Source organism: Doryrhamphus excisus, chromosome 9 (genome assembly GCF_030265055.1).
Source record: "Doryrhamphus excisus isolate RoL2022-K1 chromosome 9, RoL_Dexc_1.0, whole genome shotgun sequence".
NCBI lineage: Eukaryota > Metazoa > Chordata > Actinopteri > Syngnathiformes > Syngnathidae > Doryrhamphus > Doryrhamphus excisus.
In genome coordinates this window covers 21,506,860-21,739,081 of record NC_080474.1, presented here as the reverse complement: position 1 = coordinate 21,739,081, position 232,222 = coordinate 21,506,860, and the positions used below count along the sequence as shown (strand labels likewise).

General features: G+C 43.8%; 5 protein-coding genes across 9 annotated transcripts; 2 read left to right on the top strand and 3 right to left on the bottom strand.

The window, feature by feature from the left end:
* Window positions 1–18,889: 18,889 nt before the first annotated feature.
* Window positions 18,890–34,067, top strand: irs2b (insulin receptor substrate 2b). Its single transcript, XM_058082325.1, has 2 exons — window positions 18,890–22,287; window positions 29,940–34,067. The coding sequence occupies exons 1-2, from the start codon at window positions 19,143–19,145 to the stop codon at window positions 29,942–29,944; spliced, it is 3,150 nt and encodes a 1,049-aa protein (XP_057938308.1). The 5' UTR covers window positions 18,890–19,142; the 3' UTR covers window positions 29,945–34,067.
* A 21,351-nt stretch (window positions 34,068–55,418) lies between these two features.
* Window positions 55,419–132,034, bottom strand: myo16 (myosin XVI). Of its 5 annotated transcripts, XR_009131638.1 has the most exons (36): window positions 122,388–122,738; window positions 116,643–116,924; window positions 114,418–114,488; window positions 112,799–112,942; window positions 107,154–107,262; window positions 105,848–105,972; window positions 105,648–105,773; window positions 102,369–102,444; window positions 101,030–101,180; window positions 100,478–100,628; window positions 100,129–100,239; window positions 98,375–98,440; window positions 96,520–96,647; window positions 94,935–95,040; window positions 94,278–94,395; window positions 93,075–93,222; window positions 92,881–92,998; window positions 90,246–90,363; window positions 89,423–89,494; window positions 88,501–88,642; window positions 87,275–87,347; window positions 83,348–83,500; window positions 82,048–82,248; window positions 80,823–80,898; window positions 79,088–79,278; window positions 77,931–78,011; window positions 76,585–76,790; window positions 70,537–70,639; window positions 70,095–70,191; window positions 69,189–69,474; window positions 67,870–68,204; window positions 66,591–67,787; window positions 62,695–62,847; window positions 62,530–62,612; window positions 60,405–60,507; window positions 57,828–57,969 (listed from the first exon to the last, which is right to left on the bottom strand). XR_009131638.1 is itself a non-coding variant. In XM_058081784.1 (35 exons), the coding sequence occupies exons 2-35, from the start codon at window positions 116,887–116,889 to the stop codon at window positions 57,796–57,798; spliced, it is 5,736 nt and encodes a 1,911-aa protein (XP_057937767.1). In that variant the 5' UTR covers window positions 116,890–116,924; window positions 131,895–132,034; the 3' UTR covers window positions 55,419–57,795. The 5 variants fall into 5 exon arrangements, 4 of the variants coding, with proteins under 4 accessions (XP_057937767.1, XP_057937766.1, XP_057937765.1 ...); XM_058081784.1 differs by lacking the exons at window positions 60,405–60,507; window positions 122,388–122,738 and adding an exon at window positions 131,895–132,034 and having other exon boundaries at window positions 55,419–57,969; XM_058081783.1 differs by lacking the exons at window positions 60,405–60,507; window positions 122,388–122,738 and adding an exon at window positions 127,576–127,658 and having other exon boundaries at window positions 55,419–57,969.
* Window positions 132,035–137,929: 5,895 nt separating this feature from the next.
* Window positions 137,930–141,533, bottom strand: tnfsf13b (TNF superfamily member 13b). The gene is made up of 6 exons (XM_058082350.1): window positions 141,076–141,533; window positions 140,894–140,993; window positions 139,476–139,532; window positions 139,115–139,239; window positions 138,315–138,465; window positions 137,930–138,153 (listed from the first exon to the last, which is right to left on the bottom strand). The coding sequence occupies exons 1-6, from the start codon at window positions 141,295–141,297 to the stop codon at window positions 138,041–138,043; spliced, it is 768 nt and encodes a 255-aa protein (XP_057938333.1). The 5' UTR covers window positions 141,298–141,533; the 3' UTR covers window positions 137,930–138,040.
* Window positions 141,534–141,906: 373 nt separating this feature from the next.
* abhd13 (abhydrolase domain containing 13) lies at window positions 141,907–146,543 on the bottom strand. Its single transcript, XM_058082040.1, has 2 exons — window positions 146,356–146,543; window positions 141,907–145,629 (listed from the first exon to the last, which is right to left on the bottom strand). Exon 2 carries the CDS (start codon window positions 145,594–145,596, stop codon window positions 144,538–144,540), a length of 1,059 nt encoding a protein of 352 aa, XP_057938023.1. The 5' UTR covers window positions 145,597–145,629; window positions 146,356–146,543; the 3' UTR covers window positions 141,907–144,537.
* A 12,068-nt stretch (window positions 146,544–158,611) lies between these two features.
* On the top strand, window positions 158,612–229,047 carry LOC131135493 (NALCN channel auxiliary factor 1). Its single transcript, XM_058081460.1, has 4 exons — window positions 158,612–160,086; window positions 218,662–218,833; window positions 221,622–221,941; window positions 222,096–229,047. Exons 1-3 carry the CDS (start codon window positions 159,268–159,270, stop codon window positions 221,927–221,929), a joined length of 1,299 nt encoding a protein of 432 aa, XP_057937443.1. The 5' UTR covers window positions 158,612–159,267; the 3' UTR covers window positions 221,930–221,941; window positions 222,096–229,047.
* Window positions 229,048–232,222: the final 3,175 nt, after the last annotated feature.

Genomic DNA, 232,222 nt, shown 5'->3' with positions numbered 1-232,222 from the left:
TTCTTTCTTTCTTTCTTTCTTTCTTTCTTTCTTTCTTTGGATAAAAAAGGAAAAGTTGTGAATCCTAATTGAAGTGCAGCAGTGCCTCTTGTAACAGCGAGATGGAGTCCTACCTCAGCACTTCTTCCGGGACGGAGGCCAACACAAACCCGTTCACCCCCCCGCCCCCCCTCCCCATGAAAACACAAACAGATCGATGCACTGCACAGGAGATAACCCCCCCCCCCCCATCCCCCCATTACTTTCATCCACGCTCTCGTCTTTCATCTATTACCGGAATGCTATCCCTTGTTTCCTCTCTTGTCACAAACAACGGCCTTGACCCCCCCCCCCCCCCCAACATGTCTGTCATAAACATGTCTCACAAAGGTCACAGGTGTGTGTGTGAGTCGGGGGGGGGGGGGGGGGGGGGGTCTACGACACAAAGGGTGGACTGGTCCAAGTGGGTTGAATGGTAGCACCATCACTAGATGGAATGGAATGGAATGGAATGGAATGGAATGGCCTTTATTGTCATTATACAAGATGGTGGTAAGGATGTTTATGAATTATGATTCATCTTGGGAACAAAAACATCTTCTGCAAGCATCCTGTTTTTCCTTTCTGCTGTGTTATTCCCATTTATGATGGGATCTTTGGGGTTCAATCGATTCAAATATTGGATCATGACTAATCACATTTTGTCCAGAATTAACTCAATTAATCGCAGCCAGACGTTTTTATCTATAATAAGTAGGAATGTCTTTGTGCTAAACCATTTGATATGTATGTAGATGTATCAAAGATGATGAAAAAATGAGCACATCATATTCCCAAGCATGCTGTAACCAGCTAACTAGCTAACTAGCTAGTGCGCTGCTAATGCTATACACGTCCATTCTTGTCTTCAGCCATGGTCACATTGACACAAGCCCCCAAATAGCTGTCCTCAGCTATGCCTGGTGGTCACGAGAAGAAGCCCCTAACCCAAATTTGACCTGGCAGTTCACAGCAAAAAAAAAAAAAAAAAATGGCGTCTAAATGTCACACATTTGATGAAATCCAAATGAATGTTCTGATCTTGTTTTTTCTGTCCACAAACACAGTGGCCTGGATAGCGTGAGCTTCCCAAGGGTTAATCCCGTAAAGAAGGAACGTGTGTCGCTGCCATGTGGTCGGGGTCAGCACTTAGCCCGGCTCGGGGGGCTTTGCGATCCAAAACCTTAACATCTTTAAGTGTTTTAATCCCATTGGCAGCGCGCTAATGCTGCTAAATTGAGCCCAACTCCAGCGTAACAATTACCTGCGGAGCAAGAGGTGACATGCTGGCTTCATATTATGACCATAATCTCCGCATAATCTCGCTTAGACGGAGCAAGCAGATGACTGAAAACAAACAATTCACTCATTTGATGTCGTTATGACGTGAAAGCGTTCAAGTGTTAAGTTTACAGTCATTACCGTTTATTCTGGTGCTGAATTTTGTGTCATGATCTTGATGGCCAGCCAATCCCAGGGCACATATAGACAAACAACCATTCACACTCACATTCATACCTATGGACAATTTGGAGTGGCTAATTAACCTAGCATGTTTTTGGAATGTGGGAGGAAACCGGAGTACCCGGAGAAAACCCACGCATGCACGGGGAGAACATGCAAACTCCACACAGAGATGGCCGAGGGTGGAATTGAACTGTGAGGTCTGCGTGCTAACTAAACTTATTGTTACAACTTTAAAAAAATATTTATACTTTATTCTTATAAAATGATGCAGATTTTTCAATTTTTATGATAGTTTTCTTCTTAAATGCTATTTTTAGAATGTGCCGGGGCCAATGAAAACACAACCGCCCCCCCCCCAGGCCATACTTGAGACTTAATTCCCGTCCCTGTAAGAGTAGCCTGCAAGCTAACAACATGGCTCCCTTTCAACTGTCAGGCGGCAACAACGAGTTCATTCCAGGGCGCGTCAGGAAAAAGTGTTTTGTTTGTTGTTGGTCGCTCGTTTAGCCGCACACGGAATGTTTGTGAGAATGCGTCAGGTGGTTAGCGTGACCTCGACCTTTCCCTGAGTGGATCAGGCAGGCCGCCACCTTGGCTAGATCCCCTTGACCTGAGCCCTGCCAAATGAAGATTAGCTGGCGTGGCTAGCATCCACACCGATTGCAACCCCGGAGTCCGTAAACACATCACACACTTCCACGTGGGGAACCATAATGAGCTTGATATTCCTCTCCTGGTTTAACAGCCACGTAGATCTAGTTGGAGCAGAGCTAATAAAAGGGAGTGATTGCTTCATTGTCCCGCCTAATCAAGCTGGCAACGCCGTGCCAGATGAGGCGCATCAATCCCAGTTGAACACAATGACTTTGTAATGGACACCTTGGCTGGATTAATAAAGACTATAAGACTATAGCTAATGTTTATGTGGCGGCACAAGTCAATAGGTTTCATATACGTAGCACTCGTTATATTACTCTTCTATCACCATTGCAGTGGAGAGCAGGAATAATATTACTTTTCAATAATGGCCTTCCTGTGCAGGACTCCTTGGTGTCGAAATTGGCCGGAAAAAGTCACAATTTCTCATTAAAGTTTTTAAGAAAAATGTTTTAAGGCAATTAATTTACCTCATATCACCTCGTACTTCGGTACGTGACAAAAAAAAACTATATTATGAAAGCAGGAAGTGAACAAATGTAACAGTTACCATTACCATTACCATTACCATTACCATTACCATTACCATTACCATTACCATTACCATTACCATTACCATTACCATTACCATTACCATTACCATTACCAAAGTGAAGCAAGAAAAAGCCGTAAATACAGTGGAACCTTGGTTAGCATGGACCCAATCTCGTGCAACATCTTGTGTGGTGACTTGGGTGTCTTAGAAATTAAGAAGAGTCACATAAAAATAAATAAATACATAAAATAAAAACTTTAACTATATTAGGAAAGCAGGAAGTGAACAAATCTGATGCATGTTCAAATGAAATAAAACCATTACCATTACCATTCCCATGACCATTACCATTCCCATTACCATTACCATGACCATGACCATGACCATGACCATGACCATGACCATTCCCATTACCATTACCATTCCCATTCCCATGACCATGACCATGACCATGACCATGACCATGACCATGACCATGACCATGACCATTACCATTACCATTACCATTACCATTACCATTACCATTACCATTTTCATTACCATAATCCAATCCAACGAACCAACTCTCTAAAAAGAGCCCATATTTCCATCACTATGTTGAGTGGCGTGGTTAATATGGTAAATAATATGTTATGTTAATATGCATGTTATGTTATATAAAACATTGTTGATGTTTTGGGAGTTTATAAGGTTTTCTAGGTGACAGCTGTGTCCCATTACATGCATTGTTAGCGCCCTTATGCTAGCTGTTTTCCTCTCGTGCGTTGGAACGAAATTCCCCCCAAAGTGCAGTTTTCCTTTAAAAACAGTAGGGGGGGCGTGGAGCAAAGGAGGAATGAATAATCCTTCCAGCGTGGAAGTGGTTCACACGAGGACATGTTTGCACTATCTGGCCGGTCTGGCAGCGGGTGGATGGTTTCTATGGTTTCCCGCTACTTCTGACCATCCTCACCAATGGTAGCCCACCATCTGATGGTGGCCCACCATCTGATGGTAGCCCACCATCTGATGGTGCCACCAGTCCAGAAGGGACTGCCAGACCCTCATCGTGGTTATGCCAGACATGCTAATACTACAGTCCTTCCTGTTGTGTTTTACCTCATCGTCTCCTTGCTGGGTGCCAAAAGGAGGTCACGCAAGGTCACGCAAGGTCACGCAAGGTCACGTAAGGCCAGCTGATGCCTTCCAGAGTGAAGAAGATGTGCCTTTCAAGCAGAAAGAAGATGTGTACCATGAAAAAACAGAGAAATAGTAGAGAGAGAATAAAAAACCGCCCACTGTTTCTCTCCCACTCTTGGTGCGGCGCCCACGTACTCGATGTTGGTGTGACGTTGGCTTCTCCGTTGTGGAGGCGTTCTCGTCTTCCCTCATTCATGCTGCCTTTTCTGAGCGGATGCTCAGCTTCCACAATGGAGGAGGAAGAAGAGTGGGAGGCGGAGGAGGGAAGTGGAAGCGCCATGTTTGGTTGGCCATCCGTTGCCAAACAACTCCAACGGCACCAAAAAAAACCAACCTAAAATGGAATGGTCATGGAAAATGACAGCTTTGTATTCTTTTACGCTGCCGTCGCATGTAAATGAGCAGCTAATCATTTCTAAAGTATATGTTGGGGAAAATGGCCATGGTCTTGATGCCAGTGGAGGGGGCGGGGTCAGGCTGTGACGTTGATGTTAGCACATGGCGGTGGTCAAATAAGCGTGGTTGTGTCTGAGGTTCATCTACTCCAGGATGGATGCTGCTAATCTCTCTCATTTGCATGCAGAGTGAAGCCTTGGTTGTGGACCTCAAGCATCGTTAACGCGTGTTCCTAATTAAAGGCACCACATTCATCAACACTCCGGTGAGTACACGTTGTCTTTTTACTTTGGCTTCATGGATACATGCTCTTCATATCCAACGTTTTATTCTTCATACTTCATATTCTTCTTGCAGTTGGACTACCCAGCATGCCCTGTGGGCATTTGGCACTAACAACTAGAGGTTTGGGGTTATATTTAGCACTTAGTTGTCGTTTATCACCCCATAGTCCTGGTGGTTGATTCATGTGATGCATGAACTTGCCGTGGTTGTTATTTTTAAAAATAGGTACATTATAATTAATTAATTATACTTAGAGGGCTGCACGGCGGACGAGTGGTTAGCGCGCAGGTTTCACAGCTAGGAGACCCAAGTTCAATCCCACCCTCGGCCATCTCTGTGTGGAGTTTGCATGCGTGGGTTTTCTCCGGGTACTCCGGTTTCCTCCCACATTCCAAAAACATGCTAGGTTAATTAGCCACTCCAAATTGTCCATAGGTATGAATGTGAGTGTGAATGGTTGTTTGACTATATGTGCCCTGGGATTGGCTGGCCACCAGTCCAGGGTAGAAGACAGCTGGGATAGGCTCCAGCACCCCTGGTGAGGATGAGCGGTAGAAAATGAATAAATGAATAATTCTACTTGTGTGGGTAAATATTAATATTAGGTATGTTTTTCCATATTTTTATGTATGGAATATTTGTGTCTGCTGTCTCCAATGTGGTTGGTGGGCCAAAGCGTTGGTTTCCTTGCAAGGTCCTGAATCATGGAGCCAACGTGGGCCCCATCAGCGCCAGCAATCGTGTCCCATTAGCGTCGGCGTGAAGGCTTCGCTAGCACCTGCATCAACAACGGCACATGTACAAACATGCTCGCAGGCGCACGCTACGCCCTCTGATGTGTGTTTGTGTGTCGTGGGGGGGTGAGGGATGCGCGGGGACCCCCAGGGGAGGGAGTTGTTTTCCAACAGTGGCCCACGCCTGCCAGAAAATGTGCTTACGCCGTGGCGAGGCGTGCTGCCTCCACGTTATTGTGGGGCAAGGCCGTCCGTCAACGTCTCCAGGAGTTTGGGGATCAAATCAGCCACCTCGTAGCAGCATGTGTGGGAGGGGCCAGCAGAGCCCCTCCCCACCTTACTGCTTCCTGTTTGGAGCTTTAGCAGTCATTTATGGCGGTTGAGCCTTGGCGGAGGTCTGCACGCTACTGAATGACCTTGTAGGTCCTCCTTCGTCATGGCTGAATATTTGACAAATATTCCATTGGTGACCCTTGACCTCAGCATCCCTGAGTGATGATGATGATGATGATGATGATGATGATGATGATGATTGACTGTGACCAGAAAAGCCTAGCATTGAATTGAATGAAGCCAAATTATTGCTGATATTTCAATTTGTGTTGCATAAAAGTAAACCACACCAGGAAGTGGAGTCGTCCAACGTGCTTTCTTACGTTCCTTTTTCTGCCGCTGCTGACATCCTGTCAGTGGCGAACGCCTGCCTTTCAGCCGCTTAATGATAACATGATGCTATTTCACCGAGTGGGGGGGCGGCGTGGCCAGTCGGGCGGCGTGGCCAGCCGGGCGTGTGCGAGGCGCCAGCGATTGAGCTGGCGATCCTCGGCTGACTGAAAGTTCCAAATGAGCGTAATTGATGGTGACGGCGGCGTGCTGTGTGTGCCGTGTGTTTATTAAAGGTTAACCGTGTGTAACTACACAATAAGCAATAAGCAATAAGCTCTGGCCTTGATCCAGACAAGTGGAGGCGGGGAGGGAGGGAGGGGGGGGGGAAAGCTTTCCATTTCAGCATCGTCACACATCGCCAAGTATACGTTTTGTTTTGCATGTCAAAGCCCCGCCCACTCCCTACTGCTTGACAACCCACGAAAGCACATTTCCTCTCATCCTTAAATTATATCTGTCTTTTTAAAATGCTATTTATTTCATGTACTTCAACTTCAACTATATTAGGAAAGCAGGAAGTGAACAAATGTAACAGTTAGTGATTGTAAAAGTACCAGATGGAGGGGTAGGATTTAATAAGCTTTGCTTCTTCCTACTCCTTTTGGACATGTGGAACTGGGAACTGATTATGGGATGCACTCAATTGGAATCTGATGCATGTTCAAATGAAATGAAACCATTACCATTACCATTACCATTACCATTACCATTACCATTACCATTACCATTACATTACCATTACCATTACATTACCATTACCATTACCACTACCATTACCATTACCATTACCATTACCACTACCATTACCACTACCATTACCATTACCATTACCATTACCATTACCATTACCACTACCATTACCATTACCACTACCACTACCACTACCATTACCATTAGCATTACCATTACCATTACCACTTCTATAGAGCAGCTACATACATAAAACGTTCTAGATTTTCCAGAATCTGCACCTATTCCAGCTGCATTTCCTTGAATTTCCAGCAAAACATTTGAATTGATTCCACCCTTGGCCTGCCTCCGGGCACGCCCACTCCGCTGTGATTGGTCCACTCCGCTGTGATTGGTCACATGCCCAAAGTACTTTGTAACTACACACGTTGTGTACCGTTGGTGCCGTGGAGCTCAGAGGTCGGACACGAGGGCACCGCGTTTACTGACTACGTCGGTAACGGAAATGTGATCATTCCATGTTTGATGCCGGTCTAGCAGACATCGGTTACGAGCCCGCCGTGGGGTCGTGGCTAGCATCACTGGTATTGGTCAGGAAGGGATCGGGAATATAAACCATCCCCAGTGGCTACTCCGTAATCAGGAAAAAAGCAGAAAGAAAGAAAGAAAGAAAGAAAGCAGACATTAATTAGCATATTTGACGTATTCCTCCCAAGTATATTAAGTATAATAAGTATTTCAATCCATTGGTGTGTATTTTTCATGTACTTCAATGTACACCAAAATACAGTAGAAGTGCCATAAAGGCTAGCCTTGGAAGATGCTTCATTTCCAGTGTGTTCATTCAGAATAGATTGGGGGGGGGGGGGGGGGTTGTGCGCCTCCTCACATCCTCCCACTCCCACTGCTGTGACCAAAACGTTTGGAGCACCCACAGCCCACACATCCTCCACAGCCTCTGGCTTCACCGAGAGAATATATCACCCCCACCCCCCCCACCCCCCCACCTCGAATGCGTACTGGAGTACAAATGTGATCTTAGTGATCTCCACCCAGCAGCAACCTGAAAGGAAGTAGAAGGAATGAAGATAACGCAATAGAAGATGGAAATATCCGTAAGAAGATGGAAATGTTGAATATTGAAAAGCAGGAAGAAGGAGAGGATGGAAGGATACGAGAAGGAGAGGATGGAAGGATACGACATTCCCTCTCGTTACAGTCCTCATTACATATTCATGCCGTGTGTGTGTGTGTGTATGTGTGTGTGTGTGTGTGTGTGTGTGCTGCAGCAATCATACATATTACCTATCACTTATACTTTAATTGCACACAGCCATTGGTGGTGGTGGTGGGGGGGGGGGGGGGGGGGGGTCTCACTTGTAATAATAAATAGGAGCAAACATCCTCAATTGGAAATGATTTGCTTGAATGCAGCCTCTGGAGGCGTCAATGTATTTATTATAAATACATATTACGTGCATAGACGTGTATATAGTAGTATATATACAGCATATACTGCATATACTTTTGTGTGGGATGTACTGCAATGATGGATCCTTTCATTAGGAGCGTGCGTGTGCATGTGTGCATGTGTGCATGTGTGCATGTGTGCATGTGTGCACGTGTGCACGTGTGCATGTGTGCATGTGTGCATGTGTGCATGTGTGCATGTGTGCATGTGTGCATGTGCTATTATTACATCTCACTAGTTTTCATTCCAAGGCTTTCAGTGTCCAATTTATTAGAAATAATTTTCAACATTATGCGTGGCTATCTGAAGTGTGTTCCATAAATTATTGATGTTGTTTCACGTTTATCACGCGTGATTGGTAATCATTGGTAATCATTGGTAATCATTGAAAGGTATTTTGTCCCATCAGGCTTCAATTGAATATGCATGATATTCATTTCAAATCAATGGCTGCGTTTCTCTTGCTTTCATTCATTCATTCATTCATTCATTCATTCATTCATTCATTCATTCATACATTCATTCTTTCATTCATTCATTCATTCATTCATTCATTCATTCATTCATACATTCATTCATTCATTCATTCATTCATTCATTCATTCATTCATTCATTCATTCATTCATACATTCATTCTTTCATTCATTCATTCATTCATTCATTCATTCATTCATTCATTCATTCATTCATTCATTCATGTGAACCACTATACTATTTATATAGTCATTCTTTGGGTTTAGTGGTCTTTCCTAGTATCCTTTCCTAGTATCCTTTCCTAGTATGAAGGCATTTCTTCTTTTGGTTTCTATTCAGGCTATTTTGTGCAGTTGAAAGAGTAAACTTTGAACCCTGGACTAGAGCAAAAAAAGTGAGCTATGTGAACCACTACATGACTGTATTTTTGTACATTTTTATTTTTGATTAAGACATTTTGCTGAGGGCGAAAGGCAAATAAAAAGGCACCCGCATCAACTATATGAATCGCTACATCGCCTAATACTAGCAGTGCCCTGGACTTGAACGCGTTGCCATCTATGTGATCCACTACACTACCATTTTGGCCCATTTCTATTTTTTTGTTAGTCCATAGTCCAGTTTTTTTAATCCTGTATTTACGTGAATAGATCTCGTTCACATGACGTATGTGAAGCACTACACGACTATTTTGGCATATTTTTATTTCAGTTTCAGTTGAAAAGTTTTTTATTTTTATTTTTATTTGTATATCCCAGGAAAAAGGCCAACACCACGCTGGGCACGAATCAGCTATGTCAATAAAAGACATTTATTCACTAATTAATCAGTAATAATAATTACATCAATGCCTCAATGTGTATTATTATTCTATTATAAGATATTAAGACATTTATTTCTTTATGGATTCATTTGTACAGAATACTTGACTTGTGACTCGTCATTACCAGGATTATTACCAGGATTATTACCAGGATTATTACCAGGATGAGTTATGCTACCATGACCCTTTTTTATGTGCCATGTGACCATGTGTACTCATCTTGTGGGAAAAACGTCTGTCTCGGGTCCATGTGGGTGTCCACCTGGAGAACCAGTCTAAAGTTTGACCCCCCCCCCCCCCCCCCCATCCCATAGCATGAGAAAGTGTCGCCAAACGTGTGTATGTGCCAGTAATGCATAGAAATATTTATGCATGCTTTAAAATAGCCATGCATGACAAACGGGTGTCCGGACCATCAATAATGGGTTTAGGTGTCCATCCTGGAGTTGTGTCCATGGGAACATGGGACAGTGGGAGGGAGTAGGCGGGGTCAGTCGTAGCGTTGCTTTGAGAAGATACAAGTTTTGATGCAGGATTATTGTATTGTATACGTACATTATTGCCTATATTTATTATCTTGTCCTGCTAGCCAAGCTGATAAAGTATCCCTTAAGTCTAATTATAATCAAGTTGTGTTGCACCCTGTGAAAGGTTACAGAGGAGAGTGTGGAAGTGGTTTTCCATTGTGTATTCATGTGCCATCACCGGGGTCAGTTTAGGATAAATAACAACAATCAGGCCACACAAACACGCATGAATGATCAGCATCCTACGCGTTCTTATGAACTCATTTCCCATTTGAATACTTTCATGCCGCCCACTTTGCCCCCCCCCCCCCCCCCCCGCCTTCTTGCTGCTGCTCCCAACGTGGACTCCGTCATGAAGTCAATAATGGAGCAGTGTAAAAATACATAAAAATACTTCCATAAGTCCAATCCAACGTCCTTGACCGTGGACTGAGATCCATATTTTATTTAGCGAACACGACGAGGGTCTCACGCGTCACTGTCATTCCCGTCAAAGCGTCTGACGCCACGGCGTGAGGCGTAATTGTGACAAATGACTGATGATGGCGTCACGGCGCATGAATAGCATATGCAATCATATTGACTTCATCACACCAATTTCATGGCTGCTGTTGTTGTTTCGCCGCTGCTTCCTGTGTCTGGCGTACGTTTGCTATCGCCATCAGCGTCCGATGCGTCCAATGCGTCCGATGCGTCCGATGCGTCCCTCACTGGGCTGTCAACCAGAAGACCTTCAGCGTGTGCCGACGTGACGCGTCATCTGGAAAACTGCACTGCCGGTCAATCCATGTGTTCATTCTTTCACGTAACCATGGCAACCACATTTGTAAACATGTGTGATACGGATCCATAATTTGGACTGGAAACTTCTCTCACCAGTACGGCTTAGAGGAGAAACACGAGCTAGCGGTCTACTCACAACGAGCTTGTCAAGCCATTAGAAATCCAAGGAGGTCATTAGCTATAAGAGTATAAAAATACAACAGTCAACTCATCACACAGCAACTTAACATCGTGTACGAGCAACGCATCACTGGTGCCTGCCGGGGCGCTGCAATGACATCAGCCTCCTATAGACAAACAACCATTCACACTCACATTCATACCTATGGACAATTTGGAGTGGCTAATTAACCTAGCTTGTTTTTGGAATGTGGGAGGAAACCGGAGTACCCGGGTGGAATTAAACTCGGGTCTCCAAGCTGTGAGGTCTGTGCGCTAACCACTCGCCCACCATGCAGCCTAAATTGCATGTTGAGTACTATGAATGTGTACATGTTGGCAGGTCTGCATTCAAATGAACGACCCCCCTAAGACTGTACCCCCGGGGGGACTCGCCCCACTGTTTGACGATCACGTATGATGTCGCTAGCGCTGCTAAACAACAGTAATGCTGTCATGCTAAAGAAGACATGGCGGTCAAGGCTAAACGTGTAAGCGTTCCCATGATTCCAGTCATCCACTTAACCAACGGACTCAAACTCATAATCAGCAATGCGAGTGCGTCCAATAACCAATCAAAGTTCTCCATCCGTGTACACCGTCTGGCCTGCGGGCCAGCCTGATGAGATCAATGGCTTGTAAAAATGAACTGCCAGAAAATGTCACTTTCTCCTTCCGTGGTATTGATCAGGATATTGACTCAATTATTAGCCACAACGTAGGCAGCGGAGAAGGGCGGCTCATTGGGGGGCCGTCAGGTTGGGACATATTTTGGCAGGTTTTGGCCCATAAGGAAGGGGCTTTGGTCTGCGAGGGTCAGGGGTGTCCCGGATCGCTGACTGAACCATCAGGTTTAACAAATGAAGCCGCGACTAAGATTAATCTGCCCAATTTAAGGCCGGACTAAAATCGTTTGCTGACAAGCAAAAATGCAACAATTGGAGGATTTTGGCTTGAAACTGTTTTGCTAATGAGATGAGGCGTCATCACTTGGCTGAAGTCTGCATCTGCCAGTCTTCGGAGCGCCCGTTTGACGGCGACTCATACATATGACGACCTAATCTTTACCCCCCCCCCCCCCTCCTCCTGCTTGTCCTTAATCTGATCTCATCAGATTGCCTTTTCTAATCTGCTTTATGAGCCCCGTGAAAGTCATCTTTGTCCACAGTGACAGCGTAGCGAGTCACGGAGACAAGATGGCGATCCTGCTTACATTCATGGGCGGGAAACACAGATTAGACATCGGAAGAAATACATCCATGCTGCCCATCCGATGCTCCCAATGAAGCACATAGAAGGAATCAAGCAGACCACATCATGTGTCCGACCTGGGGCGTCACTAGGTGGGGGGGGGGGGGCTAGCCCCCTGGAGAATATGAATGAATGTAGTAGACATTCAAAAAAATCCCAAACAATCCCAAAACCAAATAAGGAAAGAAAGAAGAAGCGGGATATAATTTTCCCATTTTTGGACAGATTTAGTAGAGATACTCAATAGTTTTAGTCCACCATTAAATGTACACAAGTACACACAATCTATACTGCAAAACCGCTGCTCAAGCTCTGCAACCATTCTGTTCAGTGGACAGTCATCAATCATATCATAATCATTATTATATTATTCATGAGCCCATTATTATGACTATCATCATTATTATTATTCTGATTATTACTACTACTAGTAGGCTAGTATTAGCCTGCTTATTATTAGCCTGCTTATTGGCTTGCTTATTAGCCTGCTTTTGCCCTATTATATGAAATTTGTCAGAATTTATAATAATAAATAAATAGAATTTACAATAAACATTAAAAAAATCAAATTATTTCGGGGGGCTTAAGAATGATTGAAAATATTTCCAAAATGGGCCTGATGACGCAACTGTGTCAGACGTTTTGACTTTTGTGCAAAGAGTGTGACTTTTTTTCCCCAGATGGATTTTTGTGCTTTTGTGCCAACAAAGCATCTGGCGTGTCAGGTCAGAGGTCACAGCCACTTTGCATCAGAAGGTCGCTGCCTTGCTGCCCGTCTACGTGCCTCGCATCCCTTGCTAGCATATCAGCTAGAACATTGAAATAATAAGCATATATTTGTATTTTATAGGACTTAGCAGCCAAACATGTTGCAAGAGTAAGATGTTCATTAAAGATGCTTTATTGTACTGATACATTTTTGTAATAATACAGTATTTTCTTACATTTCTTATCCAACTAGAGAGAGTACCGGTTGTCTGTTATGGCTCTTCTGCAAAAACAAACAAGTAAAATATAACAAACAATTAAATTAAATTAAATGTAATGACCGTAAAATAAAATAAAATAAAATAAAATAAAATAAAATAAAATAAAATAAAATAAAATAAAATAAAATAAAATAAAATAAAATAAAATAAAATAAAATAAAATAATGGCTTGCATTGTTTGATTTTTTAAATACTGTTTTAAATAAAATACAATGGTACGAAATGTCATTTTTGTGTTGGGCACCTGCTTGCTTTTGTTGAAATAATGACTGCACACTTTCTGTAATCCGATAAAGTTCATTTCACTTCTCATCCATCAGTGTGTTTGTCTGCTATATGATTTATTGATCCAAACAAGCAGTGATTTATAAAGGAAAAGTATAGCACTGTACTTTAGTATACACAGCTAGTATCTTGACTGTGCCCAACTGTTGGGAGTTTCACATTTGCAAATAAACGTACTTGATATTACGATGATGGTTGAATCCTGTTGAGTGACTTCACGTTTTTTATCAGGGACCTTCTGTATATTCCGTATGTTCATTCCTTTTTTACACCTTAACATGATCTAGAAATCATCTCTTTTGAGGGACTTTGATGAGTTCCTGTACGGACAGGAAATTGAGGTTTGGTCCACTTTGAATGATCCGTGATGTTAGACTTTGCCCCCCGTTTCCAGCCTTTTCCCGAAATGATGAAACCTATGAGGCCCCTAATGGAGGAAGACGAGAGGGCCCAGCACATTTTAAAAGCGTGTCAATCAGATTCAGCCATCCATTTAATGAACTTGTAAATGAATGCGCCGTGCTGTGTAAATTGGAAGAAGGATAAATATTCATAAATTACCTTAAGGAAAGGGCAAGGGCGTTCATATCGGGTCCCGCCTTATTGCTGCTTTATGGGGTGCGTATTTGTATATCCGTATATAGTCATAGATTATGTAAAAACCATGTTGTCATTGGCCCCTGCAAACATCAGGTCACGTCATCATCTACGTTTTCCACTGTGGGTCACATACTGAAAATCAACGGGAGTGGGGCATCACTTCCATACCTTCATGGTTTTATTTTTTATGAGAACTTTGTAAAAGGGCTAAAAAAACAAAATAAAGCCGATATTAGTTATTAGTATCAACATTTCAGCTTCTCCTCTTCATATTTTACCTTTTGCTGTTTTTTTTTAATTTTCATTTGATTTTTATAATGTGCCACGGGCCAATAAAAAACAAGCTGCGGGCCGCAAATGGTCCCCGGGTCGTACTTTGGGCACCCCTGAGCTAAGTCATGCATTTCTCAGTACGATGACTGCAGAATCACAACTGCATTAATAAGCGTGCTGTCAAGGGAACACATCAGTGTCAATCAAAAGTCAATATTATGAAGCATTATGGGCCCCAATTTGGGCCTGTTGTTTCTCATGCTTGTGCCCGTGACCCAACATGAACCATGTTGGGGGGGGGGGGGGGGGGGGGGGGCCCAAGGAAACTCCTCAAATGCTACAGGGAGATATTTGAGCACACATCTATTTATAGTATATGAAAATATGCCTGCGTGCCCCTTTGGGCCAAGGATGAGACAAACAGTCTCAGCGAGGCTGCAAAGGAAAAAAGGGTGCAAAACATAAAGTGGAACGGGTGGACGCCCCATTGGGTACACATACTGACAAATACTGTATGAATGCTGGAATTACCAAATGATGGATGCCATATTCATACAAAACATCTTAAATCATTCCAGCAAGGGCCACACTCATATTTTGTAAGGCAACATATGCTAAGAAGTTATATTCATATATTTCAAGAAAAAACTACATATCATATCACATCTTTCTTCTTCTCCCATCTTTGGAAATTTTCTTTTCATAATATTCCCATAATATTTTGACTTTATTACCATAATACTGTAACTTCCCCCCCTAATTTTTCCTTTAATATTTAAACTCCATGTGATTAAAAAACATTATTTTTTCCTCATATTACGAGTTTATTCTGGTACTTTTGTGTTGTTAGAATATGACTTTTTCTGTTTAAAATGTCACTTTATTTTGGTAATATTACAGCTGGGTTTTTTTCTAATTTTGCTCCTTTTTAGATTTTTTTTGTCAATTTTATTCTTGTAATTAGTGTCTTTATTCCTATGCTATTTTATAATTATGATTTTTTTAATTGTTATTTTTTGTCTAAAAATGTCTTTCTTTATATTTCACCTACTAATTTGAACTTATTCTTCCTCATAATAATATTCCCTTTTTTCATTAGATGAAACATTTTTTGTTAATATTTTGACTTTATTTTTGTAAAATGACTGCTGTGCCGCGGGCTAAAATCCACAAATGGCCCCCGGGCTGTGATTTGGTCACCCTTGTCCTAAATGAGAGCCAAAAGTCTACACTTCCATCACATTTGATTGTTTTATATTAAATCCATAGAATGACATCTCGACAGAATAACAAAGCCAAACAATGTACTAATATGAGCTCCTTAAAGGAACAGTTCAAGCATGTGACTTCCCTATTTCCTGTTTGTCTGAACCAAAATGCTGCATCCAAAGTCAAATCCTTGCGTCTTGGTGTTGTCATTGACCTACGGCGGCCATGATAATCCACCTTGCCGCCGACACGCCAAGACAGGCTTGCTTTGGTGCTGAGCCAGCAACGTGGCTTCTGAAAGAAAATTGGAATATAATGGCTGTGTGTGTGTGTGTGTGTGTGTGTGTGTGTATTGATGGGGGCAGGGGCGTCAGAAAAAGAGGGTGGGGGTTGTTTTTGCAACAGCTTGTCATCATTAGTATTCAATATTAAAAAAGGGTGTCGGCATGAAGCCTTACCTCGTGTGTCTTATGTCTCTTATGTCTCTTTCCTCCTCACTCCATCCTCATCATCGTCCTGTGGCGGTACCCAGCTGCCTCTTGCACTTCCTGTGTACGCACGCTGCCAGCCTCTGACGCATGGATGTTCCTTACATCATCGCTTTTTTATTTTTTTAAGACATAACCATATTTGGAATGTGCCTCCGTTCCACTGAAACACATCCTGAACCACATTGAGAGCTTTTTCCAACGTTTGGCTCAGCTTATTTAACTCTGACAGATGCCTTTTATACAGAACATAATAATGTGAGATATTACTGTTCAGTGTTGGCGCCATGAATATACATAAAGAATGAATCTGGAACGGCTTTTGCTAGTGATACTACATCGGAATTGCAGTATTATGGAATATACGCCCCGCCTCTGTTACATAGCTATCAAGGCCTTGTTGACTTTGGTGCTGTTTACACGGAACAATGACACGGAACAATGACACGGAACAATGACACGGAACAATGACACGGAACAATGACACGGAACAATGACACGGAACAATGGAGAAACGGCATTGCATTCACATCTAGTAAAAACATTCACTCATTCATTCATTTTCTACCGCTTATCCTCACGAGAGTCCCGGGGTGCTGGAGCCTATCCCAGATGTCTTGGGGCGAGAGGCAGGGTACACCCTGGACTGGTGGCCAGCCAATCCCAGGGCACATATAGACAAACAACCATTCACACTCACATTCATACCTATGGACAATTTGGAGTGGCTAATTAACCTAGCATGTTTTTGGAATGTGGGAGGAAACCGGAGTACCCGGAGAAAACCCACGCATGCACGGGGAGAACATGGCCGAGGGTGGAATTGAACCCCGGTCTCCTAGCTGTGAGGTCTGCATGCTAACCACTTGACCTCATTTACTATTAACAAAAACAAATTACGCTCAATTGTCACACAACCATAAGCCATCCAGTCATCCATCCATCTTTTCCGTGGTCATGGAGGCAACAGAAGTCCAGACCTGTGGCATTCCCAGTCTGGCCTAAGTGTCCTGGATCTGATGTGAACACCTCCACAGTAAGGAGTCCGGCAGGCATCCTGACCAGATACCCGAGCCACCTCGTCCTGCTCCATCGATACGAAGGAGGATTCCTTCTCCATTCCTTCCCAGCGATTCCACTCTTGATTTTCCCTGGATGACCGCAGCCACTCGACGCGTTGTAGCCGCAATCTTGTCCTTTTGGTCACCAAACCCAAAGCTGTTGGCGCCATGTTGCCTCTTCATCTGTTATGTTATGGTCAGCAAAGCTACTGTTGTCATGTTCTTCTATTGCACTACTTCTGCCATTCTACATTGGCATTGTACTGCAAAATGAGGGTACTAGCAGCATGCTGGATTCCGAGAGCATAAAGTGTTTCAAACTAAGTCAACTAAGTCAACTAAGTCAACTGTTAGATGTTCAAAACAGTACATGCCGTACCACCACCACCAAAGCCAGCACACCCCTCATCTTTCTTTGAACCTTTTAGAACAATTTATCTTCTCAAAGGACACTCAAGCAACCGCTCTTCACCTGAAACTTGATGGTAATGCTAATGGTAATGCTAATGGTAATGGTAATGGTAATGGTAATGGTTTAATTTCATTTGAACATGCATCAGATTCCAATTGAGTGCATCCCATAATCAGTTCCCAGTTCCACATGTCCAAAAGGAGTAGGAAGAAGCAAAGCTTATTAAATCCTACCCCTCCATCTGGTACTTTTACAATCACTAACTCTTACATTTGTTCACTTCCTGCTTTCCATAATATAGTTTAAGTGTCAATATAGTGATATATATAGCACATCATGACTGGTTCAAGACTCTTCATCCTTGGATTTAGCAAACATCAACTGCTTGTATTGTTTCTTGAATTGGCTCATCGTTGTGCATTGTTTGATTTCCTTACTCAATCCATTCCATAGTTTGATTCCACATACTGAAATGCTATGGCTAGCATAACGTAGTCCTAGCATAGAAGTGTTTCAAATGTACTTCTTCCCTGAGATCATATTTCTCCTCTCTTGTAGAGAAGTATTGGATGACATTTTTAGCTAATTGCTTATTTTTAGCCTTATGCATTATTTTAGCTGTTTGAAGATGAACTATATCAGCAAGTTGAAGTATTTGTCATTTTAGAAATAAGGAGTTAGTATGTTCTCTGTAGGCGGCATTATGAATTATCCTTACTGACCTTTTTTGCAGTACATTTAGCCAGTGAAGATTGCTTTTATAGTTATTATCCCATATTTCCACACAATAAGTCAGATATGGTAGAACCAGTGGAGTGATTATTATTGATATAGTTATTAAAATGTGCGTGAAAATGTCAGCTTTTTGAGACAATGCCAACATGCTATTGTGGAAGAGCCGTGACCCAAGACGAGGCCTCCATCCCAGCCATGATGCTCCATCTGAATTAGGCTTTGATGACTTTGATGCTGTTTAGCAACACGGAATAAAGGAGGACCAAGACCTGGTCTTAGCAGCAACATCAGAAATGTCTTCTGATAATATGAGAACGTAGAAGACCCTATTTCTTCCGTATTGATGCCGTTTCTACAGAACAGTAAAAAAATCAGCGGCTAGTTGGCTATAGATTGTTTTCTATGATGCATTCAGGCCGCTTATGAAACCAAAACATCCAAGCCTAAACGTGATTTTGGGTGATCCAAGCGTCCCCAATGACGCAAACTGCCGTCTCCGTTGGATAAATTTGACATCGGCCAAATGCTGGGCGTCCTAAAAATAAATATATTGCGTCCCGACTACGCTCCAGAGTGTCGGAAGATGGCAGAGTGTCAGTAGTAGGAGGCTCGCCGGCCGTGTTGCGTTTACGTGCAATCCACCAATGAGCCCAATGAGCTGAGGGAGCCCCGCCCACTGGCTGTGTGCGTAGTGGCTTTTTTTTCCTTCCTCTTCCCATTTTCACCTCCGCCTCCTCCTTTAGTGTGTAGATGGTCACATGTTGTTTTCCCTCCCCAGTCCGGCGGACACCAACAGCAACAGCAGCGGCAGACATGTGTTATTTATCGCCGAGCTGCGGGAAAAGCAAGACGAGGATTGAAGCTTAAAAAGAAAAAGCGCCTCGTTTTCCCGCTTTCGGCTTCCTGTTAGCAGCGGCGCCGGCAGAAGAAGAAGAGGAGGAAGAAGAGGAGGAAGAAGAAGAAGAAGAAGAAGTATGGCGAGTCCGCCCAGCGACGCCGGACCACCGCTACCGGCCACCGGCGTGAAGAAGTGCGGCTACCTGAGGAAACACAAGCACGGACACAAGCGCTTCTTCGTGCTGCGGGAGCCCGGCGACGGCTGCCCTGCCCGGCTGGAGTACTACGAGAGCGAGAAGAAATGGAGGAACAAGTCCGCCGCCAAGAGGGTCGTTCCGCTGGATTGCTGCCTGAACGTCAACAAGCGAGCGGACGCCAAGCACAAACATCTCATCGCTCTCTACACCAAGGACGAGTACTTGGCCGTGGCGGCGGACAGCGAGGCCGAGCAGGAGGGCTGGTACCGGGTGCTGACGGACTTAATCGCGGAGGGGAGGGAGTACGACGGCTCGGCGTCCAATTCCGCGTCCTCGCTGGTGGGATTCGACGAGGCGAGCTACGGGGTGATCACGCCGGTGAGCGCCGCCTACAAGGAGGTATGGCAGGTCAACATGAAGTCCAAAGGGCTGGGGCAGAGCCGGAATCTAACCGGCGTGTACAGGCTCTGCCTCTCCAGTCGGACTATCAGCTTTGTCAAACTCAACACAGAAGTGGCCTCAGTCACCCTGCAGCTGATGAACATCCGGAGGTGTGGCCACTCCGACAACTTCTTCTTCATCGAGGTGGGCCGCTCAGCAGCCACAGGACCCGGCGAGCTCTGGATGCAAGCCGACGACTCGGTGGTGGCGCAGAACATCCACGAAACCATCCTGGAAGCCATGAAAGCCATGAAGGAGCTGTCAGAGTTCCGCCCCCGCAGCAAAAGCCAGTCGTCGGGCACCAACCCCATCTCGGTGCCCACCAGGAGGCACCTGAACAACCTCCCCCCGAGTCAGACGGGCCTCCTGCGGAGGTCGCGCACCGACAGCATGGCTACAACGTCGCCGGTGGGTAAATTCTCCTCCTGTAGAATTCGCACGGCCAGCGAGGGCGACGGCACCATGACACGCCCGATGTCCGTGACGGGGAGCCCCCTCAGCCCGGGGGTCCACCGCACCCTTCTGAGCAGGTCTCACACCATTACGGCCCGCCCTTGTCGGACGTTTGAATCCTCGTCCCTCCAGCACAGTAAGTCCATGTCCATGCCTCTGTCTCACTCCCCGCCCACGGCCGCCCCGAGTCTGGCCAGCCTGTCCTCGTGTCCGGATAGTAGCGCTCCTCGTCCCTCCAGTTGCAGTGCCTCCTTCTCGGGCTCCCCGAGTGACGCAGGTTTCATATCGTGTGAGGAGTACGGCTCAAGCCCCGCAGATGCACGGGACCTCCGGCTGCCTCTTACGTTCGGTAGCAACACCCCCGAGTCTCTAAAAGCAGACACCCCCCCCTCGCGGGACGGCAGCGGGCTTGAGGGCTACATGCTAATGGACCAGCAGAGCGGCTATCGTTGGCTGCCCGAGCTGGACAAGGCTTACCGAAAACGCACGTACTCCCTGACCACCCCCCGCCAGCAGAGGTGTCTCCCCCAAGTGTCGTCGGCTTCCCTTGATGAGTACACGCTAATGAGAGCCACGAATACGAGTGGAAGCCTGTCTTCTCGCAGGTGTTCCCCTAAAGGAAGTCTCCCCGACGACTACAGGGATGTCCAGAGGAGCGACGGCAGTGGTTACATGGCCATGATGCCTGGCGTGGCGCCGCACACGTCAGGAGCTAAGCTGGACCCTTACATGCCCATGAGCCCGATGTGTGTGTCTGCTCCTAAACAGATCATCAATCCCCGGATGCACTCCTCCTCAGCAGGGCTGGCCCCGCATGCCGACTCCCCAGGCAGCATTTCCCTGGAGGACAATGGCTACATGCGCATGTGGTGTGGCATCAAGATGTCCGTGGAGAGCACTGATGGAAAGCTGGCCAATGGCGAATACCTGAACATGTCCCCCGTGGACCCTCTCTTGTTGCTCACACCCAGAGACTGCACCCTCGGCACTTGTGGAGGAGAACCGCACCCCCAGCACCAGCACAGGCAGCCTTATTCTCACAGCACCCTCCCGCATTCACTGAAAGGCCAACTGCACCGCACTGGTTCCAGTGACACTGACCAGTATGTAGTGATGTGTTTACAGAGGCAGAGGATAGAGGAAGAGTCCAGCTGCTGTCCTGTCCCCCCAGGAGACTCCGCGGCATCACCGGGCGGGACTCCTTCATCTGCTCCCCCTCCTCTAAGAGTGACTCTGAGTGACAGAGGCCTGGCGCACAAGAGTAGGGCGTGTCGGCCCACCCGCCTGGCTCTGGATTCCCTCAAAACCTTACCGTGTATGAGCGAACACCCTCTGCCCTCTGAGCCACGAAGTCCTGGGGAATATATTAACATCGACTTCAGCAGTGCTTCCAGTGATGCCGTGACATCCGCCGGGGCGACCAACGGGGAGTCACAGCCGCCCTCGGACTACGTCAACTTGGACCTCACCTCACCGAAAACCGTGGACTCGCCTGCTCTGCATGACATACAGGAAGAGGAAGGGAAAGGCGCCGAGGTGAGGGAGGTGGTGGATGAATATCCCCTCCAGCACCACAAGATACAAGTCAAGGAAGACTACACCGAGATGACGTTCGCTTCTCTGTGCGCCGCTGATGCCGCCCCCGCCCCCGCCAGCCCCACCGCTTGCATCCAGAGACTGAGCCTTGACAGCAGTCTTGTGGTGGATGGGGTACCGCCGGCGCCAGTGGACTCGTTTCTCCTCCCTTCCATGTCTGTCACCCTTGCGGACCCTCACAGGGGTGCAAAAGTCATCCGAGCCGACCCTCAAGGACGCCGGCGACACAGCTCAGAGACCTTTTCCTCTACCACCACCGTCACGCCCGTGTGCCCGTCTTTTGCCTACGACACCAAGCGCCACAGCTCGGCTTCAGTGGAGAATGTATCCCGCGGCGTGAGGAGCCCCGAGGGCCAAGATGAGGACTACGTCAGCAGCAGCATGTGCAGGGAGACGTCGGCCGGCTATCAGAATGGACTCAACTACATTGCCTTAAACTTGATGGAGGGTACCCTGGGGGGGTGCAGGTTAGGGGACTGCGACGGCCTCCTCAGATTCAAGCCGGGCTGCGGCTGCAAGGATGGCATGAACGGCTTCAACTCCAGCCCTTATGCCAGCCTGGGCTTCAAGGAGACGACTGCTGCCGCCGTCAAAGGTGAGTGCCTTTGCAAGACACACACACACACACTCTCACTCACACACACACACACACACACACTCACACACACTCACACACACACACACACACACACACACACACACTCATTCAAGCAGGCTTTCATTCATGAAGGGAGTGGTATCATCACTGGAGCAGGATCTGTCGTAGTGCTACTGTGTACTCTGCAGATTGACTCGCGGTTGCTTAGCAGCGCTCAGCTCATTTTCATTCCGGAGTTATGAAAAATTGTGCGAGTGTAGTGTGCCAGCTTGCCTGCCTGCCTGCCTGCCTGCTTGCCTGGCTGCCTGGCTGCCTGGCTGCCTGGCGGCCTGCAGCAGGCCACATAGTTGACTGTGAACATTCGCTGCTTAGCCCAAAGCTGATTAATATAATATAATATAATATAATATGAGCCTAATCAAAACCAATATTGCATTCTTTGGGCTGGTTGTTGACAGCACAGTAACCTACAGTACATACCATACTGTAGTTGTGCAGTTTTATGTCACGGTGACCGAGGGAAGTTGTTCCAAACATGGCTGTGAGGTGCAGGCGGCGATGTTTAGATAGGATTAGTCACTCCCTCGTCACACCCATGACACATGGAGAAATCTCACAGCAGCGTGATGTTTGCTGTACTTCTCTACTAAAATGTATCTAAAGACCTGTTGTATTATTGCTTAAGATAATTGGCAGGGGTTCGGTCTGTCGTTTCACCTCGTAAGTCACTAGCAGTTGGATTAAAGTGAACTGTGGTGCATTTGCTCGGCTAGTGTGGTTCGTTCGGCCAAGTGTGTGCCATGAGCTTGACATGGGCCTGGATCCGCTTGCTAGTGAACTCTGGTGCTGCTTGCTTCACTTGGGCTCTGCTCTGCGTTCTCCCGCTGTGTTTATGTGTTGACAATTTGTCTTTAAAACCTTTATTTTGAGCGCTTTTCATCAAATCTAAGATGTAAATATAGCAGAAAATAAAAATAACTTATTATTCAATCCATTACACGTCGTTTTGGTTTGGGTTACGTCACAAAAGGTGCCCAATCAAGTAATCCTTTATGCAAATGTTCTCAACTGTGGAGCCTTGATCCCATGAAAACAGCAGTGTGAATGCTCCGCCAATCACATCAGACTGAGCTCTAAGTATCTACTATTTCTTTTTTTTATCCCATCAAGTGACACCTGCAAAAAGCCAGCATTTTATACCCGAGTGTAAAAACAGGTTTATGGCTCCTGTGTTGGTTGCTATTGTGTTTATATGACTGAATACTACACTGTTGACGCCTCGTCTTTCCGGGAAAGAACAGTTGCAATCAGAATATCACCTTTCACCTCATTCTGTGTGCTGTTGCATCACTGGCTTTTCATGCCTCTAAAAGGCAGGGATTATTTACGCGGATAGGTGACCTAACAGGGGCATGGCAGAAGTCGCTGTTGTCTGAAAAAGACAAACCCAGCGACGGGACTTGTTGTCAAGTACTTCCTCTCTTGGTTGGCAAAAACACCTAAGTCCTAATTGGTGTTGTTAGTCTGTGTGCAGCTTCTGGCTCTTCTCCTTCTTCTTGTTCAAACGGGAGCGCTCGGTGCAAGTCATCGGGTTCCCCAGAAAAACAAGTGAGTCAGTTGTTTATCAATTGTCAGGTACTGGGTTTCAGGACTGGAATGCGGGGCAGTGTGCAAAGGTTGCTGGGAGAGGTGAATGCTCACTTGTTTTTCTGACCTGGCAGCATGGAAGACTCTGAAGGGGGATGGGAGGGGCGGGTTTTTTGTTTTTTTTATTATTTTCCCAAGACCAACTTCTGAAACATGCCAAGGCTTTGACACCGGTTACATCAACACATAGATGGGTTATTGTTATGCTATGCTATGCTATGCTATATGAATAAAACCTGAGGCGTTGGCGCTGAAACATTTCTTTTAGGAAGGTGAATATTTGAGATTTTTAGCATTCTTTTGAACACATCGTGCACGAAGAAAGGGCATTGGGCTTCCTTAAACGACTACAAGGACAATTAAAGATCAGTTCATTGATGAATTGATCATGCAACCCCAACACCCCTTTTGGGTGGCTTTTACATACTCACATTTTAGTTAGGGGTTATGGGAAGGTATGGATCTCCCCTACTTTGACTACTACTACTACTACTACTACTACTACAACTTCTGCTTCTACTACTTCTCAGGGCAGGGATTAAGCGGCTTTCTTTCTTGCTATCAATCCAATCGTTTACATTCCGTTCAGCGCTTCTCGTTTGAAACAGTAGGAACCTAAATCCCGTGTCCTCATTTGGCATTTGCAGTCACCCTGTGGGGGGTGAAGTGGAGGGAGGGAGGGAGGTGGGGTGAGGGGAGGTGGGGTGAGGGGAGGCAGTTGCTGCTCTAAAATTCAACACACATGTGAATATGTGGGGGGTGCATTCTATATATTGCTGTATATGGAGTGTTGTTGCACTGTGGAGTAGTGGCTGTTTTAGTGGGGGTTGGGTCCCAGAATGGGACTCGGTTTGACTTTTTATTGGGTTGTTGATTTCAAATGTAGTATTTTTATGAGTTATCAAGAAAAACACATACATCTGATAGCCCCGATGGCAATGCTACGCTAATGCAGGATATATTTTAGAAATGAGACGCTGATTGGTTGGTTGTTTTGGTGCCCCGACTTGGCTGTTTAGCTTCCAAGACACACCCCCTGACCTCGCTGACCATGGGAACTAGAGAGATGCAGCCATTTTTCCTTTTAGACCACCTTTTCATCAAACATCCTCGTCCTCTCTGTCGGAACAGCCATCTTGCATGCATGGTTGCTTTCAGGGGACAATCTGACTCACTCTCTCCATGCCTTGCTCAATTTAGCAGCCCAGTACACACGCCGCTCCACTTTGGCCGTGCGTCTTCCTGTCTGCATATGCGCAGCCGCCAGCAGATGGTCGAGAGTGGGTTATGTGTGGGGGGGGTTCAGTCAGGAGTATTTGCACCTGCCCCACCAAGCAGCACTCACTGGTTATCTGGCTCTTTTAGGAGGAGAGTGACAATACGCTAATGACCGGCCACCATCTGCCACAACAACAGGGAGAAGGTGGTGTGTGTGTGTGTGTGGGGGGGGGTTCAAGAAACCCCTCCTCCTGTTTTTTTTTTGCATCCTCCCTCCCCCCGAATCCCCGCCTCTTCTCTCTCCAGGCATCGCTTTCTGTTTTGCAGAAATCATGTGACGCAACCAACCCTGCCCCTCCTCCTCCTCCTCCTCCTCCTCCTCCTCCTCCTCCTCCTCCTCCTCCTCCTCCCTTTTCTTCATTGACACACACATGCTATATTTGGCATTGAGTATGTTTTTGTTGCTGTTCGCTGGCATCTCACACGTAAGGACGCATGTAGCAACTTAAGCTAATCATATATGACGAGTGTCATCATGATGTACTTTATAGTAAAGTAAAGACACGCATGTGGTCCCAGTACACAGTGCACCTTTTTGACGTTAGTTCTCCAAACAAGGGCTCGCTATCTCTATTTGATGACACACAAGAGACGAAGGAACACTTAGTTTCTTTCGAGTCTTCACCTGTCCCGGCGTTCGCCGCCCACCCTCCCCCCCCCCTACAGGCAGCATGATACATAACTCCTGAGAGTACACAAGGGCGGGATGTTCTGTTCGCAGATAGAAAACCAAATCAACCCTCTTCTCAATATAGCTCGCAGGTAAGAAGGCTTACCTTCATTTCGGGGATTAAACATTGTTGAGCAGCTTGTTTTGTCTCGAGCTGGCGTGCTGTGGCCTCTTGAGGGTGAACTCTGACCTACACCAGGCAGGGGTGTCCAAAGTGGTTTGGGGTGTTTTTGAATGGCCCGCGGCACCTTCTAAAAATACAATTTAACAATAAAACAAATCATCAGTCATTTTGCAAAGGCAAAAAGTTGTAATCTAAGACAAAAGGTGATCATTTCAAGAGAATAACTGTAATATTCCGACTAGAAATAACTTCCAAATATTAATGAATATATATAAATATTGAAATATTAATGAATTGTCTTCATAATGTTACAAGAGAAAAGTCAAAATATAAAATCATAATTATCAGAAAATAAGAAAGTAAATAAGAAAATGTAAAAAGTTTAAATAGTTTGAAAAAAACTGTAATGGAAACAATTGCTGTAATTTTGAATAAAGTCAAAATATCAAACCAAAAACGTACTAATCTAACGTGAAAATGTCAGTTTATTTCCTGAGCATGCTTGGTTGACTTGTCCAACATGTTGACCTGTGATTCCTCCAGAGATCAAACTGATAGCTGAGCTATTTGATGAAATGATGCAACACAACAACTCAAATACCAAGCATTCCTCAGACGAGGGCGTGGACCTTTGTTTGTCTTGTCCCACATCAAAACAAACCGATGAGTTCATTCCACAGGTACACTTGACAATACTTTTAGAGTAGTTGGCTACTGAGTTGAGTAGCAGTATGGATTTAGCATCCAGTGAAAAGAAGTCAACACTAAGCTATTATTGTGGAAATAGCTGGCAACGCAAGTGAGTGGCGAGTTCATTCATTGTGTCCTCCAGTCAAGCGTGGTGGTTGTAGCGTCATGTCCTGGGGCTGCATGAGTGCTACCAGGACTGGGGAGCTGCGGTTCACTGCAAGGGGGCATTGAGCCCAGACCCACCAATGAAGGAGGTGATTCTCGTAAGGTGGCCAACATCCACCAGTGATGGGATCATAGAGGATTCCAGTAACAACCTGTACAGCTCCGCTGAATGCATGCCCAAGAGGATTAAGGCACAATTTGGACATGTCCACTGTGTACTCATACTCACCGTGGCGTCTTTTTCAGCTGTACGCTGACTGCTCTAACGTTTACTAGCTTTCAGTGTAGTATTGTCCCTTGAGAAGACATCCTAGTACTCGTGGACAACCACTACTACTCAGAAGCCACGTTGTCGTCAGTCGTTTTGTCCTCGCTCCCCAGGCGTAGAGGTTGAGCCCGGCTGGCAGGCAGAGGTGTGGGAGGTCAGAGGTCAGGAGGCAGTTGCTGTTTGTGTAGGGGAGTGGATCCATGATAGACGGCTAGCTCAGGGAGGAGCCACTTCACCAGTCAGCCAGCAGGAGCCCGGAATGTAAACACAACGTATCCCAGCCTGCTCATCGCTTTGACATTTGGACTTGCACACTTTTTCTTTGGTTACATGTCAACAGCCTCTTGGAGCCTCAATATACAAACTGGGAATTGGAAAACGCTCTGGGATCGTTGACTTAAAGGAGGCCAAATGGGGCGCAGCGCTTGGCTGCTACCAGCAGAGGCGCTGTTGATTGCTGTCAACTTTGCTGTCCAAAGAAGCACAACGGGATGGCAGGACAACGCTACCATTCACAGATGTTCAACCAATACGTCAACATCATGGAAATGTCCATAACGGGCTTCCAACATCACTCCCTCGCTCTATTGCGTCCAAAACATCATGAATAATGGTTGCTGATTCGTCTCAGCTACTGTTATTATAGAAAATAAAACACATATTCAAGTAAATATTATATATTCAGCAATAAAAACACTAATTACTACTAGGCAATTTTATTTTACAATGTGTAGAGAAGCCTGCTTGTGTAGAGGGGCCGCTCCCCAGCCCCCTGTGGCCCCCCAAAAGCTGTCATCCTATTGGACAACTCTGTTTTAAGACTCGTAGAGAAGCCTGTTTTGATTTTGTGTGTTTTTTCCCAAAGTTGTAAATGCTGTAGTTCATCAGATTAGACCAGGCCCCGCCCCCTTGAATGGAGCCAGGCTAAATTTAGCCTGCTAGAGCTAAATGCTAAATAAATCATGAACAGAGTATGAGGGGGGGGGGGGGGCGGTCAGACGGCAAGGGGGCGTTTTTATGTGACCCCCGAAAAAAAGAGGAGGGTTGTAGGAGCCATTGGGTTCAGAACTCCTTGATGGACCCCCCCCCCCTTTCTGTGGCCACCACGTGTGTCCCTGCTGTTGTTTTCCTACTTTGTGTGCTGACACATTTATGACATTTATGACGTTTATGATATTTGTGACGTTTGTGACGTTTGTGACATTTGTGACGTTTATTCATGGTCTCCTCAGGACGGCTTTATTATTCTTTATTCATCCTAAGATGTCAGATGAATCATTTTCCCGGCAGATCTCAGTCATCCTCACCCGAGTGTTTGCCTCGACAGGCTACTGTCTGGACCAGCCCCCCCCCCCCCCGGACACACAGATTGTTATGGGCCGGCGGTCCCATGACCTCACCGCATTCCCCTTTCTCCGAGTCTGGTTGATTCCGTTACTGTGGTTTTTCCACCTTTCCCTTTTTGCCCTCTAATAACCCAAACGCTGAGGAATTGTGTATTTTCCCAAAAGGCGTTTTAGGATGACATGATCCTCTTCATCTGACCAATTTATGATGCCAACAGAGGACAAAGTGTGTGTGTTTATAGTAGGAGTGTTGTGGGGGGGCGGGGTCAGCCTGGACTCAATGAAAGGTTTGTTTTAGCCAATGACGATCACATCCAGCTTTGTGAAAACAGCTCTTGTTCGCCTCCGGGGGGGTTGGGGGGGGCGGGGGCTGGGAGGGGAGGTGGGAAGAAATGCGGCCGGCCGAGCTGCTGTGATTGTGTGTGTTGTCGGCCGAGACTTCCTGTTTGATAGCTGCATGCAAATGAAAGCTCTCAAACAAGTGCATGGGGGCGGGGGCAGCGGGGGCAGCGGGGGCAGCGGGGGCAAAGGTCAGCGCTGTTTTCCACTGGGACAGAAAGCCACACTGTGGCGGAGCTATGAATGGGAATAACTCGGGAGTGTAATGGGAATTTTACAGTAGACTAACAGACCACGGATCCATTTGACATCATTTTGGATGTCCCATAGTGGACCTGGCTGGTCCGCCCATAGTGGACCTGGCTGGTCCACTATGGGCGGACCAGCCAGGACACCATGTGATCAATGGCCGCTTTTGGTGACCACGTGATTGTATTTTAAATGTCTATATTTTTATATCAATTTAGGTCATGTTAATTATAGATTTGAACATTTTATATAATTTCTAAAGTTTTTATCAATAATTTTCCATAATTTCTAAAGTTTTTTTCTATTAGAAAATGTATTAATATAAATCCAAAATTTAAATTATTTACATTTTGGTTGTATGACGTTTTCCCATATATTTTATGTACCTTTTAGTTCGGAATTTATACAATTTTTTTTTGGTATAATTAAATTTCTTTTCACACTTCCATCCATCACTTTCAGACTTTATTATGCACGTCCGTATAGTTATATATATTTCAATAAAATAAAATTTAACATAAATCCAATTCAATAAAAACAAAAGAAAAATACAATTAAATAAAACTAAAACATCAATACAATCAAATAAACCATAAATACAATCAAATACAACATAAATACAGTAAAAATAATAAAGTAAATAAAAACATATTTTATTAATATTTACTACATTCATAATAATAAATAGAAAAAGTACATTTGAAGTTGCTGTTGTGTTGAGCGATGCCTTTCAGCCATTTTGGCAAGTATACATAATGGGGGGGGGGCTGGAGATTTAAGGATTTGCCAAAAAATGCAACTTTAAGAATTTGCTTTGGTGCAGGTCTAGTTAAACGTAATAACTCGATTTCTGGTTTTGTTTTTTTATTTCAGAATGAAGGCCACTGACTCCGCCCTCCTTCCTGTCCCTCCTGGTCGTCGTGGGCCGCTGCAGCCGAGTGACGATGTCGCCTCGGCAACAGCTGGACCGCGCACTGCAGCCGATGTCCTCTGACAACCCCCCCGGCCCACCGGCCCCCCCGCCCCCCTTCTCAGCTGTCGTCTCCGAGAGGTCACGGGGACTGCAGTCATCGCCATAGCAACACGGACACTTGACCTTTGCCACAAATGTTCCTTTGAGGAGCCGCCCGACGCTGCTGCTGATGACTTAACAGACAACTTGTCGGTCACCATTTCATTGATGTGCGTATGAAGGGTTGCCGGTTAGACACCCTGAAAAGACACAAAAGCAAACCACAACCACAAAGAATACAAATAATGGAATGAATGCATACTAAATATTTATTTATTTATCACGGATGGATGCATTCGCTTTTCCAAATGTGGGAATTTCTATAAATAATCATTCAACCAGGTGGCGTTTTGGTACATATTTAAAAAAACGAATAAATCAAGAAACCTACCTCAATAACAACAAAACAGGTTGGTTACCCCCCCCCCCATAGTTGATAGAAATATATATGAAATATTTATTTTCTCTCTCTCTTTTTTTTATTTTTGAAAAGAACGGTATCACCGATCCAAAGCCTTACTCTCGCCTTGATGGGCCCTCAAGTTTGGACCTTCAGTCGCAACGAATGAGCCACTCTGAGATTTCCACGCAGATCATCTATGATTATATTATTTAGCGGTTATTGATCACCCAGACATCTGAGCCAAAGTCTCAGCACCTTCAACACTTTGGACCTGCTCACCTGCTCACCTTTCACCTGTCGGGTGGAAGCCAATGTTCCTTCATGTTCCTTCATGTTCCTTCATGTTCCTTCATGTTCCTTCATGTTCCTTCGTGTTCCTTCATGTTCCTTCATGTTCCTTCATGTTCCTTCATGTTCCTTCGTGTTCCTTCATGTTCCTTCATGTTCTTTGCATGTCAGCACTAGGGATGGGCATGATCCATAACGTCGTATGAACGATGAACTCATGAGTTGAGTCGGAATTCTTTTTCTCACCTAAAATTCCTCCTTAACAAAATAGGAAAGCACAAAATTTCATAATATAATTTTACTTAGTTATCAAGTTATTTCGTGGTAAAAAATATGATTATTTTATTAATATTTGGAATCTGTTCTAAAAAAACTACAATTTATTTTGTACTTTATTTTTGGTCAATTCTAAATTTTGCATAAAAATGTATTCTCAGAAAATCCAGATGGTATTTTTTTTTTATAAATTCTATCCCATTTTTAGAAATTGTAACTTGCAAAATTCAATGGTTTTCCTCCTCATCTTTACTTTATTCTTTGACTTACTTTTTCTCCCATAATAATTTTTCTTCCTTTTCTCTTAAAATTCCAACAGATTTTGAACATTTTTAAAAATTTTTCCTTGGAAAGTTCTAACTTTATTTTCGCCTGAATATTAAGTTTTTGGTCTTTGAAAATGTACATTTTTTATATCATAAAACCCACCTTTTTGTGAATATTGGGACTTTTATGCTAAAAATTCAACTTTTTATTCGTGATTGTGACTCACGTTCCGATGCCTTTTCATCAGGAAATGACAAGTCTGTTTTTCCCATATTTGGACTTTATTCTGGAAAAATATATATATTTTAAAATTCTCCTGAAATTCTGATGATTTTCCGCTAATCTCATTCTTGAACAAATTCAAACTTTTTCATAAAATCTTGACTTTTCATGTTTTGATTGATGTTCCGATGCCTTTTCATGATAAATGTACAACTCTTTTTGTGGACTTTGAAAGTATTTTTTCTCATAATATTGTACCTTTTATTGATGTAATATTGTTGATGAATTAATATAAGTTGATGAATGGAATGTAGTCAAATGCCCATCCCTAGTCTTAACTGTACATCACACACACACACACACACACACACACACACACTCACCTTTTGCCTCACGGCGGCGCCGAGCCATGTGGTCAACCCGAGTCCAAAGCTTAAACCCACACCAGGGCCTGGCGCTGCCATGGTGGAAGCCTCGGGCGAATCCCCGGGCAGAGGAGCGAATGCATGGTCTTGCACTTACAAACTTTAGTAGATTGTAACACAAGACGCGTTGAATGTAGTACACGCTGCGTTCCGAGGTCGGGAACGCACAAAGCCCTGACAGAACACCACAATATGCAGTGAAAAGACAGAATAAAGGATTAGCTGGTACTTGGAGCGTGTAGATAGTGTGAGGTTAGAAGAAGAAGCAAGAAGAAATACGTTTGCTGTTTGAAAGTGTACATAGTTTGTGTTGGAGTGATGCAACAAAAGCACTAATTAAGTTATACGCTAACCACTTGTGGTTTGCCTCCTTTTTCTCCTTTTCTTTTCCCATGGAATAACTCGCGGGATGGGATAGTATTGGCAAACGCCACGCCGCCATTTTTCTACTGCTGTGACTCAACTGCAAATTTTGAAGAAACAAAAGAGTTGTTGGCCTCCACTTAAGGTACAAACGGCATATATGCAATATACACACTTTTGGACACGTGAGTTTACTTACCAAGACGTACCAAATGTACAAATATTGTGGATAATGTTTATGAAACATCTGATTTTCATGGCGTTTTTATTCAAATCTTTTTCAATTTTTTGCTATTGGAGCTCTTTGGTGTTTGAGCAGTTTGGTGTTTTGTTTTTTTTGCATTTGGTCGTACATCAACGGTTACTGTTGCTCCCTTTTTGCTGTGTTTTTCATTGTAAATATTTCACATCTTGAATAATTATTATTGTGATGCAACTAAGAGATGATAATTTAAACTTACGTCGTTACTTTAGATTGTATTGATTCTTTTAGACTCATGAAATAAAAAATGATATTATTTAAGAAAACAGCCTTGCCTTGTCTGCTTCCGTGGAGTAAAATGGCCACTCCGTTGTCTTCCGTGTTCACTTCCTGTTGGTGTCATGGTCTGGCACCCCCATGTTTTGGCGGTATCGTGTATCGGCATGTTAGTTTTTTAATTTCAAGCAATGCCTTTGTGATACGATGACAAGAAATTCTTTTAAATCAGTCTGTGTTCAAATTTCCGAACCCAACAGAAATAATGTTTTTTTTTTAGAAAAATGATATATTCAATGAGTTAATATGAGCTAGCTAACAACGGAGGTTATGGGAAATACCTATTTTGCCTCCATAGCCAACAGTGTTCATTTACATATTTCAATTATATTATGTATATTAACCAAGCTACAGCCATGTTATTATTGTAGCGGCTAACGTAAAAAAACATTTATATCTGACGGACTAACATAGCCTCGCTAATCGCTAGCACTTTTTACACGAGGACTGAGCACACATTTTGTTCTTGTTGTGTTTGTGATGACAATCAAGTCTTTTTAATGAGTCAGTCTTAACATTTGTGAACCCAACAGAATTTCTTTTTCTCTGAAAATGATGTGTTCAATGACATAAATGAGTTCATATGAGCTAGCTAACAACGGAGGTCATGGGAAATACCTATAATACTATATAATGTATTCTATATAATAATAATAATAATACAGCGTTATTATTATTGTAGCAGCTAATGATTTTGATCTGACGGACTAACATAGCCTCGCTAATCGCTAGCATTTTTTACCCGAGCCTGGAGCACACATCTTGTTCTGTATCTCCCTTTTTGTGTTTTCCCATCTTATTTTTATTGTGCTTGATGCTCCTCTTGATGCTCCTCTTCCATTCCCAGGAAGCCCGATGGAAGACTAGACCTGGAAAAGATGCAGCCAATCAAATGTGGAACGTTTCGCTTCTTTCCCACACTGAAGGAGGAATGCAAACACGCTCACTATGTTTATTTGTCACCTTGTTTGTTTTGTATGCCGCACGCACGCACACACACACACACACACACACACACACACACGGTGGAGTGGAGGAACTGGATGACAGGTTGATGAAAGGAGAAGAAGAGAGAGCAAATACCCTGAGGCACACCCATTTGTGTTTCCCTCTCCCGCTCAAAAAGCAGTTCCTGTTTGGGAGTTTTTTGTATCTACACACACCCACACACACACACACACACACACACACACACACACACACACACACACTCTCACTCCCTCAATGCATCACTGATGTGGTGTTGTTGCGTAACTTTGCCTGTGGAAGGTTGGGTAAACATCCACTTCCTGTTTCCAGTCAAGTGTGCTGATGCAAAACACCTTCTAGACGCCAATAAGGAAACGTTTGGAGTATGTTATTATTCAATTCATGCTCTCATTTCTCATACAATTATGACATTTTTGTCATTCTCCTAAATGATGTTTTTCTTCTAATATTCAGACTTTATTCACATGATATTGCAGTTTTATTCCCATAAATTGAACAAATATTTACCTCCAACATGAGGACTTTATTTTTGGGTAAGTGGATGATTTTTTTTCTCTGAATATGTATATATGAATATGTTTTCATAATATTCTGACTTCCCTCTCATAAATGGGGACATTCCTTCATTCCTTCCTCTCATTAAATTGCAACTTTATGCTCATAGAACACAAAAATATTTACTCTGTAATATTTACTTTGTTTTCTTCAAATTATTATTCATTTTACATACTGGAATATCCCAAAATTATGAGTTTACAACTTTATTCTAATAAAACAATTGCATTTTTTGGGGAGGCGGAGCCTTCTCCATGGCTGCCCCCCCCCCCGGAACTCTTGCCCCATTCACTCCGACCTTGCCCCGACCTTCCCACCTTCAAAAAACCAATCAGTTTTTAATGTCTAACTTTTTATATCTGACTGCTCTGCTGCGCCCGGCCCCGCCCGGCCCCGCCCGGCCCCGCCCGGCCCCGCCCGGCACCACCCGCCCCGCCCCTCTTTTAGCCTTGTGTTAGCTCTGAATGAATGTTTGGATATTGGATTTGAACGCATTGTTTACTCAAATTGTTTTTTCTCAACTCTATTTTTATTTCTTTTTTTTCTCTACTGTAAAGCGTCTTTGAGTACTCTGAAAAGAGTACAAATAAAATGTATTATTATTATTATTATTATTATTATTATTATTATTATTATTATTATTATTATTATTATTATTATTATTATTATTATTATTATTATTATTATTATTATTTCTTTGGACAGGAGAAGCCTGCCCTGTTCTGTTCGATACGCTTGGACGCCATTTTGTAAACATCAACTTGATGTTCTTATTGTGTTGGCATGTCGCTTTTCACACACAACACACATTCCCCGCCCTGGCGGCCCCGCCCACTCTGGCCCAGCCACTTCCTGTGCCGCAGGTGCACATCCTGCTCGGTCAGCCCAAGCGGGCGTGGCCAACGTTTCCTCAGGTGAGATCTTCTCCTCGCTGACAGGTCAAATCTAAGTTGCCAGGTGAGGAGAAAAAAGACTACTTAAGAATAATTGTCTTCATGTTATGACTTTATACTTGGAAATATGGCAACTATCTTCTATGGCTGGCGGTATATTTTTTGTGAGGTTTTTTCCATAAAATGTCTTCTTCCAAAAACATTATGAAATAATTTTTATAACATTTCATCGATTCATTCATTTTCTACCGCGTTTCCTCCCAAGGAGTCTCGTGTTCATGTTGTATAAAAATGTGTTTACTTGTGCAAATGCATGCAAAGGTTTTGGTGCAGAGCGCCATCTTGGATTAGGATTGCTAACTGCTACCATGTTAGCATTTTTGCTAACTTAGGCATGTCCAAATGCAAATACACGCGTGGCTTTTGATGCAGGGACATTTTAGGACAGCTATCTTGCTAGGTGCTATCATGCTAATTGTTAGCAATTGTGAGATAATACACTTAAATCTAAATGCAAATACATACAGGACATAATATATGGACATTATATATCGCGCATATGTCCTTGCAAAGGCGCAGCTTCATTTTTGTAAAAATATTACTTTTTTACACTCATTATTTATGATATATGATCATACATTTTTCCAATAAATGTCATGAATATATCCGCATGAAATGAAGACTTTATTTTTTGTAAAATGTTCATTCTTTTCTTAGACTTTTGTGATTTTATTCACATCCAATCCCGACCTTCTTGTCATAAAACGATGATGTTTGTACGTGAAATATTGTGAATATGTCCTTTATTTTTTCAAACAATCATCTTTTTCTGGGACTGTTTTCATTGCATTGTTATGAAATCATGAAATGACTGCTGATGACGGTTTTGCACACAATACTCTGCAATGATTACTAAAATGATTACTTTTTTCTGAGACTATTTTCCTAAAATCATCTTACTCTATTCTCATAAAATGATGATATTTAATGCTGTGTATTATGAATATAGTCTTATAAAATTCCAAATGTATTTTCATAAAATGAATTTTTCTCAGACTATGATTTGATTGACGTATATAAAAACACTTTATCTCCTAAAATGCTGATGTTCTTACACAAAATATGATGAATATATCATGGTGTTTATAAAGTTATTAATTTTGCTAACAGAGCCAAGATCTATGCTGAAGTGTCCTTGTTTTTATACGCTCACACTTTTGCCGCATGTAAACGCTTGCAGATTTGATCTGCTCACATTTTTTTGGGCTGCGTCATCTTGAGGTTTGGCAACACGAGAACTTGAGATGACAAAGCTCTGCTTGCTCAACGTAAGGAAAGAAGCACAACGTTCCCAGGAACACGCAGGAGAATTCCTTAATCGCTGGCCTTTATGGCTCGTTCAGCTAGCATGATGGATGCACGCGGTAGTTGGAAACCAACTGGTCAGCTAGCATGATGGATGGACGTGGTAGTTGGAAACCAACTGGTCAGCTAGCATGATGGATGGACGTGGTAGTTGGAAACCAACTGGTCAGCTAGCATGATGGATGCACGTGGTAGTTGGAAACCAACTGGTCAGCTAGCATGATGGATGGACGTGGTAGTTGGAAACCAACTGGTCAGCTAGCATGATGGATGGACGTGGTAGTTGGAAACCAACTGGTCAGCTAGCATGATGGATGGACGTGGTAGTTGGAAACCAACTGGTCAGCTAGCATGATGGATGGACGTGGTAGTTGGAAACCAACTGGTCAGCTAGCATGATGGATGGACGTGGTAGTTGGAAACCAACTGGTCAGCTAGCATGATGGATGGACGTGGTAGTTGGAAACCAACTGGTCAGCAGGACCAGAACGATCATCTGTTAGGTTGTTTACACGTTGACGTCGCTGCTTCGTATGTTTAAGATAAGAAACCAGAGTTCCCCTTTTCAGTCGCTCTACCAATAAAGAGAAACTGCAAGCAGGAAGCCAGCAGCAGAAGCCGATGAGTGACTTCCTGTTTGGAATGTGTGATTATGAAATGAGGCGAAAGCTGCAAAATGTGGCAATGAGGATAGAAAAGACACAAACAGGAAGTCACACAAAGTCAAATGTACACAGAAAAAAGAAGGCTTGCTAGCATGCTAGCGGTGGCTATGCTACAGTATGGAGATGGTAGTTAAGCTAGCATTGTCAACTGTGAGCTAAATGATCGCTATGCAAAACATTGTTTTGTGTTTGTGAAAAAATGAATAAATGCTAAATTGTGACATTAAACGCATTTGCGACTCCGAGCAAACTGGCGACACGGTTTAGAAGATTGTGTTTGTTTTTTGATCGTTGTTACATTAGCCTGTATTAGCAACACGATGTGTGTAGAAATGACACATATAAGAAGTCTTATGGCTTTAAGCACAACAATGGAATGTTTTGGAACATTAGCATTTAACATTAGCATTTAACATTAGCAAATCTGAGCTAACGACCTGTGCTATGTAAAACCTTGAATTGTATTTGTTTAAAAATGTTAGTGTGGACAATAAACACAGCGGATATAACTCAGAAGTGATGTAGTTTGGTACACAATAAAAAGTCAGTCTGCTAGCATTAGCGGCACTGAGCTAACTGTCTATGCTACAAGTGTTGCTAAGTGTTGAAAATAAGACACATAAAAGGAGTCATGCGGCTTTGAAAACAAGCCAAAATAAGTCCGCTAGCACTAGCGACTCTGAGCTAGCATGCTACGCTATTTGAATCTTTGAACTTTTGGGGGTTTTTTTGAGGGTTTTTTGTGAGGCCAGTTACAATGTTCATTTCAAAAAGACTTCTTTGGCCAACATTGCAGCGTTGGACTCTAATCTGTGTTGCCATTGTTTTTGGGAATAGTCAGGAATGGCGTCTTATCTCGGCCCGAGCGCCCAATGACGCCCAATGACGCCCAATGACGCCCAATGACGCCCAATGATGCCCAATGACGCCCAATGACGCCCAATGACGCCCACGCTGAGCACAAGGACGTCTTCTTTCTATGCTAGCAACAACAACCTTGAATGGAAGTACCGTCAGCTTATTATTTCTTTTAAATTGATGCAGCAGGTATGAGGAGAAGGGGGGGGGGGGGTGGTGGTGGGGGGGGGGCATGACTATATGAACATGGCTGGAAGATGAATAAATAATAACAGTTAGCTGGCATTAGCGAGCTAGCGTGTAACAAAGACAAGGTCTGGAAGGGGGCCATGGCTTCCCTTCCATCACGCTAATGTGAAGCACCGTCATGCTACTGTGTAGCTGGGACTAGGCTGGGGGCGGGGAGGTAATAGATAGCCGCCCCCCCCAACCCCCCCTTGCTCAAACTAGCCACTCATAAACAAACACCCCCCGGATGGATTCCCCCCCGGTGGTCTCCATCAACAGCCGTCACTCAATGATGTCCTCCTCATGCATTTGATCAGGCTTGTCTCCTTCAGCCCCCCCCCGGCAACCCTGCTGGGACAAATAGGTCCCTGGTCCCCGAGTGGGCCCCGGTGAAGGATGATCCTGCCACTATTTCTTTGGGACTAAATCCTGCTGGTCTTCTGCGTATTTGGAGTCTGGGTTCTTCCATTCATCACCTGAGGGCTGGATTAGCGCAGGTTTACGTTAGCAGGTTAGCAGGTTAGCGGGTTAGCAGGTTAGCAGGTTAGCAGGTTAGCAGGTTAGCATCCGTCCTCTGCTGATGTCGCCTTCGCATTTAGCGAACAAAATCATCCATCAGCACAGGAGACGAGATAGCTAGCATTTAGCTTGGTTAGCTTGACAGCATGAATCATAACACAGGAGGACGCCTGTGTAGCTAGCATTTAGCTTGGTTAGCTTGACAGCATGAATCATAACACAGGAGGACGCCCGCCATTCCTTTTCTGGCAAAACTCACACTTGCTTTCCTGGCTAGCAATTGTTAGCACATATTATTATTATTATTATTATTTATTTTTGGCTAGCACTTACACTACGCTAGCATTCGTGGATCTACGACCAGCATAGTAAACACAGCTGATGATGGGGTTTGATTCCGGCCTGGTGTTTGCGACTTGAGGTCCAACGTGGACTTTGTGGTTTCAAGGACTTGAGCTTTTGGTGTCCAACGTTGGATGCTAGCTGCCTTGCACCACGTTTGATGGCGGCGTGTCGGAGGGGGTCTGGCAGGACTCAGCCAATGACAAGCGGGCTTGTTACGCAAGACCTGGCCTGAGCACAAACACAAAGCATGCTAGCATGCTAACATGCTAACAGCTGGAGACGAAGCCTGGTGGAAAACATCCACTCTGAGAAGAATCCACGCTAATGGACTCTTCTTCTTACGCAAGGCACTCGCTTCCTTCTCTTTTTTGGTTCCTTTTCCTGCAGCGTGCTAGCATGATAGCATGCTAGGTGTTTCTCCCTCGGAGCGCTAGCAGAGCAACAACACATTCCTGTCCACATTCCAGCCTCAGGAAAAACAGTGTCCGGAACATAATAAAAGGCCAAGCACGTCAAAGCTGCACTGAAGGCAGGATGGGGCAAATGTGTTTGTGTGGAAAGCCGAGGGGGGGGGGGGGGGGGCATGTTTGTGTTCTTGTTTATTGGCTGCTTTTCCCTGTGGTTGATGAAGATGAGCTGCTAGATCTTCATCATCCACCTCCACCTCCACCTTCATTCATCTCAATGCTCTCCATAGATTCACACCAGCGGCTTTATTTCATCCTACTTTTTACCTTTTACCTTTTTACCTTTTTACCCTTTTTACCTTTTTACCTTTTTACCTTTTTACCTTTTTACCTTTTTACCTTTTTACCTTTTTACCTTTTTAACTTTTTACCTTTTTACCTTTTTACCTTTTTACCTTTTTACCTTTTTAACTTTTTACCTTTTTACCTTTTTACCTTTTTACCTTTTTACCTTTTTACCTTTTTACCTTTTTACCTTTTTAACTTTTTACCTTTTTACCTTTTTACCTTTTTACCTTTTTAACTTTTTACCTTTTTACCTTTTTACCTTTTTACCTTTTCACCTTTTTACCTTTTTACCTTTTTACCTTTTTACCTTTTTACCCTTTTTACCTTTTTACCTTTTTACTTTTTTACCTTTTTAACTTTTACCTTTTTTACCTTTTACCTTTTTACCTTTTTACCTTTTTAACTTTTTACCTTTTACCTTTTTACCTTTTTACCTTTTTAACTTTTTACCTTTTTACTTTTTTACCTTTTTACCTTTTTACCTTTTTACCTTTTTACCTTTTTACCTTTTACCTTTTTACCTTTTACCTTTTTACCTTTTTACCTTTTTACCTTTTTACCTTTTACCTTTTTACCTTTTACCTTTTTACCTTTTTACCTTTTTACCTTTTTACCTTTTTAACTTTTTACCTTTTTACCTTTTTACCTTTTTACCTTTTTACCTTTTTACCTTTTTACCTTTGTTTACACTCCATGCTATTTACACACTAGCATACTTTGTTGTGACTGGCTAATACTGTTAGCTAGCTTTGTCCTCACTGATACAAAATATCATTCATTCATTCATTCATTCATTCATTCATTTTCTACCGCTTATCCTCACCAGGGTGGCGGGGGTGCTGGAGCCTATCCCAGCTGTCTTGGGGCGAGAGGCGGGGTCCACCCTGGACTGGTGGCCAGCCAATCCCAGGGCACATATAGACAAACAACCATTCACACTCACATTCATACCTATGGACAATTTGGAGTGGCTAATTAACCTAGCCGTGCTAACCGTGCTAACCACTTGTCCACCGTGCAGCCTAGTTTGAATGAATGAATTTAAATCACATGACTCAAATTGTACTTTTTGATGTTCCTGCATTTCTGGTTCTATGGATGATTGATGGATGAGGGTGGACATTGACTTCTTCTTCTTCTTCTTCTTTTATTTCAGACATGCATACTATGTTCTATTCATGGAGCTCACATATACACTTACACACTATACGCACACACACACACGCACACACGCACACACACACACACACGCTCCTCAGAAAGCTAATAATGTTCTTCCTGGATTTGTGTACATGAGCTTGTGCAACAATGATTATTATTATTATTAATGATTAATGATATTAATAATGATTATTGAGCCATAAAGGAAGTCATAAAGACTTGGCTGATGGTCATAAAGACTTGGCTGATCACCATCAGCCAGGACCCAGCGTTGCCACGTTGCCACGCCCCCACGGGGCGTCAAGGCCATGTGAGACGGCCAAACAAAGCCCCAGCTGTCAGACGCCACGTTAGCCGTCACGTTACGTCTGGAAATGTCACTCCGTGTCAGCTGATGTCAACATTCCAGCCTAGGAAAGGAAGCCGTGTTCCTGGCAAAGGAAGCCGTGTTCCTGGCCGGCCTTCTTTGGAATGAGTCTGGCAAAAAAAGCCAAAGAAAAAGCAAAAGCATGCAATTGTGGCTTTGATTTGACCCTGAACAGAGCTTTTAGAAAGTATTTTTATTTCTTTTTATTATTATTATTTATTTATATATTTGTTTAATATATATATAATTATTTATTATATTTATATATTAGATTATTTATATATATTACATTATTATTTATATATATTATATTAATTATTTCTATTATTTATATTATAAAGTATTTCAAGTGACAGTCAGGCGGGGGTGAGGCGTTGTGCTCAGTACTGGTAGAGGAATGTTGAAAATACACATTTTTATCAAACTATATGTCATTTGGTGTGCACGGGCAGCCCGGTTCCATCCCGGTTCCATCCCGGTTCCATCCCGGTTCCATCCCGGTTCCATCCCGGTTCCATCCCGGTTCCACGCCTAACAATGTTATTATTATCCTAATAATAAAAGAGAATAGAGCTAAATATTCAATGAAAGAGCATCTTCTTCCTGCCCGCCCCCCCCCCCCCCCCCCCCCCCCCCCGGGTGTTTACTCGTGTATCATCCTGGCCCTGAAACCATCCCGCATGAGTCACAGTGTCGATGCACCGGCTGACCGGCTTCCTTCATTAGCATCCTGATGAGCTAATGTTGACCTGTTGTTGTAAATATTAAGAAAGAAGACTGACAGCTAAACGTGGACTTGACAAACACGCTCAGGATGGGCGTCAGGTCTTAACAACAAACTAAATAACAACGTGACATATTTCATTTCAACATAAAGTTGGGCAAGTTAGACAAATAAATAAAGTACATTCAACTGCTGGGCCAAAATCATGGCCAAAATACCTTTAAAATACCTTTAAAATACCTTTAAAATACCTTTAAAATACCTTTAAAATACCTTTAAAATACCTTTAAAATACCTTTAAAATACCTTTAAAATACCTTTAAAATACCTTTAAAATTGACTCAAATGGCAGGAAAAACATTCATTCATTCATTTTCTACTGCGTATCCTCGCAGGGATGCTGGAGCCTATCCCAGCTGTCTTCCACCCTGGACTGGTGGCCAGCCAATCCCAGGGCACATATAGACAAACAACCATTCACACTCACATTCATACCTATGGACAATTTGGAGTGGCTAATTAACCTAGCATGTTTTTGGAATGTGGGAGGAAACCGGAGTACCCGGAGAAAACCCACGCATGCACGGGGAGAACATGCAAACTCCACACAGAGATGGCCGAGGGTGGAATCGAACTCGGGTCTCTTAGCTGTGGGGCCTGTGCGCTAACCACTTGAGAACCGTGCAGCCTAGTTTGTCACATTACTCAAATTGTACTTTTGTATGTTCCTGCATGTTTGGTTCTATGGTTATCATCACACATTTGTCATCACTTTTAGCCTTAGGTAGAACATGCAAACTCCACACAGAGATGGCTGAGGGTGGAATCGAACTTGAAAAAAAAAAAAAAGCTATTTAGTAACTGGTAAATAACCTTTATCCAGATTTGCACCAAAGTGGGACGGACACAAGCTCACACGCTAAAAATGTTATTGGTGCTCTTGAACGACACTAATCTTTGCTGTCTCGTACGGTCATGGTGTGAAGTGGAGAAGCGGACCATCCTGGTGTGCTAACACCACACAGCCCACACAGGCTACATCCAAAGGTCAAAGTTCAACAACACGCTCATAAAGGCGCCGTTGGAACGAGCTGCTCTTATATGAGCCAGTATCACACCAGCGCTCCGTCAGGACTGCAGGGACGAAGAACTTGGCAAAACCTCCAAACCTGTTCCCGCCTCACGGCCTCCATGGGCACCCCTCATATTAAAGACTTTTATTTTGAAATGCTACCAGGAAGGTTATACTTGTTTTGGCCGTGGCACCTGTGTGGGAGAAAAACACCAACACCCCCTTCCCTCGTTATTAGCCCCCCCCCCAGTCTGTCATGTGACTTCCTTCCTGTTGTTTTGACCCTTGGGTCATTGAGCCTCAGGGTCAGAGGACCCCCCCCCCCCCCCCCCATAACACACATGCTGATTAAACGCTATCAGGGGTTTTTCACTCTCGCAGAGATACACACTCCTCCAGCCACACAAAAGGACGCGAGGAGGAGGAGGAGGAGGAGGAGGAGGAGGAGGAGCTGCTGAATGTGATTGAACTTTAGAGGAACTCCATGACCACCCTGAACTCCTCTTTATGGTGGTCTCTGGCTGACCTTTCTGTCTGTGAGGAATGGCAGCCGGCAGCCTGTGGGGGAGGGGCCGCCGCGTCCCCCACGATAAAAGTGCTGGTGTGACGCTTTTTGCCAAAACAAGCGTAATGACTCCTGGAAATATGCTAAAGTTGCGTTTAATGACCTCGGTGGAGTCTGGCCTCCATTAGAAAGTGCAGGAAAAATGGAGTCAGTCACACAGTTGCTTTGTCTCGGTGGGGAGAGGCGGGGCCGCCAGCATACACACAGTGTGCAGAAGAGTGTACCCAAGTGTACCCGAGTGTACTCTAACACAGTTGATATGCAGTCTATTGTAGTATATTGTAATATACCGTATATTTTTGTACTTTTCATTATAAACCTTTTGTAAAAAGTGTAGTGAGTTTCGAATAAATGCTAAAAAAAATAACAAAACTTCAAATTCATATTGTTCAGATGGTTTGTTCTGTGCCAAAATATGCCTAATATTTTGTGTTTCTAACATTGGAAAAACATGACAAAATATGAAAAAGTTTTAATAAGTATATTTGTTGTTCTCAAGTTGATGTAAACATTCTATATATATACACATATAATTTTATTTGTATGATATAATTTCTTATATTATTATGATATACAACCTTCTGAATATTAGTTTTTACATTATCAGAGTCCAATAAGCTTGAAATAACACCCCTATAGTCACCTTAACACTATTACCCAATAAAGTAGACAAAGTGACAGAATAAGCCATTTAATATGTAGCGTAACGTAGCGTAGTGTAACGTAGCGTAACGTAACGTAGTGTAACGTAGCGTAACGTAGTGTAACGTAACATAGTGTAACATAACGTAACGTAGTGTAACGTAACATAGTGTAACGTAATATAGTGTAACATAACGTAACGTAGTGTAACGTAGCGTAGCGTAACGTAGCGTAACGTAATATAGCCTAACATAATGCAGCATAGCATAATGTAATGGAGCGCAGCATAGCATAGCATAGCATAGCATAGCATAGCATAACATTCCAGTCTGCCGCTTATGTGTCTTACTGTCTTTGAGTGTGTCTTCTGAACGTAGCATAGCATAGCATAGCATAGCATAGCATAGCATAGCATAGCATAGCATAGCATAGCATAGCATAGCATTACATAACATTCCAATCTGGCACTTGTGTGTCTTACTGTCTTTGAGTGTGTCTTCTGAATGTAGCATAGCATAGCATAGCATAGCATAGCATTTGTAGCATAGCTTAGCATAGCATAGCATATGTAGCATAGCATTTGTAGCATAGCTTAGCATAGCATAGCATATGTAGCATAGCATAGCATAGCATAGCATTTGTAGCATAGCTTAGCATAGCATAGCATATGTAGCATAGCATAACATAACATTCTAGTCTGGCGCTTGTGTGTCTTACTGTCTTTGAGTGTGTCTTCTGAACGTAGCATAGCATAGCATAGCATAGCATAGCATTTGTAGCATAGCTTAGCATAGCATAGCATATGTAGCATAGCATAGCATAACATTCTAGTCTGGCGCTTGTGTGTCTTACTGTCTTTGAGTGTGTCTTCTGAACGTAGCATAGCATAGCATAGCATAGCATAGCATTTGTAGCATAGCTTAGCATAGCATAGCATATGTAGCATAGCATAGCATAACATTCTAGTCTGGCACTTGTGTGTCTTACTGTCTTTGAGTGTGTCTTCTGAACGTAGCATAGCATAGCATACCATTCCAGTCTGGTGCTTGTGTGTCTTACTGTGTTTGAGTGTGTCTCCTGAATGCCTTGCGGTCTAAACAGGAAGTAGTTGCTAACTACGTATGTACGTACACAAACATGAGCAGCTATCAGTGAAAAATGGTGTCTTCAACAATGGAGGAATGCTATTTGCTCCTGGAGGAGGAACACTTTGTCTCCGAATGTCATCTGGCTTTGTGCCTCCATGAGGCCATGCTACGTATGCTACGTATGCTACGTATGCTATGTATGCTATGTATGCTACGTATGCTACGTGTACTTGAGCTAACTGCGAGGAGAAGTTGTTAGCGGAGGGGTGTTTCCGTTGTGGTTGACAGTTGGGGGGAACACGGGGTGCCGGGATAATTAAACATGCCCTCAGCTACAAAACGTTCTGTTCCCAATTTGGGGAACGTCTGACCTAACCTATCCAACCCCCCCCCCCCCCAGACTCCCACCGCTAGCATGACGCCAGGCATGCATCTTAGCAGCGTGTCTTAGTGGAGCAGTCTGACCTGTCAGGGTTTGGTTACTACGAATGTAAGACAACAGACTAGCTCGGAGTCTGGAGGTGGGAGTCCATCATGGCCATCATGGCAGCTGGAACAAGATGTTCCCAACCTCGGAACCAGTCCAGTCTTTGCCATGGGAATTTTTTTGGAAAGGCCAAAGACAAAGCTAATAAAACCAACAGATGTTTTGCTGATGTTTCTCGCTTGAACTGCACCTTTTGGGACTCATTCATTCATTCATTCATTCATTCATTCATTCATTCATTCATTAATTCATTCATTCATTCATTCATTCATTCATTTATTCATTCATTCATTCATTCATTCATTCATTTTCTACCGCTTTTCCTCACGAGGGTCGCGGGGGTGCTGGAGCCCCCAAAAATCTTTTGGGACACATTTACATTGAATATGGTTTAACATCATAATGTCTGACCTTCTATTGAGAATTATTCAAATATTCTTCCCCATGTATTGATCTCTATGCCATGTCATGTATGTTTAGCTCAATAATCAATAAATCATTATTGTGAGTATTGTGAGTATTTTGTGCATAGCCAGCAAACTGTATATAACAATATAACTATATAGCAACTGTATAGCTGCAGTAAGATGTTGTCTTCATATCCAAACCATCTCCATCACCGCTCAGTGGAACCCGCAAGAACCATCACTGGAGTTGATGACTTTATGGAATGGAAAGCCCCGAACTCCCCGCTAGATCTTCCATGGTTGGGAATAAAGCCGTGTTTACTGCCTCCTTATAAATGACACATGTTTGTAGCGCTGCTCTTCACACGTGTGCGTGAGGACCAGCACACATGATCATAGCGTGAGGAAATACGGCCCAGATGTGTTTGTGTACAAATACAACATGGGAATGCTGCATGCAGATACAACATGGGAATGCTGCATGCAGATACAACATGGGAATGCTGCATGCAGATACAACATGGGAATGCTGCATGCAGATACAACATGGGAATGCTGCATGCAGATACAACATGGGAATGCTGCATGCAGCTACAACATGGGAATGCTCCATGCAGATACAACATGGGAATGCTGCATGCAGATACAACATGGGAATGCTGCATGCAGATACAACATGGGAATGCTGCATGCAGATACAACATGGGAATGCTGCATGCAGATACAACATGGGAATGCTGCATGCAGATACAACATGGGAATGCTGCATGCAGATACAACATGGGAATGCTGCATGCAGATACAACATGGGAATGCTGCAAGGAATGTGGCTGACATCCAAGGTAGCTTGAGATGCTCCAAGGCACATGGGCCCCACGTTTCTCCAGCAGAGAGGGGGTCATCGGGAAGTTGGGGTCACGGCCGCGCCCTTTGTGGTGTTATTCATCCAAGGGACATTTCATTAGGTACACCTGCTCAGCCGAACAAGGAGAACGATGCCTTTGAAAGTATGATAATACTCACTTGGAGATCTCAAGGGAGCGGTTGTCATGGAAACGTCATAATTGGAACATAATTGCTTTGATCTAATCTTGCTTTAGTGCAGTACATGCGCAGTATATAATACAACCTAGCAGTACATGTGCAGTATATAATACAACCTAGCAGTACATAATACAACCTAGCAGTACACGCACAGTATATAATACAACCTAGCAGTACATGTGCAGTATATAATACAACCTAGCAGTACATGTGCAGTACATAATACAACCTAGCAGTACATGTGCAGTATATAATACAACCTAGCAGTACATGCACAGTATATAATACAACCTAGCAGTTTTCAGACATTAGCCACGTATACATGGACCCAAATATTCCAATTTAATTTGGTTTATTTGCTCAAAGGGAAAGAATGTAACCTTTGTATACACCTCATTCCCAAAGAAAAGGGCCAATTGCAATGAACATATAATGGCATTCCCAGGGGTGGAATATTCCTTTCCCCAATCCGATTGAGGTATCTTGTACCCGCTCAAACGGAAAGTTGTCAGACTGCGTTCTTCTTCTTCTTCTGTTGTTTATTGGCGGTTGGCAAGCAGCTTTGGTGTGCATTAGCGCCATCTGTGGAACACAATCTAAACCCTTCTATACGCCATTCACAAGTCCACTTTTATTCCAAAAGAAAATACATATCTATATAAAACATGTGCCCAGCTTCATTATCAAATATTAGCAAGATTCAACTTTATCTTTTCCTGTTCCCGGGTGCGTTCTTTCAGCCAATGCTGAGATATGACGTAACACGCAGCTCCAGACGTTCTTCACTTTTAAAAATGGAGGCCAGCAATCGGCACTGGACTGCTAAGGAAAGTTTGGTTTGGATTCAAACGAGAAACGAGATTCAAACGAAAGATTCCATTGGGAAAGAGAAAAAGTCCTCATGTAAACGTGGCTAATCATTCATTTTATACAGCGATTATCCTCAGTAGCGGATGCTGGAGCCTATCCCAGCTGTCTTGGGGCGAGAAGCAGGGTCCACCCTGGACTGGTGGCCAGCCAATCCCAGAACTAGCAGTTTTACTACATCATATTTACAGTAGTAGGATGTCATCCAAATTGTCATTCACTGTACAGTAAATACATAGCCTAGCATAGCCTAGCCTAGGTTAGCCTAGGAATTCTTGCCGTATAAATAATATCACACACGTGATACACAAGTAATATCTCATTAATATCTCATGACTTTTAAAGAGAGGGCAATATTTTGATAGAGTGAGGCAGCAAAAATGTAATCCTGAAGTGCCGAGGAACCAGGTATATTTTGGAGCTCTAGCCGCAGGTCGGCCATGTTTGTGGAGCACCTTTGGCAAAACAAACTGGTTTTTGGAGCGTCTATAGACTTTTTGTCTGCACAGCTCATACGTACGTATATGACCTCAGGGAAATATGCTTTTTGCATGATTTACAATCATAATGCAATGAAATATCTTTTACTTCTTTAACTTCTTTTTGTACCCTGTAGAATATATTCTACACATGATAATGCAATAATAGGTCTGATATGAATAACATATCTTTTTGTACCCTGTAGAATATACGTATTCTACACGGTCATCATAGCCATTGAAGTTCCATGTAAAAATGACACCTCAGATATTCGTTTGTGTTGCGATGTTGTAGGAGCATTCGCCTCTGCAGAGGAAGGTGATGGTGCAAATTCCATGGTGTGTACCGCTCAAGTAGGCCATTAGGAGATGTAATTAGTCGGCAACGGGCTGATTAGATGGCTAACCAATGCTGGATTAAAGGAGGACTCATTAAGTCTCAAGAGGGGGGCGGGAACTAAAGCATGATCCGCATGGAAGGAATTTCCAAAGAAGAATGTGATAGTAGGGCGTGGTCCTGCTGCAGCGTGGCAGGAAATACAACGGAACCACGCAGCAATGCGGTGCTATGAAGTGAAGGCCAGATGCTAGCATACAGCGCAGTCACCTGTGTGAGTTCAATACGTCATCTAGTATCTCTAATAATAACCACCACCTTTCATCATAGAATGAGTATTGTTGTATTGTTGTATTGTTGTATTGGTATTGTTGTATTGGTATTTTATATGAGAAAAGTAAGGGGTGTTTTATTTTGTGAAAATAACCAAAAATGCGTTGCTCACTTTGGCGAGCTTAAATTTTGCAGAATTGGTCTGAACAAAATCGTAAACGGTTGGTATTTGGACAAATAAATGTCACACTCGGGATCTAAACGGCCACTTTCTCACCAGATTTAAAAAAATGTGAATAAAGTTATGTATTTAAAGAGTTTAGAGCTAAAGTGAAATCCATTTGGGCTCGGGTAGGAGCGCAATGCATTGTGGGTTATCATAGTATGCTGAAATGGAAAGCATACTGTCTGATGGATGGGGTATGCAGTATGGAGTGGATAGTACGGGCATGGAAGTATGTAGTACTTAGTACTTAGTATGCGGTATCCAACACAGCCTGAGTGTGCTAAGTTGCTACATTTGCAATGCGTCACTTTTGTGTACATTTTCCTTCCAAATTGTTATGTCTATTGACAGGAGACACAAAGCACCCATCCAGCACCCATCCAAAACCCATCCAGCACCCATCCAGCACCCATCCAGCACCCATCCAGCACCCATCCAGCACCCATCCAGCACCCATCCAGCACCCATCCAAAACCCATCCAAAACCCATCGAGCACCCATCCAGCCCCCATCCAGCCCCCATCCAGCACCCATCCAAAACCCATCCGGCCCCCATCCGGCACCCATCCGGCACCCATCCAGCACCCATCCAGCACCCATCCAGCACCCATCCAGCCCCCATCCAGCACCCATCCAGCACCCATCCAGCACCCATCCAGCACCCATCCAGCACCCATCCAGCACCCAAGGGCCCCGCCCATCAGATGGAGAAACATCAACCTCCTCCTTGCAATCAATGGCTGGAGTAGCTGGTGTGGAATGTTCTAGTGTCCTCCTATAGTGCGGCCCGCTGCCATATGTTCTCCTACGGGAGGTTCATGTTCCTATGGTCTTGTTCATGTAAACATGGCGTCCTAAGAAAGATGGCCCCCGGGGACAGGAGCAGCATTGCGGTGCTCTGGCTAGCGCCGCCGTCCCTGCAGACGAGGCCTCCCGTTGCCAAGGTAACGATAGGGGAGAATATTGACACAATTTCTCACATGTTTGGGGGGGCCAGGGGGAGGGGGGGGGGTCCTACCTGCTGTGGAGCATAAAAAGACGTACAGTAACAGCATCACACGCGATTAGTTACACTTCATTAGTGTGCTCTCCCGTGTGCCGTTGAGCAAGGTAATACTGCGGTTATATATGGCTGTTATATATGGTGTTAATTATACGGCCGTGTTAATTGCCCTGCTAATTAGATTCATCATCAGAGCATCCATGGATCTGCTGACTGCTGGCTAAATAGAGGATGGAAGAGGGTTAGTTCCAATGTTGTGGGGGGGTTGTGGGGGGTTGTGGGGGGTGGGGGGTGTTTAAAGGCGATGGCCCGGATCCATCCAGGGTGGAGCAGACAGGATTCATCTTGTTGCTAATCTGCCGTCAGTGATTCGTCATTCCTCGTTTCATATCGGGAGCCTAGACTCCGAGACGCAGGATGTCACAGCATGTTGATTTATGTCAATAATATGATTCATATATATATCATATATAATATCCACACTGGAACTCAATTGTCTGGCATGAGAGGGGCTTCGCATCTGGTCTCATCTTGGGAGAAACATTTTTACAGAAAGTCCATTTAAAAAGACCACAAGACCACAAGACCAAAATAGCTTTGAAAACCAACCCAAATGTGGACCAGGTCCAAATCAACTCGGGGGTGTTTGATCTGCCGGGACGATTTGTTGCTATGGATACCATCATCCAAACACGGCGAACAAGCAGACCAGAACCCGCCGCTCAAGCGGTTTCGCAAGTGAACTCTGGTGCGGTTCGGTTCATGTGAGCTCTAACTGCTGTGGCTTATTACGGATTACAGTAAAATGACTGACACCCAGAGAAAAGTATTTTTAGAAGCTTTTGGTGAATTCCAAACTGGTAAATATGTAGCAGAATATACAAATAAACTACATATGCAACCCATCAGATGACATTTTCATGTGGAATATTTGCATTACGTTACAACATTTGTCACAGAAGCTCTGTAAAAGTATTTTTAGAAGCTTTTGGTGAAATCTAACCTGGTAAATATATAGCAGAATATACAAATAAACTACATATGCAACCCATCAGATGACATTTTGACGCGGAATATTTGTGTTACGTCCAAGATTTGTCAAAGAAACTCTTTTAAAAAAGTATTTTTAGAAGCTTTTGGTGAAATCTAAGCTGGTAAATATATAGCAGAATATAAAAATAAACTACATATGCAACCCATCAGATGACATTTGGATGTGGAATATTTGCGTTATGTACTAAAGTACACACCAAGTCTGTTTTTGGTACGAAGGCAGTCGAACAGGAACATGAACGGAGCCAAATGTGTGTACAATGTATTTTTCATTTATACACATGATTGGCCGCTTCATACCACGTTGATACCACGTTGATACCATGTTGATACCACGTTGATACCATGTTGATACCACGTTGATACCACGTTGATACCACGTTGATACCACGTTGATACCGCGTTGATACCACGTTGATACCACGTTGACACCATGTTGACACCACGTTGATACCACGTTGATACCACGTTGATACCACGTTGATACCACGTTGATACCACGTTGATACCATGTTGATCCAGTGTTGTGATGACCTCAGGTTGGCCGTATCCCAGGTGATGGATGTGTCTGGAGAGATGGACCATACAGTTGTTAATTGAAAATTGAGACAGTGTTGAGATGACGTTATTGATTTTATCATCGCTGTGAGAAATGAGACGGGGGGGGGGGGGCAGGGGGGGGGCAACAGCGGGGTGTCATAGAAGGTATGTAATTGGTATGGGTGGGGGGGTCATGCGGTATATGTGCTTGGAAATACAAGGCGTAGTCGGAGCCGTCTAACCTTAAACGTGCTGCGACCATCAGACCTCTGAAGGTTGAGCAGCCCATCCAGTGGCCTTTCTTCACCAATCAATCAGACCCAGCTAGCCGCTCCCCAGGCTGTTTACAAGTCAACATAAAACCTGCACCAAGAGCGCTCCGAGGAGCAATCGATGGGGGCTGGCGGAGTCGTGTTTACTCCTCGCTGTGTCTCTTCACGGCCTTCTGAACGTCCCATCACAACAACGTCCAACAACGGAAGACATAGACACAAAAACCAACACAACTGTGAATTACATCGTCTCCTGTGGCTTCCTGAAGGCACCTTGGAACAACACCAGTCCACTCTGCTGCGCTAGCACGAAAAACCATCCAGCTGTGATGGACACGGCCGCAGATTAGTAGTAGTAATATGAATCATGTATTAGTAAAATCATCTTTATTAGTTTTTAGGGCTGCACCGTCTAGTGGTTAGCGTGCAGACCTCACAGCTAGGAGACCAGGGTTCAATTCCACCCTCGGCCATCTCTGTGTGGAGTTTGCATGTTCTCCCCGTGCATGCGTGGGTTTTCTCCGGGTACTCCGGTTTCCTCCCACATTCCAAAAACATGCTAGGTTAATTAGCCACTCCAAATTGTCCATAGGTATGAATGTGAGTGTGAATGGTTGTTTGTCTATATGTGCCCTGGGATTGGCTGGCCACCAGTCCAGGGTGGACCCCGCCTCTCGCCTCAAGACAGCTGGGATAGGCTCCAGCACCCCCCTCCCCCCTGTGAGTTGATTATGTATTTGTTTGTAAACTGTGAAAGAGATAGTCATTTGGATGTCACGCAGGTCCTGGCTGCTCAGTACAATAAGGCACACGACATCCAAACTAAAAGAACAGTAAATCATCTGCACAGAGATAAACCCTCCCTGTCGTTCTTCATTCCGGGAATGAGAAAATAAGAAGTCATTTTGTTGTTTTAGAAAAGAAAAAAGACAAACATAGCCACAGGCTAGCACTGACACGGTTGTGCTTTATTGCTGTACAGGTACAGTACTTATAAAACATGGCAAACATAAGGAGATATCACATACAATCTTTTCTTTTTTTACACAAACACATGAATGCAGGATAAGCTGTATATTATGTACAAAACCAAAAAAGTGAAAAAGAAGGCAGTGAGATTTCCCTTTTCATGTGCTAAAATAAGAGCGGGCATGGTAGCTAGTAGCTAGTAGCTAGGAGCTAGCATGGTAGACAGCTAGCCAGTGTCGTTGTAGCAGAGCTGAGTACTGATAGGTTGCTGATGTACAACAACAACAACAACAACAACAACAACAACAACAACAAAGCGTATCCGGCAGCAGCACACTCAGCCCCTGGACACACAAATGTTGTGTTGTGTGATGCATCTCTGGGGGGTGGGGGTGGGGGTGGCGGGGTGGGGGTGGGGGGGGGGTGTTTGTAGATGGATGACGAGGCATGAGACAGTGATTCACCGTGTGATGGGAAGCGGTCGGTCATGTACAACGTCTGGAACATTAAGTGTGTGTTTGTCTTCAGAAACAAAACCCATGACTGTTGGAATTGTTGATTACGATGATGCTAGGAATGGATCTTTTATCCACAAATACTTGGAAAAAACAGCTGAAATATTCTCACAATGTGATGAGGAAATATTAGCATTGAGTTTAGTTGTTAAATAATAAATACATTCTTTTGAAAGTTATTTTTAAGTTTGATTCTGAAAAACAAAACAACTGTATTTTCTGGACTACAAGTCGCTCCGGAGTATAAGTCGCACAAGACCAAAAATGCATCATTAGGTAGAAAAAACATACTGATGATGACAAAATATATTTTTTTTGTGACACAAAATGTAGAACACTAACTGGCAAACCAGCTCATGTGTAACATCAAACGATGTTCTTGAATGCAACTTTGTTCACCGCGTTTGAAATAAACTTGTTTTCGTTACTAATTCATTCCAAAGGTTTTGGCGAAAAACAAAATAATTTTTCACAAAAAAATAACATAAATCTAATTAATACCGTATTTTCTGAACTATAAGTTGCTCCGGATTATAAGTCGCACAAGACCAAAAATGCATACTTAGGTAGAAAAAAACATACATAAGTCGCACTGGAGTGCGACTTAAGTGGCATTTTTTGCGGGTAATTTATTTTATGACCAAAACAAACATTAGGTCCTAACAATAAAAGAATAGAGAACAGGCTGAATAGGTGTAAGATATGCTAACACAATGCTTATTCAGATACACAAAAAATAAACATGAACACAAAAGGTGTCCAGTGTTTATGGAACATAAACACTTTTTTCATGTATAAGTCGCTCTGGAGTATAAGTGGCAGGAACAGCCAACCTATGAAAAAAAGGGCGACTTATAGTCCGGAAAATCCGGTAAGTGAAAATAAAAAAAGGGAAAAAAAGAGCTAAGCCCGACGCTGAGCCTAATAAAATATTTTCCACCTGTATCACAAAGCTGAGATGCAGTTTTCTTAAATATACTGTATATATATATATATATGTATATATATATATATATAAGATCTAAGCATATCTACATGTGTTGCTTTACAAAATATGACAGTGGAAAAGTGGAAATGATCAGGACACACCTGCTCATTTAGTTGGCAACACAATTTGACTTGTGTCAATCATGATGGCGGTAGCGTCGCGTCTGGGGCTGCATGAGTGCTACAGGCACTGGGGAGCTGCGGTTCTTTAAGGGAAACATCAATTCTAACACAAACTATTACATTCTGAATCAGAGAATGATGCCTGTCCTGGGGGGGGGGGGGGGGGGGGGGGGGGGGTGTTCAAACACGTGCCCACAAAGCTGGAGGTGCTGGACCCCTGACACTTCTTGAAAATAGTAAAAAAAAAAAAAAAAAAAGTAAAAAAGTACATGCATATGATTGAGGACCTTTAAGACTTCATCCACTCAATCCACCAAAGACCACCAAAGACCACCAAAGACCACCAAAGACCACCAAAGACCACCAAAGACCACCAAAGACGAGTCCAAATGCTGATTCCTGTTGGAATATGAATGCGTCAGGGCCTCCAGCCGTGATCAATCCTGTGATGTTGCCGTCAATCGGTAAGGCGGAATCAATGAGACACATTAAGAGTGATCAGCGGTGGAACAGAGCAATCAATCGGATCTATTGATACACTCGTCTAACGACGCTGGCCAACCGTCAGCTTGTCAGGACACAGCAGGTCCATTAGGCCGGTGCTGGTCGGCACCAGGACCCAGAATCAGACGTTCATAAAAACAATGCGGATGGAACAGATTGAGCAATCAGAACTACGGTATGAAGATCCATATCCATCGCCGATCTTTCATAAAACGAAGGTATTGACATTTGAAAATAAACCTTTCTGTCATTGCATCCAACCCGAGACACTCCCATCTCAGACAGCGTCAATTCATCTCCGTTCATCAGCAGTCACTATTTACACAGCCGTTACCACGGCAACACCCGCTTCGCGCCATTAGGAGGTCAAACACCAAAGAATGGGGGTTAGGGGTCTAGGGACTAGAGACTGGAGGTGCGTGTCCAGACACACGGTAGAGGACGCTAGAGGATTCTGTACAAGCATTGAGGTCACCTTGCAGGTTCAAGGAGATCCACGAGCCACAGGAGCAGCTTGGATCGAGTCTTTTCCAGACTGGATGAGGACCCGGGGATGTTGCAGAACTGTTGGAGTTGGGACACTTTGGCACAGGGTTTCCACAAGGACCGCTTCCTGTTTGCAGCAGTTTTTGGTTGGATTACCCGCAAAGTCGTTTGTGTCCGGAAGTCTTCTTTAAAGGCTGAGACAGTAGTGGCGTCAGGTCCCATAGCGCCAGTCCAACATCCGGGTACCTGAAGAGTTCCTAGTTCCGAGTACCTGGTGCATTTTGTTTTTGGCATGATTTCCATTTTACGATAAAGGTACTAAGTGTGGTCATTTCCGTGTACGTGGTTTTCGGCCACAGGAGTCGATGTTGCTGAGGATAGATGCACTTTTGTACCTTTTGTATTTTTCTGGTACCTGGTACCCGGTACCTGGTGTAGGGGTTTTTGTTTCCATCTCCAATGGATCAGAAAGTAAGAGCAGCAGTTTCCATGGAGAGGACTTTGTCAAAGGCTGGCTGTAACTGACGTCTGTGGTGGTTTTCTTGTTTTGTCACGAAGAAGCCAGAGTGTCGTGTTCCATCTGTGTACCTGGAATGTGGTACTTTGTACCTCGTGTATGGGTTTTTTGCTGGATCTTGGTTTTACCAGAAAGTTAAGCGCAGCAGTTGTCATCCAGAGGTCTTACCCAAAGGCTGGCACTTACACAAGGGAAGATAAATGCACCTTGGGATGTTATTTGGGGGGCCTGTGCTCTGGTTTGTGTTGGTCTACCACCCGTGTACCTGAAAAGCTTCTGGTACCTGGAATTGGAACTCTCAGTCTTCCTCAAAGGGCGGCTTTAAGCGGAATTAAGACAAATGCACCTTGGGATGTGTGCCTGATGTGCGGTTGCTTGTTTCTGAAGACGTAAACAAACCAGGACATGGATGATGAAACTGTTTACCTGAACGGGTTCTGGTACTTGACAGCAAATGCATCTTGGGAAAGTAGCGAGATCGGCCTGATCTACTGTTGCTTTGCGTCTGGGGATGCAGAACCAACAAAGCTGGAAACGTTTCTGGTATTTGGGGCATATGGTTTTTGTTGGAGCTGCCCCCCCCCCAAAGCTAAGTGCGGTAATTTGTGTCCAGATGTTTGCCTCAAAGGCTGGAGGCAACAGGAGACAAGAGGAATGCACCTCGGGATGGGACTGAGGTACGGAGAACCTTGGTATTGGAGCTGTTTACCTGAAGCGTCTGGTGTGTTTGAAGATGTTGGTTGAAGGCGTCGCTTGACTTGTAAACGTCCGTTGCAGGAAAGCACGTCAAGTGTAATCAGCACCAGCTTTAGGATGGACTTCTCTTCTTGTACCACTTGGAACCGGACTTCGTTCTCGAAGTAAGCTAAGTCATCCTTTGAAATAAATATTCATCTACATAACGTCCCTGGGAATTTGCCCTCCATGCTTTTATTTGGAGTCAAAGTGCTTCATAGTTGGCAGGGTCGTGGCGTCCCCGTAAGGCGCCATCGGGTCTGCAACCATGAGGCAGGACCTTGGAGGTTTAGCTAGCTTGAAACATCATGTCCTGAGATCACGGGGAGGCCTTCCTGCTGGACCAGAGCAGCGTGGGAGGCAGGAGAGGAGTATGAGTTGGGCGTAGCTTCCAGTGGCCCCGCCCCTCACACTGCGTGTGCCGCCAGCGTGGAAGGTCCCGCGTCGTGGTGGTTCCCGCATTCCCGTTGGAAAGACGTAGCTTCTGGAACGCCTGGGTTGGACAGAAGATGAAAAGGTGTCACATTCTGGACGACGAGGAACATTCACAGGAACATCGAGAGCGTAGTTCAACCAAATCACAAGACAACCCCAAAGGATGAAACACAAGGGTATTTGGCTTTTTCTTTGGATTTTTGGTACCAATGATCGACTGTGAGGATGACCACACAAACAGAAAATGAATATTGTGAAGGTTCTGAAACCGGAGTACCTGCATGCATGGGGAGAACATGCAAACTCCATACAGAGATGGTTGAGGGTGGAACTGAACTCGGGTCTCCTCGCTGTGAGGCCTGCGTGCTAACCACTCGACCTCCATGCAGCCAATGAATGAATAATCGTTGGAATTTCAGCTATTCCAGTTCAGATTCCTTGTTTCGATTCAGGTCTGATTCTCGATTCTGAAGTATCTCAAAGTCCAAATTTGAGAATCCATTTTAGAGCCTGAAGATCTGCTATTGGAGGTCTCCATGCAGGGATGCAGGGAGATGAAATCCAATAAATGGAGCAAAGAGATTGAGCACGTGTGTCACACTTTGATCAGGCAGCCATTAGAGGCCGACGCCTACTGTACGGGAAAATTAGGACAGCGCCATCACTTCCAAAAGAAGATGGAGATGAATGAACAGTCGTCTCCGAGACCGTGGGAGGCAAGCAGAGAAATTCCCCCTCTGATTGACAGCCCTAGTAGCAACTCATCTACATCTGGATCTCCAAATCCTCCGTGGATCATCACCTCAAAGCGGATCACGTGTATTGGAGTCGGGGTCGTTCAGCGGGGAGGATCTCGAGAGTCGTTCGAGAACATCAGTCATCTGCGAGTGGAGATGCAGGTAAATCAATCAGACGAGGAATCCTGCAGTCACTCGCTAATTCCAGAGCTCGGATGATTCATAGCATCGGGCGCATGGCCATAGACGTGGTATTCAACTGGTGGCGTGTGGGACAAATCCTGCCCAGGAATCACAGACTCTCTCGTGAGTTCTGTTCAAAATGATGTTCTTGTGTTTCAAGTACATGGGCCAGACGTGGCCGTCAAAGAGGCCGGGGGGGTCTGGTCTGTTCAAATTTTGATGAGCTCATGCTATAGAGGAATTCTTTGTTCTTCAAAACAGCTCCTGTCGTATAGAGGATCTTTGTTTTTATTTATTTTAAGTACGTCCTTAAAAGCAGCAGAGCTCTCCTAGCATGGAGGCTACCTTTGACCACCATCAACAAATTGCTTCCGTTTGAATTCACGACTTTATTTTCGACCGTATTGTACGTATAGAATAGAATCTAAGAATTGAGCTGACTAGCTTTATTGACGTTTCTGTGTGTAGACTATTTTGTGAATTGTGTATCATCCAGAAATGTACTCCAGTCCATACGTTCAGATAAAGTCCAATAAATAAGCATCTCGTCAAACAGCTCGACTCCCGCTACGTAAATTAGAGAGCAGAAGAGCGTTGGCGCCTCTGATGTTGGTTTGTGTCCCGGTTTAACCCCCAAAGTGAGGTCAGAGCTCAGTCTGGTCAACTTGTTCCACTCCACATTTGGAAAACCCAAGACTTTTTAGGAATTTGCCTTCTTCCCCGCAGATGGAATATCAAACACAGCTGCCATGAAACAGGCCGTCGAGTCAACGGGTGACCAAATCCCAAAAAGTAAACGAGCCTCAAATTGGCAATAATAAAAATACAAAAAGCTGCTAGTCAACAGTAGATGTTGATTTCCATATTACTATTACAAGGGTGCTCAAAGTCCGGCCTGGGGGTCAGTTGTGGCCCCGGCTGTTTTGTCTATTGACACGTGGCATTCTAAAATATATATTTATAAAAAAAAACATATATATAAATAAATCAAATCATTTATTATTATTATTATAATTATAATTATATAATATTATAGAAAAGTAGCAATTTTATGGTAATAGTCATAATATTATGAGAAACAAAATCATAATTTGTGAATTATAGTAGCGTAGTTTAAATATTAGGTTTTTTTTAAGTCACAAGATTATGAGAAAACTAAACAAATACTATTTTTGGAAAACTAGGTTGGGGGGGGCTGAAATATTTTGGGAATAAAGTCAGAATATGACAAAAAAACACCTACAAAGTTGATTTCAGAACAAAGTTGAAATATTTGGGAAATAAAAACAAACCAGGAGCAAAAAGGAGGAAAAGGAGGAGCAAAGACCCAAGTTGATACTAATAAGTTTTGAAGTTGTTATGTGAATGAAAATGTGGTTATGGGGACAAGCACACAGTCGGACTGGTTCTGGAATCAGATATTCAGTATCAATCATCTGTTCCCAGAAGAGTTTTCCACTGATCAATGATCCAAACACTGAAGATGGCTTATGGGATTCCGATGAGCGACATCATGGATTCTACGGAAGCACCAGGACAGAACGTTATCTGGGATGGAGGACCATGGACTCACCACATCCCTACAAGTGGACCCGGGGCTACCCCTCTCCCCCCACCGCCCTCACTGCTTAGAGGGCAGCCCCTGCTCCGAACGGAGAAAAGTTGAGATGAGCCCTCTGGAAGATAAAGCAGGCGGTGAGAGATGTTCAAGTATGACTCCTCGTCACTTGTTTGTTCATGGTACAAAGTATTCATGTGCTTGTTGCGGCCTCACATATTGACCACGGCCTCACATATTGACCACGGCATCACATATTGACCACGGCATCACATATTGACCACGGCATCACATATTGACCACGGCATCACATATTGACCACGGCATCACATATTGACCACGGCATCACATATTGACCACGGCATCACATATTGACCAACTGATTATAGATGGACAAAGGGGCCATCAAGACCTTCAAAATGACGTATGACTTGATACGGTTTGTTGCACACTGATTTTTTTACTTTTACCACTTTTTCAACGTTAATCAGATCCGCCAAGGTTGGAGACTATTCTATATCGTGTGTTGGACATGTGACTTTGACTTTTGATATTAACAATGAGGCTATGTCCCGTCAAAGTTGTCAAAGAACCAATAGGGATGCTCTGATTCATCCGCCACCGATTGGGATCGGCCGACTTCTACAGGAAACCACGCGATTGGCATATGTCGTTCAACACAGAACCTGCCAGCTATGAAAACTATCTCCTTGGGGTAGCACCTTAAAAAAGCTTCCTGGGGAGGTATTTATTACGACATTTAAAGCTAACGTAGCCAAACCGTGGAACAACACTTGCCCGTGTGTGCCTGTTCCGACAGTCATCGGAAAAATGAAATGACCAGCCTTCGTCAGCGGTGGCTTTGCCGAGTGCTCTCTAAACTGGAGCCGACTAGAAGATCTGCTGGGGCTCCACCAATGTCGTCCATCTCACATCCAAAGCCAACCCACCAGCCAATCGGAGGGTGCAGCCAGGAGATGGTAAATAAATAGAAAGATTGGATCATGAATCCGTGTGATCCGTATCGGTAGCGTACCATCCTGATCGGAGCATCCCGAGGATGAACCTCAAGTGTTTTGGTTCTAATTTGTGCGTGTAAAGCAGCCAAAGCAGCACATCATGCCTCGTCTGCGCTTTGGCAAGCTAATAAAAGTCACAAACGTGCGCGTGTCGGTCATGTGAGTCCAACAAGGCCGTATAGCTTTGAATTATTAAGACTTCTATCATATACGTCCATTTAGCAGTCTGGGGCCGGGTTCACTTTTCAAACGCTTCTTTCATCCAATACCCTTTCACGCTTAGTTATATATCACGCTATCAGCCCCCACGTGTGTGTGTGTGTGTGTGCGTGTGCGTGTGTGTGTGTGTGTGTGTGTGTGTGCGTGTGTGTGTGCGAGCCAGGCTTTGAATTCAAGCCTGTAACCAAAGCCGAGTGTGTGGAGGCAGCAAAACTAGTGTGTCATACGTTTTGCCCCCTGAGGAGGACACTTTCCTGTCCACTCCTGATGGAAGCAAATGAACAATAAATAAATAAGCGGATCTTGTGGTAGACGTGTAAGTGCGAGTATAAACACAGATTTCATGTGGTTTGGTGCAATAAGGCAACATTTTGGACGAGCATGCACAAAATAGTAGACTGTTATTAGAAGAAAACAGACATTTTATGGTGGGCGTGGCATTTCCATAAGGCCAGGGTTGGGGTTAAATGGTTCATTTCATTCATGAACGCATTTAGGTTTTGTCGAAAAACAAAAAATTGTTCACAAAAAAATAACATAAATCCAACTAACACCATATTTTCTGGACTATAAGTTGCTCTGGAGTATAAGTCGCACAAGGCCAAAAATGCATCATTTGGTAGAAAAAAACGTACATAAGTCACACTGGAGTATAAGTCACACAAGGTCAAAAATGCATAATTAAGTAGACAAACACATACATAAGTCGAACTGCCGTATAAGTCGCACAAGGCCAAAAATGCATCATTTGGTAGAAAAAAATGTACATAAGTCGCTCTGGAGTATAAGTGGCAGGAACAGCCAACCTATGAAAAAAAGGGCGACTTATAGTGGTGAAAATACGGTACTAGGGATGTTGTCTCGATATCAGCATATTGTGTGTGTGTGTGTGTGTGTGTTACCTGTGTGTGGTGACTGTCCATGTGTCTGTGCAGAGAGGAGCTGGACATGTTTGATTTGACGTGCACCTCGTCCTCCAGTGACCCTGACCAATGACATGTCATTCATTTGCATTTATGAAATATAAACACGTACCGCATGGCAAAAAGCTGAGAGTCGACACGTACCGTTGGAGATCTGGTTGCCATTCTCAATAGGGGCGGGGCTTGAGGAGTGAACAGAGTGATTGTTAGCGTTCTTGTCCTGGAGCTGCAGGGACGGCGAGGATGGGGCGGAGCCACACTCTTCCCGGCCTGGTAAATTGATGTTGGAGTTGAACCCTGGGAAGAACAAACATTTAAAAATAAAGCAAATAAGAATTCATTCATTCATTCATTTTCTACTGCTTTTCCTCACGAGGGTCACGGGGGTGCTGGAGCCTATCCCAGCTGTCTTGGGGCGAGACCCTGGACTGGTGGCCAGCCAATCCCAGGGACAATTTGGAGTGGCTAATTAACCTAGCATGTTTTTGGAATGTGGGAGGAAACCGGAGTACCCGGAGAAAACCCACGCATGCACGGGTGGCATTGAACCCTGGTCTCCTAGCTGTGAGGTCTGCGCGCTAACCACTCAACCGCCGTGCAGCTGAGTATTTATTGTATGCTTCCAAGTTAGATTGATAAATCTACAGTACTTCACTCATCGGTTACATCTCCGATACCGACTACAAGAAGTACTACTTACTAGTTGGTACAATATTACAGTTAAGGTTAGGTTTGTAAATATTATATAGTTTTCATTAAACTAACGCATCAACGTGCTGATCCAATTTAGGATGTTTTGTCCTGTTGTTTTTGTTATTGTTATATGTTATTGTACCCTGATGTACTTGAATGATGTACTTGAATGATGTACTCGAATGATGTACTCGAATGATGTACTCGAATGATGTACTGGAATGATGTACTGGAATGATGTGCTTGAATGATGTACTGAATGATGTAGTCGCTCTTCAAGCAGCCGGTGGGGCCTGCAGGAAGGTGACTCCCCACATGACCTCCTCTTGGGGGCTCACATGCTTTCCCACTCAATGAGTAATTGTCTACGACTTCACAAGAGCACACCAGCGTGAGTGTGAAGTCGTCAGCTGCCATCCCATACTGAGAACCAGCTTCTCCGTAGACCCCCCTCGCCCCCCTCGCCCCCCCGCATCCATCCATGTCAGCCATGGTAGCAGCAGGCCTAAATATAACCCCCCCACCCTCTACTAGTGTTCCCAGTGGGTCACCACATGTTTGCGGGCGACACAGGTAGAAAAAAAGGGCAGTTGTTGATACAAGAGATGAGTCACAACGACCCATAACTGTTGTTCGATTCCCGGCAGGAAAGAGGGAAGGGGGAGACGTGGCGTCTTATGACCACCTGGCCTCTCCCGACCGGCATTCCGGTAGTTTGCTCATTCCCTGGGTATGAGTGGAAGGGGGGCAAGGAGGGGTAGGAAGGCAGCTGCTCTTCACAGACATGACCGGCATAGCGACTGTAACCTCCGGCCCCGCCCCCCAGCGTCAGGTATCGCACTCAAGCGAGGGAACGGAAGTAGACCGTCCTGTTAATCCTGTTGGCATCCCTGTGCTCTCAGATCTAAGTGGTGCCGCTTGGCTGCGCCTACTCAAAATAACAGCCCCCCCCACCCCCCCCACAGGATCCCCTGTCACAAACTCCATCACTTTCCATCACGCCACTGCTGTGCTGTTCTGTCCTGCGTAGGAGCGCGTGCTAAAAGCCCGGAATCTTAACGTCATGTGTCAGCGCTCTCATTCCACCTCTTATAAGGCCTTCAGCCTGGCTGCCCCCTCTGCCCCCTGCCCCCTGCCCCCCCAAACAGTTATAGCAACACAGGCGGGTAAACATATAGCCTCTTGACGACAACAACGCCTCGCACTTTCTATTGAAGGCAGCCTCTTAGATAACCGTGGAGGATCTCCCAGTGTGCCACTTTTGGCCTGCGACAGCGGCTTCTGTAGAACACCAGTGAGCTGCTAAATATTTCATAGGCATCCTCGTCGTTCCGCTGCTCATGTATTATTAACCTTGCCACAATTAATACTCCTCCAGGAAACGGCCACTTGCCTGAAAGGACGCTTCTTGCCTCTTAGACAAACAACTTGACATGACTGAAACATTTGACACCCTGACACCGTACAGGTTGGCTACGTGATGCCACTACCAGGCCAGGACAACCTAGCATGTTTTGGGAATGTGGGAGGAAACCGGAGTACCCGGAGAAAACCCACGCATGCACGGGGAGAACATGCAAACTCCACACAGAGATGGCCGAGGGTGGAATTGAACTCGGGTCTCCTAGCTGTGAGGCCTGTGTGCTAACCACTCGGTTGCTGTGCAGCCATGTAAGTGAAATCTGTGAAAGTGATTTTATGGTTCCCTTATTTGATATCACCTCGCCAAAGTAGACTATCCATGTGATCGGCATGATGGATTTCACCCATTGATGATGGGAATGATCGGAGTATCCCTGGTTCCAACCCAATTTCCCTGCATCCTAATGAAGGGCTCACCCTAGCCCTTAGACAGATGAAGTCAGCAGTGGGATCCAGCGTATGACAGGAGATCCAGTCCGTACAGATCCCCACCATGTGACCTGTCTGCCATGCCAGGATTCAACGGATGTCGTAGAAACGGAACTTGTATGTAATTTGAGGACCATCCGTATCGAGCGTCCTAAAAGTCCCGTCCTTTCTGGTATTTGACATAATAATCCTTCCGGTTTATGGATTGTTTGCTCCGATGTCCCAGCCTTTATTGTAAATCCCATACGGGAACCCGCCTTTCCAAGAACACTCCTGGCAACAGCACGTGCTTCCCAAGAACCAAACAAAAGGCGAACAAACACTGCTAAGTGCTGTGGTGATAAAACCCAAAGGGATGATCCGTGCGGCCCGGCCGGGCATGGAGATAGTCACAAATCACTGGGAATGATATCCCGCCTCCTGCACGTGCACAGCAGCAGCACGATGAAAAGCGCTGCAGCTGCCAGCGTAGACAACAAGGTCGGCGATGGCTGTTACTCATTATCTGCCGGCTTGCATGGATCTTGTTTGTTTTCCTCTCGGACGGGGGCGGGATGTTTTAGGTGGGGCGCCACCAATCCGGGAGGAACACATTGTGACAATGATTACGCCTGGGAAAAGAAGTTTTGTCCTGCTTTGGGAAAAGGTCAGCACTTGGAGTACATCCCTGAAATAAGGCTGCTCGGTGAGAAACGTTCCAGCATCATACGGAACACCGGCACTTCCGACCAAGGGATGTTGGGGACACGAACAAGAGAAGGGGAAGGTTGCCCCCCCACCACACAAAGCTACACCTGATTGTTACCAAGCGCTCCACACTCCAATCCAGGAAGTAATCATCCGGCGGCCAATAAATCAAATGGCACGGAGCCAAGACTTGGATCATGGAAAGTCACAGTAAATACAACAGAATGGATATGGAGCGCCCAAGGAAGGAGGAAAGGTTACAAGAAAGCAGAGGTTGACTGTATACTGTACCACTCTGGGAATCTCGGGTTTACCCTAAAAGAACTCCAGTTCCCATGATGCTCCATTAGTATTGAATCAGGAAGTAACAAATACTAATAAAGTATCACCTTTCCAGTCTTATGCGCCATCGTGTTTTGATGTGACATATCTTGAGTTTGATGACGTGTAGAATTACATTAGGCATTAACACGGCGGGCGGCCATCTTGGATTGCAAGTCAGCGAGGCACTTAATGTTGGGTTCTAATCCTGCCTGGTGGACTACCAGTAACTAGAACTACGATAACTCTGATAACTCTGATAACTCTGATAACTATGACAACTATGATAACTATGTATCGTCATTCAGAGTCGCCATGATGCGCCAAGATGCGCTCAGAGGCGATTTTGAAGTCATGATGGAAAACGCTCGGCCTGGAACAGATCCTATCTATTCCCATTCTTCCCTACGGGAGAAAGCTGTTGCTAAAAACAAATGGACCTAAGATGTTCCATGACGTTTATAAATGTATGAATGTTTGTGACAGACCTCCGTCCCGCATCTTGCGTCCCGTGGAGGACTTCCTGAGCAAGCTGCGCCCGGTGCTGAACAAGGTGTTGAGCTCGTCCAGGGGGCTGGTCAGGGCCCTGCCATTGGCCGGGTTGAAGAGCAGCGGGGAGGAGGAGCAGGAGTGCGCTCTGCGAGGCTCAGGACGGGACATCTTCCCCGGGGAGTAAGGGGGCGGCTTCCCCAGTGGGTCCACATTGGGCCTTTGTGGCTTGGAGGAGTCCGACTGGGTCCCGCTGACAGAACCGGTTCGGGTCAGAGTCAGAAAGTTGGCTTCGGGCGGGAAGGGGAAGTGTGATGGCGGTCTGTATGGAGGGGGCGGGACGTTGGCGGTAGAAAGAGGAAGTGGAGGGGTGAGCGGAGGTGTGCTCTTCTTCTCCGGCATGAGGACGGTGAGGCTCGGGGACGAGTCGGCCCGCTGGCGCACATATTGAGGCGACAGCGGGCTGTCTGGAGTGGCGGAATAGTTCAGGTTGGTCTCGAACACCGGCAGCTTTTTCACCTCCAGGGGTGTGAGGGGGGACTCATCGGAGGCGGGGGAGCAGGTGACGGGGGACGGCGGGAACACCAGTAGGGGCGGTCTGTGTGGGAGCAAGTTGGGAAAGGGGGGTGGGATGTCGCAGTCTTTTCCGTACTGGCTCCTGGACGCCACCTGAGGGTGAGCGACCTCCAACGCCGTCGTCGCCCCCGCGGACGCGCGCTTGCTCTCCCCGCTCTGAGGGGGACCCGTGCTGCTTGTCAGGAGGCCCAGACTGAGAGTCTCCAGTCTGGCCGCCTTGGTTGCAGAGGCCGGTGGTGGAGCATCATCTGGAGGAAAGAAGGTCATCTCCTCGTACACTGCTTCTGACTCCGCCTCCTCCGGGCTATCGGGCGGCTCCTGCAAGCTCCGAGAGCCCAGCATCTCGATGTAGATGTCCTCCTCACCTTGGCCCCGGTAGAGACTCATCCCTACGTCCTGAGGAGCATCGAGGGAGGCGGCCTTCTGCATGAGGCCGCCCGCTCGTGACAGCAGTGCCATCTTGACATCGGCGGGGCGCAGCTGGTGGAGGAGGGGCGTGGCGGCGTTTATCTCCTCGTAGGAGCCTGTCAGCTTTGTGTTGGGGCTGCGCTTGGGCTTGGGCGGGGGCACCTTCCGCATGGCGGTGTAGTCGTCGCTGTGGGGGCGGGGCTTGGATGACCCTGAGGAAGCATAGAAAGTAAGAACGTCATCAGCGCTTCCATCTCACCATATGTGCTGTCTTGGAAAAGCAAGCGGCTGTACCTGCGGGGTCTGTTGGGGACAGCTGGGACTTTGGGGGGCTCCCAGCTGGTGATGCGTAGCCTTCTGGGGTGGGGCTCTCTTTGGCCGCCATCACCAGCCCCGCGCTAACCACCTCATATGATGCACTCAGCCGGGTGTTGGGGTCCCTCTTTGGCTTCGGGGGAGGTTGTTTACGAGGAGAGGAGGCGGCGCCCCCGCTGGTGCTGTCCGCTACTTGCTGAAGCGGCGCTTTGATGACCGGAATGGTGTTGTCCAGGGCGAGGGGGACGGGTACAGAACTGGATCGAAAGTGGCGGATGACCCGGCTTCCCCCGTTGATGGCTTTTTCCACAGTCCTACGGCAGAGCAAAGATGCTTGGAAGGGTAGGATTTAATAAGCTTTGCTTCTTCCTACTCCTTTTGGACATGTGGAACTGGGAACTGATTATGGGATGCACTCAATTGGAATCTGATGCATGTTCTAATGAAATTAAACCATTACCATTACCATTACCATTACCATTACCAATACAAGCATATCAAGCATATTAGCATATCATCATATCATCATATCATATTCAACACACACAAAAAATCACTTTACCTTCAAATATAGTTATAGTATAGTTACTATACTACACTATATTATACTATATTTTTGATGTTTGCCATTTTATATGAATCTCTAAGAAATAAAATGATAAATATATGAAATATAAATAGAGTACGCCAAATCCCATTCCAAAATGCTCCAAATGAAGAGGAAAAAAGAGCTGAATTGAAGATTATGGAAGAGATTTAAGTGCAATGTGTCTCACGTGCTCATCCTTACGGTCACGTCAACTGTCAGGCCACAAATACGAGCTAAGGAGGCCAATTGAAGGATCAAGACCAAAGTGATTTAGCTTCCATGCTAATCTCCCAGCAGTAATTTGATCATTTCCAGTTTGATATTTCCTACGCTAATCTGAGTCAGCCATCTGTCCGTTCTATCATTGCAGGCAGGAGGTGGGGGTGGGGGTGGGGGTGGGGGTGGGGGTAGGGTGGGTAATAGTGGGAGTGGGTGTGTCCAGTGGGCAGTTGCTGTGTGTAAGTGATGAGGGAACAAATATTCATGGGAAGAAATTGGATGTATCTGACCTCGTGTGTGGGTACGATTACAGCATTGTTATGAAAAGGCACCTAGTTATGGTTGTGTGCTTGGTGTGTGAGAAAGAGCAGATGTTGCATTCAAGGACAATCAGAGGTCACTGAGATGTTGCTTAACGGTAAATTAGCATCACAACCTTGCATCATCAGATGTTTTGCACTAGAACATTGATCTACACGGATCCTGTTACCTTTGAACAGGTTGGTCCTCCTCCTTGCCCACGGGGTCGGGTCTTTCCCCGAGTGGCGGGCTGCTGCTGAGGGGGGCGTGTTGTAAGCTACCGTTGCCATGGCGGCGCAGGCGATCGCTCTCCCGCGCTATGTCTGAGGCGTTCTGGATGACCAGGCGGTCGTAGGTCCGCAGGCCCATGTCCTCCGCCCCCTGGAGGAAGCGCCGCACACCGCACTCGCCGTCTTTCTGCTGCGACAACAACGTCCGGCGATGTACGCGCTGTCTGGCGAGCCAACCACGTACCACTGAGAAGAAAAGCAGACAAAACGTGACAATAGAGAACATTCATTCATTCATTTTCTACCGCTTATCATCACCAGGGTCGCAAAGGTGCTGGAGCCTATCCCAGCTGTCTTGGGGCGAGAGGCGGGGTACACCCTGGACTGGTGGCCAGCCAATCCCAGGGCACATATAGACAAACAACCATTCACACTCACATTCATACCTATGGACAATTTGGAGTGGCTAATTAACCTAGCATGTTTTTGGAATGTGGGAGGAAACCGGAGTACCCGGAGAAAACCCACGCATGCACGGGGAGAACATGCAAACTCCACACAGAGATGGCCGAGGGTGGAATTGAACCCGATCTCCTTGCTGTGAGGTCTGCATGCTAACCACTCGTCCGCCGTGCAGCCTGGTATTTATTGTATGCTGAATAGAGAGAACAAACAAAGCTAATGTTTGCATGAAAATTCCAGCATGAAGGTTAGAGTTTGGTGTTTTTTTAGACAGGCAACGTTTCCAATGACATCGCCATCTACTGGTTGGGCGTGCATCCTACATGGTTTCTGCCAGAGGATGTTGAGTGGACTCCTGGTCACGTGACATACCATCAGACATGCACCAGTCCTTCCTCCATTACCTTTCTGGCAGGTGATGATCTTCTGATGGAGCTGGTAGCAGCGGTCGTTGAGCTGGTCGGCCTGCCAGTATCTGAGGAACACTTTGCTGGAGCCCACCTACGTGCAGACACAAACGAGGACGACGGGAGTGACAAACGAGCGTGTGAAGGCGTGTGCGCGGCTGCAGCCCATGTGACCCTCGGAGGTCAGCGGCTCAGACACAACAGCAGTCTGGCAGACGGGGCCGACGAGGGGCGGATGGAGGGGGCGGGGTCTATGGTGATGCGTGTGTGTGAGATGAATGTTGATGATGCAGGACAGCTGGAACGTGCTGCCAAAGATTCCAAGGAATGCTCCACAAACAAGACGGAGGGTGTGTGGGGTTTGCGGGGGGGGGGGTCGCTGGGGGGATGGAGTTATTTGGTCTTTTGTTATGGACGGGAGAGACAAAAAGACGCACACCTGCCATCCCTGGAGTTTGGTCTGCTGCAGCACGGAGCGGCACGTCTCCTCCGCCGATAGCGTCTTCTTGCCTGCCATCGTTGGGACGACAAGATCTTTGTATCTGAGAAGACACGTCACAGGCGCTTAGGACAAGAACTTGTAGAAGAAGGCTTTATTGGGGGCTGCTTTTCTTCTAGGCGCACAATAGGTTCAAAGGTCAGGAGGGGTCAGAGAGCAGCAAAAACGGCATCTGTTCCTGCCTCCTGCCTCCGGGTGACCCGGGGCGACTATGGCGATACGTGACGTGTAGGAACAGAAGAACATGACAAGCAAAGATACTTTTGATAACATTCTAGAACATCACCCCAAAGGAATGCAGACCCATAAATCAGGAAGCGTTCCGACGTTTCTACTCCATCCAGTCGGCATCAAGATAAAAACCTGCTGAGTGTTGACCTTGTCACCTTTGACCCCGTGGAAAGACCCCTACAGTCTCCAATGGCCCACTGGGGTTACAATCTGTTCTACACAATCTGTTCCTTCCTTGATCCCTTCCTTCCATTGTCCATATGATATTGACATAATCAATATCTAGGGTCAAAATTGGACATGAAGCTTCTATGCTAGGACTACGTTATGCTAGCCATAGCATTTCAGTATGTGGAATCAAACTATGGAATGGATTGAGTAAGGGAATCAAACAATGCACAACGATGAGCCAATTCAAGAAACAATACAAGCAGTTGATGTTTGCTAAATCCAAGGATGAAGAGTCTTGAACCAGTCATGATGTGCTATATATATCACTATATTGACACGCACTATGGTACCCATTATGGCATTGGATGCTCATATCACACAGTACTTTGGTACGGACAAATAAAAAAATGTAAAATTAAAAATTTAATTTTTTAATTAAAAAAAAACATTTACAAAATTAAACTAATTAAACTATATTAGGAAAGCAGGAAGTGAACAAATGTAAGAGTTAGTGATTGTAAAAGTACCAGATGGAGGGGTAGGATTTAATAAGCTTTGCTTCTTCCTACTCCTTTTACCATTACCATTACCAAATGTTTTATGTAACATGTAACGGTATAGGGCTGCACGGTGGACGAGTGGTTAGAGCACAGGCCACACAGCTAGGAGACCCGAGTTCGATTCCACCCTCTGCCATCTCCGTGTGGAGTTGGCATGTTCTCCCCGGGCTTTCTCCGGGTACTCCGGTTTCCTCCCACATTCCAAAAACATGCTAGGTTAATTAGCCACTCCAAATTGTCCATAGGTATGAATGTGAGTGTGAATGGTTGTTTGTCTATATGTGCCCTGGGATTGGCTGGCCACCAGTCCAGGGTGGACCCCGCCTCTCGCCCCAAGACAGCTGGGATAGGCTCCAGCATACCCACGTGACCCTAATGAGGACAAGCGATATGGAAAATGGATGGGATGGAATTCATAGTCTGGGGCTGCATGAATGCTGCATGAATGCTGCATGAATGCTGCATGAATGCTGCATGAATGCTGCATGAAAGCTGCATGAATGCTGCATGAATGCTGCATGAATGCTGCATGAATGCTGCACGAATGCTGCATGAATGCTGCACGAATGCTGCATGAATGCTGCACTGGGGAGCTGCGGTTCCTCATGAATTCCAATATGTGTTAAGACATTCTGGAGCACAAACTGATAAGGAGCTCAAATAAGAGGTCTCTTCCAGACCTGAACCCAAACGAGCACCCGCGGGGGCATCCAGGAAGGAAGTGCAAGGCATGAGCACCCACCAGGATTTAACACCAACCCGTGGAGCTCTGCTGAATTCCATGCCCAAGAGGGTGAAGGCAGTGGTAGATAACCATGGTAAGATGATCCCTTGTGGTCTACCCACTGGTGTTGCCAGCCAGTACTGACCGTGTGTGGACAGGAAGTGCATGGAATCCTACTACTGCCTCCATGCGTACTACACCAGTGTAAAAGTACTGGGATGTACTGGAAGACTTTACTGGTAAACATCATTCCAAAGTGGTGTAAAGGTTTAAAGTTCTTTGCAGCTATGATGGCCTCCACTCCTGGAGGAAGACTTCAGTGTTGACTTGTGGGATTTGTGGCCATCGGTGAGGTCATAGGATGCTGATATTTACTGACTCAGCATCTTCCAGTTCATCCAAGTGCGACTTATTGGTCATGCTGGAGGAGAAGAGGTCTTCCTGAATCATCCAGGATCATCCAGGAGGCGTCTAGTCACTGCTGACTATGTCATCAAATGATCATCAGGAGCGTCTCTGGAGACGTGCGTGCTCGTGTGTTTCATCCAATGAATGTTTGTTCTCCGCTTTATTGGAAGCCGTGGTGATGATGATGAGTGATGATGATGTCACACATCAAATATAACAAACACATGTCAATCACTCGTGTTGCCAGTTGTGGTGAAGCCAGCGAAGGTGAGGTGCCTGCTTGGTTTGGGCTTGAACTCTCGCTCACCCTCTCTGTATGGAAATACAAGTCCAGCAGACAACCCCCCCTCCCCCCCACCCCCCCGGGCCCATAAAATACAAAGGAACTATGTAAACCCGTGACCCCCAATATGGATTAGAAAACTGTCGATGGAGCCCCCCCCCCCCCCTCCGCCCTGCTTTTACATGACCCACGGGGGCTTTTAGTCGAGTCCAAGTGGCAGAATCCACCCTTTGGTAAGAGTTTCAAATGGGAGGCAGCGCAGTACCAACACTGTCACCCAGGGGGCAACATGTCTTATTTATTGATTTATTTATTTTTTAATAAATAATATAGTATAAAATATTTTATAAATTTATTTTATAATATTTATAAATATTTTATTTTTTAAGTTGGAAAAAAATCATGAAAACCAAAATTTAACAAAAAGACATTTACATAAATGATAGACAGTGGTAATAAAAATGCTGTAATAGTAGAAGAAACTATTAGGGAACTAATAAATAATAATTTGCCATGTATTAATAATAATAATACTAATAATAATAATAGACAGTGGTAATAAAGTGTAACATGCTGGTATGACAAAGAATCCTTGAAAAGTCCCAATGTCAAAGTATTATAAGGAAAAATGTAATGATGTGCATTGCAATATTATAATTTCATGTTCATATAAGAAAAAAGGTCATAATGTTACTAGAATGAAGTCATCATATCACCAAAAAGAAGTCGCACAAAGATTATTTTATGTACGTAATATTACCATAAAGTTGTAATGTGACTCATAATATCATGAAGAAAAATTCAATAAAAAAATCCCAACACAGGAGATAAAAATGATTAGAAAAAATGTGAAATAAAAACTACGGGTACTACAATGTGATGAGAATACAGATATACATATACATTATACATATACATATTTTAGGAAAAAGTCCTAACGGTCAAAGAAAGAATCCTTGCTGTTTATAAAGCAGCCGAAGCAAGCAGGTCCCGGGTGTCACGACCCACTCACCGTGTGATAGAGATGTCTGTGAAGTGAGTGGGGAAGAAACGCAGACGCCCACACACACACACACACGCACACACACACACACACACACACGCACACACACACACACACACACACACACAAACTATGACAATATTTATCCTCACACAACTGGCAGAAAATAAATGTGCCCCCAAACAGAGAGCAGCATAAAAGGCAAATAAAAGCAATGGTAAAATAGATTTCCCCATAAATCTCCTGTTGCCGGGACACTAATGCAATTCCCTTAATACGGCCTCCAGGACTTTAAGGAAGTGGCACGGTCCCTGTGTGTGTGTGTGTGTGTGTGTGTGTGTGTTAACAAGAATAGAGCGAAACGCAACCTTAACGGCTGACTTATTGGCCGCCTGTGGCATGGATTGGTCCAGGACCAGGACCAGGACCAGGACCAGTTCTAAAACACGGACCAAATGGAAAGCCAAGAAATGAGCAGCAGAGTGAAAACCATCATGTAGCGTCCCGAGAAGGGGAGGAGTTAGCGAGGTCCGTCGGGTCGAGGCCGAGGCCGAGGCCGAGCCCAGTAAACAATGATTGACGCGGACCAGTACCTTTGTCTCATTGACATCAAGTATGGCGGACAGACTGCTTGTTGCCAGATTGTTGTCGTGTGCAACACAAACAAAGAGAAAAACTGCTGATGAGAAACAACAGCTCTAAATTGCATAAAGTACATCACAGTAACTGCATTACTTTGTCAGTAAAACTGCAAGAATGCCTCACGAGATTCTGCAGATTACTCAACTGCAGAGAGTACCACCGAGTCAACGGCGGGACAATGGCTTCCAGTTCCGGTTTCTATTTTGTTAGCATGCTAACAAAAAAAACTGTGTATTAACAATACAAAAAGATAGCTAAGCAGAAAATGTACACAAACGAAGGAAAAAAACTTGTGGGAAATGTTCTAAAACCAAGCTAACCCGGGCGTACGCTAACCAAGGTTCCATTTAAAAAGTGTCTTAGTCTGACATCACTGCTGTTACAGTTGGGTAGTGGAAACTTTTTTTTTGTCTTGGGGGGGGGGGGGGGGGATGAGAGGAGTGAGGTCATGTGACCAGCTTTGTCCTCCTTTATAATGTGTCAGGAATGTTCATGTTAAGCCTTGTTACCTCCTAAACCAGACAATAACAAGCGGATGAGAGCGAGACACACACGGAACGCTGGAAGCCAGAAAGGAAGAATAGTAGATTGTTCTCACTATTTGCAAAAACACGGAGAGGTATTTGGATGAGGTGTATGAGCGACGTGGAGTGAGAGTAAAATAGTCGGAGAATCACATCATCCTCTCTGCTTCCCGGCAAAACACCCGGGAACAAAAAGGAGTTTGGCACAGCAGCCGGAGCGGGAAGAACAAGTTGTGAAAAGTAGCAGTGCGGTTAAGAAAAGAGGTGGAGAACGGAGGACGAGGAGGACGAGGAGACCTTGGAGTTTGAATCTCTGGTTAAGGTGTGCGTGTCAGGCTGACATGAAGAAACGCCATAAAGGCGTTCATGAGCTGCAATGGACGCCCATCATTCTCTTCAAGTCCACCTATTTAAGGTCGTTGTGTGCTCCTAACAACAACAAGGGTTGTGCTGACTTTTGGCTGCTGAAGATGACGTCGTTACATCGTTTGTGCAAAACAATCTCAGGCTAATTTAGCTTTCTTTTCATGTAAACAGTCGAGTTGTTTAGTTAGCGACATTGCAAGGAGGACCGCCTGTTACTTTGAGGCTGTTACTTCTCAAATTTGAAAGCTGCTACAGTGAAACCTTGGTTAGCGCACGCCTCGGTTAACATATTTTTCGGTTAACGTCAAACATTTAGTCTCAGTTTGCATACAGTATGGTGTGGAAGTAAATGCAGATATATGTATTTGTATGGTCATATCACCTCGTACTTTGGTACGTGACATAAAAATAAAAATAAAAATAAAAATAAAAATAAAAATAAAAATAAAAATAAAAATAAAAATAAAAATAAAAATAAAAATAAAAATAAAAATAAAAATAAAAATAAAAATAAAAATAAAAATAAAAATAAAAATAAAAATAAAAATAGGAAAGCAGGAAGTGAACAAATGTAACAGTTAGTGATTGTAAAAGTACCAGATGGAGGGGTAGGATTTAATAAGCTTTGCTTCTTCCTACTCCTTTTGGACATGTGGAACTGGGAACTGATTATGGGATGCACTCAATTGGAATCTGATGCATGTTCAAATGAAATTAAACCATTACCATTACCATTACCATTACAATTCATTCATTTTCCACCGCTTCACGAGGGTTGCGGGGGTGCTGGAGCCTATCCCGGTGGCCAGCCAATCCCAGGGCACATATAGACAAACAACCATTGACACCCACATTCATACTGTCCCAAATGAGTGGCCTACATGCTAACCACTTGTCCACCGTGCAGCCATGGGCTAAATCTGTCCAGTAAATCAGGACTCATATAAATTCACAAAGACTTATGGTATTGTATTTTTATGTCAATCCCAGTACGGTGGATGAGTGGTGAGTCCTGACGCCACGCAGCAAGCAGGTTTCACATATTGAAGCGTCCACCGTCACTCGCACACACTGACCTGCTGATGAAGCCAGGGAAGGACAGGCGTACGGGATATCCGTACCGGATGGTGCGCACCATGTGGAGCACTCCGACGTGCCGCAGCTGGACGGACACGTGGGAGCCGTCGAAGGCATCGGGTTGGCCGCCGGCGTTGGGACGCACGCACTCCACAAAGTGGGCCGTGGAAGCCTGCAGCTTACCCATCACTTCCGACAGAGAGTTCTGTGGAGAGTAAAAGACGAGTCAAAAGGTGGAAAGATGGACTGGGACGCTTGGAATTTTAGGATTGATGTTTGGTGCTTGGCGATTATTATGCTATTATTAGCCACAAATATGCTTACATTAGCAAATTTGACAGCAAATATTCATGGGCTAAATTTAAAATAAAAATGGCTCAAAGATTTGTCGTATTATGAGAAAAAGTTTCAATTTGGGATGTCCAATAATTATCGGTACAGACAATTATCGTGATCTGATTTTTTCCTGACATTATAAAAATGCTGTGTACAACACGTATGTGTTCATTCCACCACAGGAGATATGTCACGGTACACATATCGGTATCGGATGATATCTGTATCAGAAATTGAGAGTTGGAAAATATTGGTTAAAATACATTTTTTATAAAAAAAATGTTATTTTTGTTAGAATTTGTAATGTTGAGAAATGGAGATACATATTAATAAATGTTAATAGTTTTTTATTTGACATTATTGTAAATGATCGGCGTTGCGGTGTGTGCATTGTCCCGTACATAAACCATGCTGCGCCTCTCCTTCAAAAGTCAAGCTCTCGCTCTGCATCTCTTACGATAACCCCCCCCCCCCAGCCCCCCCCAAACAACGAGCGTCATCGCCGGCCCTCAGGTGGCTGAATACGCGTCCACTGTTAGGATTGGCAGGAAGATGGCTGACGTCACAGAGCGCTTGTTGTCCATTGTTCATTCATTCATGAGGACGGCTTCAAGCATGGTACAGCCCGATTCTTCCACCTAACCTACTCCCCCCCCCCCCCCCCCCCCTTCCCGACGGACCACGCGCCCACAAGGCACCGTGATTGTGCAACACACTGGCCTCATTCAAAGAGGCCCTCCTTCTTTCAGACGCATTCTGCAGACTTGCATCACGTTCAAGTGATTGTGGTTACTTCGTTAGCAAGTCTCAAAGGCCGTGTGTCCTGGCATGGATTGGCCGGCCGCTGGTCCGGTGTGTACCGACCCCCCCCCCAGGGTTAGCCCCAGCATACCCCCGTGACCCTAATGGGGACAAGCGGCATAGAAAATGAGTGACTATACCAGCTGCAGAATAAAAGCCCGTCAGAACCAAAACATGCATGAGCGCCACGGTGAGGAACATCCGTTACCCTCAGCTGGGCCGCCACGGTGATGGGCCCACATCGTTCTAGTCGCTGGAGGAAGGAGCTGGAGCCTTTCTTCTTGAACATCTGACAATAAGAAGAAGATGATGAAGACAAATAAGTTCCAACTCTCCAAGCACGTTAAAGACAATCTGCTGCTTCATCATCATTTCCATCGTACACTGGAATGGAGGGGGGGTCACATGACCACCAACTCATGACATGAGTCCATACTCATACCCATACTCAACTTCATATTCATTTTATGAAAAGTACAATGACAAAATATGACTGGAGAAACAAACTTTCGTATTTAACCAAATGATAAAAGAACGCAGGAGCATTTTCAAATGTTTGTTGTCCCACAAATTGACACTAAATGATTACCTTCTCATTTTTGGACAGCACTGTAAAGTCGTGGATTTGGTGTTTATGACATGTACAGTATTTTCTCATAGACAGCTCAGTACTGTCCGTCAAACGTTTGGAGCATGTCTGGAAATGCTGCCTTTTCACCTGTATTAAAGAGCAGCATTGGCTGGACACCATTTTGTGCTGTGCCGTTCTGCCGATCTCAGTCAGTGTTGATTGTTCGGACGACAACTCTGCTTCTCCGTATGTATTTTTCCTCAGATTTTAATTTTAATGTTAATTTTAATTTCATGAGAATAAAATGATAACATCGGGAGAACTTGTGCTCCAAAAGTAGGTTACATAAGCAGGAATTGTCTTGAGGGAAAGCAAGTGAATGCACCGCTTGATTTGTTCAAAGAAAGATGACTTTTGTTATGTTCAAATGCTATGGGACATTTTGCCCCACTTCGGGACCGTGTGTTGTGTGTTTTGCACACGTGGTTGTCAGGTTTCTTTGTCAGTACACACAAATCCACTGGCCAGAGGTTTAGAAATAGCCTGGGGGGGGGGGGGTAGTTGAAATGAGATGGCTGTGTTTTTTGTCTAAAAATATGATCCTTGTGTTTCCATTGATTGGCGTCGCCGCCTTCCACTCCATCCAGCGTATGACGGGTCATGTGACATACAGTAACTCCTGCAACTCATCAATTCAGAGATCAAACTAAACAGGCCGTGTCATTTGTGGTGATGGTGGGATTTTTTTTTCTGGGGTCCCATGCACCCAATGCATGTGCCCCCCCCTACTATACCTTGTTGAGGTCATGGTACCCTCGGTGTGGTTGGGGAGCAATATTGACAGCGCCGGCTGGTGGCGCCCCGTGCAGAAGCAAAGCAGTTTTGGACCCCCTCAGCCCGACCCGGCCTTGAGCCGACGGTACCAGAGACCCAGTCTGTGTTAGCTTGGATCGGAAGAGCTGCTGCAGTAACACGCTGTCGCTCGCTGCAAGGGAAACAGGAAAGAAAAAGGGGTGAAAACAAGAGGATTGGTGGAAATGAAGGGGTGGATGGGTGAGGACTCTTCAGTAAAGGGGACTGAGAGGAAAGGGAGGACCTCATGTTAACAATTAGGGGGCACAAGGCCTGGGTCAGAAATACTGCAATTGGAAAATGTAAATGTGGGATTAGTTGAACTGGAAAACACCCGGGTCTAACTCAAAGATACACACCAATGGTTTTGTCCAACTGTAAGAGACACATAATCTTCAAAGATATCCTGAAAAACATGTTAGTCTGACTGAAAAAGATGTGGAAACAGTTTGGTCTGACAGAAAAATACCCTGAAACTTCTTTATCCGACTGGTAGAAAAGTCTTAGTCTGACTGAAAGAGAAATTAAAACATTTTAAGATGACTGGAACTCAAACTGAAGGATACAGTCCGACTGAAAAATACCAGAAGCACCGTCTGACTGAAAGATCCACAAAAACCACTTTGTCCGACATCTTAAGGCAACCGGAAGTCCACCTGAAAGATACAGTCTGACTGAAACCTCCAAGAAACACCTTAGTCTGACTGAAAGATCCACAAAAACCACTTTGTCCGACTGACAAATGCAGAAAAACATCTTAGGACAACCGGAAGTCCACCTGAAAGACACAGTCTGACTGAAACCTACCAGAAACACCTTAGTCTGACTGAAAGATCCACAAAAACACCTTAGTCCAGTTGACAAACACACAGAAACACCTTAGTCTGACAGAGAGATCCACAAAAACACCTTAGTCCAGTTGACAAACACACAGAAACACCTTAGTCTGACAGAGAGATCCACAAAAACACCTTAGTCCAGTTGACAAAAACACAGAAACATCTTAGTCTGCATGAATAATACCCTCAAGCACCTTTGTCCTAGATAATGCACAAAGACGCGTTAGTGCCAAACACAGAAACATTGTCGTCTGGCTAAGAAACAGGTGTCTTCATGTAGCTGGCCTATCTGGGTTGACTGATATTTTATTGGACATGCCCAGATATGATTATGATTAACACCAACCTAAGCATCAGTTTGGCCCATAAAGTCACTAATTGAATCCAGCACGTACCGATGACCGCCAACCGCCAACTCTGCATTGTGTTAACGCTGTCTGTTTGTGATTGGAAGGCAACCACTCCTGCTTGGCGAGGACGGAGGTACGCGGGGGACAAGGGCCAAGTGTGAACGAAGACCCGAGCCTTTAGAAGATTAGCAACATCATGGAAATTGAAGCAATTAGGCTGCTGGACTGCGTAGCCGGCCTGGCAGTCGCACAACGACCGGTCTGTGTCGTCGGAGCCGCGACACCTCACATCTGGCGCTTCCGTGGGCAATGTACGCACACAGACGCCGCTGTCTACGGCGTACGCCGCGATAACAACCAACACACAAGCAGACGCACTCAGACAGAGAGTGTTTTGGAGCGCTGTTGGTTTAGACATGAGTGGATCTTTGTGATCAAGTATGCGCTGACGCAACAATGTGCTCGTGTGCTGCTCACTGAGTACTCACACTTCATGGTAAACAAGATGTTCTGAGGAAGGGAGTCCTTGTTTTTTAGGAGCGATCCACTCAGGTCGTAAGCAATCTGTAAAACACAAAACAACACACAATTGCTATTATCATTGGCTTTAATAACGACACAACACCGCGTTCTGTGTTCTCTCCATTTCTAAATACATTGGCATGAAGAATTGAGCTGATGGATGGATGTGACATTTTCACCCAAAAAACAGATTAAATGTGATTAAACTGCCGTTCCTATTCACTTCCTTTAGAAGGCTCCTAACAAACGGACAAATGGAACACATTATGATTTTAGGAGGTGCAGCTCTTCATTATGTCCATATAAAGACTTACTGGGTTAATGGGACTCACACACACAAAAACTTGCTTTCAGATGCTCGACATAAAAGCAGCACAAAAGCACCATATGCCACCTTATCTAAAATGAAATATATCATACCTGCAATTCACATTCAAATACTGCATAAAGCTAAAAATAAGCAATTAGCTCAAAATGTCATCCAATACTTCTCTACAAGAGAGGAGAAATATGATCTCAGGGAAGAAGTACATTTGAAACACTTCTATGCTAGGACTACGTTATGCTAGCCATAGCATTTCAGTATGTGGAATCAAACTATGGAATGGATTGAGTAAGGAAATCAAACAATGCACAACGATGAGCCAATTCAAGAAACAATACAAGCAGTTGATGTTTGCTAAATCCAAGGATGAAGAGTCTTGAACTAATTAAATTAACTAATTAAAATTTAAATTTAAAAAACTTAACTGTATTATGGAAAGCAGGAAGTGAACAAATGTAAGAGTTAGTGATTGTAAAAGTACCAGATGGAGGGGTAGGATTTAATAAGCTTTGCTTCCTACTCCTTTTGGACATGTGGAACTGGGAACTGATTATGGGATGCACTCAATTGGAATCTGATGCATGTTCAAATGAAATTAAACCATTACCATTACCATTACCATTACCATTACCATTACCATTACCATTACCATTACCATTACCATTACTCATTAGAAGTAGCATTACATTATTTAATACATGCTACAAGTCATTGTACAGTTGTTTATACACCATACCAAAGCTAATAATAATAACATTATTAATATTAGATACAAATACACACCACATGTAAGTCATCATGTAAGACATGCTACCAGACTACCAGACGTGTTTTATTTTTCTATCCATGCTGTACTTTTGTCTCACCTGTCCAGTGTAGTGGAGGACAGTAAAGGTCGGGCCTTGATCCTTGGGACGGGGGTTTCCGTTGCCATCCTTGGTGGTGAAGGCGAGGCCGTGAGCGGGGTTGGAATGGAGCTGTGCGGACAGCCTCTTGTACAGGTTCTGCTCCGTCGGTCGCAGACTCTGGCTCTCCTCATCCAGCACGCTCAGCAGTCCCTGGGGTTTCTGGAGACACGGCCGTTGTTCTTTTATTCCAAATGTTTTTAGTTTTCAAGCCATTCTGCAGCATCCTAAAGGTAGCTAAAGCATCCGCAGGCAACAGATGGTCTTACAGCAACGCTAGGAGATTATTAGCTGTCATACAAGTATGAAGACAAATGAATCACGGTTAATAAATACAATTACAATACAGTAAAATGGCTGACCCTTTAATGAGCCTGACGGAAAAACGAAAGAAGGAACAGGAAGGCGTTTACTAAGCAATACCGCCACCTAGTGGTCTCCATTGTTGGATACTGATCCCAATATATGACGCATTGTCTTATATTCCAGGCTAAATCTAAAAGACAGGGTCGACTTGTACTGCGAGACTTATACATGCAAACCAAGTGGTGCTAGTTGGACCTCTCCCCAAGTGAGTCAGAGCTTTTCTTCCTGTCATTCACACACACCAGGATATTGAAAACCTAATTTCAAGAACAAAATATGAAAACATTTTTGTCTTTCATTTATGATTTTACTTTAGAAAAAGGGGTTGTCGTAATTTAGGGTTGTCTTTTACGGAAATCAGGCAGCAGGTACGTTCAAACCTGGCTCAAATACGCAAATGAAATTAAACCATTACCATTACCATTACCATTACCATTACCATTACCATTACCATTACCATTACCAATACCATGTACCGAGCAGCCAGACAGAAGAAGTTGATCTTGATCCTGATCTTTGGTTCTCATCACCCTGACATTCCAGGAGTGGTGGCATCACAAAAAAACACAAAAATGCCAAAGAAAAAGCAAACCAAACCAACAATTTTGTCAAAGTGTTGTGATGATGTCACACATGATGACGATTTGCCTCCAAAGGTTTGGTTGACCTCCAACTTGGATGACTTTTGGGGTACTTTAATAAAAGTACATTAAACATGAAGCCAAAGGTCAACTTGCATTGGGTCATTGCACCTTTCACACAGAAGCCTTAGCCTGTGAAATGATGACATTTTCCCCAACATTGGTTCCCCTTCCCAAGGCGCCAGGTGGCCCGACGGCGTCGCATCAGCAAACTGGCCCGGGCGGGTGAAAACCAGTCATTTGCAGTAGAGTACCTGGAGAAAGAAGTCCAGAGCAGCTGGCTGGTTGCTGGGGGACGGCGGGGTCTCCATGGCGATGCCCTCCTGCAGACACTCCGCCTGCTCCTGCTGGAATAGCACCTCTGAGACGTAGCGCCTCAGCCGCTCGTTGGTCATGTTGATGCACAGCTGGAGAACGTATACAATGTACACTTGAGAACTTCACTTGAGAACTTCACTTGAGAACTTCACAGACACAACGGGTACAATGAACGGGTCATGAACGAACGGGTCAAAGGAACGAGTTCTTTTTGGTCAACGGAATTTAGTCCGTTCAGTTGCAAATGCTTTTTTTTGGGTGGAGGGTAAGTTCACCGCTCCTTTTGCAGTTTTGCTCTTTGTGTGCTTATCCTATCGTCACGCCTCGCTCTGTGGGTGGGCGGAGTTAGCTGATTGAAAGACCGAGACCGACAGATTGACCGACACTGTCGGTGATCTTGTTCATTCCGTTCACAAAAAAGAAATTGTTCTTTTGACCCGTTCGTTCATGACCGACACACCACGAGTTCTATCCACCGTTCATGACCGAAACGCCACGAGTGTTTTTGCGCATTTTTTAATCGGAACGGGGCTGCATGGTGGTCGAGTGGTTAGCACGCAGACCCGAGTTCAATTCCACCCTCGGCCATCTCTGTGTGGAGTTTGCATGTTCTCCCCGTGCATGCGTGGGTTTACTCCGGTTTCCTCCCACAGTAGAGTAGTTATTGAGGAACTAATGAAGAACTAATGAGTAGTGGTTAGGGGTTTTTCCTCATTAACTACTGTAATTGTTATTGTCAAATGATTATGTTTTTTGTAATGATTGTTGTAAATTGTTACAAAAAAAATGGATTTTCCCCAACTTTTTATTAGAAACCAAAACTGGCAGGCACCATGAGCCAACTCAGACGGTAGGCGGGGCTTAGTGCCAAGCCGAGAGCCACCTTAGGTGTCTTCTCTGGATTTGATCAGGAAATGTATGTAATGTAATGTATATATATAATAAAATATATATAATAAAAATGTATATTGTAAAGTACATGCTAGCCCTAGCTAGAGCGTCCCACGTGTGTACAGTGATGGATGAAGCGGTACGGGATTCAAAGTCAAAATAAAAGGTACACAACAGCAAGCGATGTGATTGGCCAAGAACGAGAGAGGGATAGGAAGCGCACGTCTACGGCGAGCGTGATCACGTGATCATGTGATCACGCTCTTGTTTTCCTTCATCAATGTTGGTCTCCTCACGCTCGTCTGCTCGCTAAAGGCTTCAGCCCAGCAGGTGCTTGATTGACTTAGCTCGTTAGGAAAGTGCTGAGCAGGTACCACACACAACACACACACACACACACACACAACACACACACACACACACACACACACACAACACACACACACACACACACACACACACACACAACACAAACACACACACACAACACAACACAAACACACGCAGCATTAATTAACAAGCACTAATGGCCCTGATCAAGCTGTGTGTGTGCAGCATGGCCCACTGCATGTTACTCTCATGTTACTCTCATGTTACTCTCAGGTTACTCTCATGTTACTCTCAGGTTACTCTCAGGTTACTCTCATGTTACTCTCATGTTACTCTCATGTTACTCTCATGTTACTCTCCGTGTGTACAAACATGTCAGGAGCGTCAGGATTTGTTTGCCACTGACATGCTCTAAGATCTAAGAGGAGGATTTGGGGTGGGGGGGCGCTGGCTGCACAGCGGACGAGTGGTTAGCACGCAGACCACACAGTTAGGAGACCCAGGTTCAATTCCACCCTCGGCCATCTCTGTGTAGTTTAGAGTTTGCATGTTCTCCCCGTGCATGCGTGGGTTTTCTCCGGGTACTCCGGTTTCCTCCCACATTCCAAAAACATGCTAGGTTAATTGGCCACTCCAAATTGTCCATAGGTATGAATGTGAGTGTGAATGGTTGTTTGTCTATATGGAACAGATTAATTGTATTTTCATTCATTTCCACAGTGGTTGTTTGTCTATATGTGCCCTGGGATTGGCTGGCCACCAGTTCAGGGTGGACCCCGCCTCTCGCCCCAAGACAGCTGGGATAGGCTCCAGCCCCCTAGGCGACCCTCGTGAGGATAAGTGGTAGAAAATGAATGAATGTTTTCCAGTAAATGAAAATACTCTGCCATCTACTCCCTCCTTCCATTCCTTTTCCCTTTTTTTAACGTTAGCTTTTTTCTTTTTTTACAGCAAATCCTGACTCAAATAGTAAAAGTCAAGACGACATGCAGAGGATGCATGAGGACACCAGTCCCTCAAAGCCAACCCCCCATCCAAAGTCCATGCTATAGTCCTCTACAGATCTTCCCATGCAGCAGTGTGTTGACAGTGCATGCTAAAATGAGCACCTGGCATGTTTACAGCACCAATGATAGAAGAGCACATACTGTACTCTTTGTACCGATGACACCTCATGGAAAGAAACAATGAGAGCACACCAAGTACACGCAAACACAAAGTCAAAGCAGACCCAGACGTGGCTGGAATAGTTAGTCAGCACACGCAGAAGATGATGAAACCTCAGGGGCTTTGTTACGCCGCCATTGTCTTCTTTGCAGTTGGCATCTCTGCTCAGTTTGCACATGGATTTTACATAAATACATTTTTAAAAACTAATATTATATTATTATATAATTATTATTATATGATATTATTATTATATTTTATATATATTTATATTTATATATTTTATTTTTCTATTTAATTATTATTTATTTCATTTTTTAAATTGTAATTTTTATCATTATTATTCTTTTTATATAATAATTATGTTATATAATAATAACAACAATTATTAATATTATTATCATTATTATTATTATATATGAAATATTAATATTTAATACATATTTAATGTTTAATAATTTAATATTACATGTACGAATTTGTATTTTAAACAGGACAACACATATAATAAAATAATAATATAAATAAATAATGATTATTATTAAAATAGTATGCTATATATGAGTATACATATGCATAAAAAGGCATATATTTATGTGACGTGTAAACATCTTTTTGTTTTTTTGTGCAAGAGGTTCAAAGAGGTGATGATGCGACTCCACAATAGAAGCGATCATGTCGGGTGCAGTTTTAAGCCCGAAAAACGTCCACAAGGTGGCAGAAGTGCATTTTGCAGGCGCTCGGCATGCATCTTTCCCTTCCAAATAGACTGAAATAGATGCTCAGCAGCAACCAGGAAGTGAAAAGGCAGCTCGCCGTGCATCGGGAAGGAGGTTCCGCATTGAAAAGGACATTTGAATGCATGCACAGTTCAGTGAAAAGTAAATAGTTCATGGTGTCACGATGCGGGAGCCTCCGTGACAGTTCATTTAGTTTCCTTTCATGCCTTACTTCCTGGTTCATGCCCTTATTTTCTATTCATACACGGTGTCATACACCATTCATACATGGTGTTATATTTGTAAAAAAAATACTCAAATTTCTACTTCTCACGTGGACATTCTCACGTCACTGCTTATTTCAAAGGAACTTATCCATCAATTGAATCCATTTGATCCATCAATAATGGAATGCATTGACAATTGTGTAATAAGATGAGGTTATATTCATATATAAATACTGTAATATGTGTATATACGTTTATGTTGACAGTCACAAGGAGCCTTAACGACAATGTGGCCTGATGAGAACGAGTCCACACTCCTGCACTATGGCCTGAATCAGTACATCGTACTTATTTACACTGTGCCATTAAGAGTCAAAAACCACCACACACACACACACACACACACACACACACACACACACACAACATGGCGACAATTGTCAAGGTCAACCACAGCCTTGCCATTAATTGAGTGCAATTCCAGCCAATCAAATGTTGATTTACAAGAGAGTAAGAGCGTCAGTCTGACCTGTTCAAAGGAATTCCTGTGAAAGTCTTCAAAACCAAAGATATCCAGGATTGCAATTTCTAAGCAAGAGTCACTGCAACAAATGAGAATACAGAAGAAAAATGTCAGGATGGCATACATTGGCATTTGTAGCAAAAATATAGATTAGCATTCATTCATTGGGCACAATTGGCATTTTGTTCCCTTACTGTACCAAACATGAACCAAACTGTGACCCCCATGAACCTCAATGTGAAATATTGAAAAGCAGCAGGTTGACAAATGTGCCACATTCTTTGCATGGTATATAAACACGGCAAAAGCTAGCGGAGATAAAGCTCCCACGGCCTCGGCCTCTTGTTTATGTATGTACACTATGACAAACATCTCCTCGGACCTTGGACGTGTCCTCCATCCATTTTCCATTTCACCGTTACGCGTGCATGCCGACTGGTGGATGTCATGCAATTCCAACTATTCAAGCGGCGCTACCACTTCAACCGTCAACATGCGCCTGGAGGCCGCTTGGTTTTCCACCATGGCCACTCCGGCTTTGATGTGGAAATGACCCATCTTTAAGGCTGCTTTTGGGGGGGGGACTTAAGTAGCATTCCAGGGTAATGGTGCAACAAAAATAGCGTATGTGGACCAAAGAAGGGAAAGGAAAGATAAGATGTTAAGATGTCTTATGACATTGTAGAATGTAAGGAAGAAATATGTTATGATTCTACACATTTATTTGGACTATTTATTAAGTCCAAATGTCCAAAGCAGTAATTCTAAATTAGATCAAAATGACTTAAGATTTTTCAGATGGGTAATATATGATGACATCATGCAATTTGTGAGTGCACTGATTGGCTCCTGCCAAAAAAAGAGCTACTCCAGCCGGACCGTTGAGCGATCTCCCTACTTATGGATGAATGGAATTCATGCATGTCATCAAACTGAATGCTTCTCATCCTTCTTGTTGTCCTAATGACTATAAAATAAAACATTTTATTAAAAATAAAAGGTGTGAGGCGTTGCCCTGACTGCTGATTGGCGTGTTCATTCCAAGCATGCCAAACAATGACTCCCAGTTCGACATGTGACGTGAACACGCCGGTGCCAATTTAGGACATGGACTTGCAGCGTGAGTGATGGCGGACGGGACGATGCAGAGGAGTCTGGCCTTTCCTGACACACTGTAGCATTCTATAAACACAATCATAATCCATAATATGATGTTGAAACAGCGTCCATACCCCCCGCCGTCATGCTGTCCTTGCAGGTAGTCATTGACGCAGTTGACAAGGTAGCTGAAGATCCGTCCATAGATGGCCTTGGCCAGCTGGTCTCTGTGCTGCACAGCCATCTCCACCGTGTGGCGCCGTGTGATGATGTCACCTGGCACAACAAAAGGCTGACTTTTTACAATGTCACTGACGGACGGCCTCGTACAGCGGGGGTGTCCAAAGTGTGGCCCCGCGGTTGTTTGCGGCTGGCTGCTGTTTTTTTCATTGGCTCCTGGTACATTGTAAGACTAGAATTTAACAAGAAAAGTCAGCAGTCGTTTTAGAAAAATAAAGTCAAAATATTAAGAGGAATAATTTGGAAGTCCCAAAAAGTCACAATTTTATGAGCGTCATTTTAGTAGCAGAGATATAATATATAATATATGATATATAATATATGATATATAATATATAATATATAATATATAATATATAATATATAATATATAATATATAATATATAATATATAATATATAATATATAATATATAATATATTTTTTTTAAGTTGCAACATTATGAGACGCAAACTAAACAAACTAAAACCAACATTTTTTGTAAAAATGAGTTTGAGGGAAAAGATCATAAAGTCAGTAATATGTCAGTAAAGCCATGACATTACGAGGGGAAAATATTTAAGAAGACAATTGAAATATTTGTAAAATAAAAAAAACAGCAGCAAAAATGAAAAAAAGATCATATTAATAATATGCATTTTCACCTGTAGCCCAAAGCCACAGTATTTCCCTGAACATACATATAACTTCCTAGCATATCTAAATGTGTTACCATATCTACATAGTTCAAAATGGCCGCTGCATCCTTCCATTTTTCAGTACGTCCCCGTCAGTGGAAAAGGTTTGTTGTAAAGTACGTATGACACGTAAAAGTACCTTTAAAGTATTGGACGTCGGAGGTGAGGGCGGCGCTCAGGTCACTGCAAGACACCTGCAACAGCTCAGCCACTGCGGGAACGCAACACCAAGACGAAAAGCAACATTTGATCAGGAAGTATTGTTATAATATATCATATAAGACCACCCTGAATATAAGACGTGTGAGTGACTGGAAGAAAAGCTGCTGCTTTGGCTGGATAATGAATGTATACACACCCGAATATAAAACCCCCAGCCATTTGGAGGCCCTGCCCCTTTTACGTCAACATGCTAACAGGAAGCTAAAGGCTGACCCCTGGTGCCTGAGGATGATACGGCGCATGTCAGGTGACCTAAAGTTAATCAACTGGCGACTCGGTGAGTAACTAAGTACGGAATGAGAGACTACTCGTGTTTTGAGTAACTGCCCCCAAATTGAAGCGAACAGAGAGAAATCAATGAAACCATAATGTGATGATGCATTCATGATCCAACGTGACCAGCAGTGATGATGTCACACACACGCCTCACGCCGCTAAATCCATCGCTGGCAGGAAAAGTCATCAGGGGGATTCTGAGAAGAGCCCAAAATACAAGGGAAAAAAATAACAGCAGGCGGGAATTCCTGTGCTGGCCGACTTCCGTCTTCCTGACATCAGCATGCTCGGGCGATGATGTCATTTGTTTTCCACCTCGCAACACGTCAAGGATCAGCCAGGCACAAATAACACGCGTGTGTTCACGGGCCACACTTACAGTACAATCCCAGTCCATGCTGAGTACAACAGGGAGGTAAACACGGGTGGGGGTGGGGGGGGTGGGGGGGGCGGGGGGTCCTGACCTCTCTCCAGCAAGTGCAGGTCAGCAGCGATGGCGTTTTCAGCGTCTGTCAGTGCGGAGAAATGCAGATCCCCGATATGCAGCACGGCGGATAGAAGCCTAAACAAGGAATCCACTTCCTGGTTGAAACACACAACAAGTACTCAAGTACCGCCAAACTTATATCGACTTTAAAGGGACAGAGGACACGCTTTATAACAAGTTATTCTACTACGTTATTTGGGGGCAAATACAGGACTTGAAGGAGGCGGGTCGAGGATGGACGGGCGAATAACTTCCTTCACTATTACAGCAACCCCTCGCCGTGTTGGGTTTTCCATTTTGCAGGTTTAGCATCGGTTTTAAAAGTATTGTGCTATTTTGTGGTTGAAAACTGTTATTATGAGTAAAAAAAAATCACTTTTTAAGTGCAAAAATGGCTGAATGAAGTAAAATACAAACATTAGGCATTCAAAAGACGCATTCAAAGACGCTGTAATGATATTAGTATTCTGCACTGCTCACAAGGTGTCAATAATAACAATAATCTCTAACACACGCTACCATTGTGGCTGTAACCCATGCTAAGCTAAAACTCTAATCTGAAACCCTGACCTCACTTCCTGTCCAAACCACCCGAACACGAATCTCATTTATGTCTTAAATTCCTTATTTTCTCTTTACTTTATTGGCAAATATGAGCGTAAAAGTGACTATAGGGGTGCTATTTGATGTCTTGAGTGCTCTAATATTATAAAAAACACATTTAGAAGGTTGTTCTATGCTCTAACTATGAAAATATTTGATTTCTTACTTTCCAGAAATGGATTTATCTGGATTGTTATTGAGATTTTGTACATCATATCAATGCAAGGTCCCATATCATAAAACTGTAGTATACAACCATGTACGCACTGATAAGTAATGTAATAAAGTACAAAAATAAAACAATTTACTGTGGTAAAAACAATTGAAACTATTTGTTTTTTGGTTCTATGGTTATCATCATATTTACCCTAAGCAATCACTGGTACCCTTTTCTGGTGACATCATAAAAAATCCATACTGTACCATTTTTGGGGAATTTGTTCTTCTAACATATTAGCACGTGTCTTTTTACCCTTGCATGGCAGTTCAAAATGTTAAAATATTACTTCCAAAATTGCCTGGACAGTTTTTTTTTTTAAATGATGGCACCAGTTTGACTCTGGAACAGATTAATTGTATTTTCATTCATTTCCACTGTGGTTGTTTGTCTATATGTGCCCTGTGATTGGCTGGCCACCAGTCCAGGGTGGACCCCGCCTCTCGCCCCAAGACAGCTGGGATAGGCTCCAGCACCCCCACGACCCTCGTGAGGATAAGCGGTAGAAAATGAATGAATGAATTTGTTTGACAATCCAAAATACTTCAATATAGTCCAATATTGTTAACAGTGTCCCGTGTACAAAGTACAGCAGAGTACAGCAGAGTACAGCAGAGTGGTTGAATCTGTACATGCTTCCAATATCGTTTATTTGCAAAATAAAATAAAAGAAAAGATGGACACCCCTTGGAAAGACCCTCACCTTTTCACCATTCCTACCACGTCTGTCCTCCTCCCTCCCTCATCCCTCCCTCCTCCCTCCCTCATCCCTCCCTCTTCCCTCCATTCCCACACTCCTCTTCCTCTCCGCCCTTGAGTAGAGGGCACTTAATGGAATATACCCCATTAGCCGACGCGCTGCTTTTCTGAGAGGGCGGGGGATGTTTGACTTGTACGCCGTGTGTGTGTGTGTGTGTGTGTGTGTGTGTGTGTGTGTGTGTATGTGTGTGTGCGTGTGTGTGTGTGATAAACAGAAGCATTAGTCTCGTGTCTGGCACGAGGATTTTATTGATAGCGGTATCAATACCTGTGCGGTTTATCTGCATTCCTATCAATGTCCGTTCTTCATTTAATATGTACGTGTAAGTGACCCTGAAGTTGGCCTTTATCTGCTAGTTGATGGATGTACTGTATCGGCCCTGCTCGGTACACACACACACACACACACACACACACACACACACACCGGATGCGCCATTAGCTACGGCTGCTAATGACAGCCAATACAACAATAATAAAGTCATTGGAGATGTTCTATGGTGAAGGCCACAGCACCCGTCCATGTTCGTGGGCCCGTGTGAGAGAATGTCTCACCCTGGTGACTAAATGTTGTATTGCATGCAGCAGATGGCGCTGAAATGTTACTAAATATTATTACAGGGATATTTATCATCATGGGACTGCGACTACTAAGCAATATCTATATACTGCAATATGAATATACTACTACTAGATGATTCACCAGGTGACCTTAGGTTGAACTTAAATAAAACTAAAATCATGCTGTTTGCTAACACGCACCAGCAAATACCAGCAAATACAAATAGACGCTGTAGACATTGAAAGGATCACAATAGATGAAAATATGATCTGGAAACCTCATATTACAAATATACAACATAAGGTGGACAGAAATATTTCAGTATTGAACAAAGCTAAATTTGTTGTCAATCAGAAATCACTCCACACTCTTTATAGGACAAGCGGTGCAGGAACTGGACCAATGGCTTCTGCTGATACCAGTAGAAGTAGAAAGATCTCCAACAGACATGGATGTTCTTGGAGTAGATACCTGCTTGTTGAAGCCCACGGCTTGAAAGGCTTGCTTCACAGCGCTGAGGCGCTCCATGCTGTCTGGAGAGGCTCCACATACAGAAGGGGTTCCTCCTGGAAGTCCTCCACTTAGATACCTGCACAAAAGGAGCCAGGAAAGTCTGCTTGGATGCTTTTTAGTGGATCTTGTTAAGAGGAGCAGCTAACACCCACCTGTGGGACAAGATGTTATTCAGGTGAAGAGAACTCTTCTCCTCGGGTGGCAGACCTTCAGCCAGGAGGTAGAAGATGTTGAAGCTGCGCTGGAGAGGAGGCAGCTGGACCACACGGGACTTCTCCAGCATGTAGGTGGACACGTGGGCTGGAGGATAATGTAGGAATTAATAAACAGGCAGATAATATAATAATAATAAATAATAATAATAAATGATATAAAGCATCATGGCTCTCATGACAGGGAAGAAAAGCGGAGATGAGCTTTGACTGCCCCCTGCTGGAATTCCAAGGATCCCTGTTATGTTATTTATGTTTTATTTTATTGATATATTTTTTATTTTATTTTTGTCACATACCGAAGTACGTTGTACTTATATAAAAATGTTATATATTGTTCATAATTCTAATTCTACATTGTTAGATTGGTAAAATGTCAAAAAAATACACTTACTCGTAGTTCAGCTTCATTTCGGGAAGTGACACCATTGGTGTACTATCACTCATGATGTCCAAGATGGAGGATGCTTACATTATAGCCAACATTTCAGCAATGTGTCAATCATTTTAGGGGAGGAAAAAACGTTTGGAGATGAAATAGAGAACTTGCAGAACACGGACACGCCAACAAATTCTTTCTCAAAATGTATTCATAGTGTACTTTCAAGCCAAATGCTTCTTGTTAAGGTGGTCCTTCGAAGTATGATCACTAAAGAATAGAACTCCAGGTGGGCATCCATCGGTCTCGTGTTCTCTCCACTTGTGTCATCCATTGTTGTGTTAAAACTTCCTCTTTTGGAAACAAAATAAACTTACAGTATCACTTGGATACTGTGAACATCCAGCAGCAACACAACATTTTGGAACAACTGCTATTTTGATGATAGTTGACAATCGACCTCGAGACGCGTTTGGAGGTATCACCCTGAAGACGTCACTTTGGGAAAAGTGGTGGAGCAAAAATGTAACAATGTAGAACATAACTAAACACAATATAATTTATTTAAACAAATTTATGAATGATGTCCGGGACCTTTAAGCTGAGTTGGGTCTTCTGGTTCAGTACTCTACCAAAAGACAAGATACTTCCTGTGCACGTTGGTGTAGTTTGAGCGTTCACACGTACCTCAATTTTCTCTTTTTAAATTCTTGTGAGAAAATGTAAATGTGAGAAATAAAAGAAAACATTGAAATGTTCATTACCTCTTAGCAGCGTCTTCCTCTTATCACAGTATTGCACGGTTAACAGCTTCATAAAGCGACTGGAGTTGGAGTTCCTCTGCGTTTTTGCATGACCAAAAGCCTCCAGGATACAGTTCACCTGCATCGGGAAACACACACACACGCACACGCACACGCACACACACACACGCACACACAAACACAAACACACACACACACACACAGTTTAGGATTTATTCATTCATTCATAATTTCTGCACAGCCATCTCCCTTTCCGCCACTAGGTGTCAGTGTGCATCCATCATCTGGAGTGTGGAGTATTCCCAGCGTCCCCAGATGATTGGAGAGCACACTGACCCAGATACCTACTGCATGAGGATGACTTCATCTGGCAACCGCTACACCACCGCTACACCACTGCTACACCACCACTACACCACTACTACACCACCACTACACGCTGTTTGCTACTCAGCAGGGAGATGATCCAAAGTGGAGTCGAATTTAAGGAGCGCTGATACTACAGCCTTTGGGAATTACTACAATATGGAGTAATACTGAAGATTTGTCCCCTTTTTCATGTATACATGGTGGTTCCCTATGTTCCCCACAAGATGTAAGATGTAGAACTCACTGAGTGAGGAACACATTATTGGGGGGGGGGGGGGATAGACTTACATGTTTCATCCTGGACTCCAAGGCTTGGCCTTTCGGGGCGGATCTGACTGACAGGTGTCGCACGATGTGCTGACTGGCTTCTGTTTTCCCTGAACCGCTTTCACCACTGAAAGGACACAAGGAAAGGAGGACACATGAAGGTGACAAGACTTAAGGACGTTTCTGACGTGGCTGTAGGAATAGGCCGCCCGTCAACCAAATCATGGAAATATTTAAAAAATATTTTAAAAAATTAAAAAAATACATCCATCCTTTTAAAAGCTAATTTTTCAACAATTGTAAATACCATATTTCTAAATATGTTTTACATTATTAGAGCACTCTAGACAGGAAATAGCACCCCTATAGCCACCTTCACACTCATATTAACCAGAAAAAAACATACATAAGTCGCACTGGAGTATAAGTGGCATTTTTTGCGGGTAATTTATTTTATGACCAAAACAGAAAAAAGTGGTTGCTGGAGCCTATCCCAGCTGTCTTGGGGCGAGAGGCGGGGTCCACCCTGGACTGGTGGCCAGCCAATCACAGGGCACATATAGACAAACAACCATTCACACTCACATTCATACCTAAGGACAATTTGGAGTGGCCAATTAACCTAGCATGTTTTGGAATCGAACTTGAGTCTCCTAGCTATGTGGCATGTGCGCTAACCACTCATGCAGCCTGTTTCCCAGCACATTTTTTGCTTGAAGTCCCTACTAGACACGAGTGGTTCCACTCCAGCGTCATCATAAGCGTGTTCTGATGTCTTCTAGTAAAAGTGGAGGTGTTCCAAAAGGTGGGTGCTGGTGTTTGATACATCACATCGTCACGTCATCACATCATCACATCATCATCACGTCGTCACGTCATCACGTCATCACATCGTCACATCATCACATCCCACGTGACATCACCTCCCACCCCCACTATGAGCCCACCTCCATTGAATCCACCATCCTACACCGCCACCCCCTCTTCTTGGCCCCACACTGTGACTACCATGGCATACGTGTATGTGCTACTAGATGTTGTTCTACTACATGTGGTACCGCTGCTGTCCGTGTTGGGACACACGTCCACACAGCAGCAGCAGATGGCTGCTGAAGGTCAGAGGACCTCCTAACGGCAGCGGAGTGCTAGCTGCTTTGTTGATGGGTGTTTTCCTGCTCGGACCCCCGCTGAGTGTGGAGTCCGAAAGACGTTATTTTCTAGCATCTTTTCTTTGAGCGGGTATCAGACCTCAAAGGTAATTGGTTGGTGAAGTGTCCTTGGGATTACAGTTGCTGATTTTTTGGAACAATTTTAGCGTCAAGTATTGAGGAACAGACGGAATTTTGGTTATTTGGATGAAATATTGGAGGACAATTCTCATAATATTATGACCTTAAAATATTCCTTTTGAATATTTGTTTCTTTAATATGTCAACAGTATGTTATTAAAATTATATTATTTTACCTCATAATATTATTCAGCATTTTTCTTTTCATATTTTGACTACGTTCCTATACAATGACTGCCCATTTATTCCAGCTGGAGCAAATCTAACGATCATTTCCTGATCATTCCCTGAACGAGATGAAGTTTTAGTACTGGTACCTGAGAATGAAACACTGCGGCCGTCGCTCCTGGAGCATCATGTGGTACGCTCGCTCGGCGGAGGAAAAGATGTGGGGGGGCAGGGAGGAGCACAGGCGGCCCGTGGAGCTCAGGTACAGCTGACTCACCTGAGGAAACACAGGAAGTGGACATCAGGATCGACGAATGCACGAGGACCGGGATGGCACCGACCAATCGGTGGTGCTGATGGGTCATGTTGGCACGTGACCAATGCTTGGAACGCCTGTGTGATTGTGGACAACTGATCATTTTAGGTGGGGATGATTATTTTTCATGTACACGTTGATGTTTATTATTATTATTATTATTATTATTATTATTATTAGACTGCTCATTGTCTTTTTCTGCTTTAAAGAACCTTTTGCCGTTCTTCATGGCAACATTCTTAATAAAAATGACGAAAAAGCCCGACAATAACTTGGCTAAAGAAGCCTGGAAGCCATGTGGTAGGACACCAGGCGACACGGTAGCGGGGCAAGCAGGTTAGAGACCACCAGAAGAGGGCCGACAGACAGCAAGCAGACCGCAGATGTTGAGACATATGTCCATCCAGCACCACCCTCAGTCCTCCTGGAGTGAAGCCAGTCATTGGCACTAAGCTCCATCCCTCAGCTTTGGCAGGAGAAGATGTCTCCACCAATGGAACCCTTCTGCTGGATTCACATTTGAAACAAAGCCGATCACCGATTGGCTAATGCATTATGTGCATATCAAGTCATTTAGCGGGAGCTGCCATGTTGGTATTTCTACATCATCTGTGCTCCACGCTTTATTTTTTATGCACAGTCAGCCTGCGTATCGTTGACAGGAAGACTGCATTATTTATCAGCCACAAGGTCCAATCCCCACGCTTACGTCTACGATTGTACAGCCAGCATCCATGATGGTGGAACATGGAGGACATCCAATGACGAGACTTTATACAATATGATCCAAAACAGGCAAAGTGACATTTAAGAGACGTCTCATGCACTTCACAGTAATTCGGGGGTGTCCAAACTACTTACCGGGGGCCACATACTGAACATTGAAAGGATGCAAGGGCCACTTTTATAGTTTGTGAAGCAGCTAAGGTTTTTTTTATACAGCTTTTTTTAAACATCCGTTTCATGATCATGAAAAAAGCTGATACCGATATCATTGGATTGCATTTATAGGCTGATATCAGGCCCATAATTATCGGCAACTATAATTATCCGACATCCGTAAAAGCAACATGTTGATATGCTAAGAAGTTATATTCATTCCAAGAAAATGCATCTCAATATTGTGATATGAGAGGAAAAGCCTGTTTGTATCAACTTAGCTCTTTTTTCCACATTTTGGCTTTTTTTCAAATATTTAAACTTTCGTCTTAAATCATCTCAATTGATTTTTTTTTTGTATCATTACTTTTCTTTCATGATTTTTTTAACTTTACTCTCCTAATATTATATTTATTTTTCCCCACCATAATTTACCAACATTTCCCCCCAAAATATGATCCTGTTTGGTTTGTTTTCCCATAATATTAGAGCTTTAAAAAAATCAGAATACATATTTGCTCAATACATTTTTTTTCTTTTGTCCCTCTTAATATTTTTGTTGGCAGTGATTTTTGACATTTAAATAAGAGAACATTTTTTATTCATCATTTCAACTCTGTGCTACGAAAATGACATTATAGTTTATTTTCATAAATTTATTTTTAAAGTTTTTTTTAATAAAAAAAGTTCTTTTAATATTGAAACAAATGATAAATTATGGCTGTTTTATTTAATTATGATGATGATGATGATTATTCTTAGGACCCCAGCTGTAAGTGTAATGAGAGCGAGGCCAATGAAACGCTTACCAACGTGGAGTAGATGGGCAGCTCTTTGTTTGGGTTGACCAGTAAGAGAATATGTCCGATGTAAGTCTGCAAAGCACAAACACAAAGAAACAGAAGGAGGCGGGTTCATCTTCAGGTCAAGATCTTCCAGGAGGAGAAGGCATGAAGAAGACCAATGTGAGGTTAACCAGCACAGTGGACCTCAGGAATGACCATGCATCAATAACAGCAACGTTTGGACCTCCTACACACTCGTGTGTACACTCGGAGACCCTGAGGCCGTTTAGGAAAACACAAGACACAATTGGGAGCTTTTAAAGTACGCCGCTACCCTGCAGCCTCTTCCAAAGAGTCCCACGGGACATTTGAGAAGATTGCTGCTTCAAGGTTGACGACCTGGACATGTTCTGTCTAAAACTCTCCATAAGGCTTTTTAACCAGCTTTAACAGTGCTTTGGTTTGTTTTACCAGTGGTAAGCAACATCTCCATGCTCCATGCTCCCCCAGCTCCTATTGCTGCTCTCCAAGGGGGGGGGGTGGGGGGGGGGGGGGGGGGGGGGTTAGTGGTGTACTGGTCCCTCATCTATTCTGGCAGAAGGTGAAAGACGTCCCATCAAAGCCCCATTTTTGACCAGCCTGCTGGGAGCATATGGAGCATTCCTTGTCCAGACGCCATCGCTGTCCAAAGCAGCGTTTTTATGCTAGCTAGGCAGGCGGGCTACGTTTAGGAAGAAATCAATCTATGCTTTAAAATCTTCTTATATATTTACTAACTACTTTCATACTTTTATTTTCCTTGTTTTCCTCAGGACATAGTAAACTGTTTACAAACTATTTTTATTATTCATTCGTTCATTTTCTACCGCTTATCCTTACGAGGGTTGTGGGCGTGCTGGAGCCTATCCCAGCTGTCTTGGGGCAAGAGGCCCCAAGGGCACATATAGACAAACAACCATTCACACTCACATTCATACCTATGGACAATTTGGAGTGGCCAATTAACCAAACCAATGCTAATTATGCATTTTTGTCCTTTGACTTATACTCCAGTGCGACTTATGTATGTTTTTTTCTACCTAATTATGCATTTTTGGCCTTTGACTTATACTCCGGAGCAACTTATAGTCCAGAAAATAAGGTATTTTCCCTTATTATGTCTACTAAGCTGGTTAATATGAGTATAAAGGTGGCTATAGGGGTGCTATTTCCTGTCTAGAGTGCTCTAATAATATAAAACATATTTAGAAGTGTGCAAACAGGTTTTCAATGCACTAATTGTGAAAATATTCCATTTATAAATGCGGCAATTCACACCGAGATAAACGAAGGATTACAATCAAGTACATGAGTGTGTCCTTCGTGCCCACTAGTGAAATTCCACTCTCTTGCATCAAGGCTGCCGCCACGTCTCCGTGATTGCAGCGTTTTATCCAACATGGCCGCCCCAACTGTAACTTAAGTGTTCACACACATGAAGTGTGTTTTTTGTCCCGTTGTCCCGTGCCCCCCTGCTGGGCTGCCACAATAACACGCACCCACTTCCACTTTGTAAAGACGGAGCGATACAGCCCAACGTCCAAATGGATGGAGGGGCCACAGTGGAGTTGTACAGGAGAGATGGAGGGAACGCCATGCGTGGAAAATAGGGCAATTGTGGAAAATGAGGGCAATTTCCCCTGAAATGTCGCAATCCATCTAAACGATATTGACGCCGTCGTTGTCGGCAGTATAGATTGTGTGTTTTATTGTGCGCTCATGGATTCTATGGGACTTACGTAAATTTGATCATTGGCGAAGCGCTTCTGCATCTCGTAGAGGAGGCCGCTGTCCGTCAGCTCGCTGAGGGACGCCAGGTCGTCGTTGGGCGCCGGAGGCATCAGTTTCACCTGAGGAGAGGAAAGGATAGCTTTAGCTTTAGCTTTGGATTTGTTATTGTTACGCTGCATCATAGGAACAGCCCTTAGGGATGTCCAATACGTAGACCCTGAATATAAGACACAACGTTTGGGCCAATGTTGGCCAAATAAAACAACACGGTTAGAAAAGCACACAATGGAATAAGAAAAAATGAAATAAGAAAAAAACCCAAACCTCCACCGGGATGATTGACAAAAGACCCCCCACCTGCTCCAGTTTGCCTGTCCCGGAGCCGAAGGGGCCATCAAGGACGTTATCCAGCGATGGCTGCCGACTGAGCCCCCCGCCTGCCTCTCGGAACATGGCCCACCTCTCCAGGAGACTGTCCCGTTTGGAGAGGGGGAGGCCCAGGTGGTTCCTGCGGGGTATAGAAGATACCTTCTCAAGAAATGAAACTTGGATATACTTTAGAGTAGTCAGTGTACAGCGTGTATAAGAGGATGGATGTACTAGCCACAAAAAGAACTCAACCGTTATGATTATTATTATTATTATTATTATTATCATCTTGGATGTGTGTTTGGGTTCCTAAAACTATCTCATGGCCCGGTACACAATTTATTCGAGTAATACTTTTTTCTCTTTACCTTTAAATTATGTGTCGCGGGCCACAAATGGCTACTGGGCTGCACTTTGGACACCCCTGCTGTAATGTCTATGTAATGTCTACTTCTATATTTTGTCCCTTGAGAAGAAACGGTGTAATAAAATGTTGTGATGAAATACTGCAGCAAAAAGGTAGATACATTTTCAACTTACAGGTTCTTGACGGGTTTACTGAGGTCATGTGATCCATGGTGGTAGCAAGGGTCCGTGCACAGCAGAGGAGTGGACGGGTCCTTTAACCTCTGCATCCAGACGGCCTCCCCACTGAGCAGCAGGTCGGCGATGTGCTCTGATGCAGCGATCGCTGCGTGTAAAACATGAATTGATCGACAATCAAGTCTTGACGTGACCAATCGGAGTGGTCCAGATGAGCACATATGTGTCACACTCCACCTATTGGACACCAAGGCTTCATTGCCACTGACACCCCCCCCCCCTCCCGGCTCTCATCACTTACTTCCTTTCATTGTGTACACGAGATGCTGAAGAATGGACCAGGGGCTGTAGCCAAGAAAGATGGGTGAGGGGGTGTTGTGAGAGTCTCTGGGGGGGGGGGGGGGGTATTGATTGAGGCAGCTGGATAAAGTACACACACTAAATGGCCAAAGGCAGACCCTTTATTCACGTACAGCATGGAAAGGTTAGCAAAGTCCATTGGTACCGCTGGTTCGGGGGTGTCGGTTCCCAAAATACCGGAGGGTTTACCGTGACAATCACACACGCGTCTAAAACTAGACAGACGTGGGAATGAGTCCGTGCTTTGCAGGTGTCAAGTCTCAAATACAGACGTGAAAGTCAAGTCAAAACAAAAGCAAAATTCAAAGTCAGTTTCCTTACAAGTCATTTAGTTGGTCCACACGTTCAGTGTTTGATGGCAAGGTTTATGATATTGTCAAGTCGAGTCCAAAGTCAACTAAATTGTCATTTGAGTCTGACTTAAGTCCAAGTCCGGGGTTTTATTGAATCCTTATTCATTCAATAAATGAATAAATATATTTTCATATAAAGTTATGGTTTTATATGCAAGAAATGCTGTGAAAATGAATCAATTCATTTTTAAAGCCAATCCTTACATTTTTTTATACACAACATATGCACAAGAATTTTGAACTGGCATCTTAATTTACAACCCCCCCCCCCCCCCCCCCCCCCCAATATGGAATCTACTAATTGATGGTTACTAAAGGACAAGAAAAAAGCCAATTAGCAAATGGCGTTGGTATTTTGCTAAGTGCTAAGAGCGTAGTTAAACATTGCACAGATGAGGTTTATAAGGTTGATTAATGAGCGTGTACAAGTACACACGTGTGTGTAGATGATGATTGTGTGTGTACGTTTAACACGAGCAGTGATTGTTAAAGCGTAGGCTGATTCAGGTGATAGACCTTTCTTTTCTTTGCTTTATTAAGGCTTTGTTTACTCAAAGCCTGCCTTGTCGAGGTGTGTAGTGTGTGTGTGTAGTGTGTGTAGTGTGTGTGTGTGTGTGTGTTACCTGAGGGCTTGTCTTGGTTGCAGTTCACCAGGGTGGGGTTGGCACCATGCCTCAGGAGTTGACTAACGATGCTTGTCTGTAATGGAGATGGAATAAACATTCACTTCCAATTTGCTGGATGGCGTGTTAGCGAGTAGGAAACACACTAAATACTTACTACTATACTACTATACTTACTACTAAAGTGTAGCTGGCTGTGGTCAATATACTGTATGTATATTTCATGATCCATGCACCGTATTAGACTCTTCCAACGAACAAGAAGCTCCTCATCATGAGCCATCACATGTCCGAGTGGAGGAAGCGAGTCGCCAGGGTTGATTTCTGTGACAGCGGCTGTCACCTTTGACCTTCTATCTGTCTTTCATTGTATCGTCATCTGTCACACTCTTATGTGTGTTTTCACCCTCCCTGGAGTAGCAGCTACTACAGCTCATTCAAGAAGTTGGTACGGTCCAGAACGTACCAATTCCCTACATGGTATACACACAAAAGTAGTGACATTTCCTTTGGTTTTGGTCACCAGTAAAGACAACTAAATATGTCAGACATGCAGATTGGATATAGTTTCCAAGATAAGACAAAAACAGTAGTTTTTGCAGCTCCAGACGTTCTTCCATTAAAAAAAATGGAGGCCAGCAATCGGCACTGGACTGCTAAGGAAAGTTTGGTTTTGATTCAAACTAAATTTCAAGACTGGACGAAGGAAAAACTGGCAATACGGAGTTATTCCAACAAGTGGAAGAAAAACTCCAGGAAGTTGGTATCACGTGATGTTGGTGTTTACGTTTTACTGGGCATGCCCCATTGACTATTCTGGTTGATTATAGCGGCACATGGAGACAACAAATTGGAATATTCCTTTCCAGTCATTTCCAAGTCATTCGGAAAGATTCCATTCGGAAAGAGAAAAACCCCTCATGTAAACGTGGCTAATGATTGGATTTACATGATTTGTTATTGGAAAACCTGAGTCAGACCTGATGGAATGAACCGATGACCCTGATGAAGGATCCACTGTGGGGAGTCCAGCCATTACCAGAGCTTGTTAAAGTCTCCTACTTCCATACAGTACCAAACCTTGAACCTTGAACCTTGAACCTTGAACCCGACTTCATTTTCGTATCATTTTAGTATGTGTTTGCCTAGTGTATTTTACTAGCCAAAAAACTTTCATAGCCACCAATAAAAGTACGACACTTTGATGAGCATCTTGAAGCCTTCCATGATAGAAAATAGGCTGACTCAGGACTCCCAACACACATGGACTCGCTCTGTGTAGCAGCTGTTCAAAACCAGTCCAAACACCGTCAGCTGTGCTCACACCCTATAAATACTGATAATGCGTCACTCGCAGACCAAGATCACAACCTTTTGGTGGACCCAGGAGGAACCAAGAAAAAGGTCGTCTGGACCCAGTGACCGAGTAGCATATCCTTGTCCCAATTTATTGTCATCTGGACCCGGTGACCGAGTAGCATATCCTTGTCCCAATTTATTATCGTCTGGATCTGGTGATCGAGTAGCATATCCTTGTCCCAGTTTATCATCGTCTGGATCCAGTGATCGAGTAGCATATCCTTGTCCCAGTTTATGATTTGTTAGATGTGGACATGAATCTTCCCACATCTTTCCCAGGTACCTTCATGCAAACCCAAAGGGACTAAGCTCTAACCATGTCATTAAAAGGCCTTTTTAATCCCTTCCCATGCATACGGTCCTATTGGAATACTGTGCCGACATTGGAATAGTCTTCCTTGGAAGGGTCACCAGTGGGCTCACTTATCTCAATAGCAGGAGAGTGGCGCTTAATTAGCCACGGTAATAGGGTCATACGTCTTCTTAAAGGGTGAGTCTGGGCTGTGTATGCAAGATTGCACGGGGGGGGGGGGGGGGCGTTGGGGGTGGGGGGGTTAATGCTTCAGCTAAAGTTACACTTGGCTGACGGCGTTTCCAGGCAACCGTTTGTTATGGCCTCACATCAGCCTGCAGCTATGATGTCATATGGCACCAAAAGGACAGAAATCCAACTGTATGCCGTGGGGTGGGGTGGGGTGGGGGTGGATGTGGGAGGGGGTAAAGGAACTGTAACTAAAGTAACCTGTTTAAGGTCACGTTTTGGTTCTCCAATAAAATGTTATGGTAATGGTTTTATTTCATTTGAACATGCATCAGATTCCAATTGAGTGCATCCCATAATCAGTTTCCCAGTTCCACATGTCCAAAAGGAGTAGGAAGAAGCAAAGCTTATTAAATCCTACCCCTCCATCTGGTACTTTTACAATCACTAACTCTTACATTTGTTCACTTCCTGCTATTGGATGTAGCCACGTCATACACTGAAGGAAATTCACTTTTAATTACATAGAAAGGAGCAGCGTTCAAGATCCCGCTGTAAATAATGATGGTGATGGCCAAGTTTGCTTGAGAGAAAAGGAAGACGAGGGAATCAGACGTTTTGATGAGCTTGCTGGGTATTGTGGAGACAGGGATCTGACCATTTGACATCATAATATGAAAATGTAGTTGTACCAGGCATTAAAATGGATGGATTTTTTACCATGACTGTAGTAGTGCTAACTAGCCATTGTTTTGTAGCTATAAAAAGTTATCGTTTATCAATATTGGTCTTGAGAAGCAGGACATTTCCTGTATCGGCGTGGAAAAATGAAATATTGTGCAGTCCTAAAAATATCAATCCACACAATGCCTGGGTGGGTGTTGCTGTTTTGGGTAGCAACCACATAACCAAGGTAAAGAATGCATTTTGTTTCATAACTGAAGCGTGGTATCTTAAGTAGAAAACTCTTTGGGAAAAATTGTTGTATTGAGAGTTTATGATTAAAAAAAAAGTACATTCTTGTAGGAAAGATAAAAAAGTGCCAACTCAGCAGTCAGACAAGTCCAGAGTTATCCTAAATATGCAAATAATCTCTTTGTCAGCAGACAGCCCCGAAGCCCAGAAATGTACAGTAATTAAAAATCACCATCAGCAAGATTTGGAATATGATTCTGTACTTTTCCTTCCTACCATCAGATCATATCAGCCTCTTCTCTTCCCATTTGATCAGTAAAATGTTCTCTCCAACTTTGAGAGAGCCAATCTAAAACGCAATTGCAAAATCCATACGCGGTGCAGCCCGGGATCGATAGCGCCAAAAGGCGCGCTTTATCAGAAAGTGTGCAGAGTGACTCCAGGCGACTTCCTCACAGGAACCATTCGTCAATAATTCCCTCATTATGACGTAGGATCAATGGAGCCATTGGGGCTTTTTTTACCTTTCCATATTTAGCCGCCAAGTGGAGAGGGGTCCAAAAGTTGTCGGCCACAGGATGAGGGTCGGCCCCGTTGTCCAACAGCACAGCCGCCACATCCCGAAAGCCACTGGCGCACGCTATATGGAGCTTCACAAAGACAGGCGCGTCCTGTAAGTTGGGTCTGTAGCAGCCAAAAGTAGCCAGGACACTCGGAGACTTACCAAGGTGACCCCGTCGTCACCGGGCTGGTTGAGATCTGCCCCCGCGGCTACGAGCTGCCTAACGTCAGCTAGCATGGCGTTGGATCTCTGCGTCCTCATGGCGGGGATAGACGACACATCCACGCCTGACGAGCAAACATGGCGGACGTCGTGTTAGTCGTTAAAAACGACAAACATCTCAAACATAATCTCAGACATTGTTGAGCTGAGTGAAGCTGTTTGCAGTGACGGGTGTCCATTAGCCGTCAATCAATCTTTATGTGTATTGCGCTTCGTTTTCCGAGAGCTAACGTGGCAATAATTTCAAAATAATAATAATTTTAAAATACAATATGAGTAATATATCATATTTATTTATATATATTTAGAATATATTTATAAAAATTGTTAGTTTCAAAGTATTTTTTTATATTTCAATTTTGTTTTGTGAGTTGTGGCCCAACAGATTTGTTGAATTAAGCTCATTTTTTGGCACTTTGAGTTGTTGACTCCTATAGAGCAGCTACACACAATAACCAGCACACAAAGCTTTCTAGTGCTTCCAGAATCTGCACCTATTTCTTTGGATTTCGTGCTTCCCACGAAAATGGTTTGTTTTAATGTATTCCACCCACGGCCCGCCTCCAGGCACGCCCACTCGGCTGTGTTTGGTCACACTACCAAGTGCTTAGAAGGACTTCCTGCTAGCTACAAATCCAACTTGATAGGAGTTGATCATAAACGTTGATTTATAATAAACAACAAACAAACAAACAACAAGCTACTTAGTTTTGTGAGTTTACACATAAGTTGGAATATTTCAGTATAGTATGTCGGGGTTAAACGGGCGCACTAAAGACACTCAGCAGAAGTACACGGCCATTCATTTCCCCCGGAAACCTGATGTGGATAAAGGGAAAGAAGCAACGTTTCCATAGCAACAGGGGCCCTGCACGCCATGTGTTGCATGGTGGTTGTAGTCGTTAAGGGGGGGTTGCGTAAGAGGACTGCAAAGGGGTTTGATCATGTCAGGGATGGGCTAACAAAAGCAGAGTGAAGTAGCCAGGACGACACCGTGTGTGCGTGTGCATTTGTACAGTAGGCTCTTCACAGCTCTTCATGTTCTGCAGCTTCCTGGATGGCCTATGGAGGATCATCTACATTATCTCCATAACAACCAGATTTGATCCCAGGGCTGCAATTACAAGTCACCTATTACCTAACTAGTCAATGGCAATCTGCAGCATCGGACTGGAAATGATCATTAATGGCACAAATAGGAACCATGGGGGGGGGGGGGGGGGGCTGCAGGCAAAGGTGGCTTTACCGCTTTCCTCCAAGTGCTTTTGAAGAATATAACGGCTCTCGCTTTCTTCTGAGGCGTAGTCCAGAGGAATGTGACCGTCCACGTCCTGCAGGAGAACATTAACCCCGGCCTTCAAGAGTAAAGAAAAAAGTGCAATGAGACAACGAGCAGAATTTCTGTGACATTTCAGAGGTAACATCTCATGGAAAAGTGGAGCCTCAAAAGTCATGCTCCCCTGGTGGTTGCACAATTTCACCACAATGGTGCTTTTTCTTTGGCTTTTAGAGGAAGCAGACAAGACAACGTCGAATTTTTCAACACGAGCTAAAAAAGTTTAAGATAGCGATAGTTTCACCCTAAAACAGATTATTTCTATGATTTCCTCCATATATACTCCATATATACTCAAGACCCGAGTACAGGGCTGTCCAAAGCGTAGCCATTTTCAGAATACAAAAATACAAGAAGAAAACAACAAAGAAAAAAAAGGCAAAAATTAAAAAAAATATTATAACAATAAAGTCAAAATATTGAAATACAAAAGTTGTACACGTCATAATTAACAACAATAACATTGTAATATCTTTATGTTATAATATATACTTTGTTACGATTAGCATTGGCTACTATTTTGGTACCATTTTATAATTTTTAAAAGAAGATGTAATACTGTGATATGAGAAAACAAAACAAAACACCAAACTTTGGAAAAAAAAGTTGCTGATGAAGGAGAAAAAAATCAAAATATTATGAGAATGGAGTCATAATATTGAGAAGAAAATTGACAAGAAAAACAGCAGACATACAAAACAAATAAAAATAAAAATGTTTAAACAGTAATGTCAAAACATGAAGAGAAAAAAGTTGTATTGTAATAGGGAAAGAGGCGCAATTTTAAGAAAATATAATATTACGAGGGAAAATAATGTCACTTTATTAGCATAGAACTGTTAATAAATGAAATATTTTTAGCATTATTTCTAAAAAAAACGAATAAGGTTGTCATTTTTAGAAAAGTAGTTTGGGTAGAAAGATAATATTATGGGAATAAAGTCATAATATAACAAAAAGAAAATTGATGACATTCATGGAAGAAGAACGGTGAAATATTTGGAAAATAAAAAGTCAAAATTGGAATAAACAGACCTTGTCCATACTAATAACGTACTGTACATGTACTGTAAATGTACTGTATATAACCCCTTAGCGTATCTCCACGTGCCGCTTTACAAAACATTCAAGCGTGGCCCTCAGAGGGAAAAGCTTAAAGACCCCCGCACTGCAGGAGATACCGTCCAGTCAATTGAAGATCTCATTAAATAAAAGATTAGGAGTCCACCTCGGGTCCAGGCTGGTGACAAGATGAATGTGCATGTACTGGACCAGGATCCCTCGTGAGTAGCGAGCCCTCGGTTGGAGTGCGAGACAGCATGCAGGCTTTCACTTGGGCCGCAGGCGCCATTAACGCCTCGCTAAGGTGGTTATGATAGATGTCTTCTCCTTGGAGGAACTCCGTGGTATTCATTAGCTGTTAAACTATGATGAAGAACGTTCTCGCTCGGCTTGTTCTGTGCAGTAAAAGTCATATATACACGGTAAGACACTGGCCAACGACTACGCCATAAAAGACAAGCTGAGGTAATAATGACCATCACTGGACCAGGTCTGTCACCAGGGTCGAGGGGTGGTCCCTAAGTGGGGACCCTTATTGGACATGGGCAGTTAATAGAATTCTAATGAGCCGGTTGAAGCGCAAATAGATTTGTGAGGTTTCCCCCGAGTGGCAAAGGGTGCAGGAAAGCTGCAAACATTGATTCATGCACCTGGGATTGGTCTGGTAATGAAATATAAATATACCTATCACAGATTTACAACGCTTTTTCTTCTGTTTTATGGCTGATAAAGTGTAAAAGCACACCCGTCTGTCCTGTGTGGTGGAGGAGGTGCTAACAAAGGACCACAAAGATAACCAGGAGGACACAGACCTGCGCCAAGGTGAAGGATTGTAATTTGCATATTAACACAAAGAACCCATTAGCATAGAACATTTTTTGTTAAATATATTAGGAGCTCGTTATACGTGTGTGTGCATAGATATATTCATTATATAACAAAGCATCTCTTCCAGGTCTCAAGAGGGGTTATACGCGAAGACTAATATACGCCAAGAATACCAAGTTCAGCGTCATGAGGACATTTGAACAAAAAAATAAACAAATGGTTGATTGGTGTGACTCCATGTGGTTTGCTCCAATCAAATCACTGATTTGGTTACTGGTGAACTTTGACCTCAAGAGTGCTTCTGAAGATGAAGGTCGACGATGATGAAGGAGCCTATCCCAGCTGTCTTGGGGCGAGAGGCGGGGTCCACCCTGGACTGGTGGCCAGCCAATCCCAGGGCACATATAGACAAACAACCATTCACACTCACATTCATACCTATGGACAATTTGGAGTGGCTAATTAACCTAGCATGTTTTTGGAATGTGGGAGGAAACCGGAGTACACGGAGAAAACCCACGCATGCACGGGGAGAACATGCAAACTCCACACAGAGATGGCCGAGGGGGAATCGAACCCTGGTCTCCTAGCTGTCAGGACTCGAAAATGTCAAGCCTATGACTTTAGACTTGACTTGAATCAACACGTCTTGTTTTGATTTGAGACTTGACTTGGACTTGCACATCTTTACTTGAAACTTGCCTCTAGACTTGAGATTAAAGACCTGAGAAGTATTTCAGAATGATAAAAAAGATGACCTGCTCCCTCCCACCTCTGGAAAGTAGAAGTCACCAAATTAGCGAAAGGCCCAAGGAACCAGTCCTTACGTTAAACTGGAAGTCACCATCGACTTAGCTTAGATTTATGCCGACCCTCCCCCCCCAACACCAATCACCCTCCTCATAAAGCTGACTGCTCGTCTCGTTCGCCTTCTTTTTTTGTGCGGTCCTGAGTGTTTGTGGCACTTAGTGGGCTGGAAAGCAAACCCACTCATTCACCTCCAGGCCCAGTGAAACCCAGTCAATGGCGGGTCCGGATGCACGGATGCGGCTATCACAGTTTGATACTGCTGTTGGCCATGCTCACACACATGCGCACACACACACACACACATACACATACACACACACACACACACACGCACACATTGAGTCACTGGGATGAAATGATGTGGGAATCAGCTGTGATAGTGGACAACAATAATCCACGCTTACAGAACACGACAACGAGCACTTCCGCTAACATCAAATTCTCCATAGGGCTTGTCCACACTATGTGTTTTGTTAAATGGAACTTTTTGGAAACTGTGCAAAGGAATATTAGCTAAGAATTTTTGGAAAGATTCAGTTTCGGAATTCTTATATTTCTTTACAAACTGTAACTGCCGTGCATGCGTGGGTTTTCTCCGGGTACTCCGGTTTCCTCCCACATTCCAAAAACATGCTAGGTTAATTAGCCACTCCAAATTGTCCATAGGTATGAATGTGAGTGTGAATGGTTGTTTGTCTATATGTGCCCTGGGATTGGCTCTCGCCTCTCGCCAGAAGACAGTTGGGATAGGCTCTAGCACCCCCGTGACCCTTGTGAGGAAAAGTGGTAGAAAATTAATGAATTATTATTATTATTATTATTATTATTATTATTATTATTATTATTATTATTATTATTATTATTATTATTATTATTATTATTATTATTATTATTATGTCCGTATGAAAAATACAGTGTTAGAGGTCACTGGTTCCCCTTGGCGTCATATACAGAAAGCGTGTGAAGATAAAACTGCCTGAAGTCCAAACCTCCTGAGAGTGACTGCGTTACCACAAAAGCAGTAGCTGTGTTGTTATTGTGCCGCCATGCGACGGGGAGGGGGGGCGGGGGGGTTTCGAGGGAATTATGACAAAGTGGAGCGGGATGCGGAGGCATTAGTTTTACGTCTGTGCTGCGATGATAAGCGATGATAAGCGATGATAAGCGATGATAAGCGATGATAAGCGATGACAAGCGATGACAGATACAAATGAGTTGGCGTGGGCGGACCACCGAGGGGTTAACAAGTTGACTTCTGACCCGGACCTGCTCGCTTTGATGAACAACACAGCCGTGATGCTTGTGGGGATGGAGATGACGGGTGGATGCTACGGTTCTTTCTATTGGTTATTCGCCAGCGGCCGCGGGCTGCTAACCGCCAACTTCAAAAGAGTGGGTGGAAATTCAGACGTTTCAAATTCATCCGTCACGAGCACGGAAAGTGGGTCAATTCCACAACTCTCCGAGTCCCCACTGGTGGTTTTTGAGAGGCTTGAGAGGATGGGAACACCTCCTGTCTCCATCACCTGATCTTTTGAAGCTTTAAAGGAGGAGCGTGTGTTAGAAATCCTCCATGTCGGTTAGCAACTGTTAGCATAAGTCAGCAATGACGAGGATGATGGATAGAAGAGAAGACAAAGACACAATAGACGCAATTAAAGATAAGGCTCCTAATCAGGCCCGTCTGGTGAGGCCTGGTTTCCACGTCTCATTAAAATAGAAAGCCATCAAATGCGGAGGAGAAAGCGCTCATTTCCAGCTCCGATAAGGCAGCAGCTGCACGCTTTGGAGGAGAAAAGCACCAGCACCAGTTTGGAGGAGGCTATTTTTAACCCCTTTCATACAGGGCTTACAGTTACACTTATGGTAGCTGAGTCAAAATGCAACACAATGTCTTTTGCCTCAATGTTGTCAGTCATGTTACATTAATGAGACTACGGTACTGATCCAGACTAACTTTAATGAGGGACGCATTCCCTCCAAAGTCCAAAATCATGCACATTAGGTCGATGATTGGCGACTCCAAATTGTCCATAGGTATGAATCTGTCTGTGGTAGCAGTCCAGGCTCCAGCATACCCCCGTGACCCCCATGGGAGGGGTCAAAAATGGCTGTGGGCAACCTCCTGATGTCATTTTTTTAAATGAATGCCAAATAATATGGTAATGGTAATGGTAATGGTAATGGTTTTATTTCATTTGAACATGCATCAGATTCCAATTGAGTGCATCCCATAATCAGTTCCCAGTTCCACATGTCCAAAAGGAGTAGGAAGAAGCAAAGCTTATTAAATCCTACCCCTTACATTTGTTCACTTCCTGCTTTCTATAATACAGTTTAAGTTTTTTTTATTTTTTGTCCCGTACCGAAGTACGAGGTGATATGACCATACGATGACATTATGTGTACCGGTATGGCGGTATTCAATCGTTAGTTGGGAATGAAAACTCATGCATGGAAAATTCCATGTCCTCCTCTGGCAACTCATCAAACACATCCATGATCCCTGTGGAACCTCTCCGTCGTCACACATACTCAATGAACAAAATCAAGCCGTACGAGAAGCAAGTTTCTTTGGGTCTAATCAACAACGCCACTGATGTGTCGGTCCAGTTGCCCTCCCCCCGCAGATGTTGACTTAAGGACCCAAGGAGCACAAGTAGACCAGAAATCTGTGTTTTCCTCACCTAAAACCGGATTATGAGACAAGGCTAATTCCAAAGGCATTATTTTGCCTTAGCTTTCCCGTGCATGTGGTTATTATGGTGAGTGGTTGTTGTAGCATGCAACACAGTGAAATATATCCACCCTGCTTGTACGGGTTGTTGTAGCATGGGTTAGCACGTGTTTCTCACCAGCAGTAAAAGCAGCACCATGTCAGGGTGGTCGCACACACATGCTACATGCAGCGCCGTCCACAGGTCCTCGTCCTGCAGGCTGACGCTCACGCCTCGCTCCAGCAGGACCTCTGCCGCAAACACGTTGTCGTGGCGAGCGCACTGCAAAATGTTGGCATTGGATCGACAGTTGACACTGAATTCTATGCAATCAAATATGGACAAAAGTCTTGGGACAAACTTGACCGGCCAGGTCAGCCAGGACTCAAAGCATGTAGTATTGCACTCCACAGTGTCCACTTTGCTGCCCTCAGTCTCCTCATGGATAAAATGAATCTCTTGTTCATCTTCCTCGATCACCTCCATTCTTTGTTATCGCGTTTCGATTCAACTCATGCGCTCAACGCTCATGTCTGTATCATAGTAGCATGTCCCAATACTTTTGCCCATAAAATGTATGTACAGTGGAACCTTGGTTGGCGTCATTAACTCATTCAATCCCAGACATTTTTCAAAAGCCGTCCCTCTCAGTACCGGGAATTTTTCATGATTTTGACTGATAGGTGTACCATGACACATCTCCCGTGGCGTAATGAACACGTATGTGTTGTACACAGCATTTAAAAAATATTGATTTACATGATACTAATGCCGACCGATAATGATAATATCGGGAAATCCCAACATCTTGAGAAAAAAAAAAATTCTTGACACAAATGCCTAAACAACAATGTCACAACATAAACAACACAAAACATGCTTATTTTACATTGAAACATTTTTTTTTTTTTTTTTTTTTTTTTTTACAAATAAACTATTTCTAATTTTTTTTCCAATGAACGCATGCACTTTTTTATGCCTTTTACAGGGCAAAGATGCATGCCAAGGTCTTATAAAATGCAATTCTGCCTCCTCGTAGCCATTTTTTTTGGCGTAAAACTCTATTTTAAAAATGTTGTGTCTTGCGCAAAAAAACGTAAAAGACGTGTAAATACGTCTTTCGGAGCTAGCGGTTGGGTTTGGTAGCGAATTAGTTCATTTGTACCAGAAGGTCCAACTCAAACTGGCATGTACTCTAACCAAATCAATGTATCTCGTGAAAAATAATATCAATCCAGTAGATCCGTTCCAGAAAGTCAGAAAAGTTAGCACAAAACACATTTTTTTAATTTTTATTTCTTTTTTTTAATCATTTATATGCATTTAGATTTTTTTTGATGCATGCAAATCATAATGGTAAAATTATAAAAATGTGTTGTGTTTACATTTTGAGACTTGTGTATCTGTGTTAGTTAGCAGATGGAGCTGACGTTCGGTTCCTGTTTCCACGTATTAGCAAGCTAACAGGCTGCTAACAAAGACGTTTTGTGATAAGACCACAAAGAACACAGTTGAACTCATGCCGGTTATTAATAACACAAGTGTGCATAAACCAAGGCAAAACATTGGAGTATTTTGAACGTATGCTAACAGAGGTTCCACTGTTAGCTTGTTTCTTCCTGAGGACGTTTTTACAGCTAGCTTCTCACTGCTACTTTCAAGGAAGTAAAGGTCTGTTGCCCTGGTGTTAATCATGCTGTTTAGACTCACTTTAAGGTTACTTTCACTTTCATCCATTATCCATGCATGCGCCTTACCAGGTGTAGCAAAGAACCCCCGGAGGAAATGGGAGCGTTGGGGTCGGCTCCTTCCTTCAGGAGACGCAGCACTGGAATACAAGGATATAGCTGTTATTAACAAATCCAAATATGGAATATAAAAGCAAATATACCTGAATATATTTCAAGAGCAAAAGAACACTCCACAGTCTCCGTTTCCTCATTCGTCTAATGGCCTCCATAGTGTAATATTGTTGGGATACAAATAAACATTGGAGTCAATCACAGCAATTAGTCTTCATCTCCTTCATACGCTGCGAGGGCTCAGCACCAATTAAGGCTCATCTAAGATTTAAGGAGCTACCAGGGAATTGGATAATGTTTTGGCTTTCCTGTCTCGCTTCTCACTCGTGAACAGAGCAGCTACTTGAAGCAAACGAGAACGGTCGATGGCGCCTCTAATAAGCAGGAGAACCCTGAATTGTCATCATCGTTATTTAATAGAAGCGTAACGCTACATCATAGTCACGGGTCGCTACAAACGTTGGTTTTAAGGTTGCAGGTTTTTTTTATGTCAGGGAACATAACGACCTGCTTGTAATTTAAATGGTAATGGTAATGGTAATGGTAATGGTTTAATTTCATTTGAACATGCATCAGATTCCAATTGAGTGCATCCCATAATCAGTTCCCAGTTCCACATGTCCAAAAGAAGACATCCTTGCATGATTCCGAATAGGAAGTCAGTGCTTATGCATCCCATCGGTGAGGCTGCCTTTCTGATGAAGTCATGCATCGTTAATCAGTCACAAATGCAAATCCCCTTAATTACACTTTGAGCCCCATCGAGCCGAGTATCTGCAAGGCATACCGGCGCTGTTTGTACATTTCCCTGTTATCTTTAAACATGCATGTCGTGCGTTGCGAAAAAGCCAGAAATGCTCACACATTACCCCAGGGAGGGTTGAAGCCCCAGGCGTATCCTATCACATGCTTGCAGAACGACCAGAAGAAGTCAAAGCAGCAGGAAAATGCTAAAATAATACTTTAACTCTTCGCCTATGAACAAACGGATTTTTCTAAGTCCAGTCCATGCCAATCATGTTCCAAGGGACAGCCCCTCTAATGTACGCTGGCAGCTGGCCTCCACTGGCCTCCACTGGCAGGGATCTCCAGCCAAGCATGTTCTCCAGCAAATATGGCGGCCAGAGCAGACCAACGGTGAATCTGATCAAGTGTCTGCCAGAAGGAAATTCTCAAAGTCGTCAGCAGACTTGATGAACATTGACAGGCACACGAGAAAAGTCCTTTCTGTCCCCCGCATGGAAATATTCCCAAGGTGGAGAGGCTTCCTAGAATAAGAATAAGGCTTCCAGTTTTTCCTTTTGGTGACGACTGACATCAGGACTCATGAATGCATCTGCTAAAATGAAAGGAAAGGTACCCACGACTGGTGAGACCAGCCAGGTTGCGCCAATGAGGAAAAGACAGGTAGCAGAGATGAGGATGCTGAGCTTCTCATTGGGAGTGACCAGGATGGATAGGATCAGGAACTAATCCATCAGTGGAACATTACCTGTTAGAGGCCTTGGACATAAAGTCAGAGAGGCTGGACTGAGATGGTTGAGACATGTCCAGAGGAGAGATAGTGAATATTTTAGTATCGGGATGCTGTCTTTAGAGCAGCCAGGTAGGAGGCGTAGAGGAAGTCCAAAGAGGAGGTTTATGGATGTAGATGGGGTCGGATGGAGGCGATTGATTTGGTAATGGTAATGGTAATGGTAATGGTTTAATTTCATTTGAACATGCATCAGATTCCAATTGAGTGCATCCCATAATCAGTTCCCAGTTCCACATGTCCAAAAGGAGTAGGAAGAAGCAAAGCTTATTAAATCCTACCCCTCCATCTGGTACTTTTACAATCACTAACTGTTACATTTGTTCACTTCCTGCTTTCCTAATATAAGGTCTAAGGTTTAAGGTCTTTTTTATTATTAGGGGGAATTACGAGCATGTCTGCAAAATTTGAGCAAGATTGGTTAAAAAACATGGTTGCCATCAAGCAGGATGTGTTTGTGTGACTGACTCTTGGTTTAATGGGAGTCAAACATCCAGGCCATCTGAATACAGCCGTGTTGTGGTTGAAAGCGTGCCAAGAGCTAGCTATCACCTGTTCACACAGACGGAGCAGTCGGCCTCCGTTGTTTGGAACCCGGACAGTGTCAGATGTTTATTCTGCACACAAGAGCAATGAAAACACACACCTTCTTTGTCGTCATGGCGAACGATGGCGTCCTGTAAGACATCGGTCAAGCTGAAGCGGACTTGCTGTTTCGACTTTCGGTTGCCAGGTGGGACTCCTCTGACTTTGACCCCTGAGCCCTGCTGGCGCTGCTGGAGGTTCTTTTCCCTCTCGTAATACGCCCGTATTTGGTCGCAGCGCATCCTCCTGACCACCCGCTGGCGCTGCCCAATGGGCAGGGACTCCAGCAGGCACTGGTCGATCTCCATGTTGTGACGAAATGCGTTACATAGCTGGAAGCAGCCTGGTGACAAGACACAAGGACAAGATCGTCCTGGTAAGGGAGAGTAAATCGCTAAAAGTACTAATGTCAAATAAAACACACGACTGCTTCGACTGCTAAGACCTCTGGAGGTTTGGGAAGCATCACCATGCTCTTGTCTTCTCTCTAATCCCAACACAGAGAAGAAACTCTCTTGCTAAGCAGCCAATCTCTCTGTAGGCATCATACAAACAGCCTCACATCACGCGGTCCACAGGTAAACAACTAGAGCAGATGACAGCGTAGTCACAGAGATCAGTCGCAAACTACACACCAAATGTACTTTAGTGATGACAGAGAAACAGGAAATGGATAGTGGCTTGGTCTACCTAAAAAATGACATAAGTTGGGCCCGTGTTGAGTTTTTAAGTACAGTGGAACCTCGGTTATCACACGCCCCGGTTAGCATTTTTTTTCAGTTAACATCAAAAACATTGGAACGGTACATTCACTCCGGTTTTGATTCAAAATGTTGGCGGTGCTACGAGATGGAGGACTCTGTCACAGAAGGATCTGGAAACTGCAGTCCGAGACCAGACAGATTTTACGCTAAGATATATGACAATTATGAGTGACAGAAGGTGATGATTAAGGTGAAAATTCATTTACGAGGTAATGACTTTGGGTCACAGCCAGTCCAAAGGACCAGCGAGACATCCCAGGCACTCTTTGCTTTGTACTGGTTTATCTGATCATACTGGTCTGCACGACAACCGCAGGACACCATTGTTGTGTTTAAGTGTCTCGGTCTCAACATCTGGTTAGGTTCTTCCATGACTCTCATCTGTCTACTTGTCAGGTGGAAAGACTGTTGCTGCACGTGTGTTTGGACTAGATTTCAGCAGATTTGCATAAAACCATCCAGGCAGGCCAATAAAGTGGTCGGACTTTCCTACTACAGATCCCTGCATGTTCATTCACACATACACACACACAATACACAAACACAATACACAATACAGCAGTACCATCTGCTCTGTTTAGACATGTAAAACCAGTCTTTTGTGTTGGCATTGCAAACAAAGAAGCAGTCATTTTACTCGTGTTCATGCCAGGTGTTTTCTGCCTCATTCTCCTTGAACACCTCAACTGTGGAAGGTGCAAGCACACACAAACAAACACAATCAGCCTACTGCCTTGCACAATAAAATGGCACTTCATCTTCCTATTAAAAAAAAAACACGGGATCTTTTGCTGACTTGTTATATTACTGGAGGTGCATTCAAACTTGGTGTGTTTGCTTTGGTTAAATCACAGGTGTCCAAAGTATGGCCCCGGGTCACTTCCAGGCCGAAGGTTATTTAATAGCCTGCGGCATATTATAAAAAACAACAATGGAAAAATCAGCAAGAATAACATTTTAATATTAAAAGAAAAAAAGGGCACGGCCTCACAGCGAGGAGACCCGAGTTCAATTCCACCCTCGGCCATCTCTGTGTGGAGTTTGCATGTTCTCCCCGTGCATGCGTGGGTTTTCTCCGGGTACTCCAGTTTCCTCCCACATTCCAAAAACATGCTAGGTTAATTAGCCACTCCAAATTGTCCATAGGTATGAATGTGAGTGTGAATGGTTGTTTGTCTATATGTGCCCTGGGATTGGTTGGCCACCAGTCCAGGGTGTACCCCGCCTCTCGCCCCAAGACAGCTGGGATAGGCTCCAGCACCCCTAGTGATGATAAGCGGTAGAAAATGAATGAATGAATGAATAAAAGAAAAAAGGTGCAATGTAACAAAAAATAATTTATATATGAAATATATTATTATATAATTTTTTTAATTTATTATGTTATATATTAAATTAGATAATTTTATGACAATAATAGAGTAATATAAGAATAAAACATCATTTTAGTAGCATTAAGTTGAAATATATAAAATGTTATTGTTTACGTCATAATATGACAAAAAACAACAAATAAAATAAAGTTATAGTTTTTGGAAGGCTATATATGTTGTAACTGTTATTTTAATGTTTGAGTTATGGACGTTCAACGGCAGTCGAATCAAACTGTGAGGTGGCTAAAGAGAAGTGATTGGTTTTGCATGAACTTATTAAAATATGAACTTTATGCGAATAGAAACAGAAGTACACCACATAGAAAGACCAACCCAGCTACAGCCTGTGCCAACTAAAAACAGAAGGTATCGGTACCGGACTGGCTGGATGGAATACTGGACTATACCACTACCTGCTCAAATGCATCAGCACTCAAACAACATGAAAGCCTGCCTTGTATCAACAATTCATGATGCTGCAACATCCATTATCAATATTGATATAGGCCATCGCTTTAGCACGGCCATCTTTCCACCACAAGTCCAAGGAGCATTTTGTCCGAGTCCAGTGTGCATTCGGAATGCAATAGAAAGGTAACAGAAGCAGTAAGTGTATGTTACTATATTTAGCATCCATTCTGGTGTTTTGCTACCGTACAGATATATGTATCGTACATGACCAGCCTTGGCCGGCTCTCCAATCCAATCATCCTGAGTGCACAGATCATTAGCGAATGATCCACCCGTGCCAGACATCACAAGAAAATGTCAACACAATGACGGCAATGGGAGACGATGAATAACAGGGCGTTACATAGCGGCTAACTAATTAACCGTAAGTGCTGCATTGATATTGTATTCATGGTAACGGTCTGAAAAAGATGGGTCATCTCTAATTTTGGGTCAGGAGATGTATACTGTACATCAAAGATGGCCGCCGAGGGGGTTGCGTTGAGGACCTTCAATATTCGTGCAGATCCTCCAACATGTATGAATTTGTACGTCTCAGGAGTTATAAAACGTTATTTTATGCTTTCGTGTCATAAGAGCAAGGTCGAAGTTCAAACTGTGCTGCAATCTGATTGGATGACGACTTTACCCTCCATGTTTCAAAGGTCCACAGCTATTTGTGTTGATTCAAGATATTTTTATCACGCTTGTTTTTCCAAAGACGACTTCCCGAAGGAAGGGCGAATGGATACGAAATGGGTTTGACTAGAACTGTTCTATCTAGTCCGACTAGTGTTTGTCCTATCTAGTCATTGAGCATGAACTGATGAAGGTCCAAACGTCTTTTCTCAAAGACAGTCCAGTTGCAATTGATTCAGGGCCCTGGGAGAACAACCATGGGAATATTTGCCATGGGAATATTTGCGAGCAGAAATCTGGAGGAAGCGATAACAATAACCGCAGGAACGGAGATGTTTCATACCTCCTCGTGTGAATCACAGAACCTAACCAAAGCAAGAACGTCCACAGACCTTTCACTCCGCCTTAACTCCCTGACAATCATCATTTCCTTGGCTCGGCCCACTTAGCGCACGTCCTTCACACGGTCACCCCACTCAAGGCTACAGTCGGCATCGCGGTCATAAACTAGCGGGCGTATGACAAACATCACATGGTACAGCGTATTTATGCGTACATGAGATGGTAGCATATGTGCTGGCGATGGCCATTGGAGGTAAAACCAAGAAGCTGCCTTGGGGTTGGATTGTTGGTGAGGGAATCAAGTAATACAAATGGCCTCGTTAATGTCGCACGCTTAATGAAAGTTGAAAAAAGTGCTGAAGGTTAGACGTAATTGAAGAGCCGTTCTCCACTTTTATGGAATGGCCGGGAGCTCCGGAGCTGAGGCTGACGACACCCGACAGTAAAGATCGATCCAAATCATCAATCAATAGGCTCTTTCTCATACCGTAGAAATTGGCACATCAGAGCCATCACAGTAAATCAGGCATCTATTCAACTGGGCCTTTCACACAGAACCTGGCAAAGGAATCAGAAACAATGACCCGACACACCAAATACCAAACTAGAGACCGGTGTAGACAGTCGTGGTCTAAAATACCAGATAGACAAAGAAAAACAGGAAGTAGAAATGATCACCAAGTAAGACTGGAAATCCCAGAAAATATATCTACAGTTAAAATATTGAATTGATTTTGTTTTCCTATGATGTGATGTCTTTGAACGCAACCCCTTATAATAATAGTTAAAATGTGATTCAAATGGGCTGCACGGTGGTCGAGTGGTTAGCGCACAGACCTCACAGCGAGGCGACTTGAGTTCAATTCCACCCTCGGCCATCTCTGTGTGGAGTTTGCATGTTCTCCCCGTGCATGCGTGGGTTTTCTCCGGGTACTCCGGTTTCCTCCCACATTCCAAAAACATGCTAGGTTAATTAGCCACTCCAAATTGTCCATAGGTATGAATGTGAGTGTGAATGGTTGTTTGTCTATATGTGCCCTGGGATTGGCTGGCCACAAGTCCACCTCTCGCCCCAAGACAGCTGGGATAGGCTCCAGCACCCCGCGACCCTCGTGAGGATAAACGGTAGAAAATGAATGAATGAATGATAATGCTAAAACGGTAAAGTTCCATGTGATAACTGTATAAATAAATAAAGCAAATTGAAACTTGTCAGGTTGACTTTGTTCTGACATTCCATGTTGGTGCCTTTTATACAAAAAAAAAACACAAAAAAGGATGTCTTTTATAGGTCGTGTGAAACCTGCTCATACTTCACTTTCATTTCTTTCAAGAATGGCTGAAAAGTTCTAGTTTTTGTGAATTCTCACATTCCATTTTGGTGCCTGTTACACAGAACAACAAAACAGGAAAAGCTGGCTTTTACAGGCAATGTGAAACCCGCTCATTTTTGGTCCATTTTATAAATGACTTGCGGAATAGTTGAAAAATTGTCAGGAGAACTTCATCCTCGCATTCCGTGTTGGTGCCGTTTATACAGAACAGCAGCACAGGAAAAGCCGGCTTAGGGGCTGCAAAATCCACCGGTAAAAATAACAAACCAAAGACCTTCACGGTCAATTCCCGAAGGATCCCGAAGGATCCCAAACATCCGCGGTGGCTGCGAGCGGCGAGGAGGGAATGGTGATGAATGACTGCCAACAGATGGAACGTGGAGGACGTCATCTAATGGAAGGTGAATGGCCGCATCTCCTCTCTCATCTCCTGGCTATCAGATATCGATCAAACGTGAAGCCTCCCATGCAGGCTGCAACTAATAAACCGGATTCTAGCCAGCACTTCCCAGTCAGCTCCGACCCTGATGAAAACGCTTTTTTTCCTGGCGTCAATCATCCTAACCTGGCTGGCTACACTTTCCATGCAGAATTCCCCGCATCTCCGACGTTCCTCGAAAACCTTTCTCCTCTTGGAAATGACTTTCTCTTTCGGTCTGGGTGGTAAAAATATGCCAGACGCTCCTGCCGTCTTTTTATTTTTTTTCTCTTTGCTGCTACCTGCCGCAATTCAGCAGGTCAACTTCACACACACACACACACACACACGCACACACACACACACACACACACACACACACACATCTGCAAGATTTGTCTGCAGCACACATTCCCATACATCATATATTCATGCAAAAGGACACATTGGAAGTTGGACATGCACGGACAGGGAGAGGATACTTACAGCATTTGATGAAATGGTACTGAGACATTTTTAGAGTCAGGTTGAAAGCCAGAAGGAAGGAAGGAAGGAAGGAAGGAAGGAAGGAAGGAAGGAAGGAAGGTAGGCGTTGAGATGGTCAAGCAGGGCGTCCAGCCAGCGGCGGTATTATTAACCTATCCAAAACTGTGCGTTTGTGTGTCTGCATGATTCACACAGCGGCAGCAGCTTCCACTGCAGCAACACACACACGCACACACAGACACACACACTCGCACACTAAGCACCGGCATCCTCCGCCCGGGTGAACCGGTCGGTAAGCAAGCTGCTTCCTAGCGCCGGAGAAGCAGCATCCTCCTCCTCCAAGCCATGACGGTCACACGTGTTCCTCGCGTCACCGACTGACTGACAGCCGGCTAAGCCCACCTCCCGCCCAACACACCCCCTCAACGCGATGACGCAATGCTGATCTGTCTTCACCCCTCTCTCTCTCTCTCTCTCTCTCTCTCTCTCACACACACACACACACACACACACACACACACACACACACACACACACACGCCCGTTATCTTTTCCATATGCAAGCAGAAATGAAAGTCTGAGTAAAATTCATTTCATTGTTCTTTCATACGTCACAAAGAAAGCAAGCATGCGATAAAAAATGAAGAAAAATGGGGATGATGTGTGTGTGTGGGGGGGGGGTGGGGGGGGGGGGGTATTGTAGAGAAGGAAAGCTAAGACAGAAGCTGCTGCAGTGCGGCTGTTGGTTGCTGACAGGTTAAGCTCGTGTCGGCCGTTCTTAAACTAGACCAAATGGATTGGAAAGGGACGTCCTTTTCTAACATGGAGGGGGGGGGCAGTACATGAACACACACACATTAAAGTTAGGACTAAGAGTGTGTGCAGGGTCAGTGTGTCTGTGGGTCAAAGCTCGTAAAGATATAAATGGGGGGCGGGGGGGCATAGAGGAGGGTGAGGACGTGACGGCGAATGAGGGACTCAAGGGTGGTGAGACACTAAATAGCAGGGGTGTCATGTGATACGATCACTGTAGTCACACATGGGGGGACCGGGGGGGGGGGGGGGTACAAAAGTAGGCAGGTGTATAAATTTGGGCACGCAAACAAAGAAAATGACATCAATATTAATAATATTCATTCATTCATTTTCTACCACTTTTTCTACCACTACCGACGGTAGTGGTAACCCTAGCTCTCTATGCAACCCTAGCAAGGAAACAGGAGTTCAGTACATTCAGAGAAAATTCTAATTCTCACAGAATTCTACATTCTGTCATAATGAAATAAATGGATTTTGTAAATGCCCCTGGCAGTGAACAGCTAGCTGGTGATTGACATTCTGCTGTATTTTGGTCAGGGAGAATACGAGCAAATACGAGCGCGGGGAGATGAGATAGAAGCATATGAGATGCAGGTGAGGTTTATTCAGTCAAGATAGCGGCAGCTTGAAAGGGAGACGCGAGGAGAGGCACAGATCGCTAAAATGGATCAACGTGTGGCGGAGTCATTCCTGTCATTGGAAATCAGGTCAGAGAAACGTGTTGCATCTTCTGGCAGGAACCAGGAAAAAGGGTCTGGATGCAAGGACAACCCCAACACACGGTAAACGCACCCCGTTAATAATACATAGGGACAACACGGTAGGTGTAGTCGTGGTACAAAACCCTCCCCGGGAGGACTTTAGCAACGACATCACATGCCCACAGCCGGTGGATGTGACACGGCAAATGTCAGGCTTCCACTTCCAAATGTCACACGGCATTAAGGCAAGCATGGGGAATAATTGCTTTGTGCTCCTAGGCGCCCCCTGCTGCGCTCCAGTGTCGTTTACACTCATGCCACCGTCCTACATGCAAATCTCTAGTGTGTCAGCACCGATGCTAATGCTAACACAACATGATGGTCCACCAATATCAACACAGCTAAACAAAACTTTAATGTCTTGTAATACTACCAGCTAAAAAAAATACTAGAATACTATTATACAGCTTATAGAAAAAAATCTAAATTGACGGAATATTTTTTTAGTAAATTTTTTAGCATAAGCTCATAATATTACAAGAAAAAAACAGCAGAATTCTGCTAAATTAAATTTATAATATTTATAATATAAATATAATATTTAAAGAAAATGACGATGCAGAAAAATGTGGGATTTCATCAGAATATTTTGTAATATGCCCCCCCCACTCCCCTCAAAACACATTATTTTGTAAAAGGTCAATCACAAGAAAAAAATGAATGATCTACAAGAATAAATTTGAGTATAATTTATGAAAAATAGAAAATTAATATATACTGTGTATATATTACAAGACAAAAGCATGTACATTAACTATATTTATATCATATATTCAAGTGTATAATTATATGAGGATAAAGCTGTATTATGAGATTTATTTTGTGAATGGGTTATTGTAATATTACACAATAAAAAGAGAAAAAGAAAATTTAAAAGACAATTGTTAAAATACACAAAAAAAATAATTTTGCACAAATGTTTTTGTACATCTTTTATCTGTTAGTACATATTGTATCATATTCTTCAGGAATTTCAACATTTACTCATTAAAATTCAGAAGAGTAGAAGAAGCTCAACCGACTGAATGAATCTTTGGTTCAAGGGGTAGGACAAGGAGGAGGACGACGGCGGAAGGTTTTAACAAGGATACAAAAATGCTACAGCTGAACGGTGTCTGGACGGAGCACGGTCAGAGCATGGGGACTATGACTATGGGGAGTCACTGGACTTATTGTGTCCAATTCAAGGCCTGTGCAAGCTGCCTTTAGCCCTCCAGGCTAACCCCTGCGTGTAACACAGGTAGCGTTGATGGGCTGGAGCTCTACAAGGTGACACAAGGTCTCCACGTGAGACACCGCGCTGCGAGGCAAGCCGACACGTCTAGCGAAGCGGTGAGCAGCGGGGGAACTATAATAATTCTTTACCTCGCTGCTGCTGAAATTAGGTCACACAGCAGAACGTGGAGCTCAGCTCCCAGACCAGATTGACTGAGGGAAAGACGCTCCATTCCAGTGCAGCATAAAGTGGATCAAAGTGACACATCCTTGTCGGCATGGCGACTGCGTTACCGCTGCCGTGTTTTACATCATGGCGCTACTCTTTATCTTCTAATTGACACAAACATTTTAGGACTTTGTGCGGCTGAAGAGTCCCAATTATGGCAAAAGCCAAAAGCTGGGGGGAAGGTTTTGCAGCTTAATGTATTAAACATAAAAAGAGATCTCTTTGGATTAATTATTCATCATATTTACACAAATAAATATTTATTCCTCGTCATAGCATTTGGAATACTATTTGCATAGATTAGAGGTAGCGCAAACAGGAACCTTCAAATGTCAATAAAACGAAAGAAAATGAAAATATTCAAATATGTGATTAGACCTGCCATTACTGGGCAGGTGCTCTTAAGTTTGCGCCAAATTCCATGCAAATAATCGTAACAGCAAATACACAAGAGTTGGTTTATCACGGTTACTTGGTAGGAGACCTGACCGTGATAAATGGATTTCCATGAAATAGGCTTTCTTCTTTAGGAATGGAATCTTTTTGGGCATAGAAAACCTGTTTGCGACCTTCTAAATATAGTTTGGACATGGGCTGCACGGTGCTTGAGTGGTTAGCACACAGGGGACCGGAGTTCAATACATGTCTCAAACATGCGGCTCGTTTGTAGCCCATTTTGTGGCCCCCACGTTGACATCAAAGATTAATGTAAGTACGGCAAATTCAAATTCAACCGTCGAGATCTCATCAGTCCATCACACGGATCGGCCTCTTCATTAAGATTCCTGAGCGTTCCTCTTGGAAAACTTCCATCTGTCTGACATGATCGCTTGCTCAACCTCATTTATCACATCATCACCACCAAATTAGGAAGGAGGTTGCATTTTTTAGGGGACCGCAAATTAGATTAAATTACGTTTCTGTTGAACGCAACGCCTCCATTAGCACTTTTCTACTCCAGAGGTGCAAGAACACATTAGAAATATGACAAACTAATTGTTTCGTAATCATGTGGAGTGCATGAGAAAATGGACATGAAAAGCAGGTAAGTATCTCTCATTGGGCGCATCATAAAGAAACTTGGACTGCCACACCGAGTGGTTAGCATGCAGGCCTCACAGCTAGGAAACCCAAGTTCAATTCCACCCTCGGCCATCTCTGTGTGGAGTTTGCATGTTTTCCCCGTGCATGCGTGGGTTTTCTCCGGGTACTCCGGTTTCCTCCCACATTCCAAAAACATGCTAGGTTAATTAGCCACTCCAAATTGTCCATAGGTATGAATGTGAGTGTGAATGGTTGTTTGTCTATATGTGCCCTGGGATTGGCTGGCCACCAGTCCAGGGTGGACCCCGCCTCTCGCCCTAAGACAGCTGGGATAGGCTCCAGCGTGAATGAATGAATGAAGTCATTTCCTTGGAACTCATCTCCAATCATGGCACTCCCGACCTTACCAGCGTCAAGACTTCCGGCGTGGATGTGCGACTATCTGACAAGTTATACGGGCGCTTGGAATTGTGACCCGAGGGTCGGAACAAGCAGCATTCCTTCTTCACATCCAAGCTTATCAGTTGGTCGTCCCCGGGATGGATTTATGCATCCCGTATCTAAATGTTGATCCTTTCATCCTCGATGTAATCCCATCCCTCATTCGGGATGCCGGCCAAAAGAGAAGGGAGAGAAAAAACCGAGCTAAAGACCACCAGCCTGCCTTCCAACTTTGTCCCTCAGGGGTCAACGGGGGTCAACGACGTGGGTCGTTAATCACGCTGCCCGATGAACGGCACAGACTTCACCAGTGAAGCCCTTTGGAGTGAGGCATGCTGGGACAAGGGCGAATGGTTGACCTTGTGCTTTCGATCACCACGGGGTGAAGTTACGAGCAAACTTTGCCAAAAAAAAACAAGTTGACTGTAAACGAAAGCATAACGGAGGGAATAATCATGGCTGGGTTCCGTCTTGGACAATCAGCTGTTCATTCTTCCAACGCCACAGTATATTTAGATTCCGCGGCAACTGCACGGCACATCTGCTTTTCCTTCAATTCCCCCGACGGCGGCACCCAATGAATCACATGACACCACACACAGACGGAAGAGCGCCAAGACAAACGACAATAAGGACACATGCGCTCGCTTTGTCCCGCCTGTTGACTGAAAGGTCTTACCAGCGAGGGTCCGTCCACCGGAGACGCCGGAGAACCGAGGAGGGAGCAATGGAGACCAACGGAGACCCAGCGACAGACGCCTCCCCCCGCCACCGAATCAATTTCACACCCCGCCGTGATGTCATTCATTCAAGCGTTTCCCCCTGTAACCATGGCAACACTACCGCTTGGATTTCTCTCCGTCTTCTTTGTCCCTCCCCCCTCGACCACAGCTAAGAGGTACAGTGAGACCCCCTCCACCCTCCCACAGTGGGAGGGGTACGGCAGCACACAGTAAAAAAAGGAGGCGCCAGGGTCCGCCACAACAGTTCCGCACACTTTTGTCCGGACAAATGTCCCACAAAGACAACTGGGGAAGGAGCGATGCGGGCGCCAGGAACGGATCTCATTTCCACGTCAGCCAGCTGTCACATTTGCACTAAATCCAACAGATGGGTTCGTTTGCCCGGTATACCGACAAACCCCCCCCCCAAAAAAAAACAACAAAAAACAAGCATGAATACTTAATGAGCGCCGCTGTCGTTGATGCGTTGATGCGTGGGGGGGGCCATGTTGACCTTGGCAAACCCGGAAAACGCCGCATTCGATTACAAGCTGCCTTCTCCACAAGTCTTCCAAGCATCCTCCTCGGATAATTAGGGTGGGTGTCCTGCACGACTCTTACATGGTCTGGATGGCAAAAAGAAAAAAAACACCATAGTGGAGTGGCTAATTAACCTAGCATGTTTTTGGAATGTGGGAGGAAACCGGAGTACCCGGAGAAAACCCAGGCCGAGGGTGGAATTGAACTTGGGTCTCCTAGCTGTGAGGCCTGCATGCTAACCACTCGTCTGACTTCTTTCTCAATATTTCTCAAAATGTGTGGCAGTCCAAGTTTATTTATGATGCGCCCGATGGGAAATACTTACCTGTTTTTCATGTCCATTTTCTCATGCACTCCACATGATTATGAAACAATATGTTTGCCATATTTCTAATGTGTTCTTGCACCTCTGGATTAGAAAAGTGGTAATGGAGGCGTTACCCACGCATGCAAACTCCACACAAAGATGGCCGAGGGTGGAATCGAACTCGGGTCTCCGAGCTGTGTGGCCTCTCCACCGTCCTAATTTTTGCATTTTCATACAATTCAACTCAATGATGGGAGATGACGTGTTTGATATGACATCTGACACATTCAGGGATTTTCTTTTGGTCAACCGACGCCTGATCTCTATTCGGCACTCGAGCATCCCGGTAGGAGTGTTTGCGCGTATGTGGGGGGGGGCAGTGCCTTACAGGTTTGATAGGGACGGTGGTCGGGTGGAATGATTACATTCCAACCAGCTTCCCTCCTACACGCGAGGAGGACCAGCTGTCTCTTGAACTTCTCCTTCTATCCTTTCGCTTTTCTTCCGTCGTCTCCTTTACTGACAAAACGTCCAACGGCATCAACCCTAACACCTCGTCCATTCTAGTGAGAAAGAGTAAGTTGTCCTAGCAGAAGGAGAATGAGTAGTTGGAATTTGGATCGGATTTCATTCAGTCATGAGTTTTCCCTGAGGAAATACTCATTGATGATAGCGAGCACATAAACCGTAGTTCCTATTCCAGGGATCCCACGGACGTACTGTAAATATAGCTTTGGCAAGTCCTGGCAAGCCCGGGGAATGACCCCACCGCACCTTCCTGACAGTGTCCAATAACAGTCCTGGAAGGGAAACAGCATTGACCCCAATATAGGAGGATTTTTCCCGGGTCCTATGTTCTGGGTCTAGAAACATACACATGCAAACCAAGACCTGGTGCTAAAAACGACTTCTCTCCAAGAAAACCAGAGCTTTTCTTCTCGTTATCGTAAAGACATTGGGCAATCAACAATATCTGTTTTGCGAAACAACATCAGCAAACTCAACTGTCCTTTCTACACGTGTTCCTGTGCTGGGGAGCCGAATGGGGGGCCGGACAGGAAGTGATATCAGGGTATCAGCATTAAGTTTTACAGCCGCAAAAGTAGCCCATGTTTGGGGTTATTGCGTCCGCTGTGAGATCATTCAAAGCTGCATTTAAAGCCTGTTGTTCCGTCCCCTCGGGTCTGGTGCTTGTGTGTCACATAACAGTAACATTACTGACACAGAGTGACCAGTGAAGAATATCACAGATCATCAAAAAGTCTTTGAATGCGTCTTCTGAATGCCTTATATTTACATCAGTTTGTTTGAAATAATTAAAATTTGTTAAGTAAAATTTGCTTAAATATTAAGATTTGTTTTGACTAATATTTGTCAGTATTCAACCACAAAAAAGCGAAATGATTCCTGAGTCATTTGCTTCGACCACCACCTGTCGTTAGCTTTACCCTGACAACTGCCTGGTCTGGTGATCCTCACTTGGAATTGACTGTCAGGTCGTTTGAAGACCCCTGGAACTGTACAAAAACTAAACAAAAAACAGAATGAATATTTGTAGCCATTTGTTTTCAGTCACGGTGAGCTATCTCGGCTATATCTAGGATTCCTGTTTTTTTTTGTAGAACCGAACTAGCATGGATCACACATAACCTCCAGCCCCCAAGTCAAATAGCGCCACTAATTCAGAGTGAGTCAAAGCGATGGCTTCCCACATAATCCCACCGACCCCCTCGCCACTCCTGTCTGCCCAGTCAGCTGTCTAGCCTGTGATGTCAGCCACACCGAATGCAATCTGTCTGCTAGCAAGACAAACCCTTCATAATCAGACGTGCTCCTCACTGGGGAGGGAAAAGTAGATAAGAAATAATAACAGGAGTCACGAGGATGACATTAGTACCCGAAGTGCTTAACAAGTATTACATAGGTACATAGCCAAGTCAGGCATAAATAGTGACCTCTGGTTTTCTTGCGATAAAACTGCCATGCAGTCCAGTCTCTGCTTCACATTAGCCACGTATACATGGACCCAAATATTCCAATTTAATTCGGTTTATTTGCTCAAACGGAAAGAATGTAACCTTTGTATACACCTCATTCCCAAAGAAAAGTGCCAATCCCAATGAACATATAATGGCATTCCCAGGGGTGGAATATTCCTTTCCCCAATCCGATTGAGGTATCTTGTACCCGCTCAAACGGAAAGTCGTCAGACTGCGTTCTTCTTCTTCTTCTGTTTATTGGCGGTTGGCAAGCAGCTTTGGTGTGCATTAGCGCCATCTGTGGAACACAATCTAAACCCTTCTGAAAGAAAAACTCCAGGAAGTCGGTATCACGTGATGTTGGTGTTTACGTTTTACTGGGCATGCCCCATTGACTATTCTGGTTGATTATAGCGACGCATGGAGACAAGAGATGGGAATATTCCTTTCCATGGATACCATTGTTTTTCGGAAAAGTCATTCGGAAAGAGGAAAAACTCCTCATGTAAACGTGGATACTGTCACCGTACTTGTTGGAATTCCTGTTTCCCCTCAGTGCACTGCTCAGTGCTCCCCAGTACCAGCAGCACTCATGCAGCCTCAGATCATGACACTACCACCACCACGTTTGACTGGAGACAAGACACTGTCTGGACTTTAGATAATAATATCTGTGTGTAATTTCATACTGCTATACCATCTAAAGTATGCCAACTTTCAGTTTTATAGTACTGTCCCTTGAGAAGATATACTGCTATAAAACTGGTTGTCACTTTTGTGACATGTACTAATGTACTACAATAGCAAATAAAAGCACTTCTCGCTGTAGTCAACAGTTGAGTGAAAGTGGACTATGTTGGTAAGGAGACCCTTTAGATCCAGCTCCAGCTTGTCCGTGGCCCCCGTAATGCACACACCCTCTGAATGAGCCCATCTGTGAGCTCTGGTGGAACAAAAGCTGTGTTGGTGCTGGTGGTGACACACGTCGGAGTTAGATGTCCGTGTACAACACATCGCCTACGGAGGAAAGACAACGCACGCTCATGGTGTTCTTTCTACTTTACATTACAGCCTGACTTGCGTCTTTCTTCGTATCTCCTCATTGAAGATCGGCGGCATCGTACAAGCACAGACTGAGAAGGTCCTCTGAGAAGGAGATGATTTCCCCAGCTGACACACACACACACACACACACACACACACACACACACAGCCTGGCAGGCTTTTTGGAGTGTGTGTTTGCACAACCAATACAGTAGAACGTGTTTTGTTGTTTTGCTTGCCAGACGGCCCCCATGCAACATCTAAAGGCAAACAACAGCATGCGAGGCAGTGAACGCAACAAAGGCTTTTAGAAGATGATCTTCATGGCCAAGCACGAGACATGACTTGTTGTATTTTGACAACGCACGTAGAGCCAAATGAAGAAATGAACAACACGCAAACATACCTCAGAGCAGCAGCTCCGGTTTGGACTTCTTGATGATGACTTTCCAAAGTCCGGACAAAGGATAACATCCGACCTGCTTTCAGCATCCGCACGTTGAGGCAGAGTGGGAGTCAACCACAACTCGGTGATTCCGATCCTCCACTGACATCCCATCAGAGGGCTGAGAGGAGAGACATGGTGAGGGAGGGGTATACCGGAGTAGGGGAGGGTGGGGGGACTGGGCCAGTTTGGATGTCAATGCGGGGAGCAGGAGAGGCGGTTTGAAAGAGAGAGGAGAACAACTTAACTTTGTACTGGAAGTGAGAAGAATGCAGTGGATATATTTATATTACATAAAGTACAATAATACAGTAGGAATATTTGTTTACCTCAAGCTAGTCCACTGGGCTGGACCAAGGGGGTCCAAAAATGCCCTGGATCATTTTGAAACTTATGGTAATGGTAATGGTAATGGTAATGGTAATGGTAATGGTTTAATTTCATTTGAACATGCATCAGATTCCAATTGAGTACATCCCATAATCAGTTCCCAGTTCCACATGTCCAAAAGGAGTAGGAAGAAGCAAAGCTTATTAAATCCTACCCCTCCATCTGGTACTTTTACAATCACTAACTCTTACATTTGTTCACTTCCTGCTTTCCTAAAAAAAAGTTTTTTAAAATAGTTTTTTTTTGTTTTTAAAAATATATATATTTTTAATTTTTATTTATTTTTATTTTTATTTATTTGTGTTTATTTTTATTTTATTTATGTCAAAAGTTGTAATGAAAACTGTTGTAATATACTGAGGGAAAAGCCCAAAGAATGCTGTCGTAGGGAAACTGTACTTAACAACAGAAGGGGAAAAAAAGGAACAGCGGAGAGCAGATGTGCAGAGAACGAAGACAAGACCAAAATCACCCCCCCCCCCCCCCCCCATACGCCTCCGCCCATCACAACCACCAGCACAGCCTCCTTTGCCCAGTCCCCTAATCCCCTTAAGACTTCCCCTCATGCTACCTCTCTAACTGCATATGGTGGCCACCAGCAGGATGAACACAGCCAGGAGCAAGGACACGCTAAGAATGGAGTGGAGGTCAGTCTGGATGGAGGTAACGTGATGTTGTTCTTCCTTTGGAAGGAAATTCCTCGTATCCACAAATTCTTCATAATCAATCCGTTTCTTTAGCTTGTTCTTCGTTCTTCATAAAGAAATATAGTGTCAGACATGACACTATATACTATATACTTTGTCACCTAAAACTCGGCATGGCTCCGTTAAAAGTATCAAGGAATATCACGCTTTGCCACTCTTTCAAAACCACCGGAATCATTCATCATACCATTCCCTCGATCGGAGACAAAGTGGAGAGAAAGTGGAGCTCCAGCACGGCTACTTTCATTTCACAACACCATATTATTTGCTTATTAGTGGGTGTCTGATTCGTGCCCTGAACTCTGTTTTCGTAGACCAGGTGCACCAAAGGGGTGTGGCTAGTGCACTTTGCAATTTTTATTGCAGCAGAGCACGGCGCACCCACACCTCCCGTCCCTCCCACCAGCGCAAATGGCAAAGAGGGAGGAGACAAGGTGTGAAAGGGTTTAACACAGCCCAGTGTAATCTTAACCAATCAAATCAACGCCTCCTGTCGTCTTTAAATGTGCAGGGCCCACTGGACTGCGCATCAGAGGCCACAATGCACATCATGCTGTCTTGTTGATCGTCAAACGTTGATTTGGGGGGGTAAGTAATATAAATATCTACATGCTGCTTCAGACGGTTACATTAAATAGTGGCCTCTGGTTGCATTGAAATGTACCTGACACCTGCCTGTGAGGCGCAGGGTGCGCTTCACCTGCACCAAGGAGAGCTGGCGATCTTTCAAGGAACCTTCGGGTCACTGTTTTGTCACGAAATTGTCACTGCCTCAAGCTGAAAGTGTGAACACCTCCCTAGGTGCGCCGCCACGCCCATCTCAGCGTAGAAATTCTACCAAATTGGCTGCGCACAGTGGTGCGCCGGACCAAATTACCACTGTGTGGGGTGAGTCACGCTCTGCCAGTCTTAATATTTTAAGCCTTTAAGCCTTAAAACTTCAAATGTTACTTAAGTTGTTGAAGTTTTCCTCATAATTCTTTGAGATGAGACGGAACTTAAAAAGCACATCAGAAAAGTAAGCGTAGTTTTTCTAGGTAAGGTAAGAGTTGGAGGGCATGGCATGAAATGCAGTCAATATATACTCCAAAAAAATACACACTCACTCAACCTTGAAGTACATCTGCCGTCTGGCAGAGCTTCCGCTTGCAGACAAAACAGACAAAGTGGTCCTCATTCAGCTAATGGAAAAACTCAAATGCTACACATGCAAGAAATCCCCAGTTGAACTTTTCAATCTGTTTTTAATGTCCTTTCAACTTCATTGTTCTTGCGTTCCAAGATGAGGCTCAAGCGTTTCCATTATAGATCAGCTTACATTACTCCCACAGCTTTATTGCTATTTTAAAAAGTCAAATAAAAGCACTCATTCTGCTTCTCGGATCAAGAATAATTAGCGCTGTCTCCAGCTCGCGTAGAGCAAATAGCGCGGTCACCCCGTTTTTGTTTTGAAATAAATCCTCAGATTGTCCTTAAACGATAAATCCGAACATTGATCCCGCCAGAGCTCTGGATCAGCGTGATTACTTTGGGCTGATGGCCGCCGTTCAACGTAATCCCAAATACGAACACGGATCGAGGGAGGCAACGGCTTTATAGCAACTGCAGTGCTGCATTTCCTCCAATAATTCCCAAGCAGACCTTGGAGGTCTGACCAGGTCTTTGGGGATGTTCTACCAAAGTGGTTCAACCAATCCAGGCTTTGTGCTTAAGTTGCCATTCAGCAAAATCCAAATACCCCAAAACACAATTGAAGGGTACAGCTGTGATTGGTCACACTCCCAAGGGCTCTCGAGGACTTCCAGACGTGGTTATCAACTTATTTGCTCAAGTCCGCTTTTCTGACTTTGATGACAGCCAGTCCATTTTCTCCAAGATGAGTAAGTCATCATTACGAGGCGCTACCAAAAGATTACGACTGTTGCTGCCAATAAAGCGAGGAAGGAGCGCAAGTCAACTCTGATTATTATGCTACCCATAAAAGTTATAAAACGCCAAAATATGCGTCATGATAGCCCAAAAATGTACCGTACCAGTTGATGCAGTTTCAGATCCAAGATCCAAGAGGAATGTAGTATTTCTCCCCGTCAGCGAAGGGAAATCAGTTCAAGGACACCTGTGGTCATATGTTGTCATGTGACATTTTTACAACGGTGACGGCCTCCGCATGATCGACCCGTCATACGCTAGTTTGTGTTGGTAAGTAAGATTGGCAGGCAAAACCCACGCATGCACGAAACTCGAGGGTGGAATCGAACTCGGGTCTCTTAGCTGTGAGGCTTGCGCGCTAACCACTTGGCCATTATGGCCATACAGCCATAATGATAAACATATTACAAATAAATATAATACAATACATAATTATTGTCTTATTGATATAGTTTATCATGTCATGTGTACATGTAGTGTTTTTGTTTACTTGTCACAATTTACAGCTAATGTGATTCTTACAAGCGTGTGCGTGTGTGTGTGTGTGCGTGTGTGTGTGTGTGTGTGTGTGTGTGTGTGTGTGTGTGTGTGTGTGTGTGTGTGTGTGCATGTGTGTGTGTGTGTGTGTGCCATCCAGGCCTGTCAGCATGTGTACTCAGCAGGTCTCATTTCCTGACTCCCCCGGTCAGATGCTGACTTGTCTTTGGAGAGACGGGTCCTCAATGACATGCGCTTCCGCCAAACACAGCAGCCGTCGCCATGGCATCCCACAAAGACATTCTGCCCTGACGAGACACGGCGCAGGGGGCAGGGATGCCGTTTTATCACGTTGGAGTCTTTCTAGAAGATGGTTGTCCTCTCTTTCTCCGTGTCTGACCCTGGGCCTTGTTTTTAGCGTCCCTCTTACGCTAATGGCTACATCCAGCTACATCCAGCTACATCCAGCTACAGTATATCCATTAAGCCAATTTCAGATCCCTCTTCTCTTTTGGACTTTCTTGTCCTGCCCCCCTTTGGACCAGAAGTCTCAATTTGGCAAATGGAGTCATGACTCCTGGGGCAAAATACGAATCCCAGTGAAGAGGCGACCACCCACTGGGCTTTGTCTGACTTCTTTGGATGAACGTCAAGTGTATGTGTGGAGGGGAGGGGGGCGGGGGGGGGGGGGTCATGGGACATGTGCATGGCAGTAAAATAATGTGAATAATAATACTGTCATCAACAAGCTGGAACACAATTTAGAGGTGCACAAAAATTATTCATTCATTCATTCATTTTCTACCTCTTATCCTCATGAGGGTCGCGGGGGGGGGCTGGAGCCTATCCCAGCTGTTAGGGTCCACCCTGGACTGGTGGCCAGCCAATCCCAGGGCACATATAGACAAACAACCATTCACACTCACATTCATACCTATGGACAATTTGGAGTGGCTAATTAACCTAGCATGTTTTTGGAATGTGGGAGGAAACCGGAGTACCCGGAGAAAAACTGAGGTCTGCACGCTAACCACTCGCCCGCCGTGCAGCCCTGGTGGAAATTAAACATGTTCAAATTTCGACAGGAAGACCGCAGTGCGTTTCCTTCAGTGATGATGATGCAAGGAGACTGAAGATTCCTGCGTATAATCTATCCACCCTGGCATTTGGATTTTAAATCCATATTTTATAAATTCCCAACCATTCTTAACGAGGGTACCGGGGTCAGACCAAAAGTCTGAATCATTTAACATCATCAAAAGGCAGAAGACAATCAAAAGAGATCATTTTAACTACAGCAAAGCATGCTGGGAAATACTGTTCAGGTGACATGTCTGGACATGATCACATGATGATGTGTCTGTGCTCAACATCTCCGTTATAAATAAAAGCTAGCTTGAAGAGTTCTGCTCTATTCTGCTGACACGAAGTATTACCACTTTATTCCCAAACATGGAGATAATACTCCGTCGTCGTGTAGGCTCTAAAATCGATTCTCAAATCAAAATTTCGATACTTTGATACGTCGGTAATTTGAGGTAATGTTTGGAGTACATGGACGTCCGTGGGACAAAGTGAATGAGTTAAAAGTCATCACTTGTCCCTTGTGTTATTGTAGTATTTGTATAGTATTATTGTATTAGTTATGTGATTGATAATAGTGATGTGTTAATCCAGGCTAAATTGGGATTCTAACGGGTGTACGGAGTTGGTCTTACCTGGGATTCGTACCTGGGATTCGTACCTGGGATTCGTACCAAGGGAGTCACCTGCAGGAACGTTTGGGGAGGAGCCGCCATGAGTCTCTGGCTTTTATAGGTTTGGTGATGTCATTAGTGACATCATCAGACCATATCATGTACTGGGGCTGGGGGAGGGGGTTGTAAGGTTGGATGGGTATTTCATCTCGGGTTCGGGTAGTTAAATACGTGTATGGGCTGATGTTTTATGGAGAGTTGTAGTAGCAGTGGGGTCGCATCAGATGATGGTGTTGAAGTCCAGTTTTAAGAGTTTCATGAGTAGATGTGTTTGTAGACTCACCTATGGACCAAAGTGGGACATTCTGGCCAGATTGGGAGCCCCATAAGAGGAGCAGCTGGGGACGTGTGGTGGGGGGCTGCAGTACTAGATTTCAGTGATGTGAGGGAATACCTTTTTTTCTTCTTCTTGTTTTGGGAAGTCAAGTCATTCTTTTTTTTTCTTCCAATTTTTTTTTGTATTTTTAGTGTTTTCCATAAGTTTCTGTGCCAAGCTAAATAAATGTTCCTAAACTGGGCCAACTGCAAGTCTGCCTCCTGACTTGTTTTGGCCTTCGGACACCACATTACGAAAGTCTGATATCAGCATAAAAAGGCCAAATGGGTTGATATCAATATTGGAAGTTGCGGGATTTCCTGGAAAACATTTTTCCTCATGGACAAGATACAAGATACCACCTTTGCTTTAAAAAAAACAGTGAAGAAAAAGAGATTGTGTAATTTTAATACTGTAACGATGCAGCTCCAGGCAAATGGATGCAGGATAAAAAGGTAAGAACCCAAACGTCGGCCAGCATTGAACGTGGCGTGCCAGGACCAGGGTGCTTCTCATGTGAGGTGACAACCTTTAAGCCAGCTTGACAGCACCCAGGAAGGTGGCCTCGCCGTCCAGCGACACGTTGGCCGTGGACCTGGGGATCAACAGCTCTAACTGGTCGCCCACGTCCAGCTTCACAACACCTGGGGGGGCGTGAGGGGAGCATCGGTATACATTTTGTCGTAACCATGGCGCACATAGCTGGACGTAAATAATAATAATAATAATAATAATAATAATAATAATAATAATAATAATAATAATAATAATAATAATAATAATAATAATAATAATAATAGCGAACCTCCAGTGTAGCAGGTGTTGTACGGGTACACAGGGTTCATGGTCTGGATGCAGCGGAACAGGATCACATACTGAGCCTCGTCACCCACCACCGTCCTCTTCCTCCGGATGACCACGTGGCCCATTGCAAACGTGCTGTCCATGTAGTACACCTGATCACAAATACACAGCTCAGGTACTCCAACTACTGTACGTTGTACACATTGTGGGATTGGCTGGCCACCAGTCCAGGGTGTACCGGCTGGGATAGGCTCCAGCACCCCCGCAACCCTCATGATGATAAGCGGTAGAAAATGAATGAATGAACTTAACTCAATATAAATATGAAATAAATATTTTAAAAATATATCTTTAATAATAATAATAATAATAATAATAATAATAATAATTAGATAAACCTATGGTGTGATGTGATAATGTTATACCTACTGTAATCAAATACAATGAAACAAATAATTAATAAAAAGTAATTTGAAATATCTGTTGTAACAAAACTTCTTGCGATGGATGAATTATAAATATGATGTATCCTTATGGATAATACTCCTGACAATCCTGAATTTTAAATCCAAATCTTGTACTCATTAAGACTGTGATCTCATTAAGACTGTGAAGTTGTGCCTAATAAAAAGACCAGTGTATAAACTGTGTTAATTACCTTGGGATTAACATGCATAATCAATGAGCCAGTATGAAATATTCATTTTACAAGTAGTCAAGTAACTGCAGAGGGGCGGTTATTAAAATAAAAAAACCATCAGGTCAACAGCGCCTCCCTGTGGTTAAAAGCAGGAGACCAACCTGACTGTAGACAAAGAAGAAGCCCTCCTCTTGGACCTGCATGCTGTCCCCTACGGCCTCCAACGCTGAGCCTCTCCTCAGGCCGGTCTGCCAAGGGATGCCCGTGTATGGCTCAAGGGCAAAGTCTGGTGCAAGGTGACATATTTATGGTCTGGACGCCGAGACGGGGGCCGGGTACAGCTAATCGTATTGTATCTATTGTGTTGGACATTGGACCATAACTCTGCAAATACTTTTGCCTTAGTGGACGGCAGCTTACTGCTATGTACTACTATGTCATATATATATTTATGCCATATATGTCATATATTTATGCCATATATTTATGCCATATTAGCTTGAAATCTTGCAGTACTAGTACCTTTCCGGAAGGTTTTCCTGCTTTTGTTCGCCAACAACTGCAGACAAGACATAGAAACTGTAAACAAAAACATGCCTGGTAAGGTTTTATACTTTATACTCTACAGTACATAGTGGCAGTACATGTACAATTTGCTGTGGTGCCTAGTGGCGCCAATAAGGTGCCAAGTGGCGTGCAGTGGCTCAAACTGCCTCCCAACTGGCTCGTGGTGGTCTGTAAAAATTGAGTTTGGCCGCAAGAGAATTTCTAAATGTTTAAAATCTTCGTCGTGCCACTTGCATCACGAAATTGCCGTGAAGTGTCCACCGAGTGGAACCAGATGTCACAAACAATCCACCTGTTGGAATCCACTGGAATGGAACAGCGCGAGCCAAGTTGCGCCAAAGATGCTAGGAGTCCACTGGCGCCGGCCCAGTGGACTCCTAGCATAAGGTGGTAAAACTCACACCCCTGCCCTGAGATTCCGGTGTTCCCTTACTTACAGGTCCTGTCCCAACCCTGGTTAGCGCTCTGAAGCTAACACCGAAGCTGGAAAATAGCCGGGTCTAACAATGGCTGGTCACTGTTCTGTATAAACTGCACAGGAATGGAAAAAAGGCTTTAAAATGACAGAAAAACAGACAAAAACTTCCCGATTGTCAATGCTCCGTATAGACGGATGGACAGACTGATGGACATCAATCCAGACTGTCACTGTTGTGTATAAACGCCACTACTGTGGAAAAAAAGGCTTAAAAATGCCAGAAAAATTGATCAGTCCCAATCTGATCATCTCCCAAATCCAATCTGTCAAAACGTCATTTAAAAAAAAAAGATACAAAAATGCCGGTAACATTTCCAGGTCAAATTTGTCCCACACTCCAATCCGGACTGTCATTGTTAAAATATGTAGAAATGGCACAGGCATGGAAAAAAGGCTTTAAAAAAAGGCTTAAAAAGTCGGCTTCTGCCCAATTCAGGCTATTGCTGTTCTGTGTAAATGGCACTGGTATGTAAAAAAGGCACCACAACGTCTGAAACACAGCTGGAAAATATCAAAACAACTTTGCCCTCCCACTTCACTGTCACTGTTCTGTGTAAATAACACTAGCATGTAAAAAAAAAAAAGGCAAAGAAATGTCCAAAAACATTGCTGGAAAATATCAGTCATCTTTGTCCTGGCCAGCCTGGACAGTTACTGTTATGTTTAGATGGCAGAGGCGTGGAAAAAAGGCTTAAAAATGACAGAAAAACTAAAAACCAAAATCAGTCCACTATTCCCAAAACACTACAGGAAAATATCCATCCCCCCCCCCCCCCCCAATCTGAGCTGTTGGCAGGTCATCGGTGACGGGCTACATCAATGCCTGTTATTTTGTCGTAAAAGTAAACCCAGCTGCATATGAGGTTTGGAAGCCTCTTCTTGTGCTGAGGCCTACCTGACGTGTCCGCCCCCGAGACCATCCTCCTCCTCCTCATAAGAGCGAAAACGTGTTGAGCGTCTGTGGGGCTGCTTCTCCCATGACCGATATCCTCAGCCTGAGAACAGAAAATGAAAGCACCGAATTCAAGAAGTGAGAGCTCCGTGTCTTGCAGATACAATACGTGCTGGACAGCTGACCTGGTCTCCACACTTGGCCTCCTGACTCTCCTCCCTCCTGCGACACACCTCCGACTTCAGCACCTCCACCTCAGCCCTGAGGACCATCAGCTGGTACAAGGACAGAGCTGACAAAGAGGACGTGACGGCAGCAAGCGCCAGCAGCAAGAACGGCCAAGACGGCCATCGGGTTTCCCCTGACTCCTGCGCCATCTTGGGATCCACATGCGGACCGGTTGCCATGGTCTCAATGGCATCTCACGTCGGCGCCATGGCTGAATCAGACCGGAGGGATGGGAGCCACTTCTTGACTAAGAGCGCCACAGATCCATTTAGGTTTCACATTCGTTTCATTCCTGGCTGATGAATAGAGTAGCCGGGCCGCTGCCCCTCCTTGTTCCGCTCCGCTAACCACAGCTAACTTCCTGCCTCAGCGGCGACCCCATTTCAGTCAACGTTCATCAGCCACACTTTTTAGTGGTTGGACATGCATGATGATCAGTACACGGAATAAAAACAATACAATTGAATGCAGACAAAGACATCCATTACAAAGATAGAGTAAGGTGATGTCATAATTGGTCCTAATACTATGTATATGAAGTACCTGAATAAAGGCAAAATATTGTGAAAAATGTTCCCACTTTTCTAACCTATAAATGTAGTTACAATGTTGCATTCTGGCGTTAAACCATGCAAAAGTTTCAGATTATGAGGTTAGCGCAATTGGAAGTGAGCACTATTCTATTCTTTTTTTTTTTTTGTCCCGTCCAGCCATTGGGGCAGATAGTATAGTTGGTCTAAATGCCCTTACATGCTAAACAGATTTGCTCTGTGTCAGGAAAGGTGTTGGCTACAACTTCCCTGGACCATGAAATTTTATTTGCCGTTATTTGATGTTTTTGTTATGCGCATTTGGAGCGCCCGGACCGGAGCAAGAAGAAAAACAGAAAAGAAGAAGAGAAAGGTGGGGTTGGGGGGGAGTACAGAGAGAGACAAAAACAGCAGCAACAAGAATTCCCATAATAACAACAGTGACAAACAGCACTATTCTATTCTTCATCTGACTTCAGAGGTGTGGACTTACTCCCAATATTAATGACTTTAGACTCGACTTGGACTCTGACATCAATGACTCAGGACTCGACTCGGATTTTAGTGTGAAGACTTCCAAATACTTGTGATTTTCCATGATATGTTTAGTAAAATGTATCCCCAAGTATTCCCCACAGAATGTGCCACATTGAATACATAGTATATGGGTGCAATTCAAAAACGGTGCTTAAAGGAGATTAAAGGCTTGAATCTTGCAAAAACACGGACCTTCTCCCACCTCTGGCATTGTACTACAGCCTGTAATATTATACAGTATGAGAGAAGTGAATCAAATAAGGAAGTAACAAAGTGAAACATGACATTGTCAAGTTTCTTTGAAATTAAAAAGCGAAGTGGCAGAAACTGTCCAAAACTTTTGTTTGATTTGTATTCATTTCAGAGTGTCGCAACGTTTCCTGTATCAATTTTATTGCATGTTCAAGCACAGAATACACAAAGTGGAAATGTGTGCTTACAAAAGCAGTAGGAAAAAAAACACATCCCAAAATGAGGGGGGGGGGGGGGGGGGTGAACGGGACATCTTCATGCTAAGGATGAAGAAATATCATTCCAATGTGTGTAGTCGTGATCCATATACAAAAAGGTCAACACTGTGCAAGTTACACAATCATCTGCTCAACACAATCACATGCCTGCTTCCCAAAGCAACACACACACGCACACACACACACACACACACACACACATTCACACACACACACACACATTCACTCTATTCACAGCTCCATCATCCCTTATAGCACATACATTAGTTCTTTATAAAAACAAACACATTCAAAGTGGTATTGCAGCACACATTAGACTCGGATAGAAGCCCTGTGATTCATTTTGGGACACCAGAGTAACCATGGCAACCGAGAATGAGGAAGCGCAATGCCAACGTATATGTCAGGAGGGCTAAATGATGAATAAATAAATAGAGCACAGCTACATGAGAACACGTTTGACATTCATAGTAGCTCTTGTTCTCTTTCCTAACGTTATCCCAAATATGGCTGAAGAGCTCTCTTGTACATTGAATGGCTTGGACATCTCTGCGCTTGAGTGTTGTCCATTTCTTAAAGTGAAAGCAGGCAATGGTGTTTTGTTTTTTTTAAATCCTCAAACGTCTGCTGGACACCCTTGGAAGACATTCAGGGAAGGTTAATTAGCTCATTACAGCCATTTTGGCACATCGTGGGCGGGTGAAACATGGCCTAAAAGACAATTCTAGTCAAGACAATGCCAACTAATATGATAAATATTAACTATAGAGATTAGATTCTTGTAGGACATCCTTGAATCCTACAGCAGGGCTTCCTGTTGCTATTCAGATTGATCATCATGTTTTGGATGAATGGAAAGCCCTTATGGAGGAGTACAGGGGAACACCCAAGCTAAATTTAGGAAAAAGAATTGCAATTTTATGGAAATAAGATCATATTTTTACTTTTGAGTTATTTTCTGTGGTTATATGACAAAAACAAAAAAGAGAGAAAGTCCTTATTTTGAAACTGTCATATTTTTCAGGTGGGGAAGGCAATGTTGAGTACGAAAGAACGGCTGTAACATAAAGTCATATTGTTATCTACAAAAATTGATGTTGTGAGGATACTATTTCTGTGAAAAATGAAAAAAGATCATGTTACAGCAATTTTTAATCTCCACAAATCATCATTTCATAAGAATATACTCCAAGATATAAACAAGTCATTTTCTAAAAAGGGAACAACGTCAAAAGGCATATTTTTTCAGGAAAGCTGACATAAAACATTGCCATAAACTCTGATTTTATCAAGGATAAAGTCATAATGTTGCATTTTTTCAGGAAAAAAAAGTCAATGTCATATTTAATAATGGTACTAGAAAAAGGCCATTGTTTTCCTGAAAGTCCTATTATTACTGAAACGATTGCAAAAAGTTGAAAGGGTTTTTCCCAAGAAGAAAAAAGTAGTTTATGTGTGGCCCCTGTACTCCGTTTATTAGATTTGGCATTGGACTGCAATAACTAGGGACCATGAAACATATGCTGATTATGAAATCAAACAAGTGTATTTACATGAATGTGCAGGCTGTATTGTGTTACAATACAGGTCAGAGGTCAAAGGTCAGACTGAGAGGTCTTGAGGGGATTGTCAGAGTGCCCCTTTAGCGTCTTTGCTGTAGCACAAATCCTGACATGGCCAACACACTGACGTCAGCAGCCGGAACACATTTCTGTAATCTTTCAGGCTCTGTCAGCGTGGATGACCTCTGACCTCAGAATTACAAACGCATGCATTCATGGCTGGCTTAAAAAGGACAAAAAGAGCGAGAGCAACGCTCACTCCCTGATCACGTTGCGTTCTTATTCACTCAACAGTCCAATAAAAGTGAAAAGGTTGTCACTCAGATGATGGTGACACTGGCAGAGGTCTGCACGCTCTCCTCGTGAGCGTGGCTTTTGAGCAAGTCTTTGATGAACTGCTCGAGCGCAGCAAAGTAGCCCTGGCACTGCCACGTGTCGTTGTGCGTGCCCTCAGGAAAGATGGCCAGGCGTTTAGTCCGCGAGGGTGACAGCTCGTACAGTTGCTTCATCATGACCGGCGGGATGAGCTGGTCCGACAGGCCCGAAACAAACAAGGAGGGCATGCGGCACAGCGCCACCTGCCGATAGGACAGGAACTGGTTCCTGTAGCACCACACGGGCAGCAGCCGCATGGGCAGGAAGGAAAAGAGCGTCGCCGCCATGTGCGGGATGCTGAGGAAGGTGTTCTCTACGATAATGGCGGCCACGCGGTGAGGGTTGGCCGACGCTAAGCGGATGACCACGGCGCCCCCTAGTGAGCGGCCAAAGAGTATCACTTTGGTCTTGTCCAAATCTGGCCGGGTCATCACATAGTCTAGGGTCGCCTCGGCGTCCAGGTAGAGGCCTTCCTCGCTGGGCTCGCCGTCACTCTTACCGTAGCCACGGTAGTCCACAAGCACAACGTTGGCTTTCAGGTTGACAAGCATTAGCAAAGCATTGGGCACCCTGTGACCAATATTGCCCGCGTTGCCATGGAAGTAAAGAATAGTGGGCGGAGTTGAGGAGGTGGGGCTGCCGCTCTGACTGGCAGGAGTGACCCCGGGGGGCCCGTCCCCTCCTGTATAGCGAAGCAGAATCAAGTTGAGCTTCACACCATCTTTAGTGCGAATGTACACGTTCTCGTGAGGAATTCCTGTCGGCATGGGGACGTAGAGGCGAGAAGATGACGGCTGGTCGGGGAAGTAGAGGAGGACGTCTTGGAATTTGTAGAGGATGCCCGCCATGGAAGCAATGATGAGAGCCAGGAGGATAAAACCTCCGTAGAGGTGGAAAGTGAGGATGAGAGCCAGCAGGGAGACACGGCAGGCGCCCCAGGACCAGGAGACAAAAGTTAGGGTACAACGCTCCACTGCGCCCCACAGCCTCCACGGCTTCTCCATGCTAACACACAGCTTAGTCAAAAGAACCACAATCTGAAAATACATAAAACGCCATGCAGAACACATGAGCCAAACCATGGAACAAATGATAAAATATATAATATTATATAATCGACAACTACCAGTATAAGTATTTCATTCATCTTTTTATCGTTAATCTTTTTTCTCAAATATGAATATTTCCTCAGTGTTGTAGTTAAAAGGAGCTATTCAGACACACCAGCTATGACTTTGGAAAAGGGCGTCATGAAGTGTATATAATAATACATAATAATGCGTTATTAATCAAGTCAGCTAACTAGCTTCCAGGGTGCGGACAAGAGGACGGATTCAACGCAGGTATGTGGAACCAGCTCACCTGGATCAGGCAGCAGCATTGGTAGGTTTTGCTGTCGACAAGAACAATTAGTAGCACAGTCCCCCAGGAGGTGTTTAAGGGCTGCAGTGCACTCCTACAGAATCACCAATACTGCCAAAAACCTTAGCTTAGTTGCAATGAACACGTATGCTAGTGCTATCACTACACTTCGACGTGTAACTACATTTGTACGATTCAATTTTAACCGCAATAAGGCGTCGGTACAGCCCAATGAAAGTGAGTTTACAGAACAAAGAGGTCGTACATTTGAGTTAATTCACCAATTAATAATTAAAGGACGCAAAACGCGGCCCCTGCGCCCATTAGCATGCTAAATGCTAACGGCAAGCTAACAGCGTTAATTCGCCGGAGGTTAACCAGGCGGCGGCGCACTTACTCACCCGGCTGTCATTTTGACTTGCATCAGCTGCGGGAAACGACGATAAAACGGTGCTATAGAAGCAACACCGCCGCTGTCATTCAGCTATGCGATCTTATTTTGATGTAAATGAACTTGAGAGATTGTAATTTGACAGCCCAAAGGGAACCGGTAAAGCGAGCTGATTCAGATGGGTTCCTGGTGTTGGCGTCCGGGTTGAACGGAAACGAGAAAATATTGTTCCTACTCAATCCACTTTGTTAAAGGTGTCCTTGTGGTGTGTCACAAAATTAGAACCCCCAAAATTACAATATTAATTATGACTAGTTTAAAACGCGGTATAAAGTACGCAATTTCATGTTTGAAGAATGAGACAATTCACCTCTGAGCCACATGGCGTCGCTCTCCGATGAGGGTTTAAAATTGTGCATTAAGCACTGTTATATATTAATACAGAAAAGCACATTCCTGAAATACACACCATTTTGGGTGACCCTGTATTAGTTATATTGCTGTCTAATTATTTTACATGCCACTATCAATCTTTTAGAGCATCAAAACAATGATTGCAGGATGTATATTAAAATAAACATTATAGATTTGCACCCTCTTGTTCCCCCTGTGTGGGGTGCATCTTGCTCAAACTCCATGTGACCTTGTGGGGCGGTGAGATAGGCACATTATGTGCAGGGGAGGCACAGCTGTTAGTGTTTCAGCTCTGTCCTTCTGGTTTCACTGATTTGATTCCGGGTTATGGGAGTCAACATAAAAAGAAAATCCTCCAGGGCAGGTACACTGACTGAAATGAACACAGATGGTAATTATTTAGCAAATAAGGTGTATTCAGAGAATGCTGATACCGGCAATAGTGCAGCTATAGCAGCGAGAGGAAGTAAGTCACATGATCACCGGTATCAACGTGATGTCAACAGTCAATACACATGCCTGGAGCTTTGCAGGTAACATTTTTGCCTTGTGTGCACTGTCAAAACGGAAATCAAAGCAAGATGAAATATCTGGAATGAAGGTCACACACTGTATACTTATCAGAAATTGTATGACAGTAACTGTACGGGGGTACAATTGTAGTATACTTTACGGCATTTTGTGCAACCTTAGAGGTGTTTTTGGTAATAAGTACATTCCCACAAGGTAGGATTCAATATTAACAAATGGAATATTTTAGTTTGAGCATAGAAAACCTATTTATGACTTTGTAAATGAGTTTTTTATACCATAATTAGAGCCCTGTAGACATTAAATAACACCCCTATAGTCGCCTTTACACTCCTGTTATTCTTTGTTCACACCACATTGCTTATGCGGCCTTGGCTTTTAGCATCCCGTGAGCTAACTAGTTAGCCGACAACGACTTTTCGGTAGCTACAGTTCCGTAAAATGGAAAATAAATTATCCGCAAAAATGCAAGTTATACTCCAGTGTGACTTATGTATGTTTTTTTTCTACCTTGTTATGCATTTTTGGCCTTGTGTGACTTATACTCCGGAGCGACTTATAGTCCAGAAAATACGGTACTAGTTTACTGTATTGACTTGAATATAAGACGACCCTGAATCTAAGACACCCACTCTTTTTCAAGAACCATTTTTGGAATGAATATTTGTTAGGCATATATATAGTATCATATAGGCCCAGAGCATGACTTCCACTTCCTGTCGGCAATGCAAGTACGGACCAAACGGAATGTTTGGTACCAATAATAATAATGTTCCGTTACACCTCTAGTTGTAGGACTGAAAGAACTGAAATGACTCCTGACAAGAAAAAGGTTCCGCACATGACCAAAAGACATAATAGATAGTATACAGTATATAGACGTTTACAGGCCCACATTGCAGCTTGACCACTCACTTCCTCCAAATGTATGGCTCAATAAAAGCTGCTGTAGGACGAGCAGCGATTTCATGACCTGGCTGGAAATATCTCGCCGAGGGACACGCTTATCATTCACCTCACGCCGTCCACTCAGCGCCCCTGCTAGGAGCGGTTGGAGCGGCGCTCCGGAGGCGCCCATTGACGAAATTAGAAGCCGGCGCCGCGCTTAAGATGGCAGCTATTGATACACACTGATCATTCACTTGGTCCTTCGTCAGCATTTTAAAAACCTTATCTGCTCGTATGTAGGAGTTGCTGTTATTGCTGTTTTTTTTTTTGCTGCGTTTGTGAAAGACACCCTCGTCAGACATGATCTGATTTGCAAGTAACTAAATGCCGTGTACAAATGTGATAGATTCCGTGTCCATGGCTACAATGTAAATGTGTTATCACCTTGGAGACGGCGCTTTGAGTCACAGCTTCAACATTGTCATGATAATCGTTCTTTTGACTTTAAAGACAAATAAGAAGCAATGTAAATACAGATAAACGTGGCCTGTCACCGCAGCACAATCATGCTGATTCATAATGAAATCACTACATCCCATCCCCCGTGGTTCTGTTTTAGTGTCAGTCAAGGTTTAATGAGATCCACATCCAGTGATCAGGCTGATCAGGCTCAGTCAGTCGTAGTAAAAGAGGCAGCCCCTACCTGCAGTCAAAGGGTGGCCCGTGCACCGTGCACCGTGCACCGTCAGGAATGACTCGGCTGGAAATTGCCGTACGTCTCAGGCAAAGCAATTAGCGGGTCTCCTGTGGTGAAGGAGGTTTATTAAAAACCCCAATCAGCTTCATTTCCCTTGCAAATACGCCTTCTGTCGTACCTAAAGGACGACTCTCATTCTATAGCTATGGGTCGGTGTACTACACGGGACTATACGGGAGCACATGGACACAAATCCGTAAAAGGAATTAGTTCTGGGAAAGTCATCTTTTTGTTTGTAGAATCAAACCTTGTTTTTCATACACGCCGGTTTTTGCATTATTTCTTTTTTGTTGAACATATTTGCCAACATTCTACCTCACGTCTGTTTGCTCTGTACTGCATCATTCCACACAAAGAAGTACCCAAACACAACACCCGAGGCATTCTGAACTGGTCGTTTACTGGGGGAAACCGTTGCAATAATAACGGTAGTTTATTGGTTCCAATAAACTACTCCTAGACTATCTCCACCCCATAGGTGAATTTCCACAAAGTACAATTCCTAGTTTCTAAATCAAATATTTTCAGAGTTAACCTTCTAAAAGCAGTTTTTAACTTTGTTAGAGCACTCTGGACATGAAATAACACCCCTACAGTCGCTTGTATCACCCAATATAGTAAACATAATAAGAGAAAATAAGACATTTAAGACATAAGTAAGACTTGTGTGTGTTGCTATGAATGTGTTCAGTAAGTCACATCGGGGGTTCAGAATTGAGTTTTAGCTTGGAGTGGATTACAGCTTATTATTATTATGATGATGATCAATATGATGTTGGTTTTCTCCTACCTGTTTTCTTTTTTCTTCTTTTCAATCCCCTCCTGCTCCGGTCCGGCCGCTCCAAATTTGCATCCCAAAAACATCAAATAAAGCCAAATAACACTCAATTTCAATGTTGCAAATCTAAAGTTGTGAAAAGAAAGGGGAAAACAAATACAGTCCAAACCATGCTTTATTATGACAAGAAAAATATGACATGAATTGTCAATGAGTAATTATCCATCCATTTTCTTCCTCTTATCCAGGTCCGGATCATGGGAGCAGCAGTCTCAGTGGGGAAGCCCAGACGTCCCAGTCTCCGCCCACCTCTTCCTGTTCCCCCAAGGACACCTGGGTGTCACCAGGCCAGCTGCGAGGCAATCTCTCCAGCCTGTCCTCGGTCTCGGTCGGGGACTCCTCCCGGCCAGGCATGCCCGGAGCACCTTCCCAGGGACGCGTCTCAGAGGTATCTGGTATCTAATATATATCATAAAAAAACTTAAACTGTATTAGGAAAGCAGGAAGTGAACAAATGTAAGAGTTAGTGATTGTAAAAGTACCAGATGGAGGGGTAGGATTTAATAAGCTTTGCTTCTTCCTACTCCTTTTGGACATGTGGAACTGGGAACTGATTATGGGATGCACTCAATTGGAATCTGATGCATGTTCAAATGAAATTAAACCATTAGCATTAGCATTAGCATTAGCATTAGCATTAGCATTAGCATTACCATTACCATTACCATTACCATTACCATTACCATTACCATTACCATTACCATTACCATTACCATTACCATAAGTCATATCATTCCGGGAAAAGTGAAAAAAACCCTCAATAATATAGCTGGAAATTATAACAAAATGTCATAACTGCATAAGATTGACGTTGTAAACTTTTATGAAAGTCGTAAAATTACAAGAAAAATACTTTATGGCGGTGAGTCTATAAAGGAAAGAAATGGCAACTTTTTGTTGAGAGTAAAAATGTATATTGTGCTATTTAAAACAGCGATACTGGAGGAAGCCCCGGCTGTAATTTGGGGCCAAACATCCCATGGCGCCCCAGCTGGAGTCGCCTGGCCCTGTAGTATGTCGGCGTAATAGCCATTGCTCAGGGATGCTGCTGATTTACGCGCTACACTTCCAACCTGCGAATGGGAATAAATCACTGCCTTCCCTCCTCATCTTGCACTCTTTATCTCCGCGCTCTTCGCCTCTTCGTCGCTGTCACACACACACACACACACACACACACACACACACAGACTTCCCCTGGTCACCCCTTGGGGCCCACACATAAGCGCTTAATGAAAAGGTGCTCTACACAGGCGGCCGTTCACCGGGGAGATATGTTTAAATGTCACTCCTAATGGCTGGAATTAGCAGAGAGCAGCAGGTTGTGTATCTGCGTGTGTTTGATATCTGGCTGGCTGACTTATCGCTTATTTGTCCTGCGTCCGCATCCACGCGTGTGCTCGTTTTTAGAGCCAGCTCTCGCCGTTGATTTATACCCCCCGCAGGCCCTCGGCCGGATGCATGATTACAGTATATGACTGCAGCTGCAGCCGTGACCCCGCTGTCACCTCATAAATACTCCTCCTCCTCCCGTTGCATCATGGGAACTTCTACAAAAACCTCTGGCTCGCTCGGACTGGTGTGTTTTGGCAGGTGAGCTTTGTTATATACAGCAGTGGTTCTCAACTGGTGGGGCTGGAGGCACTGAGTGGGGACACACAGCTGCAGATATCTGCTGGAGAACGGCATCCCATGAAAAAAGACACCCCCCCCCCCCCCCCCGCATTTGAGGGCTGCATGGCGGTCGAGTGGTTAGCGCAAAGACCTCACAACTAGGAGACCTGAGTTCAATCCCACCCTCGGCACATCTCATGAATGTGAGTGTGAATGGTTGTTTGTCTATATGTGCCCTGTGATTGGCTGGCCACCTCTCGCCCCAAGACAGCTGGGATAGGCTCCAGCACCCACGCAACCCTTGTGAGGATAAGTGGTATAAAATGAATGAATGAATTATTAACATTGTAACTTATTCAGCGTGCAGTAATGAGCTGTCCCTTTTTAGCTGTTTTTATATCTTTAGAATGCAGGGAAAAGAATAAGACGTGTGTGTTCATGTCTCACCTCAGGATTGTGGATGATGAATAAAAACTGCAGCGCCCCCTTCATGTAGTGGATCTTTATTACATCGCGTGTCGTCTTTCAGAACACTTCCTCCTGTTTTTAGACAGCAGACAATGGATCAGTTTTGACCTTTGGATTGAACTTTCGTCCGCCCGTGGAAGCTATTTACAAAGGCGTAGCACACCGAGGGCAGTGACTGATGCAAGAAGAGTGAAAAATGGGGCTAGTGGAGGTTATGAAAGTGAGTACCACATGACTGGTGTAGAGGCGGGAGTCGGTTAGCCGAGCTACAAATGGGAGGCTAACACAATTTAACATCTCGGGTTAAGTGAATTAACAGCGGATACATCCGTGCACCGGAGCTAATTGATGAGACTTGGCTAATGGTGTGCTAAATTGTGCTGGATGTTCTGGGGAAACACGTGGCAGGTGTGCGCCATGATGGAGGTGCTGTTGGTGCTTGTGGTGGACTAGCGGTAGACCATACAGCGTGTCTGCAAAGCCACCCGAGGTGGGGCCGGCCTGTGTGATCAGATGGATGATGCACGGTCAAGGCTGAGTCCAGCACAGGGCCACAGCGGCCGACACACACTCGCCGCCTTGCATATTAAATCAAGTCATGTGTTTTTATTGAGCAGGAAACAAACCCCTGAGGGTGTTGGGTGTTCATTGAGAAGTTCATGGAGTCATTTAACATGCACCCCGTGGAAATGACATCCGGCTTTCACCGTTTTTGTTGCACGTGATTGCCTCCCAAATGGTAGTAAACACCGCTAAGTATTACAAGAGCTTGTGCAACTTTACTTCTTGAAGGTTCCAAGGCTGGGCAGACCACCGATCCAGTGGAGCTCCTGGGCTTTCCCAGGCACAATCTGGAGAGAAGCTGCAATAGAGAGAATAGATGTGGGTCAGATTCCACACTTACACTTCATTATTCGTATTTTTACGTATGTACATCTGAGATACCTTCCCGCTGGATGAAGGTAGAACTTTTCACCAAGTGTATTTCTTTGGCAACATGGTTTGTGATAAGAGGTGAATGCTGACTATATACGGCCATCATACTTTGACATGACGCTGGATTGATCTGACCAGAAAACCAGCCGCAATATCTTTTTTAGGATCTGTTTTTCATTTTAAAAGGTAAAATTAGAATCCGCTTTAAGAATGAAGAAAGTCCCTCCCTGAACCCCCCCACCCCCAGCTGCCTCTTGGCTGCATTTCAGTTGTCCCTGCAGGAGCGTGGAGCCTCAGTCTCAATCCTGGAGTTCTTGTAAATCTGTCCGTCTGCTGTTTACACTCAGGCTAAAGCTGATGTTCCTGGGGTCTTCTCCATTGAGGGATGCAAAACCTTTCAAAAGGAACAAGCGTATCCTTTAGCTGATTTCTGATTCATATGATAAAATCGAGGATTCAAGTCTTTGGACGATGTCACTAAATTGTCAATATGGCTCTCTTCTTCGTATGAGGTGTGTTGTGAAGTTGAAGCTCTGCCAAATGCAAGCGTAGACGAGTCCAAACAGCGACATGTTTTGATCGGACAAATCTAAAGTAACTTTGATCAAATGTAGAATTAGGACAACTTGTGCTGTGACATATGCATTGACAAAACCCTAGAGAGAGCATTTGCTACCGCTAATAATGGCAGACTACTTTTTACTTTTACTTTTTACTCCCAGGCAGAGAATAATGTTGCTGCGTGCTTGGCAGATTCAGCTACAGTGAAACGCTAAGCCGTTCTCGTAGCATTAGCATGTTAGCATTGACAAAATAATAAACTGTACTCAAAGTTGTACTCAACTCTGATATAAAAACAGCCACACATGACTTGCTGATACTGATACTCGGAACACCGAGGTAGGTTGAATTGCAAGGTTTATGTAAAGCACAATGCCTTGTGCAATGCCACTTCCATTATAATCATTCATGGTACCATCGCCATAGTTTGGCTACCCTTTTCTTCTACTGAGCGAGAATCAATCCCAGGATGGCTGTACGGAAATCAGCCGCGTGCACCACTACACCACTACACTGCCAGTGAACCATCAAGCAAGTCGTTCTTAAAGAGTAAAGATTAAGCATGTGGATCATCGCCTCAGCAACTCCTGGCTTTTCCCTCACGGGAGCACGGAGCATCAGGATTCAGGATTCAGTCCTGGGCCATCGGTGATGCAATACCAGGGCAAGAGGCGATGAAGACAAACACAAACGCACGTTGACGGAATAGAGTTGAGTATTTATCAAGTCACATGATGCTGTAAATCCAAACAACAGTACCAGCGCTCGGACCCTCAGATCTGCCGTCCTCTATAGTCGCAAAGCAGACCTACCACATTTCTTTTGATGCTCTGCAAAATGATAGATCAGGGCTATAGCTGCATGGGGGGGGGGGGGGTATAGGGCAGCCATGTGCGAGGCCAAGGGTATGGGAAAAGGCATTGAGATAGCGAGCCGCATCGATGTGGAATTCCTAGAATGGAAATGAGGCGAAGCGATCGATCCAGGAGACTAAAACCCCCACAAGGCGGAGAGAGGGGCCGGGGCCGGGTGGGTGGCTGATTGAACTGCATGATGGTATCTAGATCATTGCTCTAATCCCGCTTGATTTCACTGACCGACTGAGCAAGAAGTGCGGTGCTTCTCGGCAATCGGCACCGTGGACTCCTCTCCGGTTCCCTTGTTGTTTTTTGGACCACATAATCATCTCATTTCTCCTAACAATGCTGCAGCCTTCAACACCTCCACTGTCACTTTTAATGGGGGATTTGTGCTGACGTTGCCAATCAATTGTCTCTGTGCCGTAATCCATCATGTTGGGGTTTTGTACCCATTTAACAAAAACAATGGACACACTGCATCACGCTCTAATATCTCACTTACATTGATTGCTTCTGGAGTGCACTGCTTTGCTGCCACCAAGTTCCCAAACACATTGAGTGACGGACAGGAAGTGGAAGTACCTTCTTGTTGTTGTCATGGGGACATCAGGGATCGGGTATGTGGAGGACATGTCCGTACCAATATGGATACTTATTCATTCATTCATTCATTTTCCTCACGTGGGTCGCGGGGGTGCTGGAGCCTATCCCAGCCAATCACAGGGCACATATAGACAAACAACCATTCACACTCACATTCATACCTATGGACAATTTGGAGTGGCTAATTAACCTAGCATGTTTTTGGAATGTGGGAGGAAACCGGAGTACCCGGAGAAAACCCACGCATGCACGGGGAGAACATGCAAACTCCACACAGAGATGGCCGAGCGTGGAATTGAATCTCCTAGCTGTGAGTTCTGCGGGCTAACCACACGACCACCGTGCAGCCCCTATGGATACTTAAAGAAAACATATTTTTTGGGCCTCTTGTCCACCTCTTGTCGTTGTCGTTGAAATGTTGAAGAACTCCGGCTTCAGCATTTTGTGTGGACAAGTACACTCAAGTCAAGTCAATAGCAACTTGGAGACCATATTTTTTTGAATGTCATTTTTATTTTGAAGCCATATGCCTGGCTATATTACTGTAGCTCAAACCAGCCTCCACCGTAGCCAGCGTCGGTAGAAGTTAACGTGATAGATGTACCATGATGCCGTTCACTGGACTAACAATGCTGGCCTTTTTGGGGGGCCTTTCTATACAGTAGGCCTCCAAAACCGATCCTCACATTATGCCGACACCCACTTGGTATTTGGTCCACTTTTGCACAGAACCCAACACACGTGCTATGAACCGTGACAACATGACAAGTCATCATTATCTCAACTACCCGAGCACCAAATCCACAATAAATCCACAAGGTATAATTACAACCCTCCTACAAGTACAAATATGCATACATTTGTACCTCAAAGTTTTTGTTGACTCTCAGTATAAAACGGAGCCTTTTGGTGTGTGTCACTGTCTCGTGTTTTTAAACTTTATTTAACAACAGAAATGATGGATTGCATTTGCATGATGTCAAAAGTCAAATCAAGTCCAACATGTTGTCCAAATCTTTAGTTATATACGACATTGATTCATTTTTAGTCCCTCCGGTGAAAGAAGGGGGCAGAAAGGCCCAATGAGGATGCAGCAGCTTGATAAAAATAAAGAAAACCGAGATGCATTTCAACTTGATAAAGTTGTGACGCTCAACAAACCGTCCTCGTGTCCGTGTTAGACGGTGCGACTGTGCATGGCGTCCCATCGTACAGCACATCCCAGGCCATCCATCATTTCATGGATTTTTATTCCTGATAACTTTTCCTCCATTAGCACCTGAGAAGAAGCCAATTAACACATGGAGCGTGCATGCGTCAGGCCCGGCGGAAAGGTGTCATTCTGTGTTTATAAGACAGAGAGGTAATGCCACAGCAACAATGTGACGGGCAGATGGAGGGAGGGAAAGGGAAGGAGGGAGTTAGTGTGTGCCGTGAATGCAAATGGCCGGCCATCACAGGAACTGTAAGCAGTCATGACTCATCCACTATCGATGTGTGTGTGTGTGTGTGTGTGTGTACGCTATTGAACCCGTGCTGATTGAATCATCCTATATGTCACCATTAGGCTGCTTGCTGAATCAAACATCATTTCCTTGTTTTTCTATTAGGGCTTCCAGGTAAACAACATTTTTGGCGCCCCCTATGGATTATCAAAGAAGCTCATAACGTGTGATGTAATAATGATACGTATGTTATGCTAGGCTGCACGGCGGTCTAGTGGTTAGCGCACAGACTTCACAGCTAGGAGACTTGAGTTCAATCCCATCCTCGGCCATCTCTGTGTGGAGTTTGCATGTTCTTGTGGGTTTTCTCCGGGTACTCCGGTTTCCTCCCACATTCCAAAAACATGCTAGGTTAATTAGCCACTCCAAATTGTCCATAGGTATGAATGTGAGTGTGAATGGTTGTTTGTCTATATGTGCCCTGGGATTGGCTGGCCACCAGTCCAGGGTGTACTCTCGCCCGAAGACAGCTGGGATAGGCTCCAGCACGCACCGCGACCCTATAGGAGGAACATTACATGCATTGTTAGCTACAACGATCACACACATGATCCGCGATGATGAAAATATTTGGAATTCTATGCTAAACTAGTACTTCCCAATCACCAAATCCCGACCTACGTAGGAAAACACCCATGGGACACTTTAGGACGGATTTGACTGTCGTCGTCCCCCTCACCGCCAGCCCTCATCAGGAAAACCCAAATGGAAGGGGGATCTCTTTTGGAAGACTGATCGCACTTAGTCGAGTTCCAGACTCTTTGCCAATGTGCAAAGAAGCCGGCGCTGCCAGCTTGTGGCGTGTTGGGCCAGCACCTCACTAGGGTGGATTATATTAGTACTCTTTTAATTTGTCATCCATCTGCTCACTGCTGGCTTGTTTCTCTCCTAGGAAGCAGTTTATGTGTTTTAAATAGATGCATGGCTCCTCATCATCACTAGTATGATGGAATTGTAGTGGCATGCGATTGTTAGTATGGATGACAAAAGTAATGGGACACCTGGCCGTTGCACCTGTATAGGTAGTGGAGGTCTATAGAACATCTTCCACAGGTTTTTGGACATTCTGCATGAAGCGTATTTGTCAAGTCAAAGGTTACCAATGTTGGACAAATTGAGGATAAAAAAGGTTTTAAAAAATTATCTTTATAGGCTGCACGGTGGACAAGTGGTTAGCACGCAGGCCTCACAGGTAGGCAACCTGAGTTCGATTCCACCCTCGGCCATCTCTGTGTGGAGTTTGCATGTTCTCCCCGTGCATGCGTGGCTTTTCTCCGGGTACTCCGGTTTCCTCCCACATTCCAAAAACATGCTAGGTTAATTAGCCACTCCAAATTGTCCATAGGTATGAATGTGAGTGTGAATGGTTGTTTGTCTATATGTGCCCTGTGATTGGCTGGCCACCGGTGCAGGGTGTTCCCCCACCTCTCGCCCCAAGACAGCTGGGATAGGCTCCAGCATACCCCCACAACCCTTGTGAGGAAAAGCGGTAGAAAATGAATGAATGAATGAATGAATGACAAAAACTGCCCCCTGTCAGAAATGTACATGCTTTATCTGAGCGGCTGGGTGGGATACGCGTATCTATTGTTTAGGGGGCCGAGTCAAAATGTGGTAGCAGGCCGTGTCTGGCCACTGGGCCTTAGTTTGGGGACCCCTGGTATAACCTCACATATTTTCTGCTCCTCTCAGTCAATTTGGCCACTGACTGAACATTAGATGACGTAGCACGTTTAAAGAAATCCATTGAAATTATTTTCTATGCCACATATTCCTCATGCGGATCGCGGGGGTATGCTGGAGCCTATCCCAGCTGACATTGGGTGAGTGGCGACGTACAACCTGGATTGGCGGCCAGTCAATGCCAGTGCAAGTTAGCCTACAGTCATTTTTCATCTTTATTTTTCTCAAGTTGCTGTCAATATGTAAGTTTTTGTGTATTTATTTATTCATTTGTGCCTTTGGGGGCACTGGAAAGGCAATAGCTAGCCCGGGGGTGGGGGGTGGTACACCGATGAGTGTCTTTCAGATACACAAAGTGACTTGAGAGGTGATTCAGCCCATTAAAATGGAGCTACTTCCTGTGTAGAGAAAGACAACCAATGGATGATCTCCACTTGCATTGTTGAATGAATGAAGGGACGGAAATGAAAGATAGGAAACCAAACCAAAAATATTTGTGCAAAACATCCTAGGAATATCCTGGTGTACCTGTGTGCACCCCCCCCCCCCCCTCCTCCCCTCGCCCCTCCGCTCCCTCCCCACCCCCCTTCGTGTGCATAGAGGCAATAAGCCGCTCTGCCACTGCGCAACGATGGAGCTCTCGCAGCGATGGAGATGACGCAAACAGCCCGTGCTCTCCGAAAAAGTCTTTCCAGGCGAACATGGCGGCAACTTAGGCGCGTTCCGAGATGACGACGGCCATCCGGAGACGGGATTCAAGGCTTCACGCTCGGCTTCGAGGCGGCGACGACACCGGCCGGCGCAGGCCAGCGGCCGCTTCCCTGTGAGCCCAATCTGCGGCAGACGCCCCAGCAGGACCATCATCATCATCACCGTCATCATCATCATCAACAGCAGCAGCAGCAGCAGCACCGAGCAGGCTCGCAACAGCCTGCGACGAAGGAAGCAGGAAGGAAGGGGAGGACACCCGGGAAGGCGAGAGAGAGACAGAGCGAGCGAGGGAAGGGGGGGCATGCGGTCAAAGAGGACGCCGTCCCCCCGCGGGAAGCCATGGAGGATGCGGCAAGCTTAATCCGCGCGGGTGGTCTCACCGGACCGGAATAGCACCGACAGCCGCGGGCGCGATCGAGCTGCGCCCCGAACCGGCGGAGGCAACGGCACCCGAGGAGAACGCAGCCCGCCTCCCGCCCCCCCGTAAGTCAATGAGTATTGAGACAGAGCAGCCCCCGCGGTGGAGTCGGCCAGGGCAGCACTCTCCTAAAATATGACCAGGGGTGCTTGGATGCGTCGACAGCATGACGAAGGCGTCAAATCCTGGTTCGCACCCCGAGGGACCGAGAAGCCATCCACCGAGTCGGAGCGGGCCCAGAGATGGCGACTGTCGCTGGCCTCGCTCCTCTTCATCACCGTCCTGCTCTCGGATCACCTGTGGTTCTGCGCCGAGGCCACGCTGACCCGCACCAGGGACAAGCGCTCGGGGCCGGGGGGGCTCGGGATTAGAGAGACGGGCGAGCAGCCTCGCTCCCTGCGCTGGGTCCCGCCGCTGCCGCTGCCGCTGCCACCACCATCGTCATCGTCACCTCCACCACCACCACCACCACCACCATCATCACCACCACCGCCGCCACCACCGCCGCCTGACCCCTACCGGCTCGCCGGAGAGCAAGATGCTATTTTTCTAGGGAATTCTACCCAACCTCTGTGGCGGATGGACACCTGCCACCCGGACAGCGTGTCCAAGGACTGCTTCACTTTCACGGACGCGGACACCGCGTGCCTGGGCCTCTCCGCCCCGGGGGGAGAGGGGACGCAGTCGGCGTACGTGAACCTGAGCGATTTGTACCTTTCCTTTTGTAATTCCTACTCACTTTTGGATTTGTTTTACGGGTTTACGAGTCCACACGACATGAATTGCACCCTGGATATGGCCATGGGGGCGGACGCGCCGGGATGCGGCGAGTGCGTCCGGGCTTACCAGCTCCTCGACCGGCAGGCGGAGGACAACTACCGGGAGTTCGAGCTGCTGGTCCGCAAATACGAGACGGACGCGTACTCCGTTCGGACGTGCATGGAGGAATGCAAGGTAGGACACGCGGGAGCGCGCGCGCACGCATGCGCGCCGGTGGACTTGAGGGGGTGGGTTCTCGGTCGCCATGGCAACCACCGGACATGTCACTATATTTGCATTTTTGCTCTTTTCCTTTCGAGAAATGCGGCTCGCGGTGTGTTGGGGCTGCGTGGATGGATGCTTCCTTCGTGGGGCACTTGGGGAACATTTAAGGTCTAACTAGGCGATCCAACCCAAGCCTCGCGTGTCTCCACTGACACGGGCACGTTACGACCCGAGGAACCCGGGCGTGTTTTCAATGTCAGGCCACGCACAACACACGCTGGAAGGAACCCACGCCGAACACACACACACACACACACACACACACACACACACACACACACACACACACTGGTAGCCTTCATACACTGACAGGGTGCATCACTCGCTGTCCATGGTGCTGAAACCAGGCCCAGCAGGAAGGCCTGATTTGCAGCTTGTTGGAAAAAGGCAGGCAAGCATATATGCAAATACTCCACTGTGCTGCAGTGTTGCATCCGACTCCAGCAGCATCCAACCATCCTCCTCCTCGTGCTGCCGCCGCCACCGCCGCCGCCGCCGCAGCCTTTGCTAATGCAATAAGTCTCAGGCAGCCTTTTAGCCCCTTTAGCCCCATCTGAATTGCTAATCGACCTCGGTGTCCGAGTGACCTTTGAGAAATCGCGGCGCTCCGGGGACTGCATGACAACCCGCCGCGACTCCCTTTCAAGAAGCGCTCTCGCCAGAGAATAAATACATTATGCCACTTGATATGATAATTATAGCTATTCATTCTCAAGTCGGGTATTTTGCGCCGGCCGCCCCGTGTCATCGGGATTAATCTTGAATGTTGTCAGCAGCTGCTTGAGGCCTGTTTTCAAGCCCGCACTGAAAGCCACGAGTTTGCAACCAAAGGCAGAGAGCCTTCGTTTTACTCTATTGTATTTTTACTGTATGTTGAATGTTTACCTACATACTTTAGTACCAGGCGTGTATTTGAAGGATAAACCCATTCAAAGAAGACCTGTATGGTATGTACTGAGATAATGACCTGGAAGGTTTACCTGCTCAACTGCAGAGAGTACTATGCCTTTATTTGCCTTATAGTATTTCAGTATTTTGCTCTGTAACTGTAGACAGTACCAGGCTTTTATTTGGACGTGGTGTCTATTTGAGAAGAGGCCTGTACGATGTTTCCTCAAACAACTTTAACTTTAAGAGTACTGGGTCCATGTTTGATGGAGGCCTATCCCTTGGTTTGTTTATTTCCTGAAATGTATAGTAACAGGCCATGCTGATCTACAGTACCATGTATTTATTCCAAAGAGGTGTCTATTTTACAGGAGACGTTTCTCCATACAGTGGCCTGACGTGGTGATTTATTCAACTTCAAGTAGTACCAGGGTGTTTATTTGGTGGAGGCACGTTTATTTCCGGAACTGCAAACAGCAGCAGGTCTTACTGAGCTATATAGTACCATGTATTTATTCGAAAGAGGTGTCAATTTTAGAGGAGACATTTCTTCAAATAGTGGCCCGGCATATTTATTGACAGAGGTGTTTATTTAAGAGGAATCCTGTGCAGTATTTTTTCAAGTAGTGGCTCTGTGTTTATCTCAACTGCGGTGTGTACTAGGTATTTATTTGAAAGAGGTGTCAATTTGAGAGAAAGTTTTTATAGTATTTACTCCTCCGTTTCTCCTCCGCATTGAGGGGAGCCAGATGTGGTGGCTCTGGCATCTGGTCCGACTGGTAGGAGACCTCAAGGTTGTAGAGACCATTTTCTCAACTGCCCTGGGAACGCCTCGGGATCCGCCAATCGGAGCTGGACAAAGTAGCGGGGGAGAGGGTAGTCTGGGATCCCTGCCTAGGCTGCTGTCCCTGCAACCCAAGCTTGGATAAGTGGAAGATGGATGGATGGGTGTACAAAAAAGTATTTACTGAAATACTAACGTATGCCAGGGCCCTTTATTCACTGAAACTTCAGACAGTAGCATGCATTTTTTTTTAAAGTGGTGTCTATTTGACAGGAGACCTGTTGAGTATTTCCTCATAACGTGTCTCAGGCTGTTTATTTACTTAACTGCAGAGAGTACCGACCACTTTGTGAAGGAGGCATTCATTTCAAAGGAGGCCGTTGTTGTATTTCTTCCCGTTTGGCCCCACTGCAGACTGTACCATGCATTTATTTGAAAGCGGTGCCTATTTGAAAGGAGGCCTTAATCCATTCCTGAAAGGATGAGGCTACCAGTCAAATGTCCGCCCCGAGTCTTACACCATAGCGCCTGCTCTCGTTGTCAAGTGTCGAACCACAGCTGAAAGTAGTTCCACTGCTTCACAATAGGACAGCCATTCATTCGGGAAATTACTTTTCTTTTGTTAAAAATGAAACCTTACATGGGTGCGTTTTTAAAAATGATTGTCTTCTGAATGACTCAGGCTGAGTGCCACAGACAGGCGATGGGAAGGTTTCAGCATCGATGAGGACTGGAGGCTGATTCTGAGACAAGCCAAATGGTTGTGAGTTAGTGTGAGCAGGCCCTGTGGGTCCCCGTCACGTTTAATAGTAGTACTGCACTTTATGGAAGGAAGGATGTCCATGTGCTATTCATCTAGCTGTTGGCAACAAATGCACTCAAAACAAAACAATCCTTGGTCCACGTATTTTGAAATGTATGTGTAAAGTTGCATACTCTCACCTGATACTCCTGATAGGCACATATATGCACACATGCTGAGCATTTTTATCTTCAAATCGGCAGGATTTTAATGGAAATGTAATTGGCTTTTTAAAATTTTTATTTTTATTTTTATTTTTATTTTTATTTTTATTTTTATTTTTATTTTTATTTTTATTTTTATTTTCATTTTCATTTTCATTTTCATTTTCATTTTCATTTTCATTTTCATTTTCATTTTCATTTTCATTTTCATTTTCATTTTCATTTTTATTTTTATTTTTATTTTTATTTTTATTTTTATTTTTATTTTTATTTTTATACAAATGTGTCAAAGAAAAAAAGAAGAGAGATAACAGTACCGAGTCACATAATTGTGCTATATTGGTGAGAGATAGAGAGGGAAAAAATACATGTAAATATATAATAAGAAAGGTTAAATTAAATTGCATTAAGTTAAACAGAAAATACTAAATAAAGAATCCTAATTAACAAATGAATCATAAAATAAATACAAAAATGGTGTCTGTTTGCTGAAAGTGGCCTCAAATTAAAAAAAAAAAAAAAAAATGATTACATCAAATATTATGTCTTTTCACACCAACTTCTGCTCCATGCAACTGTGTCACGCACACACATGCAGAGGCGGAACCCACCAACCCCGCCCGCCCCCACGTGCCGTCGTCCCTGCAGGTCCAGACCTGAACATCCCTTCCGGTGTAATTTAATTTGCACTCCCATAATTCTCTGCTTCTCTGGCGGCTGTGTCTCCAGGGCCAGTCCCCAGCATGTTGATCTTCTCCCTTCCGTCTATTTATCATTGTCGCATCCTCTCCATCTTTGTCTTGCTTCCAATCTGTGTCAGGAGGGACGGGCGTCACATGTGCACAGTTTTATCTCCTCCCTCTTCTTCTTCACACACTCACTTCACCAACGGAGGCCTTGGCCTCACACCTTCCCTCCTCTCATGTCCTCCGTGGAAATATGGGAGCGTCGGAGTGATAGATCCCCATCCGGGCTAAGGTCCTTTCCCTCTCTTCAATTACAGACCTGTCCACACTCACGCTCTCTCTCCTCTTTTTTCCTCCTCTTAACACCACATTACGTGGCGGCCGCATGACGTGCCTGAGAATTATGCGGCGGTACCCGTGGAATAATACTGACGGACTGTCAGTCAACATCATATTCATATATCAAAACATTTGTTCGGCGGCGCTAATAGAAATAAACACCTGTCAGCGTCGCCGTCAAGAGCTGGACGAAGTCAAGCGTTCAAAGATCATAAAATATGCAAAGTATAACAAAAAGCAGTCACCCCTGCGTGCGTCACGCGTTTCAGCTGTCATACAAGTGTAAAAATAAGTTCACCTTGAGAGACTATGTGGCCTGGTCCAAAGACCCCAGTGATGAAAACTAACGGATGGATGGATGATGGACTATGGCAGAGTCTGCAGGTTCAGTTCTCTGTTGACTTGCATTTTTGCAGTATGTCCTTAAAAACAGCAAAGCTCTCCTGTCATATAGAGGATCTTTGATGAGTGTTTTTGCAGTAGTGGAGCAGCCCACGTGAGCCTTTTTTTTTATCCCAATGATGGCCTTGGTGGCCATGTTTTAATAACATTACCATCAATGTACCCATTGACATTGGAATGTCCTCCATAACAGAGGATCAGAATTAACTTCCAGCTTTAATCCGGTTACTATACGTTATTTTCCGGGATTTATCAGGCCTGAAAACCTGGCCAGGTTCTGTAGTGTTCAGTAGTACTGCAAATACACTATAGGTTGTCTCTAGGGTTGGGCAATATGGACCAAAACTCATATCCCGATATATTTAGGTTGAGTATCGATATACGGTATTTATCCCGATATTTTTTCCCAATTATGTTGCTTAGTGGTTCCGTTGAAATGGATGCTGGAAAAGTCCCCTTCCTATGAGCTGCCAGTGTTTGTTTCCTCCACGAGTGAGGAGACGAGGGAATATGTCGGAAAACAACCCAGCAGCACTCCTGGAAACGCCTTCCCGGTTTGTAATGCAACACCATGAAAGCGTGCGTCTTGTTGGCCCCGCAAAGCTATCCTGTTCGAGTCCACACAAACCCCAAAGCATGCTGGTATGCTTGGTTGAATGATTTGATGAGTGGGTGATGTGTTATGTTTGATTTTTCTCTGACAAGATACCGCCGCAGCGGAAATGGCCGCTGTTCAAAACTGGAAAATACACGAGCACCGAGGCAGAAAAATGGTCAAAAACTTTTGAGGTGTTCTCCGGCTTGTAAATACATGAAAACATCTGCGCTGCAACAGATGTTGCTGCTGCTGCCGTCGTTCTTCCTGTTTGGCTTCGCTTGTTTGTTCAGCTCCTGTGCACGTGCGTCTGTGAGAGCGAAAAAGCTTTGGTTCTCATAAGTGTAATGAGTCATTGATAAAAATAGCATCCATTTAATCCGGACTTGACAAAAGCCACCCAGCAGGGAGGTCTGCATGTTGAAATGCTATTATTAGTCATGCTAGCTCCGTGTTTAACTCAAAGTGTTTGGATCATGAATGGACTTTTCAAGTCGAGTGGAACCTTAACTGACCACACCATTCATGTCGTTGGAAAGTAATCTGTTCCAGGGTCAAACTATGACCACCATAATACGTTCAATTCACGGTACAGAAATCCCTCATTTATTGCAGGTGACCATGATTTTACTCATGAAAAAATGAATATTTTTGTAGTTAGAGTACACACTTAACACATTTACACCCCCTCGTGACAGCTCTTTATGTTTTCCTCCTTTTCCTCTGAATCCCGTTTCTATGATCTTATTTTGTCTCCATTTCCTTCATCATTCCCTGTCTAGTTTAGTCCCACTTGAGACGCTCTTATTTTCCTATTCACTTCCTGTTGTGTCTCACTTCCTGTCCTCCTTTCTACCACACCTGTTACCAGTTTCATTCATTCATTCATTGTGGTGGGGGTGCTGGAGCCTATCCCAGCTGTCTTGGGGTGAGAGGCGGGGTACACCCTGGACTGGTGGCCAGCCAATCCCAGGGCACATATAGACAAACAACCATTCACACTCACATTCATACCTATGGACAATTTGGAGTGGCTAATTAACCTAGCATAAAGATGACCGAGGGTGGAATTGAACCCGGGAAGACGTTTTATGTAAGGGGAGGCCAGGCAAGGAAAGGCAGCTTTATTGATAGAGTGCAAGGCAACTCATAGTGCTTAGTGCTTAGTGCTTAGTGCTTAGTACTTAGTGCTTAGTGCTTAGTGCTTAGTGCTTAGTGCTTAGTGCTTAGTGCTTAGTGCTTAGTGCTTAGTGCTTAGTGCTTAGTGCTTAATGTATTGTACACAAGCAGGGATGTTTTAAAGTCTATTCTCCGAGCGACAGGAAGCCGGTGCAGAGACCCGAGTACCGGACTAATATGGTCCTGTTTTCTGGTTCTAGTCAGGACTCGAGCAGCAGCATTCGGGATGCATGCAGCTGTTTTACAGCTTGTTTAGTGAGCCCGATGAGAAGTCCGTTACAGTAGTCTGGCCTGCTGGAGACAAAGGCACGGCTTAGTCTCTCTAAATCCGGCTTAGACACGATTCCCTTGATTTCGGCCATGTTTTTTAGGCGGTAAAAAGCTGATGATGTTATTGATTTCATGTGGTTGTTCAAGTTGAGATCTGAGCCCGTTGTAACGCCTAGATATCTAACGTGATGATGAAAAGTTCTCAAGGTGACCGATGACACTTTCTCTTTGTTTCTGTGGGCCAAAGACAACCATTTCAGTTTTGTCTGAGTTTAGCTGAAGAAAGTTGTTTGAATCCCTACACTGACAGTAACTCTGCAGGACCATGTTCACCTGCTGTCAGCGACACGTCAATCCGGGTGTCTTCTGTGGGACACATTGCAGCTGTGTCTTGGTTGGCCTAATGTACAGATTGAACAATAGCGGCTCCAGGATTGACCTCTGAGGAACCCCACAGGTCATAGCCTTTTGTTCCTGTCCAGATAGGACTTGAACCAGGTTCCAAAGTAGTTTTCTAACCTCTGTAATAAGACGACATGGTCAACTGTGTCAAAGGCAGAGATTTTTCCCCTTGATGAGAGCTGCCTCGGTGCTGCAAACTTTTGCCCAAATTGCGTTCAGTTTGACTTGCAATTTAGCTTTTTTTTATCATCGGCTCTCTGACACCCCTATTGGTAAAATATGCTATGCGATAGTGGTGTTCTTATATTTTGGGGGTGAAAAAAGTTCAATTTGTAGCACCTTTAAGGCACAGTCCACACTCATGTATCCAGTAGGGCTAATTATTGGTCTCCAAGGTTACCGTACTTTATTCCAGGGCCATAAAGATCGTCAAGGGTAGCATAGCATTTGACGTTGCCACTCCAGCGACGAGCCATTGTACCCCGAAAGGTACAATAATACGCTTCCACCCCCCAACCCCCCATGAGAGCGTACTGTATGTTTTCTATAGGTGTATTGAAGGTCTAATAGGAGGATGTGATGCTCTCAGCGCTCGGCCTCGCACAGACATAGAAACCCAGTCACAGCTCCCCGAGCTCCCAGACTCTGGTGACATTCTCACATCACTGAGTCATCATCATCATCACCGCCACCACCGACCCGCTCACAGCATGTCCTGTTACAGACGGAACATCTACAAGCTCATCTACATGCAAGACCATAGATGTAGCGGCCATTAATATCATCTGACGACAGACCGTACTGGACCCTTTATACTCTTGCTTCTCAAAGCTTTCATGAAAATGCAAACAAAGATCCAATTCATGAGGAAACTCAGTTCATTTCATGTTAGCAACACCGTCGTGTGCAATTTTTATCATTCTTTTATTGAAAGTGTGATAAGGCCAAGAGTGTTATGAGCCAACCAGAGCACATATCAGACTGGGAATTTTGTCCGCTATACCGTCCCACGAACAAAAACTAATCCTTATTCAATGTCTTTCATCCCTTCTGCTATTAAGCTGCTAAACTCAGACGTAACTCATTTTAAATAACATTTGTGGCAATATTTGTGTGTGTGTTTTCAAACTGTTTACTATGGCTCACTTATCACAGTCACTTCTGGAACCAATTAACTGTCATTTCTGTTATTATGTCTACTATATTGCATAATATGAGCCTAAAGATGACTATAGGGTTGTTATTTCATGTGGAAAGGGCTCTAGTAATGTTAAAACCTGTATTTTAAAGGCTGTAAACTACTATTTGATTTATTAAAAAAAGGAAAAATAATACATGCTAAAAATAAAATCACTTATCGCAGTCTATCACAGACTTGTGGCAATATTTGTGTGTGTTTTCAAACAATGACAATGACAATATATGTTTTAAATAAATAACGAAAACGTGGTTATCTGCAGACGTACCTTCTGTTGTGAACGAGGACATTTCATCCAATGATGTAACGTCAGCGTTGCAACTGCAGCCTAACAGTGAATGAATTGCAGGAAGCCATTTTAATCATGCCATGTAATCACTATATGACTGAGCACATCTACCGTATCGCATGTATGGCCGACAGCGAGGAGGGAGGGGGCGGTTGGGGGGGGGGGGGGGGGGGCAAAGATTAGAGGAAAGACCTAGTGATGTGTGCAGACAGGATGTGACAATATGTGTCACATCCTCCTCGTCATTTTCTCTATTGTATTTCATTTATTTTCTATACAGGGTGTGTGTGTGTGTGCATGTGTGTGTGTGTGTGTGTGTGCATGTGTGTGTGTGGGTGAGAACAATTCATCTGAGCACCTGGCCTGATATATAATCCTCTCCAATTTAATCAGTGTTTGTGTGAATGGATGAAAGTGCACACGTGTGCATGCATCAGTGAGATGTTGGAATGTTTTTTTTTTTTCATGTGTGAGACCAACAAGACAAATTTAAAGCCACAGTCCCTTATTAGGGGGAACGCATGGGAATGCTATTAGATGCTTCTTTGTGGGTGAGTTACAGTGCATGCCAGGATGTCATTACTGTATTTTCTGGACTATAAGTCGCTCCGGAGTATAAGTCACACAAGGCCAAAAATGCATAATTAGGTAGAAAAAAACATACATAAGTGGCATTTTTTGCGGGTCATTTATTTTATGACCAAAACAGACATTAGGTCCTCTTGGAAGGCAAGTTGTAAGAATAAAAGAATAGAGAACAGGCTGAATAGGTGTAAGATATGCTAACACAATGCTTATTCAGATACACTAAAAATAAACATGAACACAAAAGGTGTCCAGTGTTTATGGAACATAAACACTTTTTTCATTTATAAGTCGCTCTGGAGTATAAGTGGCAGGAACAGCCAACCTATGAAAAAAAGTGTGACTTATTATAATAATATTTTTATTTTCATGTTCTGAACTCCTGTCCTAATTTCTGTGAAGGCAAAATTGACCCAAATACAAGATGCTGATATACCCAATTAGCATATGTCAATACTGTACAGTATGTCACGTGGGGCAAACGTTTGAGGCCCCCATTGGATTTATAGTAGGGCTGCACGGTGGACGAGTGGTTAGTGCGCAGGCCACAAGCTAGGAGGGATGACTGACACGGCTCATGTACTGTATTAACTTCTTGTATTTGAAGAAAGTAGACTAGCTAGCAGCTAGCACGCCGCCATCTTGCACTGACGTCATGTAGTTACATGAGTATTGGATCTGCGTCCAAAAAAACTTCCATTTTTACTTCCTTATAGTTTCCTAGGAATGTTTCCATACACTTCCTGTCGGAGCCGCGTTGAGATATGAGCCTTACAAGCTAAATACCTCCCTTTTTCAAACGCATGCAAATGAGCTTGTGTTGTCCTCCTCGGCGCCGCCATTACCAAGCCAAAGAGGCTGATTATTCACATCCTTACTCCACCTAGTAACCACCTCAGGAGCCTGATACAGCCGTCCAGTGAGCGAGAGATGGAGGGAGGGGCGCATTGTTTGGTGATCCAGGTTGAGGGTTTTTGAACACGGTGCAGCCAACTCTGCGGTCTGACGGTAATTTAATGGTGGACAGGGAGGGGAACTGAAGAGAGGTTATCCACGGGGAGAGATAGTGCACGGAAACGGGAGAAGAGGAATGGCGGGGGAGATTGAGCTGATGATGAGGGTCTTATCGTCATCCACTTCTAATGGTTTTGGGTTTTTGCCTGTGTGTTTGTGTGTGTGTGATGGTGAATGGACTTTTTTCACCTTTTCCGCAAATACCACTTTTTGTCTTACTCACTAGCTCCTTCACCCCCCCCCCCCCCCCACCCCGCCCCTTTCGTTTATCTGACCCGCTTTTCAGCGTCCTTCGTTTTATCTCCTCCACCAAGGAGGCACCATTTGTCTATCTGACCTAACCCTGAGTGTTGGTGAGCTTCAACTGGAGCTCGACCTTGTTCACCCACCGTAAAACACACTGACCCCCCCCCCCCGGAGTCAAATGTACCGCACGTACGTAAACGCAGCACGGGGGAGACTTTCTGGGATGTGGGACTTCAATCATGAAGTCATGTGACGGACATTTGGATGCATTTTTAGTCGTGGATTTCGGTCTCATCTTTGAGCTCATTTTAGGGGTCTGTTTGTCTTGGGGCATAAAAGCCTCCTACGTCTTACCCCCGATAGGCTCAACCGCAACAGTTATGGACAGTTAATAATATATGATCAAAATAAATTCACTTATCACAGTCACTTTTGGAACCAATTAACCGTGATTTCTGTTATTATGTCTACTATATTGCATAATATGAGCGTAAAGATGACTATAGGGTTGTTATTTCATGTGGAAAGGGCTCTAGTAATGTTAAAAGCTGTATTTTAAAGGCTGTAAACTACTATTTGATTCATAAAAAAAGGAAAAATAATACATGATGAAAATAAATTCACTTATCACAGTCACTTTTGGAACCAATTAACCGTGATTTCTGTTATTATGTCTACTATATTGCATAATATGAGCGTAAAGATGACTATAGGGTTGTTATTTCGTGTGGAAAGGGCTCTAGTAATGTTAAAAGCTGTATTTTAAAGGCTGTAAACTACTATTTGATTTATAATAAAAAGGAAAAATAATACACGATAAAAATAAATTCACTTATCACAGTCACTTCTGGAACCAATTAACTGTGATTACAGCTGATTTTTCATGAAGTCATATAGTACATTTGGGTACACATTAGATGAGATATTTGTTGTTATTATGAACAAACATCGTCTTTACAGTCGGGTGGTAAAACGACTGGAGTATCTCTCTTTGAAAGGTGCTTCCTATATCGCTGTTATGTATGGCCTGGGAGGGGATCAGACAAAAGTTTATTTATGTCCTTTTCAAAACGCGGCTTTTACTCTTTTGCTTTGTCTCCTCCGGCTGCTGTTTTTCCTTTCCAGTGGCACACTGGCAGCCCCACTCAGACTGGGTGTAAATTATTCATCTGCCAGAGGCTTTTCAAAGGCACTGAGGAGGAACCGTGGCACTGTGAGACCCCCCTCCCCCGTGCACCCACACCCCCGGTGTGCACACATACACACTCGGAGGGATCGAGCACGTGTCTACACAGTCACTCATGTTAACCGTGGGAGCAAACACCATTTGTCTGGTCTTCTTTTGGGCCTTATTGACCCTGCAGGGACCATTATCTGCATTGTGGCAGCCGGGTGCTCTCATTGGACGGTTGGAAAGTGTTTTAAAGGGAGGGGCCTGAATGTTCTGAGATCCTTTGGTGTCTTGTTGGAGGGAATTTAGTACAGGCTTCCCAATAACATAAGAAATGGAACCACAAATGAATGTAAATATGGTGCCGTCAGGTTTCTCCTTTTCCTTTAGGTGCCCCCCCCCCCCCCCCCCCCCCCACATGACGCTTTGGGTGGATTGAGCTGTGAAACTTCAACGCTATGAATTGTGCGTGTGTGTCATTGTGTTCCCGCGTCCTGCTCTCGTGTCATCACGGCTCCTATGTGCCCGCTGGAAGTCTGTGTGGGTCACATTGAAGTTCTCATTAGCACTGCAACTCACTGGTGTCGCTGTGAACACACCAATGCGGCCAAATGTACCCACCATGTGTGTGCGGCAGACAGACGAGGAGATGAAAAGCTTCTTGACTTAACAGTTTGAAGGATTTCTCTCTCCTCATTTTCTTTTCTTAGTCATTAATGCGCCGTCCCTTTCATTACTCACGCGGGGCAAAATTAGGCGAAAAACAGCTCCGGCTCGAGTAATCTGTTAAATAGTGTGCACTATTAAAAAAAAAAAGTCGGGGGCGGTCATAAGTAACGGCGGATGAGATGAATCATGTGCGCCACATTTCCATGAAATAAGTCAAGAGTGAAGCATATGCCGGAGTACAGGTGGATTGATGAGGTCAAGGAAGAGCCTGGATGAGGGATAACGGAAGAGATGGGTGGCGATGGGAGCAGGAAATATGCAAATATGACTCGCATGATCATTTGCATGTGGGCGTGGCCTACTCATCTCATTTGGAACGGCTTCAGAATGATATTGGCCAAAATAAATGACTGCTGGAGCCTATCCCAGCTGTCTTGGGGCGAGAGGCGGGGTACACCCTGGACTGGTGGCCAGCCAATCACAGGGCACATATAGACAAACAACCATTCACACTCACATTCATACCTATGGACAATTTGGAGTGGCTAATTAACCTAGCATGTTTTTGGAATGTGGGAGGAAACCGGAGTACCCGGAGAAAACCCACGCATGCAAACTCCACACAGGGTGGAATTCAACCCCGGTCTCCTGGCTGTGAGGCCTGCGTGCTAACCACTCAGTCGCCATGCAGCCCTAATTAATTAATAATTATGTTGAATAATAATAATAATAATAATAATAATAATAATAATAATAATAATAATAATAATAAATTCCTAAACAATAAATACATTATTTTTTAATAATAATAATTAAAAAGTAATAAATAATAATTATTTTTTATTTAATTATTTCAATTATTTTTTACAATTTTCTTAGTTAGGTTACTTTGATTATTTTCTTTGATGTTTTTGGTTCCAGTGCAAACTGCACAGAGATGGCAGAGGGAGGAATTGAACTCGAGTCTCCGAGCTGTGAGGCCTACATGCTAACCACTCAGTCACCATGCAGCCCTAATTAATTAATAATTATTTTGAATAATAATAAAAAATATCTAAATAATAATTATAAAAAAAATTAAGATAAAAAAATATTTAAATCTTTTATTTAATTATTATTATTATTCTTTTTCCTAGTTAGGTTACACTTTTTCCGGTTAATATTTTGACTTGATTCTTTTTCCTGCTTGTTATTATTGAGCTGTGAGTATTTTCTGTGATGGTTTTGGTTCAGCGTTGTGTTTCTGCGGGTGCCATGCCATAAATAAATCCAGCGACAAAGTGAGCGGATGCAGCGCTCTTGTCCCTCGTGTCCTTGGTGACCCCTGCAGTGTGTCTGCGCAAGGAAAGACACAAGCAGTGAAGTATTTTCCAGGGTGGTGAAAGGCTGACAGAATCACTGCTGTTTTTGTTGACTTATTTATTTATGCTTTTCCAGGAAATGTGGTCTCTCGTGACATTTTGCCGCGGCGTAGCGACGGTGCTGTATTTCTTTTTTTACCCCATTTAGCACCTGCATTGACGTAAATAGCGTTTTTATGTGGCCTTTGGATTTACATTTTGGGATATTTTGCATGAGCATAAACAAATGGGGGGGGGGGCGAGATGGGTTTGGCTGGGATGAAAGAGCACATCAACATTTGTATGCCTTAGCTGAAGACATTATGTTCTCGGGCTCTGTGAACAACAAGGGACTTTTAATCCGCCCGGAGAAACATTTGATTCACCTCCGTTTGGCAGTGGTCAAGGTCGCCGTGACCTCTGCTTGTTGTGCTGGTAAATGAGTGGCTTGCATGATTAAGTTAGCGCTTAGCAACTTTCTTCAGGTTCCTAAATTCCAAATGCAGCCAGCGTCTTACCTGCAGCCAAACGTACTGAAAAACATCCCATATTGGCGTGTACTCTAGATAAGCTGGTGATGTATTCAACCGCATATAAGACGACCCCGAATGTATGTCAATGTCTTACTTCCTCCTCATTTTAAAATGTGTTTTGGACACCCAAATCAAAGCAAGACTAAATACCTGAATCCAAGGTCAAAGTGATTTATTTCGTAGTGATTACTCAGCACTTTTTTGTACTAAAACATGAATATTAGCTAATTGTGTCAAATTCTAGCATTAATTGTGATTGATTAATTACTTACAGTCATATTTAGTGTATTTAATCTACTTTGTAATCTCTTGCTTATTGTAAAAAAAAGTTGTAATGTTCCAAAAATAAAGTCAAAATATTATGGGAATAAAGTCATAATTATGAGAAGAAAATTTACGAGAAATAAATATATGATATGATGGGAAAATTAACAAAAAAAACAGCTGAAATTATTCTTAAAAGTCCACATTTTAAGAGAAACAATACCACAAAAATGAAGAGAAAAAAGTAAATTAAACAAATTAATGAAGTAAAAATCTGTCATAGCATTATGAAAAGTATTCAAGCTACTTTTTAATCTCTAACTTGTTGTTTGGGGGGGCAATGATCAGTCATAGCCTGAAGTGGACATGGATTGAAGGTCATCGTGTTTGTGCTTGTTTAGTATACGCTGATTGGGAGGGCACGGTGAGGAGCGGTGAGTTGTCGGTCCAATGAATGGGACATTTACATTTCATAATCACCCAGATTGGTAAAGGCAGAATAATGAATAATATGCCTTTTTTGTAAGAAAGAGTTTGCTTACCACCGGGTTTAGCCTGCCATATCAACGCTAAGCTAACATTAGCAGCGGCGACATTAGCGATTTAGCGATCCGTAGCAATGCTTTTCACCAAACTGAACACAAGGAGAAGACCGTCTGCGACCGACAGGCTGACGGATATTTTTGCCAAAAGATGAACTGCAGGCCCATAAAAGATGACCCACAAGTTTTTGTCTTATTTTTTCAAAGATGAACCAGAAAGCTCTTTACCCAAAAAAGGCCTGACTTGATGGGAGCGCCGCTATTTCCTGTATGTGTTCATTTTGGACGCTACCGTTGAAACGGAAGACTGGTTCATGGCAATGAATGAGTGGTACCAAAATAGAAGGAGCGTCCGTGGCCTCGCAGGGGAAGCAGCACATGCTGGATGTGATCACATGTTCACAGCGGAGCATTTGTGTCGGCCAGCTGGGTTTTGAGCCCACCGTGTTCCCCCGACTCCTTGACACACACGGCTTCATTGCATCCCGTCTGTGGTGAGAGCAGGCCATGCTTTTCATGCGGGACCCTTCCTGGTTGCCGTCGTTCTACATGCAATCCATTCTACAGCCATGCAAGACATAGCTAATGCTAATATTTACATAAACTGGAACCACCGAGGTAAACAATAACAATTCCGCTGACTAATAGCCACAAATTCCCCCCATATGTGAAAAAATATGATATTTGTTATATAATGCATGAATCCCTCATTTATCGCTGTTTATTGGTCCCATACCCAACTGTGATAAGTGAATTTCCATGAAGTAGGATGACTTATTCATATTTACAGCATAGAAAACCTACTTAATGTGTTTTTTAACATTATTACAGCCCCCCTATGGTCAGCTGTACACTTTTATTACCAAGAGAGTACCAGAAGTGACCAAAGGCACGACAAAGGAATGATGGGGCTGTTCAACTTTTGTGGCGTTAATTCATAAAAATAAAAATAAAAATAAAAATAAAAATAAAAATAAAAATAAAAATAAAAATAAAAATAAAAATAAAAATAAAAATAAAAATAAAAATAAAAATAAAAATAAAAATACAAATACAAATACAAATACAAATACAAATACAAATACAAATACAAATACAAATACAAATACAAATAAAAATAAAAATAAAAATAAAAACAAAAAACAAAAAACAAAAAACAAAAACAAAAACAAAAACAAAAACAAAAACAAAAATAAAAATAAAAATAAAAATAAAAATAAAAATAAAAATAAAAATAAAAATAAAAATAAAAATAAAAATAAAAATAAAAATAAAAATAAAAATAAAAATAAAAATAAAAATAGCGGTCGAGTAGTTAGCGTGCATAGGCTCCAGCACCCCCGCGACCCTGGTGAGGATAAGCGGTAGAAAATGAATGAATGAGGAGGAGCAGGAGCGGTCTTGTAGTATCCGTATGCGTATTTGCATACCTTCCCAGGTTCTAATGGAAAGGCAATCATGTCATGTGACCTGCGTGTATGCCTAACGGCTTGTTGCCATATCTCCATGCACCAACTTCTTATCTCTCTCAGACCCTGTTTATTTCTGTATGAGGATTATGAGGTGAAGCGTACATCATCAGGATAAACAAGACTTCCGCCGGTGTTTGCAAGGTGGGGGGGGGGGGGAGGGGCCTCGCTTGCCTCAATTCAATTTCATATGCAGGCTCCCGTCTCCGGAGAGTTCACTGTGCCAAACGTACAATGAAGACATTATGGAGGATTTATGACCCCATAAAGTCTATGACTTGGCAACACGGATTTCAACTATAGCCTGAAAACACAAACATTTGAGACGTCTCGCAGTGTAGATGTTTATTACGGCTACACTGGAAACACAACATCGGCATACTTTGCACCGCAGTTCCGTTATTGCGTTAGTCAAGATAAATGACCTTGGTGAAGTGTTATACAAGGTCAGGCAAAGTCATCTGACACATTTGGAGGTTAAATAAAAGGCAAATAAAATTCATAAAGTACATATAATGCCATTCTGTTTCATCATGTTTTAAACATGAAATGGGGGGGGGGGGGGGGGGGGGGGTTCCGTCCCACTAGTTAAGCTTGACTGCAGACTAGATGCAATATAAGGCAATACTTTTAGCCAGGTTTAGAAAGATGCGGTGCAGCTGTGATGGTTGATCACACCTGAGGCGAGTGACCCCCCCCCCCCCCCCCCCCCTCCCCCCCACCCCTGCTGCCTGATTGGTCTTTTTGAACAGCTGAGCGAGCTTGTCCGTGCGTCAGTTGCGCAGCTGCAAAGGTTTTGTTCCCCGCCAGGATGGCCTCTCGACCTCTCGCTGATGAAAGGTAGATGTTGTCCTTTCCAGGTGTCCATCACCTCCGTCCCATCAAGCAGAAGTCCTCCATGAGCGAGGCTGAATATTCATGGCCGCTCTCACTACAGTTCATGCAAATGCGGTGTGGTGAATTTGAAACCTGGACACGATCCTAAAAGGAAATCTAACATCTCAGCGGGGTAAGCGTAATCCTTTTTGCTCCATAGCGCAGTGAGCAGAAACCATGATAATGGACTACCTTGTCACTGATTATTGAGTAATGTAGACGTAATTGGCTAAATTGCTTCAACATGCCATAGAATATCTAATTACATCCACAGTGTAGGACATGCAGTACATACGCCCAGCTTCCAGGTTCCAGGTTGGGATGGTCTTCGGTTGAAGGCTGGACCGTGGAACATCAAGGTGGACATCCCGTGTGTTTGTGCTTGCAAGCAAATAGAAGCAGTAGAAAACCATCCTTTACAACAGAAGGTCCAAACTGCGGCACTTTCTAAAAATTTAACCAGAAAAATTCAAAAACAGTAAAAATGGAAGTCAGAAAAATCAGACAAAAAAGTTGTAGTCTAACAAGATTATTTTTTTATGAGAATAACATCATAATATCAGCAAAATTAGAGAATTAGGTTGCAGAAAAAGTTGTAATGTTACAAAAATAAAGTCAAAATATTATGGGAATAAAGTCATAATTATGAGAAGACAGTTTACAAGAAATAAATATACAAGATATGATAGGAAAATTAACAAAAAAACAGCTTAAATGATTTTTAAAAATCCACATTTTAAGAGAAACAATACAAAAAAAGCCCCATTCAAATCATGTTACGAGAATAAATAACAAAAATAGCATAGATATATTATAATAAATATTAAAGAAAAATATACAATATTGAATAAAAATAACAGCTGAAATGATTTTGAAAAATCTGAAAAAAGTTTCGAGAATAAACAACAATAAACTTTATGGGGACAAATATCATTTAAGTAGCATAGAGATGAAATATTAAAGAAAAAATATACAATATTGTTTAAAGTTGGTAGGTTAGGGAAAAGTTAATGTGGGAATTAAGTAAAAATTTGCCCTAGTATTATGAAAAGTACATTTACTATGATTATTTAAGAAGAAAGTTGAAATATTTTGAGAAAATTTTAAAACAGCTGAAATGATTTTAAAAAGTCCACATTTTAAGAGAAACAATAAATAAAAATAAAGAGAAAAAGCCCCATTAAAATCAGACAAAAGTATGTGACGAGAATAAATAACAATAAACTCGTAATATTATGGGGACAAATAATGTCATTTAAGTAGCATAGAGATATTAAAATAAATATTAAAAAATATATACAATGTGGGAATTAAGTAAATATATGTCCTAGTATTATAAAAAGTACATTTCCAAAGATTCTTTAAGAAGAAAGTTTAAATATTTGGGAAAAAATAAAAACAACAGCAGAAATGATTTTTAAAAAGTCCACATTTTGTTTTTGGGAGTAGACTCAGCAGTTCTACTTCCTGTCCCTGACTCACCTCGGGGTCATTGTATTTCATGCGGGACCTCTGTACCGTACCGAAAAATGTAATTATGAAAGAATGTGTGAATATATGTACCCCGGCGATAAAGCGATAAAGACCTGAATTGAAACAGGCTCAAGTTCTTGGAGAGGAGTGAGAGGTACCATTTAATAAAACCTGCGAGGAGACAAATCGATCCAACCGGAATGGGCGCCCTCTCCACAAAATGTCTGACTATTCATGCTAAAACGTTAATATAGCAGATAAGAACGCTATCTGACTCGGGTGATAAGCATGTGAAGGACTTGTTTTGGAGCTCCGAGCATATAATCATAGCAAGCCCGTGTGACGTTAATGTGTTATTAATATTAGTAAAATCTAATAATGATTATTATTCCTTCATTAAGCTAGGCATACACCCTGCAAGCAGACTTGATTTTATGCTCCTTTTTGTGTTTTAAATGCCTTCCATGGCAGCACCAGGCATCGCAACCCTCGCTGTGAGCCCCCCTGCCGGCTCAGGTGGTTTGGAGACCCTCCCCAATATAGATCCAGAACCGCATGGGGTCCCGGCCCTCTGGCCTGTTCCAGCGCTTTATTGATTGGCACCGAGCCCCAGCTGCCAATATCACAGCGGCACACGGACCCCGTGGTAAATGTGGGGGTGTGGAGCTCTCCGTGGTAAATGTGGGGGTGTGGAGCTCTCCGTGGTAAATGTGAGGGTGTGGAGCTCTCCGTGGTAAATGTGCGGGTGTGGAGCTCTCCGTGGTAAATGTGGGGGTGTGGAGCTCTCCCTGGTAAATGTGAGGGTGTGGAGCTCTCCGTGGTAAATGGGTAAATGTGGGGGTGTGGAGCTCTCCGTGGTAAAAGTGAGGGTGTGGAGCTCTCCGTGGTAAATGTGGGGGTGTGGAGCTCTCTGTGGTAAATGTGGGGGTGTGGAGCTCTCCATGGTAAATGTGGGGGTGTGGAGCTCTCCGTGGTAAATTTGAGGGTGTGGAGCTCTCCCTGGTAAATGTGGGGGTGTGTGGAGCTCTCCGTGGTAAATGTGAGGGTGTGGAGCTCTCCCTGGTAAATGTGGGGGTGTGGAGCTCTCCCTGGTAAATGTGGGGGTGTGGAGCTCTCCCTGGTAAATGTGGGGGTGTGGAGCTCTCCGTGGTAAATGTGAGGGTGTGGAGCTCTCCGTGGTAAATGTGGGGGTGTGGAGCTCTCTGTGGTAAATGTGAGGGTGTGTGGAGCTCTCCGTGGTAAATGTGGGGGTGTGGAGCTCTCCGTGGTAAATGTGGGGGTGTGGAGCTCTCTGTGGTAAATGTGGGGGTGTGGAGCTCTCCGTGGTAAATGTGAGGGTGTGGAGCTCTCCATTGTGACGCTTTTTAGGCTTTGGAAGGCCAAACAATTGACAGCAAAATGGACACAGAGACTTTTTAGCTCCTTGATGGAGGAGGGTGCATCGGTGAAGAATGGACGGGTAATAAGAGAGGAAAAGCGCAGACAGAAAGGAAGGAGAATGAAGAGGTGGTTAATATTTGATGAGTTAATTAGAGAGCGTGCTAAGTTCTGAGCCAGTGTGCCGTTGCTTTAGGCTCCCGGATGTCATTGTGGTCGGCACAGTCATCACTTACTGTACAGGCCCATTTCCGATGGCCTTCGCCGCGCAATGAATATACGCTCCTCCACAATCATTTCTGGCTGACGTGCAGAAAGGTGATCGGGTTTTTTCTTCCCTTGCCGCCTTAATGTCAGGACAGATGCACTGGAAAACAAGAGTTGACAAATTCATATCATGTTTTTATGACAGGCTATTTTCTACCCTCATTGTTATTATTCATTCATTCATTTTATACCGCTTGTCCTCACGAGAGTCACTGGGGTGCTGGAGCCTATCCCAGCTGTCTTGGGGCGAGAGGCGGGGTACACCCTGGACTGGTCGCCAGCCAATCCCAGGGCACATATAGACAAACAACCATTCACACTCACATTCATACCTATGGACAATTTGGAGTGGCCAATTAACCTAGCATGTTTTTGGAATGCGCAGACCTCACAGCTAGAAGACCAGAGTTCAATTCCACCCTGGGCCATCTCTGTGTGGAGTTTGCATGTTCTCCCCGTGCATGCGTGGGTTTTCTCCGGGTACTCCGGTTTCCTCCCACATTCCAAAAACACCACCATGAGACACCATGAGGACCTGCCGCTAGCAAGCGATGCCAAGGTACTTTTGTATACTACAAAAGTAGTACTGGGATATTGCAGTTGTTTTCTTTTTCTAATTGATATGACTATTTAGTTCAATAATGCTTATTTCAAGCATCCTAAAAGGACTTTTTACTGATGTTAGTTACTTTGTTCCACAAAAATACTCTTCTGATGGTGGATAAGTCAGGGACTGTATACTCTGCATTTTTTCACAGCTAATAGAATGGGAACATTTGAGCAGGATCTTCAGACATCATTTCATTTATTTGTTTTTTATGTTTTTTTTTTGTAAATTTAAAGCTGGATGTTAAAGCTTTATTTATCCACTTGAAGTTTTTACAGAGGAAAGTTAGTGATACAACATAACATACTGTTCTCATGGAATAAAAATGTGTTTAGTAAGTTCATATTGCTGCTGTCATTCACTTTTTCCAGGAAATAATCTTTAACTACAAGAAAAACAAATAAAATATGGCCTTGTTAACATTGTCGTGATATATGGTGATATATGGTATCGTGAGCCTGGTATCATGATACGTATCGTATGGCCATATTCTTGCCAATACACACCCCTATTATATACTGTATAATATATTTGAATAACGTAACCAAAACACACATTTTCCCTCATTGATGATGATGATGACAATTTCAGGTGATTCCAGACTTCCTGTGTGTAGTTTTTAGTGATGTGAACACTATTGGAGGCAGAGATGTTAAGGTGGAGGAGAAGGTGATTTGATTGGAGTTCAACAACAAACAAACTACTGCTGTCTCAATGAAAATGAGTCATGGTGTGTTTGTGTGAGGATACACTGGTCTTGCTGGGAACAGGTACTATGACTACAAACAGAAAGGACTCTTTTACCTTCATGCAATACTGGACACAAACACTTCATTCCATATTCCTTCCCAATCCAATGAGTTTTATCAATTAATCATCCTGCCTTACATTATATTCCAAAAAAGTGCCCCCATTGGGACATGTGTACTTTTTGGAAAGCACACACGTTCGAGGCCACTTTGCACTTGTTTAGAATCTCTTACTGGGAGTGCGAGGCTTGCCTCAAATTTCCACAGCGTTTGTGTTAGCAGCAAGCCGTGCCGCAGCTTTCACTCTCACATCAGCTTGTTGTTGTTGTTGTTATTTTTAGCAGCTTTCACTCCTGCTCGCAGCCCGCTGATGACTCAGGAATACTAATTGTCTCCGTGTGGCATGGAGGGATCCTCCGGGGCATTGGAAAATAACCCCCAGTGATAGCGTGTGCTTGTGTATTTATACGCCAGCAGGCGCTTGTTTTCATTTTGATCGTCCTGTTGTCTGTCAAGACGCCTTCGGGAGCCTTCCTGAAGGCACAGAAGATAAAATAGCACGAAATGTTAGCTTTCCTTTGTCTTGGCCTTTATTCTTAGTTGTCCTTTAAAGCTGCGGTTGGCAATTATTTTTGTCATGCCCCCCTGAAAAAACAGAAATATTACCACGACCCCCACCATTTGAAATACTATTGAGAAAGTGATAATATCTATTGAGAGTATTTGTCGGTATTTGACAGCAGTAAAGCCCCCCCCCCCCCCCCCACACACACACACACACACTATTTGAGAAGCACTTACTGTTTTTTTTAATATTTTCTTATATTCACTGTGTGTGAGTGCAACAGTGAGCCCTCCGTCTGCCACACAAACATCCCCTTGGCCCTGCCATCTCCAGCCCATAATCACCACTGATTACCCGTAATCTAGTTAGGAGCAGGAAATCTGCACATGTTTTGGCAAAGACGGGAAGATTGCATCAGCCATCTGAGATGTGGTCTCTGGTATCTGGACCTGCTGGGACTTGACAGCACTCAGTTTTTATGTTTTACTTTTATTGTTTGGATTTTCATTTCAATCATTCATTCATTCATTCATTTTCTACCGCTTATCCTCATGAGGGTCGCCTAGGGTGCTGGAGCCTATCCCAGCTGTCTTGGGGCGAGAGGCGGGGTCCACCCTGGACTGGTGGCCAGCCAATCACAGGGCACATATAGACAAACAACCATTCACACTCACATTCATACCTATGGACAATTTGGAGTGGCTAATTAACCTAGCATGTTTTTGGAATGTGGGAGGAAACCGGAGTACCCGGAGAAAACCCACTCCGCTTTCCTCCCACATTCCAAAAACATGCTAGGTTAGGTTGACTGGTTACTCCAAATTGTCCTTCGATTGGCTGGCCACCAGTCCAGGGTGTACCCCGCCTTTCTCCTGAAGACAGCTGGGATAGGCTCCAGCACACCCCCGCGACCCCAACATGCTAACCTCCTCTCCACCGTGCAGCCGATATAGCTATCTCGTGGCCATCTTTTTTTCTAGGTATTGTTGCTAGTTTGGGCGGCACGGCGGTCTGGTGGTTAGTGCGCAGACCTCACAGCTAGGAGACCAGGGTTCGGTCCCCGCCCTCGGCCATCTCTGTGTGGAGTTTGCATGTTCTCCCCGTGCATGCGTGGGTTTTCTCCGGGTACTCCGGTTTCCTCCCACATTCCAAAAACATGCTAGGTTAATTAGCCACTCCAAATTGTACATAGGTATGAATGTGAGTGTGAATGGTTGTTTGTCTATATGTGCCCTGGGATTGGCTGGCGACCAGTCCAGGGTGGACCCCGCCTCTCGCCCCAAGACAGCTGGGATAGGCTCCAGCACCCCCCGCGACCCTCGTGAGGAAAAAGCGGTAGAAAATGAATGAATGAATGTTGCTAGTTTGAAGTTTGTTGTGACTTTTGAGTCACTGTCCTCCCTCACAATTTCCTGTTCTATGGCCATCATCACCTTTTCCGCCTCATTGCCATTGCTGGTATTTTTGAAGCTGCTGCTTAATTCTGAATGGATTATTTTATTACAGCAACAAAGGTGCTCACTGAAAGAACTTGCATCACGCGGGATTAGCTTGAGACGCTAACACGTCAGGAAATGTAGCGATCATCTGTTTGAGGGCAAATGGGAGAAATAATGACATGGTTTGCTGCGTTAATCCTGCCCACAGTGGGAAGTAATGCTAGCTTTAAGCTAAAAGACGGCTGTTATTTAGAAGGCTTTGGTCAAGATATGTGTGTTTTACCCAAAAGCCGTGGTCGTTGCAGTGATCTGTTTAAGAATAATACCGTGTAGACAGGAAGAATCTATCCATTCAGTATAAATGTAAAGCAATTCTACGTCAAGAGGATAAATATACCATTAAGTCAAACCAATTAGCTCCGCTTAGCAACACACAATGGCTTTTAAACGGCGGAAGAATTGACTTTTTCGTCTTCTTTCTTGAAGATTCCTTTGCAGACTGCAGGCTCTTTTGAGTTTAATGGTTAAACGTAAGCAGGCCTCCGCTGTGCTCGTGTCATAATCCCGGCCATCAACTCCCACGCGCTCTGCATCTCCACAGCATGGAGCATCCACTGTCTGTCAACAACCTTAATGGGAGGCAAACCAAACAAGTACGCACGGACAGGCAGCTATAGCATAGCACGCTAGCATTAGCACAGCTAACCTGATGATCCGGCCTCAAGTTTGATGATGATTTATTAGGGGGAGAATGTTTTGACGCTTTCGGAACTTGATTAAATTTCAAGCTTGGGTTCTCTGCCTGCATCAGCATAGAAGGATTGGAGATACCTGCTTTGCACTTTGGTTCAGCTCAGCCTTATTTTTGCTTTTTCATAAACTTTGTCAGTCTCTATCTCTGTTGTTCCTGTTGCTCTCAGTGTCACTTTTGTTTGAGGGAAATAATCCTCTTATCAGGCAGTAGTCTAGTCTTTTAGACTTTTGAACAATGCTCCATGCTGTCAAGTGTGGTCATAAAGTGTAGTATTTCCCTACGACCTACGTCACTAACAGTTCCCTCTGCTGGTATTTTTACACGTGTGACCAGTTGGCACTTGAGCGTGTACAGTTTGGAACATAAACATTATCGGCTGTCCGTCAAATCGTCCACAAGTTGCAGACCTCCGTTTCTGTTTCCGTTTCGATTGATCACCTTTGGTTTATGTTGCAAGACACGTAGTTGACCTCTGCTTTCATGGAGCGCATCGGGGAACTGTTGGGGCCAACCTATAGCCGGGATTTTGGTTGGTAAATTCCAGATGATGAGATACAAAGAGCTTCCATGACATTTGATGTCGCGTAATTGAAATATTCCAAGCCAAAATGCCATCTGTTGGGTTGGACATGTAGTAGATTTTTTATATTCTGCTATATTTACTATATTTGTTTTCATGAAAAGCTTCTAAAATATACTTTCAAAGAGCATTTGTGACATATTATATGACGTAACTGGCATATTCCAAACCAAAATGACATCTGTAGGGTTGAAGAGGTAGGTTATGTTCATATTCTGCTACATTTAGTAGTTTAGATTTCATGAAAAGCTTCTAAACTATACTTTTAAAGAGCTTCCATGACATATTATGTGACTTAATTAAAATATTCCAAACCAAAATCTGTTGGGTTGGCCAGGTAGGGTATGTTCATATTCTGCTACATTTACTAATTTAAATTTCATGAAAAGCTTCTAAAATATACTTATAAACGCTTTTAGGACATATTATATGACAAAACACAAATATTTCAGAGCAAAATGAAGGGATAGGGTTGAAGAGGTAGGTTATGTTCATATTCTTCTATATTTACTGGCTTAGATTTCATGAAAAGCTTCTAAAAAATACATTTAAAGCGCTTCCATGACATTATGTGACTTAATTTACATATTCCAAATTCAATCTACATATTCTGTTATATATATATTCATATTCTAAAATGGGCGTTTCTGTAAATGACATAATTTCTCGGATGTGGAAAGCATAAAACAGGCTACACATGTACGCTAGCATCTCTCCCAAAGTGTGTGTGTGTGGGGGGGGGGGGGGTGTACAGTTGTTGTAAATGTAAGGAAGTCAAAGGACGTTGACTGAAACAAGAGGATTGATAACAGAAAGTCGTTTTTTGCGGTGCTTAAACCTGACCACGCTATCTTCAAGGTCACTTGGATTATCTTCCTTCGTCGTTCCGACATTCCGTTTCAGGGGATGGTTAGAGTTTGTAGCGTGTCTCTGGCCCATTTGATATTTGCCTTCCAGAATGTGCAGGTTAACAATGGCAGGGATATAAATGATTTATTGATTATTTTGGAAAAAAAAATCAACATCATCGCCGTTTTATTGGCGCCAGTGAAATTTGACAGTGTTTGTATAAAGTATAAATAGTATAAAGAGGCGGTGTAAGAGGAGCAGGCTGCTTGCTGCAGTGCACACACGCAGCTAGCAGCTATGCATGCGTCCTTGTGGTTCCAACATTAGAGGCTCCCATTGGAACGGGAAGGCAAGGATGGCAGCTAAGTGGGATCGGGATTGATGCTCTCCTTCGGAAAACCACTGCAGAGGCCTCACTCGCCTCTCTTCTTCATTCTCCTGCATTGCACCACTTATTTCTCCTTCAACTTAATATCTCCTCCTGTCCTATAGATTCATGGCTCTCAAGTCCCACCCCCCCCCCCCCCCCCCCCCCTTCATCCTTGCATCTGTCCCTCTCCCATCCCTCGCTGGGTAAACACTGCAGGGATTTGTTCACGTGTATACTCAGGTGTGGGCCGACTGGAAGGCAAATGAAAGCTGATAATCCCTCCTCACTCATCACTCTGAAATACAAACACATGGTACGACGGGCGGGGGTGGGCGTGGGGGGGTAGAGGTTAGTTCAAGTTTTTCACCACAGGAAGCAAAACAAACAAACTCTTTAGTGCTGCAATAGTTTGTAGTCCATCCATAACAAATCAAAGGGTGAGAAAGAATACATATAGTATTTTCTGGACTATAAGAGTATAAATCACACGAGACCAAAAATGCATCATTAGGTAGAAAAAAACATACATAAGTCACACTGGAGTATAAGTCGCATTTGACCAAAACAGGCATTAGGTCCTCTTGGAAGGCAAGTTCTGGTAATGGTACTGGTAATGGTAATGGTAATGGTAATGGTAATGGTAATGGTAATGGTAATGGTAATGGTTTAAGTGCATCCCATAATCAGTTCCCAGTTCCACATGTCCAAAAGGAGTAGGAAGAAGCAATTCAATATTTAATAAGCTATTTAATAAGCTTTAGGATTTAATAAGCTTTGCTTCTTCCTACTCCTTTTGGACATGTAACGTGTGGACATGATATTATGTCACGTAATTGAAATATTCCAAACCAAAATTTCATCTGTTGGCTTGACCAGGTAGGGTATCTTCATATTCTGCTACATCTATTAGTGTAGATTTAATGAAAAGCTTCTAAAATATACTTTCAAAGAGCATTCATGACATATTATGTGACGTAACTCGCATATTCCAAACCAAAATGGGATCTCTAGGAAGAGCTAGGTTATGTTCATATTCGGCTATATTTACTAGCGTAGATTTCATGAAAAGCTTCTAAAATATACTTTTAAAGAGCTTCCATGACATATTAATTGACTTAATTAAAATATTCCAAACCAAAATGACATCTGTAGGGTTGAAGAGCTAGGTTGTGTTCATATTCTACTATATTTACTAGCGTAGATTTCATGAAAAGCTTCTAAAATATACTTTTAAAGAGCTTCCATGACAAATTATGTCATGTAATTGAAATATTCCAAACCAAAATTTCATCTGTTGGGTTACACATGTAGGGTATTTTTTTTATATTCTGCTATATTTAGTCGCTTAGATTTCATGAAAAGCTTCTAAAATATACTTTTATAAAGTCTTTGCAGAGCAGTTTGAGCGGTTAGCCAAGTCCGTATGTTGACTTCCTGTAGCCCCCCCCCCCTCCCCCCATATACAGTAACCGATGCGTGCTGTTAAGATGGCGGGTGCCTAGCAATATCAGGTTTGTGGGTAAACAGCTTTTGTTCCCGGGCTAAACGCTGCACACGCTCAGTCATCCATCCGTGCGTTCATTATCTATGCAGCTTATCCCGAGCGGCGTGGCGGGCAGCTGCCATTGAGCAAGGACAAATAAATGCCAAAGCAAACACAGCACGTCAGATGTTGTGATTACTACATCGGCTTTCCTTGTCGTCCGTTGCCCGGCGTCGACATTAAAGGCGTCGCCGCTGCTGTGAAAGACCGCAGAAGCAATGCAGGACCAGAAGTCCCGTGAGGCACGGAGTCGTACTCCAACGCTGCTAAATTGAAAAGTCTGGGCCTGCTCCTGCAGCTGAGGAGGTTTGGTCGTCCATGATTTCCGTGACAGTTGAGGCTAAAAGGCCGCAAACGCAGGAAGGACGAGCGTTTGCATTCTGGGATTGATCGGCGACTCTGAAATGTGTTTACTGGTGGTGGGGGTTAGCTTGTCAATCGGATCTGGGCTTTTCCTTGTCGCCATGGCAACGACTTCCTGATCCACTCTGTTCTGATTTGCTAGTCCTTGGGGAGATCTAAACACACGCCGCCGTTGCTCTCTGGTCTTCGCTCACCAGGATTCAATTCAATTAGTTAGTTGGAGCACCTGTGGGTTTTTCTCAATGCCTTGCTCATGGTGCCGTGGGTATTCTCCATCCAAGCCCCTACATTGAGTCCATTCCTACTTTGGTCATACTTCCTGTTTCGTGGTTCCTGGTGCTGCTCCTTGACTCCAGTGGAGGGCGCTGCTGCAAGGCGCAGCCGTCCTTCATTTGGTAATCAGGACTTTTGCTGCGCCTCCTTTCTTCTCCGTGAGCTCCTCCTCCCTTTCCTGGACGTCCCATGGTGACTTAGTTCTTCGCCTTCGCTTTACCTCCGATTTGGGTTCCCTGAATTTTTGTGTGTCGTTGAACTTTTGTGACTTTATTGATTCAAACGGCTGCCATGTTCTTGAATTCTGGTAACGCTGGTAACGCCTGGTAATGCTGGTAACGCCTGGTAACGCCTGGTAACGCCTGGTAACGCCTGGTAACGCCTGGTAACGCCTGGTAACGCTGGTAACGCTGGTAATGCTGGTAACGCCTGGTAACGCCTGGTAACGCCTGGTAACGCCTGGTAACGCCTGGTAACGCTGGTAACGCTGGTAATGCTGGTAACGCCTGGTAACATGAAACCGTGTGTTACTCACGTCCGCAGTACAGGAAGTGGCTTGGAGAAAAGTTTCTTACTGGGAACACGCTACTTTGTGTGACGTGTATTTGTCCATGCCTGTCTCCAACAAGTGCCATTGTCCCATTTTTGTCCCATTTTTGTCCCATTTTTGGCACCTTTTTGTCCCCCTCTTATCCCCTTTTAACCCCTTTAGTCCCCCCTTGACCTTGTGTCCCCTTTTTATCTTCTTTCAGCCCCTTTTTGTCCCCCTTTTGGTCCCCTTTTTGTCCCCTTTTGTCCCCTTTTAGTCCCCCTTTTGTCCCCTTTTGTCCCCTTTTCGTCCCCTTTCAGCCCCCCTTTTGTCCCCTTTTTGTCCCCCTGTTGTCCCCTTTTTGTCCCCCTTTTATCCCCTTTAAATCCTCTTTTTGTCCCCTTTTTGCAGATAGTAATCCCTCCTCACTTTGTGGTTTGAATTCAAGACAAACAAGGACAAAAAAACGAAATAACGCTTAATTTTAAACCCCTGAGTTCAGTTTAGTTCAGTCCCCCCACTGGCCCCCCCCCACCCCCCCCCCCCCCCCCCCCCCACCCAGCTCAGTCCTCCTCAAAGGAGGAGTGACTTTAGCGATTCTAAGCCAAAGACTCCCAGCTACTTGAGCGGACTTATCAAAGGGAAGTGAAAAGAAATGAAAAATGAGGTTTCCTCATTCATGTGGCACGGTTGGATCACGTGGATGGAGATGTAACGTCCTGACACATCTCGTGGATGGAGATGTAACTTCCTCACACATCACGTGGATGGAGATGTAACGTCCTCACACATCTCGTGGATGGAGATGTAACGTCCTCACACATCTCGTGGATGGAGATGTAACGTCCTCACACATCACGTGGATGGAGATGTAGCGTCCTCACACATCTTGTGGATGGAGATGTAACGTCCTGACACATCTTGTGGATGGAGATGTAACGTCCTCACACATCTTGTGGATGGAGATGTAACGTCCTCACACATCTCGTGGATGGAGATGTAACGTCCTCACACATCTCGTGGATGGAGATGTAATGTCCTCACACATCTTGTGGATGGAGATGTAACGTCCTCACACATCACGTGGATGGAGATGTAACGTCCTCACACATCACGTGGATGGAGATGTAACGTCCTCACACATCTTGTGGATGGAGATGTCCTCACCCATCTTGTGGATGGAGATGTAACGTCCTCACACATCTTGTGGATGGAGATGTAACATCCTCACACATCTTGTGGATGGAGATGTAACGTCCTCACACATCTTGTGGATGGAGATGTAACGTCCTCACACATCTTGTGGATGGAGATGTAACGTCCTCACACATCTTGTGGATGGAGATGTAACATCCTCACACATCTTGTGGATGGAGATGTAACGTCCTCACGCATATCGTGGATGGAGATGTAACGTCCTCACACATCTTGTGGATGGAGATGTCCTCACACATCTTGTGGATGGAGATGTAGCGTCCTCAGCCATCTGTCCTGATTTCAACCTCTTAGCAGCTAACGCCTTCCGTGGTTGTCTGTTTAGCTGAAGTCAAATGGAAAGTTGATGAATGGCGGCAGCCTTTCGTGGCTATTGTTGCTTTTCTTTCCGCACAAGCAGTTAGGAGCTCAACGGTGGAACCTTGGTTAGCGTCATTACGCCGCTCCAGAAGGTTGAACTCTAAGAAATCACCTTTTAAAAATGTGAACACAAAACAGGCTTTTATAGTTTTGCAATTTTAGAATTTTGTAATGCTAGTTTTACATGCATAAAAAAATTAATATAAATAATGAACGGAAGGGATAATAAAAAATATGGCGGACACCACCTTCCTGTTTTGCCATGAGTTATTTATTAATTCAATATTGTTTCTCACGTCATTAACCTAATATTCAGCCAAAGAAAACGACAAGTGGCAATATTTAATCGCATTGCATCTTTGGCAGTGACGGTCATTAAAGGGACCTTTAATGATCATGTATATTCATTTATCCTTAATAAACATTTAGTGTTGTATCATGCAGGTAAAAGTAGCTGACTGGAGGCGTACAGGAAGTGACATCAGTTGAGTTTTAGCTTACATTAACATTGTGTGGAATACTACATGTCATCTGAATGTGTCTTCTGAATGCCTTATATTTGTGTTTTACTTCATTTAGCCATCCTTATCCTTGAAAATACTTAATTTCGGCTAAATAATATGTCAAATTTGATGAAATATGCATAAGTTGCTTGCTTTCTTCATGAAGATATTTTGGAAAAACCGCAATGAAGCTATGAAATGAAAAGCGCATGGTGGTGATTGGTTATCATACATGGAAATAAATAGCAATAGAAAGTACATCTTTTCATGCAGTCAAGGTGTTTTGCTAACACTGCTACTACGCTATCTTTAAGCACGATATTCGATGTCGTTCGTGGTGCAAGTCTCGTCATCTGCAATTAAAAGATCAATAGAGCATTGAAAGTGTTTACGGGTGTAATAAAAAATAGCCAAAAGGGAGCTTGCTTGGTTTTTCTTGTGAAAGCGAGCGAGCGATCCCTTCCTCTTGATAGCATCTCCAAGGCTAGCGCTGTTTGATGCGGCAGCAAGGTGAGCCGCTGGTTTGTCTGTTTGATGCGTTTCATCCGCCCGTCCGTCCACTTCTTGATGTTCGATCACGGGCCAACGCGATGACGTTTGCATTTCCGCCCTTTGGCGGCGGACGGGATGATAATTGCAGCGCTAGTTAGTTTTTCTTTTTTAATTGGACTTACAATGCTGTCAACTGTGTTAAATGGATCCAACCAGCAATTACATGAGTTCATGTTTTGATATTGACATGCACTTACATTTTCCAAGAATGCATTCCGGCTTGGGACCAATATTCCAAGCAAAGCTGCTGAATAACAAGTGGAAGCAAAAGCCCATCAAGAGGTGGCGCTTTTGAAACATCTACAGCGTCTTTTTACCTTTTCCTTGGCAGCAGCAAATGGAATCAGTGGAGTATTTGCTAACACTTTATGTGTCTTTTAATGGCTTTATGTGGATTATATTCTCTATGGGTTTGTTGACACTGGTTTATGCTACATTCGGTGCATATGCAATTATCTATAACAGTCAAACATGATTTATTTATCTAAAACAATACCTCAATCCAAATAACTGTTGTCATGGCAACTGTGCCTATTGATTTTGAGATAACTAAGGCCAAAGGTCCGCACTCGGAATTCCACATGTTTCGACTCAATAACATAAGATAGTGATTGATTTTAAAGGATGTTCGGCTTCATTCCTATTGATTTTGAAGGCTGTTCAGACAAAAAATGGGTGCTGGAGTTGGGGTCAAAGGTCAGGTTACAAAGTACAAGTTCTCTACATATTTACTTGTATACATCAGAGCGAGATGCCTATTGATTTGAATGGGCAATTGACGCTGGCAGAGGCTAATAGGTCACGATGTACACGTGGCTAGGTTTTTGTTCTGGCTAACACGTGGAAACAGGAAGAGGAAGTCAGCTCTGTCGCCCGTCCGTGATGTCATCAGCGGTTGACTGTAGTTCCACGCTTCCTCACACAGTTACACCACAAGTCTGGAAAATGTTTGGATTGTTTTTGTCATGCTCTGCAGGACACTTCCTTATTTTGGAATGCTTTACTTCCTGCTGTGGTACTTCCTCCTGTTAGTGAGCATGAACCAGCACCGCCCATGTGACAAGACCGCTTCATGTAAAACTATAAGAATGTGTTTTGTGTTAACATTTTGGGCTTTCTGGAGAAGAGGGATTGGATTTACATTATTTTTGGGGGAAAATGTATTAGGTGAGCATACTTTGTGACTTTGTGGAATGGATTAATGATGCTAACGGAGGTTCTGTTGTATAGCCAGAGGCGGCTGCTGGAGTTGGGGTCAAATGAAATATGTCAGAGCAAGACAGCTATTGATTTTTATAGATATTCATCTCAAGACAGCTTAGGTCTCAGGTCGTAGCGAAGGTGAGATTTCTAGTTTGCGACAGCTGGGATCCAAATTCAGATGCGTTGGCTGATCCTGTGTCTGCCGCCCATTTCAGCCATTCCTTCTGATCCATGTAAAACTCATCATGTGTCTTTATGGGCTGGTCACATGTCTGCCAATGCCGTTCTATTGCTTTTGTGTGGCAGACAATATGACTCAAGATGGCAGATGTCGCCGAGGTCAAGGGTCCAGTTTATTTGTTTACCAGAACACGATACCTATTGATTTTAACAGCTACGGTATCTGAGCAATGTTTGCGAAGGTCAGATGCCACGATGCCCGGCTAGATAGATTTGTTGCACATATATGCAAGATGGTCTGTGTTTTGGAATCAACCAATCCAATTAAGTCATTTAATTATCCAGAAAAAATGTCACTGTTACGTAAAACAACGTATTATAGTACATTTGAGCACCATTGATAGAGATCTTTAATGGAATGAGGTCTTATCTTAAGACTATGTGGGTTGTGTAAAAATGTACACAGAAGTAGTTTTGGGGGGGAAACTGTGAAATGAGAGTTCGGACCGGTGGAAATGCAATTAAAGGCTCCTTAAATGAAAGCTTTGACCAGGCGTGATGGACTTGCGCCTATCGGTAATGAACATCCGGTCAGGCTAATAAATGTCATAAACGACTGGCTGTGAATACTGATTCATCAAACACTAATATCTTTTTTTTTCCGGTGGCATCATCCCTTTTTAAAATGGGATGCGTTCACGGCGTCCAGAAATGACAGGTCTTTGACTGGAAAAACGCAATTAAAAACTGTCACTTTTGGAGAACGGGTGGGGAGTCGCCACTAAACAATTATTATTATTATTGACTGGCGGTGCGGTGATCAGTGGACGCTGGGAGCGCAACAGTACCGGTACCCCACATAGCTCAGTATTGGGGCTTCAGGTTTTTTTTCTTCATTTTATTGTCATAATGAAATGATTTTGATGGAAATATTTCAATAAATCAAATGATCAAATACAAATATTGATGTATCATACAGACAAAATGAAGGATGTGGAGGGGGCCACTTGGATGCGTATCAAATGTAGATCAGTATATTGGACTATAAGTCCTGATGTCTGATAATTACCGGTACCGATAATGGGTTCATTCCACCACAGGAGATATGTCAGGTAACACAAATCGGTATTGGCTGATATCGGTATTGGAAAAGAGTTGGGCAATATCGGCATATCGCAAAAAGCCAATATGATGTTAATGCAACCCAGACTTCCTTATATGGGCATGCCCAGCAAGAGAAAAATAGTCCGACGCTTCTCCAACATTACTTGGTTCTGTTAAAGAGTCAGAAGAGTAAACTGCAAGTAACATTTATCAGTATCCTAAGTATGTGGTGGAAGTAATCTGTTGTCCGTGTAGTACACAGCGAGCGGGGGGATCGTTACCTGAATGCCCCGAAATCTGGAGCTCCAAATAGCCTTTTTCCATCACAATCAGTGGGTCAACCCAAGTTTGTAATATGGGTAGACCCACAAAAAATCAAGTATTGACCCCATTTCTACTACCAATGTTGTGTCAAGACTGCTTCCACTCAGTAAACGAAGGCCTGTGTTACCGTGTTACCGTTACTGTGTTAGCGTTAGCGTTTACCATTACCGTCACATTTTTACAACATTTACTATCTCCTATAGCGGTATTAGGAAGTGGGTTTCGGCACCTGTCTGGAAGTCCTTGGGAGCGCTTGGAAGTGTGACCAATCACAGCGCAGCGGGCTTGGCGGGAGGCATATCTGGAGAAGGGCTGGAGGTGTGAAACCCAAGGCAACACCGCAGGAAGAGGCGCAATGTCTGGAAGATCTAGACAGGTTATTGTGTGCAGCGCTCTACAGGAATCCAGAACTCGATATAAAAGCTGTATAATGGGTCTTTTTTAATCAAATAAAGTGTAGTAACCAAAGCGAGCATAGAGGTTGGCGAAAGTCATCGCAGGGAAAAATGCATACGTAGAATAGCGTGGACTAGACGAGCCAAATGACTTAGTTCCAAAATAACAGGCGCCGGCTATCGTAGTCGACTAATTGGTGCTATTTGTAATCTTCTCCTTGGCGCCGTGTGCCTCACCGCGCCTCTGCCGCGCTGACATCTGACCTTCCCCATGAGGCCGTGCTCCAATCAGGGGAAAAATAGGAAGAACATTGCCTGTGACAGCGGGCGTTACGAGTGGCCTCATGGGAAATGCAGTCCTGGCAATCTAAAGCAGGGGGCCTATGACTCACCATCTGTCTCCCTTATTCAATCATTACACACACTCACAGACACGTGCGTGTGTGTGTGTGTGTGTGTGTCACTATTTACTGTTGTCTTGCTTGTGGTTCAAATCAATTGTATTTTTGATGATGGACAAATTATAATGTGACCTTCTATGAGAATCTCTTAGACAATGAAAGTCAGTGTGTGTGGGAGCGCCTGCAGGAGCTGCTAATGTACACACACACACACACACACACACACACACACTATTGCAATATAGATATACACACCCCACAGCACCTCAAAGCCGAGACAGTCCTCTCGACTTGGCGGCGTCATTAAGTATTCCAGGCATGGCTCCTGGGATGTATTGACATTCCTGTCTCATGCTCATTCCATTGTGCATTCTATGAAAGCTAAGCCACTCATTTCTTCCTCTCTCGCATTCTCCCAACTACACGCGAGCCTCGTTCAGTGATGCTACCATTTTTTTTAAACATTTTGAGAGAATAATAATCAATACGTTGATTGTTTTTTTCTTTATTTTGAAAAAATTCTGAAAAAGACGGGCCGGCTTATATTTGAGATTGATACATGCTAAACAACCGGCAGCCAACGCATCACAAAGTATTGCTTTTTGCCTCAACTGGCTGATTGCTAATACAATTTCTGTAAAAACCGCATCCATCCGAATATAAGACGCTATTTTTTATGTTTATATTTTACATATTTATACAGAAGATTAACCAGAAGATTGCGGTGCCAAACGACTTTTCCCTAAGCTTTTCTTCTTGTCACTCACTGACCTGGAAAGGTGCAGCCGCATCACAGAGACCGTTGGGAGGAAAAGTGTCTCAAAGTTGCTAGCACTAACTGTTATATTTGTTCACTTCCTGCTTTCCATAATACAGTTAAGTTTTTTTTTTGTTTTTTTTTAATAATGCACCTCGTACGGAAGTACTCAGTGATATTCGCATCCAATGCCATAATGTGTACCATAGTGCGTGTCAATATAGTGATATATATAGCACATCATGACTGGTTCAAGACTCTTCATCCTTGGATTTAGCAAACATCAACTGCTTGTATTGTTTCTTGAATTGGCTCATCGTTGTGCATTGTTTGATTTCCTTACTCAATCCATTCCATAGTTTGATTCCACATACTGAAATGCTATGGCTAGCATAACGTAGTCTTAGCGTAGAAGAGTTTCAAGAGTCGAATTTGTTGGGCCTACATGACCTGACTGGAAGAATATCTGTCAGTCTCCAACAGAGGTGCTGTGGTTTCTGGGTGGATGATGAACATCTCGGGTATCGCTAGCTGGTGAAGGACGCTACTGTATGTTTTCTCTTTTTCATAATCAGTCATTGTACATCATCAATTCCCAGTCATGTTGTGTTCTAATAGCATTTACTGCCTCGTTCTTGTCAGAGTCAGGGTGGTTGTCATAGTTACAGCAGCAGAAACATACGGGATGCTGGTGTTCAGTGAGTGTTGCACGTTGTGCATAGTACGCTATGCAGCGTTTGGACGCTAACCAAGCTTGTGTAATTGACGAGGCCGGACGATGAGGAAGGAGCTACCGCCAAAGATTTATGATCCCCATTCACGCTCATCCCATCCGGAGCGCCACAAATCACACGGTCCCGCCCGCACACACACTCATACACTCACGGTGATTACTGACAATGTTTGAAAGACGTATTGATTGACTGACCCTGTGAATAATTTACTGATTGGTCAATATGTCAGTCAATCCAGTCATTGTCATGATATATATATATATATATATATATATATATACACAGTACAGATCAAAATTTTAAGACCAGTTGAAAATGTGCATTTAGCAATGTTGTATGTTAACGAGGATCAAACAAAAAATGTTTAAAAAATTATTAATTAAATATTGAATATTAAATATTAAATTAACAATATTTTTATTAAAAAACGAAACAAATTATTGCCAACAAGTATTACCATGAACTAGGCTGTTCACCATTCTTGTTAATTATCTCAAAAATGTTTCAGGGCTAGTGGGGACTTTGCTCCAGGTGGTGAAAATGTCTTCCCTTGCCATCCATCCCTAAATGTTCCCAAATGGATTAGCTCATGGGAACACTCAGGATGCCCCAAAAGAGTAAGTGGTTTGTCAGGCGGGCATTGGGAACTGCAACTGTCATCACAATACAGACGAAGGCTTTCAGTCATGGAGGATGCCCCCTGCAACATCTCCACATAGGCCGTTTGACACCCCTGCACAACCTCAAGCTCCATATTGCATTGAAGGCAGACTATGATGGCACTGCATCTCAGGTTACGTTTTTTCCCCATAAAATGATCAAATTATCATTTGTGGAACCTTGGTTAACATCATTAATTGGACTCTAACCAAAACGTAATCTAAACAAATCATTCATTCATTCATTTATTTTCTACCGCTTATCCTCACAAGGGTCGCGGGGGTGCTGGAGCCTATCCCAGCTGTCTTCATGCGAGAGGCGGGGTCCACCCTGGACTGGTGGCCAGCCAATCCCAGGGCACATATAGACAAACAACCATTCACACTCACATTCATACCTATGGACAATTTGGAGTGGCTAATTAACCTAGCATGTTTTTGGAATGTGGGAGGAAACCGGAGTACCCGGAGAAAACCCACGCATGCACGGGGAGAACATGCAAACTCCACACAGAGATGGCCCAGGGTGGAATTGAACTGGGGTCTCGTAGCCGTGAGGCCTGTGTGCTAACCACTCAGCGCTGTCTAGCCTAGGGGGGTAATAGTGTGCCACAATATGTACTGTTATGCCCCTGCTGTATACTGGTGTATACTGGTATATACTGGTGTATACTGGTGTATACTGGTATATACTGGTGTATACTGGTATATACTGGTGTATACTGGTATATACTGGTGTATACTGGTGTATACTGGTATATACTGGTGTATACTGGTATATACTGGTGTATACTGGTGTATACTCTGACTCTTACCCCTCCCATGAACCATGTTGAGTAAATCCAGCCTTTTATGAACGGTGTAGACGTCCATGTGTTGGAAAGAAGATGACGTATGATGTGTCCCTCCATGGAACCCCCTCCTTGTGTGCCCCCTCCTGGGCCATGCACACGCACACAGACTCACATTATAGACTGGTCAATAAGCAGGCAAGGAGGTCCCAGCGGTGCGTCAGCCATTGTGTCCACCCTAATGACAGGTGGCGTCGTCAGCCTGTTTGGCGTCACGTATGAGCACGAGCGCATCATATACAGTATGGGGGAGGAAGGGAGGGGGCGTGGAGCACCCCATGGGTGTCCAGCAAAGAAAAAAAAAGACTGTTGTGTTCTGGTGGATATACGTGGGAGGAAGACACTGTGGAGTGGGGTCATTCGGGACTGTGGAGATTCAGGGAAATAAGGATTTATTCGCCCTGTTTTCAATTTAAATGCAAATGTTGGGAATGTGAGATCTCTGGGAAAAGGATGTGTGTATGTACATATACCATATTTTCTGGACTATAAGTCGCTCCGGAGTATAAGTCGCACAAGGCCAAAAATGCGTAATTAGGTAGAAAAAAACATACATAAGTGGCACTGGAGTATAACTCACATTTTTGTGGGTAATTTATTTTCCAAACTACTTGACCAAAACAGACATTAGGTCCTCTTGGAAGGCAAGTTGTAAGAATAAAAGAATAGAGAACAGGCTGAATAGGTGTAAGATATGCTAACACAATGCTTATTCATTGTGTTATTGTTATTATCACCTCGTACTTCAGTTCATGACAAAAATAAAACTAAAAAAAAAAACTTAAACTATATTAGGAAAGCAGGAAGTGAACAAATGTAACAGTTACTGATTGTAAAATTAAAATTAAAATTAAAATATATTATGAAATCAGGAAGTGAACAAATGTAAGAGTTAGTGATTGTAAAAGTAGCAGATGGAGGGGTAGGATTTAATAAGCTTTGCTTCTTCCTACTCCTTTTGGACATGTGGAACTGGGAACTGATTATGGGATGCACTCAATTGGAATCTGATGCATGTTCAAATGAAATTAAACCATTACCATTACCATTACCATTACCATTACCATTACCATTACCATTACCATTACCATTACCATTACCATTACCATTATTAAAAATAAACATGAACAGAAAAGGTGTCCAGTGTTTATGTAACATACACAGTTTTTTTCATTTATAAGTCGCTCTGGAGTATAAGTGGCAGGAACAGCCAACCTATGAAAAAAAGTGCGACTTATAGTCCGGAAAATACGGTATTTGTTTACAGGCCTTTTTTGGCCTTTTTTGTTGTTCATGGTTGTCTGCTGATGCAAAGAATTAAGAGGATACCGTAGGAACAACTTGGTTTGTACCAAGACGACCTCTAAGTGTTTCCTAAGTCACTCCCAGGACAAAGCACATATATACTTTTTAGAAATGTCTGCCCCGCTTTCATTGTTACCCGGAGCTACTCTCGGAGGCCTCATTTGCATCCCGGAATAGAGTATATGGGATGGTGACTGTGCAGAAATATGCCACTAAATAGCCTGCGCATACACCAGATATTACGCGGCCCGGCAAAATGCATCACACTTAAGCGCCGTTTTGACTTGTGGAATTATTGAAGTCGACGTCGGGAATGAGCAACATGATGACAAATGGATGTCATCTAAAAGAGGATAATCATTAAAAGCGATACATTCGGGACGGTGATTGACTTGCAAAACAGATTTCCTCATTGGAAATCATGCAAATTGAATTCATCCGTTCCAAGGTCAAACTGTGGCCATCATAAACCTACTCTGTCTACATATGAATCAACCCACCTTTACGACCATTTACCCGTCTGCCTCCAAGTCTCCCATCCGTATTTCCATCCATCCACCTACCTGTCTTCCCAACTGTATGGTTGTCTACTGACTTATCCCTCAACCTGGATGTCAAACCACTTACCCATCCGCTCGTCTCTCCACCCTTTCAGCCATCTTTCTGTCAATAAACGCAGCGTTCACTCGTTCTTCCACAGTGCAGGAGATGCTGTCGTGACATACAGTAGAATAATAAGGCAGAGTTATGACTTATCATTCCTGTGCCCAGAGGTGTCTCCTGTTGGCAAGAGGGCCCCCTCTCATTAAGCCGGCCATCGATGAGTGGGTGACGGTGATTAGCAGTGAAAGGAACAAATGCACTTGATGAGGCGGAATTGGTGCATAAGTCTTTGTGATGTGGAGCATGTGTTAGCAAGTGGAGCTGGAGTGGGCCCAGAGTTCTTGTCTTCTGTCCTGGTCACAATGGAGGCAGCAAAGTGGAAAATGGGCACATTATGAAGAGTCTGACCTGTGTAGATGGACACACACACACACACGCACACACACACACACACACGCACACACACACACACACACACACAAGAATCCATCCTGTACACGCTATGTTTATAGCAAAACCTGCACTGCCGTGTGACTATTCTAAGAATCCCCCCTCCCATTCGGTCATATATCACCCTTCCAAGTAGTATGGCGTAGCCTTGAGCTAGCTCCAGTTTAGCTTCCATGGCTATTATACACTATATGCTCCTTTTGGGGCCAAGAGAATGACAGGAATATGCTAATGGTAATGGTAATGGTAATGGTAATGGTAATGGTAATGGTAATGGTAATGGTAATGGTAATGGTAATGGTTTAATTCCATTAGAACATGCATCAGATTCCAATTGAGTGCATCCCATAATCAGTTCCCAGTTCCACATGTCCAAAAGGAGTAGGAAGAAGCAAAGCTTATTAAATCCTACCCCTCCATCTGGTACTTTTACAATCACTAACTCTTACATTTGTTCACTTCCTACTTTCCTAATTTATTTTTATTTTTATTTTTATTTTTATTTTTATTTTTATTTTTATTTTTATTTTTATTTTTATTTTTATTTTTATTTTTATTTTTATTTTTATTTTTATTTTTATTTTTATTTTTATTTTTATTTTTATTTTTATTTTTATTTTTATTTTTATTTTTATTTTTATTTTTATTTTTATTTTTATTGCTACCATAGTGCGTGTCAATATAGTGATATATATAGCACATCATGACTGGTTCAAGACTCTTCATCCTTGGATTTAGCAAACATCAACTGCTTGTATTGTTTCTTGAATTGGCTCATCGTTGTGCATTGTTTGATTTCCTTACTCAATCCATTCCATAGTTTGATTCCACATACTGAAATGCTATGGCTAGCATAACGTAGTCCTAGCATAGAAGTGTTTCAAATGTACTTCTTCCCTGAGATCATATTTCTCCTCTCTTGTAGAGAAGTATTGGATGACATTTTTAGCTAATTGCTTATTTTTAGCCTTATGCATTATTTTAGCTAAGTATTTGTGATTTTAGAAATAAGGAGTTAGTATGTTCTCTGTAGGCGGCATTATGAATTATCCTTACTGACCTTTTTTGCAGTACATTTAGCCAGTGAAGATTGCTTTTATAGTTATTATCCCATATTTCCACACAATAAGTAAGATATGGTAGAACCAGAGAGCAATAAAGAGTGTGGAGTGATTTCTGATTGAGAACAAATTTTGCTTTGTTCAATATTGAAATATTTCTGGCCACCTTATGTTGTATATTTGTAATATGATGTTTCCAGCTCATATTTTCATCTATTGTGATCCCCAGAAATGTATTTTCCTTCACCCTTTCAATGTCTACACCGTAGACTATTGGCTGTAAGCAAAGCATCCTTGAAAGAATACACCTAGCATCCCAAATATGTGTGTATATTGTGCATACCCTCTATACATACCTGTACATTCTTTGGTATGGAATGTACCTGTGCTGCAAGTCGCCAATATGAGCCGACAGGCAGAGTGTTTGGAGAGGCCACTTGAGTTCTAATAAGGCAGCAGGGGACGTCACGCCACAAGTGCTTGTTGTGGGATGCATAGCTCGCAGTAAATGAATAGAGCCGCCGTTGTTTGCCAACACGAACCAACACTGAAGAAACTTTATTGACTTTTAATGTAGCCGCGAAGCACTGCGGGCATTGGGTAATTCTTGTTGTTAATTTGTTTTATTAAGTATTTAAGTTTTTTGGGGGGGTTTGTTTTTGTTCATGAGGTCAGTGATGAGATCTAAGTTGTTGGTCAAATAACATCCAGAGAGTCTGTGCTATTTCCAGAACCAATTCTTATTTCCATGTATTAGCAGGTTGATATGCTGCTAGCAAAGATGTTTTGTCCTACAAATTAATAAAAAACCCAGTTGGAATCACACAGTGTTTTAATAACATGACAAGACGTGCGCTATATTATATGATAACTGCAAAATACGCACAAACCGAGGCTAAATTTGGGCATACAAATTTTTTTAACCAAAATTTTTTTTACCAAAAAACGCGTACACTAACCAAGGTTCTGCTGTATATGAGCTTAATTGGTTACTGGATTGACAAAAGGCAATCAGTGTGGATTACTATGTAGACACAGCTTGGGGAGGTGCCCCCTCTGACACCCCCGGGGGAGCCGAAGACAACCAGTATCTGATTTGTAGGGCAATGGAGGCGGATCCACTACAGTTGTAGCACGAGTCTGACAACCAGGCTAAAGGCTAGAGTGTGACACAGATTCAAATTGTCCATGTACTGTACATTACCATTGGAATTATCATGTACATTATCATTCATTAGTGGTGACTACTAATACATTTTATAAATGAAATGACTAGTTCATAGTTCATAGTTCTATTTCACAACACAACAGAACCAATGTTGTAAACACTAGTACCACATGTGTAACACTTACATGTACTATTCGATGACTTGTAGCGAATGCCATCTTGTGACATTCCTAAAAAAAAAAAAAAACACCAAGAGGTTGCCTACAGCCGCAGTTGTTAATACCAATGTTTTGAGACTCGGCGCCTGTTCGAGACCCGATGGTTCTGCGATTAATTGAATAGAAAAGTTAAGTGGAACATTTACGGTGTCTCTTTCAAGGCAGATTATGCTGCCGTCGTTGGTAGAATTATAAAGCAGACAAAAGCGGAGGCTTATGGACAAAATGATGTTGATATAATGAGGTTCTATAATGTATGGTTTGACTTAAGGCGACAGACACGCTAATGATGAATCATGAAAACATGGATGACATGAATAGAGATTGCTTTTTACTAAACTATCACAGCAATGACAAGCGCACAAGCTGATAAACGACAAACTGGTGCAACTAGCCATGTCCTGACGCTAGCTGCTAAAAGAGCTGAATCTGCTCAAATCCCACTGACGGTCATTCGGGGGGTTCTTTCCTTCTTTTTAATCCTCCTCATGGTTTACGGCAGGAAATCTCCACAATAGTATTCTAAGTATTTTCTTTGTGGGTTTCTTAGCATAAAGTAGCAGCTAGTAGCTATGCTTGGGAGTACTGCTCTTCAGAGCCCCATACAGGAACACCTCTGCATACCACATGGAAATCCACCGCTCACAGGCCTGCCATGCCTAGATACGGTTGCTAAGATACTAATATTTCAAAAAGAGCGTTTATTTTCATTTGCAGCGCTGCATAAATACAACGGAACCTCGAACGCGATGGTTCACGTAGATCAACATGGACACCACCTTTGTGTTTTGCCATGAGTTGGAGGAACACTAATGAATTCAAGAAATAACTCATAGCAAAACAGGAAGGTGGCGTCTGTGTTGATTTTGCTCCCACGTTGTGTTTTTGGGGACAGCCAGGTAAAAGGAACCTTAAATGCTCATTTGTCCCTTTTCATTCACCATTTATGGATTTATATGCATTTTGAATTGTTTTCTGCATGGAAAAATATGAATGTAAAACTATAAAATTATGTTCTGTGTTAATATTTTGGGCTATCTGCAACATTTTATCATTTCTTATTAGAGAAATTGATTTGTTTAGGGGGCTGCATGGCGGACAAGTGTTTAGCGCGCAGACCTCACAGCTGGGAGACCAGGGTTCAATTCCACCCTCGGCCATCTCTGTGTGGAGTTTGCATGTTCTCCCCGTGCATGCGTGGGTTTTCTCCGGGTACTCCGGTTTCCTCCCACATTCCAAAAACATGCTAGGTTAATTAGCCACTCCAAATTGTCCATAGGTATGAATGTGAGTGTGAATGGTTGTTTGTCTATATGTGCCCTGGGATTGGCTGGCCCCCAGTCCAGGGTGTACCCCGCCTCTCGCCCCAAGACAGCTGTGATAGGCTCCAGCACCACTGCGACCATCGTGAAGAAAAGCTGTAGAAAATGAATGAATGATTTGTTTAGATTACGTTTTGGTTAGAGTCCAATTAATGATGTTAACCAAGGTTCCACCGTATCATGATATATGTTTAACATTAAGATGTAAATGATAATTTGATCATTTTACCCTGCAGCAGTACAGCGTGGGGGGGCCGCTTTCTCTCCATCTAGCGCTCGATCTCCTTCTGGCAGCGGCAATCAGATTAATAAGTAAACGAGCTTGTAATTGGCACCCAATGAAATATTCAAATGATATGGCTGCTGACTAGAATGATCCTCATCCTGGACAATTAGCTGAATTTAGCCAGTGGTAGCACGGGTGACTAAGTCAATGGCTTTGGACCCCCTCCAGTTCAAGCTGGACTTGGGTTGGTTCCCTTCAAGTCCGCCTATCTGTGACCTTAAAGCCTGTCGCCTCGCTAGCGTGTTTCCATCTGCATCCTATAGCGTCATGATCCACAGACACATCAATGCTCGCCTCCGATGCATGTGTGTGTGTGTGTGTGTGTGTGTGTGTGTGTGTGTGTGTGTGTGTTAATCATTTCATCTGGCGGCGTATGCGCCTCTGTGATCTTGCTTTCTGTCTAAGCGCAGCATTGCAGAGCACAAACTGCATACTAAGCCAATCATTAAGATATAAATGAGAACATCAGAATCTATCTGCAGTCTCGCACACACCAGTCCTGAGAGAGAAAGAGAGATGGGAGGGAGGGGGGGACGGCGAGGAAAGGAAAGAGGGAGGTAGGGAGGGAGGAAGGGAGGAAGGGATGAGCAATTTATCTCCAGTCTCTCCTCTTCTAATGTGTGCATCTCCCCGCTTTGCCCCCCCCCCCTGCCAGATAAAGATGCAGGACAGAACGTGGCCTCCTTCAATGTGTCAGCCTGACTCCCCCCCCCCCCCCCCATTTTGGCTAATTGGGAGCGCCAAAGCAGCCGAGCTCGGCTAAGCTCGATGGCGTGACGCCATTGGCCGATGGCGTGGCCAACCCTGCTCAGCATTACACGCGTAGTGCTTTTTGTTGTGTTGTATTGCTAAAGCTAAAGCTAAAGCAGAAGGCAAGTTAGCACGTGTCATGTACACGTTGCGTTCCCCCATATTATTTGTGGTGGCCCACCACAAAAACATTTGGACCGCCACAGACGCCTGTCACGACAATGGATAATTTGATTAATTGAATGATAAAAAAAAACAAAACGTGGCTAATTATGAGATAAACAGACGTGCGTACGTGTGTCTTCCATATTGCGTTAATTGTGGAATGAACCCCGAGAGTGAATAGGAAAACGGGAATAAACTTGTAAGTGTCGGAAAAGCAGCTTGTGGAAGTTAGAATATTATCAGGAACAAAAATCTCATGAAAGTAAGGGTCCGGGGTGAAGACAGCTGGGATAGGCTCCAGCACCCCTGCGACCCTCATGAGGAAAAGCGGGACATCAATCCCTGTCCCTCCTTCACTCACTATATTGGGTGATAGGAGTGTAAAGGTGACTATAGGGGTGTTATTTTATGTTAAGAGGGCTCTAATAATGTAAAAAAGCTGTACTTAAAAGGTGGTAAAGGTATCGTAAAGTGTTCCCTGCCCTATCGTAAATATGTGCCCTGGGATTGGCTGGCCACCAGTCCCGGATGGGACCCCACCTCTCGCCCCAAGACAGCTGGGATAGGCTCCAGCACCCCTGCGACCCTCGTGAGGAAAAGCGGGACATCAATCCCTGTCCCTCCTTCACTCACTAAATTGGGTGATAGGAGTGTAAAGGTGACTATAGGGGTGTTATTTTATGTTAAGAGGGCTCTAATAATGTAAAAAAGCTGTACTTAAAAGGTGGTAAAGGTATCGTAAAGTGTTCCCTGCCCTACCGTAAATATGTGCCCTGTGATTGGCTGGCCACCAGTCCCGGATGGACCCCACCTCTCGCCCCAAGACAGCTGGGATAGGCTCCAGCACCCCTCATGAGGATAAGCGGTAGAAAATGAATGAATGAAAATAAATAGGAATGACTTTTGGGAGGACAAAAGTCCCCCAGAACTCCCAGTGAATGCGGCCTATTTGTGCCCTGGGATTGACTGGTAACCAGTGCTGCGTCTCGCTGGGAAGTCATCTGTCTCCATGTGATGTGTTGTCTTCTTGTAGAACAAGGTTCTCCATCAGCTGGTTGCCAGAGTGGAAAGTAGGTTAGAAGAGCAGCTTGCCTGACATGAGTTGTGTCATCGCAGCAGCTTTTCTTTCTTCTCCTTCACCTTCCATCAGGAATGTTGTGTCTCCATGTTGTCTCCATCGGTCCGATCCCAACTTAGATATGCATTAGGAAGCAAAATGAGCGCCATGTTGATCTTTGGTAATGTGCCTAATTTCCTGCAGTCTAATTATTGCTATTATTTGCTATCTGTCCTGGCAGCTTAGCATGCTTGGTGCACTTGGCTGGGTTCGTCTGTTGGCTTTTGACATTAAAACTTGAGAACTTTACTTGAGAATTTGGCTTGATGACACGGCGGCTGTCGTCTGCCACGCCTGCATGACACTCACGGCGGCTGCCTTGGAAGATTACAGCGTGCACGGCTCGCAACACACACACACACACACACACACACACACACACTGTAAAGTGAAATGGCGAGAGATGGTGCAGGAAGTGGCATGGAATTAAGTTTACAAAATCAATGCCAAGAAAGACATTTGCACTCAAGTCAATTTCTTACTCATGAATAAATGTCAAATATCATCAGGAAGGTCTTCCCTTTAAACGCTGAATTACACTCAAACTCAATCTATGTGCTTTTACTTTACAAGGCTGATGATTTTATTGTGTGGATTTTAAACCTTTAAAACATCCATCATCCATCATTCATCATCCATCATCCATCATCCATCTTCTTCTGCTTATGTTGGTCCGGGTAGCGGGGGGGCAACGGTCTCAGGCCGCCTCTTCCAGGTACACCGGGAGCCCCGGGGAACAACACCCTGTACCTCCCTCCAGAGTGTCCTAGGTCTATCCCAGACTTCTAACCTCTAGAGCAGGGGTGCTCACACTTTTTCAGCATGCGAGCTACTTTTAAAATGACCGAGTCAAAATGATCTACCCACTACAAAAATGCAAAACATCTATTTATTTTCAAATGTATTGAGGATTATTTGTACGTACAATGTATGTTGATGTACCTTACATAACCAAATGAGCCAATATTGCAAAACACACATAATTAACTATGAACATTTTTTGTAATTACCTGAGTTTACTTTGATGACTTGCACTGAATTGAACCAGCCAGGGATGCATAGTCCGGACAGTAGCTGCTGATAGCCAGCCTCAAGCACACTTCCAAATGTTTATCAGTCATGGATAATATCCGTATCATAATATCCGTATAATATTCCATATCCGTATGGAAGTCATATGTTTTTTGCCTTTTTACTTGGTCCAGTTTTTGCCTTTTTACTTGGTCCAGCTCCTTCACTCATTTTAGTGACCATAAACTTTAGCGAGGGCTTAAAATCTAACGCAATTCGCCGACTAGCTTAGCACTTTGCATCGTTGTTTACGCATGAGCGGTGACCTAAAGGTCAAAATTCAGTTGTCATCTGACTGGTTGTCCTGTATGTCAATCAAGTAACGGGGATGGATGATAGGCTGACATCGTAAGTTCTGCTGCACTTAGAGACGTTGTTTGATTTGATTGGTCGCCCGAAGGGCAACATTCAGTTGTCATCTGAATGGCTGCCCTGTATGTCAATCAAGTGACGGCATTGATGCTGGGATGATATTTTTTTAATGTCACGCCGCGATCGACCAGCGATCGACCAGTACCACCTCCGCGATCGACCGGTAGCTCGCGATCGACTTAATGAGCACCCCTGCTCTAGAGTGTCCAAGATCTGCCCCGGGGATCCTCAGTGTGGCCCCACGGTGTGGCCCCATGGTTGAACCTTTTCTATCTTCTTGGCCTGTGTGTACGGTGTACAGTATATGCATGTTCATCTCATGAAACCAAAACTTGAACTCCACCCAGACAGGTCTGTACAAGACCTCCATTAACACCCCTTCCTAGTGTTAATAGCTGATCCCGTGTTAGCTCCAATGCGCTAATGGTGACTCAATCACGTTTGTTCATGCATGTTCATAACATCAATCTTCATACCACTTTGGAGCCACTGGAATATGAATGTATGAATTTAGCATATATCATTTTGGCTGTCATTCTAGCATTCGTGTGGTTAGCACGCAGACCTCACAGCTAGGAGACCGGGGTTCAATTCCACCCTCGGCCATCTCTGTGTGGAGTTTGCATGTTCTCCCCGTGCATGCGTGGCTTTTCTCCGGGTACTCCGGTTTCCTCCCACATTCCAAAAACATGCATTAATAATAATACATCTTGCATTTGACTCGCTGTGCTCCAGTCAAAAAAAGTTTTTCCTGTCTATGGAAGGACGTGATTGACAAGCACATTAGACCAACCAAGAAGAAAGAAAGCTCGGTGCAGCTTCATCTTACAGTTATGTCCTGTTTGGTCAGAAAATGTGCAAACTTTACATTTGTCACTGCAGTTGGATGTTGTTGCCAAAATATGAATATTGTTATGGTAATAAGCTATAGCTCCATTCCGTGCATGCAGGAAGTGACAAGCTATTACATAACCTCTTACACCTTCCAGGGCTGGTTAACTTTTACAGCATTTATTATATAGCGTTCAGGTGATGGAGCTTCTTTGTCTTTTCTGCCTCGGTGTGTGTGTGTGTGTGTGTGTGTGTGTGTGTGTGTGTGTGTGTGTGTGTGTGGTGTGTGTGTGTGTGCGTGTGTGTGTGTGTGTGTGTGTGTGTGTGGTGTGTGTGGCAGTGCAGCGCCTTGGGAAGCTAGAGCATATCCCTTAATGGCTATATTTAACAGTGGGGAGAAGGAGAGATTAATTTCCAGATAAAGTATTCCATCATGCTCTCTGTATAGACTTGGCCAGTCATGTGACCTCCATAGATCATGAGCATCAGTGTTGCATGGGGAGGGGGGGGGGGTTTAGCAAAAAAACCTTCCAGCGGGTTCGGTGGATATTGGATCGGATCTGCTTCATGCATCCGTTTGTGCAGCTCATTGATCTGTCAATCAGCGTTTAATTAAAAGTGAAGCTCGCCTGTTGCTTTGAAGAATATCCCGTTAGGTCCGGGAACGTCGCTCCTTGCCTACCAAACATCCATATCATCATAGGTTCCAGTTCCTGTTCTATGGTTGCCATTCCATTATGGACACCCCCGGGTTCGCACGGAAAACCAATAACATTACCCTCCATGGGTTCATGTCGGGGAGGGCTTTCCTCCGAATCGCCTTCCAGGTCACAAGCAGGGATACCCTCCCGTACCCTATTAATAAGCCCCCACCAGCGTTGGAGTCCAGGGTGTACCCCACCTCTCGGGATAGGCTGAAACAGCTATGATAGGCTCCAGCACCCCCGTGACCCTTGTGAGGATAAGCGGTAGAAAATTAATGAATGAAGGGCAAGAATAGGGGTAAAAAATAAATATGAAATAATATATTAAAATATATAAAATATATAATATAAATATAATATATATTACTTAAGCCCCCCTAAATAATCAGATATTTTAATTGATTTTTTATCTTTTTTTTTTTTTAAATCTCTGACAAATTTGATATAATAGGGCAAAAATAGGAGTTAAAATAAATATAAAATAATATATAAAAATAGAGATTGGCTGGCCACCAGTCCAGGGTGGACCCCGCCTCTTGCCTGAAAACAGCTGGGATAGGCTCCAGCACCCCTGGACCCTCGTGAGGAAAAGCGGTAGAAAATGAATGAATGAATGAATGGGCAAGAATAGGAGTTAAAATAAATATGAAATAATATATTAAAATATAAAATAAATATAATATAAATATAATATATATTACTTAAGCCCCCCCTAAATAATTTGATTTTTTTATTGATTTTTTTATTGATTTTTTTTTACAAAAAAAATCTCTGACAAATTTGATATAATAGGGCAAGAATAGGAGTTAAAATAAACATGAAATAATATATTAAAATATATTAAAATATAAAATAAATATAATATAAATATATTACTTAAGCCCACCTAAATAATTTGATATTTTTATTGATTTTTTTTTTCACAAAAAAAATCTCTGACAAATTTGATATAAAAGGGCAAGAATAGGAGTTAAAATAAATATAAAATAATATATAAAAATAGAGATTGGCTGGCCACCAGTCCAGGGTGGACCCCGCCTCTTGCCCAAAAACAGCTGTGATAGGCTCCAGCACCCCCCTGAATGCCCTGGACCACAAACCAATGCTCATTGCTCTGGCTTTTATGCTACCCCCACAAGGGGTGGGTCAGCAGTGACATCACAAGAAGCCTGGAGAAAAGGCAAAACAACACTTGTGGAGTTGAGATTGAATGCGACTGTGTGCACGAGTGCAGCCTGGTCTATTAAGCAGCGGATGTGCAAAACAAGACAAGAACAGCAAGCGACATGTTGTTTATGGAAAGACGCTCGGCGTTCCTGCTTCCAGCTCAGACGTGGCTTTGTCGTGTACAGATGGCGGCTTCCTCCACAAGCATCTCCGCTTTATTTCACGCTCTTTCCCCAGCGGGCGGCTGTCGTGCTTTTCATTGGCTCGCTCCAATTGATTCATGATCAGCTCTTTTGGTTGTGTTTGTGTCTCGGCTTCAAACGTTCAGACGTGGTGGCGTTGTGTCAAAGTAGAAGGTACTTCAGCTAAATGAAGTAAAAGTTCAGGAGCTGACGTCCAAAAGTTGTTGTCAGTATTTTGAGTGATATCTCTGCCAAGATGGCTGCCATTTTTGGTTCAGGCATTCTTGCTTTATATCCTGTTCATGTCCAATGACGGGGTTAGCTGAGGTTCGGAGGTCATGAGATACATGAGATGTAATATGAGAAGTCGTGACTACAGACAAGGAGGTCAGATGCGTGTGTGCCCCCTCGGGTGGGTGTCACGGTGTCATTCAGGAGGAGGAGGAAGTGGAGGAGGAGGAGGAGGAAGTGGAGCTGACGGCAGACTGTAGGACTGCTTACCGATAATTATGGCTGTCAAATTCATTATCGCTCTAAATGTCAACGTGAGATGAATCACGACCTGATAACCTTGATTCATCTCGACCAGTGATTCCCAAAGTGTGGGCCGCGGGCCCCTGGTGGGCCGTGGTGGTACTGAAGGTGGGCCATGAGTGGTCATGAAAAATATGATGCAAATTTGCAAATATTCATTCATTCATTTTCTACCGCTTATCCTCACAAGGGTCGTGGGGGTGCTGGAGGAAAAAGCGGTAGAAAACGAATGAATGAATGAATAATAATAATAATAATAATAATAAAGTTAAGTGCTCTGAGAAGGCAGCATTTCATCTATGTACTGTTTATAGGACAAATGTGGGCCGCGGACATTTTTTCGATTTTCAAGTTGGTAAAGTTCATCATGATCTGTGGTGATTTTTCATTCAGGCGGTGCAGGGTCGTCAAACGGTGGCCAGTTACGTACAAATGTTGCAGCGGGCATCCCTCATGGCGAGGGCCCTGGTCTGCCTGGTTTGTCAACAGGACAACAGTTCCCAATGCCGGCTTGACCGAGGACTTCTTCAGGGAGAAGTAACTTTGGGACCATCCCGTACTTAAATTCCCTGATTGAAATCCCATAGAGAACATTTGGGGATGGACGTTTATAAAAATGTCCATCAGTTCCAGACAGTTTGTGAGCCATCTTCTTCATCTTCAGCCATCATCTTTGTCCAAAACAAATATTTCTCTTTTTTTTAATGCTGTCTAATGAATTAGAATGTAAATGTCTCCTCCTCGTCATATTAACCTTTGCTGTTTGACCCTGTTTGGTTTTGGAGATGGCGTGGAGCTCTGTTGCTGCGTCTGTGGAAGAGCCGGGCCGCGTTACACCAAATAACAGCCTCCATTTGACCTGTTATGTGTCGCCCAGCCTCCGTGTCGCCGCTTGAGCGGTCATCTCGTTCCATCAAATGCCGCCGCCGAGGCCTACCTGAATAATACCAATAACTGTAATAATAACAATCATGTCTGACTGCATCCAAAGGTAATTACATTTGCCTCGGGCGCACGCTGGATTCTCTGATTAATCTCCTGATTAAAATAAACGCCCTCTCCTTTCGGCTGATTTTTCACATGTGCGTCAAAAACAAAACAGCAGGAAGAGTCAAAACGTGGACGTGCCCATCGTTTGCGTTAAGGTAACTCTGCATCGTGTAGCGACATGCAGAGTCGCTACACGAGGAAAACCGCTAGTCGCGACCATGCTAGCTGCTCCTCTGTCAGCAGAAGTCCCAAAATAAAAGAAAACAAATCCGGAGCTGCTGACAAGGCGCAACCATCGAGGGGGGCACTTAAGGACCAATACCACAGGGCAGAGAAAAGGTCTTCCATCAATTACAATCTTATTAGCCTAATTGTAATGAAATAATCCAATCGGAGAGGAATCGTCCCCACAGATGAGCAGCGGGCGAGCAAAGAAAGGAGCGGAGCGGGGATGAGACGCAGCGAGAAGAAGCATCGCAGGAAAGAGGAAGTAGCGTGACATTTCGCCTCTGATTGTGACGATGGGACTGGATTGATTAAAATGCACATGCGGCGTTTTGTCCTTGTCCGCCGCTAATAAGGTGACATTCAGCACCGCCGCCGCCGCCGCCGCCACCGCCGCTGCTGGGAGTTTTATCTTTCATCTTTTATTGACAACAGCAACCTGGTCCAAACGACAACATTTGATGCTTCACACAGTGACTGACGCTTCTAGTCAGTGGCGTCATTAGGCTTATTTTGGGGGGGGGTTCAGCCTACCTAAAATGTTCTTAAGCCACCCCTAAATCATTTGATATTTTTTATTGATTTTTGTTATTGATTTTTTTTTTTTACAAAAAAATCTCTGACAAATTTAAATTATATGGCAAGAATAGGAGTCAAATAAATATAAAATAATATATAAAAATATAAAATAAATATAATATAAATATAAAATATATTACTTAAGCCCCCCTAAATAACTTGGTATCTTTTATTTCATTTTTTAATTGATTTTTTTTTTACCAAAAAACCTCTGACAAATTTTATATGATATGGCAAGAATAGGAGTTAAAATAAATATAAAATAATCTATAAAAATATAAAATAAATATAATATAAATATAATATATCTTACTTAAGCCCCCCCTAAATAATTTGATATTTTTTATTGATTTTTTTAATGATTTAAAAAAAAATCTCTGACAAATTTTACATAATATGGCAAAAATATGAGTTAAAATAAATATAAAATAATATATAAAAATACAAAATAAATATATTACTTAAGCCCCCCAAATAATTTGATATTTTTTATTATTATATTAATATATTATTATATTATTTATTATTTTTATTAAATTTTTTTATTGATTTTTTTTAACCAAAAAAAAAATATATATAAAAATATAAATTCTGCTGTTAGCAAACAGCATGATTTTAGTTTTACTTATGTTCAACCTAAGGTCACCAACGACTTGGCCCCTTTTCTTCCCGTCACTCACACCCAACAGCAACCTGGAGAAATTATAACCAGCAGATGAAATGTATAAATGTTACTTCCTGCTTATGTCTTATTTGCTTTAAGTCTCTTTGCTCATTGAGTTGCATCATTTGGAATGATGAAATGGAATATAAATGAGTTTTGGCTGATTTGTTTCTCTTCACGCCGCCTCCTCTGAGGCATAAACCCATCTTCACTTTATTACATACCTCAAACAGATAATCAAAAGTTAATACGCATTTCATTTGTATTACTCCTTGATCATATTGTCATCTTTTTCTTACCATGAAATATTATTGGTCCCCCAACAGTCCTCCATTTTCTACCTTTTATTGTTTCTGCTCTGTGGTCCGCTACATTTCACTTAGCGACGACTCCAAACTCCAAACATGCCTTAATTCCATCATTCATCCATTAGTAGCACAATGCACTCACTGCTGCGTTCCTCTTCTGTTTTTTCCTACGCAAACGACTGTCCACTAATGAGCTTTTTAAAATGTTGCACTTTAAAAAGCCTCTCAGCAGGGCCCTAATTAATCCTTTTCTTTGGCCGCGCACCTTCAATTTAAAATACCCTTCGGGAGTTGTTGACCTTCTGCGGCGCTTTAAGAAATGGGAATCGAAGAAATGGGAAAGTTGGAGAGTCGCAATTCAACTGATGAGTGACGGCGGGAACGTTTGGGAAATCTGCTGGTCTTTGACCAAGTGAACGTAAATGTGCATCAAGTCACACTTTTTAGGAGGTCCCGTTGTGCTAAAAGATGTGAAAAAGAGGATAAACAAATGTGCGGAAGCATCACTTGGCTGACCTCGGTTCCAGATGGAGGAGAAAGCAGTAAAAGACACTCAACTTAGGAGCGATTTCGTCCATCCCGACACGATTTCTATCCCATTTTTATCTCTCTGGCTGCTGTCTCCATTAGCGCCTCGCCAGATATGACAGCGGGATGATGAATTGCCCGTCGTGTGTGAGAGCTTCTACAGTAGACTGATGCTTGCAGAGCTTCGCTGAAGTGGGACTTGGCAGGCAGTTTGTGGGACTCACCGGACACTTCATTAGGTACACCTGCACAATATAGCGAGAGAGAGCGAGGCAGGCATTCATTCATTTTCATGCGGAGGTGCTGGAGCCTATCCCAGCTGTCTTGGGGCGAGAGGCGGGGTCCTCCCTGGACTGGTGGCCAGCCAATCACAGGGCATGTGCAAACTCCACACAGAGATGGCTGAGGGTGGAATTGAACTAGGGTCTCATAGCTGTGAGGCCTGTGTGCTAACCACTCTTCCACTGTGCAGTCAGTTTTCACAATAAATTCCTGAACTGGTGGCCAGCCAATCCCAGGGCACATATAGACAAACAACCATTCACACTCACATTCATACCTATGGACAATTTGGAATGTTTTTGGAATGTGGGAGGAAACCGGAGTACCCGGAGAAAACCCACGCATGCACGGGGAGAACATGCAAACTCCACACAGAGATGGCCGATGGTGGGATTGAACTCGAGTCTCCTAGCTGTGAGACCTGCGCGCTAACCACTAGACTACCGTGCAGCCTAGAGCGAGCCAGTCAATGTTTTTAAAGTGTAAAAAGAAGTCAGGCAATATCTTTGGTGTGTCATCATCCAATATCTAGACCTGGTCTCGGGTCCACATGGAGGAGGCCGCCCTCTGAGAGTGGTTTGTCGAGAAGACAGGAAGTAATAAAGTGGTCACATGGCCTCCACGGCCTCAGCGACGCTTTGAAGCGTCCATTCCCAGTTGGCAGGCGTGTCAAGGGGGTCCACCGCCGACGGGGCAGGTCATCTCCTTGGATGCCGACTACCGGGGCCTGGATGTCATGATGGATACGTGTGGACCCTGCCGAGTCCCACTCCAGCTTCCAGGATGGCGCCAGCCATGCATCGGTGGGAAGGTCCTCAGGGATGGACTTAAGTGGCTCTTGTGATGTTGTTGTAGACACGGCAGGATTTTGGTCTGCTGGGGGGGGGCGACGCTAAAAACGTGTCTCAGCGCCTTCCTAGCTAGGGGAAGCGTAGCAGCACTGGCGGGTGGAACCTGGTGGCAGGCTGAAGGCAGGCTGAAGGCAGGCTGAAGGCAGCCAGCTACGCTCCGATGGCCGTTGGTTATAATCATGTCAACCTTCTTGACTTTGGGGCACAGCACTCAGCTGCAGAGAAGACCAGGGTTTGCGTGGAGATTCCTTGGCAGAAGAACTCCAGGCGCTTGTTCTTGACGGTAGACTTGTTCTTTTCGGTTTCTCTGTTGTTGAGATGGTCAGCTGCTGATCCTGGCTAGCCAATGCTATATGCTACCGCTCAAAAGTTTGGGATCACTTGCAAATTTCTTGCATGTCCTGGTTTAGGCCATCTTCTGTTCGTTGGCCGTTTGCTGTGATGATGTCACTGGTATTGGTCGTAGATGTTAAATAACATCGGCATGAGGACGGACCCCTGTGGAACGCCGCTCCTCAGCCTGGGAAGCCTGCTGTGTTGTCCAAGCTGGTTTGGAAGGCGACGCTACTGATTGACAACCCGTGTAGCAGCTTTTGGTGGCTCCATGGTGCCAGACCGTTTCATAGACGGCTTTCATAGACGGCTTTCATAGACGGCTTTCGTAGACGGCTTTCATAGACGGCTTTCATAGACGGCTTTCGTAGACGGCTTTCGTAGACGGCTTTCATAGACGGCTTTCGTAGACGGCTTTCATAGACGGCTTTCATAGACGGCTTTCGTAGACGGCTTTCATAGGCGGCTTTCATAGACGGGTTTCGTAGACGGCTTTCGTAGACGGCTTTCGTAGACGGCTTTCATAGATGGCTTTCATAGATGGCTTTCGTAGACGGCTTTCATAGACGGCTTTCATAGATGGCTTTCGTAGACGGCTTTCATAGACGGCTTTCATAGACGGCTACATGAGGTGCAGGAACTCGAACGACTTGAACCGCACTGTTCATATTAAGATGTACAGAAACAAAGCAGTACAAAATGATCATTTATGACGATTATACTTTATAAATATGCATTCATTTGTGGCTATTAGCCTAATGCGGCTGTCACTCAAGGTCATCTAAGTACATTTTCTGACATTCACACGGTGCTATCAGATTAGACAGAAGGCCAGTGTGTGTGTGTGTGTGTGCGTGTGTGTGTGTGTGTGTGTGTGTGTGCGTGTGTGTGCGTGTGCGCGTGTGTGTGCAGCCAGCCTTATCCTTTGATTTGAAATGTAATTATGAGCGCGTGGCATTTGGGCATGGAGGCAAATATGTGCGTGGCGCCCGTATGTTGACATGATCGGTCATGCACAAAGCGATGCCTCTAAATGTGCGTGACGAATGACGCGGCGCCACTAAACTGTGCTGATTGAAGGCTATATTGAAATCACGATGTCGGTGAAAATGTCACACGGTAGTCGGCGAGTAAGGATGGAGGTGCTTTTATTGTTGTTAGTTAGCGGGGTGAAGGTGCAAATCTGCATACAAATGACAGTTTTTCTTATCTTGCGTCATCCTCCACGAAGCAGGATGCACTCTAAAAAAAAAAAAACAATCTCTTAACATTTAATACCACCTAACATTGCCAAAATAGTCAAATGGTCCGGTCCAATTGTGAACCAGGAAGTGACTTTATTATGCAGGACTTGATTTTCCTTGTCCCGCCCACTCCACACCGTACAGCTCACACACACACAAACACATTCACACTGCGTCCTGTTTATTAAATAGAATCTGTGTTGGCAGGAAGTGCTGTATGATATGTTTTAAGGCGTGACGATTAGCTCCCAGCAGGCGGAAACTTAGCTTGGAGACCTGGGAGGGATTCACAGGAAATAGCAGCTAATTGCCGCAGGTGATAATGGCGCATACCGTAGTGTGTCTGCCACGTTGGTGCAAAAGAAAGAAAGAAAGAAAGAAAGAAAGAAAGAAAGAAAGAAAGAAAGAAAGAAAGAAAGAAAGAAAGAAAGAAAGAAAGAAAGAAAGAAAGAAAGAAAGAAAGAAAGAAAGAAAGAAAGAAAGAAAGAAAGAAAGAAAGAAAGAAAGCGCTTTTTCTTTATGGAGTCAGTGAATAGACGCAAAGAAAACACTTTTCTCTGATTTACGTCTCTGAAGTCAAAATGCTGTGTTGTGATTACGTATATGGTATTTGGACACAAAAGGGTCTCGTGGGGACTCGGCCTGGGACACAATAAATAAAAAATGGACTTGATCATTTTGCCGGCTTCGATATATTGCCATATGCATGCGGGTCTGTTTTCTTCCAAGGTTCTCCAAGGTGGCGCGTTTGAACAGAACCCTAACCCTTTTGTCAGTCCTACAGTCTCATTGTCTCTGTGGGTGGAGGCGGGGCCAGTAGCATTCACACAGAGAGGTGTAACATTGTAGAAATTATCTTTGTACATTTCTTAAGAATAATTGAGATTTTTTATTATATTTTACATTTAATATATACGGGCTGCACGGCGGTCGAGTGGTTAGCGTGCAGACCTAATAGCTAGGAGATCAGGGTTCAATTCCACCCTCTGTGTGGAGTTTGCATGTTCTCCCCGTGCATGCGTGGGTTTTCTCCGGGTACTCCGGTTTCCTCCCACATTCCAAAAACATGCTAGGTGAATTAGCCACTCCAAATTGTCCATAGGTATGAATGTGAGTGTGAATGGTTGTTTGTCTATATGTGCCCTGGGATTGGCTGGCCACCAGTCCAGGGTGGACCCCGCCTCTCACCCCAAGACAGCTGGGATAGGCTCCATTTTTTTAATAATTATATTATGCAACCTTTCCAGGCGGTTTCATTGTGTTTGTTTGGCTCACTTATAATTGATATTATATTTTGTGCCACATAAATTATTTTTCCAGGGGGTGTTCCCATTTCGATTTTGGTGACAATACACGGATGATCTCGTTTGAGCACAAATTGCCGATTCCACCTCCAAGCAAGCATCAAGAGTGTTCATGTTCCAGAATTCCAAAGTGTCCAGATGATGATGGTGATTAAAATGCTGGTTTGCCTTGTCTCCCTTATCCCCAGTTGGCATACAAGCCGTGGCTGTGTTCTCAGTACTTCCAGACCACCCAGATGCACTGCACTAGGAGAATCCCCTGTGGTCAATACTGCCTGGAGGTGCAGCAGCGGTGTCCCTTTGTCCTCCCTGACAATGATGATCTCATTCACGGAGGCAGCCCCAGTTTTATATGTACAGGTACAAACAACACACTTCTTTTTGCTCTTTAAAATACCGTACGACACGGAAGGCTTTTACACTTTTATAAAGCACGCCTGTGTGATCCCATGCTAAATTTTGATCTTGCTTATTGTATGATATGAACGCACGTGAGACTTTAAAGACAGATATCCCTCAGCTTTGACACCTCTGGTAGCCTGGCTAGCATCCGTTTTGTTCCATGAGAAATGAAAAGTTTGAACACTCCTGGTTTGGAGCGTTTGCACCTTGCTTGCCCCTCGGCCACCATCATACTAAGGATATGAGCAGAGAGATGAATCCTTGATCCAGTCGCCCCCCCCCCTGTGTTGGTGCTGTACATCATTGCGATGTAGACCACACACAGGAAACACTTTACAGTTGCAGAGTGCGCCATCTCATCACCAAGGATACGCCATGACAACAATGGCGGCCCATCTCTGGCAGGCCCACTATGGAACCCGAGGACATGAACGCTATGTGTGTGCAGCTCTTTGTGTGCCTGCTGATGTCAGGTCAGGACACACAAGACGGGAGTGAGTCCTAAATGAAGGCTTGAAGTTGTTGCTGTGGGGGAAATGTAGCACCCATGAATGAGAAAAGTGAATTTATGTACAAGCAGTAAATGCTGTATGGATGACGCCCTCTAGCGGACGTGAACAGCAGTACAGGGTTTTATTTGCAGGAGCAAAAATAAACTGTATATTGTCTTATATTATATTATATTATATTATATTATATTATATTATATTATATTATATTATATTATATTATATTATATTATATTATATTATATTTTACACAAATAGTACATAATTTTTATATAATATTTATATAATATTTTAATATATTAATAATCTCAACGTTTGTTGTTTAATTTCTCTATATTGGGATTTTAACCTGTCCCTATTGGTTTTCGGGTCATTGTTGAAATTCCCAGTATCCAAGCATGGCTTCAGGTCACAGCAGGTTAGCAAGGTGATTAAAGTTGATATTAGTACACAGCTTCCTCTAATATTGCTTAATATTATTAATATATTAAAATTAATAATATTAATATAAATATGCATACTATTTATAATATATCATATGAATAGTTATATTAATAATAGTAATATTAATATTTCAATTAATATGATTAATGAATAATTAATATGATTAATTTCTTAATATTTGTAATATTTCTATATAATGTTTCTTAGTTCCTGTCACCCCGTTGAGCAATGAGAGTGGCCCCATCGGCCCCGTGGGCCCCAGTGTTTTGGCTCCCACGTGACAAAGTAATGATTATCCCGACCTTTCCCAGATCCCGCCTGTCAGCGTGTCCTTAAGGACGTGTATAACAAGGGCCCGTGCTCCGTGGCTGTGGTAATGGCGCCATTGACCTCCTGCCAAGTTTGTCACCTCCTCAGGGCTGTCTCTTCATTCCTTATTGGACCCTGAAAATGGCCGCCACGGAGGAGGGCATTGAGTCATCGCTCCCTGATGGAGTTTTGGCCGAGGCGTCCTCCTGTCCCGCTGAGGCGGGCGGATGGGATCGGACTGGCATCGTCATGGTGGCCTCCTGGTCTTTACAGTCCCAAAGTTGGCACTTTTTACAATCCTTACAATGATTGACATCTACAATAAATGGATGCATTTGGTAGATGAATGGGACATGCAGGCATAGACTGGTAGACAGCATAGACGGGTGTATACTGTGTATTTTATATACGTGTACATAGAAAGACAGATAGATGGTAGAGAGACTGGTAAACAGATGGGTGGGCAAGTAAATGGGTAGATGAGCAACCAATAGATGGTGAGACGGGTAGACAGGCAGATGGATAGATTGTAAAACGGGTAGCTGGGTAGATGAATAGACAGATCTATGGTGAGACGGTAGACAGGCGGATGAGTAGATCGTAAGACTGACAGATGCGTAGAGAGAGATGGTAGACAAGCATACGTGGGTAGATGAGTGAACAGATGACTAGGTAGATGGGTAGATTGGAAGACTGATAGATGCATAGAGAGAGATGGTAGACAAGTATATGTGGGTAGATGAGTGAACAGATGACTAGGTAGATGGGTAGATTGGAAGACTGACAGATGCGTAGAGAGAGATGGTAGACAAGTATACATGGGTAGATGAGTGAACAGATGGCTAGGTAGATGGGTAGATTGGAAGTCAGACAAATCGTAGAGAGACCGGTAGATGAGTAGACAGATGAACTAGACAGGCGGATGAGTAGATCGTAAGACTGACAGATGCGTAGAGAGACTTGCAAACAGATGGTAGACAAGTATCCGTGGGTAGATGAGTGAACAGATGGCTAGGTAGATGGGTAGATTGGAAGACTGACAAATGCGTAGAGAGACCGGTAGATGAGTAGACAGATGAATGGTTAGATGCCGGACAGGCAGATGAGTAGATCGGAATGCAGATGGATGGGTAGATGGACGGACAGATTAGCAGACCAATCCATGCCTCAATTGGTAGAGCCAAAGGTAGGAAGGTATGGAAATGGTCTATTCCAGCATTAGCATTGATTGACCTATCCCGCTAGACGTTATTATTCCCATTTGTGGAAACGCACGTGGGAAAATGCCACCCCAGAAAGAGCTTCCGAGTGTCTTCCCGTATGTTTTCCGTATGTGGGTCCCGTTGAAGGGAATGTTGTGAAGACGTGAAATGCTGCCCGTAGCCGAGCGCCTGAATCCAACTGTAGAGCAAATACGTTTGCACAAGGAGTCGTGCGGTTGACTTTACGCTTTTGAACGTTTTTTTCCTCGGCACGGCGGCCAGGGTTGCTGGAGGACCACCCGTCAGGCGCGGACCCGGACGCGGAGTGCTGCGACGTGCGGTGGGACTTGAAAGTGGACAACCGATCCAGGGGGACGCTGAAAAGAACTCACCCGCCGTGCCAGCACCGAACCTCCCTCAGCTCCTCGGCAGCGTGCAGACTGTGTAACAGCCGCCTCAAACTCTGCCTGCTGGTGCTGGTCCTCCTGCACACGGTGGCCAGTCTCACCGCCGCCCACAATGCAACGGGCCTGGGCCTGGGCCTCCCCGCCATCACGCCTCTGGAGGAGAGCCCCGCCGGTGAGGAGTGATGCCAGGAGGAGGTGAGGTTGCGGATGGAGAAGGGGATCTAAGAGCGAGCGAGCGAGCGAGCGAGCGAGGGAGGGAGCGAGGGAGGGAGAGGGGGGCGGATGGGATTCCCTCACCATGGCAACCACTATGGAAAAATACAGCCACAGTTTTTTTGTTTTTTTGCAGACGTCTGGAGCTGTGCGCCTGTGCCGACGTTGGGCAACACTTCCACACGGAAGCACTGGGACGCTTTGACACAACAGACACACAAACCCAATCAAAAGGGGACACAAGGGGCTCCTTTAGTTCGTTAGGTGGGGTAGGGGGGACAATGCCACAGCCTTTGAGTGGGAAGAGTTTCTCTCACTTGAGCTTTTTTTTTTTTTTTTTTACACTGTGTTTCCAAGTCATGGTTTCTGTTGCGCTGCCTGAATATGAAAGATCATATTCTCCTTCTGACATTTCATCCTTTTGCGTACAGGAAGGCGTAAAAATGAGAGCTGTGAGGTGTTAAAAAGAATTTTGCTGCCAGAGTGATGTGTGCTATGATCTTTTTGTTTTGTTTTTTTACATGATTTCTAAGCCCTCACTTTGTTATTTTGGTCTGTTCAACGTCACAGGGTATTAAATGTTGTTATGACCCGCACCTACGTAAACAAGCTCTGGCCTGGTCTAAACTCCATCTTTGGTGATTCCATCACAGTGGAAAACCACATCAACTACCCGCTTTGGTACTCTGGTTCGGACCAAAACATTTGAAGTGATCACTTTCTTTTTGCCATGAAACCAAAGCCTGCACAGTAAAGAACAGAAACATAAAGTCAGCTGGGTTAGAAAACTTACGTTATTATAATATTCTGCTCTATTTAACAGGTTATATGTCACAAAAGCTTCTCAAATATACTTTTAAGGAGCTTCGGTAAAATATTACTTGAAGAAACTCAAATTTTCCTAACCAGAATAACATCTGCTGGGTTTGAAAACCTACATTATTTTAATATTCTGCTGTATTTAACAGGTTATATGTCACAAAAGCTTCTCAAATATACTTTTAAGGAGCTTTGGTAACATATTACATGAAGAAACTCAATTATTCCTAACCAAAATATTGTCTGCTGAGTTTGAAAACCTACGGTATTTTTAATATTCTGCTGTATTTAACAGGTTATATGTCACAAAAGCTTCTCAAATATACTTTTAAGGAGCTTTTGTAACATAATTACGTGAAGAAACTCAATTTTTCCTAAACAAAATATTGTCCGCTGGGTTTGAAAACCTCAGTTATTTTAATATTCTGCTGTATATAAGAGCTCATATTTCACAAAAGCTTCTAAAATATACTTTTAAAGAGTTGTTGTCACATATTACATGACACAGCTCAAATAGTTCAAACCAAAATGACATCTGCTGCATGGAATATATAGCTTATTTTATTATTCTACAAGAGTTACCAACTTAAATTTCACAAAAAGCTTCCAAAATGTACTTTTAAAGAGCTGCTGTGACCCATTACCTATTATAAGACAATTATTTCTAACCAAAATCCCGTTTGTGGCGTTCAATACTTGGATTATCTCCATATTCTGCTCTATTTAACAGTTTCGGATTTCACCAAAAAAAGGCCAAAGTGGCCTCAGTCCCTTTGAGTAGTGCAGATGATTGACATCTACTTGACCAGGCGACGCGTACTAGCAGCGCACCAGCTGACCACCCCTCCTGCTGTTTGCACAAATCCAAGGGAAAGTGAGGATGTTGCCATGTGATCTCATCACCAAAGAAGTGGTTCACTCCGAGGCCTTGCAGCTTTATGGGTCGCCTCCCTGTCTTTGTTTTGTGAGATATTATTTTGATTGAACTAAAACTTCTTTTACAAGCATGGGTGCATTTATATACTGACAACGGCTTAGCTCGTGAAGGATAAATCCGCTTTAGTACAACTCTTTGTGGACACGATGCATTGTACGGTGGAACCTCTGGAATGAAAGACCCCTCAACTTGTCAAATATGACCAGACTGAATCAAGAGTCGTCACAAATACATTAGTTCTCTGCCTTTTGCTTTCATTTTGGGATGCTAATGTCGCTAAACCTCAAGGACCAGGATAATAACAACAACAAATATAGAAATATTGTGTTGAACATAGGAACATTTTTTCTGTCATGCCCAATAAGGCAATATTATAGAAGACAAACAAACGTAGAATAAAGTAGAAGTTTTGGAAAATTACGTTGTGGAAAAGTTATAATGTTATTAGAATAAAGTCAAAATATTATGGGAATAAAGTCATAATTTTGCGAAAGTTGAAATACTTGCAGAATACAAGCAGAAAGTTGAAATATTTGGAAAATAAAAACAGCAAAAATTGTATTTAAAAAAACAGCATTTATTTGCTGAGAATAAAGTCAAAATATTAAGTCAGAATTTTATCGCAATAAACGTGTAATATTATGAGTATCGATGTCTGTAACTCATATATTCAGTTTTCATTATTTCCAGTGCTAAAAATTGCTTCTAAATCTGAAGAAACTGGACATTGACCAGTATCCCATTCAACCTCGGAGGTTCCACTGTACCGTTTTAATAAAAACACACACACCACTTCACTTTCATGAACACTAAGAGTGTTTTGACAATTTGGCTTTTGTCTTTTTTTTCTTCACTTATTTTGAGTGTGTATGTACGTTTGTTTTCTTTTTTTAATCCTGGACTTTACGAGTAGAGTCCAAGACAACATGAAAATGTGACATAAAGAGTTGTAAAGTCAAGCTATCCTGAAACATCCCACGAGGACTGAGCCAAACGATCAAAACTCCAAACAAATCAAATGAATGATAACATAATTCAACATAATGGTGAATGTGCATCAGGTTGGTGCCATGAATTGACATTTTTAAAATGTTTCCACACTGCTTTGTTGGGATTGAACAGCACAACCTCAGCTAACTGATTCATTACATTACGTTACTATCTTATAATAAAATTAGGAACAAAAGCGAGTGCAACGCTTCCTCGTAATTCAGCATGCATTTCACGATATCTTTCCAAGGGACGACACGGTGGAAAATAAGCTGTATTAATAACCTGCAGTATAGATTTACTATCCACTGAAAATGAGTCAACACACGTCCATTACTGCTGGAATAGCACAACACAACACAAGTGAGTACACCTCACAGACAATATGTCATATCGGGTATCATGCTCCACCTCACAATGTCACAGGACATGTTGGCATTCATGTTTCTCTTCAGTGAACCGCAGCTCACCCAGCCCCGGCAGCACTCGTGCAGCCTGAGACGATGACGCGACCACCACCATGTACTACTCACTTGTACTGCCAGCTATTGGGACTGTTTCGTCATTGACTATGGCCTGTTATTAATCCAAAAAATATTTATATTGTACATATTTTGGGCCTAAATTAGTCATATTACTGCAAAAAAAGTGAATGCATTCACAACGAGCTCGTCAACCAAATGCAAATCGCAGGTCATTATATTTAACCGTCTGACTCACCATGTCATCTTACTAAGAACACTTTACTAACCACACTAAATTCAACACGCAGCAGCTTAACACGCCAAAGGTATACCTTGGAAATATACAAACATGCACCTATACGAGTTTAAAATGAAGTTTTTTCATAATGCATTTTGTTTTTTGAAAAGGATTTCAATGGACAAGCAGCATAGAAAACGGTGAATGAAAGAAGGCACCAGAGGACCCAGAACCCATAGGGAGGCTGACGTCATTGCAGCGCACCAATGAACGCATTGCTCAGACCCAATGCAATAAGAGAAAACGTTAAAACGTATATCTCTGAGGTACATATTTGGAGTGTGAAGTTGCTGTGTGATGAATTTTGTGTTGTTTGTGAAGTGTTGTGAGTCAGACAGTTACATTGTCATACTGATTTCCAGCGGGTTGAGAAGCTCGTTGTGCGTGCGCTGATAGCTTGTGATCTACCGTTTCCTCACTGCCTCACAAGTGGCACAATATTTAAACATTTAGTCGTAGTTCTGAAGTAAAACACAAGATCTGAATTTAGCCATAAATTAGCCACATTAGCCGCAGAATTCAAAGTTTTGAAAAAACTGTAGGGTATATCCAATGGTTGTTTGTCTATATGTGCCCTGGGATTGGCTGGCCACCAGTCCAGGGTGTACCCCGCCTCTCGCCCCAAGACAGCTGGGATAGGCTCCAGCACCCCGGTAGAAAATGAATGAATGAATATACGGTATATCCACGTTCACTCTGTGTAGTACTGTCTGTCACTTGGGAGGATAAACTGCTATGAAATGCGTGCTGAAATACGGTGTGTGTACTTTTGTGAGATACCGTATGTAACGAGGTTAGCGGGTTTGTTCATTCGTTCCCAAAGACACTTTTTTTTGTCTCACAGAACAAAACATGTCTCCAACCAAAGATGCGATGGGAGTCATTGAACCAAATTCCCATTCAGGTTCTGCTTTTCGACAGCGAGGCTACATAACTTTGGGATTTTAACAATGACTGACACAAGCGCTTTTATTATGATGGTTATTATGTTTCAAAGGTATGCCTGATCAACTTCTTTATTGCCATGATTTGAATTTTTTTTGTTTCATTTAGTCACCGCTTTTCTGTTTACACCTAAACCAAAACTCTTTTTCAGTAATGTAACTCAGGCCTTTTAATTCACAGGCAACCTGACCACTGGGCGTTACCTTCGCTTCTCTAAACTGTTCAATTCCATGTGCTTTTGCTGACAAAGGTACACGACGACGTGACGTGTCAAAGTGAGTTTGTGCATGATTTCGTTCAACTCATCCCAGAATTAGCTCTCGTAGCCTGGCAGCCATTTTGTTTGTCTGACTAACGTTTCATGAAGTAAAGGGCTTTTTAAACAATCACAACACAACACAGGTTCCGTACCAACTCACTTCCTGTTTCCTGCGATCGTCCATTGCCGTCGCCTCATCCCGGAAGTCAGCTGATCTCTGGTGTGCAAATGTTGAACCACAGGAAGGAATCATGTGACCTCAAGGGCTGACTTCATTTGATTTTCAATTCTTTCCTTGATCAGGTATTCCGAAAATTCAACATCAAGCGTTTGTATTCCAACTGACGAGAGATGTCTAATCCGATAACTGATGTCAATCATTTCACGATGCAACATATACATGACAGAACAGCGATACCAACCTCAACCGCTAGATGGTGGTGTTGATCTTGTTTTGCTTTGGCCGCCTTGCTGCTTCATGCGTTCCAAAAATGTGTGCGTTTGTGTTCTGTTGACACACTTTGGGAGTGTGCAAGACAGAGATTAACAAATAATCTGCATGATTCACTGTAAAACTTAATACATGAACTCTTATTTAGGCTAGATAGTGCACATAGCGACGTGCATCAACAAAAATGCACTGATTATTTAGCCTGGTCACCTGTATAACATATTTATGAAGTCCAGTGTTTGAGGCCAAACGATTTGTTCCCCTAAGCCAAAAAAGAAAATTGCTCTTTACATGGTAACTTGTTGTCACACAGACCAGAGAAAGAAAAAGGACCCGGACATAATCAGACAAACACACAGAGAGAAATGACAATATTCTATGTATTATGGCACACTTTTGTTTGTTTTTTCTTAGACATCTTCATTTTTCAAATGTATCTGCTACTCTGTATTAAATACGAAATATGTATTGTCACATGGAAAGCGTGTATGTCCACGTTTTCAGATTTTTTGGGTCAACTTTCCTCTGTTTAGTTTCGTATCACATTTCTTTTATCCAGGTAAATATTCATATATAAAAATAAAAAATATATAACAACAACAATAATGTTTATTTTTATATGCATAATAAAAATAGTTAATTATTTTTATTTTTGTTATTATTAGTAGTATTATTATTTCTGTGTGGTCTTTCGGGTACAAAGTTTTCTATATAATAATATATTTAGATTTTTTTTTTTTACTTTTATTCACAGAAACTTGTATTTTAGATTTTTTTTTCTTCACTCCCAAATTTGTTTTCTATATAATAATATATTTACTTTTTTTTGTTTTTACTTTTATTCACAGAAACTTGTATTTTAGATTTTTTTTTCTTCACTCCCAAATTTGAACATACATGCTTTTCAGAGACGACATTGAAAGAATTTTTTTTTTCACCACAACGCCATCCACTGGATGGGGCGGGCCCTAGTGCGAACCCATCACCACACCAGATTGCAAAAGGCAAGGTTTGTTTTTCTAAAGCATGAAGAGCAACAGGAAGTAAACAGGGTCCGTCAGGGTCGTAGAACCTATGGCTTTCAGCTCATCCACATCAACAAACCTCGCCACAAGCACACATGTTCAAATGTTTGTCACGCCTTGCTGCACAAAAGGACATTTTGTGCACAAGGGTTTCTTCTGACCAACACTGAAATACAACATTTTCATATCAAAAGCCCCAATCCGGTAATGAAGGCCTGCACGCACGCAACACTGCTGTGGTTTGTTCCTGTTTGTGTTTCATCATGTCGAGGAGAAGTGGGCTCCAATGATTATGGTCTGTAGCACTTGTAGCAGTTCCATGCTATCGCCATGCTATCGCCAACATACAAACACATATATTGTGTGTACCCCCAGAACCAAATGGCATACATTCTCTCCTGTGGATCTATGCAGAAGCCCATTCACTTTTTGCTTGATTTTGGTTGTAAATATCTTCCCTTCCCTGGCGTCCACCTCCGAGGTTTTCCTTGTGACTTGATGTCATGTTCCTTTACAATTCCTCCTTCTTTATTTTGTGAGAATGTGTCGCTAGTTTTGTTTTGTTTTGTTTTTTTTGTCCTCAGCTTTTGTCGAGAGAGCGAGAGAAAGAAAGAACGAGGTTGTGGTTGGAGTGTGAATGCGGAAAGATTTTAACGACTCTAGAAATGGAAAAAGTATATGGAAGTATCATTGCTGATTATTGATTATTATGATTACTATTACACTACCAGTATATTGTAATATTATAGATGCTTTAGTTGGACTAACTTCTTTCATTTTTCTACAGACGACTTTGATGAAATGATTTATAAAAACAAGTCTCACGAGTCATGATCTTTTTTGAAGAAGTATGAAAACTACTGCTACGATGATTAAAACTGTGTTCTGATGAAAATAAATACAGACATATAATCTGTCCCCCCTTGTCTTTTTTCTATTCCAAATGTTGCAATAGAAGTTCTACACTATTCAAATATTTACGGTTTTATTTTAATCAAAGTAGTCTAAGACAAAACGAATAGCACCTTAAAGGCATTTAAAGATCAACACTTGGGCTGGGACAACGCGTTGACGTCATCGATGACGTCGACGCCCAAGAACTGCACTCGCGTAGTAGTGGTGGGCTAACCCGTTCATTTCAGTGAACCGGATCATTACGGTTCATTCAGTAAAAAGATCCGTTCATTTACGTCAATTGGTCGTTAGCCTGTGATCTACCCTTGTGCATAGACCCGGTCAGCCGTGTCGAGTCAGTCCGTTCACTCGTGTTTCAGTCAGCTAACCCCACCCACCCACAGAGCGAGGCGCGACGATAGGATAAGACGCAGATAGTCCCGCCTTTCAAAAGGAACGGCTAACTGACTCTCCAGCCAATCAAAGAAAGCATTTGCAACTGAACGGACTTCACGGGTATTATAGGAGCTGTGACCCAGTTCATTCCGTTCACAAAAAAGAACTAGTTCTTTTGACCCGTTCGTTCATGACCAACACACCACTAATGCTAGTCATTCAGAATCCATCAAGTCGCAGCGAGTCCGGGGAGAAGAAAAGCTCTCGCGATAGGATGTCAAAAGTATGGGAGTACTTTACACTTAAAGGTAAGGTTTACATTTATTGAAGTTTTATTGATTGAAAGAAAGTTTAATTCATTATTTTTGTGATTATAGGATTCCATCGTGCACTTTATTGCTGTGTTGTTCAATACAATTCATTTTTTTCAACTTGTTAATAAAAATATATATTGATTTCATTCATGGAGATAAATTGCCTTTAATTGTTATGTAGGTCAAATTATGGGCGTTATGGAGGCTCAGCTAAAGTAGCCGTGTGGCTAGGCTAATGAGATAGCAGCCTTTCTCACCGGCGTAAGAAACCAGGTTCGACATCATATAGCTTGAAATACACTTCGAAGATCATTTGAGTTTTCACAAGTGGAATATATTTTAAAAGCGTTTTTAAAAGTCACTTTTCACAAATTTACGGCAATACACAGCATTGCCACTTGAGCTGTTTGGCTCTCAGGTTATGAAGGCAGACGGCATGTAGTTCCCGTTTATACCACAGGGTGGCAGTGTCAGCACATTGTCACCTGCATGGTGTGCTGGCTTTGCTCCATCAGTAGAAAAATACACTTCAATTCTAGCGCTCAGTACAAATGAATGTTGTGTATTTCAATGCAGCACAAGTATTAGTTTAAATAAAGGCAGAATGTGATGTGAGTTATTGTATTATATTAGACTGGGTGCCTTTACAGTATATTGAGCAGAAGTAACATTATGCACTGAGACAATGCATATTAATGAAGCCAAGGTTGTTTCCATTCACATTCTTGTTCTAGGCCAATAATCAACGTCACTCTGCACTCCTGCCTAAATTACCATGTGTCAGTAAGATGGCTGCCGCTCTTTCTTTTTCACTTTTTTCTGTCTTCTTCAACGGATCCTGCTTGATTTGCACACAAGCTGAATCAAGATTATAAACCGGAAGGATGTTGCATGTTGGGATTCGCCTTCCGTTCTCCAAGTAGAGGCCCTTCCGACTCGGATTAAAGTCCTCATTTCTGTTTCGGTTTGTTTGGGACAGATGAAGCGCTCATCTGACTAATCCTCAACTAGCCTGCCAATAGTCACCGGGCGATATTTCCTGTTTTTATTTTATTTAGGCTGCTAACTGCGTGGTGTTGGAAAAAAGAGGACATGTCGGCTGTCGTCGTCGTTTTAATTCCTAGACCCGCTGTGGTTAGCATGTTGACCTCACGGGTCAGAAGATGGAGGGTTTGATTGGCATCTCACATCCCAAAAACATGCCTGACTCCAAATTGTCCATAGGTATGAATGTGAGTGTGAATGGTTGTTTGTCTATATGTGCCCCGGGATTGGCTGGCCACCAGTCCAACGTGTAACCTGCCTCTTTTATTACAGGTTTGAAAGACCTCACAACAGGTACAAGAATCTCTAACATGGGCTGCAACCCTTGCCAAGCTAAAACTCAACTCTGAACCCTTGACATCACTTCTTTTCCGCCACACTCAGCTTCCTTGGCATCGGAACACAGGTATGATTCTTAGTATGTCTACTGTACTGGGTAATATGGGTGTATAGGTGACTATAGGGGTGTTATTTCATGTCTAGAGGGCTCTAACAATGTTCAAACTGTATTTAGAAGGTCATAAACAGGTGTTATGTGCTCTGACTATGACAATTATCTATTTGTAACTAGGATTTATACTTATACGGCATGTGTGTTTTTTTTATTGTGGTATTGTTTTTAAGCTGACGTTTTTCATTTCCAAAAAATCTCCAGCATCCTGGAAATACCGGCATCAGTGAGTTTGAACGTGTGGGATTAGTTCACACAGCACTGTACTACTGTATATACAATTTTTGGTAAGAAATGTATTTGACATGGTGAAATGATGATATGAAACAGGGGTCGGGAATTGGAACAACTCGATAGTCAGCCATTGTCACGAAACAGATGGTGTTGAACTTTGTCAGTTCCACTGTGGTCTTAATGGGTGTGCCTTGATTGGCTTGGTGTTAATGTGATATCTCCCTGCATGGAGAACAATGTGGAAGGCTGAAAGTGATTGTACGTCTAATTAACAGCTCTCATTGTGATAAAAATAAATGAGTGTCAGGAAACTTTAATTTACTGTCAGCAGCACTGAGGACTGTCAAGTAGCAACATGTACACCGCAAAAGTCCTGTCTATTTTTCTACTTGAATATACAGCACAGTACTTCAAACGAGCCAACCCCCCCCCCCTTTTATTACATCTCTTCAAGGGACATTTTTACAGAAATGTAAATACTTTTTCTACCGCTTATCCTCACAAGGGTGGCGGGGGTGCTGGAGCCTATCCCAGCTGTCTTGGGGCGGGAGGCGGGGTACACCCTGGACTGGTGGCCAGCCAATCACAGGACACATATAGACAAACAACCATTCACACTCACATTCATACATACCTGCTCACTAACCACGCGTTAATTGGCCACTCCAAATTGTCCATAGGTATGAATGTGAGTATAATTTTTTATTTTTATTTTTATTTTTATTTTTATTTTTATTTTTAT

Excerpts from the sequence above, each read along its gene's own strand:
- irs2b (XM_058082325.1), top strand. The coding sequence starts at position 19,143 with ATGGCGAGTCCGCCCAGCGACGCCGGACCACCGCTACCGGCCACCGGC.
- tnfsf13b (XM_058082350.1), bottom strand. The coding sequence starts at position 141,297 with ATGGCAACCGGTCCGCATGTGGATCCCAAGATGGCGCAGGAGTCAGGG. Across the intron at positions 140,994-141,075 it reads AGGCCAAGTGTGGAGACCAG|GCTGAGGATATCGGTCATGG; the intron begins GTCAGCTGTCCA and ends TTCTGTTCTCAG. Across the intron at positions 138,154-138,314 it reads CAACACCTGCTACACTGGAG|GTGTTGTGAAGCTGGACGTG; the intron begins GTTCGCTATTAT and ends ACGCCCCCCCAG.
- abhd13 (XM_058082040.1), bottom strand. The coding sequence starts at position 145,596 with ATGGAGAAGCCGTGGAGGCTGTGGGGCGCAGTGGAGCGTTGTACCCTA.
- myo16 (XM_058081782.1), bottom strand. The coding sequence starts at position 122,415 with ATGTCTCAGTACCATTTCATCAAATGCT. Across the intron at positions 105,774-105,847 it reads GTGACGACGGGGTCACCTTG|CTCCATATAGCGTGCGCCAG; the intron begins GTAAGTCTCCGA and ends GTCTTTGTGAAG. Across the intron at positions 62,613-62,694 it reads TGGCAACCAGATCTCCAACG|GGTCACTGGAGGACGAGGTG; the intron begins GTACGTGTCGAC and ends GTCATTGGTCAG.
- LOC131135493 (XM_058081460.1), top strand. The coding sequence starts at position 159,268 with ATGACCAGGGGTGCTTGGATGCGTCGACAGCATGACGAAGGCGTCAAA. Across the intron at positions 160,087-218,661 it reads CGTGCATGGAGGAATGCAAG|TTGGCATACAAGCCGTGGCT; the intron begins GTAGGACACGCG and ends CCTTATCCCCAG. Across the intron at positions 218,834-221,621 it reads CCCCAGTTTTATATGTACAG|GGTTGCTGGAGGACCACCCG; the intron begins GTACAAACAACA and ends CACGGCGGCCAG.